Below are 280,658 nucleotides of genomic sequence, written 5' to 3'. Positions count from 1 at the left end.
GAAGGCGAGGTAATGCTATAATTTCTTTGCTTTGACATCGTCGTTTAGTAGAGCATCACAGCTGTAGTATTCCGTACTAACCACAAGAGGGCATGTGTGCTCCACAGTTTGTGTCGTTCAGCCCGTGGTTGAAAACGGCCTGGAAGCGCTCCTCTGCACCAGTGCTGGTGAGAAGCAGTTGGATCATTTTCCTCGAAGCACAGCAAAAGCCGTCAATGGCCGTTAAAGGCTACATGTACAAAGAATGTTTTTGTGACTGCAGTTCCTCTAGCAGCGTTATCAATAAATGTTTTTGTAACCTGAACTTTCAGGCCAAAAATGCCATTGCGGTGTGCAGCACAAGAAAGTTTCTGCAACAGTTTTCTGCTGCAAACACGAAATCTAACTTAATAATTGATTTTGCACCAGTCTGGTGAGATTTTACATGGATGAAAGAAGGCACGAAGCAAATAAATATATTTTTACTAAAAATTATAGTAAAGTGACTTGAGAATTGATATTAGGCAATATTTCTCACAATGTAGAAAAAGTTACTTTTAACACACCGAGCTTGCATCATGCTAGACTTATTGTTTGGTCAGTGTTTCAGATTCCTGAAAAAAGTGATACATCCTATAGGGTGAAACAGGAGTGAAATTTCACAGGTAGCTGCTCAGGATGACACGATTTTCTACTCAAGTCAGATTATGCTAAGCTTGCTTAGGCACCTGTCAATCATTTAAAAGGGTGGATGTCTGACTAACTCAAGTCATCAGTTAGTCATTGCCAGAACTTCTGAAGGGGATAAATACCACAGTAACAGCATAGTTATTATCCATAGCACTCTCATTCAGCAGCATCATCCCAAAATGTCATTCTGTGGAGAAATATCATGAACTGCAAGTGTAGCAAAGGACAAGCATTAACTTTTCACGGAGGTCTTCAGCTCCCTTTGCAGAACAGTCATTGCTGTTTGACACGTAACAAGTTTAACTAACTTTCTGCAAGTTTCAACCAACTGTCCACAAGTCAGAGGGAGCTTTACATTTTAAGACATGTATACAAAGGGAAAGCAAGAGACAGGAGTTTGTTTCTTGCAGTCTTCCACTTGTTTTTTGTGGCCGTGCTCTGTTTTACGCTGCGTGTGCATCCACTGCACTCTCTGTTCATAAAAGGTCTGTGACTGTCACTGAATATGTAGCTGATTCAACAGACCTGTGTGCTCTTGTACCATCAGTTTTTGGACATGCCTTGTTTAGTCAGTGGAACTGAGCAAAGCCTCCAGGGATGATTCCCAGTATCCAAACATTAGAAGGTACCAGTCTTCCAGCGTGAGATGGGTCAGGGGAGGGGAAGCAAACAGAGAGGGAAAGGCATGAACTGGGAGAGGAAAGATTGCCGCAGAGTTGAAACAAGCAGGACATTTTTAAAATGAAAGCAAGCTAATGTGTAAGTGCAAACATAAAGCAGACTAGCAAGATTTAGTACTGGAGAGGAAATTTAGCATAAAAGGCCTTAACTTTTTTCACACTTACATTGTCACCTCTGCAGGGCCTCTAACCATTTTACGTCAAAGAGCCTAACAAAGCTTCCAAATAAGTCTTTCCACATGTGTAGGAAATGAAATGAAATGAAATGAATAGAATAGCATGGTTCAGTTGGAAGAGACCCCCAACAATTGCCTAGTTCAATTACCTGACCCCCTTTGGGCTAAAAGTTAAAGTATGTTATTAAGGGCATTGTCTAAATGCCTCTGAAACACTGGCAGGTGTGGGGCATCAACCACCTCTCTAGGGAGCCTGTTCCAGTGTTTGGCCACCTTCTCTGTAAGGAAATGCTTGCTAACATCCAGTCCGAAGCAGCTTTGAACCACTTCCACGCATCTTATCACTGGATCCTGGAGAGAAGCGGTCAGCACCTCCCTCTCCAGCTCCCCTCCTCAGGAAGCTGTAGAGAGCCATGAGGTTGCCCCTCACAGCCTCCCGTTCTCTAAACCAGACAAGCCCAAAGCCCTCAGTGGCTCCTCACAGGACATGCCTTCTAGCCCTGTTGCCCTCCTGGATGCATTCAAGGACCTTCACATCCTGCTTGAACTGTGAGGCCCAGTGCTTAAGGGGAGTATTGTGTAATGCTGATTGGGGTTTTGGGAGGCTGACATACTAAGAATAGGCACCTTGCTGATCCGGAATGATTTGGCCCACTGGCAAAGCTGTTTGCTGCCAGGGAGAGGGCGTTTCTGCCAAGAAATTGTGTGCAGTACCCCCAGTCTCTGCTCCAGGTGCAGCAGCCCAAACTCTGGCTACACCCTTGGGGCCAGGGAGACACCGATTATAGGATTTTTTCATGAGCTACACATTGCTGAACCAAAGTGCTATGTCTGAATACTATAAATTGAGCTTTGAGCAACCTGACCTCGTGAAAGATGTTCCTGCCCGTGGCAGGAAGTCGGACTAGATGATCTTTGAATGTCCCTTCCAACCCAAACTATTCTATGATTCCGGGCTGAGAGACACCTGGGGCAGACTCGCTGCTCCTCCCCGTCCCGCTAACGAGGAGCTCCCGCCGGCCTCGCCCCGTCCAGCAGCCACGCTGCGAGCGCAGGTGCGACACGTGCGAGGGGAGCTTCCCCCTGGCCGCACTGCGGAGGCGGCGCGGGGAGGGGGGAGCCTAGAGCACTGCGGAGGGCGGGTGCGGGTGCGCGCAGCAGCGAGGGGGGGTCCGGAGCACCGGCGGGCGCCAGGCGCACCCAGCACCGTTCCGCGGCGGGGGCCGCCGGGAGGGCGAGGAGACGGGAGGCGATCCGAGCCCGGGCGGCCGCCTCGCCGCGGTGGCTGCGGTTGCCATGGCGAGGACCCGCCCCCGCTGACGCGCGCGGTGACGCCAGGTCGGTGGAGGAGGGCGGAGGGGGCGGGGCGGCGCGGCTCCGGGGCACCGCAGACGGAGTGGAGCCGCCGCCGCCGCCCCCCGCGCCCAGCATGGTAATGGCCGAGCCCCGGCGGCCTCCCCCGGTGCTGCCCCGCGGGCTCGGGCCCGTCCGCGTCGGCTTCTACGACATCGAGGGCACGCTGGGCAAGGGCAACTTCGCCGTGGTCAAGCTGGCGCGGCACCGCATCACGCGCAGCGAGGTGAGGCGAGGCGCGGCCACGGGGGCTGCCGTCGCCCCCTGCCCCGGCCTAGCGCGTCCGCGCCGCCGGGCCCCTCCCGCGGCCCCTGGGCCTCGCCCGGCCGGGCGGCGGGGCTCGGGCTCCCGCAGGCGCGGGAGCTCTCGGGCTTTGGAGGTGCGGGCAGGGTGGGGGCGGCGGCCGTAGGGCGCCGCTGCAGGGTTTGGGGGCAGCTGGCCGCAGGAGCTCCGCTCGGCGGGGCCTGGAGGGGCGGCGGGCCCCGGGGTTACGAGGCTCCGCTCCAGGCTGCGGAGCGGGGGCCGGGCGGCTGGCCTCGGGGCTGCGGGGCTCTGCTCGGCGGCGGGGGTTTTACTGGGGGTGGCTCGGCGGGGGCGTGCAGCAGCGCCTTGCAGGCTGCTTACTCCTTTTGTCCCTTCCAGCACTGGCGCCTTCTCCTTTGGGGGGGGTGGATTATTTATTTGAGGTGTTGGGCTGCGGGCAGGCTTTGGAGCAGGAGCCGTGGCCGCCGTTCTTGTTTGGTTTCTTGCTTTCATTTTGCTGTCAAGGGCAGTGACGATGTCTTCCTAGCCGGGCTGCAGCGGGGTACCCCGGTGGCTCAGGCCACAGGCGATGCGTTGCTACTACGGCAAGGATGCTTGGGCGGGGAGGGTGCAGGGGGCGGGCAGTTGTTGGCTTAGTTCGTGAGCGTTGCCATCAGATAGTGATAACTTTCTGTTAATAGGGAAGGTTCAAACCCTGTCTTACGCCTGCTTTCATGTCCTGAACATCTTACAGTTCCCTGACCCGGCCAATACTTGTAGATGGGTAGTCCTTCTACCTCTCTTTTGGCAAAGGAGTTCGTGTGTGTGTGTCCTGAATTCTTTGATACATCATCCTGCCAGTTAATCAAATTCAACCATTTTTAGTCTCTTTATTTAACAGCGTCCCCTGTCTCCGTGGTGTGTGTGTGTGTGTCCCCGCCTGTAGATTGTTACTATCTTATGCTTTACCTAAAACAAAAATTATTGTACATCTGTGTGGATAAAATGTAGTCATGTTCACTTTTTAAAAACGGGTATCTAATGAGACTCGTGGCTTGGAAAGATCAGCTTCCTCTTCTATTTTCTTCTTAGGTAGTTCTAGTCACTACACCTAAAGGTAAGCTCTTTATAAGGCTCTGTTTGCTTTCATTGTTTACTGAAGAAGAGCTTACTGTGCTGCTCTGTACCAGACAAAAGTAAATAAAATATTGTCCGAAGTGCAAGGTAAAAACTGAAAAGACCTGCAGTTATTTCAGTTGCTGTAGTCTTGTTTGGTAAAATCATTCCTTACAGGAATGAAAAATGCCCTTGGTTTGGATTTCAGTTAAGGAAGACAGATCTGCAGTGGTAACATTGTTCTGGCCGTGCAGTGGTAGATGAGCCTTGCATCCCAAGTATTAAAAGAAATTTCTTGTATTGTCATATTTCTCAGGTTTCATAGTAAACCTTTAATTATTTTTAAATTCTTCCTTGCTATTGCTGAAGAGCCAAGCAAAGACTTTGCAATGTTAGTGTTCTGTTCCCAAGTTTGATGCCATGTGCAAAACTTATAAACGCTTCACCTGAAGATAGCAAGTTGTCATTTACTTTGTAGTTCTCATTTCTTTGGCAGACTTTGTGGTGGGCATGAAAACTTTAATCTTTATTTTTATTTGTCATTTTAGAAAATATGTTTGTTTAGTATTGTTCAAAATAACAAAGGTTACAGAAAACGCAAAGCTTAACAGCTCCCGAACTGTGGTGTGATTTTTTTTTTTTTGTCTGTGTCCTAAGAAATTGCTGAATTCCAGTGCATTCTAATACAATCATGAGTTTTTTTAACCAGCTTTCCTTTTCTGAGGAGCCTTATGTCCAGTCTGAAGCCTTTTTATCTTCTGCTTGATTTTTACAGCAGATTTGCCTCTGTTGGAGATTTGTGTCAGAGTTTCTCATTTTTTAGTGCAGCTACACTGACTTTCTGTAGTAAGAGATGCAAGAATGTTTATCTGGAATTTAGTTGCTGAGTTAGTCTCTGGAAGTATTTACGTGGTCTTTGAGGAAGAGGAACCCTATTAAGATCACTTCTAGTGGTGTCAAGGGAAATTATTTCTAGCCAAGTACTACTCTGAATAAGCACTTCAAGTTTGGACCACCTCACTTGATTTAGTGTTAGTTCACTATGCACATAAAGTGGAAGTCCTGCATATTAATGTTTCTAGATGGAAGGCTGTTCGTATTTCAGGCTTGTTCTAAAATGTTGCTTAAATTTCTTGAGTTGCTAGTTTCTCATATTCACCTGTGCCTTTATTAAATTTGCAGTGGAAGAGTATTCAGCTTATTAGGTTCTGGAAAGGCTGTACCTGTGTACCATCAGGTCTTTACCGCGGAAGCTGCGTACTGTTGCTGTTGAGACTTGCTCGGAAAGTCCTGTTAAAAAGGACTATTTACTTGCCTGAGTTTCTCCTGAATCTACTTATTTGAACCTTTTAAATTCGGAACTGTTTGTTGTTGGGCTTTTTTAGCATTGGTACTTTGAGATTGTATTTTGTGTGGCTTTGACCTATAAAAATACTTGCCTGGTTCTTTATGTAACTGACCAGCCAATAACTGTTAAATTAGAAGAAGGTGGAATCTTATTAACTTGAAAGGTCTGCACTTAAGGATTATGTACAGAATCCATACTTCTTATGGAAAATCTGCATCTGGGAATATAAAATGGTAACTTGTACTGAAAATAGTAAATGTAGTTGCCATATATTGTTAGAAAAGTATAGGTGAAAACAAAATTGAGCTAGGCATGAAGCAGAAGATACACATAAGACAAGGTAGTAAATGATGTGTGCGAACTCACTCAGAAATTGTAACTTGGATCCTCTATTAATGCAACACTGAAATTGCATGGCTAAATAGCCAAATAGAAAGAATTGTGGAAGTTAAGAAAAATGGGGGAATTGATACGTATTTACAGTAATAAAGGTAGTGGGTGACCCTCTTCGATGACAGTCCATACAGGGTGCCCCAGAGGGGGCTGCATGGTGGAATGTGACCTTTGCTTTGCTTGCTGTTTGTGTGTTTGTTGCCGTTTAAGTTTGACATGTGCTTTCCTGCCATGCTAATTCATCCTGTTGCTGAGAAATTCTGTGATCTCAGGGTAAATTCTGTCAATGAGGCATGCACAAATAAGCAAAATTTTTCCTCAGAAGGAGGAGAGAAGTCTAAGAAAAGAGAACAAAAGTAATTGGAAGCATAAAATTCAAGAAGATAAGTATCTGCATCTAGTGAAATACAGTGATGTGTGAAATAATGAACAGTAACGAAAAGCTCTCAGAATAGATGAAGGTACTACTTGGAAAAAAGCAGTGCACTTTAAGGATGAAGGAAAGTCTTTGTGAATAGGCTGTGTGTGAAAGAGCCATGTTCCCCACCCACCCCCAAAACTTTGCAACTAATATCCCCCAAGGATTAGTCATCTACAGAAGAGTACCAGCCATTGCTCCTCAAATGAAAATGAAACCCTTCCAACTAGTATGTCCTTACAGTTCACGGTTACGCTTTTAGCTGTGGTATGTTACAGGTGGTTTGTGCTTTCCTCCAAAAATTATCAGCTCCTGATACAAGATGTGATGCTAGTTTAGATGTGAGTGCCTGGTGGAGTGTGCTTACGTGCATGTAGAAGTGATAGAAGTGGAGACAGCAGCTCCCTGTGTTAGATAGCACACAGTTTGGGTTAGTGGAGTAATTCAGTGGGAAAATGACACTACTGCCAAAAAAATCCCTAAGACTCAGGGTGCTCATTTAACTGTTTGCAGCTGTGGGCTTTCTAGATATGTTGCAAGGAGGAGAGGAGGGATGCATATCTGGAGGCAGAGTGGGACCTCAGGTAGATCAGGTTGAGTGTAGTGTGCTGCACCCTGAGGGAAGTTAACACTTTTATAAATCTGTGATATCTGACACTTTGCTGTTGCAAATTGTAGTTGCTCCAGATTGCAGGAAGTTGCTTGTTAATTTTAATGCAGTTAGGGTATACTGGATTAGTAACTCAAATCTGAATTTCTGTAACCTACATGAAACCTTAAAGCTTGCACTGACATGGACAAACCTCTTTTTGTGTGCTAACTTGTTAGGCCATGTTGGGAGGGTGTTGCGTTGTTGGTTTTTGGTGGTTTTTTTTAACAGCTAGTCAGAGAATTAAATAATATTAAAACAATGAAAACTGAAAACTGGAGTAGCTGAAGGATAGAAGAACTTTAATCTTTCTTGACAAGCATTTCACCTTCACTGCTTGACAGTTTCAATTCCCAGATGTCAGATGAGGATTGAGCAAACTTCAGTTCTCTAGGCATTTAGTAAAAGAGGGAAGGAAATGTGTGCTATTCCTGATATTTTTAAATTAAAAGAAATCATGAAAGTTGCAAAAATATTTTGGACTATATGTCTTTAAGCAACAAAAACTGGTGGTAGGGGAAGATAAGGAAAGGAACAGAATTCATTATTTTTTCTTCCTCTGCATTTGAAGTAAGTACTAATGCTATATATTGATATTTGATTGGGATTTTGGGGGCTTTGCCTTTTATTTTCCTTAGGAGAAGTGATAACTATAAAACAACACCAAAACTAGAGTTGCCAAACTTGTGTAATTGTCCTTTATTTGCCGTGTGACAAACTAGAGTGAGTTTGCTTGTGCTGTGGCTGTGATTGACCATACTAGGGAAATGAAAATTAATTTCTGTGTGCAGTCAGTGTCTCTGCACTGTCTTCAGAAGATTAAAGTGATGTTCCAGCAGCTCTGCGGGATGCTAATAGTTGTTAGCAAGCTGTGTATTCAGGAACAAAACACACTTTTCAGATGGGAAACTGTTCCCCATCTTGAAGCAGCTTCTCTGCCTCTAAGAATTACTTCCCTTTTTCCTGTCATCATGACACAGCTGAGATTATGGACAAAAGTGAGCTGTTGCTGTTGAATGCACTGTTCCTTCTTACATCGTTATGAAGAATTTGCTGGATTTTAAGTATTTCCAAGTGGTTTTTCTTTAAATTTTCTATGGTCCTGGCAAGACGCATGAAAACTGAACATTCAGAATAGACTGAGATATCTAATCTGCATTTGACTGTAGAAGCAGTGGTGCCAGCTGCTACTATAGTGCTGCTTCTCGTATAGAAGCCTGCTGCTGTGTGCATGTATATACACGTTGACAGTTGTACAGGGATTGCAAATAGCACCATTTTTTCCTTCAAGTAGGCACATGCTTTTACTTTCTGTGTTAATGTAATATGGTGGGTTTTTTAAACTAAAAACCTATTTAAACCGGAAATATAGCTTGTTGTTCATTAGTTTGTATGTCTGCCTCTTGCATCTCAAATAAGATATTCTTAATTAGTGGAGAGCTATACTTAGTATTATTTGAGATCTGAGATGCAGAGCTAATGTGTTTACACAACATACACTTTTATGAATATATTAGTGATAACTGTCAACTGAATGATCCAGCTAAAGAAGTCTTGTCTGTCTTTTTATGAACAGATTACAGATGTAGCAGCACAAAATCCATCTCTTAACATGATGACAGTGGCTCCTTCTGTAGTGCTCCAAAACAATTTGTTTTCCAGCATTTGCAGTCACATGTAACATAATTTTTCTAGCTCCACAGTACCCTGCAGGAGTTCAGTATTAACTGACTTGAAGAGCATTTTATTAACGGTGTCATTATTATCTGATGATATTCTTCATAAAAAGATTTTTGTGGAAGTATTTATCCAAGTCCTTGATGCATGGTTGTACCTGAATGCCCAATGTGTAAACAAAATAGATCTTTGAAGACTCAAAAGCTATAAATGCAGAATACTTTCATCAGTGATACATGTTAGTGCTACAGTTTTGGGAGTAGGTGGGTGATTGTATAGGCAATATAGAATGTTTCTGTGTGCTTCTGTGGAGTGTTAACTTTCTGTGACTTCTGAATCTACGCTCACTTTTTCTTGTGGTGTGGGGAGGTAAGAAAATCTTTCAAAACCATCAAAAGAGGACTTTTCTGGAGCCATTCTGCTCTGAGAAGTGTGTGACCTGAAGACTTCTTTTCTTGATCCCACAGTTTCAGAAGAAGGATTTGGTTTCAGTCTTTCAGTAGTCTTTGGGAATTGTATTTCTAAGTGTGTGCAGCAAGGAGATAGGATAGGAAACTTCTGGAAAAGGAAGAAAGTAGGAGACATTGGAACATGAAGCACTGTCCTAGGCCAGAAAGTTTAGTGAAGGTTGTAGCAGGATTTGTAGCCATGCTTCCCAAATTTATTTGACCCATTCTTTTTTACTATTCTCTTTTTTTAAATGCTTCTTTGCTCTAATGAAACTTTACTGGGTGTTGCTCAGAAATTAAGATCTGTTCAGTGATTTTAACCATATAAAGATGAAACATGTCTTCTGCACACTTATATATAAAATTACTTACGTTTTAGTAACTGAAGTGATCATATAGCTGCGTAGTCTTATTAACCTTGGAAAACATAAAACTGTGGTAGGCACTGATTATTAAGAAATTGAAGTGGAAGTATTTAATCTTTAAAACTGAAGAAGCAGAACTAATTTATCTAGGTTTTCCTAGGGAAATGGATACTCGTGTGGGAAAACAAAGTTAAATTGATTTTTTAATTGAAACTCTAAACAAATGTTAGAAGCTTGGAACTGAAGTGTTCAGAATAATGCCTGATATCTCTGGAGAAGGTTGGCAACATAGACACTTGTATATAGGCTTGGAAGTGGTAACAGGCTGTATTTGAAATATTTCTACTTCCAGTAAAAGGAATACTCAAAATTTAAGAGCAAACTGTAGAAGTGCCAAACTACACTGGAAAAAACACTAAAAGTCAGTGTACTGGTAATGCTAGATTTTTCACTAGGATAAGGTGGTGGGAGTCAAATGTCACTGGAAAAAGTAGCACTAGCAAGCCACACAGTTGCAGAACTCTCCCCTTCCCACTAGGAGGGGGTGAGAAGTGTAGAAGAAAGAAGTACAAATATTTGTGCTAATGAAACTGATGATAGTATGATGGATAGATAAACAAAGGTTCAGCATGAGCCCCAGAGAGCAGGCTGCTGTTGGGATTTTTGGTTGTAGGGGTTTTTTTTCCCAAATTGTCCGAACTCCCCTTATTTATTTGCCTTTTCACTTGTTTGGGGTTTTTTTTTCTTCCTCTTCTATGCTAGACCTAACCTCTTTTCTTTGAAGTCCTGTACAGCTTTGCTTTTACATTTCCTATGTGCAAGAAGAGTAAATGGGAGAAAGTTTCTGCTTTAGCTTCATAAAACACCTAACTATGGGGAGAAAATACATAGTCACTGTAAGGTCAAATTAACTGAGCCAGAGCCAGGGAAGGAGGCAGTCTTAAAAGTTGCATGTGATGTGAGTTTTAGGTAAAGCTGCTACACTGTGTTGTCTATGTGAAGAAAGAAGCTACTGTAAATGCCTCAAGTTAGAGAGGCTGATGCTGCTTTTGTAAATCGCTGTTCTAACTAGATTGCCATTAAGCTTTAAAGAAGACTTTTTTTTTTTACAAGAAAATGCAGCAGGATTTTTTTTTTTGTATTACTCTTGATCAATGAAGGAAGCATTTAGACTTTCCTAACCCCTGATCTAACCAACACTGGAGGTACCTTGTTGCTTGACTGAAAGATGTATTACTGTTTTGTGATAGGAATGCAAGATTGCTACAGATTAATCTTTTCCTTGGTTTGTAAATAAGAAATAGCGGGCTCCATTCCTCTTAAATCTGGGGATCACACAGATAAAAGGTATGAACTGGGGTGGATGTGGAGAATTAAGGAGAAAGCAGCTTGTGTCTCCAGTTGATTCCAGAGAGACAGTGTAATGTAAATTAGAGGAAGTGGAGAAAAGTGACGTCGGCTGTTTTCAATAAATATTTCCTGATGTATATTTAAAAATTTGGTCTGGCGTTAATGACTTGGTTTGATTATTTTGACATTTTGTAACTTTCTAGTGAAGTGACTTCTTCTTAGTCTAATAAATTGTGCCTGCAAAAAATAAACAATAACCAGAATTTATTTTATTAGGTGTGTTCTTTAATTAGGCCAGGGAGGCTTAAAGGTATGCATTTTGTGTGGTGTTTTTCCTTAAGCTGTGTGAATGATTGTTTGCATCCTCTGCTGCCACATGGCATATAATCAGACCAAATAAGGAAGCAGCTTGCTGTTCTGCGTTTATGAGTGAGTGAAAGGGGACCTGCTGGGAGAATGAGCAATTGCTGTAGGGAGTAGTCAAAGGAAGTGCAAATCTGGCAAGACCAAGTGGGAAGTAGGCATTTGGATAGTCCAGTCCAATGCATGTTACTGTTCTTCTTTTGCCTGTCCCTTATTCCTTGCATGTATGAAGCCAGGCCTTTATTATCAAGTCTTATACATATACCTAGTCTAAGACAGCAAATTAATATTGTAGTTTGAAGGCATGGGAGTTGGATAAGGGGGTAACAAATAGCAGCAGAAGCAGGTGATCCTCATGTTTTGTTTGCATGGTTTTGGGATGGTGTCTTCATAGTCAAAAGACAGAAGCTTTCAAAGGGAGATCTGTAATCTTTTAGGACCTGCCGTCTTGAGCATCACTGTTTTGTGCGCTTCTCACTGCGCAACGTAGTGTAAGGTGAAAGAGGGCAGAGTAGATGCATTATGGAGAATGCTGTAAATACAAAGAGTTAGCAGAAGACAGCAGGGGGAACCATGTTTTGAAAAGATCAGGCATCAGGATCCACTACATTGCTGTATGTTATACTAGGGTAGAAGAAAGTTGCAGAAAGCAGGGGCCAGGGGGAGAGTGCAGTGTGGAGTGGTTGAATACCATTTTAGGTACCACTGCTTCTAAAGTGTCCACTGTTACGTTTTGCAGAATAAAGTGTATGGAGTAATTTTTGATTAATGGTGAAAATGTTGTGGGATGTGAACCTTTTTTCTTCTTTTCTAATGGCTGTATATGTTACTGCTATTATAAATGTGTGTTGGTTTTCATAAGTTTCGTTTTACTGAGTTCTACCTTAGTTGGACATTGTTTAAAAAAAAAAAAACACAAACCGCACCTATCTTTTAAAAAATTTCATAAAAAAATACTGGTTTGCGTTGGAAAATAGTCTTGTTCTGCTTCAGCTATGTAAGAGTGCATCCTACATCTTAAAAACAAAAACACCTTTTCACTGTGTTGGCTGTGGTCATGCAAGGCTAGCCCAGTTTTTTCACTCATAACAGAATCTTATTTTTCTGGTGGTTGGGGAAGAAAAGTGACTTTTGAAGAGGTTATCAAGCAAAAACATACTGAAATGAAGTCAATAAATAGTTAATTCTGAATTCAGGTGGGTCCATAATTAGCCTTACTGGAGATAATGAGGTTCACCTCCTGTGGATTTTTGTCTCCTGCATAGCAGCTGTCTCCCATAGTTCAATAGTTTGTGAAATGCTGTTATAATTGGAAGCATTTGTATGACTTATATTGCTTGCTTCTGCTTCAGCATTAATAATGTGATATTCAGGGTGAATAAACACCACTTAGATATTCTATACTCTTTAGTATTATTATCCTTTGTATGGTTTTTGTAGCAACTATATTTTTCTTTCTTCTGCTTTAATTTTTAAATGTCTTTTGTTTGACATTTTTTAGTCTACTAAGCATGTGTAGTTATCTGCAATTCACTTTACTGTTATTGGGTAAAACCAAGGTCAATAGGACCAAGATCTGTTTTCTAAACTAGTTGAGATAGGTTTGCAAGGTTTGACTGACAAACATATTTCTACAGAGTTTTTTCCCTGAACAGATGAACTGCAAATGTCCTTATGTACTAGCATATTAATTACAGTTAAAATAAGCACATAACAGTTGAAACTACATGGATCCACCATGTTTTGATGATTTGTGTTGAGCCAACAGTTTTTCTTTTAAGATACCATTTTTTGTTTGTGGGATTCAAATTGGCTACCTTGATGCCAGAAATGGACACCGTTAGTCTTTTTAAGAAGATTTTTGTCTTTACAACACTACTCCATGAAGGTTCCTCAGTTGTTTCTACCTGCTACTGATACAAGAGCATTCTGCACCTGGGTTCATTGGAACACTGGCCTCCATCACCTGTTCTGTGTCTTGCATTTCTTGTAAAACTTCTTCTGATGTGCTGATGTAGGTGATAGACCTGCAGCCACTTAGTGGGACTACTGACATGTTTAACGTTGTGCTGCTGTATTTTTAAGTGTGGGATGTGTATTTCTAGCTAGAAGAAAGCCCCCAGTTATCTGGGTTGGCATTATTCCCTTTATAATGAGGATAAACTAATGAGGAAAATGTTGCAGACTTTTAATCTCATTTTTGCTATTTGTCTACAGGTGGCAATAAAAATCATTGACAAATCTCAGCTGGATGCTGTGAATCTGGAGAAGATATACCGAGAAGTGCAGATAATGAAAATGCTTGATCACCCACATATTATAAAGCTCTACCAGGTATGGGTAGCAGTGTCTTTTTCCCCTTTTCTCCTCTCCTTTGTTCCTGTACAGTTTGCTCTACACCAGTGAATTCTGGCAGATCACCAGTCTGTGACAAACTCAGCTTTTCTGGAATTGATTTGCATTTGATAAGTGTTTAACTTTTTTGAAAGTACATGAGTTTTGGTCCTTTTCACTTTATGATACCAATTAGGCTGGCTGTTTTATATGCTCAGGTGTACCTGAAATCTGCTTAAATACACAGAAGGTTGTAAATTTTGTGTTAGTGAAAGAGCTGAGTTGGAAATACCTGGTGATGAGACTTTGCTGTCAGTTAGTAAACAAGGTACTGCATAAGCTAGAGTAGGGTAGGAACATTCAGCATTATGTGTCTACAGTGAGTACGAGCTGGGAGGATCTACGTGGATGTAGTGGTTTTATTTAGTTGAGTCTTGGCTCTGAGTGCAGATTGAGGAGTACTTGCAGCCTTTTTTCTTATCCAAAGATGATAAGACATGAGGATACATAAATCCAGATTCTGCAGATGTGCTTGTGATGTAAATGCACACACCAAGCAAGAGCTTCGCAAACATTTTATATTGAAGTGCATTTACTAGGAGACAGATAACTAGTTCTTTGGATTTATTTTTGTTGGAATCTTGCATTTCACTCTATTGTGGATATGGACAAATGGATATTTAAACTAAAGTGAATTATATATGTTGTAGAATTGAATGCATCCCTTTTTCATAAAGGACTAATAATTATGATGCAACAATGTGTATTTACAGAAGAGAGAAACCTCCACTTGTGATAATGCATACAATTGCAGACAATGAAAACTTTTGAAGGTTTCTACTTGTGACTTTTTTTTAGTGTGCATGGTTTGTATAGTAAAATACAGGTTTGTTTTATATTATTTCTCTTCCGTTTCATTTTCTGTTTCTGCTAGCATATGATAAAATGTTTAAGGCTGCTGGCATTTCTGCTTCAGTTAATTCTGCCTTTTAAGGCTTTCCTGAGAATATTTCCTTTGGGGTCTATTTGTTAGTGTTCTGTTCAACAAATCACATGGTATTTCTGAGATACTCTTTCACTTGTTTAAAATAAACCTAGCTCAACAAACAAATGAAGATTTGTGCATGCTAAAACCAAACTTTGAATTGAAGTTCATCTGACCATGTCTGTAAAGGCAATGTGAGCACAAGGACTTGGACCTATGGTGTTGGAGTTCTAGTGAATAAAGACAAAAATCCCAGTTTAGACTTGTTTTGCTTTAATCTCATTTTATGGGAAAGACTGGCACTTCTGCTTTAAAATACTGATTCCCTCAGTAGAGGCAGACTGTAGGGAGTTAGTTTTCTAACTAGCTTGAGTAGTGTCTACCACAGTTCCTTCTGAAAGAATGACAAAACACAAAAATGGTAGTCTCGAGTCTGAGAATAGGTAAATTTAAGTCTGGAGATCAGAAAAATCACTTGAAGAGGAGAAAAATTATTATGTAGTGCTTACCCCTCTGCTATTGAGGGACTGGCTTGTTAGAAATGCATTTGGTAGATAGGTGACTTTATTTTTAAGATAGCCTTCAATCAAATCATCTCACTAGTTTGCTTGTATAACATGCCCATCACTGTACTGTGTCCACACTACAAGCTTCTGAATTGTCTCATGTCAATGAACTGCTGAGGTTTGTTAGAGTTAAGTAATGAAGGTAGCAATCTTGGGTTGATTAAGAATGGTTCCATATATACGTAATCCACAGGCTGTTGCAGCTTCTTGTCTCCAAATGTTGGTTTAAAACAGTCTTTCCGAACTGTTTTGCCTTCCAGATACAGACATTTCAGTCATAATATGGTCAGCTGTTCTAGAATTAAACAAGGTTGCAGGAGAGACTGAAGAACTGTCATCTTGTTCTGTCTGCTGGCTTCTCAGTTCTTTAGTTACTGCTGTTTTTATACTATATATCTTTCAGGATTTGCCTTTTTAAAGCATTCCTTTGAGAAGAGTTTATTTGTGAGGAGTCTTCTAGTACTTTCAAGCTGGTGCGTAAATAAAATGCAAACATAAAATTCAGTAAGGCTTTGTCATAGGCAGTTCGGGCTGAACTATTTTACTGTGGTTACTGAAATAGGCCTAGAATATGTCGGGTGTTGAAATTGTTCTATTGTGCTGAAAGGAAGTCCTAAATGACTTTTTTATTTTGAAGTAGATGATTTTTCACTTTCAGTGTATCTTTTGATTGTGCTATCTGTATAAGGCATTCCTGAGTAGCTGTTTAAGCAATTGAGAAGTAGGTCATAGGAAGAAAGCTGCAAGATAGCTGACTGTGCTGCTTTTTCACAACTTGTGTCATGAAAGTATGGAATTTTGGAACTGTTAGGTGAAATCTTTCTGTTCAAGGCCATGAACAACTGCTCATGAAAAAGTTTTGAAGTCTTCCCCTTACTCTTTTTCTTTTGTCCTGTTTCTCTCCCTCTATTCCTTCCAGCCTCCCATGTTTGAGTAGTCTATTCTTGTAATAGGAAGGCTGGAACTTACTAGAAGAGAAAGTTAAATATGCTTAAAGTTTGGAGATTCTTTGACACACACGCACCCCCACCCCCCCCACCAGAGGGTATATTGAGATGTGATAGTTCTGTAGCTGTACTGTTTGATTGTGCAGTGGGATCCTGTGATGTGATGCTTTTACCTGGATTTTTCCAGGTTTTAAGTCTGATGCTCATCTGGGGTTTTTTGTGTTCTTTTTTCGTTCTGTAACTAGAGAACTGTTGGTAACAGAGGACAGGATTTTCCCCAGTTGTCTTTCCCAAGCTCCAGCCATCAGCATGTTAGAAAAGTTGAGCAAGGAAATTACTTTAGGCTGATTCCTTTAGAGGAAAGTCTTTAAACTAGCTGCTGAGAATACTGTCATTTTGTTAGTCACTTGTGGTTGAGAATCTTATCCATCTCCTCCTTCTGTACACTGGCTTTATGAAGTATATAAAGCTTATCCTTGTGCTTAGCCTGCAAATGCTCCCCTTGAAACTATTGAGGGGAACAATTGAAAAAACAAAGTGAAAGATTGTGATACCTGTAGGTGCAAGGCAAAGACTTTCCCATCTTTACCAGAAGAGAACAATTAAAAAAAAGTATCCATTTGGGTGTTTGTTTTTTGCTCTCCCCACAAACACTCTCATGTGCAATTTCTCTATCAACAGGTGATGGAGACCAAAAGTATGTTGTACCTTGTGACAGAATTTGCCAAAAATGGAGAAATTTTCGGTAAGCAAGAGAATATTTTCATGTTCAACATTTTAATGTAAACTTCTGAAGTTTGTCAGCTGTATTTGTTGCTCGAGGATCCTTTTACTGTAGTATATCACTTGCCTTTATTTGTCAAGAAATGTGTGATAACTGTCATTTTCTCATTTTAAAACTAAGAACTTTAGGGAAAACTGTTACAGTGTACACTAGTATAAGAAAAAATTTAAAATTACTGATCTTCAGCAGAAGACACAGCTTGTTAAACAGAATGGTGCAGGACAAGCTCTCATCTCAGCTGACAGAATTACCAGGTTTTCAGCATTGAGTTGACATGAAAAAATATATTGAAATATTCAGCCTGATAATGAACAGTGGCCCAAGCAGTATTTCAGGCAAACTGAAAAATATTTCTTGTGCAGTTATGTACTGATTTATCAGATGTGATTTTTTTTTTTTTTTTTAGTATGTTTTCAGGAAGAACATGGTGGGCAGGAGGGGCTGTCAGGGTGACTTGGAGTAACACTCAGAATAAAAAGCTTAGGTTCTGTGTGTTGACCTGCATGGTCAAATTCACATTAATTCTTGTTCTTTGGCTCAAACTCATCACTCAAGCAGGACTTCAGTGTTAAATTTGTGTGAAATAGTTGGGTATTTTTGTTGTAATACTTCATGATGCAACTTTTTTGTTTTGTGATACTCAGCTTGGACTACAATAGAGATGTCGTTCTATTTCTTTGGAAAAAGTTGGTACTTAAATGAGTGCAGGACAACTGTAGTACATAAATATTCTGAGCAGATAACACTTCATGCTTGCTCAGCCCTCTTTCAGTGTCCATGATCACTCAGTGCAGACCAGTAGAGCATCCTTCAGTATTTTGGAGGACCAGAAGTATTGAGGAAGCTTACTAAATTTTAAAACCTGCTGATGATGATAATGTAAAAGGGAATTTGTGAAGTGGCTGTGCGTCAGCCTTTACTCCTCCCAGGGGCTATGGAGTGAATAGTAAAAGTGATTTCATGCTGCTGAGGCTTGCGTTCTAGTACTGAAGGCGATTTCTGCACACTCTTTCCCTTCTTGATTGTGGTAATGGGCACAGTAAAAAAAATTTTTTACATATGTAACACAGACCTGTTACGACCGCCAGGTTGTAGCCTTTGAGCTCTCCTTCAGTGTAGCTTGAATAATTGTCATAACTGTAAAAAGTCAGGCTTATGGCATCTGCTGTGCTGTTATCTCTAGGGCATCTTGTCTTCTGTGGAGGTACTGTGCATACATGTCCCAAGTTATTGTTTGAGATTTTTTGAAGCTATTGAGGCTAGGATAGCAGTGAAGCCCGCTTGAGGTGGTACAGGCTGAATTCTTTCCCAGAACAAGCTGCATATAGCAGTGCTCCTTTTTAGGCCACAAAGAAGAAAGATTTGAAATGTGACACTAAGTAATTAAATGCATTTGATTTTGACCTATATTAGCACCTTTAACTTTAGATCACTGTTAGTGATCAAAGTAGAACGCTTTTTCAGCTCTTGCACATGCGACAAAAAATGTGGGTAAGCCTGTGTTCCTCTGACAGAAGATGAGCTTGCAATGCATAAACTTGTTTGAAATGGTCAACAACCTGCAGAATAGCAAGACAACGTTCTAATAAGGCTGGGATGATAAAATACTAAAAATGTTGCTCCCATTCCTGTATATAGCATGTTAGCATAGTTCTGGTTTGGGGTCTGGTAATATTTGAATGTCTAATGCATTTCTCAGGAATGTGGGTTTGGTTGTTTTGGTTTGTTTTCTGTGTTGTGTTTTGCTCTAAAGGAACAGCATGATTTGCTTGAAACTGTTTGCCATCTGGAAACAGTAAGAGAAAGAGGATTCTGTTTTTCTCACCTTCTAAGCTGCTGTTCTCAAACCAGTGCTAATCCTGAAGCCTAGCCATGAGTTGCAGGCTGGCCTACATCTCTTCCCCACCCCCTTCTGAAATCCACTCATCTTATTACTTGCCTTGAGAACTACAACATTGGAGGCTGTCTATCTTGCAAGATTTGTATGCAGGCTTGCATTAATGAGTAGCATAAGCCAAAAATCTATCTAAAAATTACCTTTGTACCTACATCAGGTTAAGTTTGTGTATTTTGTGTAAACTTTCATATATGAAACCTTCTCAGTACTCAGTCAAGATTCTAACTATTAAGTTACATTTACATGACCAGAAGTTTTTTTTGCTGCTGCTTTATGTGAGAAAGTGAGGTGGTCATAGGGGAAAAACAAATTAACAGAATGCGAAAAACATAAAACTTTAATCAGCGTGGCTAAAGATTCTAGAAGTAACTTGGATGATGACTCCTTTTGCCTTGTTAGTTGTCTTGGCTTTAATGTGTATCATTTCCTGTAAAACTTTGACTTAAACTCTTTAGTTCATTCTGAAAGCAAAGCCTTTGGGGCTCTGAGACTACCCTTGTTTGCAGATCCTTTAACATGTGTTTCAGGCACAGTTTAGCAACTTCTCTTAGACCTTGTTTTCCCATTAAAATAATTAAGGAATCTTTCTGGGTCCATTATTAGATACTTAATATTTCTGTACAGGTTTTTTCTAAATATTTTTTTCTGATTTATTGGAATGATTTCTCGGAGTGGCTTTTGTAATTAAGGATGGGATATTCTGCTGTTGTATGTAGCTGTCACTTTTATATATATTTGTGGAGGAGGAAGCAGAAATGAGGTAACAGCAGAAACAGGTTAGAATTTCGGGGGCGGGGGAAGTCTGCTCTGTTTTTTCTGCAGGCACTCAGGCAGAAGGTGCACTACAACAGTAAGTTTTAGGTGAAGAACAAATGGTCACTCTCTAGCTACAAGTAATAACAAGTTTAAGTTTGAATGGTACCCAGGACAATGGGTTTATTTTCCATGAATGAGTCTTGCATGTCCTAGCAGAGTAACAGAAGAAAGGAACAGAAAAAGAGCACAGGAGCAGAAATATTCTCAAAACTAAAGAAAATCATCTTATCTGGAGTATTTTGTACAGAGCAGGTACTGTTGCTTTATTTAGGAATTGGACTGATGTGTTAAAGGAACAACCTTTCTAGCTTTTATTAAAAAAGCTAATTTCATTATTTTTGTGCTTGATACCCAGGCACTTACTAGTTGCAGTAACAAAACTGGAGTTGCTGAGAAAGTTTCTCTGAAATGGTCAGTCAACATCACCAGGCAGAATGAACTCGGAGGGCAATGGAGTAGAGTTCAGTGTGTAGAGGGCCCTGGTGATTGGAGCGCAGAAGAGGTGGAGCCTGGCTGATCTTTATTTTTTAGACTAGGGGTCAGGGGGATGGATTTCGTGGAAACAGAGCTCAAATGTTCAAAGTCCCTAGTTGTCTGGGTGTCCCCCCCCCGCCCCTTTAAGTCTTATCGTTGGACTGCTTATGTCATAAGCAGGGTATCATGTCCAGGGCAACTTTGATGTAACTGGAAAGCAGAGAAAAGCAGGGTAGTATTTAAGAAACCAAAGTAGTAGACAGATGACTCAAACTATATGAGCTTTTCCTCCTTCTGTCCTGATCCTTCTTTGGGTGCATTGAATTTGCCATGTCAAGCCTGACAATGTGTGAAGTGGTCTCCCTTTTGTAACATTAGTTTTCAAACAGCACAAGTAATGGGATGCTCTCCTGGAGTCCTGTACCCAAGTGTCTGCAAAGTTTCTAACACTTTGTCATGCATGATCCTGCTTTTTGGAGGATTTTACTTTGTTTGCTTTCTCTTGTAAAGCAAAATGGTTAGAAACCTGTGGAACCTGCTATTTCTTTAATCAATCTCCTGACAGCATGTAAGTATTGTGCTCTAGTTTTTTTCTTTGACTAACCATAGATTGCACTTGAAGGGGGGTGTAACAAACAACAAAACAACCAAAACCAAACAAAAACTTGCTCTAGGTTTGTGGCAAGTGCAGCTTATTTGCGTTTTTACTCAAAAGCTACTGAGGTGGGAGAAGTGTAATGAGAGAGACAAACTTCAGTCTATTGGGGATGATCTTCCTGTATGTTCCCTCTGTGAACAGTGAGGAGAGGCCTCTCAGGGGGTTGGTTCAGAGCTTTGACTCACCCTCCAGAGGACCCTCTTTTTCTTCTCTGAGTACAGGAGGAGCTGAGAGAGAGATTAGACTCCCTAGTTTGAAGTTAGCCTTTGTGATAGTTCTTCTGAGTACTCAGTGGTGTCAGGCTTTCAAGTTCACTGTGAGTAGCCTGATATTAAACCTCACTGAATCTTTTCAGCTCTGCTAAACCATCATTTCATAGTGCTGGCTGGTAGTTCATGGTCAGGATTATTTTTAAGCCCTGCACTGGCATTCTTCACTGTCTTCATAGCTTCAGTGAAATTCTCTATATTCAGCAGCAGTTCTGAATTTGCCTTTTGCCAGCTAATGTCATTGCAGTAAAAATGTGTTTAGCCTAGACACTTCAAGTGCTGTTATATTTTTAGATTTGTTTTTTAAAAAGGTCTTTAGCCTTAATAAAACTCTTGAATTAAAAAGGTTTCTGTTGTGCTTAATACTTTACAGATCTGCGAAGTGTTTAACTAGTTGTTTCTGATACATTTTTAAAAGTATATTTACAGCCATTATCTTGTAAGCTTCTTCAGCATCTTTCACCTGCTCTGAAACAGCTGAGATGCAGATTATCTGTTAGCTAAACTAATTACAGTGAACCTCTTCTGAAGGGCTAATTCTCTAGCTTCTCATCGCTGACTGTTTATATTACAAGAATCCAGACTGCGGAGGGGGAAGTTGAGTATTAAGCCTAGAAACAACATAATATTCAGCAAGGGGAAAGGGAATATCGAAGCTTTCAGTTATCATTGTGTCTACCCCCACTTGCTTGCTGTCTGACAGACGACATGTGCATTTTAAAAGCAGTAAACATGACCAAACTACCAGCTTGTGTGATTTATGTCTAGCTTAACAATTGTAGCTATTTAAAGGAATGTGCTGCTTTTGGCTGAAGTTTAGGAGGAGTTATTTTTTGTCCTTCGGTTTCCTCATGTGGCCTCCTGCTGGGTTTTAGCATAAAACTACCAACCAAGTTGTTATAGCACAGCCTCTTCATCTAGAGCTCCAGTACAGCATTTGACACATGTCAGGGTGACTGTACCTATGCATTTACTTTTCTGGTACTTCCTATTTCTACTTTATGCAAGAAATGTGAAGGAGAGAAAGACTAAGGAATAGTTGAGGCAAATATTTCAACTGCTAGACGTGATGCCTGGGAAGAACAGCCTAACTGCATTTGCATACTCACTCTGTTATTGTGCATCCCACAGTTGACTTTCCTGATTGTTTAGGTGTTCCTTACAAACTTCAGTCTGTTTTGCAGTTGGATGGTGGGTTGCAAGGACCTTGCTGCCCTTGAAAGAATTTACAGGAAATAATGCGATACTGTCAGGCTATATTATTGTACTATTACTCCTACTCTTACATAGCCATCTCTATGCTTTACTGTGAAGAACCATAAGATTATTCTGAGATTTTCAAAAGCATTCACAATGGAAACAAAATGTTTATTGCTTACTCTTGCCAGATGCCAGCCAGGGCATCCACCACCCCATTTAAAAAAATACTTTCGTGGAATGACAGTCATGCCCAGAAATGCAAAATAAGCTCCTTCAGTCAGTCCTGTTTATGCTGTGCCTCTCTTGTCCCAAAGGATACTTTGGGACTTAAGCCTATTTTTGCAAGAGGCTCTTGTACATTCAGAGTGTGTGCCCAATGGTTGCATGGGAAAATAGACCAGCCCAGGCAGTCTGGTGGGTCTCACCTTCTACACTCACAAAATCAAACATCCTGGAGAAGTAGATCTCAAAGTAAATCTGATTTTGGAATAGCAAAACACTGAACTTGCAGAGAGGCTGGTAAATATTTGGAAAAACATTTCTTACTAAAACCATCAGCTAGATGTAAAAATAATCCTACATTAAGTATGTACAGTAACTAGTCATGCAAAGTGTGCTATGGTTGTGCAAATGAAAAAGTAACAGTGCTATTAAAGCTTTTCTCAGTGTTGTGTCTTGGAAACATCAAGTAACTGAAGCACAGTTTAACCAAAGTGACGTAAATTATGTTACGGATTTTGTTTTACACATTGGGGAAGCTGAAGTAGAATCATGGAATGGTTTGGATTGGAAGGGACCTTAAAGATCATCTAGCTCCAACCCTCCTGACATGGGCAGGGACACCTTGCACTAGACTAGGTTGCTCAAAGCCCCACCCAGCCTGGCCTTGAACGTTTCCAGGGGACCTAGTAAATGCTTGTAAATATCTGAAGGGTGGGTGTCAGGAGGATGGGGCCAAGCTCTTTTCAGTGGTGCCCAGTGACAGGACAAGGGGCAATCGGCACAAACTGAGGCACAGGAAGTTCCGTCTGAACATGAGGAAGAACTTCTTCCCTCTGAGGGTGACGGAGCACTGGAACAGGCTGCCCAGGGTGGTTGTGGAGTCTCCTTCTCTGGAGATACTCAAGACCCGCCTGGACAAGGTCCTGTGCAGCCTGCTGTAGGTGACCCTGCTTCGGCAGGAGGGTTGGACTAGATGACCCACAGAGGTCCCTCCCAACCGCTACTATTCTGTGATTCTGTGATAGGGTATCCACAATTTCTCTGGTTGCTTTCCTAACAGAAGGACATGAGAGTTCCAGCAGTTCTTTTAACAGAACCCTTCCTGAAACATACACAAAAGAATGGACATAGGTGGAAGAAGCAGTTTTGGGGACACCAGAACTGAAGGGACTTTTAGAGCATTTATTTCTTCTGTCTCCTAAGGTTTTCCTTAGCATGTAAGAACATATAGAATTGTAGAATAGTCTGGGTTGGAAGCGACCTTTAAAGGCCATCTAGTCCAACCCCCCTGCAATGAGCAGGGACATCTTCAATCAGTCAGGTTGCTCAGAGCCCCGTCCACCTTGGCCTTGAATGTTTCCAGGGATGAGGCATTGACCACCTCTCTGGGCAGCCTGAGCCAGGGTTTAACCGCCCTCATTGTAAAAATATTTCTTCCTTATATCTAGTCTAAATCTACTTTATTTTAGTTTAAAACCATTATGTCCTGTTGCATCAGGCCCTGCTAAAAAATTTGTCCCCATCTTTCTTATAAGCCCCCTTTAAGTACTGACAGGCCACAATAAGGTCTCCCCAGAGCCTTCTCTTCTCCAGGCTGAACAGCCCCAACTCAGCCTTTTCTCATAGGAGAGGTGTTCCAGCCCTCTGATAATTTTTGTGGCTTCCGGTGGACACACTCCAACAGGTCCATGTCTTTCCTGTGCTGAGGGCTCCAGGTAGGGTCTCACCAGAGCGCAGTAGAGGGACAGAATCCCCTCCCTTGACCTGCTGGCCATGCTTCTTTTTATGCAGCCCAGGATATGGTTTGCTCACAGCTTTGGTGGGCTGTGAGTGCACAGTGCAGGGTCCTGTTGAGCTTCCCATCAACCAGTACCCTCAAGTCCTCCTCCTCAGAGCTGCTCTCAGTCCATTCTCTGCCCACCCTGTATTTGCGCTTGGGATTGCCCCAACCCATGTGCAGGAACTTGCACTTGGCCTTGTTGAACTTCATGAGGTTTGCAGAGGCCTACTTCTTGAGCCCGTCAAGGTCCCTCTGAATGGCATCCCTTCCCTCCAGTGTGTCAACACCACACAGTTTGGTGGTGTTGGCAAACTTGCTGGGGGTGCACTCAATCCTACTGTCCATGCCACCGACAAAGATGTTAAACAGCAGCGGTGCCAGTACTAACCCCTGTGGACCACCGCTTGTTACTGGTCTCCACCTGGACATCGAGCTGTTGGCTGCAGCTCTTTGAGTGCGCCCATCCAGGCAATTCCTTATCTCTTATAACTGGTCCATCCCTCAAATCCCTACCCTTCCAATTTAGAGACAAAGATGTCATGTGGAACGGTGTCACATGCTTTGCACAAGTCTAGGTAGATGATATCATTTGCTTTTCCCTTGTCCACCAACACTGTAACCCTGTTGTAGAAGGCCACCAAATTTGTCAGGCATGACTTGCCCTTAGTGAAGCCATGTTGGCTGTCACAGTCACCACCTTATTTTCCATGTGCCTTAGCATAGTTTCCAGGAGGATCTGCTCCATTATCTTGGTGGGCACAGAGGTGAGACTGACTGGCCTGTAGCTTCCCCGGGTCTTCGCTTTTTCCCTTTTTAAAAATGGAGGTTATGTTTCCCTTTTTCCAGTCAGTGGGGACTTCACTGAATTGCCATGACTTCTCAAATAGGATGGATAGTGGCTTCGCAGCTTTGTCCACCAGTTCCCTCGGGACCTACGGATGCACTTTGTCAGGTCCCATGGACTTGCGCACCTGCAGGTTCCTTAGATGTCTTGAACCTGATCTTCTCCTGCAGTGGGTGGTTCTTCATTCTCCCAGTCCCTGCCTTTGCCGTCTGTGACTTGGGCAGTGTGGCTGGAGCACTTGCCAGTGAAGACTGAGGCAAAAAAGTTATTGAGTACTGTTCTTTTGTCCTCAAACCAAATTATGCTGAGAAAAAGATTCCCTTTATAACTAGTCCTTTGTAATATTGCAGTATCCGTGCTCAGCTGATATAGAAGAGACAGTCTTACAAGTTTTCTAGAGTATTTCAGCATAAATACTAAGCCTTAAGGAGACATGTTTGATAGTATAAAGCTCTGTGCTTACGTCAACTTCTCAGCATCTTGTGCCTGTTTAAGTGAAGAATAAATGTGAAGTATCTCTGGAAATGTTTCCATGTGAAGGAGACATTGAGACATGTCTTTGATTTCTTACAGTATTAGTATTTAATTATGTCTGTACCTGTAAGGGCCTAGTTTTACCTAGCAGTTTGTCCTGGACAGTTTCATACGTATTTTGAGCAGAGATGCAGAAAGCTGGACTGGAATGGGCTTGAGCTGTCTGCTGTGTCTCAGCCTTGGCACAGGGTGAGCTGCACATTCTTGTAGCTGTCTCTAGAGGGGGAGATTCAGGTACCTTCCTAGACAAAGCTATGCATAATCTGAGTTTTTTTAATTATGAGGATTCTTTCTAACATTTAATGTAGCTTTCCTTAGCTGAAATTCTAACCGATTATTACCACTTCTGTTAATAGGCATTTATAAGACTAGAAATATGATATGTCCCCTAATATGGGATTATTTGTTCCTTACAAAGCTTGAACTGGATGTGCGATGTCTTTACTGCCTTACACTGAACCCAGATCATGGAAGAGTTGAGGTAGGAAGGGATTTGTAGAGCATGTCTAGTTCAGCCCTGTGGCTCCGAGCAGGGTCAATCAGAGACTACAATCTCTAGCCAACTGGTTCCAGCATTTGACCACCTGCACAGAAAAAAAAACTTTTTCTTAGGTTTAAATTGAATTTTCTGTGTTTCTTTTGGTTCCCACTGCTTTTTGTCCTTTTGCTGGGTATTTTTGTGGAGTAAAGTCTGGCTTTGTCGTCTTGCTTCTGTCAGGTGTTTATACACACAATAAGATTCCCCTCTACACCTTGTCTTTTCCATATTGAACGCCCACAGCTCTCTGAGCCTCCCCTTGTATAACAGGTGCTCCAGTCCTTTAATCATCTTCATTATCCTTCACTGTACTCACTTTGGTATGTACGCACTCTTTAACATAGCGTTAACGTACCAAATTTAAAATGTGTACAATTGTCCACCTAAATGAAGCATTTACCGCTGGGTTGGCCAAACAGTGTCTCAGAGTCACATGTTTTGAAGTAAATGCCATCTTAATCTTTCAGTTGTCAGGTAAAGAAATGTACTTTGGACTACTGAAAAAGCTGGACATGAAGCTGCCTTGTGACAAAAGTCCTGCTGCTTTCTGCTGTGGACCTAGCTGAATCTAAGATAGCTTCTGGTTTCTATTTTATTATAGAAAAACAAAAAAAAAAACAACCTACCATAGAAACATGTAGCCAGAGGGTATGACATGAAGGTCAGATTTGTCAAAGGATATGTTTATGAAAGCATAGGGAGGTTTGGTATTTCAGTCTTTGCAAGGTACAACAGGGTGCTTTGCTCCAGGTATCTGTAGTAAAAACTAGAGAGCCATGCTTCTTAGCTCCAGAGGTATATACATGCATATTCAAACAGTGTCCAGATTCTAGCTCTTGTAGCAGAATGTCTCCAACAAGTTTCAGCTGTCTTAAAGAGGTTTCTGTAACCCAGGGGCTGGCACAATCCCTGTGTCCCAGCCTTCCCTGTTTGCAAGCTACTTAATGCACAAACCGTATCCTTGCACATACCATCGCCTGTTTAGATGGACTGTGGTATGTTCTGCTGCTCCAGGAGACAAAGCAGTGTATTTCAGAATAAATGACCTATTATGTGCGGACTACTAGTCTTGGTGGAATACTGAATGCCAGGGTGGTTTGGAATCTTTAAAGAAGCCCTGACAGGCTAGAGCCATAAAAGCAAATGATAGCTTGGATTCATTAACTTGTTTGCTGCATTGCTAACAAATGATGGATTAACAGCTTAAAGGGCTGGCTTCAGTGTAATTTAGTTTGTGCCTTTGATATCTGACTTTGCCTTGACATCATATGATTTGTCAGTCACTTTGTGACTGAGTGATATTTAGCTTGCAAATATTATGATCTCCCCTTACTGCCAGAACTGTTTGTTCTTGTGCTTTGCTAAGTTAAACCAGCTGAAAGTGTATTAAGACTTAGGTAGGTTAGAAGATCTGAGGAGAGTTTTCAGATCTGCAGATTCCAGAGATAAGATCTAATCTGCTTTGCTTAAAAATGTTTTTTTGAGGGATGCTGAAATGAGTATATTGCAACTGACCACCTCTGTGCTTGCACATAGCAGCTTATCCTGGAGGCCATCATCAAGCAAGTGGAAGAAAAGAAGGTTATCAGGAGTAGTCAGCATGGATTCACCAAGGGGAAATCATGCCTGACCAATCTGATAGCTTTCTACGATGACATGACTGGCTGGGTAGACGAAGGGAGAGCCGTGGATGTTGTCTACCTGGACTTCAGCACGGCTTTCGACACAGTCTCCCATGATATCCTCCTAGGGAAGCTGAGGAAGTGTGGGCTGGATGAGTGGTCGGTGAAGTGGATTGAGAACTGGCTGAATGGCAGAACTCAGAGGGTTGTCATCAGCGGCGCTGAGTCTAGTTGGAGGCTGGTGACAAGTGGTGTCCCCCAGGGGTCAGTACTGGGCCCAGTCTTGTTTAACTTCTTCATCAACGACCTGGATGAAGAGTTAGAATGTACCCTCAGCAAGTTTGCTGATGACACCAAACTGGGAGGTGTGATAGACACACGGGAAGGCTGTGCTGCCATTCAGCGTGACCTGGATAGGCTGGAAAGCTGGGCAGAGAGGAACCTGATGAGGTTCAACAAAGGCAAGTGCAGGGTCCTGCACCTGGGGAGGAACAACCTCATGCACCAGTACAGGCTTGGGACGGACCTGCTGGAGAGCAGCTCTGCGGAGAGGGACCTGGGTGTCCTGGTGGACGACAGGTTAACCATGAGCCAGCAGTGTGCCCTGGCTGCCAAGAAAGCCAATGGGATCCTGGGGTGCATCAAGAAGAGTGTGGCCAGCAGGACGAGGGAGGTTCTCCTTCCCCTCTACACTGCCCTGGTGAGGCCCCATCTGGAGTACTGTGTCCAGTTCTGGGCTCCCCAGTTCAAGAAAGATGAAGAGCTACTGGAGAGAGTCCAGCGGAGGGCTACAAGGATGATGAGGGGACTGGAACATCTCCCCTACAAGGAGAGGCTGAGGGAGCTGGGCTTGTTCAGCCTGAAGAAGAGAAGGCTGCGAGGGGACCCAATAAATGCTTATAAATATCTGAAGGGTGGGTGTCAGGAGGATGGGGCCAAGCTCTTTTCAGTGGTGCCCAGTGACAGGACAAGGGGCAATCGGCACAAACTGAGGCACAGGAAGTTCTGTCTGAACATGAGGAAGAACTTCTTCCCTCTGAGGGTGACGGAGCACTGGAACAGGCTTGCCCAGGGAGGTTGTGGAGTCTCCTTCTCTGGAGATATTCAAGACCCGCCTGGACAAGGTCCTGTGCAGCCTGCTGTAGGTGACCCTGCTTCGGCAGGAGGGTTGGACTAGATGACCCACAGAGGTCCCTTCCAACCCCTACTATTCTGTGATTCTGTGAGGTGCTTGGAAAGTAGTAGCAGCAGTGCATTAAATCCTTTCAGTCCCACCAACAGTAAAACAAATTTACCTCACCTCGGTAATGGGGTATAGAACTCCTTCCTAAATTATCCCCCTTAAAAAATCTTAGAAATAAGCCTGTTTTACTGAGCATATTAAGAAGATAGTGTATTAAGGATTGTATTTGTTTAAATAAACCGTATTAGTGAAAATATAATTCGGAAGTCACTTTGATAATCAATATGACACTGAAGCACTTAATGGCAGTGTAGTCTAGTGACCCAAGTGGCAGTGGATGTGTAAGAATGCAAGGTCAGTGAAGTGGTTGGTTTTATATGATCCAACAACAAATAATTTCTTTTTCAGGTTTTTCTGAATATTTGAAAAAATCCTCATGGTTTATGGGTGGGTCTGTGCCCTCTCTTCCTGAACAACGTATTTTGTTGTCCTTATCTCTAGTAACACCAAAGCAGAAGTGCACCACGGTGAAGTTTTACTGGAAATGTATTTTCAGGTTTTAGAGTGTCCATTTAAGCAGAAGAGCTTAAATGAAAATGTTGCAAGCACCTATAAAGCCCATAAACAATATTTTATTTTAAAAAAGAAAACAACCCCACAACCTAATAAATCCAGGTATTCTGCTTTGGTATTAGGCTGGGTAAGATGATCCTTTTTTGATTACTGAGATTACATAACCAGTTTAGAAGATACAATTAATCGTTTTACTTATGGATTTTGTCAGACAGTCTGGTAAATAAACAGAAGTTGGGTCAAAACCTCCATTACATCATGTTCACTTTTCAACTTGCAGAAGCAGCTGTTTTATTAACTGAATTAAGACAGAAATGTGTGTCAGCTGGTCTGTGAAAGATGATTCCTGTTAATGGGACTTAATCTCTAAATGATAATTAGGAGGGGCTAGTGGCAGTTCCAATAGTTTAGTTCTTGCTCACTTGCCTTCACTACTAGGTATGATGCAGCAAGTGGTTGTAGATTGCTACGTGTGTATATGCTCAGCCCTTGCCTGTGATCACTGGGTACAATAAGTATGTGCATTTGCTGCACTTTGGCCATTAACTGCATTTTTTGTAGGATATTTAAAGCAATTCTAAAACCATCCTAACAGTAGATTCTTTGATTTTATGCCTCATAAGAGAAAGAATAGAATTGGCTATAGAAGCTGTTTCTGTCAAGACTCACACAGCTGCTGCTGCTTCACTTGTTTTCATTCCTGAGGATAAATGAAGTCTTCAGTTTCAGAGCTATCATTTGTTTCAGGGCTAATGTTAATTTTTACAACATAATCAAATACAAAAACAAACGTTCTTTCTGCTGGTGATGCAGTGAAGACAAGCGAGAGGTCAGGATGGGTACCTGATGGGTACTCATTTTATTTCCAGAGAAAAAATACTTTTAGTCACCAGCCAGCCTCTATTGGGTCTCCAGGGGGAGAACTGGGGCATGAAGCTTGCGTGAACTGGTAAGAAGCTAAAGCTTAAAGTACCTTATAACGGTGAAGCCAGATTCCAGGTATTCCCCGTTCCACAGGAGTTCTGTTACGTGAAAATATTTAGTAGAATACTCAGGTAACTACAAAAGAAGGAACAGAGTAGAGGATCATTATGCAGCAGCTTTTTCCTACTCTTTTTTTCATTCTTTTGGAGGGGAGGGCATGAGAATAATGGGTTGGAAACTGGGATTGGCTGAAACACTTTTTGAGTTTCCTAGTTCTAATTATTTGAGAGAAATCATTTCGTTTCAGGGTTGTTGCTTGCTATCTCATTTAAACCTGCTTTATTTTAACAGATTACCTCGCCAGCCATGGCCGCCTAAGTGAGTCTGAGGCCAGGCGCAAATTCTGGCAAATCCTCTCAGCAGTGGAGTATTGCCATGGTCGAAAAATTGTTCACCGTGACCTAAAAGCTGAAAATCTTTTGCTTGACAACAACATGAACATCAAAATAGCAGGTACTGAGAATGTATTCAGATATTCAGTAACACCTTATTTTAATGAAGGCTGTTCCAGTAATTCAGCTGCTGCTGTCCAAGATACCCTGCTGTGCTTAAGGGTGATTTTTTAAGAAAAACAAAGTTTAATATATGTAATGTTTTGCATTATGGATATTGTAGTATGTATAGCTAATGTAATTCCTAGAATACCTCTATTATACTTTCAGGAAAAAGGAAATAATTTTTAGAGTTATAGTCATTTTTTGTGGGTGTCAAAACCTGTCTTTAATGCTGCCAGATGTTCAGGTTAGAACAGAGTTAAACAAATAACTTCTTTCAACATCAGAAAAACTCAAAATGGATGCTTACTGATTTTTTTTTTTCCTTTTTTCATGGATGATTTCATTTTAAGTATAAATTTAGACACAGCAGATGTTGCTAGCAATGGAAATCATTTTGTCAGTTGTCAACTCATTACAGTTCCATGAATCCTTCCATACTGACTTTAGCCCAGTGACACTTGAAATGGGAAAGCTAGATAGCATCCTGATTTGGAGGACTGTTGAACTTCAGTCATCAATAATGTGGTTGCAGGAAAGGAAGGTTAACTGCTAGAAGAAATTGTTTTGCATAGGAGTAAGCTTGCTAGTTCTGAGAAGTAAGTGTGAATAGATAGCCACTCAGGCTGAGAAAGGTAAAGTGATGAAACATTTCTTATTTGTAGATCCCTGCTGGATTATTTTGCCCTTGAATTTCCCCTCTGACATTTCTGAAATGGATAGACTGAAAATGTATCTTGTTCTCTAATACTTTCTGTAAGGATAAAATTGCAGAAAAGTGTTAAATGTGCCAGCAGCTCTCTAAAAGATGTGCTTCTTTTGTCTATGGAGTACAAAAACAGTGTCCTTAAAGATTTTAAAGGAAAAGTCAACACCTGTTCAACTGGTTAGCGTCTGTGTCATGACAATTCACCCCTTTCTCTGCAATACTACAGCAAACTTTGGGAAGGCTAGGCAATTAATTCTGGGGATTAACTTCACCCTCAGGAAAAATCTTTTAAATCTTCTCTAGTCGCCTTTATCAGAACTGGAAATCTATGCAGTCTTTTAAAATGAACATTCACCTTTGAGATGAAAACTATTTCTTGAGCAAGAATTTTATCCTCTTTAAACTCAGAGAAAAGGAAACCGTAGTTATTGCTATAAAAAAACAAACAAACAACAAAACAAAACAAACACCGCACCCCAAAACCAACATAGGTTATCTTTGCCTGTGAAATGGGATTTTACTGATGGACTAAGAAGGGTTTATCATCAAAGTATGTAGTAATGCAGTAACTTTCCCAGATCCTGGATATGTTTGTTGCTTTTCTACTGACCTTTGATTTTGTCTGTACATTTAATACATTCATCTCTTCATACCTTTACCACCACCACCTTTCCACCTTTGTCATCTTTTTCACATGGTTTTAGAGTTTACAGAAACATTAGGTAACAGATAAATTAAAATTGAGGAAAAGTAAAATAACAGCTGTGTGAGTTCTAGAACCATGATTTTCACAGAGTATTAGGCTACTGTTTGTTATCAAATCTGAATGTAAGGGGAGTTTTTTTGATAGAAGGAACAATGTGGAAAACAGATTTTCTGAAGCTGGAGAGGGAAGCCTATTAATCTGCTCTTTGGCATGTTCTCTGTATTTCATAGCTCTTTAGCATCTCAGAGTGGGAATTTTACAGCAGGTTCATAAAAGCTGTAAAAATTGTTACTTAAGGCTTTATATAATTTATTAGCAGAGTCTTTGCAATAGCTTCTTTTTCATTTCGTTTTGTATTAAATTGCTTATGGTTATCTTTAAATTTTCTCTATACTCTATTGTGGGCTTTCGTATTAATGTTAAACTGTAAAAATATTAAAAGCTACCATGTCACAAAGTAAAAGAGTTTTGCAACTGTTGTAGCAGGAAGATGCAGTTCTAATGTACGTTCTTACTTAGGGCATTTGATACCAGAAGAAAGCTAAAGAAACAGTTTGGGATGGAGGTGATGTCTGGGCCCAAGTATAATAACTAAGAACATTGAGATTTAATTGGTGCTGATGTCTCAAAATTCTGAAAACTAATAGGGCCACCTGCACTGTTTGCTCCCAGCTGTTGGTAATAAGGCTGTGAATTTGACAGTGAAAGGGGTTTGGTACTTGAGCTTTAATCTAGTGGACTTACCAGCACTACCATCTGTAGCGTATTTTTACTTTTCTCATTTCTTACTTCAAACTTGCATTTATTTCAAGCACCTACTGACAGTCATAGCACCCGGACATTTATGACTGACATACAGTTGTATTTACTAGGACAGGGTATGGCTTCAGTGCATACTGTGTCTAAGGGCTGCAAATCACACACCCCACTTACTATGAGTAACTGAACTAAATATAAAGGAATTTTTGTGCTATTGTTCACCTATGCTTTCTTTCCTCACCTCCTGATCTGCCACCCTTCTCCCCATTTTCACCACCACATTCTATCCCTTCTAATTTATTTTCCTCCACATTAGTGTTCTGCACTGTAGCTTGTTACATTCAGCCTGGCATAGTTTTCCAGAACTCCTCAGGGGCCTGAACTGTGCGGGAGTGGGGCCATATTCACAGGTATTCCTTTCATGGATGTCCTTAGCACTGCGGGGATGCAAGTTCCCTGCCTCCCTGAACACTGCAGTGCAAGCATGACACAGGCTCACAAAAACACTACTTCAAAGGCATCTCAGGAGACCCGTTAACCGAAGAAGGGTTAGAGACATGAACTGTTCCGTCGCAAGGAATTTCAATGCATAGGTTCTCCAGGCACTCAAGTAAAAGCGTTGATAAATGGTAGCTACTACATTCCATCAGCTGCTGCTGTCTCTTTTCTCCTCTTAGCTGCTCTTGTGTTCTACCTCTGTATTAGAGAAAGTTAATTACAGGTGGTCTGTATGTAAATGATCACATTAACTGGCAGGGATTCATATGGTCTGCTTCTTTTATGTATCTTTGTCAATCTTTATCAGATTGATAGCAATTTTTGGGTCCAGCTTCAGTGATAAAGTAGCTGGAGGAAAGTTACGACTGCTAGAAGCTTTGTAGCTATTTGCACTGAGTCAGTTGTTCTATATTTCTTTGTAAAAGAGATAGACGAACCACAGAATGGTTTGTCTGTGATTTTGGAGTTATCTGGTGCTGTGCAGATCCCTGAGAACAGTCTCTTCCAGTGGAAGACCATATTCTTCATGGTTCATTTATCAAACTCTGGAAGACCAAAAGGCAGCCAGGATCCCAACTCTGATAGCTAGAATTACCCTCTAATTTGAATTAATCTAGCAATTGAAAAACAACGCAGTAACTGATTAATTATTTTGTTAGAAAGCTCTGCAGTGTTAGTGTTTGCATTGGACCCCAGCACTATGCACAGGGCTGTCCCTAGCTGATCACTCCAAGCAGCTATGAAATCCTTACAGATACTCATGGCCATTCCAGGCTCTTCCTGACTTCCAGTGGACCTCTTGATTCATTGTGATGCTTCTAAGGCTTTTATTGAACCTTTTCAAGAATGCAACATTTTTTAGTCAAATACAGAAACATGCATAAAGTTACCTCTGTATTTTGGCTACCAGGAAAAGAAACTAAGATTCAAAAATAAGTGTACCTAAAACTCTGAACTGATGAGACTGCCACCTTTTATGCTTAAACAAGGAGGCTGGACTGAAATTTAACAGTTTTTTGTTGATACTGCTCTAAAAAGAAGAGGTTAGATAGAATTCAAAGGATCTTTCTTTTCAGTCTTAGTAACTGGACAGGAAACACAGGATGCGTAAAGATCTTGAGGTGACAGCTTTGATAGACTGTTATTTTCTAGAAGATATCAGGTAGTTAGGAGCAAAAGCCTCAAACTTAAAATGTAGCAGAAGTAACATAAAAGAAGGTATTAATCAGATAAAATGTCCACTGAGAAGGTTGCAGCTGAAGAATGCCACATCAGGCAGTCTCCATCAGGTTTGACATTGAATTTGTTTTTGGCACTAGCAAGGTAAACCACCTTTGTTCTTCTCAAAGTTACTGCCTGTAGATAGCTGGATTGTTCATATACCCTTTACATTTTGCTGGTTTTTGAAGGGCTCATAGGGACTGGATTTCAGTTACTGATCACTGATATGCTATGCTGTCATCAAATAAAACTTGCTCATTGTCTGTACAGTGAAACATCTGTGCATTTGTGAAAATTAAATACAGCTTTGAATTGCGGATGGACTAGTGAGCTTCTCTCTGTGTACTTCCAGCCCCACAAAACTGCCAGATTAAGATGCCTTATAGATGTCTGCAGAAATCATGCCATCTTGATGGTAAAGCTACTGTGTTTGAACCAGATCAGGTAGGAGAGACTGTTATTTTGAAGTAGGTTGTAGTGCTGGTTTGTCTTGCTGGTGGACAGTAAAATACACATTGACGTCAGAACTGGCTGATCAGCATTCAGTTCATGAAGTGGGTCAGGTTTGTTTCTAACACGCTCATACCTTTCCTTTATCAGTACCTCTCTCCCGATTATCTCCTTTGCTCATATTACTATTATAACAAAAGATCCACGTGGCTCAGTGAAGTCAGGCAGATTGAATTCTGTAGGTAATTTTAGGAGAATTGATTAATTTTCGCTCTGAAACTAGCATCCCTTGGAAAGGATTTTTAGAGGAACAAATTAAAACACTATCCATATTGCTAGATTCACAGCAGAAGTTCCAGTGGCCCTGGCAGGGAGCTTCCATTTCTCAAGTTGCAAACGGGTCTGAAATCTTAGTCTGTTTCCATTTTTAACAGGAAAGCAGATTCCATTTAAATGATGTATGTTCAAAAAATTATACCTTCTAAATTCAAGATTATTCTAAAGGGGGTATTGAAATTGGGAAACAAAATACCGCAAATGTTGAGAGCCAATATTTGGAGATTGCACAAACACGGAGTTTATTCAGCTGAACACAATGCTGCAAATGATCGTATTTTTTTAACGTGCAGATTCAGGCAAATGTTAAGAAGATAAAGATCACTCCATTATATAATCTCAGTTCTCTGGTAATGAGTCCAATTTCAGTCCTTCTAGAATTCTGTGGCTGGCATATGTTTTTTTTTTTGAGGGCTGGCACATTTTTCCCTTAAACATCAGTAATGTTCTTAAAATCCATTTCTCTGGAATGAAAAATCTTAACAGTGTTCTTAGGTTAAAAACGATTACCTCTGATCCAGAACGATTATGATAGATCAGCAATTGCAAAGTAGAAACAACGTGGAGGGTGGAAGAGAGAGAATGAGGAACTAGTGATTCTTTTGTGCTTAATTGAATCCTGGCCATTCTAACACTCCAGAAAGTGGGACAACTGAACTGGTAGTGCAATAATTAAAAATTGAGGAAGCCCAAAGGACCAAGCATCCAGTATCCTATCTAAATCCTGAATGTTTTCTTTGAAATGGTTTTCGTGGATGCTGGTAATTCTTGAGTTCTTAAGAAATGGTTTAACATCATTTGAAGACACAAGCATAGAAAGCATAATGGAAACAAAAAGAGGTAACCATAATAATTTATGTACCCTAACAAATAATGCTGATCTCCCTGCACATGTAATTTTTTGTCCAACAGTAGAATGTAATAGGATTTCTAAAGATAGGAGCAGAGTGCTGAAATAGGCAACACTGTTTTTAAGTCCTATGTTACATGAAAAAGTCCAGTATGAATTAGTAGGTATCTGGCTCTTGCTGTGCTTTGTATTATCAATGCATGCTATTTTTTTAGCAGAAATTTGTAACTGAAGGATACTGGTGTTCCTTGCCCATGAAAAAATGAAGCAATTGAAGCTGTAGAACTGCAGATCAAAGACAGAATGAAGGAACCATTTTCCAGGTTTATAAGACACATACTCCTAGACAAGGCGCACACTCGTAAGGAATTCCGTGCTGGGTCAGGTCTATCTAGCAGTGACAGGGAGAGTATACCAGGCTGGCCATTTTTTGCAGCCTATTCCCCTTGTGCTCGTCCCTACCCCCAAATCCTATCAGCCAGTATTGATGTATTAATGCTTCTACAGAGTGCATCCTCGGCTACTCCTAATATCAATTTATAGACATTTCATTCATGGATTTGCCTAATAAAACTTAATCATCTGTGCTGTCACAAGACCATCAGATGGAAGCCAGTTGTTGCTGTTCCACTCAGTCAAGCACTGTCTTGTCAGCCTAAGTTCTGTAATTCTATTGCTCAGATAGGGAGCAAAGGTAACAGCCTTGCAAGAATCATGCCATTCAGTTCTAAGATGTCCTTGCTCTTGAGCTACTTTTGGTAACTATAAATAAAACTATTATTTGTTATGACATTAAGCATGTAAAGATAATAGTTCAAAGAACAAAAATCCTAATTGCACCATAAACCTGATGCTTCTCTTGTATTGATCAGTCATACTTAAAGACTCTGTTCTGTCTTTTGCTGTTCAGATTTGTTCATGTTTCTTTTTGAAGTGGCTTCCACGTGTTCACATTCACCAAACAGCTAATTGCCAAGTGTTTCACTTTCTTGGGAATTGAAATCTTGTGTATTTCCGAGGAGGTCATGCTTTCTATAGCTGTGCTTACAATTATACGTACATGCACTTGTGAATCTGATATAAAGATTTGTGAGGGTGGCACCTGAGTAGGAGCTGCAGTTCAGAGATAAAGATTGATACTTATCTGCTGTCCTAAGAGGATGCTGAAAATCTGACAAATTCAAGGTAAGTGAAGGCAGAGATCAGATTTAATGATACCTGCACAGATGGCAAAATGCTTCTGAGAGAAGAAATTGCTTCATGTCTCGTGAAGTATTGTCAAGGTTGCCAAGCCAATTATGTGTGAAGAAAAGCGTCCTCAAAGAGGATAAAAAAATTCACAACAGAAGTCTTAGCTGTGATAGGAAAAAGGCGGGTGACATACAGCGATTGCGGGATTTTTGGTAGAAGATTTTGTTGTTTCCCACTCTGTTATTACAGCTGAGGTTGCAGTCGTTTCAGAACTGAAGGAGGATGTAAAAGGAAGGATAGCATTAATGTTGTATTCAGTGTTTCCTACGTAGATTTGGAATCTGAGCTGACCTTGGCTGTTTGCACTTCCAGAGTATGGTGACGTGCCGGGATGCCATTGTGTAATTCTTCATGCAACTGTCAGGCATTCTGTGTGCTTGCAGAGCACCACACGGTTGCGGATCTCGCGTGTGGTCTGACCTTAAAATAGCCTTTCTGGCATTCTAGCCTTCATACTGATAGCAGCGGGGCTCTATGATTATGGACAAGTCCCAGAAGTTTGTTGCTGTGAGCTTGGGTATCTGATTTTTCTGACTTTGAGCTAATGCAGTGACCTTGGACTGATGTTGGAGATTTAGCCTCGAGGGTTCCACCTGTACCAGATATTTACAGTAGTGTAAGATGTTCTCTTGTAACAATGTTAATTATCTGGAATACAACACTAATACAGGGACATGGGGTTAAAAGGGTAGAATGAAGTTTAAATATTTGTTTGTCTTTTAAGTTTCCAGTCTGATTGTTGAAAGTGCAAAAATAGGTGCGGGATAAGAGTATCAAGTGTCATCACAAAAATGACAGCTCATCATTAGCAGTCTGCATGCAGATGCATAAATCTCTAAGGAGCTAGAATGATTGTAGATCTGATGTAATCAATCGCTGTTTCCAGCAAACTCAATCATTTGTATTTGAACTAGAGTCTTACCTTTTTAAAAGTCCTCAAATTTCTAGTCAGATTTTTAAAGTAATAAATCCACCAAATACTACTATGCTGCCCTAGAAGGTGATTCTAAATCAAGTCTCTTCACATAAATCATTAAATATAACAGTTTCGAAGTTGTTTATGCCTCAGAGCCCCTTTACCAAGCAGTTTGCTTAAATCCAAAGGCTCTGATCATCATCTTTCTTCAGTAGATTCCCATGAATTGTTTCTTCCAAACTGAAGCCATGGGTGCAGCTCCTTATTTGTCACTAGCATCACTTTAGCAGATTTGATGTCAGATAAGCCCTGTAGTTCTAGTCTTGAAGGGAGGATGACAAGGCTATCTAATGACCAAATCAGCTTTCCTAGAACAAAGATGTACTTGCTCAGAACAAAAGCATTTGGGGGAGGAGGAAGAAAACGTAAAACTACAAGGTTGTAAGAGATTATCTATTCCTGCTTTGTGTGAATGCAAATAATGGGTATGGTTAGTTTGAGATGAGAAGTGAAAAGGATTAATCCTACAACTGTGGGTGACGCTGAAGAGCTCCATGGATTGAATTAGAGTAAGCAGATTGTATTCATGGAGTGTTAAGGACCGGAACCTTTGCAGAATTTTTGTTGCATGGGAATTGGCATGCCAAGTTTCTACTGACTTTTAACATGTTGCTATTACTGTTAGCCCTTTATAAGGACCTTGCAAATCCCATCCCACAGGTATTCTCAGATTTCCAGAAAACAGCAGGAATATTCTATTCCATATTATCTCTTTGTTGCGTGTTGGAGGTGGGTGTCCCAAAACTACTTCTGTGGTTAAACTGTATCTAGCTGTTCCTTCAAGATTACCTCAAGTGAGCTTTAGAAAAAGGTAGGCCAAAATGAGGACAGAATGACATTGATTGATTGTGTGAAACTGGCTGATCTGCAGTTAGCAGCTGTTGACCTGAATCAAATGGACCACGAACACAAGGTGTGTTTAAAAAAAAAAAAAGGCCAGTTTATATTATGAATGCCCCCCGGTAATATTGCTACTAAATGGACTGTTTTTATTACCTTACAGTGCATGTTATCCACTGTAGACATTTCCATACGGAGAGTTGGATGGTTCCATAGTCTTGATTCTCTATTATTCCAACCTTAATGATTCTATGATTCTAATCAGTGCATTTCATTAAAGACAAGTAAAAAGATCTGCTTACACTAGTGGTACTGTTTAACACCGTGGAGAGGAGCAGTGCCATGCAGTAAGGAAGCAGAGGTGAGGAAGCTATTAAAGAGGTAGTCTTTGTAATAAGAATTAACCAGTGCTACACAGAGACTTGCAGTCTCTTTCTAGGTCTTGTAGAATTCTCGCTGAAATCTTTAGTGACCTCATACTTAAAAGAATTAATGAAAACAGCCAGAATGCTTAAGGGATGATGCTGTTTGTGTATGTTTCCCAGATAACTTTTGAACCTGTTGCTTGCCTGTGAGGAAATTTGACAGAGAGCAGGAACCTCAAAAGGCAAAAACATTTCTGAAAGTTCATGTATAGGTGTTAAAGCAGTGGGTAGTATGTCTTACCGGTGGAAACAGTTGCAGAAGGAGCCACAAAAATTATCAGAGGGCTGGAACACCTCTCCTATGAGAAAAGGCTGAGTTGGGGCTGTTCAGCCTGGAGAAGAGAAGGCTCTGGGGAGACCTTATTGTGGCCTGTCAGTACTTAAAGGGGGCTTATAAGAAAGATGGGGACAAATTTTTTAGCAGGGCCTGATGCAACAGGACATAATGGTTTTAAACTAAAATAAAGTAGATTTAGACTAGATATAAGGAAGAAATATTTTTACAATGAGGGCGGTTAAACCCTGGCTCAGGCTGCCCAGAGAGGTGGTCAATGCCTCATCCCTGGAAACATTCAAGGCCAAGGTGGACGGGGCTCTGAGCAACCTGACTGATTGAAGATGTCCCTGCTCATTGCAGGGGGGTTGGACTAGATGGCCTTTAAAGGTCGCTTCCAACCCAGACTATTCTACAATTCTATATGTTCTTACACGCTAAGGAAAACCTTAGGAGACAGAAGAAATAAATGCTCTAAAAGTCCCTTCAGTTCTGGTGTCCCCAAAACTGCTTCTTCCACCTATGTCCATTCTTTTGTGTATGTTTCAGGAAGGGTTCTGTTAAAAGAACTGCTGGAACTCTTGTGTCCTTCTGTTAGGAAAGCAACTAAATACCTTTACTGTTAAGCACAGTAGAAGTAGTCTGATTCAATTTCCATACTGCTTCTCTGAAACAACTCCAGCTTAATGTTATCTAAGCCTGGTAAGTTTTGGTTTAATATCTCTGTATTGCTTTGATTCTGAGGGTTCTCTCGTGGTTTTGTAGCTGATGATGTATGATGAGAGAGCCAGGCTTTTTCCTCTGAGTAACACAAACTATACAAATAGAAGTAAATGAAGTGGTACTAGCAGTGCGTTTACTGTGTCTGCTAACCACAGTATTTATCAGTTTTGCTATTTGCTGGTCAGCGCCACATTGTATTAGCATATCTCTGAGGTATTCAGCGCTTGATAGTACTAAATCAACAACCTGATTACTGTTCATCAACACTGTTGACTTTCACAGGATTCCTCAAGTCACATCAGCATGCAGTAGTACTCTGCAGGGGCCCGGTTAGCTACAAGGGTAAAAGCATTATCACATTAAGAAAAGAAACACCTTCTGTAACCTTCTACCGCATAGTTTGCTCCAACATGGAGGAAGTGGCAGGGAACAGTTGTTCACGCAGGAGCAGACCAGTGACCAACATCAACAATTTTGCTTGACAGTCTTTGCATGTCACTTGCCACTGCTCCATTCTGTATTTCCTTCGGAGACACAACTGACCAGTTAGTGAATTGAAGCCAGTTTGCCTGAAAGCCTTAACTCCAAAGAATATTTGTCCCTGTTATCAAATCTCTCTCCCTGAGAACTTCTCCTTCTTTGCTTTAGTATTAACAGTATTTGTTGTCACAGAGAACATACAGGGTGGCCTGCAATGCAAGCGGAATAGAGGACCAAGCTGTACAGAGTGGTAATGCTAGGAGCAACAGGGAGAAATGTTGGCTTCATTGAATTCCATGAGAAAACTCCACTGGACTACAGTGGAGCAGGTATTTTGATTCGTGGTGCAAACAGGTGTCTCCAAGCACTGTGCTCCCATGGCTTTCATTAAAAACCTGGTGAAGAAGAGCCTTGTGTATTATTACTGAGGAGTGTTATGGAAGGAGTGTATACAGAATGGGTATCTGCAGTGGGTGTAGGAGAGACTATTATGATAACAAGAGTAAAGAACACTAAAGCAAATGATATATGAACTAAGCAAAGGGAGCGAGGGTGATGGCAGGATATAAGAGGAACTGGAGGATCTGGGCTGTGAAGACAGTGTCCAAAGACACTGGTAAGAGTGGAGTGGAAGGGAAGAGAGCTACACATTGGAGCACCAGGGACTGGTAACAGCCATGTGAAATTCTGCATTTTTAAAGTAATCAGTTTCAGTTCAGTCATTAAGTCAGCTTCCTTAATATTAATCTTGTTTGCTATATTGTTTTAGTTAAAAAAAAAAAATGCAACCCGGGAGAGCAGCAACAGGGGAAGCTAAAAAAACAATTGCATTAGACTCTATCTGACTTCCTGTCTGTAGGCAATAGTGGCTGTCATTCTGCTTTTCACTACTGGATTATTATAAATGGTGACTAATACTGAAGTCCCATGGGACCCGTGTCTGGTCCCATATTAAGCTATAAAAAGGAACATTTAAAAGAACTGCTTAGTTGTGGAATGGTAAATTTCAGTTGTAGATTGAAAGGACTGTAGACAATCCCAGTAGCAGAGTTTCCTTCCTAGCAAAAAGCTTTGTGTTTTCCCGTGCTTGTTGCTTTTGGCAAAGTTCCTTCCTCCCATCTCCAAAGTTGATGCTTTTGTTGTCAAAATTTGTTGAGTATCCAAGGCCAGAGAGCACCTAAAGAAAACTCAGGCAATCTCAGATCCAGTACTGAATCTCAGGTAACTTTTGGCAAATAAATAAGCTCATTTGTATACATGATTGTCAGTTTGTTGAATTTTAATGACAGCTGTTTATAAACATGGATTTAGCAAACTTGTAGAAGTTTACTCAAAACTTGTACAGGTTGTGAAGTTTTGCAGAGTGTTTTAATAATGATGTAGTTGTGAAAATAGCAGTATAGGACATTCAGCATTCCAATAAGTATTTTCAGGGGGAGTACTAATAAAAGGATTTCTGATAGAGCCTTTCATGAATGAAAGTGAGCTTTCAGGCCTAGTCCATGCATATAATTCTTCTTCGTCATACAACTGGAGTTTGGAGTAACTTTCCCCTTAATTTCTCATCAGATTTTGGATTTGGAAATTTCTATAAAAGCGGTGAGCCTCTGACGACATGGTGTGGAAGCCCACCATATGCAGCCCCAGAAGTCTTTGAAGGACAGCAATACGAGGGACCCCAGCTGGATATATGGGTAACATTATTCTTTTTTTAACTGGATGCAAGTCACCTTTTAGGAGCCAGAACAAAGGAATTATCTTTGATTTTTCTCAAGCTGCAGACAAGCAGTTCCTCTTCAGCTTTATTTCTTGAGTGTCATAAAATGCCTCTTAACGTTGAATGGAATTGAAGTTGGCTATCCAGGTGGCTATTAAATGTACACTGTAGGTGTATGTTAGACAAAAAACTGTAGCTCCACCAAAAGCTCACCTGACTAAATGCATGAACTTTGCTTTTTTCAGTGCATTTAGTATCTTCTGTGTTAAGTGGGAACTGAACTTGTAAGGCTGTAAGTCCTTGATGAGGTTAAATTGATTCTGAGCCACTGAAACGCAGGATAGATGATGACTGCGTTGCTCTTTGAGCTGGAAACAAGCACATTTGTGCCACACATTTCTACTGCAGGCAGCTGCATGTTTTTGAATTGGTGTGTCTTCATGCGTACTACTCTAATGGAAGAGGATAGAGCGCGCAACCCACATTCTTACGCAGTGGAAAAGGGACTGAAATGAACTGAAGAAGTTCTGTGTGCCCTTCATGCATTGTCAGAGACTGCTTTTCATTCCTAATTTCGTTTTGTTTGGGGGTTTTTGTTTGTTTTTTAATTTTAGTATTCTGGTACTTACAATGATGGATTCATATCCTAAAGCAGCCAAAGACAGTACAATTTGGCAGTCTCTGCTCTGGCATCAGGTTTGCGGTGATAATATTGCACGTAGCATAACAACACAGGCTCTGACTTTTTGGTCAGAGCCTGTTACATAAACAGGGCAGTTCATGGAAAGTCACCATTCAGCTGCTAATCTAAATTAATCTAATTCCATTAACAAATACAAACTGTGATTTTAGATACATAGATTTGTGTGTATGCATGTATCTATATACATACATATATATGAAGCTAGCTAGTTGTTTTGGGGGTTTTTTTGTTTGTTTTTCAAAAAAAGGCTACTGCCTTTCTGAACCTTTAGTAACCTCAGCTATGCTTACTGTTTCACATAGTGCTGACACTGTTTGAATGTCAGAAGTGAATCTCTGAACAATATTCTTTAAATATATGAGATCCTAAATTTTTAACAGACTCTGCTTGGCCACAGAGAGAAGTGCACGTGTGTTTATATTTAAGATAAAATCATCATCATGGTCACTTATCTTCTGAGATGAGTTAAGTATTCTGCATTTCTTTGCAATATCCAATCACTGAATAGGTCTGCTGGAAGTGCTAAGCTTGCAGGAGGAATGCAGCAATCCACAGTTCAGTTTTTGGCAGGTTAAGGAAGAAAGAAAGTGACTTTTGAAAATATGTTTTTAATTTTAAAATCTCTGTGTACTTACAAGGTTTTAAGGTGAATGTTGAATGCCTGCTTTTTCCCCTTGAGAAATCCAGTGCTGTGGCTATCTGTGCCAACTGATTTGCATGAAGGTCTAGCGTGGATAATTTATCTGGTGTGGTGCTGTATTTTTTTGTCATATATGGCAAGACCGTTTCCACTTGCAGTGCCAATTGACTCGCATACTTTCAGAAACGAGTCTGGCAGCTGGAGGAGAGCTCTTGACCAGATTGTCTGCTTTTGCTCATATTAAATAATCCCTCATGCTCAGCACTGCACACAGCAGTGCAGAATTATTAGTCGCTGTTCCACTGAAGCTCACTGTTCATGAAGTTACCAGTGTGCCTCTTAACCAAATTGGTAAATGTAACAGGTTACAGTTTGTTACTTTTAGTGGCTCCTGTTTGAGGCTTGTTTTTGTTTCAACAACATTAAGATTAATAAAAAGTATCTCTAATTCTCACATTAAGTTGGGGCTCACTTTCCAGGTATCATTCAGTCATCTGTGTGGAGCTTCCTGCTAGCAGCCAGAGTCTCTAACCCATTACACTTCAGTTTACCTGCTTATCAGCACAAGGTACTGCAAGCCTAGCCATTTTGCATTAGCTGAGTGTTCTTAATTTTAGGGATCTTCAGAAATCTAACTCCTTTTTGTATAAATTTCCTGTTTCTGCGGAAGATAATTTTTTTTTCTGCAACAGGATTTGGCTAGCCAACCTCAGAGACTTTGCTTGTAGCTTGAAAAATGAAATTAATATTCTGTTTCTTACAGAGCATGGGTGTAGTTCTTTATGTTTTGGTCTGTGGAGCATTACCTTTTGATGGACCAACACTTCCCCTACTGAGGCAACGAGTTCTTGAAGGAAGGTTCAGGATCCCTTATTTTATGTCAGAAGGTAACAGTGTGTCCTCTTACACTCTTGGTGTGGTAAACCTTGAGTAAATTCTAGAATAATCTCTGTCACAATATAACAAAGGGTGGCGCATCTGCACACTAGATTATGGTATGGCAGACTATCTGTTTTGCAAAGAAAGACAAATAAGCCTTAGGTGAGCTGTATGTGTTTGCAGTTAGGCTGCTACGAGGCAAACCAACCCATTTTTCCCTGCACAGCGTGTGGAGATGGAAGTGTGACTGTGCCTGTGGGCAGGGAGAGAGTCTAAATGGCAGCTGAAGGATCTCTCATGCCACCATGAACAGAAAGACAGGGATGCAGGGGGCGAGGCACATTTATGTAGCCATTAGCTTTCATCCTACAAGGCCATATACATTTCAATGTGGAAAGAAAATACACTGAGAGCAATATCGCTGTCAAATGTAATTGTGGATTGGGTGTTTCCTGTTTTTTGACAGCATCTGCTAAATAAAAGCAAAAAAATGCACAACCAGTTCATATTCCAGGTTCTCATTGTCATGTGTCTGGCACTCCCACAGGCGACTGAGAGATCTCTCCCTTGCTTAATCGCCGCATCCGTTGGGTACAAGTGGGACTATTTTTACACAGGATTTGATGGTGTCCTTCAGCTTCCCTGTATTAAAGGGTCTCTAAAACAGATTACTTCAAAACAAGCTTCCTGAATGATATCCTTTTTCGATCTACTACTTTCTGTGCTTTTTTTTTTTTCAAGGAAATTAGAAATATGTTTCTCAGCCCTGTTAAGGATTCTGTGGTTTAAAACATTCTGGTCTTCCCCTTTTTCTTTCTGGTGGCATGTACTCCTGTGCACTGCCTCTGAAAATAGCTACTACGGTGTAGCTATAGTGCATTGGGTTGCTTGGAGCGATGCTGTTATGGCACTATGGCAACCCTTCAGCTTTCTGGGCACATTTTGCTGCTGGTGCTGAACTGCATTGTGTTTCTATGACTTTGCTGACATAGGTATGCGAGGAAACAGGAATAAATAGCTAGAAATCTCTCGCTAAACTATTTGTCGTAACTACCTGAATGGACTGACTCGTAACAACTGTACTATAGGCATAGCATGGTCAGCTAGAAATGCATGGCAGATTGATAAGCTCCTTTAAAGGATTTTATATTCACTTCCTATCATACACAAACTGCACAATAATCTCCGATGCCCACATCTTCCAAAAACCAACTGAGATCTGAAGAAAAATGTGATGGTTTTAATGCTGTCCAGCATGTGGTAGTCAGAAAGCAGCAATGGTTTGGTGTGTTCAGAAATATTCTTGCACCTAAAGCTACTGATTGTGCTTTGGTCCTGGTATTAAAACCTGCAGACCCACTGATTACTAATCACAGCCACAGAGACATTATTTTTACCTTTGTGTTTGTGAACACTTGGAAATTGAGTGGGAATTAAAAGAAAAAAATCCAGATGTTAATATTAGTTTTGCCAATCCCTTGTTTTATGAGCCTGGACAAGCTATTTCAAACTGTGCTAGAGAACGATGCTAATTACTCCCCACCACACTTCACAGAGGTTGTTTGAAGCTTTATCAGTTAATGTTAAGACTGTACTTACAACAGCACAAGCAGCTTCGAAGAGATACGAAATATTACTGTTAGCCTCATGTGGGAGCTGTGTAGAAGGAATGGCACTGTTAGGCATACCATGCATTTAAAGAAGTTGGGGGTTTGTCCTTCTTAATGTGACTTTTAATCTTGTTTTGAGAGATCATTTTAGCCTTCAGGAAATGTATTTAGCACAAAAGTAAGGCAGTTTGCTGTTGTCATGTTCTGTATTAGTAGGTCTCAGGTGAATATATGCAAGTAACACTTAGCAGGTTGGTAATTTTTCTTTTTCCCAACAGAGTGTGAACATCTGATTAGAAGAATGTTGGTCCTAGACCCATCCAAACGGTTAACTATTGCGCAGATTAAGCAGCACAAGTGGATGCTGATAGAAGTTCCTGCACAGAGACCTGTTCGTTATGCACCAGGAGAGGAGAATGAGCCTTCCATTGGAGAGTATAATGAGCAGGTCTTACGGCTAATGCACAGCCTTGGAATAGACCAACAGAAAACTGTTGAGGTAAAATAGTCAAACAGATACTTGTCCCCAGGGGGAAGGTGTCCTCGTTTGGTTTTATGAATAGAATTTATTACCCAAGTTGCTTGCAACATTCTGTATTTTAGTGGGGGGGGACACGACAGAGGACCAAACCTGGTGGCATTTTACGTGGTTGGACCCTAGCAAGGGCAAACATTTTAAACATGCTGTGCTGCTGCCTCCCTATCCTGCTGCTGTCTCAGTCTGTGCCAGCAGACTGATCAGGAAGAGCAGAGACATCACTCCAGAAAGTTTCCTAAAGATCATCCCTAGTGGAGATAAGGTGCCTGTGTTCTGCAAACTGGTGGCCACACCCAGCTTCCAGTCCAAGGCATCCTTTGCCCATAGAGAAAAACAGGTCAATGAAAAGGCAGCACCGTGAGAGAAAGGATAGTCCTCTGTGTCAGGAATCCAAATCAGAACCCATGGAAAAGAATAATGCATTCTGGTCACATATCCCAGGACTAGGTACTGTTCTTTCAGTGTATTAACTATGTACTTAAATTTAAGCAAGCACATGTCTCAAAAAATTTGATGTTGCAATTGCTTTAAGCTAGAGGACACATAGAAACACAGCATGCACTATGTAAAAAAATGGTAGCCCTATAGGGCTGCCTGTTACAATGGTGATAGTTGCTGCTGCTTACAGCTGGTCGTTTCTAGAGATTTGTTTGTTAGCTAAGTTGATTCTTAAGCACAGAAGTAAAGGAGCCATATTAGGTTCCACATTGTTAGATTTCCTGGGTGGGGCTGGATAAATCATTACTTGTCAAATGGAGAGAGAGGAAGGGCAGTCAGCCCCCCATGGCAATTGTTTCTTCTTCTCGGTCTTGTAGAACATAAAAGATTAGGCGTATTTGGCTGTACCCACACTTCTGTGCTTCTCTTTTTCAGTCTCTGCAGAACAAGAGTTATAACCACTTTGCTGCTATCTATTACTTGTTAGTGGAAAGACTCAAATCACATCGGAGTAGCTTCCCTGTGGAACAGAGACTTGATGCTCGTCAGCGTCGGCCAAGCACCATTGCTGAGCAGACAGTAGCCAAGGTAAGGTCTCATTCCTAGCAGAGGTGGGCTTAAGGCTGTGCAAGACATTCTTCTCTTTCAAAATAGTGTTTCTACATAGATTCACTTAGAATCCTTTGCTATTTTTGGATTTCTGTAGTCTGTAGACTTGCAGAATCATTTTGGAAAGACTTTTTTGGATTTGCTTCCTATCAGAACTGTACGATGACAAATCAGTTGTCTAGCATGCCTCCTACAACTGTTCCTGCTGCCTCCTCCCCACCCCCCAAAAAAAAGGCATTTGAAGGGGACTGGTTCTAAGTGACAAAGGGAAGTTGACTACATTCTGAAGCTCGAAATGCAAACAATCATTTTGGCTTTAATGGGTATCTGCGTGGTTTAACCTTAACTCCCAGATTATTTCCCAGTTAAAAAGAAGGTACTGTGCTTGTGCATCTAATTGGAACGCTTCCATTTTTGAGAATTTAAAACCTTTTGCTGGGAAGTCATGGGTTAAAATGTTAGAGAAATACCATTTCCGGAGACTGTGCAACACTTGTAGTACCTTTAATGTGACTGACAAACAAGCTTTTGAATTTATGGAGAGCTGTATGAGCATGGGGCCTAAAAGCATACAGGCACTACTTAGTGTTATAAACATAGTCACTCTAAAGGGACCCGTTGAAATTAAAATTACTTTCTCCCCTGCTGTTCTGTAGATACGCTTTCTATTTCCTATGAAATGCAGCATGGCAGAGAATAGTTAGGAGGTATCCAAAAGAAAATATTAGGATCAACCTATCAGGTTAAGATGCCAATTCATTGTGGTATCTTAAGTACCCGATAAAAATATCATCGTCATGATACTCTTAATGGCTCAAGACTCAGAGATTTGTTCCTAAATAATGTCATTTCTTGTAAGATTTGCACCACGTTTTCCTCCTGTGATCCAGCAAGATCATGAGAGACTTTGTAGCACAGCCACAAAACCTCTATGTGCATAGAGCCAATGTGATGACTAATTGATTTAACTCTTAAGAATGTCACGTGCGTTTTATCAAGAGCCGTTCTGGGTGCTCCTTACATCTGGTGTCAGCCCTTCCATTGCGGAAGGCTGTCCACTTAGTACCCTTTCTAATTATACTGACTGATTCAGCAGAGGCTCTAAGGCTACTCAGTCTGCTTCTTCCCTAGTAATTTTCTTCAGAAAGAAAAGTCATGTACAGTTTACTGTGTCTTATTCTGATAGTTCTCTGATTTTTTTTACGTGTTCTTTTGTTTCATTAAGATACACAGACATTGTACCGCTTTTGCTTTTTATTAATGCATAACTGGAACATGAAAGATTTGGCCTAAGATGACTCCGATTTATCGTGGTCTCAAGTTCACAGCCTCCTAGGTACTGTATTGCTGCTGTATAGAATGAGTGCCCAGATTCCACTTCCAGGAGAAATCACAACCATTCTGCTCCTTTTTCGCTTGAGGCAGCAAGACACCATTTGGTTTTGCATTCTGGTGAAAGCCAAATCGCTTCAGCTATGAAAACACAGGTCCAGGAACAATATGGCTGACAAAGATTAAAACTAGCTATTTTCTTAGATAGTAGTTCTAATGATAGAAAAACACAGTATTCAAAAGCAATTATTAATTACAAGATTTATTAAAAGCAGGTGGAGACAGATGAACAAGGAAGAAGAAAAAAACTCCTAGAAGGTAGTTCCTTATTGTAATAAATTCCTGTACTTTATAGCTGTATTACCACTGCAATCTTGCAGTTATCCCGTGAAACAAGATAATTTGTTTTCACACATGGTGGCATCACAGGCTCCTGTATAAGGCTGCTTGTTTCCTTTTGGCCAGCCAAGTTGTGTGGATAGTACGCTTCAGGAAACCAAGGTTAAGAAATGGTGAAAACCACTGTTTTCTTATTTGTGCCATGCTTGCCTTCCCTGAGGCACACCTCTCCCTTCAGCAGTGCTCCCTCTGTTAAAACACCTTATTTCAGATCCAGTCTGCTCTATTCTTTCTCATGTTTTTTTTCCTACAGGGATCAGTGCATGTTAGAAAAGTCATTGAAAATAGGGCTATGCCTCATGGTAATAATAAGGGGATTTCTGCTGAATATAGAAAGGAATTCTAGCATGTCAGAAGTTGGAGGCTGCAAAAGGGTCCCAAAATACTGTCTTTACTGCTAGTAAGTGCTCAGCTTCAATAAGTAGCTAGCTGGGAGGAAGGGAAGGGCGCTGCTTTTTTTAAAGTCTGAAGTCTGAGAATGTAATTCATCAACTCTTATACTTCTCCTGCTTTGGAAATGGCCTAGGTATTGTTTATTTTTAATTTGTGGGTTTGTATGTTGTCTTCTACTTAAAAATGTTCCTGTTTTGGAGTTCTTAATCTTTTTTAGGCACAAGCTGTGGTACCCTCAGTTAACCCGCATTTGCAAAATGCAAGGTTGTTGCAGTCTCCAGGTCTTCCCTCAGCTTCAGGAGCAGAAGTCTTTTCATTCCCTTCATCCAACTGCCAGGGAGAGACAGCATTTATGGAGGAAGAACGAGTTGAGACACCAAAGGTACAGCTTAAAATCACCCTACTGTTTTGTCAAAAATCATTAAGGCTAAAAAAATACTGTTGCCTTTTAAATCACTGCCTAGTAAAAGCACAGCTAGTGGTAGTAGTTGTGGCTCTTCAATAATTAATTGAAGATCAGTTCGTTCTGACAGGGTGGAGTTCATCATCCTACCACAAAGCACTGTGGAGTCCCTGCCCGAGCATTTGCTAATCCAAACTAATGTCACTTCATTGACCTCAGTACGCCTCCTGTGACTTGACACTTGTGGGTAGCTGAGCTGCAGAACTCTGCTGCTTCTCTCTGCTTTCAGTAGCCTTTTCCTCAAAGACCCAACGCTCTCAACCTGCTCCCAAGCACTTACTCTTAAGCGTATGCTTTCCCCAAAACCCTGGTCTCCAGCAAGTTTTCATTCCTGGGTAACCTCTCAGGATAGGACTGAGTCAACTACATCTAAACTACTAGTATCTAAACACTGTATTTGTACATTTCTTGTACTAGCTGGTCAAAATACATTGTGCCTGTTTCCCTAAATTTATGTATTCTCTGAGCATCAGAGTTCTAGGTATTCCAGATTTTTTTTCCATAGAATCATAGAATGGTAAGGGTTGGAAGGGACCTTAAAGATCATCTGGTTCCAACCCCCCCGCCATGAGCAGGGACATATAACTTTCAACAGCTGTGTCTTATTTTTGATCACCAGTATTACAATGACCACTGTCATTTGTAAAAGAAGAATCAACCCACAAAAGTGGGGTGGTTTCTTCTTCTTCTTCTTCTCAAATATATTTTTAAGAGCGCTGAAGACTTCTCATATATAGCTTCTAATACAAAGGGTTCACTGCTGAGTATCTAGAGTAACCGTCTCAGCTACTTATCCAAAAATTCAGACAAATGAAAACAGGAATGTACAATGGAATTTTAACCATAAGCTTCCATTACCAGCTAAAGCAATTAAAATACCATTCACTCAAAATTCCATATCTCTGCCAACGTCATAACAAGCCAGCCAAAAGAGTTACATTTTTGTTAATTTTTTGTTGAATGATAAATAGGCAGCAGGACCTTCTGACTGTCGAAAACTGTTAGAACTGCAGCATCTCAAATAGGTTGTAGCAGTTCTCAGGCCATTTCTGTAGCTAAGAATACCTGTAAAATCTTCACAGGAGACCATGTAAAATTGCAGCTCTATCTGATGGGTTTTGTTTCCTGTGATCAGACTGGAAGACTTCGTGTAGACTTTCCATACCTCCACAGTTAACAGACAACTGAACTCAACTAATAGGATGTGACCGCTCCACAGCCTTACAAATCTATGGTTACAGCTTAACTCTCTGAAGGGAGCTACAGTCTGATCCATTCTGCCATGCAGCTGTGAGGTCTGTGACAATACTCTGCAGGGTAGCAAGGAATAAGTGAAATACACAGTAGTTGGAGCTTTTGTGAGGAAGGGGAAATAGTTGAAAAGAATTACATTTATGAAGTATATTATTACTCTCATGAAATTTTTGTTGTGCTCTCTTGTATCACATCACATTAGAACTTTAATTTCAGCATATTGTACTTTGCCTGGTGCCAGCAAGGGGTTTGATTTCATGCTTGCCATTTTGAAGATTTTATTGCTCACTTACTGGTTAGTTACCAACACTAAGGGCATGGTCCTGGTTCTCATCACTGTTTTAACTAACTCCTTGTGTGGTCTCTTACAGCTGGAAAGTGGAAAGCAGTTCAAAGACATTTGGAAATTAACATTTCAAACTTCATTTTGCATCCCACTTTGCTTTTATAGATGATGCAGTTTGGCCAGAGTAAATCAACAAAGGGTGACTACAGTGAGGTGTCCAGTCACAGTTGACTTCAGAATATTCAGCATCTTAAGTATTATAGAACATGTTTGCTAAAGACTTCCAAGCTCTGATCTATGTGCCATGGTAAACTGCAGAGAGCCAACTGCCCACATGGTATTGGTTCTCTTTTTCCTTTCCAGCAGTTCAATTAATAGTCTTTCCAGTGCTTTTGCTGCCAGATCAGTAGAAGGCATTTGAATGGGAAAATGGAAATTAAGGTATGCAAGAAATTAAGCTTAAAGGTATAATCCATGAAATTAAAATGGAGGCAGCAGATCCAGAATTTTCCTGTGCATGCATCATCATTTTACTGATGCTTCAAACATTTACAGCTATTCCTTGATACTGCATTAAATACTTTCCTAGAGTACTACCATATAGTCTGCTTGCAAGACCATTTGTTAACAGCTACTGTTAGTGCAGTGAAGCTTCTTTTCCAAACACACTAATTTTCAAAATACTGAAGAACTTTGAAGAAAATTCAGGAATGGTTCATCAACAGTTTTACATAAAATCACATGTAGCAGTGCCAGGTTTTATGCTAAATGAATGTGTTGTTTCATCCATATTTTACCCAACCTGATCCTACCAAATTTAGTACAAGTGACATGTGCAACAGGATGCTAATTGGAGCTTCTAAGGTATTACGGACCAGAATACCTGCCCCAAAATTGTACTGCATGCAGGCCATGGTCCTCAAAACACAAATAGTTGCATATGGCAAAGAATTATTTAAGGTACAGAAGGATTGAGGACAAACTGAGAACTGTAGAATAAAATCAGAATTAAAATCCTAGGAGTATTTTAGGTTGGAAAGGTACCTCTAAAGGCCCTCTAGTCCAACCACCTGCTAAAAGCAGGTCTGACTTCAAAGTTAGATGAGGTTGCTCAGAGTTTTATCAAATTGAATGAATCCAAGGAGGAGGATTCCACAGCCTCTCTAGACAGCCTTTGTTTGCAGAGGAGCACCATGAATTGAATGAACTTTTGCTGGAAAGGATGCATTTATTGTATTATTCTTGAACACGTCTCTGCAGCTCTGCAAGATGCTGCAGAATTAAATACAAGACTATTTTTTCATAGTGCTTCTCTGAGCATGAGAAATGAGCACATGGGCACAGTAGGTGTCATAAGGGGAAACAATAATATTGTACCTTCCATAAATATTTTATGTTTGTGACTAAGCTGGCAAAGGTTTTTAATAACTTAAGAAAAAAACAACCACAAAAACAAACGAAAAAACGCAGCAGCTCTGGAAGACATAGTACTGTGGAAATAAGAGTATTTAGATTTAGGGAGCTGAGTACTAAGAGGATGTCAGTGGTGATCCTGCCTGGAGGGATTTGTTTGTCACGTACAATTCTTAAGAAGTCTTACTTACCTCAGTAGATTATAGGGAGGTTCATGTATTTTAAATGTACAGGCTGCTTTCAGTCTACTTGATAGGCAGAGATTTCTTGCACTTTGGGGTGATGGTTTGTGCACATAATCGAAAGCTGTTCATGTTCTCCTTGTGCCATTTAGGTAAATGGCTGCCTACTAGATCCTGTACCTCCTGTGGTGATTAGGAAAGGATGTCAATCACTGCCTACCAGCATGATGGAAACTTCTATAGATGAAGGAATAGAGACAGAAGGAGAGTCAGAAGATAACCCTGCACAGGCATTTGCAGCCCTCCAAGCAGCTCGCTGTGGGAAGCGACGTCACACTCTGGCAGAAGTTACCAATCAGCTGGTGCTCATGCCAGGCACAGGTACAGAAGTTAGCATGGACATCTCAAAGCTCATTTCCTGCTCTCACCACTCAATCTAATAAGCCCGAGATAAGAACCACTAGGTTGTGAGAGCCACAAGCACAAGGCAGAGTTTCTTGGTTTTGTTACTTTGCATTTACTCTAAAGGCCAAATAGGAAAAAAAAACCACAGCAAAACACCCCAAAACCTGCTGTACAGACAGTATAAAACCAAAGCAGCAAACGTATAGCTGGCTACAGTCACATACAATCTCAATAGCAAGTCGTAAAGTCTGACAAGTTGGCTTGTTCTTTTTCACATAACTAGGTGTCCCCAGATCATTTATTCTTTAAAGATGTGGTGGCAGAGGAGGACAGTGAGTAAACAAAAACCTCCGGATTCTCAGGTATTCCAAAACCAGCAAGATGACCAAGCCTTTCAGCTCAGGCTACAGTCATGTCAGGATTATCTACAGGGAGAGGGGGAGGGAACACCCCACCGAACGCTCTCCAGACAAGCCAGTGAACGTCGTCTGCATAGCATCTTACTGCTGCGATAATGTGAAAATCAGTAGCAAATCCCCGTTCTGGTACTGCAAGTGTTAAATTACAATTACTTTATGAAACTTTTGTTTTTTGTTTTGTTTCCTCTAAGACAGTCACTGTTGGCAGGAGTAGCTTGAGCCTGTGGCACTTCGTTTGCTTTGCTAAATTACTGCTGCACTTTCCTTTTATTCTGGCTTTTCGTTTTTGTCACAGGGAAAGTCTACTCATTGGATGAAAACTCATCTCTGGGGAGTACTGATTCAGAGTATAACATGGGATCCATTCAGAGAGATATTAAATACCTGGAGGACACCCCTTCCTTGAAAGAAGTTATGCTAACTAACCAACAAGCACCCAGAATGACAGCACCTTTCCTAGGTCTGAGACCTGCCAATCCAGCCATGCAAGTACTTGCATCCCAAAAGCGAGACACCCACAACCGCTCTCCTGTCAGTTTCCGAGAGGGACGCAGAGCTTCTGACACATCCCTGACACAAGGTAATTACAACTATTGTCACAACACATTATACCTAGACATAGTAGTAAACGTATTCCATACACAGAAGCACCAAGCCACCCTGTGACTTGGAGGTTACTCAGCTTATCTCACATTGGCTGTGCTAACCAGATACGAATTAACTGATTTTCTGACAAGGGTTTTGCTCAACTCTTCTCCAGGAATTGTAGCATTTAGACAGCACCTCCAGAATCTGGCACGAACCAAAGGCATCCTGGAACTGAACAAAGTCCAGTTGCTGTATGAACAAATGGGAACAGATGAAGAACCTTCCCTGACATCAACTGCCACCCAGTTGCAGGACCTCATTAATAATCCTCCACAGGTACTTAAACCAGAAGTAAAGCTCCATCTTTCAGGTGTTAATGCTTTGGGACAGATAAGGAGAAGATAAGGTGTTATGGAGATCTGAGAAGAGCTAATTTAAAGATAAAGTTCCCTCTTCTCCTTTCCATCTTCTGCAGACTAGAGAATGGGCATTTGCAGGCTAGCCTCTACCATCCTAATGGTGTCAGTGAGATGGCCTTTTTGGCTTTCCAAATCCAACATTTTATTATTGCTTTTTATCTGAAGGATGTTTTAGATTTAACACAGCCCAGTAACATCTTTCCCTGTTGGAGCTGGCCTGGTGTAATTGTAAAAAGTGCAAAAACTGACTAATAACAGTTAGCCTGATTTGCATAGCGAAATGCTAAGTAACCTGTACCAGCTCCCCAGTTACTTGTTTCAAATGGACCAGGTTACAGCAAACAGGAATAAGTTTGTGTTAAACCCCAGGAATAAAATGGGTAAGAAGTACACAGCCATTGTAAGCACCTAATGTTCCAGATCAGGCCTGCTATGCTTAAAGCTCCAGTTACTTTCTGACTGCTGGCAAACTTAGTTCTGACAACCACAAAGTTGTAATGTTTTCACAAGAACCTCTCACAGTGTAAATACACTGCAGTGCTCATGGTGTTCTCATGACACCAGTTCACTCCCCTCCATGTCAGCACTCTCCAGCTTGCTAGAGATGCCTACTCTTTGCACATCTGCTCCACCACTATTGAAAGCTTTTCGCTTTCCGTTTTGAAGATGTGAAATGAAAGCTGCATGAAAGCACATTCAGAGTTTGGATGTTTTTCTATCGCTGTACATTTATGATTTATGAGGGCAAGTCAGAACAAACATTATATATACTACCATTTTAGTTACAGATGTAAGCCCTTGCCCGTTTGCAGCACAGATAGTTCAAAGCTTTGTAATTTAGGCTCCTCACCATGCAGTGAAAGTGGTGAGTGACAGCAGAGACCAGTCGATATGGCAACTATGAAACCTCTATCAGGGGAAATCCTTAAGGAAAGGATTGAGGCAGAAAAGCCTTTTCTGGGGATGAAACTTCTTCCTCTTCTCTCTGCAGGAGGAAGCATCTCAGCAGCACCAGGAAGCTGCATCTGCTTTCCCTAATGGTGCACATCCCCCGTTATTACCCAGACGGCAGAGTTTAGAAACACAGTACTTGCAACACAGGCTCCAGGTACCTTACCTCCTCTCCACTGTATTGCTGTTACTACACAGCAGACTAGCCTTTTAGATCTCATTACTCAGGAAAATCAGTCAAAGGCTAAATTAGAGGAAAACAGCTGAATTCTTCCTTTTGTCAGACACTGACCCTAATTATGCAAAAAGTATACTGTATTACTGCTGGTTTCCTACTCAGTCTGTTACTGTATAGTGTTCTTAAAGTAATTTGAAGTAACTGCTAAGTGCTAATGAATACCTGTTATCTGTGTTGCACCCCATAAAAGCTACGCATCAGCATCTGAGGAGCCCCTTCTGACCCCTGGGGGCTTACTGTTTCTTCCCACCCCATCCACCCTCCCCCTTTTTTTTTCTTTTAAACCAATTTTCATATAGCTGATAGAAGATTCTAAAAAACTTTTTTCTTGCAGCTTCTTTCACTTGGAAGAAATCTTTCTATGGATTTTAATGGTACAATCTCATGCAAAGATATTCTTTGTCTAAGGATTAGAAGCCAGTAAGCAGCAGTGACTGTGGTTTTAGATGATAACTCTATTGACAGCTTCTGAAAATGGAGCTGGGCAGTTACACGGTCATAAGCGTAGACAATCTTCTTTAATTTGCTTTCTGGATTAATGCATGAAATCAAATGCAATTTAAAACAGCACTGCTTTTCTTTCAGAAACCCACTCTACTATCAAAAGCTCAGAATACTTGCCAGCTATACTGCAAAGAATTGCCCCGAAGTCTGGAACAGCAGTTACAGGAGCACAGGTAAGAAGCTTCCAAACTGTACAGATAAGTTCTTTGTTCTTACTCTCAAGAGTAATAAAAGAACTGGAACAATCTTTGTCCATTTAGAAATTCTTTGAAAAAGGAAAGCTTCACTTGAAAATTTGTAAGGACACAGTCCTCCTTTTAAGAGAGAGACAACAGTCCTGTCACCTGTTTACAAATTTCTGTGCTACGAGCTCTTCATCAGCTAACACTACTTAGAGTACAGGTAAACTGCGAATACCTGCATGCTTCATTTAGTGACAATGGATGTACAGAAGCAAAGGAGGAAGCTACCCTAGTAATAATATTGTTTTATTTTCACCCTCATCCTTCCAACTGCTCATTGTTTATAATCTACATATTGTAGTATTTATTGTAAGTCAGAACATGGATCATGTATTTCTGCCTGCTGGGAAGCCCGTTCCCATGACCCAATAATTTTACAGTAAATTAAATGAACTTTTTCTTGTCGTGTAAGATCAGTTTAGAAGTGACACTCCTGTGAAAACGTTACAGTAAAGAGTGAATAGATTTGAAGCATTCCCTTATATCTATACATATTACAGCAGACAAGATTTTAATTGCTAAGTTAAAGGGCTGTACACTCTTCATGAGCTCATCCTTTGGTAATCATCAAACAAGTAAGCAAGATAGATACTAAAGACAGTTACTATCCCTGAGTTTTGCAAAAGAATCACAAAAAGAGACAGGAAAATAACAACCTACCTACATGCTGTCCAGAACAAAAACACTGAGGAGCAGAGGTACAAAAATACTCCTTGATTTCAAGAAAGCATGCAATCTGTACTTACTTTTTAGCTTCTGGCCACTCCTGACAATTGTAGGGTTGATTAATCCTAATTAAGAACTTAACTAACAATATTGAGAGCAGTCTGGGGTACTACTTTAAGAATAGGAGGTCTGCATAGAGAACTAGGCTGGGCAGCAATAGATTCATTTTCTGAACACTATCGGCTTGCATCAGTAGTAGGTTTCCTTTTTCTGTGTGCTTTGGGAATTGGCTGGCCCAAGACCTCCACTTTGTCGTATCACAGGAATTTGCCAAAAGGTAGCTATACTTTGCAGTGTGTTGTAAATTCTTACTGTTTGTAAGGAGTCAAAACCACATAGTTCCGTAAAAGTTCATAGGCAGCAGTGCAGTTCAGAGAAAAAGAACATAGGGAGGAAGGAGAGTTTGTTCATTTCCATTAGTAGCCAGCGATACTGAAGTCTTGAGCTCCCAAATTCCACAGAGCAGTGAATACCAGGCTTAAAATACAAATACAGTGCATCTTACTCTTAGCAAACAAAATTAAACAATGCATGGGGTTAACTCAGTTGCACAGCAAAAACTCACTAGGCGAGTAAAAAGGTTATCAGAAGGAGGTCTACAAAAATCAGCCTCCACACATTTGCTGAAAGGTGAAGATTCTGGTCTGCTGTCAAACTTAATATATAGATGGCCGAGGAATTTTCCAGTTCTGTACTTCACTCCCTGCTGGAACTGTTTGAGTGACTAGCATGCAGGACTCGTGCTAGCACCTTAACAGTTCAAAAAGCAAAAATAATTGCTGTTTGTGTCTTTGATGCAGGCTACATCAGAAGCGACTCTTTCTCCAGAAGCAGTCCCAGCTGCAGGCCTATTTTAACCAGATGCAAATAGCTGAGAGCTCATACCCAACGTCAAGTCAACTGCCACTTTCATGCCAGGAGGAGCAACAACAGCAGCAGCAATCAACCCAATTCAGTTTGCAGCAGCCTCTGAGCCCTGTGATGGAGCCTTCCTCAGAACAAATGCAGTATGACCCCTTCCCCAGTCAATACCAGAAGGTACAGCTGGATCCTCTGCCACCCTCCCAGATCACCAGCTCATCACGGTTGTCATCACCAGTTCAGGTGCAGCAGCAGCCCCCACAGTCTTTACAATATTCATATCAGACTTGTGAATTGCCTGTTGTCACGTCTTCTGAACCAGACTACCCAGACCAGTGCCACTATTCCATGGACCCAGCACAACAGAGCAGTGTAGCATTGCCTGACAGCCAGAGCAGCTCAGCATCTCACGAGTCCCAGTCAAACTATGATGCATTAACCCTCTCGGAATTACCTGGACTCTTTGATTGTGAAATGATGGAGACAGTAGATCCCCAGCACAGTGGCTTTGTCCTGGTGAATTAATACCATGAGGTGACTAACGTGAGAGTGGAAGACAAGACAAGTGGAGAAGCACGTGAATTTTTTGTTTTTGTTCCTACCCCAAAGTTTCTGGTAATTTTTCAACCTTTGAATTATTAACAGGGGAACTAAAAATCCACCTGACTGGAAAAAAAGCAGGAGAGGGTGAGAAGTGTTTGGCCACTAGCTCCTCTTGCTGGTGGCGGGGGCTAGAAAACAGAGTGCAGTTTCATCCCACAAAAAACTAGTTTGCATAGAAGGAGGCAAAAAAGGTGAATTTTAGAGGAAGGAAATAGCACCTTCTAAAAAAGTTGGGGAGTTTGTCAGCATTCATCTAACATTCACTTGGAGAAATGAGTGCACATCGTATTGTACTTCTTGGCAATAAAAGCAATAGTTTTCGTTGAAATTCAGGGTAGATTTGGGTCTGTGCTGATGGCAAGTGTAATATTCTTGAAACAGTAGTGCAAGGTGGAATTAAAGGCAAGTTGCACTTTGACATCCAATTGCTGGTTAAGCTACTGATCTGGAAGTACTCCATGGTAAGTCTGAGAGATTACCAGGCTTCTCAGGCAGCCTCCATTGCGTCCTGCTAGTAAGTACACAATTTCCCAAGCCTGCCAAGAAACTCTTAATTGTAAGGGAAGCTTCTGGATCTCTGGGAAGTGACATCCTGACTTTGTCAAAAGATACCTGGAACTGGCACAGGGCACCACAGTGGTTGGTAGAGACCTCTGGGTAGGGATCAGAATACTAAAGGATAAAGGATTAGCTAACAGAGAGATACAAGGTAAGAAGTACTGGGTCGTGGGGGGGGAGAGGGGAAATCAAGAGCTGCAGCTAATGGCACCTAAAAAAAAAAAAAATTTCACCTGGGTGGCTTTTGAAATCAACCCTTTTTGCAGGCAGGACTTTGTGAAGGGTTCTGTCTTGGAGAAGTTCTGATCACTGGAAAGGGTCCATCTGTCCTTTTGTTGCATTTTAAAAACAAGCAAACAAACTGTTTTGAAGTTGCAGTATGTGTTGCTGGTGATTTATTGAGCTTTGTATATTTGGACAATTACTTAGGGTTTTAGAACTTAAGGATAAAAACAATGAGCTTAAAAACCCTGTGAAGTGATAGTGCTGTGCCTTTTTCAGTTCTTTATCAGCCTATATGCTTTTTTCTGAAGAAAGTAGACAATACCCCATTTATATCCTTGCTATAGCCAAAGTCCCTTCAGAGCACACATTCCACCATGTGGAACATACTGTTTAACTTTCTTAGTGTTTTGATTGCTCATGTATATATAACATTGAAAGTATTACAGCAATATTTAGCATCACCAACTGTTGATGTATCAACCATTTCAAGAAATACTAAATTCAGCAAGCAGTTGTGTCTCCAGAACTTACAGTCATGAAACGTGAGTCATGGTAGAATTGTTTAGGAATCTGCAGAAAGTTTAGCTCTCTAGTTTGGGTTTTGTCTCTAGCCTTTAAGTATTGTGGGACATTATGGGAGAACAGATGAACAAGGCTCACAGCTAGACAGTTCAGGCCTTTTCTGAGCAAGGATTAAGCACAACTGCAGATTTATTAAAGCACAAAGAATGGCAGAGAAGCTGTGCTGATGACATAAGTAGGTAACACCACTGTTTGCTGGAAAGTTTGGTGAGCTAAGGTCTTTGATGCTACAGATAATGAGGGTGTAGTCACCACATTCCAAGTTTGGGTATTCGGGGCCTGTGGTCACTTAAAAATGGAATGGGTTGAACAGGTAGCAGAAGGAAGAAACAGACAAAAAAAGTGCTTCTGGTATGTTAAATCTTCCGTATTTGCCAAATCACAGATCCTACCAAGCTAGAAAAAGGAGTTCTCAAAAAGCTGCTCTCTTCTCTGCACTAGAATAGTGGATGGTGGATAATCAGCCAGCATTTACAGCAATAAGACCCCATTTAAATGTGGAATAGGACTCTAGTCACTGCAGTGTGGGCTGTGTGAAGGAGGGAAGGGTTTAACTGACAGAAGGCACCTTGCGTCCTGTATACTACAATTAGAGGCAACTCCTGTTGCTATGTAGCCTGCTCTGATACTGGTCCAGTTGTGCAGCTGGACTCAATCCATAAGTGCTCAGCTTCTACCTCTGATATCACAGGGATTCTCAAGGCATCAGCAAAGGAGAGTTTAAAGAACAGGGATCACATCCATACACTACTTAGGTGATGCAAGATAAAGAAGGTTAGAAAGCTCTACTTCAAATAGCCGAGACAGAAGAGGTTTTTATTGTGTGGTTTTCCTTCAAAAGGAAACCTGTCTGACACAGTAAGTAGCGATGAACACAGAAACCCCTATGACACCTTAAGTGACTAAGGGAAGGGAAACAGCTGGACAAATACTGCAGTGTAAGAGACCAGGAATTTCACTACTGCAGAAAAAGAAAGAGGCAACAAAGAGTCCTGTCCTTTCATTCCTTCTTCCCTACCCCACAGCATAATAAACACTTTTTGAAACTTCAATATCTGACGAAGCACTCAAGGACGTATGTTGCAAAAACTGCTAACAGGACACACGCCCACCTATGGAGATGGGCCCAGTTCTGCTCCAGGAGCTGGGTTACTGCCATGACTATAACCACTTCCTTCCCCATCCAACTCCAGGATACTGTACATTTCAGGACTGAAAAGATAAAAATAATTCTGTTCTTGAGTTCTGCGGTTCATTTATCAGGATGTGCCAACTAGTCTAAGCGCATTTGAGGTTTGCAGTGCTGGTAAGGGGAAGCTACAGTGTTTTTTTAATGTAGTTTAGACTGACTCTTCCCCTCAGCCAAAAGCATATTTAACATTTCATGTAATTTACTTTAATTAGAATAAAAGGCCTCTAATGCCTTCTAATATGGCAGAGTATCCATTGGGCACCACTTTGTACTACTTCGAAGTGGCTTTTTTGTTAATTGCTTATGTCTGACATTAGAGAACTGTGTACACTACTGTTAGAGTAATTATTAGCTTTATTATCTTGTATTACAGACTCCTTTGAAGAGACTTTGGTGTGATGTATATGGGGTAGAAATTACATATGGAGAAAAGTGCAATATGTGTGTGTGGTACGTTCTTTAATGTATTTTTTTAAGGAGTTAGAGGGTTTAGTCTCTGCGCTTTGGGATAAATGCACTAGTTTTGTGAGCTCCAGTTTGGCAAGTTCATCTGTAGTATTTACATGCAACTGATATGCTGGACTCTGTAAAGGAATTACAGTGTATTAATACAAAATAAAGAATATGTGCATTTCATTTTTAAAATATCTAGTGAGCTAAAGCAGCCCCTGCCACTCTTTTGTTCTTAGGAGCCTCTTTATGTATTATACTGAGGTGACTTTCTTTCTGAGGCACCAGGCTACAAATGACTAAGAATATGTCTACTGCAAAGGCTGGATTTTCTAGACTGAAGTTTGCTTCCTCTCATTTTGACATATGTGAGGTGGTTGATACCACTGACTTTTGAAGGCAAATATTAATGGACAAAGCATTCTAATAGCTTCAACAAAAAAGCTGCATTTCTTTACTGCCTGCTATGCCATGGAATGTCAAACACTTCAGGAACATGGCTCCCACACAGGCAAGGTCATCTGTCAGTGGTGCATCACCTTGACTTTGAAAGAGGAAAGTTATTCTCAAAACTACTCTCAGTTTTGACATTTTCCGCTGTTAATCAGTATACACTACTATCCAGCAGGTGATACAAAAGCAGTTTAATGCTGATCATACAATGCTAAAGCCTGGGAACACTGTTTGAAGGGGATGGGGGTTTGGGTACTGCCAGAGAGAATCCATCATAACTTCCATAGTAGCATAATCACAGCATGCCACCGTGACATCCCATGCTCTACTGAGAAGTACCAGTCTGGATTTGACCAGAAAATGCACTTAGGGAAGGAGCTGCTTAGGGTAAGAATTATCTCATAGAATGAAATCAGATTTTTCTTTTAGACATCATAGTGGAACGACTTCCCCAAGACTCCAAAGTTACTGTGAAATTTTTTGAGATTAGATTTTTTGTCTGTGATCCAAGCAAAAAGGGTGAACCGCCGTATCTGCCTGCATGCCCTGCTTAACCACAGACATCAGCCAGAGATCACAGGATGAATCAAGCTGCACAGAGACAGGGACTGTTAGTCACTCCTTCCCCAGCAGCATCACAAACAGGCTACATACAGGACAGGAAAAGAGAACGCAAATGCACTTTCCCATGCAGACACAATTTGACTGCTAGCAGTCAAAGCAAAACCAGAGAAGGTCACGCCTTAAGGGGTTACCTCAACCAGCCTTACAAGCTGTATGGAAGACATTCCCCCCCCTTAGCAAAGGCTAAGCCTTCCTTATCCCAGTGGAGACAGGAGAAAGCCCTCCCCCTCACTGGGAGAAGTTCTGACTTACACACTAGGTCAGAGCTTTTAAATCCCTTGCACAGCGCAGCATTTCTCTGCTGGGCCTCAGGCCAGCAGAGCTTTCCTTTCCAGTGTTATCTGGCTGACAGCACTCATTTAAGTCCCTGGCAGATGGTGCAGTAGCAAGGCTGTCACAGGAACACAATACACACAAGGCAGCAGCTGACTATCAGCAGAGTTTATGCATGGGGTGAAAGCAGAATGCACGCACATTTATTCTGCTGAGGAGGCTTTTACAATCTTGAGAGTAGCTTTAAAACTGTCTGAATTCAGTGCATAACATCTCTATGGGCATGAGCTTCAGCCTCTGTTCACCTTGTTACAGAATCCTAAACACATTCAGCATAAGCCTTGAAAAGTTTCATCCCGAAGTCCTTTTGGTATAAAGCGAAGTAGGGGGGGAGATTAGTTGAAGGAAGAGTGGAAAGAAAGCCCATTAAAGAACTGGTGCATTAGAAAGAGGGAAAGTGTGTCTAGGACAGGGTTGAAGGAGTAAATAGCCCCAGATAGCAAATAACACCACAAAGACACAAACCCCCACCCCAACATGCACTGCAAAAACCTGATCCTCTGCACATACAGAGCAGGAAGGACTTCTGCAGACCAGAATGCAGACATACGGCCAGAAAAGCTCCAACAGTCATACAGCCAGCAGCTGGAAGCTTTAGTCTTGCAAGCCTTCAGCTAAATCTAGACCCTGTTCCTCCTAGTACAGGCAAATTTGTTACTTGCATAGGAAACAGCACCTAACAGCAACAAGGATGCACGCATTTACCTGGCGCTATACTGACTTGGGCTCCGGAAGGACACACCTACCCAGCTGCAAAACAGAGTTGCCCAATTTCCTGATACAAGGTAAGAGCAGGTTTGTCAGCTGAAGATGAAGTCTTCCTCAGTCCCCAGCTCTGCTTGCTGAGATCCTAACTCAGGATTATCTGAAACATCACAGACAAGCTGCAGAGCTCTGCTTAGTCCTCAGATAAACAGCACTGCCTTGTCCTGGCAGCGGAATGGCTGCCCAGAGGAATGAATATTCCACATCACAGCCATGCTTCTTCCCAGCTTGTCGAGCCCTCCACCAGCTACATGCAAAGCCTGTATGCAACACCCATGCTCGATTGCACTTTGCTCATGCCAGGGAATTGTGACACTTGGAGCCAAACATTATAGCACTGACAGGAGTTATCTGCTTTACAGCAACAGCCAATGCAGGACTGTTCACATGCAAATACAAGCTAGTTTTCTTCCTACGGCTCCTCCCAAGGGGTGGACTTCCTCGCACAGCAAAACATGAGGCCCATAAAAGCAAGCACCAAAATAATAAATACTTCACCAGCACCTGTTCTTGACAGGCCCAACACCCTGCAGCACAAACAAGGACAAGTTTTATTTCATGCCTGCTGCCGAGCGTACCTTCTTCTAGCCCTTGTGAGGTGGCAAATGCAATCAACAGAGCAGAAGTTGAAGAGCAGTACGCAAGCCAGGCAAAGCACTGTCTCAGGCCACGAGAGAGACTTTGGAGGTTTTATCTCCTGATGAACTATCCCTTTTTCATTGGGACCACATGCTTTTTAGATTCAGTTCTCCTTTGGTCCTTCTCAAGTCAGCCACCAGGAGATGAGGGGACTATTCCTCTCCGGCTGCCCACTGTCTAGAGGAATGTGACATAAACATGAAGGCTGATGTGAATGGAGAATGAATGGAACATCCAGGTGTTAAAGCACTGAGAAGAACAAGCGTGGGAGAAGGGCTTTAAGAATAGAAGGTGTAGGTGGCATCTAGATTAACAGGACATTCGAATCCCAGCACACGGCGAGTTAATTCTGACAGCTCACAGAATAAGTGGGGGGTAGAGGAGTGAAGCAGATTGAGAGACTGATCCCTGTTACCTACTAACAGGCAAAAGGTACATCCAAAACCAGCACCTCGCCACCAATTTAAGAACCCAGAAGACAGAAGGAGGAAGCATCATCCCTGTCCTTCACCTCCATCATTGCAAGCAATCCTGACCAGATCACATGGATGTACACATCTTGGTGCTTATGAGCATGAGAGTGCAAGTCAGATAAAGTTTATTTTAAAATAAAATCGTATTTTCCCCTCTTGTAAGGCCTCATGTTGTCGCAACCCTGTTTTCCACATTAATAGAATAAGAACACAAGGTGTAGGCAGAATGTGCGTAGACTTAATTGCTGGACAACACAAAAGGGAAACATATATGCTAGACTTTCTATTATGGCTGTTTTTGAGATCTCACAAAAACAAACAAACCAACCAGCCAGCTAGTCAGTCTTACCCTAATGGCTGTTATTTCCAAATAAGAATGGAGCTGATGGGAAGAGAGTTGCATTACTTATTAAAAAAAAAATTGTGCATGAATTTTGCAATTAATCACCACATCAAATAGCAGCAGGTCCTACTTAAATTGGAAGCCCTTAAATAAACAGTTGGCAGTCAAGTCAGATATGCACATCCTGAAAGGCAGAGAAGGCTGCATTTTGGAAGCAATCTAGTAGATCTGAAAAGGCTCAAATAAGTTTATGTTCACCCACACAAAAGCAAGGCCTCAGATAATTTATCCCCAAGATGGACAGAGTGGGTAGCCTCTTTAAAGGTTCTTAGATGTTTCTGAAGGAGCTGATCCAAGATAAGGACTTCCCCATTGGACTACTAAAGCAGTTTCAGACATGCAAACCTGTCTAGTATTCTAGTAAATACTATTCTATGCAGACACATAAATGTAAAATCTTTACTCCATATAAAGTAAACAGAGAGAAAGGGCATCCTCTTTGTATCTTTAATGGCATGCCCTCCTAAAAGGGGATTTCTGATGTGAAGGGGAATATTCTCAGCAGCAGAGAGCTGAAACAAAAAGGCACAACAGCAACAGACTGATGATAATCAAACTTCACAAATAGTGACGCAGGGAATGAAATGTAAGATGAGACTTTAAGTATACTTTGCTGCTGCTACAGAGGATGTGACTGAATGCAATGCTGTATGACAAGCAGGGGGTAGAATTTAAGCTCTTAATTTGTGTATTTTCTGACGAAGAACTAGAGCATGATGACTAAATCATTTATAAGAACACCCTACACATGAAATTGAACGAGATTTAAGACTGAATATAAAGTCATAGCAGAAATTAATTCACCCCTCCTCCCTTTCCCCCTCCACTACTGGACAGAGTGCAGTGGTGGATAAATTCCATAGCCCTGACCCTGATTGGAACAAAATACAAGGAATGTTGCCAAGCAGGTCAACCGAGTGTAAAGAATTGCAAGTTAAGAGAATGAAAGTGTTGTGATTTTTCCTGATTCAGATTATTTTCTGATGGGAACACTATATTGTACGTTTGGAGCACAGGTCAGATGGCAGGAAGCTCATTTTAAATATGATTAGAAAAAACTTCTAATGGTGTGGATTTCACGAGGAAGCAACTGTGAATTAGGTCCACAAAACCTCAAAGGAATAAGAATCAGGAAAATGAATGGAGAAATAAGGTAGATTTAGCTGCTAAAGCAGCAGCCAGCCTGGGGCACACCAAGCAACTAGTCATGGCTGTTATTTGGCACAACAGAAATGACAGCACCAAAACAGACAGGAAAAGGAAGAATTGATAAACTGATGTCACAGCTGGAAAAAAACAAGTTAAGTGGTCATGTGGAACAGCATAGATAGAAACAGGTGCCAAGAGATTGGATCCAAAATGGAAGCGTACAGAAGAGGCAAGGCAAAGACAAGTCACCTCCCCATGCTATCCCAGCAGGCTGTCAGACTGCGTGCATACTTACATTTTATACTTAAGAGGACAAAAACAGCCCACAGCAATGAATATTCTCTGGTGATGCTTCCTTTCTCAGAAGGGTTACAGAGCTTTCCAGTATTGGTACCTGAGGAGATTCTGTTGCATGTTTGAAACTGACACCCAAAACCCCACTATCTACAGGCTAAATGGAAAGGCCCTTATGTGAATACCAACAGATGAGCCTCCTGCATTAAATACAAACAACCCTCCTTAAAAACAAATGCCACAGGTGAATGAATACCCAAGAAAGAAACTGCAGCAGGACAGTAAGCAGCGAGGTAAAAACATGTAGGTGGAGGGGGGGGGGCGGGGGGGGGGGGGGGGGCGGAATCCAATTTGAAAGCTTCACCAATCAAGTTAAGCGCTCTCTCTCAGCGGGAATGAATATGCCTCTTACTGCTAACAGCAATTGCAAAATAACGAATATTTCTGCCTCCGCTCCATGAAGGATTATAGGAAGTGATCGCAAAGCATCTGCAGCATTGCTTACACCTCAAGATACAGAGAATAACACTCTGCCACTGACGAAGATTTCCACATCTAACAATATACTCTGTGTGGACTAAACATTATATTAACCTCATTTGGACAGGTTATTCTGATTCTCAGTGCCTTAAAATTAGTAGAACAAAGAGTAATTACAACAGAGCATGGACATTTAGACAGACTAAGAAATTTTATGTTAATCAGAGTGTAAAATCCTGAGACAGAGTGGAAACTGAAACCAGGGAAGAGACATGGCCAACTCACGGTATCCACAATTTAAAAGAAAAGGCCCCGAATGAAAAACCAAACCTACAGTTTCAGCAACAAAGAATACCATTCAGTGCCAATAAATTTACTGTCCACAAGCTGACATCAAACAGGAAATCTGTGTATTATATTAGAAAACGAACAAATATTACAAAGGATGAAAAGTTAATCTGGGGAGCTCACAGAGTTAACAGTGGGGGCCAGGAGGTGTCAAAAGGCATATTCAAAGCCCACACATCGCCACCAATCTCAGAATAACCATGGAGACGGATGCCCTAAGGCACCATCCCTGTCCTCAGCATCATTGCAGGGAATCCCAAACAGACCATGTGTATACATACACACATGCTGATAAGCATGTGGGTATAAGGGTGTAAATAATTCAAGTCAAGCTTATTGTAAAATAAAATCACCTTCCCCTCCTATAACAACTCACACTGTGGTTTACTATGTTGCCACAACATTATTATCTGCAACTGTTTCTAAACAACACAGCCCTCTCCCACCAGCCAAAGACTGCAGGACTATGCAACAGAAACCTTTGTCACCTCCCACCCGGCCTCACAAAGCCACAGACATAAGAGGGGCAGTTCATGGCCCACAGTGGCTTATTTCAAAAACTGACTGCAAACCAAGGCATACAGCTCTGCTCTGGTTACATTCAGCTCACGTCAAAGCAGCCTTTTCTAACCCAAACTGCTGGAGCCATACTTTTTAATCAAAGCTGAGACTGAAGCACACAACAGCAGCACCACATGACAATACAAGGATGTCCAAAACACTCTGTCCAAGCCCAACCAGCTGCAAAAAACAAAGTGGAATTATGCTGTGACACACACTGATTTCTCTTTGTTCCTCCAAGAGCACTGATATCAATAAAAGGCTATTCAGAGAAAGGAGGCTCATACACCAGAGCTTATCTTTCCAGTTTATTTCAAAAGTTCTACCTGTCCATTTTTCCAGGGCTTTCCAGCAAGGACTCAATACAATATCCCTAATGGGAAGGCTCCATTTTCCACAGAGCTGTCACTCAGTGTTAGGAAAGAGTTTAAATATGGTGGTTTGAGAAAAGATCTCTTTGCTCACAAAGGTACTTAAATGTGGTGATTTTCTGCAAGGAAAATGCCCTAATATGGTTTTATGTAACAGTCCCTGCTGAACTGACTTACCAGCAAATAAAGGCTACAGTGTTTTGGTAAGAATCCGTGTAGTGTTGGTTTGCAGAACAGGAGCAAAATGAGTAGCACTCGGAAAGCTAATAGGAGGTTTGTTCCCAAATACTCACAAATGGACATTTACTTAGCTGAGAATTATATGCTGAGTTCTGGAAAGGTTAGGCTCATTTAGGGAGTTCATAAGCTCTCTGCAGCTTGTCTCCTGCAGGCTGCTATAGTGGAGAGGAGCTGAGAGTGTGCAGCTGCTGACGTCAATAGGGTAAATAATACCATGTACTGAAATCACCTGGGTATGCATTACCCTTTCCACAGAGCCTGCTGAGCACACTGTGCTGCAAAGCAGTCTGGGAAGCCTAGGTGTCCACTTGCATGGAAAATGCTACCTCAGATCAAGTTAATCTTCTCCAGGACCACCACCCCTCAACAAAAAATAAATAGATTGAGCTTCTCAGAGTTATTATCTCTTTTTTGAAAGCACAGTATGCAGCACCATTGCTCAGTTCATGGACATCTATGATACACAGATGCCAAACAGCAAAACCTCTCAGAAGTGAGCAAAGGCAACCTTTCCCTATTCCAGGACAGTCTGTTCTGTTTGCAACTAACAGCTTACACCTTAGTCACCTGAAGAGGCCACTTCACTGCTGGTCTGGGGAATCAGGAGCTTACATGTCTGCAAAGGCAGCAGAGCTCTTTTTAATGGCTCTGCAAGACCTGGGGTTCTCTCCTTCAACATGCCAGCCCACCGAGTCTGGTCTGCACGAGCAACTCACAGCAACCAAAGGGAACTGCACAGCAGTGCTGGCCAGCAAATACTGTCAGGGTCTCAGACCACAGCACCCAGAAAATGGTAGGTACAGTAACAGCAGATACTGCAGGCAAGTAACTCTTTAAATACCTATAATGGCGGAATCCCATCTGTCCCCTCCTTCCCCCGAAAAACAGTGCCAAGGCTGGAAAGTGAGTGCATCTCAAATCGTAGTCCAGCACCCTAGCCACTAGGTCACACTGTTTCTCCAGCAAGCTGGGTCTGCTGCCTTCAGAACAGGCAGAAAAGGAACTAAAGCCACTAGTCCTGCCTGTCAGAGTTCAGGCATGCACTCCCACTCCAGGTTCCCAGCCTTGCAGACTGTAAGCTCCTAGTGTACCGGTCTGTCTGGGGTGAAGCGGGGAACAACAACTAGAACCACCACGCAGAAAACCTGGCTTTAACCTCCTCCCCTGGACATACTTGCTATGAGCAAAAGCAGGAGGCCATTATTATTAATGCAGCAAATTAATGGTGGAGTTCTGTTAGCACTGTTCACATCACTGCAGCTGCATTAAGGGCTGTTAGAGAGATGTATAAATTATTCACACTAGTCAGGGCGCTGACAGCAAGATCTAGGGGCACAGCCAGGGCAGTGGCTGCAGCTTCCTGCTTGCAGTACCTTGTCATGATTGGAGGCCAGCTGCTCTCCCTTTTGACAAGCATTTCCTTGGAGCGGTTGCCATGTCAACACATCTGTCTAGGCCATCCTACTTGTCAAAATTTTAAGGTAATTTAGCACAGAAAGCCAAGGAAGGTTCTGAAGCACTTTAACCCTTTTTACACACTGAGCAAGCTCTTCACTAGGAAGATGGCTGGAGTGGCAGCAAGCCAGAGAGAATTTGTAGAGCTGCTGATGGAAATAGAAATAGTTGCCAAATTTCCCCTGACAAGGCATCCGCCAACTCCTCTGGATGCAGTCAGGTCCAGAAAAAAACCCAAACAACAAAAGCATGCACACACAAACCCCCCCAAAACCAACAGCTCTATACTAGCATTCATGTCCGGCAGCGATGCCTAGAGACTGAGTCACTGAGCCACAAACCCAATAGCCTCTTGCCCGGCAGCAAATGGTTTCCGGTCAGCATAAGCGGCAGGCTCACAGAAAGGCACACTCCGTACATACTACTCTAAACGTTAGAAAAACATGCCCACAGCCAGAACACCTGCACACAGACCTCACCATAGTAGGGCTTATTGCTACGAGGCATATCAACTCAGGATTCCCCATTTCTCGCCCAAGGTAAATCACCCTTTTCCAACAGACACAGCAGAGCATTGAGGGTCTCTGTGAGCACCACTCAGCTGCAAGATGACACTGTGGTAAACAAACCCTCTGCTCTCACAGAGCCAAGCCCATCCAATAACCTGCATGTCTCCAGACAACCCTGGTTCAAGGACTGAGTTATGCCAAGTCAAACCAAATGCTGGCTGCGCACTCTTGAACCAAGCACATATGCACATGGGACCCTGCTCCTCCCTGAACCTGCTTGACAGATGGCACTACCCTGAAGGAGCATCTATACCTGGCACTGAAGTGTTGAGGCTCCTAAGAAGCTGAACAGGACAGGAGAAGTTAACCTTGTGTGTTTACAGCATTGTCTGTGAAAAGTCAAAACACACTTACTGTTTCCCCAGAAAGCCTCTAACAAGAGCGAGCACTAGCAAAACCCAATCAAGGTATCATGAAGCCAGAAGGCTATTTTTCCCCTTAATACCTGAGGTTGCCACATATCACTCTGATGCCAAGCTCCAGTTAAATAAGCAAGACCCTGATGACCTCCTCCTAGAACCACATGGCTTTAACCTTTAGCCTTTCTAGTTTAACCCAGGCCCTTAACCTCTAGCTCCAAAGACACTCTTGTAGTCTCAAGCACTTCACCTTGTTTTATTAATGTTTATTTAAGGTAATCACATATTTCAAGAGAGGCCAAAGCTCTGACTCAGTACTGCCAGTCTAAAAAGATTAGAAGTTTCTCAGTTCCCCGGAACAATTTAGCCTAATTACTGATGAATGACAATTAACTGGTGCATTTAATACTCCATAGAGTAAGATGGACTTGGAAAGAAAACACTTTGAGTACCATTCACTTCATTTCAGCAGAAGCAGTTACAATGACACCAGGAACTTTTGGGAAGGCTTTCCAAAAATTACCATCAGGAAAGCTCACACAACCTACTTCAAAGAGGCTACAAAGACAGTGTGGTCCTTGAGCAAGCATTTCTTGAGCTCCAAGAAGCTCTAATAACTCCCTTCTGACCTGCTCAGACGGCATAATGTGATCAAGAAAAACATATACACAAACACAGCAACAGCAAAAAAAACAAGGCTGCATAAGCAGCTCATACATGTGTTACCCTTGACTCAGAACTGGAGGCTGAGTAAAAAGTACAAGAAATACGCATGCATTTTTGCTTTATTTTGAACATACTGCCTCGAGCCCTGGCATGACATATCCAGATTTTTGTCTTTCCCTGGGGTATTCATCCCAGAATACCAGTCTTTAAAAGGGATGATTTTTATATCAGCAGTTCTTAGAAGCCACAACGACATTTTTTTTTTCCTCCAAAAGAATTAATTGTAAACTGCCTAAAAATAAGCCTAGAAAAACTCAGAGGGGAAAGCAACATCAGCTTCTGGCAGCTTTATTACAGCACTCTTTACTGTGTAGCCTCCATTGTTCCTAGCTGGGTCACTGGAGGATGGGGTAAACCTATTTTACATGCCAAGAGACCTCCTGTAGTCACTGAGCAGCTTACAGACATTCAGTTATAAAGCAAAGGGAAACAGCTACACATTTCACCTGGTAACCAAAAAGACCTATACTTGCTGGCTACTTTTCCACAGCAACCCTCACCCCTGAAATCAAGCCATCACACAGACAGGGGCATCCCATTTTCCCCAGAGAGCACTGGCTATTGGTATCTGATGGTAGGTTGCCAGGAGCTACCTCCCAGGAAAGACTAGAAACCACTTTGCAGTCTGTACAGCACCCAACAAAGACACGTTACAAACAGGATACAGAAACACAGCACCATCATCACAGGTTGTTGTTACAGGGAGTCATTGGCGCTGTAGAGGCACTATCCCTTTTGCTGAGCACAGCCACATCTCACACAACACATGCTCTGCACAGACACAAAGCAAGGCTCCCTGCAGCCAGGAATGCAGCTCTCGCAGTCCTGCCAACACACCAGCCCTCAACCCTGCCAGGCAGTGACCTGCTTCAATCAGCAGCATGCCTTTCTGTACCTTTGCAGCTCTCAGCCACACTCCAGCTCTCCTCCCCGTAGCCCAGCCAGCCAGAGATCTTCCTCCTCCCAGCACACCTCCACCCCACAGTCAAACTCCTCCAGTCTTACCTCCATGTCTCCAGCCATCAGCAAACCCATGCAACACTCACCACATACTCTGCCTGCATCTAACTCAACAACAAACTTCTTGAAAGCCCCCAGTGCCACCCAGGTGGTAGCAATCAGGGCTTGTCAGCAGCAGCCAGGCTAGCACAGGTGCTCCCAAAGCACAGGATGAAGGCTCAGGGCTGTGCTGCCCACCTGCCCAGGGGGTCAGGGTGTCACGCTTTGGAGGCTGCTCCCTCCTCAAGAATATCAGCCAAGTCCTACAGAATTATATAGCAACCTTTGTCATCTATAATTAAATATTAATAAATATTACAATAGAGTTTTTAATTATAGCATCTATACATACTTAAATCCACTATTATTTATGTCTACTCATAATTGCTCATTCATCACACACCAAGTCAAGCTAGAATCACCTGAAAAACTCCACTCCAGCTTTCTAAATTGTCATCGGTCAAAGGAATGTAACCCTCCAAAAGTCTAACTTCAGGAAAAACGTGCCACAGCACTTTTTAAGTTATTACTTCACACCTGTAAGAGCTGGAGATCTATTTCCCTCCAACCAAACTAATCTGCCCTGCATTGCCAGGGAAGCTGGAGGGAAGCAGGCATGGGAGGCTGATTTCCTAGCTGGTGAAATTGCTCCCAGTTCTGTGGTATACAGGCTTTCTGGAATAAAGCCCTCAAAGCAACAGAAGTCGTGCAAGAGGAGAACTGTGTACGCCACAGCTGCGTGAACAATGCCTATTTCACTTTGCCCCAGAGCTACTGTAAATGGTCCTCATCGTGTTCTTAAAATTCGGTCTAACTGGGGCTTTAATCTTCTGATAGCTTTAGGGAAACATATTCCCAGTTGCACTACTGAAAAACAAAACCACAGAAACCTGTCTTTGCAGCTGGATGAATTTTAATCCCCTCCCTCTCCTGCAAGGGTATAAATAGTACCTAAAAAGGTTCCATGATTTTCCACAGAGTTTCTAGGACTCTCTTCAAGGCTTCCTAGGATTTATTCTCCCCACTCTCCAACCTGTGTGGCTGACACTTTTAACTCCATCAGTGAGGGGTAAGAATTTATGAAACTGATTTTGAATAAACTTCTCAAAATAGTCAAAAGTGCAAAGGACAGAAGGGAAGAGCAGAAGCCAACCAAACTAAAATTGGTATGAATTGAGCAAATAAATAAATTGAGCAACAAGAGAGATGAATCCAGCTGGTAACAAAACGGTACCAGCAAGTGAACACCTTTTTTCCAAATGACTTCTACTTTCACACTTCTGAGGCAGGGCCATCCCAGAACTGTTAGCGCCACACAGACACAGAACTAAGGCACAGTTGTCCTGAGCTCACTCTCTGAGGCCAGAGACTGCAGCTGAGGACAGACAATGAGACTAGCCAAAAGACAAGGAGCCCTGCTGGTTAGTACAACAACACTTCACAGATTTTTTGACCTTATGGCATAGTCGAGTTTGGAGGACAGAATGGGAGGTGACTAATGCACTGAAGGGACTTTGTAGAGGACTTTCTGGGGAGTCCATTGGAGCTGCAATGATCAGGGAGGCAGAAACATCTCAGGTCAGGCTTTCATACTCAATCACAAGGAAGAATGCCATTGCTACTGTACATCCAGACAGATGGCATGCGATGGTGTGGACTTAAACTTACAACCAGTATCACAGCAGGAAAGTTGTATCTTAAACTCTAGACCTGCGTGAGTTTAGTGCCTTTAATCATAAGCCAGGGGCTTCTATCTAGCTACCAACACAAACATGATGCACACCAGTAACATACAGTTTCAAGAACTGTGCAGGGCAGGCTCTTCCTCTCTCACTAAAACTCTCTGCAGTCTTGTCTACCTGGACTTTCAAACAAAGACAAACTAGTACAAATCACCCTTCAAACCAATGTGGAGTTCTCCTGCACACAAGAGCTTTAAATCTTCTCCATCAAGCTAATGACCCCAGTGGTTATAAATCTCAGGAGAAAAAAGTATTTGGAAACTGGCTTACTCAGTGAGGAGTTGCAAAGCCTGAGGGACCAGTGAGGGCTATTATTTTTTTTGGCTTCAGCTCCGAGGGCATAAAGATAGTTCACTTGGCTATGTTGCAGAGTGCAATTAAGGACCATGTTGCCTTCCCCTGCTAGTGGAGAAGAAAAGTTTCTTACTGGCGCCAAATAACTTTGACAAACTAAAAAATCAGTGAAGATCTTCAGGCTTCTTGTTAGTGAACCAGAAAGGCAACAGCAAGTGCACTGAAAGGTAGGGCAGCAAATGTAATTCCTCTCCTAAAAAAATGCTTGGGGATTATAGGAAATTGCAGTAATAAGGAAACTAAGTGTCACAATAATTGAAAATAAAGAGAGAGGACTGCTAGACCAAGGACTTGCAGTGACAAAGCTCCAGCTAGTGTTACACACGAGCTATATCCAAGTGGTGCACACACAAAAAATCCATAAAGACAGGGCTTTGGCCAAGGTTGTCTATCAGGGCTCCCAAAAAAGATATTGCTTGAGAGCATCCTTCTTACCTTTACACTGCAAGTAAGTAATGCAAATGTGGACTGTCACCACCAGAGCCCAGCTTAGCATGGTTACAGTACACACGCAAAGGACTTGATGGCATAAAAAAATGCAGCCAGAACAGACCCCTCCAGTGCATGCACTGAGCTGGCTGTTCAAGAACCGTCCTAATCACTCTGTCTCAGCAAACTACAGTGCAACACTTTGCTAACTTGATACATGTTTTCTGTATGGGAGCTGGCTTACATGCCAACTGCCACAAGCATAGCATCAGAGCGGAAATCTCTCTGCATTGATCTTTTCAGAGTTAAAAGGAGTTTTTCTTAATTTAGGGCATCTCTGCTCCCTTTCTCTACCAGAAAGACTGCAGGTTGTCTGTAAGCCCAAAGATTCCTTCCCTTTCTATAGGAGAGCATTAACACACAAACAGCTTTAATAAATGTAATTTAAAAACACGCGTGCCCTGGGGTTTTGAAGATGAAAGCCCCAGTATCCTGCCAAGAACAGGTCAGAGTGGGAGAATTATGGATCTGTGGCACAGAGTTTTAGGTTGAGATTTATCACCGTATGGAAGTTGTACATCCTATCAATGCCATGTATCCTTCCATCTAGCAAATAAAAAATCATGCTAAGACTATAGATCAAAACCATGTTATAATTCTTAGGGCAAGAAGAAGACGAAGAGCAGCGCCAACTTAACTTTTATCAGTCTAAGGTGGAACTATCTTCATAACTCTTGCTTTGGCCTAACTGAACTCAGCAAAAGGCCAGAGGGACAAGCCACCCGCACTCCAGTATCGCTGTGCTGAAGGAGAGAGAAGATAGGGCTTTCCTGATGCCCCTGACAGAGGCTGACCCCTCATTCTCATCAGGATGACAGTGTCTTATTTTTTATTATGTGTTGAGTCATTGCTTCAGGGTTCTACCTTGGAGGTGCAGGGGAACACTAGGGCTGCAGCCCCAGGATGCAGTGATGCAGCACAAAAAGGCAGACAGAAAATTGGGGAGATGGGAATTGCCAAAACCAGACTTAGGATGCCTTTGTCCTGCTAATAGAGGATGCAAATAAACTCCACTGAAGTCAACAGGAGTTTTCTCATGGATTTTAGTGGAGGCAAGATTTCACCTTGGGACTGAATAAATGATCCTGGGGCTTTCTCTTCCCAAACTCCAGCTTTTCTTGAAGTAGATGGGCTGAAACACACTCCACACTCAGACAGAAAATGAAAACATGACCTGGCAATCACTGGAAGGCTCCCACAACCTTGTCTTTTATGAACGCCCACATGTCATTGCTATACAAACAAGAGCTGCCAGTGTGGGAGACTTTGGGGCAACATTCCAGCAAGACAGGAGAAACAAATATCAAAACAAGAGAGCAATAGCATTTTAAAAGCTTGCCTGGAAGAGTAAATACTGGCTGGTTAACTAGAAAAAGCCAGCTCATCCTCCTTTGTCGTGAGGGCAGTTCTGGCACAGGGAAGGAGACCTGGTTAGCAAGCACACTGGGCTTACAAAACACTACGAGGAAATTTCTTAGCAGATACTTCTGGAAGGTGGTACTGGACGGCTGATCTGTACAATCGCTCTGTTCATGAGCAAAGGAATCCCAGAGCCTGTCTGCAGCCCCTAGAGAGTAAGCTAAAAACGTACAAGGAATTCACATGACACAGGGTTGGGTTCTTTGCACACCTTCCTGTCCCGGGCAGCAAGGATGGCCACTGAGTTAGAACAGATTTCCAGAAACAGCAAGTGCTCCAGCAGAGCAGGAAACTAAACCCAGATCCTCGTGGGGAGACACTGGACACTGGTCTGCCCTCTTTTGTCAAGGAGTCCTTTCAAGAAGTTGAATGACTCAGCTTTTGCCTGCACCAGCTTTCCTTGGCAGTATTTGCTGTACAAGCACCATCAGCATTTCAGTCAGCTGATGGAGAACTGGTCAAAGCTATTTAGGTTATGAAGACCAAGCACAAAAGCATATCAACAATTTTCATCACCCCATTGTTAGGTACAAAGTCCATAGAAATGCAACTGTGAACTCACCAGTAAAAAACGCTAAAATTCACAGTCCATGTCATGCACAGTCCTTTACTAGTGTAATTGGAGTGCCCTACATGGTGATTGCCAGACAGCCAAAGTAAAAAGCAGGTTTCTGGGGGGTTGTAACGCAGCTCTAGAGTCATCTGACTCTCACAGACATCATAGCCGCTCTTACAATGAAAGCTCAGACACACACACTCTGCTATTCCTGTAAATCATTAATGCAGCAGGCACGCTGGACCATAACTGACATTTAAGAGGCAGTCCCATTAACCCCGAGTCTGTTGGTGAGCATGCTGTAATTGTTTCTTTGCCTGTGTTTAGGATAAAATACCTCTCTGCCTGAATACCATGGAATATATAATGTGGCCAAAACTCCAGGGAGTTTTTATGATGTCAAAAAAAAAGAAAAGGTCATATAGTTAGCAGTTCTGCCTTGTTCTCCACATTCTCACAAAATGTAGAAGTCACACCACCCATTTCTTCCCTGCCTATGTTACTACCATTCCCTCTCACCTGTCTGTGGTCAAAAAAGTGAATGAGGATTTCATCTGTTCCTTCACAATGACTCCCACCTCCAGGCCTGCTATTGCTGGGAAAGACAAGTACAGCCTTGGATTCTGCACCAGATCCCACATGAGGACAACTATTTAATTTTTCCCTCTGAGGGTGACGGAGCACTGGAACAGGCTGCCCAGGGAGGTTGTGGAGTCTCCTTCTCTGGAGATATTCAAGACCCGCCTGGACAAGATCCTGTGCAGCCTACTGTAGGTGACCCTGCTTCGGCAGGGGGGTTGGACTAGATGACCCACAGAGGTCCCTTCCAACCCCTACTATTCTGTGATTCTGTGATTCTGTGATTCTGTGGACTGCCAGAAAGATAATATATTTGTTAGCAAATTCTGCAAGATAGAGGACAGGGAGCCTAACTGAAAGGAAGCAATTAATTGTCAGTTTTCCCTAAAGACATGGATTATCTGTCAATAAGTGTCAACTCTCTAGAGAAAATGAGATCCAGAAATAATCCAAATTAGCTAGGAAAGTTTTCTGGGTTGCTTTAAGAATGGGAAGGGACTTGGTTTGCCAGAAGGCCCTGGTTCAGTTTCTCATGTTTTATGCACAGTAGCAAAGGGACCATCAGCAATCCCTGAGCAAGGGAGAAGAGAAACTCTCAGCACGGTGGGGTGGCATAAAGTTTCCCCAGTCCCTGCCTGTTAAGCACCTCCATTTCCCACCTTGCCTGGCTGTACTATCAATAGTGTGTAGCTCTAAATGTCTGCAGAAATCTGGAAAGCACACCACACACTCCGCAGGCACTGCAGGGGGCTCTCCCCCAGTCAGGCAGCAGTCCAATTTGCACAGGAACTCAATACGCGTGCACACATATGCTCAAAACTTTTCCACTGACCGTGGGATTTCAGGCAGGGCACTCTGCTCTCACTCAGTCCAGCATCCAGGATTTGAAGGTGAGAAGTCTGCAGCCCTCCAGCCTCATGCATGCCAGGTGCAGGCTGGGTTCAGGGTGTCCCACGCAGCACGCAGCACAGTGCTTACCTTTGACCAACTAAGGCCAGACAGCATTCCTGTGATTGGCCAGGAGACCCGAGTGACTGTTTGGTGGGAATCTCAGACACACACACAAGCTAGCTGTATTACAACCTGAGGGCCTCACAGACAGGACCATCATAAGGAATGGACTTTACAGAAGCTACTGAAACAATGGGGAGGAACAGTGTGTTCTGGAAAGCTGAAGCACTGACCATAGTGCAGGAGACTATCCCAGGGATGGAAAGTGAGTGATGTTCCCCCTCTCCAGCTATAAGCCCTTCCGCACACCCTGCGGAGGGTCTGGTGCATCCTCTTCACTCAGGTCTGGCTGCCACAAAGCCACCTGAACCAACTAAACTAAAACTTCACTGCTATCATACCAACAGGGGATACATAATTGTGATCATGGAGAGGGAGAACAGTCAGCATCACCTCCTCCTTCACATCCCCACCGAAGCTGAAAGGAGGGTGCAATAACCGGCCTGGCCAGCATGCTGGGCACAGCCTGCTGCCCACTTCTGTAGGAAGAGCACCCCAGGCACTGTCTTCACACAGCACCGGGCTCAGCTGAGCCCCTCCAGGACCCTCATGTGATGTCTCCTCAGGCCAGAGCACAAAGACGCTGGGAAGTCTGAAGCAGGCCATCAGCGCACAGGGGCAGGGAGCTCTACTGCAATTTGCCCCTCCGGAGACAAAATAGCCTGGCATCAGCCACTGACCTCCTCTCCGCGCTCACCTCACCTCCCCCCCCCCCCGCCCCAGTGGGATCCCAGTAAGGTCACCCTTGCCACACAACTGCAAGGTTGCAGTCCTGAAACCCAAGGTCTCACTTGTAGCAAAAAAACCCAAGGGCCCCTTCCGACCCAAAACTTTCTATGATTCTATGATCCCCGAGACTTTCAGCCCAGCAAGCAGCCCTGAAGACCCCGTGTCTCTCCACTTCTCGTGGAGCACTATGCCCTCTCCCAGGGGCCTGAGGAAGTGGCTGGAGAAGCGTTTCCCAGCCGGAGTCGGGTGCAGCACACCAAGGTTCCCACCAGGGACCCAGTGCCTTCGGGCTGTAAGGGAGGAACGGGGGCTTCAAACAGAGATTCCCCGCTGTTAGCTGTGATCTCACTTCCTATACGAGCTTCTGACGGCCACGGCATCCAAAGGCAGACCAGCTTAACAGAACTGAGGAAGCATAAAGCTCTCCGTTTGCAAGCTGCTGTCCCTATCTCCTAGAGTTGCCACCAATGACCCCTAGCCTGCAGAGGATGTTGCATGGAAAGTACAAAAAGCTGAAGGATCACAAAAATTCTTGGAACTTGAGAGGAAATTAGTATGTTTTCTGTGGGGCAGGTCCTCCACATCTTGCCCTCAGATGCTTCAGCCAACATAATTTCTTCACACAAGCACACCTTTGCTTCCACATGGTTCCACCTCCTGATCTCTCGTGCCTCCCCTACAGTCTCTACACCTTACGCCACCCTCACTGTATATACCTGCAAGAAAAACTACAAACGCCTATACCTAATGCTACACCCTACACTCATCCTCTCTTTGGTCTTTCACCTCTGCCACCCCTTTGCTCTGCCGCTCCCCAGAATTCACCAGCAAGCCCGAGGCAGAGATCTGTAGCCCTGCATCACTCTCCTTCACAGAAGCTGATAGTTTCCACTTGGTACCAAGTATAAATGGCTTAGGCCAGAGAGCTGTATGTGTTTCTCTCTAAATCTCTCCGGTGTCACTTGCTGAGTGAACTGAGCATCCTACCTCCTTAAAGACACTACCCATTGCCTTCTGCATCCATCCCTGTATCAAAGATGAGAGAGGCCTGCGAGTTCTCTGAACACTTCCATGACGAAGAGGTATCTGCAGGCAAAGAAGGTATGTGCAAAGGGGGCCCCAGCAAACAGATGCACAGGTGGCCAACTGGAGACATGAAATACTGTCTCCTCCCTCTCACCTCCTGACCGCACTAGGGATGCAGCACCAGACACCGGCTCCAGCTGTCTGCAAAGCAAGCCACAGGGTGTGGGGAGAGTGGCAACATGACAAGCTCTGAGTTTGCACTGCAGTCTACTGCCTGACCTGGTAAACAGACCTGTTTTGCCAGGCTTAGCTAGAAGAAACACAGGTAATGCAGGGCTGCAAGACAGTCACCTAGAGAATAAATGAGGAATGTTTTTGAGATTTTAGCTCCCACACCAGCCCTCCCCACACCCTTAACAGCAGCATCCACTGAAGAGGAGCTAGCCATTTCTTTGATCGTTTTAAAAATACCTCCTTTCTCCCTTCTCCAAGCCTACAGCATGTCCTGGCCATTCTGTGCCTGCCCCATTTTATACAGAGAATAGCACAGTGTTCAGTCTGAGAAGCTTTGGGGGTTCGCTGTACAGCAGAGCATTCCCTAAGAAGTGTAGGTAGGAGGAGGAGGCCTGGGTTCTCACAGAAAGCTAAACCAAATTAACTGCCTGGAGCAAATACTGAGTGCACAAAATACAAAATCAGTTTTACAAGTGAAGATAAAGCACCCTACAGCTAAAAAATGTCAAACAACTGAAAGAGGCAGAGCAGCAGCACAGGCAAGCGGGAGGGTTGGGAGAATCTGTGCTGGGTAGAGTTGGCATGGGGAGAAGACTGCTATTTCCTTTGATTGGGAAAGCTAACAGCCTTGAGTGAGAAAGCAGTCCTGTTAGGCCAGATGTATTCACATGTTACAAGTAAGCCTGTGCAGTCCAGAGGCCAGCTGCAAAGCTTGTTGAAGTCGGCATTTCCACTGACTTTTGGCGAGCCTTAGATCTGTCCCACCTCAAGCAAGGCAGAGAAATAAAGGGCTGTCATCCCTGTTTCATGAGGCACTGGGGCTTTCTCAGAGTCATGCAGTGTGTTGTTGGATCTCAGTAGGGAACTGGACCCAGTACTTCTGCTTTAGCCACCAAAGCAGCTGGTTTGCATACCTACACACTGTGGTGACCATGGCAAGTGCTCTGCCCACTTGCTTATTACTTGTGTTTTCCTGTCGCCCTCCAAAATAGCTGGCATTTGCCACCCTGCTGACATTGGAGCAAATGTCTCATTAACACAGCTAGAACCTGGGAGGCTGGAAGAGCGAGGAGGATGAGCTCAGGTGGGAAGAAGCAACAACAACAGCAGGGGCAGGCAGATTCTGGAGAAGCAGAGATCCCTTTTTCTTGCCAGCTTCCCTAGTGAAGAGCCAGAGAGAAAATAATGGATATTTATAAGCAAACCTGTCTCTAAGGCACCAGCTTCCAAAGTCTAATAATAGGGCTTGGACTTGTTTATTGCGTGATTCAGACAGCACTGCATAAAGCTGATGGAAAGCTTCTGCCTGTCCCCAGAGCATGATCTTGAGCAGCTATGAGTTCGAGGAGGGCCTGAGTCCAGCTTCAGTGGGTTCAAGCCAGCAAGGTACCGTCAGGTTCTGTCTCTTCAGAGGTGCAGTCAGAGCCAGCAGAGATGCTGGAGCAAACTGGGCTGTGCAGAAGAAATATAAAAGCCTCCTCCCAGGAAAAGCCGAGCACCCACTCCCTGTCTTGAAACAGCAAGGTAAGAAGCCAAAGAGCCTGATAATTGCACCTCCTGCTTTGACCCTTTGGTTTCTCACATCTGCAGCAGCACTGAACAGAGTCCAGGAACCCATGGTGGAATGCACTGTCAAATGCGGGCAAGGACTACACCTGCCTCAAAGATTTTGCAGCAGTGGAAAGCATGTCAGGGATGTGGAAAGCTACCTGTTCCTAAAATCAAGGTGAAAACCCAAGTCTGCAGATTGCCACTACTATGCCTTGACCACTGGGCTAGTCTCAAACCACACCTAGTAGTACAGGCAACTGCTTATGAATTCACAAGGCCCACATCCAGTGGCCCTGTTGTTTCCTGCTGACTCAAATACAATGTGTTGAAAGTGCAACTTACCCAGCCAAGTAGGAGGGGAGGATTCAAAACAGGACAGGTCAATACAGCCTGCTCTTTGTATGAGGGAGAAAACAGGGCTGGGCTCAGCAGTACAGGGCAGCACCTGGACATCATGTTCTGAGACAGAAAAATCGCACGGCTCAGCTCTCCACCCTGCCCTTCACTAGACAGGCAGTCTTTCCAACCCAACTATTTCAACACAGGACAGAAGAAACTTCCCACAGAATGCCTCTTTGCTTGTTCCAGGCAGGACAAGTGCTACAACATCACGTGGACAATTAGAAATCAGAGAAGGCTAGAGCAGCCTTCTCTGTGCTGGGCGGAACACAGAGAAGCTTGCCCTTTTCTAGAGAAAATTGTTTGAAGCCTATTCTGTCAGTCATGTTTAAAAACCCAGTAATTCACCTCCCAGGCAGGATTCATGGAGTTACAGGACAAGTGAGAGACAGTACTGCACGATAACCCAGGCTCCTGGCTCCCTAGTCTAGCCTTTAAGTCAGGCTGCCAGTCACATGCACTTGTTTGGAGAACAGGGAGCCACAACAAAACACACCTCTGTCCAGTCCTGGTTGCAGTTCTCCAGTCTTGCACATCAGTTACCCCCTGGATGAAGAACTGGACAGGAAGGCAGCAGAGGACCACACTGATCAAGAGACCTGCTAGGCTATGATGCTCTTTCACACTGCACATCCACCCTGACCTTTTTTTGCTGCTTAGCAGACACAGCTAGAGTTTGCAAAGCAGACAGATGAGGCCTCATTAGTACTTCTCCAGGCAAGCGGATAGAAACATGTGCAGTTACTCACGGGGTCGTGCGCCGAATCTCAGCAGGGCTGGGATCATGCTCAGGTTCTGACAGATGCTGAAAGAGAAAGAAACTCACAGCTCTTTCCTCCAGCAGTGCCTAGAGCTAGGAACTCAAAACCACAGAATTTCATTACCAGAGCCTCTCCACTGCTACTCTGAGCCCTTCTTACAGCAACAAAATAAACACACAACCTACTAACTCGACACCTTTTGTTGAATGTGAGGTGGACTCAAATACTAAGATAGTCCCTGCTTCTGAGGTTAGTACAAGTGGCAAGGAAAGAGCTGTTACCAGTAAGGCCACAACTAAGAACTGTTTATGCATTAGGCTTACTAGAGACATGGCAGGGGAATAGGAGAGAGGAAAGAGCAGTTGTTATTTGACACTGACCATCACTATCCCAGGTACCAAACATTGGCCTGATGCCTTCAGTATCACTCAGAGGATGTACAGTCTGCTTTGGAAAAAACATGTGTGTCCCCCCCATGCTTTACAGAAATCTCCTGTATGTTGGCAATGCAACATAGCATGTGAAAGTGCTTCCCCATCCCTATGGAGAGTTGTCAAACAGCAGCTGCGTTCTCATATGACAGACCAGTTGCCAACACGCCATAAATCTGTCCTAGAACAACCAGCTTCCCTGCAGATCCGCCAGTCACACCCAAAAGCTGGCCTGTGGCATTCCAGCCTACACACAGCCCCCAACACTTTATTCACTGTTATTCATGTCCAAGGTATCTGCCCCACTCACCTCAAATCCTTTGTCCCTACCTCTTCACCTACACTCTCAGCTCCTGGCTTCTAAGAGATTACATTTTTTCAAATATTTTTGCTACAGAAAGAAGACAAAAATCTTTCAACAGAAAAAAACCCTGAGTCAACGAAAGCTTAAGTATCACCTCTGTGGAGATGCAGTGTCCTTTTTGGTTTCCTTTCAAAAACAGAGCAAACTTGCAGTGAACATCCTTGGAAACATGGTCAGCTCCAGGCTCCAGGAGTGCCCTCTTCTGACTTGCCCCAAGCCCAGCGGAGCATCTCCTAGGTGCAGATGACCAGCTTACACATACATCTGCCTTTGGAGCAGGTTGCAGCTGAACCCCAGCAACAGGCAGAAAAAGCAGGGGCAAAACTGAAATGGGCCTTAAACCCTGTTGCAGCAGACAAGCAGGAAAAAAAAGTTCTGTGGAAATCATGACTTCCCTCAGCCTATTTCTGAGAGTGTCAATCTGTCTCACTGCTGGCGCATCCTCAGGGACTCTCCACCTCAGTGCTGCTTGTTGCAAAGACCGGATGACCTCAGACAAGATGCAATTTACTGGGTCCCGGTATTTCACAGCAGCACTTGTCTAACCTGCAGTGGAGAAATATTGCCTGCAAAGAGGAGGTTAAGAATATTGTAACCCCTGTACATTCTCCAACCAACTGTGAATGTCTTGCGCCATCTGTCAGCTTCATGTGAGACACCTGATCTAGCCACAGTCATGACCGCAAGGTTGTGCCCATCTATGGTTCTGTCAAGAAACCAGTGTCTGTCACTATGTCAGGTCAGACACTAACAGTACTGTAGAAAGCCATCTAGATAGAGACCTTCTTTTCCAGAACCAGCTAGAGTAATACAAAGAGCCCTTTCTTCAGAGACAGAAAGCAGACAAAAGTGGATTGCCTACACAATCCTCATGTGCTACCCAGCAGGTTTGGTCACAACACCCCTCCCTGCCCGAGGCAACTCTAGGAAGGGAATCCAGCTGAGGCACATCAGCAATTTGTGGTTTGACCCACAAGCTCACAAACCACAAGCCTTTATTTATTTTTTAATAGATCATAAATTAGCTGCTCCAAACCTGCCTTCTCACAATGAGATCATACATCTTTTTTAATTAGGGTTAAAGCAAAAAGAAAAGGAGAAAGAAATCAGAAGCCCCTCCTTCAAGCTTGCAAACAAAACCAGAAAAGCAAACTACAAAATGCCTTTAAAAATGTTTTGTTTTGGATGCAGCTCCAGCTTTTGATGCAAATCTCTTTGCATCCCTGTCTGCATTCAAAAAGCAAGATTCTTCATCCAGCAAAACCTGAGCCAGGTAGGAAATTCTTGCAGTCTCTTCCTCAGGCTCCGATGCATGTATTCCTTCGACTGGCACTGCTCACTCCATGAAGTCTGTTTATTTACTAGTGATCTTCTCATTACTGATGGCTCTTTGCTTCATCTCAGCACTGCAGAGTGCAACAGTCCTGACTTGTGAATTACAAAAAGATGAGCAAAGCCTTAGTATTTCCTATCAGAAATCTCACATATGGCTCAGTCTTTCTGATAGAAGCACCATTAGCAGCAACTTCACCTTCTCATTCCCAGTGGTCTCAGCTAGGATAGACAGATTGCCTCTATGCTACATTCTGGCTGCCTGGTAGCACTACCCATGACAACAATTACGCATTAGCAGGGACTAAAGGAAGAGAGGCCCTGGCTCCTTTACCTGCTGCCAGGAAGGCTGGTTCTGTGCCAAAGGCACTAGATTAGAAACAATTCGTAGGCAGACTCCACATGTGATCTTAAATGAGCTGTTGGGCCAAGATCTTTGCAGCACTGAGTCCCAACTTTCCCCTGAAATCAGCATTAAAATGTGATCTACTCTTGTTATCAATGAGTAACAACACTCCCTTTCTCCGCCTCATCTCTTTAGCCTGCAAATTCTCCAGATGGCAGGCCTAACTCCACCTGTTTGCATGGTAAGCAGCAAAATGGAGCCACTGCCTTGATTTGAAACTCTGGAATGCAAAGCTTTCCAGCTGTCCACTACCTGTAGCCACACTTGCGTTTACTACCAAGAACCAAACATTTGCTGCATTCCCCTGGAAAACACAACTCCTAATTATTGTCAAGTTATCAGTCTCCCACCACCACCACCTCAAAACTGGAATTAAACTGGAGAGGAAGGTAGAGTCATTTAAAATGGATATTTACTGTACCATCTTTTCACATTAAACATGAGGTTATGGGCTATGACAACATGGAAGTGTCACAAAAACAGCACCAGAGAGACGTGCAATTGGTTCTTTAACTGCATTTGTTTCCTTATTTGATTTAAGGTCAGGGATTAGCAAGGGGAGAACCAACAAGCAGGGCAAGAGTTTTGGTTTTGATTTACTGGCATTGTAGAGCCCTGTTCAACACATGTAAACTTTTATGAGGGGTAAAGCTGGCTGGAGGGAGGTGGGGGAATACTATGAACACAGGCACTACAACATTGATCTGCAATGTGAATCTAACCTTCCAGTCCAACTTACCCAAGACACCAGTTGCTTGGCTGAAAACCTTAAAGCTCCACATTTGACTCTTACGAAGGGTGATATTTGCACAGTGAAGTCCACCTCTCTGAAGAGAGTCAAGACTTAAGACACCACAGATGGTTCCCTAAGCCTTCAAAGTTTGAATTTAGAGACTCAGCTTCAAACTTCTCCTCCACACAGTGGGGGTGCAATGGAAGAGAGCCACATTTCCCGTGCTGTAATCATCCAGACAACACAGCAGTGCACTGCTTGCTCTTAATCATATTTTGCATTTTATAAGCTGTGTTTCCAATAGAGCACAATGCCATTAAAAAAACTCGCCTCCTTAATGAAAAGCAGGGGATTCAGAACACCTCTTCCTGTGTTTCTGAAGTTGCTCTTATGATTCAGCCCATGCCTTGCTCCTCATCCAGCTCCTCCTGCTTTATCCCAGTAGTATCATGTTAGATCACAGCCCCATTGGTACAGCCTGCCCTTCCCGTCCTGCTCAGCTGTTAACCTGCAGACTGGCCACGAGACCTAGCTAGCACTGCATTCTGCACATGCATCCTCAGAGGCACATACTTTTCTGTTTGGCTCCCAACAGCTTCCAAACACACAAATCTGTTTCCTGATCCACCTGCTCTGGCACTTTGTCACTGCACACACAGACCAATCTAATCACAGTCAGTGAGGCATGGAGCTTGTGCAGCCTTTTTGAAAAAGAAACTTCCTCTCTGCTCCATCTCATGCCTACAGAGTTCCAAGGATGTGAGTGAAAACAACTCCCTTCACCTACCTTGTCATACCGCATGTTTTAAAAATGGAGATATAATAAACACAGCACTGCTCTGAAGCATATTGGACCAATGTAACACATACTGTCTATTCCGGGAAACAGAACTGCAAAAAAAAAAAAAAAAAAGTAATCCTTCTTCTCCTCTCTGGATGTTTCCAGCAGTGCACACTACTTCATTTCTTGAGATTCAGTGCATCTCAGTTAATTGTCTCTCAGGTCTTTTCCTCTTTTCCCCTTCCTTTTTCCTTAAAATATTTTCCTATACGTTGTTAACTGAAAAGATTTCCTAGGAGAAGGTGACCACTACTTAAGCAGATGGGGGGGGGGGGGAGAGCGGCGAGAAAGAGAGAGGCTGAGCTGGATTTTCCCAGTGTCAGATTGCAACCTGGAGCACAACCTCTTACTGTGATTCCTTTTTATTTTCCATTTTTCTCTTCTCTGGTATAACAGATAATAACACAGGGAGCAGCCGCGATAATATGTTTGTAGGTGGTTGGTGGATTTTCAAATGGTTTCTTACCAATATGTTCTGTGTAGGCAGAGCAGAGACCTGACACTGAGAACTGAAAGCAGATGATGCACCCTTTTTACAGCTGGAAGCTTGCAGAGTGAAATCACTTCATGGAACATCTTTATTAGTGAATCTTAAAAGCGCAATCTTTCAGAAAAGGGACTGAAGATGGCTTAGGCAGCTGTCCAAGAGTGTCAGCAGATGATTTTGGTTTTATTGCCCAGGTGTATTGCTAGCCTCCCATTTTTTTCCTGGTTTGCTTCAATCTCCGGGATTTCAGAATAGTATAGTTTGCATACCATGTGTACTGTTCTGAGAGGAGAGGGATGTAGAATGCACGCAGCAGCTTTGAGGACCTGAAACCAGAAAGGAAAAACAAATCATCCTTGAAGTGCTCATTAGCCAGTATGTTCAAAACGATACAAACGAGGCTTTGCAAAAGATTTGGGCTGGTGAGTCAGTGACATGAGGAACAGTAATGGTTCAGGAATACGAAGCCCAGTCCCATTTGCTCCTTGTTGATGGGACCAAAGCTGGTTTGTACCAGCATCACCAGTTTAAGAGCAGCAGCCTGCCCAGGTCTTCAGCATGCTCAGTATCCACTCCAGTAGGATTACAGGGGAGAGAGGGCAGAAAGTTGTTCTAATTATTGAAAGAAACTTAGAACCTGGATATCACTGTCCAAAAAGCAGCCAGTACAGCCCTGTGGGCCTTTGGTATCATACAGACAGGCAGGCCTTCCATTCCTCAGGGCACGCTATGAAGATGAAAGACAGCAAGGCTGCATTTAGCTCCTGGCATCTCCTCTTTTCTGTCCAATCTTCCTGGCTGCCTATTACTCCACGTATGTCTGAAGGGCAGACAGAAGCTTTGATGGGCACTGGCATTTTGAAGTTTTGCTCTTGTGCTGATCTTCTGTTGAGGGTATTGAATTAAAGAGGGATGGACTGCTCTAAAGCCTACAAGGCTGTTTGCTGCAGGCTGCCAGAATTCATTCCATGCACTGCTAGTGCAGGGAGCTGGCATTTCACAGCACTTGGCAACAATTGGACCAATGGACTACTCAAGCATGGAGGGTTTAATAGCTGCAGCAAATCAGTACCTTTTGTTTGGTTGCTAATTGCTGGAGCTGTGCTAGCTGAGTACATTTTAAATACATGTACTCTCTTATTGAGCAAACTAATAGTAAAATCCAGGTTTAAATGTGAAGCAGACAAATATAACGTCCTGCAGCAGCAGCACTGAACCTTGCTAGAAGCTTCAAAAATTTGAGCAAGTTACTGAAATCAGGATTGGGGCAGAGTCTTTCTTCCTCGGCACTGAAGCTTATCTCTTTATCCCTTTAAGATCAACCTGTTGGTAAACTATCAACCCTTGACAGACACAGGTCAAATTCCATCCACATAAAGCTTGGAAAAGCAGCAGCAGCACTCAAATTTGATTTGCAGCATGCTAAGTGGTCAGGGATGGTACACAGATGCAGTGTGTACTTGCTGGTCACTGCAATTCACACAGCTTTGCTGGTAACACAGCCAAGGTTCTGGACATCCAATTCAAGTCACCTTCTCAGAAGCAAGATGAATTGTGTTTTGTTTGCTTATTGTAAGGCAGCACTGGATATCTTTCAAAAATGCAGTCTAAAAAACAATGGCAGGAACTGCCACTGTGAACTACACCTCCCCAGAGGCTCCCAGGGTTCTTAGACAGCCTGACTGTAATTCACCTGAGAACAAGCAGCTCCTGATCTCCTGCAACTTGGAGCAAAAGACCATCCAGGTGATACCTACTCGTGTTGGCATAGCACCACGCAGCAGCAGTCAAGTCCTGTTACATAAGATGCCATACAAGCACAAAGTAAGGCATTTTTCAGTTGAATTGTTCTCTCTTTGGACAGACAAAGTGACAGACAAAGCAGTATTCTTCCCACATTGGAGAGGGGAAACTGAGGCAGAAAGTATTGTCTAGAGAGACTGAGCAAGTCTAAATTCCTAAAATTTACAAGTCCCACTTCTAACTGTGAGACTCTGCCTCCCTTCAGCATCCAGCATCTTGTAAGCCTGCTTTTTGCCAAGCACTCAGCTTGTGCTTTAGGATATAAAAATGCTGACTGCTTTACTTCAAAAAACAAAAAGCTCAGTGATAATACTTAGGCCCTGTACAAATTGTAAAGCACCCAGCAAAGTTCCTAAATAAAAGAATCACTGGAAATGATTGCTCTTTGTGAATTCCTGAGGTGCTGGAATCGGGAACTTCAAAGCAGAATCTCTTAGTAGCAAATAACTAGGCAGAAGATGGTAATTTTGGTGTGTTCTGAACAAGGAACATTTTTTGCAGCTGTCATTTCCTTGTGCCTGGAAATTGGAGGTCAGCCCTCCCTCCAGTCACTAGAAGCAAAGGCATCCCTTTGAAAACAAGCGCTTGATTTTCCTCCTCCATCTCTTGTGGCTAATGAACATTATGTCATCGCTGAACTTATTCTGGCATCTCCTCCTCTGAGCCTGACAACCCACCATTGCTGCCATGGCTGCTCTCTGTGAATAGTGTGGTTTCAATTCAATTCTTTTTAGCAAAGAAAAGAAAGAAAAACAAAAAAAAGCAACTGTGTTTGAGCTGCTTGGGATGCTGTTGAAAACAAGGAAAATGAAAAATAAGGTGGGTACCAGCTTGCTGCTACATTGTAAGAAAGGGACAGAAACTAGCACAATTCCCCAGAGCTCAGCGTGTGTGCTTGGGTTAAGATGAAGTAATTTGCTGAATTAGCCTTGTGCAGATTAGCTCAGGGACAGAGAGGAAGGCAGCACCTTCAGCTGATGGCTGAGGTCCCGAGTATACAGTCTGTAGCACTGAAAATGCTTTCAGTCACTCAGTCCAGACGTACTGCTGACAGTAGTCAGACAACAGCATCCAGTTCACATCCTCCCCTTGACCTAGATGCATCTACATACTGACAGGCTGCCCAGGCCAGCACTGTGCAACGCGGTGGGCAGCCAGTAATGGTGGATCTGATTGATGGGGCAACAGAACTAAGCGCCTGTGTGCCTCTCAAAGCTCTGCAAAAACATTGCTATCCTGTCTGTACATCCTCTCCTTTATACCTTTTGTGAGAAACACTCCCTACACCATTTAATTGTTGGTGTTCTGAAATACAGGCCTAATGCAGCTCACACGGTTGTGCTCACACGGTCGTCATGGCATATGTTCAGAATGTGTGCTTTCTAGAACAAAAGCATATTCCAGGAGCTGGCAGTAGCAGAAATCTCCTCCCAAATAAGCCAGCTTAATGTAACCACTCTGAGTTTGCAGACAGCCTGAAACAACAACTCTGAGCAATGAAAGCTCTCCACATGCTCCTAACTTTGCTAGCAAGTCAGCCCTTATTAGCAGCAGTTTAAATGTCAGTGTTCACTGTTTCACAGTTTATATCAGCAGTGAAACGGGAGGAGAAAAAATTGTTGGTAAAAAGAAGATCAAAAAAGGAGAGGCAGGAATGACCGATGGAAATAATACTGAGGGTGAAAAATTATGAGAAGCACAGAGCAGAAAGACAGCTGCTCTTCCCATAAGTGGATGTCATACATAATGCCAAGGCACTCACGACATAACAATACAGTGAATTGGTGTATAAAGGCCACAGCTGATCTACATTCCTGTATTCCTCCCCCTTAACAAGAAGTACGTGCTCCAAGAATGGAGAGCTGTAAACCTCATTTAGCCAGAGGAGACCCCAAAAGTGAAGTTCACCCTGCTCTTCAAGGTGAAACGATCTATTACTCAAACTGTCAAGTCCATAAGGAGACCTTGGTTTCCACCAGGTGTTAGCTAGTCAGACTGCTGGTACCATAGCAAACTGACTCTTCCCTAACAAGATTTATAAAGGTGAAAATGGAATGGTTTACACTGGTTCCAATTACGCAGTCTAAGGACACACGTTAAAAAAAGGCAAAAGAAAATAGGCATCTTAAAAATAGTAGCATTTATGTGCTCAAAGAATCACATCTCAGATATAAAAACATGAAACCCTGAAAATGGCATGATAAATGGTAGTACCAACATATCTGCTCCACAGCTATAAGGTCAGCCTTTCTATTTGTTCAGCAGCAACTTTCTCACTGAAAAGAGACTCAGACTCGACACAAGCACAAGGCTTCTCTCTCTGCTGCTAGTAACTACCCAGTAGCGAAGTCCTGGATGCCTGCTCTCATCAGCCACGATGAGAGAACCATGGCTGCTGATGCACCTACAGCTCAGGAAGTCATGATAGAGCTTTAAATTCAGATGGAATAGTTACCTCCTGTCACCTCACTTCGTCAGGCTTAGCAACCTCAGACAACAGATGGCACATAGAAGGGGCTGGGATGACAGATGACAGTGAATATATATAATGTTCTATTTGCATTTGCTTCTAAATTTGTCCCCCCAGAGACTGTGAGTGTGTGTAGCTTTAATCAGCATAGAGCTTTCCCAAGCAGCATGTTGGTAGCAAGATCAAGTCTACAATCACTAGGCAGCCAAGGGTCTAGTGCAATGCTACTGGAACACTGATGCAGCACAGCTCTTTCAGTGGTGGACTCCAGGCTGGAGCCAGGCAACATGCAAATTCTGCCCAGCTCTTGCTATGCTCCAGACATAGGAGATACCCCACATTCCAGGGGTGTGTGTGTCTGAATTCTTTTCCACCTTTTTGTTTTCTAGGGGAACGAATGCTGCAGCACCCATAGCAGCTCCCAGTTAGGACAGAGGTGCACAGTTACCAGTAGGCCCAGCAGAGCTGGAACCACAGTACCGTTTGGTGTCAAGCATATTTCTGTGAATTGCCTATTGAACTTCAGGAGAAAGCAACTCAACAGTCCTGTTCTACTAATGCCAGTGGAGACTCTTCTGGAATGGAAGCAAGGACTGCTAAGTGAAGATGTTCAAATGCCCCTTTCCAAGCTCATAGACTAACATGGAATAGAAACAGTTAGATACATGCAGTGGTGGGAGATTCTTCCTAACTCATCTTGTAACCTTAACTTCTTACACCAGTGACAGCAGAATTCAGAAAGAAGCTTAAGAAGGAAGAAGACAAGGGAATGGCAGAAAGAAGAGGCAGGAGGAAGTTGAATCTCTGCCACATGAGCAGGACCTAGTACCTTCTAGCTACAGGCATACACAGGAAGCTCATGATCAAAGCTCTCTGAAAACATAGTAACATCTGCACTTCCTCTAGGTGTTCAATTTTATACCAACCACGCACCTAAGAAGTAATTTAGTTACTTGTAAAACAAAAGTAGAGAAAACATTTAATGTAACATGGAGGAAAGCACCATTAAAAGGAATGAGACAGAGTGTCTTATCAAACCAGGGTACGATCCGCTAGAACAAGGGGACTGAATAATCAGTTTTGTGCTAAGAATATTTTTTTTGATGGAAAACCCAAGTTCTCAGAGCAAGCAGACAGCTCAGCCTAAAAAGCTGGAAAATATGTGTTCCTCAATGGGGAGCTGTAATATATTTCCCCTTTTCTGTGCCAGATTCAGAGTGCTCAGCCAATACAGAATTTAATGGACCTGGACAAAGCAGCTTCCTGATGAGCATAATTAGCTGGTGGCTTGGAGTACACTCTAATTCAATTAGCAGCACCATTTATCAGAGCCAGCTGAGATTTACATTTGCACTTGCTGACATCAATGTGAGACTCGCAGTGAGTCCCAGAAGCCTCCAGTTCAGCAGGAGTGAATTGAACTGCTGGGGTCATTTATTTTCAAAGAACAAGAGCTGGAGTTTGGTTTTGGGTGAGGAGGTGTTTGATGGGGGTTTTTTTTCCCCAAATGCTCCTTGCTCTGCACCCACTGAGCTGCAGGCCTGAAATCTACATTGGCAGCTTCCCTCACAGCTCAGTTCAAAGCGACACTTCTTCTGTTCCTCATTCTCTTTTATAAAAAAAAAAAAAAAAAAAGCTGCATTTTCATAGTGTTTTTAGACTTACTTCATAAGTAGTAGGGGGCATTTTCAAATCATTGTGTAGAAGCAGGTGCCAGATTTGAGAGATGCATCATTCTGTTAAGCTGGGGGGGGTGGGGGGGAAGGTACATGCTCAGAAATGTGAGCAGCCTGGATCATTATAGGAGTTCTTGATGCAACTTCATTGATTCTACCCACAGACCTGTGTGTCTGACCCTGGGAAGAACTCTCCCCACAGATCTACTAACTCTGGGATCCCTTCAGCTTACCAATTTCTAGCACCTAACGTGCTGTTACAACTGTGTCACTGCTGCTCTCCTGCAGCTAAACTCCCCAGGATGATCAATTTCTCAACTCTAAGAGAGACAGCACTGCCTAGAATTTGTTGTCTCAAATTAAAACAAAACAAAAACACAGAAGTGTTTTTGCCGAGATTTCCATACCTTCTCCACTATCAGGTCTGCCAACAACTTTCTGGACTATAGAACTACTCGCTGCATCCCTGAAACAGTCTCAGAGCATCACTGATGCCCCCCAGAGCACCCTCCAACTGGATGCTGCGGCAACTCTCAGTGTCCTCCCTCTGAGGCTCTGCAGCACCCACTCTAGCAGGCTTGGTAATCTACAGACTAGGTAAGGACAGAAGAAAGCAAAGCACGGGCTGACTAGCAGCAAGGGAGACTACTGCAGCCACAGACAGAAAGCTGCACCAATAGTACTTGCTTTGCAAATGAGGTTCTCCAATCTCAAGAGCAGGACAATAGCTAATGCCTGGGTCTGCAGGGTGAGACAGACCCTCGCATCTCACTCAATTGCTAGGCAGATCTGCAGTTGCCACTAGCTAACTCATCTGTAACCTGCCAATCTACTGCAAAACTTTTGTCATTTCCCCTTTTGAGAACTCCTTGAGCCCTATTATTTTATGCAAGTTACAAATCAATCACACTCCGGGAAAAAAACCAAAGCAAACAACACTTATTTTAGAAATGTTATGACACGTTCAGAGCAAGGAGCTCCATAGATCAATTATGAACATTTGCCATGGGAAACCTTTATATGGATGTGGCAGCAAAATTCCAATACCTGGATGCAAAACAATGCAAAGGTATTTACCTGATACTGCTATTATGAAGTGAAGCTGCTCATTCTTTCATTCATGACCAAAATGATCAAAAACGATCAGAGAGATGGAACACATCTCCTATGAAGAAAGGTTGAGAGAGCAGGGGTTGTTCAGCCTGGAGAAGAGAAATCTCTGGGGAGACCTTATTGCAGCCTTTCAATACTTCAAGGGGGCTTATAAGAAAGATGAGGACTAATATATTAGCAGGGCCTGCTGTGATAGGACACAGGGCAATGGTTTTAAACTAAAAGAGGGTAGATTTAGACTAGATACAAGGAAGTAATTTTTTACAATGAGAGTGGTGAGGCACTGGCACAGGTTGCCCAGAGAGGTGGCAGATGCCCCATCCCTGGAAACATTCAGGGTCAGATTGGACGGGGCTCTGAGCAACCTGACTGAGTTGAAGATGTCCCTGCTCGTTGCAGGGGGGTTGGACTAGATGTCCTTTAAAGCTCACTTCCAACCCAACCCTTTCTATGATTCTAAGATTCATTGCCAAGAAACTCCTGGAGATAAAGGGGGAGCTAACAAACTTTCGGTCCAAATGGGAAACTGCAAGACAGGAAGGGTTTAAGAGACCTGGACAGAATCATGGAGGCATCAAGTTCCAGTTGAGCCCCTTAATCACTCATCCACCCTCTTCTCCAAGGGCCAAATTACACAAAGAGATTTAAAATATGACAAAAAATTATGAAGCAGGCAATCCAAAAAGAGCCTTTCTGAAATCACTCTTGCTCATGCTGTTGTGAATGGGGTGGCAATAGGGGCCTTGACCTTGGCTGTAGTATCCAGTTTTACATGTGATACCTTTAAATGACACACTATCTAAAACCAGAGCAGACCAGACCTTGCATGGTTTGTTCTTCCTGCTCTTCACTCTACTGTGAGTTGTCTTGGGAAGCTGTGCCTGCTGCCACGCATTTGCCCTGCTAGGCAGGCCAAGGTTCCCAGCTTACCGTTCTTCTTCAGGCAGGAACAGAGAATCTGTCAGACAAGCAGGGTGACAAGATGGGGCAACACTCTGGTTCTCTCGTCCCTCAGCATCAGTGTTACCCCCCAGATAAGCACATAGCCTTCTAGTCCTTCATCAGCACTGTGCACTGGAGCTGCCCCACCTGCCTACTCCTGCAGGTCTGCTGAAGGGACAGAGCCCAATGCTCCAAACTGCAGGAGCTCTGGAGGTACTAACAGCAGGGATGGAAATCAGATCTGCTGCTATGGCAACCTGGCCTCCTCCACTAGTGAAGGAACCACACCTCCCCTCTGCTCCAGCTATGAGGCGTTGATAAGGAACAGCACAGAGAATTTCCGTGCAGCACAAGAACAGGAGTGGAGGAGGCTGACAGGCGACACCAGCAGGGCAAAGGATCTGACTGCCTGATCTCCTCTTGGGACATGCTCTGCAAACCCTCTTCTATTCCAGTTTCCCACTAATGCAACAGCATCTTTTGTTAAGGAGGACATAGCAGCCAGAAAGATCCCCTTCCCTCCCCATCACCTTTAGATGATCTGTCCTAAAGTCTTGGTGATTGCTTAGTCAGGGAATATGCTCCCCTTTCCTCACCCTCAGTATTCTGCCTTTACATCACATCGTTATCAAGCTCGTAATGCTTTGAAGTTTTAGGATTTCTCTGTGACTTCCAGCTTCTCACAACAAGCTGCTGCTCCCTGGTGAGATGCTACATTTGCTACAAACAGCCAAGCCATTAGTTCCAGTGGTAACAGCCACATGCACTCTCCTTTCACAAGCCAGACATGAAGGACCCCACAGAGAAATCAACATCCCTGTACTGGTTGGGTTACCAGAATTTGGCTGCAGGCTTGCAGAGATACTTAGCCAACAAGAAACACACAGATTGGGAATCTAGCTAGAGTTTAGATGATCTGAACGCAACATATGGTATCATATATCAAATCAAAATGATTGCACAGGTTTTCACTGCCAAGCTTGGGAATAAGTTACCAGCCTCAGTCTTGCAGGAAGTACTTTGATAGCATTTCCTCTAGAAGCACAGAGCTGCAACAGCGCATCTACCTATGTATTCAGCCAAATTCTTGAGAAGCCAACCAGGTATTTATGGTTGGCAGGATACGGGGGTTTACTGTAAACAGGGAAATTCCTTAATCCTATCAATTTCCCCTAATAAGAAGGAGGGGAAAAAAGAAGGAAGAAAAATGTCATAGAGTAACTCATATGGAAACAGCATCAAAGCAGTGAAGAGAGCGACAAGGACTCAGCTCAGTACTGAGCTGTGCATTTGGCTCTAGCTTAACTCCTTGCACTGATTCCAGTCAGCATTGTAGGCTGCAGTAGGGTCAAGATTGAGACGGTATCAGATGTACATGCACCTCGCAGGAAAAATCCGCAGCCAAGGGAAGAATGAACAAAAAAGCCTGGGTGAAAGTAGAGGATTCAAAAAACTTGTGTCCGTCCTGTGGTAAGGCCTACAGTTGCAGAATCAACTCTCTCCCCACAAAAGGAGCAGATATACTGTGCTATGTCTTCCAGACAGATGCTGATTCAGCAGGGCACAGCCTCTATGGGCATACGAAATGGGTTCAGAAGAGAGAGCAGTTGAATGTCTCTCATCAGCCTTAATCAAAAGCTCAGAGGCTATGGGTAGGGGCTCAAAGTGCAATAATTCGAAAAGCCCCATGAGACAGACCAGCTCCTTCTCTACCAAACATCAGTTAAGTCCAGGAAAAATGAGCAAAACTGGAAGGAAGCCGTGGAGAATCCAGGACACTCTGGAGAAATGTGTGTGATGTACAGCCATACTAGAATAATTCACTTTGCTTTCATTAGGCAGGCTAGCATCTCTGCAGCAGACAGCCGCTACCTCTGAAAACACCCCTAGCAAATTACATCCCCATGGTTAACCCAAGGTGTCTTAAAGGCTCATTTGGACCTGACTCAGTGCCTGTGATTGACCTCAAAGGACTTTAGATCAGGTCCAAACAATCAAAGCTTGGCTATTCAGCAGAAGATAGCAAGATAAACCAGCTTTAAAAACACGTGAATGTGTCTTCAAAGCAGAAATGCAAGTTCAGGGGTATATGTTCTGCAGGAGTCCTTTGCAAAACTCTTATGCAGATGCTTCTACTGCCTCATTAATAAGACTCCTTGGACATCTCATTCTCCCTTCCCAAAGTCCTGCCCAAATGTAATAGCAGGTCTCTCAGAAAACACAGTTCATGAAAAGCCTTGCCAAGAAAACTTGTTTGTGTCAGCAAGCTGGGAACTTTACAGCAGTCCTGGGAGCTGCTCTAATATTATCACTCTTTCTCACTGTTGAACTGCTTTTACCAGCCCCCTCCTCTGGAGGGTCCTATTACTAGGAAGTAATAAGGTCTCACACAGAAAATAGGAGGACACTGAACTCTGTGTTAGTTTTTCACAGAGATTTTTCTAGTCATCCTCTCTATCCTGTGATGACAGCTACATGACCAGAGCTTTAAATGACTAAACAACCATCCCCTTACAGCCCAGAGTTTCTGTCTTTGCAGGAATGTATTAACAACATTCCCAGTCTGACAACCCTGATTCCAAACCCCATTAGCCTGGAGGAGAGCAATTTCAGTCTCCATGTCTCACAGAAATTCCTGTTCAGACAGGAGAGGTCTGTTCTAGCAGAGGTCTCTTCCATGGATTCTCCGATGCCTAATAATGGTGTGACCTTGCTGACTTTCACTCAATCAGACTGCTTCCTCTCTCTCTCTGCCAGCTTTCCTAAAATTTGTAAGAGCTCATGCTCTTTGAGACTGACCTACACCTGTCTTGAATTTGGCTGAAACAAGACAGCAGATTCAAAAACCTGTTGGGAGGAGATGACATACACCCCATTTCTTTAGAAAGCAAAACAAAAAACATTACTTCAGCAAGCAGTGCACAGGGAGGATTCTTTTTAAAAATAATCATTCTCACCACCCTGCTCAGCTAGCTTCACCTTCTAACACAACGTAGGTCATAAATATTTCAAGTACAAGTTTGACAAAGGTTTCGCTGTAGCCAGCAAGCTGCCCATACTGGAAACTGGATTTCAAGCTGGCATTTGCCAATGTATCTTTTCTCCATGTATATAACTACTTCTGCAAGCAGATAATTGAACAGCCTTTCTTCCTCGCTCTCAAATGTGTAAAGCGTACCTGGAAGCATCTAGGAATGGCTTGTAGGCAATGGTTAGCCACTCTTCTTTGTTGGAAGAATACCTTGGCTCCCTTGGGGTTTCAGCTGCTGTATCCAAGTCCACCAGATAGTGGCATTTGGAAATGTCAATCTGCAAAAGGAAAGACAATCTTGTGGTTTATTTCCTGTAGCCTTCTAGTTGCATGTGTTCATTTAGACAGGCTGTTACTTCTCAATGACAAAGGGGTTAAATTTCTAGCAACAGGTGAAATGCTTCATGCAAGACACATGGTAAAATATTTTCAATGTTCTCAAGTAAAATCTTTATGTGGGAATACACGCTACCACTACTGCTCTGGTCATAGCAGGAGAGTCCTGGGGTCCCTCTCTGGGGAAGTACCTCTGCCAGTAATCTTATTGAGGAACTGTCAAGTCACAGAGGTGAATCTGAGGTGGTGGAAAAAATTGTTGATTTGAACGATCTATGAATAACTACTCCTATCACTACTGTAACAGCAGTTCATTAATTCTGCTCCAAAGTATACGCACAACAGTGAGAAGTGCACCTTATGTCAAGGCACATCCAGAGAAATATATCTGTAGACTAGAGGAATACTAAACATGGATGCTGCGAAATGTACCAACTTAGCACTTGTTTGTCATGATCAGCACATTTGGCTCAGAGCACATACAGACCAATGCAAGTTACCCATGAGGATCACACACGCTCTACAACCTGTTAACTCTGCAAGCCTCATGGTACCCGTCTTGTCCCCTCATGGCAGGGCTTAAGCAGAATCATGGAAAACAGTAAGTAGTTTCAGCAGAGTAAGCTTATTGTCTGGCATAAATGATGGTGGGGTTTGTGCATGAATAACCTGTCCTGGAGCACTGCTGACACTCACTGCCTCACTCGCAGCAGATGGACATCACATTGCACGCACCTCTCAGACCATATGGACTTGGTATCAGCACAGTCATGTCTTTATCAGCTGCCTATGACGCAAGTAACTGCTCTGTGCTGACCAAAATGTTTGACGACCCCCTGCCAAATTATGAAACTGCATTCGAGGAAGCAACATTACAATTATGTGTGTGACCTCCCAGTTAAACGAGCTGCAGGCAATGTCCTCAGGAGACTTGTGTTACGCAACCTTCTCCTTCCTGCTGGGGAGAGTGCTTTGGATATGAACAGGCTGTACTACTCATTTATATGAATATCCTGTGTCCTTTCTGGCTAACAGCCCCCATCTCCTGCCCTCTTCTCCCCACTCCTCGCAGGTGTCCCTACAGATGTGCACTTGAGCTGCTGAGGGATAAAAACTCTGCCAAGTCAAATGTGAACTGTCAGCTACAAAAAAGACTTGAGTTCCTACCAGGGCAAACTTCCTTTTAATCATAACCATCAGATGTGAGATAAGTTTCATACAAGGTAGCCCAACAGGAAGCTACATTGTGTAGAAACCTCTGCATTGAGCATAAGAGATCTAGAGGAGAGAACAGGTTACAAATAAGAGCTGATGTCCTCCTGTGGAAGATCTAATTGTCTTTAAGTGATCTAAGTCACATTTTCAAAAGCAAAATAATCCCAAGCCTAAGGCCATGTTTCAGTTGTACCAGGGTAGCTATATCATTACAATACACCAGAAAAACAAGGCCTTCACGGATGCAATATACAGCAGCAAGGCTGAGCTTTTGCTGGCATAATGATTTTCAGCCACTGGAGCAAAGCAAGTTCTAGCAGTTATTACCTCTGTACTTGGATATTTTGCTGACTGTAGGTTTTGTAAGCCAAGGGCCATGCTTTCTCAAATCTGGCACTGGCTGAGTTTTCTGGCAAAAACTTGCAATAGTGACCTGAGAGAAGCTGACCAGAAGTCAACAGGACTGATGCTTGCAACTATCTTACACTCTTGTGCCACTTCCAATCAGATTAATATCTCCAGTATTTCTTTCTGCAAACTAAGAACGCAGAGAATTCTTGGATGCTTTTTCGGGCTCTATATATCCGCAAGTCATCGTTGTGGCACTCCAGTATTCCCAACTGCTGAAGGGGAATAACAATTCCCATTTCTGATTCTGATATGTTATTAAGCATTGTACATTAAAACGTAGTACAGTATTTTGAAATTTCTCAGAAAAGACACCAGTGAAGTACAGCACATCCTAGTAATTATTGGTGTTTTCCTTCAATAATCTAGATATTTTGATCTGGGAGACATCAGGGAACTAGAATACATGTATTTAGATACAAAAAAATTACATCACCAGAGTCTTTCCTCAGGTTAAGCGGAAGAGAAGACAGGGCATAACTCCTGAGCAATAAATATTTGCAAATTGCAACATGAGTCTCATTAGTTGTGCAAATGTTTCACCCAGGTGGAATACAAGGGAGAAAGGAAAGAGACTTAACATGGGAATTTAGGAAAAATACGAAGTTTTCAAGTGTGATATCTCGGTTTACAGCTGCCACCAATCCCTGCATCCAGCAGGACAGAGTTATCAGAGTGCCAAGCCACTTTGTGTCATCTAATCCCAGTCTTATTAGATCAGCAAACGCCAAGGAAACTGGCAAGTAAATAAACGGTCCAGCCAGCTCTTCCCAAATACCCTGCTGCTGTCAAGTTTGTGTTTGAACTCCCAACTGCATGAACAGGAGGACAGGTGCATGCTCCTAACATGTTTCCTTCCCACTCCCAGGTATAAACAAGGACACCTTCCACCGAGTAATCCACTGCACTTTTAAGAAAGAAATTCATGAGGATGCTAAGTGACCTGTAAGGAAATTTTTGTGCTAGGCTAAGAACTTCCATCATGCATCTTGGTGTAAATTGGTTACAAGTTTTTTTTCTGAAGACAGCAACAAAAACTAATCATTGTGCTGAATCATCATCTGGAAATAGGCTCAATGGCCCCAGCATCACACAGCATCATAACCAGATCCTGTCAACAGTGCACACACAAAAATTATCTCTCAGCTGGTGACACAAACTCTTGGTCCTTGTTCATCCCTCTGGGGCTCTGAACAGAATGTAGATTGCAATCTCACCTGTTTCATGCACAAGCTTTTCAATGCACAGGCTACAGGGCAGTTCTTGCAAGGTCAGATCATCACTGACCTTTGTAAAATGACAGATGCCTCCAGATTTATTTCCTTTTTTTGCCAACAGTCAGGTTGACAGGGGCTGGCAGGGAAAGACTCAGGACCCTATCAGGTGGAGGACTCACATTAATAAGTTATGTGCCTGGTGGCAGCAACATGATCAAGGTTGGGGAGCAACAAACAATTTGGTTTCACTGACTTCCACATGGGGGGTCTCTGACCTTCATGAGAGATCTATACGCATTCCTTAGGAGGCCAGCTCTCCAAAGTGTCAGTTTTCCCTTTAATTAGCAATGGCAGAACACAACATAAACAGTTGTGTCTTGTTGGTTGCACAACAGTGTGTACACCTCATCAAGTCAGAAAAAAAAAAGGTAATGTGTGACAACCAGGTGTTTCAACAAGGAAATACATTATTCCTTAGAGTCACTGCATAAGTTTGCCACACTGAAAAGGTGAAGAACAAAGCAGGGTAGTTTATTAGTCAAATGAAAAGCTAATGCTCCTTAAGCCAGGTGTGCAAAGGCCTCTACCCATCAGCTATCTTAAATGCAGGCAACTAAGACTCTCCAGGATGACTATGTCTTACTCTGTTTTACTCCCTCAAACTCTTCCTTGAGCTATCCCAGATTTCAGTTTGCTCTGCCACAAAATTTTATTGCAAACTTCCTTGGACATGCTTGAATTTACTTTTCTGAAGCACCTTTGGGGTTTATTGTAACAATTTAGGCTGAAAACAATTTAATTAGGTGGATACCAGATGGCTCCGTGGCATCACAACTGAGTGGCAAATGAAATTACACCATAGGAAACTCATCTGAGGAGAATCTTGAATCTACTTCTTGCACTGTATGAGAAGAACTTTCCAGTCCCTGAGAGAGGTTCTGGCTCATTAGCAAAAAGACTCCCAAACCACTAACCAAGTTTTTCTGTAAGTGATGTAGACTCATTCAGAGCAAGCCAAGTTGCTGCCTCAAGCGCTAAGACTGATCTCGCTTCTCTTACTCTAAAAGCTCCCCTAAAAGGGCTGGCACTTCCAATGCATATGAATTATCTGCCATAATAGACTGCCATGATAGACTTCCCTTCTACCATTTCAAGTACAGCACAATGCATTCTTACAAGTTACACTGAAGCTAGGGACAATATTCGTCTTGGTCAGAGGGCCAACACAGCACCTATGTATTCATCTGGGGATTTACACAAGACTTCGGTGGTGTACAGACCTTGAAATGTTTCTTTGTAGAAAGATGTCAGTCTTAGTGAATGGAGCTGCAAGGAATTTCTAAATTACATCCTAGCCTCTTCTGTTCTCCCTCCCTTTTCCTCCACCCACTCTTTTTTTATTTGATGGAACCGCTATGCCAAGTGGTGGACAACTACATTTGATCACATCCTCAGTAACAGCAGTGGGCATGGTATAGTACAGAGATGGAGCTAAGCGCGCAGCCTGCTGCTGTACTGCTGCAGCCACATGTCTTTCACTGGTGTCTGAATGGATGTCAGCCTGGCCACACAGAGCATAACAGTTGGTTTACCGCATATAAAGTTCAATGGTTTTACTGATGACTCAAACGCATATCTAAAAATTGAAACCAAGGTTCAGGGGGTTCATATAGTTCAAAACAGATCTAAAGGCAATTGGAAAAGAAGTGAAAATAAAGTCTTAAAAAAAACTTCCTCTGATGTCAGGAGTTTTTAACAGTTTCAGCTTTTAGGTCTAATCTACTGTTCCCACTTGGATACATCTTTGTAAGAGATAATACTCCTCATCTCTTTCTTAGTGGTTTCAGAGACAAATGCATCTCCCCTTAGGACAAGTACAAGTTAAGTGCTGGTCAACATGATTAAGGAGGAAAAATTGTGAAACAAGAAGATCAAATCACTCTTTTCCCCAGTGTCTCATAGCAACAGAAACACTGAGATTTACTCTTCAATTTTCAAGCAGAGAAGTAATAGATACTTACCGAGTATCTATTACTCAGAGAATGGGACAGAGAGATCAGTCCCATTTCTGCAGATATTAATTAGTTTTAAGCTGCCTATGGCTCAGATAATCCTTTCAAACCGTTTGTTTTCTCCTCTTCAAATGAGCAGCAGACTCATGCCATTCAGATTTATATACTATGATGGTCCTTTCCAGTGCCTGATAACCCTTTTTTTCTAAAAAAAATCTAGGTATGCTTGCACTCGTAAGCTCACTAAACTTGAGAAAAGATCTTGTGCTCTTGGTATTATTAGCAGGTCAGAATTAAAAGTTATAAAATCCCATTAAAAATTCACATTTAGTAGCTAATTTCCCATGTCCTAGGGCCTTTTGCTTGCATGAGAAATAACAAAATTGTAGGATGACATTAAGAAACAATCATGAAACAAAAGTGTGTTTTGCTCCATTAGTCACAGGCTGTACACCAGCCAGCTGTCTGTGCTAAAAATATGCCACGGTTAAAGATTTCGTAAATTAAATGCACTGCAGCAGACAACTTCTCTCAGGTGGGAACACGCCTCCTTTCCATTTCCAGTAACTACATAATCAGGCTCACAATAAGAGAGCTTTAACCCAGGAGATTGATCCCTGCTTTTACCCACACAGTTTGCTCCTGTGTAGCAGTACTGCTTTCCATCCACTTCTGTGATCAGATCACAAGTCCTTGTACAATGTCTAACAGGTCAAAGTCATGAGCCACATAAACAAGCATATGTCTACTGTCTTCAGCCAGGATAGACCCACTCATGTAAACCAGAGACCTGGTCCATTACATGTGAGTGTTTCCTATATACAGTTGGACATACCAAAGCTATGTCCCGAGATGCTAAGAGAGAATGAAGAAAGCACTACACATTTCTTGGCAGTTCCTCTCATTCAACCCTTAGGACAAAAAAGAAAGGATGACTAAATATCTAGTGCACTGCTAAGATCTAACCTACTGAATAATTTTAAAGAAGTTAGCCGACAATAATTTTAAAATATTCACGGGTGCATTGCTTTTGTTTAGGTAATACAATACAATCAGGAAAAGCAACAAATTAACAATACCAGTACACATTATCTTAACAGATTCCCACTGAAATCACTGATACAATTGTTTCAGTAAAGTTCCAAATTAAGTTCCTCCTTCTCATTTGCATATATGATGAATAGATTTATATTTAAAAAGAAAGGAAAGTACAAAGGAAAATTTCAGTCTCTGCTCAGTGACAAACATTTTCTGGAGGGGATTTCAAACTACTCGCTCAGTTCACTTTCCTGCGATCACAGTAACACATCATACTAAACCCAAAATTGCAATAACTAGGAATGATTACTACTTCTGTTTCTTTTTTTTATTATTATTGTCTTTAAATGAAAAATAGGCAGATGAAATGCAAACAGAAACCACTCACATATACGAGGAAATCTCCAAGTGCTGGAGGGAGCCCATTTTTGTTCTGTAACTTGTACGGTCCCCAGGAAACAAAATGGGAAGACTCAATCATAAGTATTGTATTAATACAAATAACACAGTAAGGTAAGGAAAACATATATAGAAATATTATAGAAATATAATCCTTACATAACGAGATGGCTCTTCCTTGTTTTGGTCGTTCATGTCAGTGGGAATGATCTGTGTGGCCATTGGTCCCTTGGCAAACGGTTTGGGTAACTGGCCCCTGAATTCTGACAGGATGAACTGGAGCTGCCAACTGCAGGGAACAGTGTCAGAAAGCCCAGCAGGAAAATGCAGGAGCTAGTAACATTTTGTGTGGAGAAAACCAAAAACATAACCAAGGACACTTCACTCCTGAGGGTAGACAGCCCTGCTAGAGGAGCAGTCACGCTAAAAATTTTCAGTAGCTGTTGGCCAACATAATCTGCTGACAACAAATTTCGGAATCCTTTGTTTCAGATATGCTGGTGTCAACAGAGATACAAGGTCTTGAAGGTTACTCCCATAAATACTTCTTATGAGAATTGCCCCTCCTTATGAGTCTCACCAAACTGTACCTTTCACATTAAACTACTTACTTATCTGGCAGAAGAAAGCTGCTTGGAAATCTGTGCCACTCCTTTCCCACACAGACATTAACCGGTCTCCCCTCCGGCACAGTGTGAATACTTGGGTCAGTAGCAATCCTGTGAAATTCTGGGTACAGGTCCAGGGGCCCGTGGTAGCCTACGGAAGGCAGAAAGTTGTAAATAAGGCTAAAGAAATAGGTGATATTTACATGACTGCTTTTGAAAGACTACAAATAATTGTTCATACATAACTTTTTAACTGATAACTTCTTGAATAAATGAACTGGTCTATGCTAAAGAGGGGCTGGATTCCAAAGCTCCCCCCCCTTTAGAAGTGCTTGTACCCTACAGCCTTTATTCACATTCTCCTGTCCTGACTGTCAATGGCTACCATCAAGCAAAAAAATATTGATGAGCTGGGAATGTTCACCGCATGGCTCTGATTCAAGCAAGTACCTAAGGACCATATCTAATCCATCTCCATTAAGGACACACGCACCTAATTACAAGTTTCACATGGGAAAATGCTTTTTCAAGTGGGATTATGTGTTTGAAAGTTAGAAGTATCTGCTTCAATACTAGTCTGGGTACAGCTTTTATATTAGTATAGTTGTACTGGCTGAAGGTGAAAGGCAGCAGATTTTTAACTGATATAATACTAGTGATACATTCATATGTACATACGTTCATACATACATGCTGAATGTATGACATACAGACATGTATGTGCATATACACACACGCACACACACATATGCATAATCATTCATTAATGGTGACCATTAGAATTTATTCCTTTCCCTGCAGCAATGACACCCAAACTTTCGAGGTTCCCTGTTTATCCTGTGCGGCTATAGTCAAAGAAGCAAAACTTTGGCAGGCCTTAAGACTTGCCAAGACCAATACCCAGGAAAGCACAGAATAAGTCTAAAATACCAACCTCTGAATAAGGCAACAGAGCGTGACAATGACAGAAGGCCAAAGAGAAAGACAGTCCCCAGAGCCAGCCAGTTGGAGGAGACTGTGTAGTGTTCCAGGCGGTAGCGCTGGAATATGAAGTGGTAACATTTCTGAGGAAAAAATTTTAAAAAAGACAATATAAAATTACTCAAACTCTGATATGTTTGGCAAAATTCTGTTTTTCATAAGGACCTTACAGCAGTACCTGCACCTCCCACCAGATCTTTGGTCTTCACTTTTTCATGAAAAAAATACACAGAAACACATTGTTCAGTCATAGTTCTTAACTAATCATCTACAGTATTTAAAGACGTTTTCAGCTCTTTTTCCTAGGAAGGCCTCTAGTCAAGCTGTAAAGTGCTCTGTACCAAGGCTCCAGCTTGGTTGTTCCCAGGTGAACCAGCAGCAAGTGTCACCTTCAGGCACTTCTGTAGAACTTCCCTACACAGATAGACCTCATTTTCAATTCTAGACTGACTTTCTCTCTAACAGAGGTTCCATGACCCAGATTTACTGAGTGACCTACGTTTTTTTACCCTGTCTGCACAAACTACAGCTTTGAAGTAGATAAAAGAACATACAGCAGATTTTGTATCCACCTTTAAACTCAAGCCACTCTGAAATTGTTGAAAGAAAAGCCTTTTAGATTTTTCTAATTTAAAAGCCTTTCTGGGAATACCCAGAAGGAACTACATCTAGTGCTTGGCTTGATCCCTCCCTCCTGCTCTGAGTGTCTGCAGGACTGATTATTCACTTCCTATTGTAATCTGGTTTCTGTTCCTCTTGTTGTTTGCGTTTTTCTCATAACAGCCAGATCCATGTGGTTTGGAGAAGTAGAGTCTGACAAGTTCATACTACTAGTGGGCAACCAGTTCTAAATTCTCAGCTGGATACTGAATACTGGACAAAATGTAATCAAACAGTGTTAAAATATGCAGGACAGAAATATACACTAGATTTTCCTAAAGTAATATTTGGCAAAGGTCGTAAACCATTGCCCTCTGATGAATGTGCTGACAGCACATAGCCATTCTCAGTCAGAGCCATAAAACTGCTGACATTACAGAGCTTGACCCTGTACAAATGCAAGGACTGAAACTCATCTGGGGTGCTTCAGCTAAGCACTGCAAAGCATCAGCAGTGATGGGAGATCAACAGTCAGAATAGCAACTGACCAGGAGAAGAGTGAAAGTGGTTTGAGGGGTGCAGGCAACGCTGGTGGGGAGCCCAGGGTAGGAACAGCCAGCAGTGGTGCATAGCAGAACAGAGGTGTAATAGCAGAATGAGGCTGAACAGCTGGAACAGGCTCTAACAGGGACTAGTGACTGCATTCCTACACCTCTTTAACAGAGGAAAGATGAATGATTTTAAGCTTTGGGAAGGTTTATACCAATCTATACTAGAGCTTTACTCTATGAAGCGTTTCAAGTGGTATTTACTAAACATCCAATTTTTGGCTCATCTAAATGTCCAACACAATTTCCCCAATGCCTAAACAAGATCACTTTTCCTTTTTCAAATCAGTGAAGGATTCCTACCAGGATACAACAAAATGCATTTCCTACACACACACATTCCTGCCCCTCAAAGCTTGCTTAACAGCAGACAAAGGAGGCACAATGCTATGAGCAAGTTACTAATTCTCATGACATCTCTTGGATGTTGTGTTATATTGGTACTTCAAGATCACAACTGCTCCTCACCAGAAATTCCTACTTGGGATCAGAGAACAACTCAAAGTCATCATGAAACAATTAGTGGCAAGCAAATATTCTCAACCATATATCATTTCACACAATCCTGGACAAGCTCCTAAAGTGATCACCTTATAAAGCCATGATATTTGATCTTTTTTTGCTGGGCTGTTAAGCAGTCTGCACTGAAGTCCAAGATTATTAGATGACCTCATGCTGTATGACACCCAGGAGGGAAATCCCAAATATTTTTCCTTTTACATAACATCTTACGGAGGGCTAATAGTTTTCCATATACTCTCAATCAACCTGTACAGGAAGATTATGGTTTAACTTGTAAAATCAGCAACACACACACACTTCAGTGTTAGAATGGCTGTTCATTTTGCTTCCAGAGTCTCAACACCTATCCACAAAACATGGCTCAAAAGAGAAAACTGTACCAGCTAACAGATTAAAGACAATGATCAAAAGTTATGCATAGGACAGTCCTGAACTGTGTAGTCACTGTAGATTGTGCCACAGACACAGATACTCTGCAGATTTTCCCAGACTTTGGGAAGCAAGGTTAAAGAAGTCAGCTAGCAGTTATGCTTCCTAAAGGTATGAGCTCATTAAAAAAACATGTTCCACTAAAACTTACCTGAAGGGCAGACAGAGCCACAGCACCGCAGAGACAGATGAGGGGATAGATGGGAAAGAGAAACCTCTCTTCCTTGTGGGGCTGACTGAAGAAAATCACAATCCAAATGTACATAGGAGCTAGTGTCAGCCAGTAGGGACGGCCCAGATTCTGAACTGAAAGAAACAAACACTCAGTAAAGTAGTAATGTAAGAATGAGGGGTTTATCCTATTCCCCATCTCGCACAATCACATTTCACAATTAAAAGCCCGTTCTTCAGACCCATACCATTGCATTCAGACACAAACACACTATGTTCTGAGCAGCTGTGTTGTTAAAATCCAGGTAATATGTCCAAACAGTCAGTACAGCATTTTGATGACAGAATTATTGTGAGTTCCTACAATATTAACAATTTCAACAGACTTTAGAAGACCAAAATCAGAAAATAAGCAACTGCATTACTGAATCCAAGCAGGAGACAAAACCCATCAAGAACTGACATGTCTTAACGGATAGTCAGAAGTACTACATTTCCTGCTGTGTATTATGCTATACATGCAAAGATCAGAAAGGATCTCCTCTGGACCTACCCTTCCACTTACAAATGGTTGTTTAGCCACTGAAGTTTCCACAACCTTCATTGCTTCATTACAAAAATAACAGCATGAGAGGTCTCTCAGGCACCTTCTGCTTAACAGAGGAAATAACTGATTCAAAAATAACTACAATTACCCTGAATTTTAGTCACACTGAGGAGGGTTCTACAGTGTCTGACAATTTTCAGTCCCTTTTCTGCCCCCTTGCTACTCCCAACAGCAGAGTTAAGCAATTAAGCCAACAGCATTTCACAGACAGTAAGAACAAAGCACTCATCAGAATTGCTCCTGCTGTTAAGTATAAGAACACCAAGTGAACAGCAGGAAATCTTGCATTTACAGGATCTCCTACTGAGTTTTTACTGGTTTCTGACCGTATGTCAGTCATATCCAAGGAATAGCTATAAGCAAATACCCATTAACATACATTTTCAGCAACGATTATGACGTTATTATTTCTTGTATTCAGTAAAAAATCAGAGAGCGAAGCACTAACTGGACTGATGAATCTGGAGGCTGCTGCTGACGCTTAATGAATCTTCCTTAGGAAAACAGCAGAGAAGAATTCACACTTCCTCAACACATTTTTCCTCTCTAGAGTCACTTGCCAAATGTCATGTGTTTAAACTGACGTCATTTTATTTCAGAGAAAGCCCAGTGTGAATTAGGGAATATTCTGGTTCCTCCTTTCTCCACTCTCAGTATATCCACACCTATGGGGACACTTCCCAAAGCATGGGGTAGCAAGATTGTCCTGCCAGGGCTCAGTCCTGCGAGTTGAAGAGTGCCTTCCACAGTGCACAGAAGAGTCCAGGTTCAATCCCAACATGGGCGGCAGCAGCAGAGACCAGAGGATGCCTACTTGTAGGCTCAGCCCCAACAATCAAAGAGGAAATAGTAACTCTGTTCTGTCAAGCTCCTGCGGAAAACATTCTGGCAGTGGTATCAAAAAGTAACAATGAAAGAGCCAGCAAAAGGTTCCCCAAATAACTCTAAAGGCTACCAATTCCAGCTGCAGATAAGAAGGCAAGAACTATGGGTACAGTTTCTTTCCCTCTTAAGATTTCTGACGGATCTATTTCTAATGTATTTGCATGTCTGGCTGATGATTTATGTACCATACAACTTGTTAGGCTTAGTCTGGGTATGGCTAGTTCAGCCTTGATAACACATTGTTCTTCTTGAGCTGGAGGCAGGGAACACAGGAATCATCCTTCAAGAGAAAAACATGTTTCCGCCCTTTTGCAGACAGCACATGAGAAAATGCATCTCACTGTGTGTTCTTTCTGCACAGCAACTCCATTGTGAGTAATGAGCTCTAGGAACTTTGCTATTATTCCAAAGACTTTCCCTGAACCTAGTTTCACTTCCAATAAAGGAAAGCTGTTCTTTGGCAGGCAAGCTCTCCCTTTAGAAAGAAGTTTGAGATCGACTGTCTTGTGCTTGGCTCTCACAGCTGTCTTGCACTCACCATGAAATTTTTGAAGCAGACACTCCATGAGACAGGTCAGTGGCAGCACAAGCAGTGCCAGAATAAATGCCACGTTGAAATTCAGAAAGCCGTTGATGAAATAGAAGGACCAGGGTTCCGTACCTAAAGGGTAAGAGAGTGAAACAAGAGTTTTCAAATACAAGTATGTATGTGATCTAGATATAACAGCAGCTTTGCTCCTTCTCTGCCTGACGAAGACTGAGATAATCAGCCACAGACATCAACTCTCCCCACTGCAAGCATACTGGAACCAAAGAATGGAAATGGTGTGGACAGAAGATCTTGCAGATGGACAGAGGATGAAGCCTCATGCAATGAGCCTGAGCTGTCTCCAATCAGTCTCGTGGTTCTGCCCCTTATGGCCGTAAAACTGCCATAACAGTGGCATGAGTTAGTCAATAGCCATACAAAGGCACCAGAGTATCTCATATCATGTCTGCCCAAGAAACTTGTTTTCCTTTTCAGAAATTCTTTTTCTCCTTTCTTTTTCACGGGGTCATAGTCAATATCACATCTGCTTCTCACAAACCACAGGTCACTCTAACATTCAGATTCACCCAGCAGAGTTCTGTGACACAGAACTCACCCTTGCGTTAAGAAAGACTACATAGCAAGGAAGTAGAGGCAGAAACTTCTAGAACTGGGAAATTTTACTCCAAATTCATTCTTCCTAACTGCAGAGAAGTAACAGAGGAATAACGCAAAAACACACAATGTTAATAAGAGATCATTATAATTCTGGAGTGATATGTATACTCCATATTGGCAGAAAATGTACTAAAAATGAACACGAAAAATACTTCACATTCACACTCCAGCCCAACAAAGACTCTGCCACTAAAGTTCATCCAGATGCTAGTTTTGGTACCTCCTTAAGAGTCAACATGATTTAAAGTGTCCCTACCTCAATTTGTTCTTACAGTACAATGTCAAACAGGAGCAAGTCAACTCTGCCTCCTAACATGACATACTTGGGTATCAGCTGCAAGCTTCGAAGGATGTAAATTGAAAGAAATGCCAGGCCAACTGTCATTTACTTGGACTGTTAATTGAGGATGCTTAAAATCCTGAACAATAAGGAATGCCGGCTCCTCTCCACACATTTGCCACTCTCTTAGTGTGATTAGCTCAATCAGTCAGTAACTGACACGCGGGGGCTTTAATCACTGCACTGTTGTGACGTGTCACATGCTGCAGCAATTTCCTGCAATCAGAGACACTTAAATAGGGTCCATGTTGAAATTAATCAGACAACTGAAAAGCAGCCAAGGAAAACTCAAAACCTCTGCAGCTCCTACAGCTAAATATGATTAGAAGCTGCACTAGTAATGTCAGAAACATGTTGAGTTACTATGGCAAAGTCCAAGCAACTGAGGTTCATTTAGGAAACCTTTAACTATTGTAACTGAAAGCAAGTACCAATTACAAATTTGGGTTTTGGGGAGTAGGCGGCCTTAAGAGAGTGAATTATTAGAACTTCACCTTCTCTTTTCCCTCCACCTGTCTCATAATTCTTGCAAGGCCCACATGAGCACAATCCTCAGCCTGTGAAAGGCTGAATATGGGATACTGTAGATTGAAAGATCATGTGAAGTGATGGACATGACAGAGTTATCTGTATGACAACATTACAACAGTACCACTGTCCCTTCCTTCTTCTCTAGACTCTGTTGGTGGCTCTCCATATTTAAGGACTGCAATTCTAAATAATCAGTATGACAGATCTTCAACACATTCAGAAAGCAAATCATTTTATGACTGAAGCATACTACCATTACTAGAAATCAGGGATGCTGACTGGGATATGTCCCTGAGGGAAAACCTGAGCAGTCCAGGATACCATACTGTAAATCTTCCAGTGGATATCTAGAAGTGTGTGTAAAGCGGGCTTTGGTTTCTTCCCAGCCATGCCACCTCCAGATTCTCTTCTGAGGCAATAGTACAGGTTTGTAAAGACTTACAGCAGTGTTGACACCGGTTAGGCCACTCATTATAATAACTACTTCTGTGGAGCACCAAGGCCTCTCCTTAAATAAAAAAGGACTGAAACTGGGTTCCGCAGCCTGCTTCCCCACTCCCACTGCTATAAACAACAGCCACTTTATCACAGAAGATGCCAGGATGAGACAGAAAGCTTCTTAAACTGATATAAGCTGTTACCCCCCAGTGTTTTCTGGGTACAACTAAGCTGCACAGCACAGCCAAGTCCAAAATCTTTAAAAGATCATACCAGGAACCATATTGTCACCCTTCTACCTGCCCTGACTGCTATGGAAAGTAAATTAAATTAACTATGGCACTGTCTAGTCTGGTCTCTGATTTGGAAGCCTGGGACTCAGGAATGAAGGACACTTCATGAAGCACACCTCCTCCACAATCCAGATACAGGCTTAGAGGCCCAGAGGTGTCCTGAGGGATTCTGCTAATAAGGAGGTCAGCTGGTCTGAAGCACAGTTTTAACAAAAAGGCTACTTTCTCAGATTTTTTTGCAGTGTGACCAAATTGCCCTTAAGAACTAAGCACACTGGAACCTCTCCTCCTACTGCTATGAGGGATTTTCTTCTCTGAGTGAGGAGATAAAAAAAAACCCAAACAAACCTAGAAAAGAAGAGTCCATTACACAGGCAAGTTAAATAATTCACAGACACCAGGCAAAAAGTAGTAGGCTTGGTCACTGTGATGACTCACCCATTCAGAGGCATTCGTTTCAATGCCTCCCAGGGCAAAATGCCTTTATTCTTGTCATCCACAACGACTCAAGGTGATGTGAGAAAGAACTGCAACATAAAAAAAGAACAACCCCATTGCATACAAGAAGTCCTGGCCCAGAACAAGGCCTTTCAAGCAGGCAGGGAGGGACACTAAAGAGCTCTCCCTGCACAGCAGTGATGGGAATATGCTTCCACAGCATCGCCTTCAGACCGTGACAGAAGATTTAACTTCTTGCAAGTATCCCACATGCTAGAGCTAAGCAGATGTGGGCTGTAGGAGAGAGACTGATGAAAGCAGTGGGAAGAAGTGGCCCAGAGAGTTCATGGCACTATGGTTCCATGTGGATAACCAACTGAAAGCACTGTCAGACACTAAGCCAGAAACCGGTTTGAACTTTGAGCTCCGTGACAGGCTCCGGAAGCAATTTTAGAAATCAAACTCACACGCAAGTTAACAGAATTTAACAAGCAACCATGCTGCAGTCTGATCACAGTAATGGTGAGGGCGGCTCAGGACAAAGCAAAGGAATTGTAAAACAGGCTTAAGATAAGGTGCCCCACCCTATGTTTGTCACAGGCTAAAAGCCTGCAGGCAGACAGGAACTCTGTAGCTCAGCTTTTAAGCAGTAATGAAGTCACAATAATTTGATCATGACTCACAGCCCTCATTCTAAGCAAGTCTGATTCAGTGCTAGTATAACAGTTTTCTTTCTGCATTTAATTTATTTTCACTCTGTTTAAGACCCAGGACTCAACAGAGCAAGGTGTCACATAAACAGCTCGAGCACATTCTACTGAAGCTGAACAAAGCTTCTCAAAGTGCCATCACACGGCAAGTCACAGCCAAGGCCCTGATCACAGGAAGCAGGATAAAACTTTTCTCACAAATTGTGCATTCTTAGAAAATATGCACATAAAAACATCCCAAAGCCTCAGAATCAACCTTAGGGATATACGCTTAGAAGCTGCTTTCCCTTGGCTGTAGAAACCTTATCATCCCAGTGAAATATTCATTACACAGACTGTATTTATCCAGAAGCAGTATATTGCTAAAGACAAAAAAAAAAAAAAAAAAAATCAAACTCTGCCTCCAGAACTCCAGTCTGCAAGCAAAAGGTAAAATACTGTGGTGCTTACATTGAAGAGGATATGGGCTGATGACTCTGCAACCTCTAGCAGTTCTTGTTCCCATCACGTGAAAGCTGGGAAATACCAGCTCCAAAGCCAAAAGGGATTGGCCAGCCTTTCATCTCCTCTGGTAGTGTTATTTTTTGAAGCTCTCTAAACACACAGCATTGTCGTAGCCACACTGCATTAAAGAGCAATTTCAAGCAGGCTCTTTTATCAGCCTGAGGATGTTCTATGAATGTCACTATGAATAAAACACTTCAGAATAGACTGGTCCCTGGAGGCATCTGGAAACAACTCCTGCACCAGCGTGGAAAAGGTCAGGCACAAGCCCACGCCAAAACCTATCAGAGTTTTCTTACAGAAAATTCACAGCAATAGACTTCAGAGCCTTCCCGCTGGCAAAGCACCTGTCGCCCTGCTGTGCCACAGCACAAGTAACAAATGACCACTCACCACCACCCAAAACAGCCTTTTAAATGAACCAATAAATATGGCCTGCAGGGCGCTGCCAGAGAAAGCCTTGCTGCTAACCACTGCTGAATCCCTCCTAGAATACCTGACAGGGCTTAAACAGATGACAGATACGATGCAGGGACCCTGCACCTAAGCACCCTGAAGTCTCTGCCAGCTCCTCTGAAACCCTGCTAGAAATACAATACTTTTCTACTCTTCAGCTCTACAAGTACATGACATGAACAACTTAGTGTGGTGGCAGCTCCTTAACAAACAATGCAGTATTGCCATCAAGGTTCAGACCTGAGATTTGAGTCACACAGTATACTAAATGGCCAGTGCCAGGGAACCCCTCATAGACAGATGATTACTCTGCAGATTAGATGCTTTTATGGTAACCTCAGATTCTGCTTGCCAGCAAAGCTGAGGCCATATACTGCCAATAAGCAAGGAGATTCCCAAAGCACAGCATGGACTCAGGAAGCCTGCATACACCGGATATGAACTGAAAGAGCTACGGATTCTGCACTGTTACCCACTTTCTGAAGGTTCTGCACCACCAAGAACTCGATTAAAGCTGACAAACACACACAAGTATCACCTATGCCCACTGCACTTGCATAGCATCCAGACACGTTTGCTACTAACAGTTCTCAGCTGTGACGCTGAGACACCTCACAACGGTTTACAGAACTTGAAAGTGAACAACAGCAGCTAAACTCGCAGCATGGAGAAAGTCGACAGTGGCCTGCGGATTTCCAGCTCGAGAGCGACATCGGGTGGCATAAAGCTGGAACTGCAGCCCCATGGAGCTTGCAGGCTGCTTTTGCTTTAGAGTATGTCCGCCGACTCGCTTTCCGTCTTGTTATCTTAAACTCACCATAGAGATCAGGTCCGTGAGAGGTGAAGACATTGTATAAAACAATGTTGAGAGGTGCAACTACCAGCTTCCCATAGTAATAGCTGTCCACAACTACCAAGGGCACCTGGAAGAAAGCATCTATTATTTAAAGTGCCAGAAGCTTTTGGCTGGACTGCCCAAAACCTCCATGTGATTTTCTTCATGGAACCCACCCCTTCTATTGCAAGCCCAATCCATTCTCTCTCTGCACTTACCAAAAACAGGATCAATGACACCACACACCAGTTTAGGAAACTTTTCCACCTCTGCTTCAGTATCAACAAGTCAAAGGCAATAGGAAGCCTGAAAGAGAGACTGGGTATCAACTGGAGACATTGTCTTTCCCCCCTGCATGTCTTCCTTCCCCTTCCAAGCAAGCAGGTTAGTAGCTGGAAATCACTTCACCAGGCTCTGCTTCTACTCCATATTCCAGTCACCCAACTCAGGCCTTAATCTCAGTATATTAGGGTCAGGAAATCTTCCCAACTTAAGTTCTCTAGCAATGATCCTGGACTCGGCTGGCAGCTCAGTCCCTGCTAGTTTCTTCCTCCAGCTCTCCAGCCCCTACATTCTCCCCAACCAGGCAAGCAACATTTGACAAAGTGCGAAACTCCTGAGCCCTCCTCTCCTTACCCAAGAGCTGCACTGAAGGGCCAGCCCAGCAGGGCTCCAGCAGCCACCCCCAGCACTGCTACAGAGGTCTTGTCCATATACCAGCCAGTCATGGCAATCACCGTGGTGTACATGCAGAAACTGCTTGGGAGGAAAGCTGCAACACAAGGAAAGAAAGTGGTCAGCACAATTTTCCCACAGGAGAACTGCACGAGGCCAAGATAAGGCTAATCATCTCTCATTCATTCCATTGGAGCTGGGATGCTATACTGGACATTCTCATTTCAGTGAAAGCAAAAAAAAGATGATTCTTTTTCTTGTTCTGCCAAGACCAGAAATACTGCCTTTAAGTATGAAGGCCTCTTTCCTTGGTGGCACTCAGCACCGGTAACCAGTTGACAGCATCCATGGTTACCACTCGTAACACTTGCTGCACACACTATATTCTGCTAGGTTGAAAAAAAATGAAACTAACACACTCAAGTGGTAGCATAAAATGTGAACTGACTGGATACAGCCTCTGAAACAACTGGGCAGAGACTGGTGGGAAGTAAGTGAAGAATGAGGAGACATATGACACTGCAGAAACAATGAATGGAAGTCCTTCCTCCACTCACTATAAACATAAAAAGGGTAAAATAGCACCATCTCAGCATTCATAAATTGTGGTATTTCCCTTTAAGTTTCTTTATGCACACAATACAGAAAACCTTTGCGCAAAGTCTCTCTTTGCATTTCACTCAAAACCTACAGCAGGTGTTTTATAAGTCTTACAGTGGCTGGCTAGGCAAATGGGCACAACCAGCCAGAGGGGACAGGACACAAAGGCAAATGACAATTCCAAAATACAACCCTCTTTCCTTGGATTAAAATATGTGCAAGAAAGGTAGGCCAAGACCCTGTTTAAAAGGCATGGCCCATTGCAGAGAGACTGGAGGCAGCAATAGACACAAATGTGCCCTGGAAATGGAAAGACACAAGAGAGTAATTGTTAGTGTCATTGCTAAGCAAACTTACCTGCAGATGAACAAAACATACCAGTGCTGAGTACTAAGAAGGCCAACATCAGCCGGCTCACATGTAGCCCAAACTTCTTGCACACAGCCCTAAGGAAGAAAGAGAGAATTAGAGACCACAAAAATATCCTCAATACATAAAAGAACAGTACCCAATGCATGCAGAAACACAAACAATCCACGGAGCATCCTGAGAGCTTTAGCATGGGTGATTGTTATTACTCAGCTGCTGAAGGCAACCTGAAGAGCTTTATGACTGCCTCTGGCCTGGGATTTCCGATCCTCGTAAGTTACACTAGCGCAAAATTCTGGCAGAGACTTGGCCTCTACCACTGTCAGTTGCGCTCACGCAGGTCTCAGCATTTTAGGGAATCTGCACTGCTGTAGCAACATCCATCTAATATTTTCACCCCTCACACAATCCCATCATGCAAAAAGCCACAGCTTGCATTCTTAAAACCAGACTATTGCCAACAGAAAAGTCATGCAAGGTAATAGTTTGAAAGCCACAAATTACGAGGCAGCAGGTAAAAATAAAAATCCAGCTTAGACAAGATAATTGTATGTTCAGGCTACTGCTTTTAGTGGATGTAATCACCATTGGCAGATACATTACAGACAGCAACAATCAATGTATTCCACTAAAATTCACTATCATAAGCAAACACAGCACCAGTCTCTCCTCCAGCAGAGCTCGGTTTACAACACTCCCACCCTGCTTGCTGGTAGCAGTGAGCAAACAAGCATAGTCAACAAAATGCTGGAGTGGAGATGTGGGTGGCAGATCTGAGAATACAATTTTGTTCTAACAGTGGAATTCTGACCAATATTTCATTAAGATATCATAAGAACACATATTTTCAAGGTTCGCTGTGAAGTAGCTCTGTTTACCAGACACTTCTACACATCAGCTCCAGAGTATACTTCCTGTGGCAATAACTGAGTATGTTACTCACATTGCTCCAATACATCCACTGTAGACAGCTTCTAATACTCACTTGTAGAAGTAGAGTTCACAAATGCAGCTCAGAAAGGCCAGGAAGCATCGGAGGAAATAGAAGATAAGAACCTAGGAGACATACTCAAGAGTCTGAACAAGGTCTGCAATGAAGCTTACGCACCTATTACTAACAAATGCATCCCAAGAACAGTTCTAAACAACATGGAGCAAGTCTGGCAGTGGTGAATGAGGCTATTCTTGTAGACCCAGATCCCACACCAAGGGATGCTGAAGATCCTGGCAGCTCAAGGCCTAGTACTCTAACACTGAAGTGCTTTACAACACAGAAAGTGAACACAGTCCACTTTCCAGAAGCAGCACTCTTTTGTTTTCTGTTGTGCATACCCATTATGGCAATAATACAATATGGCAAACATACCAAGTATGGCAATGGATATCCAAGCAGAATGCACATTCAGTGCTTTTTCTTTTACATTTCTGTGAGTTCAATTTGCAATAGCCCTTGCAAAATACTAGTTTATTTTTTATAGTTTATTGGGAAAAAAAACCAAAAGACTCCTAGATAGCTGGCATAGAAAACAATACAGGCTTCTAAAGCATCAGGGTGAAACTCACAGGGGTGTACAAGAGCCCGTGGCTGCCAGGTAACTGTCCCCAGGCCTGCACACACACAAAAGGCCAAGGAACTACCAGTCCCTCTGGGACAGCTTCTCAATCAAACCAGAGCCTGACAGCATTTCCCTGCAACTTTCCAATCACTTTTCCTTGGATCCCATTGAGTCAGCTCACAACCCTTGGAAAATCCTTAGGGGAAAGTTAGTGTTTGTAATCAACTCTGTGTTTTGTAAACACTAATTCTCTTACCTCTGACAACAAACAAAGCAGCTGTTTAACACAGACTAAAGGCATGTTTATTCATCACAAAAGACTCACACATCTGATTTACCTTGTTAGTTTGTAGAACTCTAGCATGGAACAAGGCTGGTAAGGCATGAAGCCACAGGTAAGCATAGGAGCGGATGGCATAGGCTGGAGAGTATTCCCATGTCTGAAACCCCTTTCCATAAATGAGGTAGTGTGTCTACAATGGAGATTAAACAAATAAACAAATACGCATCACACAGAGTAGACAGTTTTGCATTTCCCATCTCTGAATTCTTGAGTAAGTAAATTTCTGTTTGAAACACGGAGATTAGTACAAGGTTCTGAGGTAAGTCTGTATTTGGACAAGCCAACTACAAATTCCCAGGTATCTCCAAGGAAAGCAAGCCACTTACCGGTTCCCAATAGTTAAACGTCTCATCACAATCAGAGATGTTGCTTAAGAGAGCTGCACAGAACCTGGCTGAGATGAGACACTTGAAAGCTGTTGATCCTTCAGGGGCCCAGACTTGTCCTGCTTTGCTCCCAGATGATCTAGTCCAAGGAAAAAACACAAATACAAGAAGACTCAGTAACAAGATCAAGACATGCAATGTGACATTAGACAAAGAACTGACAAGCACATTTACATCTCGGTCATTTAAGCACTGTTTTAAGTACACGAGTTTTTTATTCACTGCTTTCTTTGGGGGATGCCAGTCCCCTCCCAAGGAAGCATCATCACGGTGTCTCACCACACCGGAGCAACGGCCCCGAGTGCTTAATCCACCGCTGCAAGACAGCCCCCAGGACCTCCCCCTCCTTCCCCCAACAAGAGAGCAAGGCCAGGCACCAGCTGCCGCAGGCCCGGGAGGAGCTCCACCGCAGGGAGACCGGGGAGGGGGAGGACGACGACGACACCCATTTCCACAACACACAATAACCCGGCCGGGCACCCACCACGGCCACTCGATGCGAGGCTCACTTGGGGCCGTGGGCGCGTTTGAGACGTGAAAACCCAGCGGCGAGGAAATACCCGGCAGGGTGCTGGCCACCGACACCGCCCCGCCGGCGTCGGGTCTGCTGGGCCCCGAGGGACAGCGGCGATCCCGCCTGAGTGACGGTTGCAGAACCGCCCCCGCGAGACGGCCGCGCGCCGCCCGGGGAAGGGGGCACGCGCCCGGCGCCCACCGCAGGCCAGCCCCGGCTCCCCGCGGCCCCCGCCGCCCGCTCCGACACCTACTCCAGGCGAGCCTCCTCCGCGCCCACGGCCTCCGACCGCGGCCGGGCCGACTCCCCGCCACCTCCAGCCCGCGGCCGCTGCCGGGCCCCCTTGGCGGCCATGCCGAATACGGGAAGCCCAGCGCCCGCTCCCTGCTGCCGGCGGACGAAACGAGAACGGTGCCGAAGCCGCCGGCCGCCATGCCGGGTGTGGGCACGGGCGCGCGCCTCCTCGCCGCGTGCGCAGGCGACCATAAGCGCGCTCCTCCCGACGGCAAGCGCGCGACCCGCGCCCTGCGGGGACAGTGCTGCTGGGCCGGAACGAGGTTCCCGCGCGCGGCGCGACAGCATCACGTCTCGCCAGGTGGCCGCTCTCCCCCTCCCACGAGTGCGCGACCCTTGCACCCCGCGGCGCCGGTAGCTCCCCCCCGGCCCGCGCCCCCTTCCCCGCCCCTGCCCGGGCACAGTTGGGCAGGAAAGTAGCGAAACGGGGAACACGCAGTTGGAGCAAGCATTTTATTGAGTACCCCCAGCTCTGCGCGGCTGGGAAATGGGCAGCGACAGAAGCTGTTTCAGGACAGAGAGGAGAGATGCGTTCTTCCAGAGGCTGAGCTCCACTGGCTTCCTCCCCCGTGCAGGTGCTGAAAGAGAAGCCTTCAGAACAGAGGAAACCACCTCAAAACCCCTGCTCTCAGGTACTCGTCCCCCAGCCTGCGCACAGCCTCAAAGGGCGCTTTGGCAGTCTGCAGAGGCCTTCCACTCCCCACAGCGGGGGCAGCAGCCTCGAGGTACAAACCGCAGGTGTGTGACAACTTTGGCAAGTCGTGTCATCTTCACGCAGAATCGGAGCAGCTCCCAAACGTCTCGGGACCTGCGGTGAGCCAAGTACCTGCTCCAGAGGCACAGGAAATATCCCCAAAGGGCCAGGGATGCTTTAGGTGACCGCAGCCCCGCAGGCAGGGAGGTCCCCTTCCCGGGACTGCCTTTCTCTCACCCCTTCCTCAGCCCGCTGCTGCTCCTCCTCTTGCTGGCTCTTGCCTCGCGGTTCCTTCCACGGACGACGGATGCCCCTTCTTTCTCCTCCGCCAGCAGCTGCGGCGAAGGCAGGAGGACGCCGGCAGGATGGCGGAGCCCCCGCTCCGCCGCCTGGAGGAGAGAGGGACGCCGGGCCGGCCCCCGGAGGGAGCTCTCCAACGCACCACCCGGCCCCGGCCGCCCTAGCCCCCCCCCCCCCCCCCCCGGGAAATAACCTCGCCGATCGGCTTTTCTCACAGAATTGGTGCTCCCCCGGGCGCCGCCGCTGCCTCCTGCAGGGTTCCAGCCGGTGCTGGAGCTCGGCTCCGAGGCAGGCACCCTGGGCAAATCAAGCTGGGCATGCAAAGCAGCAGCCAAAGAGCCTGCACACCCCGGCTTACAGGGGGGGCTCCAGGTGCTGTCTGGACTACAAAGCGCCCGGGACTCCAGGCCACTGGCCCGACTTACGGGACAGCCCTGGGCCCAAAGGCCCGCGCAGGCTCCTTCTCTCCGCTTCAGGGGCACCCTGACCTGCACCCCGCTAACGGGGCGGTCACCCCACACCGGCTGCCAGCTGAGCACTACCACGAGTGCTGGGTACTTTCTGCCCTGGAGGCAGGTGAATTGGCAGTGGTGGCTGGGACTTTGCCAAGGACTTTTCCCTGGAGGTTTTGGGGGCTTGGGCAGAAGAACTTCCTGAGGTGGGTTCCTGACCACTTGGGAGAAGCTGCCGCTTCAACACGGAGCAGCTGGCTGGGAAGTGGCTGGTGTTTGGGGCCTGCAAGTGGTGCTTCCCACCCTAAATCTGCTGCCCTGCCCAGCCCTGCTGTGCCGTGCCCTCACCCTCTCTCACTCTGCCCTCTGCCCCAGGAGCCGCTTCAGGAAGGCAAGGAGGCTGGGGGGAAGGGGCCCGTTCTGGGCACCGGGGACGTGCCTGCAAATGGGGTGCAGGGCACGGGTCCTGCCCGGGCAGCGTTGGTACTGGGAAGCCCCTGTATTGCCAGAAGCAGGGCTGGGGCCTCTGCTCTAAGCGTCCAGGCTGCCGGGCAGCACACGGTGAGAAAAGCGGGTCTAAGATGGCTGAGGGGGGCGGAGGGGGGAAGGACGGCCGGGGGCCAGGGACCGCTGCGGGGAGGTCCCTCCGGGGGCTGGCGCCCCGCTGTCCTCCAGGCGGGGGAGCCGGCTTGGCTGCGCCGTCCCTCCTCGGCAGCAGCTCCCAAAGAAGAAAGAGAGAAGAGGCATCTCTCAGGCATGGAACCGCAAGGCAAGAATGAGCGAGAGAAGGAGCACCAGGCTGAACAAGGGAAAGAGAAGGGCACTCCGGGCAAAGGGAGAGCCGAGTCACACAAGAGCATCCTTGGGGCTTGGGGGATGGTTTTTCTGCTCTGGGGGAGGTACTTGGCTCAGTGCGTTCCCTAGATTTTTAGAAGCCATTCCAATTCTGTGTTAAGGTGGCACAACTTCAAAAGTTTTGCACCTGAAAGGCCGGGGCCAGAGATACCCGCCTGATTACAGGGGGGCCCTCCAAGCACCTCCCGCCGAGCGCAGGGGGCACGCACAGCCCTACTTACAGGGCGGTCCCCCTCGGCTCAGCACTCACTCCTAACAAGCCCCACGGAGCCCGAGGCTCTGACCTGCGCCCGAGTTACGGGCCGGCCCTCCTGGCTGCAGCACACCACCACGTCCTCACAGGAGCCCAGGGAGCGACCTCGACCCAACTGCGGGGAGGTCACCCCAGCCAAAAGCAGTGCCAAAGGCGGGACTGTGCCCTGCGGCACAGCGCTTCCTCAACCTGCACCCTTCTAAAGGGCCAGGGAGGGCTCGTTCCTGTAGGCTGGCTAAAGCAGCCTCCCCGGCCCTGCTTACAGGGAGCTCGGGCTGCTCCTGGGGACACAGGGCTCCACGGCTCGTGACACACGCCCCGAGTACAGGGCTGTCACGCTGGCACGTCGCCAGCGACGGGCAGCCGCATAGGCAGAGATCCAGGCCCTGACTACAGGCAGCCGGCCTCGCCCTCACTACGGCCAAGCAGCTTGGCTCCGTCCTCAGGGAGAAGGGCCAAGCCCGGACTCTCCTTCCGCTCGCGGACTCAGAGGGGACCCCCCCTGTTGCTGCACAGAGCCCACCCTTCCCTCCTGGGAAGTTGAAGCTAAGTACGCTGCAGCAACAGGAGCCTAAACTAGCTCATTCACTCACTCACACGGACACGGACACAGGCACAGACTCAGACAGGGAGATACAGAACTTCCCAGGAGCGAGAGCGAGCGCTGTGCAGCCAATGTCTGGGGGAGACATCCCTACCGCCGAGCAGGAGAGGAGAGCCCCAGACCTGACCCCCGGGCTGCGTGGAGACCACAGGGGCCTCAACACGCCAAGGGGCTTCATCATGGGGGGCCAAGGGGCAAATGCCGTGACACGCCCTGAGTACAGGGGGTCACGCTGGCCAGGCCGCCAGCAGGCAGAAAGCCGCCGGGGCCAAGGGGAAACGTCCCTGCCCTGCTTACAGGGGGGGCTCGGGGTCCAGAGAGCTCCATTTCTCCCCCTCGGGTGTGGAGACGGTGGCTCTCACCCTGCTTACAGGGTTGCCACTCTCTCTGGGCAGCCAAACCATGGGGTAACATGGCAAAAGGCCAAAGACCGAGCCCTGCTTACAGGGAGGTCGCCCAGCGCAAAGCAAGCCAGGGCACCCCAAAGGTGTGTGCAATGCTCTTGTGTGACCACAGTCCCAGTAACAGGGAAGTCCCTTTGCCCAGAGCGCCCTTCTCTTTCCTGCTCCTCCTCTCGTTCGCCTCACAGCTCCACGCCGCCCGCCTTGTCTTTCTTCTCGAGGAGCTGCTGCCAAGGGAGGAGGGCGCAATAAAACACCAGCTCCCCCGCCCGGAGGAGGAAGGGACGCCAGCCCCCGGAGGGAGGTCCCCACCGTGTTCCCCGGTCCCCAGCCGGCCTTCCCCCCCCTTACCCTCAAACAGCCCCAGGTCAGCCACCTCAGACCCACCTTTCTCACCGCCATGATGCCCAGCAGCCTGGAGGCAGGCAAAACCGCAGAGGCCCCAGTCCTGCTTCCGGGCTTCTGGGGCGGTGGCCCAGCTCAAGTTAACAAAAGGGCTTCCCAGTGCTAGGGCTGCCCAGGCAGGGCCCGGGCCCTGCTGGCAAGGCACGACCCAATGCCCGGAGGGGGCCCCTTCCCCCCAGCCTCCCGCCTTCCCCCACAGTTCTTTTTATCCCAAGCTGCTCCTGGGGCAGAGAGCAGAAAGAAAGAGGGCTAGGGCAGGGCATGCCCAGCCCCACATCTCCTGGCTCCACGCCTCTGAAAGGCCGGGGCCAGAGATACCCGCCTGATTACAGGGGGGCCCTCCAAGCACCTCCCACCGAGCGCAGCGGGCACGCACGGCCCTACTTACAGGGCGGTCCCCTTCGGCTCGGCACTCACTCCTTACAAGACCCACGGAGCCCGAGGCTCCAACCCGCACCCGAGTTACGAGGCGGCTGGCCTGGCTGCAGCACAGCTCCACGTCTTCAGGAGCTCCACTTCCCCCCACTGGGTGCCGAGGCGGTGGCTCTCACCCTGCTTACAGGGTTGCCCCTCTCTCCAGGCAGCCTAACCATGGGGCAACTTGGCAAAATGCCAACCAAAACAAAGCTCCAAGCCCCGGTGACAGGGAGGTCCCTTTGCCCAGAGTGCCTTTGTCTTTCTTCCGCTTCGGTCTCGCGGGCTTCCTCCACTCCTCTTCTCGCTCGCTCTTGTCTCGCAGTTCCACGCAACGGAAGCCTTCGCTCCACCAGCTGCTGCAGAGGCAGCAGGATGGGGTCGGCACCAAGAGGCACGCCAGCCCCCGGAGGGAGCTCTCCACTGCACCGCCCGGCCCCCGGCCGTCCTCCCGCCCCTAAGCCCTACCCCCTACACGCCCCCCACCCCCGAAAAAAGCTCGCCGATGGGCTTTTCTCACCGAATTGGTGCTCCGGTGCTCACCGCAGGGACGAGGGCGAAGGGCCCTCTGCTGCTCCGGGCTCCTGGCCGCTCCGGGATCCTGGCCGCTCCCGAGGGGGGGCTGGACCCTCCGCACCTCCTGACGCGGTGCCTGACCGCACCTCCCCACGACGGCGCCGGAGCCCCGGCCCTCCCCACGGCGCTCGCAGACCCCACGAAGGCGATGGTCGATCCCCGCCCGCCCGCCCGAAGTCGATCGCAGACCCCTCCCCACGAAGGCGATGGTCGACGCTCGCCCACCCGCCCCGAGGCGATCGCAGACCCTTCCCCGATGGCGCCGGCGCCCGCCCGCCCCGAGGCGATCGCGGACCCTTCCCCGATGGCGCCGGCGCCCGCCCGCCCCGAGGCGATCGCGGACCCCTCCCCACGAAGGCGATGGCCGACGCTCTCCCGCTTGCCCCGAGGCGATCGCGGACCCTCTCCAGACGGCGCGGGCTCCCGCTCGCCCGCCCGCCCCTTCCTCAGGCGGCCGCTCTCCCCCTCACAGACCCCCGCCCGCGACGGCGGCTCCCGCCGCGCCCCCGCGAGAGGCTCGCGTGCCGCCCGCGCGAGGGGGCACGCGGTCCGCGCCCGCCGCAGACCCCTGAGGGGGCACGTGCTCCGCGCCCGGCTGCCGCAGAACCCACGAGGCGCCCGCGCGAGGGGGCACGCGCCCCCCGCCTGCCGCAGCCCCCGCGAGGGGCATGCGCCCCCCGCCTGCCGCAGCCCCCGCGAGGCGCCCGCGAGGGGGCACGCGCCCCCCGCCTGCCGCAGCCCACGCGAGGGGCACGCGCCCCCCCCACCTGCCGCAGCCCCCGCGAGGCGCCGCTACCCGCGTGCCGCCTGCACGAGGGGGCACGCGCCCCGCCGCCCCTCCGCGCCCGAGCTCCGGGGGCTCCCGCCGGCCCCGCTCCCCGCGGCGCGGCGGGCTCCGACGGCTGCGGCCGAGCCGCTCGGCTCCGCTGGGGCGCTGCAGCTCCCCGCCAGCACTGACATCTGCTGCAGCTATTCACGCCCTACGGGTGGTACAGCGCTCTGTCAGGACCAGTGAGCAGCCTTTGGAATCTAGTAACGGGATTACCATTTGAGATTACCGCCAGCTACTCGGGAAACGCTCTGCTGGTGCTTGTGGCCGGGCCCCACCGGGTGCACCCGCGGCACTGGCAGCCCAGCGCACACCGTCCTCCCACAGGGACTGAGCACCCGCACGGAGTTTTCAGTGCTCACACTACCCAACCCTCGGGCAATAGTAAGATCCTCCCTCTCTCAGCATACTCCATCCCATCGCCACCAGTATAAGGCACTGGGCAAACACAAACAAGAATAGGAAAAATGAATTTGCATCAGCAAGGACCTCACAGAACCCGAGCAAAGAAAAGCTCCACTGTTTTAAGCGAGGTTTCATTACACACAGACAGAACAGGAAGGTGCTTGGTGTTCATTAAGAGGAATTTCCACATTCAGAACGCGTGCAGGTACTCCAAGTCCACAGTGCCTTTGTAAGAGGCACTGCAATAACACACAGCGTTAGGTGCAAGATGTAGGCCACGTTTTCCAGGTCGGCAGCAAGCGCAGATGCCGCTCAAGCACCTGAAAGCAACATACAACGCCCTACCGCAGAGTCACACGCAAGCGTTGGGTTATTTCCTTCCGAAAGAGCAGCTGCATCTCTGCCACCTCCCGGCAGCTCAGGGCCTTGTCACAGCACTGAAAGGTCAGCCTGTAGCAGAGGCTCTTCCGCCCGCTCTCTGACTGCTGGAAACTGTCGATTAACCGGATGCATACGACCGTTTCACCCGACACCTGCCTAGCAATGGTGTGAAAAGCAACTTCATCAAATTGTTGCCCATCAGGAACCCAAAAGCTGACATCATGCACGTAGGAAGGTGGATAGAGAGAAAAATTCTTGAAAAGCCTTAACTCCCCCCTAGGAAACTGACGGAGGAACCGTGCATCTGATGTCCAGAGCATTCGCCAGTCAGATATTCCACAGATCAGCATGGCCACGAGGTCAAGATTCAACGAAGCGAAGACAACAGCCAACTCACTGCTTACTAGTTCATAACGAGCCGTCCTTATAACTCCCACACAGGAGCCCTTCTCACAGGAGCCTGAGGTTTCTATCTCCATATAGATGAAGTACTGAATTTTACCAAGCTGAGATTCAAATGCAGCAAAGTCATTTAGCTCAGTTGCTTCAAAGCTTGTTGCTTCCTGCAGACTGATATTCAGTTTAAAGCTGGAAAGAGTCTGGTGAAGAGAATGTATGCTGGTTTTAATACTATTCACCAACATCTGCATACAGCTGCTCTCTGTACCCCTGCTAACTGCACATACAAATACCATCTCATGAAACACAGGCATGGAGTAAGGAGTGATAAGGCACTTCCTGAAAACTGGGCCAGAAAGAACATGAAGTGTCCCTGGGACAAAAGCTCCTCTTTCTATTATTGCCTGAGCATAAGGTAGAAGAGAAGGTGTAAGATAATATTGGTTTGAAATGTGGCATCCCTCTTGTACATTCACCCACCTATTCTTATCTGTGTCCCTGCAAAAATCAACATGGGAAAATAAAACTGCATTTGCCAGCCCATTAGACACTTCTTCAGTGCTTGGAGTCTCCTCTGGGCTCAGAATGATCCAAAAGATATTTGAGTGACAAACACCATTGATGTGACCTTGGTGGAACAGAGACAGGCAGTGGTCAATGTTTTGTAACGGAAAGGCTTGGCTGAGCTCTGCAGTGAGCTTGTCCTTTACTGTCCGGACTGGATGATTTGAACTTAGTTCTAGGAAACCCCTGTGAAAAATAAAAGTGAAAATTACAGACATCACTAAACAGATTTCCATGAAACACCTCCCTGTGATCATCATTTGAGTGCAGCAATTTACTCAGAACAATCTCAAATATTAAGGCGGTTCTAGTAACTACATGAACAAGCCAAGCCTTTCACCAAAGGTGATGCAATGGCTAATACATATTCAGGGCAGTGGTGTTTGTCTCTGAGTTGCAATCAAGAATTAGCTGCATTTGCTGGTAAAAAAAGGACTTAACAGTCAGCATTGCCATTTCCACTCAGCACAGGCATTACCAAACTACAGAAATGACTCAAATTATGCTATTCCTGGATAGTCTCCAAAGTACACAGCTGTCTGCCTAAGAGGTTAGCATTTTTTCTCCTAGCTAGCCCTAATATTGTGGTATTAGCAGACACCAAGTCAGCTCCTGAATTTCTTCTACAGTACAATAACACAGATTAGAGTTTTCACCTTTCTTTGTGTGCTGAAGTATACAGCAGCTTGGTCTCAACCATAAAGTTTATTTTTGTTCTGTAGACTTGTTTTTAAGTAGGCCATAATCACAAGCCAACATGAAACAGACTTGAAACAGACATGGAACAGGAAATGCTGTAAAGGGGAAAGGAGAGAAAGTGAAGCAATTCCATTTTATCTGACACCTATGCTGGTCGTTCCCAGTATGTGTTACTGCCAAACAGAAGCTAATTATAAAACTTACCTATTCATTTTATCCACAAGTACTTGTGGTACTTCAAAAGAAACTTTTCCTTTTTCCAGTTCTATCTCACAGATCATAGGTTTGAAACATGGAAGTGGTGTGCTTCGTGTGAAAATGTGGTTTAAAGCACCCTCTACACAGAAAGATTTATCTTGGCTCCTGATGACAAAAGCAGAGCAAAGTCACTGATCATTTTCTACATTTAATGTGTCACAGGTAAGCATTACACAAACTACTGTGTGTAAATAAATGAACATACTAGTGCTAGGCATTGTAAGAGCATAAATATCCACTTTCCGGTTTAGCCACATGACAGTTACCTGTAGCCTGTACACTTATATCCAGGGATAGTCTCTGCTTTAAAAGGATGAACATTACTCAAGATAAATCCAGCTCCTGCTGCCACAGCCACTATTTGCCAGCTGTTGTGCCATTCTCTCCTTGGTTGATCAGCAGGTGTCCCACCCTGTCCATTGCAAAGAGCCACATGGACTTCTCCCTCCTCTGTCAGCACTTCCACGGAACTGGAAGGAAAGCCAGGCAACAAGAAGAATCCCGCTAGCACACCCAGGAATTTTACAGTGCCAGAAAAACACCTGTAACATGGCTAGAAATCTGTATCACAGCAGTCAATTAGCACAGAAGTACTTCTGATTTACCCACCTATGGAAAAAGTGGGCAAGAAGCTCTCTATTCTTCACCACCCCAGACTTTCTCCCACAGTGAGGGAAGTTGAAATAAATACAGTCAAATTCTCTTTTTCCTGGTAAAAAATAGTCCTTCAGCTTGGTGCAGTCCACAGAAAACACAACTTCAGCTCCTTCAAAAGTAAACGAAAAACAAGATTCTGATGTTTATCATTACAGAAAATCTTAAAGAAAGACAGCAATTAAAGTCCTCTAGTTCATTTTTAAGCATATCAGAACAGCAGCTGCCAGGCGCCTTCCCACTCCTGCGCATTAGGAAAACCAGAAAGCCTAGGCTCCCCTTGCGCTCTTGCAGAGACGTCTGCTAACTGGCTACTTCTTTCCGTACTATTCAGCCAGAGCAGACTTCCGGGTAGCCGAACTAGCCTCTTGCGCAGTTCCACTTCCTGGTGGCAGTAGCGGGCTCCCGAGCGGCGCAGGGCTATGAAGCGGCCGGACGGCTCCCGCAGAGGCACGGCAGCGTTCAGGAAGGCACGCCGCTCCAGGGCCTCGCTGCGAGCGTGACGAGGAGAACCCTTACGGCTAACGGCCGAGCACCAGCCACGCCGCTTCTCGCCCGGTCCTGGCTTGCTACGCCGCTTCGCCCGAGGGCCCCTCCCCCCCGCCACCTTCCCTCCTCCCTCCTACCCGGCCGGCCGAGCTCCGCCGGCGCCGACCCACCTCTCTCCCGCAGCCGCCGGATGCTCTCCGCGGCTCGCCCCCGCCCGGACACCTCCTCTTCGCTCTCGTAGCAGGTGGCCACTACGTGGGTCCCCGCGGCCTCGCACAGGGAGGCCGCGAAGGAGAAGTTGCCCTCCCCGAGCAGCAGGACGCGCCGGGCCGCCTCCATGTCCGCAGCCAGCCCGGAGGCCGGCGCTCGCGGGCCGCCGGCGCTCGCTCATGACGTTGCCGCCGGCCAGCTGCCGCCGGTGGGCGCATCGCCCGTCGGTGGCGTCGGGCCGCGCCGGCCCGGCCCCGGCCGTCGGGCGGCGAGCTGCGCGCTACCGCGGCCCCGGGCCTCCGCGCCTCCGCGGACCCGCTGCGGAAGCGGCTTCTCCCCTCGGGCGCGGCCTGGGGCCCTGCGGGCCGTTCCCGGCGCTTTGTCGGCAGCCGCTCCCTGTCACGGGCTCTCTGCGCGGGGCCCAGATTGCTGCCGGCGCCCCTGCCGAGTCCGGGAGCTGTAACCGGCCGGCCGCTGCGGTCCCAGGACTGCAAGTTATGGCTTGAGAGAGAATAGCGATGCTTTACTGTCACCTGTTCTATTTGTGTGCCCTCAGCTGCTGCACAGGGCAAGGACAGTGTTTCAGGAGTCCCATGGGTAGTGACAGTGGAAGTCTTAAATCTGGCAAAGGCAAGCACTGACAGAGACCTACCGCCTGCGGTTTAGGAGATCTGGTCCTGGTTCAGGCATTAGGTCCCAGTGGCCTTGGGTGAATCCCTTCGTCTATTTCAAAGCATGGGTAAATTACACTGAGAGGTATTCAGTAAGATGAAGCTAAGAAACACAGTATCACAGTTTAGGAAAATAAGTACTTACCATACCCTCCCCCCCCCAAAAAAAAAAAAAGAAAAAAAAAGAAAAGAAAAAGGAAAGCTTTTTGACATCAAGAAGGAATGCAGTTCTCTGATGCCCTCTCTCACAGGTGGAAGTATAGGAGGTCCCTCTGCAGTGACCAGTGGACGTTCCATGTCATGTTACCTGCTGTTGAGATCCAAGCTGATCCAGGGAGTCGCTGATTTCTATTGCCAGATGATGTGCAAGATCTGCTCGTACAACTCCCTCCATGGCTTCTTAATGTATGCTCTTGGGCATGGCGAACTGTGAATGGACTGGGACAGCACTTCTAAACTTTCCCAGTATGGCTGGAGGTGCACTAACCAGTGAAAATGATTAGCCAGCAAAAACCCTTATGGGCAACTGGACTGAAGAGCGATACAATATCCAAAGAATTGTGCAGCCCAAGACACTTCCTTTCCAGGTATGTCATTGTGCTTTTCCTTATTGTGGATATAGCAAATCTCAGCTGAGATGATCACTGGTCACTTAATTTGTCATGCACACAGGGCATTATCCTTTCCATCCCCAGCTACGAATACGTCAGAGGTAAGCCTCCCATGAGTAGCTTCCCTTTCTGCAGCCATGCTCCTAGTCTTTTCTGCTGTTTTTTAAAAAGCCAGAAAGGCACAGTCAGCACCCCTTTCTCTGATGAGTGCTCTACAACAGTCCCACTACAGGCGTAAAGATGTGAGGAATGCATTTTTGCTTAAAATGAGTCTTACTCCTTGTAACTGTGGCCCCAGTCCAGCTCTCTTTCCTTTGCTGCTCAGATGGTGAATCAAAACTCATCACCAAAGGTTTGTGATCTTAGGTTACACTGATTTGAAAGTAGTATTGCAATTGCAGATATTTTGGTATTCCTGTAAGACATAAAATGTTAAAATTTTTTACTTATATTCGGCCATGCTAAATGTGAGGTTTTGCTTTTCAGGATACTCACTGCTTTGAAGAAACATACTCTTCAGATTACAATAAGGGAAAGCATCAGAGAGAAAAGTACATGCACAGAACTGAAAAGTAGTCTGGTGGATCTGTACTGTAGCTAAAGAGGAGCTTCTGAATGACATATGTGCTTAGAGATGACAGAATTGTTTTCTCATTGTTGAGTTGTGCTCCTGTGCCATCACAGAACAGGTATTTCGAGTCATACAGAGAGAGTATTTGCATTTGAAGTGTTCTTGTCTAGCTAACCTCATCACTCAAAATTCCCATTTCTTGCTCTGGAGTTTGAGCCTAACAAAACCCTGCTCTACAGAAAAGATCTCCCTCAGTTGCACTTTCTGGATATATTCTTACTATTTTTCACTTACTCCTTCAAGGGTTTTTGTGTTTATTCTTTTTGTATTTGAACAAGAGCATCATCAGTTTCTGGGCCACCACCCTCAGGTGGAACCTCCTTCATTCAACCCAACTGCTCAGTCCTGGTACACGATAGACTACAGGCCTCTGTATGGCAACATTTTCTTTGCTTGTGCCCGACACTCAAAGAAGGAACAAGAAGAATGCAGGAGAAGCAACAGAGATGGAGAGAATCTCCAGACTGTGTCTTCAGAAAAACGGGAGGCCTGTCTGCCAGCTGTGCTGCAAGGATATCCTTCAAGCAAGAAGACCGGTCACATTAAAGCCAAATGTAGCATCATGTGAAAAATGTTCTTCCTGCTTTCCCAACCAACAGGTATTGTTTGTAACCTATGTGTGTTTCTGTTGTTCATTCTGTGTGCAGAGATGACTGCAAGTCACCAGTCACCCTGTGCCATGTCAGTCAAACTCAACAAACACCCTAACTGGAAGAGTTTGTTAGAACCAGCTAGTAGGAAACACTAGACCTTGGCAATTAGGTGGGATTTGGTGTATTTGACAGTGACCTCACATCACTGAATGCTTATTTTGTTTTTCTCACTTAAAGCCACGGAAGAAGTATGCCCTCTCCGTTCATCTGAGATTTAAACCAATCTCTGCTAATATAACTGATTCTCATGATCTGTGCAACACATCTATGACCTTCTGTCCTTTTGGAGATGAATTTTAGAAATTGAATTCCAGTAGTACAGACTTTCCTCTATGCCCATATCCCTTTGAAGGAATATCATCTGTGCTAAGCAGATGATGACACCTGAGAAGGACTTAGTAATGTTTTGTACCACTCAACAATGTTAGCATAAATCAGATTAATACTGTAGACGTCAGATCCTGTTCATTGTTTGAAGGGCACTGACGACATAGTTTCAAAGTGATGTGATTTGCACCATGACAGCAGGATGTTTTTCTCCTCTGTGGATACATCTGTGTTTATTGCAGCTATGCAGTTTTCATCTGCAGCTCATCTGAATTGGTTGCAGTGCTTGGATGCTTCTCCATAATGAGTCATTCTAGAGGTTTAAGATACTGTTGTCTTCCATTCAGTCGTTATCTAATACTCACACTTCAAATGGGTTTCAATTGTCATGAAATTGTTTTACCAGTCTAATCTCCACTGGAGAAACTTTTCTGTTGCTTGTGAAACACTCTGAAATCCTCTGGCAACACTGAGGGAAAAGCCTCATGCAATTAGATGTTTGCAAAACATTAGAGTGCACAAAGTGAAATTAGCAAAGTGTTTCTGAACACCAAGACAAGCTCTCCTGGATGCACCTGCCACTCAAGCAGTAAGCAAGAATGATGCCAGGTATGCTTCCCTGCACAGCAAGCTTAGACAGCTTTCTTGACCCAACTCTTCCCTTGTCCTCTGTGCTCAAAACAAAAAAATACAGACTGCTTATTCATGTTTTATTTGTTAGTAAACTTACTCAGCATAAATAATAAGAGTAGCCATTCAGTATAGCTAGCATCTGATAAAAAGTGCTCTTGAATGGCCCCCCGGGGTGACTTTAAATAGAAGCCTACTTTCTTTGGGTTCCTGCAATAGCAGGCTTCTCTTCACGGGTGATAGGGATAGTGCGCTCAGGGACATCACTTTGTTTCCTCGGTGCGCTCACAGTCAGGACACCATCCAGAGAGAGTGATGAGGTTATGGTCAGAGGGTCCACATCATCTGGAATCCTGTATTTCCTGTTGAACTCCCTGGCAATAAAGCCATGCTCATCCTTCAAAAGGAGAAGAGAAGGAACAACCCTGATTAGAAATGTTCACTCAGTTCCACCTAAACCATGGGTCCTTTTCATAAAGTCAGAGATCAGGAAACTCCAGCTCTCAAAGGAAAACTTTTCAGAAAGTTAAAAGAGTTTTTATTATGAGATGCCCTTTTTAAAGAGCCAAGACTGGCCGAAGTGAGACACTGCCCTGCCTAGGCTGCAGTGCCTGCAGGTACTCTGTTTGCAGGAGGAGGCATTATGTTCCAGCTGTTGACTGGCTTCATTGCACAGGGGTGTGCTGTCTTTCCTAAGATGCAGCAGCTAGACCTACAGGCAGTGCCAGCCATGCCTGTTCTGAGGGTCTCCAGAGCTCTAGTAATACACAGCTTTCTAGTGAGCTGATCTCCGCTATAGTGCTTGATGATTTTCTTAGCCAAAAAAATTTGCGGAAGCTATGTCAGGATTAAAGGCTTCCACCAGCTACAAGTAATGCTGTATTTCCTGATTGACAGAGCTGTGCTCCGAGAAGCTCCTAGAGCTGATAATTCCAGTGACATAGCTACTTCAGCATGTGTATTCATTTCCTTCTGGCAAGGAGGCAGGGGTGAAGGGCGGGAGGGCGATGGGGACTGGCAAACCCTGTTACATACAGCTTTGGACGTGGCTTTTGACTTCTGCCTGCTCAGTTGCCACACAGGGCTCCAGAGCCAGTAATCAGTGGGATGACTGACAGCAGAACACAATCTTTAAGGATTACAAACTGATAGATGGGCCATTTTTAGGAAGAGGTAGCCTCATGGTAGCGGAACAGGGCAATGCATTGATTCATTATGTGGTTTAATTATTACAGTGTGTTGTTAGCTTATTGAATGCCTCCCTGCATTCCTGGCCTCTTCGAAGAAAGAGGGAGGCCCAGAAATGCCCATTTAAAAGATGATTTTCCAGTTCAGTTCACAATTCATGTAAAATCAGCAGTAAATGTCCACCCTGTTGCTGCCCAGGCTGGGATCAGCTGGGGGGCTTGCACAGAGCATCTTCCATTAGGATTGATTGATAAAAATCGTTAGAAATATTTGAGATGAGCACAGGAGAGGGTTGTTTTGCAGTCTCCTTGTTTAACCGTAAATGAGGAAGTTCACAGTGACTCGATCAGTGGCACAGTTCAAGTAGAAGTACCTGGCGCTCCTCGTGTTTCCCGTGAATTTCTATCATGTCCCCAAGCACCTTCACTTTTAGTTCCTCAGGGGAGAAATGCTTCACATCAAGATTTACAGAGAATTTGTCCTTCTCCAGTCGCATCTGCAAAACAAGAGTGGGACTTCAGAAAAGAGCAGGTGAGGGTTTCCGCTTAAAAAGGCTCTCACGGTATAGCAGTTCAAGACTCAAGCTGGTATCTACACATGCACTGTCTGACCTTCATGTGATCCTGGCATTCTGATCTTGGTGGCTTGTCTCTTGCTGGCCTGTCCCTTGCTAACCTGTTACATTAATGCCCATCACTACAGTATCTAAAATGTGAATGCTTTATCTTGATCGTATTGGCTAAATGTTTTCCTTGGGAGTGAGGAAGAGATTCTCTTAATATGAATTTGTTAAAACGGACTCTTTAGTTGCCATGTAGGTTTCGCATCCAATTCTTTTTACAGAATGTCTGGAGGTTTCCAGTTTCTATGACTGGATTTTGCAAAGACTTTCAAGGAAAAGAAACCCTGACTGTGCAGCTGACTGCAGCTCATCTGCAGGCTTGCAGGCTTTCCCCTGCATCGTCACGCTTTAGTAACTAGAATAAGGTCACTGGCATGCAGTATTGCCCCACTGCTCACCTCTGTTATCTGAGCAGCAGGACTTTTGCCGAAACTCTGAGTCACCTGCTGCTCTAATCTCACCTCCTTCCCTTCCATTTTGCTCTTTATCACCTCTAATAAACACCGCTTTTTGCTTCTTCCTGGTTGAATTTGCATTTTCTGCCTGTCTTGGACACATTTATGGGACTTTGTTATGAGCTGGCTGTCTCTGCCTTCCTGCTGCATTCGTGGTCAGGGAGCATGTGAGCCTCCTGGAGCTCTGCTCTGGGATACAGAGGCAGCCTCTGTGCCAGCTCTAGGCTTACTGGTTTCCACAGTTTGACCTGAGAGTCATAAGTGCTTCCTCCTCCTTCTAGATTATTTATGAAGATTTCTCCACGGAGATGGTCAGACGTTGTTACCTGTGGTGCTTATTATAGCTGCTTCAGTGGACAGCCAAACCCAGGACACTAAATCAAGGGAAACATTATGCAACGATTAAAAAAATGCTTTCATTCCTTTGCCTTAGAATAGCTCTACAAGTTACTTGTAAATAAGACAGTTGACTTGCAGAACAGGCAAGGTTATTTGAACTGCGTGCCTCCTGGCTGAGCCCCTGCAGCAAGCAGACGGCTACTTCGTGATCCTTTGGGTCCTGTATCTTACTTAAAATGCTGCTCTTCTCAGCAGTGATTCTTTAAAATGGGCCCCTTTTTCCTCAGCAACCATGAGCTCCCACACTGCCTGATATGCGTATCACACTACCCCTGCCTACTACCCCTGTGCTGTTTGCTGCTCACGAGGCAGTGGGATTGAAAATTTTGTGCGGCATGCAGGGAAATTAGGCTTCCTCCTTTCTTGCGTCAGCTTATAGCGTCATTTGCTGCAAGCATTCAGCTCAGTTTGCTCTGTTCCCGACACTATGGCAACACTTGCTCTCAGTCAAAACGATTAACAGAGCATGCAGAGGTTCTTGCCTAATGCAGAGGAGCAGAGGCACAAACATAGCTTGCTTTTCCCCAGCCTTTTCCTAACAACCATCTACAAGCAGCTCCCAAGCTCTCAGCTCTCGTGGGTCTCCAGCTCCAGACCTATCAGGATACGCACACAGCAATAACAAAGAGCATTAAGAAGGGAAGATTACCTCAGAGAGTCCTGCCTCTAGCCAACTGGGCATCCGAAGAATGGGGGATCTCATCAGGAAGGGACTGAGGCTGGGGGAAGCAGGGAGCAGCTCTGACTCCTGCAGGTGCTCTCCGAAAATCTGGTCAAAGATACGACTTGGTGCCAACCAAGATAACAGGGGTCTGCGGATCAGGGGGTTATGAATGGTGATATCCATTGGAGAGTGCTGGAGGAGCCTGGCAGACAACTGTGCTGCAGTGTTGTGCTCGGAGTGCGGGACAGCTTTATACCCATGCAGCTGGCCTGGCCTTCCCTCCCCCAGCCCCCCCCCAACCACCCCCCCGAGGCCACTTGAACAGTGGTGTCAGGGATTTTATTGTCCCGGTCCTGGGCTGGTCCCTTCAGCAGTGCCCAGTAGCTGTCTGGGGGATTTGAACACTCCACTGAGGAGGAGGGGGAAGGGGAGAAGAAGAAAAGGAGCCTAATGGAGCAGCAAGAAGCCAAACTGCCCAGCCGCCCACCCCACTCACCACGTGCTGTTTATCTGCAGAGTCCCAGGCAGGCTTGGCGGATGTTCACAGCTGCTTTGGATGCCAGCAGGATCAATGCAGCTCCTATCTTTGGCTCACAGGGAAAATGACAAGGGGCCATTGTTCCCACTGCCAGCACTGAGACTTCAGCTCCCCACATCACCCACCAGTTTAGGAAGATCTCTGCCCCTTCTTCAGGCAAAGGAAGCCACAGGCCTGCTCTAGTCAGAGGGCAGGAAAGATCCCAGGAGGTCTTTGCTGAGATACTTCTGGCAGAGTGGTTCTCGGCAGCCCAGTAAGCCCCGCTGCCTTAGTGCACACCCACTGGTGTGCGCGCAAATGAAGGATGCCTTTCTCCACAATGCTTCAGCCCAACACCTCTCGGCTTTTGCTCCCAACAGAAACCACTTTCCTGGAGAGATCAGAAGAGCCCGACACTCTGTGACCTCAGAGTACTCCGCAGGGCTGTGAGCAGTGATAAACCGGGCATGCCAATGGCCTCCATGGTGCTGCACTGCAACATGCCTTCTCAGGGATACAAGCTACCTCTGTCTGCCTGTGCCCCTGCAGAAAGCTGGTTTCCTATAATTGTGCTCCTAATGCATCTTAATTCACACATTTATTTTAATTCCTGCCTCACTTGTGAATCTAAGTCATGGGAATGGGTTCAGCCTAGCAACTGTCCTTAAAGCGAAAGAGCTAGTCTCTGCCTCTGAAAGCTTACAACTTAAATACAATTACTAGCTCCGAGGCACATCATTCTTACTGCTAGCACCACAAGTCCTTTGCAAAAGGGTCTGATTCTTTTCCTCTCAGCCTGCCTACAAGAATAGGGAGCAGGATTTGCTCTGTGTAACAGCTCAGGCCATAAATACCTTCTCCAGTTCCCCATTACATCAACAGCACTGCACCTGCTTTCGTACTGCAGGGACATGGACTCAAGGAAATCTCTGGTTTCAGGGTACAATGAGCTTAACTGGGCACTACTCTCCCTCCTGCCCCTACCTGCCCCCCTCCCCCCTCCCCTGCCCCAGTTCAATAAAGCTGGATCTACACCAGCTACAGATCCCTGGTTAACTCGTGATCTCTGGCACAAGCATTTCTCCGAGTCTCATTAAATCGTGCCAAAGCCCTGGCCAGGGAATAGTCTGGACAGCCAGCTTGCAACAGCATGATTTGGGACATGGAGGTGTCAGTAGTGGGATCTGGATCCTGTCTAGCCCTGCTTAACTACCTGCAGCATTTCAACACTCATGGAAACAAAAGGCTTGAGCCATCCGCTCAGCTTCTGGGAAAATCAAGCTCCTTTTTATAGGGCACAGGAGACACTAATTTGGGCCCTAAGCTCACTGTGGGATGATGAGTGTAGTGACTTCACATGACTTTGCACGACCTGAGCAAGCGCCAGTCAGCATTAGCTACTGCCTTGTTCCCTCGGGGTGCTTCAGGGCCAGCAGGACCAGTGTCAGGGACTCCTTGAACCTGCTTACAATAACCCTTCTTGCTCGCCCTTGCCTTTGAGAACACCACAGGCAGCAGAGCCTGGGGTCTGTCCTGCTTTCTCCTACTTCAGCCTCCCTCAGCTCACCTCTGTACCACCTTGCTGTACTTGGCTGCCCATTTGCCTCCTGCACCCCCTGCTCAAGAAGGGGATCTCAGAGGCTTGGGAGGAGGTGCGGGATTTTCCCAAGGCGTCCCTGACTGCAGGCAGTGCCTGTACTCCTTGCTGGAATGCAGTGAGAAGCTTCCCTCGTCACCCTGGCGAGGCAGCCTGGGGACTGTTCGTGTGGCTATTTTGGTCTATCTTTTATCACACACTCCTCCCTGTGGAATTCACCCAATTAAAACCTTGCAATCTGCAGCCTTCACTCTCAGAGGCAGTGAGTGCTTGGAAGGTCCCCTTCCTGGACACACTATGGCTGCACGGACTGTCCCCCATGCCTACCCCATGAGTGCGGAGTATGAGTTTGCCAACCCTAGCAAGATCTACGACCAGAACTTTGGAGAAGGTAAGAAAGGAGATGGGATCCCCTGGCACCTTTTTCTCTGGTGCAGGAGGGGTGGTGGAGTCCCCCTGGGGAAACTGAGCTCCAGAGCAGGCCATGGAAGCTGGAGCCAAGGAATTTTGAGCACAGGAACCCAGGTCAAATCAGGGAGGAATATCTAGGGAAGATCCAGGGTCTCTCTTTCCAGGACCGCTTCCTCCATCCATGCCTGCTGCCATTTCTCCTGTCTCTCCCTCACGCCCGCAGTGGTCTGGCATTCATGCATATGCTGTGCAAGCATGGAGCAAAATGCGCTGGGGGGGGGGAGGTTTTGCAGCCGGGGCTGTGGAGAAAAGCTGAGCTGGGGTGTTCAGCACAAAGCCAGGCAGTGGCTGGCGGAGGGGAAGGAATGTGGGCAGCAGCAGAACCATTCAGCACCAGCACAACAGTGTGAAAAGGCAAAAGCTCCAAGGAAAGCCCCCTGGACAATGGCATACAAAAAGCCTTTAGCTCTTCAGGGCAGTTTCTTCACCATCAGCATTTTCGGTGCCCATCCCTGGCTGTGGGCTTTGCACTGCAGAGTGACCAGTGCACCTACCAGTCCCTGCCTGTCCACCCAGCAGACATGTGGAAGCTGGATGCCAGCCCTTGGCTTGCTGGCAGTTGCCAGCTGTGTGGTGGGAGGCAGTGGCTGGCAGGCATCTGGCTCTGTGTGTGTTTTAGAGACACAAAGGTAGGAACTGCAAGAGACTCTATCCATATTAAACTGATGAGGTGGCAAAACCAAGGTGTTTGCCAGGTCTCAGCCTCGTACTGCCACCCTCCCCTATCTGCTGCCAACCATCCTTCTCCAAATTCTTCCCTTGGAACCCCACACTCCTCACTGAATCTCATTTTCAGGTGTGTCCCCATGTGAGATTTTAGCCCCTGCCCTGTATCATGGCTACTACATCAGGCCTCGGATCAATAAGCAGCTGGATCGAGGCACCTCTGAGATCAGCCTCAATGAGCACAAATTCCAGGTGTTCCTGGACGTCTGTCACTTCCTGCCGGATGAGCTCACTGTCCGCACTGTAGACAACCTGCTGGAGGTGATGGGGCAGCACCCGCAGAAGGCTGATCGCCACGGCTTCATCTCCCGAGAGTTCACCAGGACCTATATCCTCCCTCTGGATGTTGACCCCTTGCTGGTGAGAGCCTCATTGTCCCACGATGGCATCTTAAGCATTGTGGCTCCCCGAACGGGGAAAGAGATGAAGGCCAGAGTCAACGAGGTGAAGATAACCCAGCAGGAGCAGCCAGTGGGGAAAGAAGAACAGTCTGAGGAAGGAGAAGGGAAGGAAGAGTTCTAAAGACCTCAGATCTGGGCTTGCATGGAAAAGAGCGGGCGGGACGGGGATGGGGAATCCACGGTGCTAGACACCTATTTCTCACTATCAGTGTTTAGCAGGGCTGTGAGGCAACCTTATATATGTCAGACTTCTGCTGCCTAAGGCTGGTGGATGGAAAATGGGACTTGGGACTGAAAAAAAGAAGTGGACTGAAGTGTTAGTGTGAGGGACTGTAATGCAAGTTTTCTCCTAGGGCAAGTTCTCACTGAGCACCATGCAAGGTGCTCTTCTCTTACCCAAAATGGCAGGGGTCACTCTTACCCTAAACTGTGAGACGGTGTCACAGTGGACTGTTAAACAGCTGCTGTGCTCTGGCCCGGAAGGGAAGAGGGAAGAGATGATCCCAGTGCCTTGCTTGTGAGCTGGTGGCTGCCTTTTGTGGAGATGGAAGGTGCTTGTTGGTTTGTAAAAGTGCCTACAGCTCTCCAGAGGAAAGAGGAATAAATCTGGCTCTGATCTGCTCTTGTTTGCCTTGGATTCATGTTGGTTCTGGCCAAGATACTTTGCAGCAGGAAGGATGGACAGTGCCTTAGCTGTTACAGATGTGGGGAGCAGAGCAGCAGAGAGTTCACACTGAGCTCATCTGTGGAAATGGCATCAGTGGGGATTTCAAGGGACTCTGTCCATGGGGCAGCCAGGGGGACCTCTGTGGTTGGCCCTCCTGACTCAGGTGCAGTTGGAGTTCCTTGCTGTTGTGGGGAGCAGTAGCCCTAAGGAGAAAAGATGTAGAGTGATGGGCTCTTGGAGGGTCACTGTGCATTTACAGACCTGCAGCTGGAGTTAGCCCAAGTAAACAAATGCCAAGCCGTGGTCTCTGCTTGCTTCAGCCCTCTAGTTTGTGGGACGAAAGGCTTGTTCACATACAGATCTTTTAAACCCTTGTGAAGGGAGTGAGCCCCAAAATGCTGAAGGGAAAGGCTCTGCTCAGATCCCAAGTGCCTTGCTGCCATCCCAGCATTCTGTAGAGTCACAGAGGGGATGAATTTGGCCCCTTTTGCAGACACTGTGATGCTACCGGCTACATGAGAAATGTCTCCTTAGTCTTGTGATGTTGGGCAAGGGATCATGTGTGTTGCTGTCGGTGGCAGCTGCTATCTCGGATGGCCGCGAGGGCTCAGCAGGTGCCAGCTGCAATCCTTGTCTTGTCAGAGCCAATTCAAGCAGCCAAAATGCTGTGTCACTGGCCAAATAAGGGGGTCCCTGGCATGCCTCAGTGCAGCCCTCCCACAGAGGAGAGAGGAGGTTCCAAAGTCCCTGTGGACAGAGCATCTCCCTCTGCCTGCTGGGGAGTGAGCTGCAGGATTCTGCACTCTGCCTCCATGAATACATAGGGCCAGAAATGCCCTGATCAGGAGTCTATCCCATGCAGCATACATCCTGGGTTGCTGAAATGCCAGTATAAGGCTGCTCTTTCACCCTTGCCAGGCAAAGTGGGATGCAGATCAGAGTGTACCAGCGTGCAGTTATTTTCTACTCCTCAGGGCCCCTGCCAGGAATGAGGATCAGAGTCAGATTAAAAGCAGCCCTGCCTGCCAGCCTCATGAGAGCAAGCAGGAGGATGGCTAAGCCTCCATCCCCCCCTGGTGCAGATCAGATACCCACACTCACAGTCTGTACTACTGAGGGATGCCCTTACTCATGCAATAGGAGCAGATAGGCTGCTGCCTGTAAGTATTTCAGACACTATCAAAATAAAAATCACCTTTACAACAGGCTTTGTCTAAGTCATTAATAATAATTTCAGAGATAATCCTGAGCTAGTGATTTGCAGTCATCTGAAGCAGCTGCTTGTAAGGTTAGCAACAGCCCGGTCCTTAACTGCTTGCCTGCCGATGAGCCTCTCTGCTCCTCAGTACATGCTGCACCAGCCTCATGCACTGCACCAGATACATACTGCATGTCATTTGCAGCAGCACCCACCGAAGTCCCAAGTCCCAGGAAGGCTGAGCTCCCAAGCCCATACCCCTGTGGTGAGGGCAGAGGTCTGTGTCTGTGTGCAGGATCAGGCATGGCCATAATTTACTTAGTCCCCTGCCATAAAAAGGATTCCTCAGACTCACAGCCAGTTCAGAGCAGCAGCCTATAAAAGGCTTTTTTTTTGTCTCTGATCTGGCATCTTCTGTACTGGTAAGAAGGATCGATGGTCCCCTCACTCACTGCAGGCCTCCTGTCACTAGGATAAACATCTTCACTGGATTGGGGATAGGGAGGGTGGCCAACGCATGACCTGCATGCTGGGTGAAGGGTGGCTGGCTGAAGGAGTGCACATACACACACAATGCAGACATGGCACACGCTAAAGCATGAGATGCCATCTGGCCCTGCTCTGGCTCTGCAACACATGGGCTGTGGGCGGCTGGGGCCAAACTCTTTTCAGTGGTGCCCAGCGACAGGACAAGAGGCAACAGGCACAAATTGAAGCATAGGAAGTTCCGTCTGAACATGAGGAAGAACATCTTCACTCTGAGGGTGACGGAGCACTGAACAGGTTGCCCAGGGAGGTTGTGGAGTCTCCCTCTCTGGAGATATTCAAGACCCACCTGGACAAGGTCGTGTGCAGCCTGCTGTAGGTGACCCTGCTTCAGCAGGGGGGTTGGACGAGATGACCCACAGAGGTCCCTTCCAACCCTGAACATTCTGTGATTCTGTGAACTGCTGGGGACTGAAAACAGTGTGTGGCCAGGGCTGGGGCTGCACAGGGAGCAGATTCTAAGACAAAAGTGCCCAAAACAGTTAGAGCTCTGTCTCCTTCATTTTTTTATAGACAATGCCAGCTTGTTCTATGCCTGTACCACACCTGTTACAGTACGGTCCCAGTCCCTTGGTGTCTGAGGTACCTTGACACTGTTGCAGTAGAAATGCACAGCATTAGTAGTCATCACACAGTTTTGTTCCCCCTCTGGCTTTTATTAGCCCTGTCTTGCTCTCCAGCAAGTTCATTCTCTGTTGCTGGGTACTTGCAGGCTCGTCTTGTGCCAGTTGCACAGCTTGTTACCCAGATGATGTTCCTAAGTGCATGAAGACAGTTGCCCTGAGCAGTGATACAGTGAGAGGGGCTGGCACTGCCTAGTGTCTGCCACTGGGCTGTTCCTCTGCACCCTGGCAGGCTTTGCACAAAATAGCCTGATTGGTTTGCTGAACACGAGCGCTGGAAGTCATGCTGTCTTTCATCCCTGCAGACACAGACTGAGGAAGGAATGCACAGTGGCAGCCAAATGCTCTCCAACTCTGCCAGTGTTTTTGGTGCCTTTCTGTTTCTCTGGTGGAGCTCAAACCAGCAGTTCCAGTATTTGTGAAAGGGGCTGATGGGAACAGGCCCCCAGACTTTTTTTTTAATTCTCCACAAAGCAACAAAGCCCAAGTTATCCCAGAAATCAAAACAGACACTGGCTCACTAAATCAACAGTGTCTGGGGCAAACCCAGAGACACAGAGTCTGCAACTTCCCAAGCAGGGACAGACTCCTGAGACCACCTGGTCATTGCAGGACCCTGAGAACACAGTCCTGTTGGGATCAGGGCTGAATCCTGTCTGCCTGCATAAATCCGATCCTAAATTCTCCCCAGGGTGCTGTGGTGCAGGCCGAGCTGCACAACTTCTCCAGCCACATGCTGAGGAGCAGTTTCAGAGCAACACTCAGGCTCTGCAGGTTGCAGTGCAGGTCATCCAGGATTCAGCTAAGAGAGCGGCTGTGCCCTGTGGTCCTTCCAAAGCAGAACTCTCCTCCTCCTGCCACTTCTTGACAGGTACAAGCTTTCCTGTGCACTTGGGCAGATGATAAATGATTGCTGTGAACCTGGATGAGAGCATGGCTATAGCTGGAGTAGGGGACTAGGGCCAGTTCCTAAGATAGCCCACCCGAAGGGTGAAATAAAACTTACCCACTTGTCAGCACATCCCATGAGGCATTCAGGCGCGCACAGAACTGGGGCTGACTGCCAAATCAAAGTTGTGGAGTACAGTTTCTGCTTGAGGACTACCTTGTCATGCTGTCTTTCAGTATTGAGTATCTGAGTATCTGCCAGAGATCATCTACCCGTTGCTCAGTCCAGGAATGACCAGCCACAGTGTAAAGGGCTCTCAATATGTATAGAGAGGTAAAATATACATTAAGTTCCTGTTCGACATGCTGCGCGGTGAGCCTAAGAGCTGTATTTCAGGTCCTTATGATACGAGGTCCCTCATGGGATTCTGTTTTCTAAAAAGCACGAATCTCTACATTTTCATGTAGGTAGCATTAGAAAAAAATGGATTCCCAGTAATGTCGCTGAGGTTGCATATGCCTTTCTGCCTGCAGCAGAAGCAGGAGCACTAGAGCTCAGCTGAGAGCAGACTTCCAAGCCTGCTCTCACCTTCACTGGGGCATCACCTCCCTCCCAAGAAGATACGCTCTCTTTCCCAGATGATGCCAGCCCATGCCACACATTTTTCTGACATCCTGCTTGAGATGCAATGATGAACAGCAGGAACAGCACTAGGAGCTCCCGTTCAGGAACATTTGAAGTCCCTCCTCCATCCTCTTTGGCATCACTGCTGGCATCAGCAGGATGGCGCTGGTGGGAGAGAGGGATAGCGGAGGAAAACCCACTGTACAAACCATAAAGCAGAATTCTAGCCCCAGGGCTGAGGCCTGGAGGCTGCTGCCTTGCCCTCTCCTCCGCGGGTAGCAAGAGGCGAGCGCAGGTCCTGGGGGCACGGGGAGCCCGGGGCCAGCCCTCCGGTAGATGGCATGCACGGGCCCTGCAGACCGTCGCTGCAGCGATGGAGAGAAATCTGACACTGCCAGACACTCCCTTGGAAGAGCCAGGGGCCGAGCAGGAACCAGGAAATACAAGCTCTCCCAGTCCAGAAAACACTCCTGCTTCAGGGAGGAAGGAGCGACATGGGCAATCTCTGCAGCTGCGGGCGACCATGGTGAGTACGGCATCCGCCAGGTATGCGGGTGGCAGAGGAGGCTGCGGGAGGCCCGAGTGGAAGTTTGGGTGGACTTTTCAAGCTTTGCTTCCTTGTGCTGGGTTTGCCAGCCTAGCTCTCAGCCCTGCGCCTTGCCAGCTCGCACGGAAACCGAGAGCAAGTGAGCAGGGGCACTGGGTCGCTGCTGTGCAGGTGCCGGTGCGGGGACGAGAGGCTGGGGCAGCCACTGCCTGCCACAGGCAGCGCAAGGGGAGGCGGAGGGGCTTTGCTGCTCACGTCTCTCAGCCCAGACGGGCTGTGGCACCTGCTGGATCTGGCAGCTTGGGTTCCTGCAGCCGTGCCAGCAGCTGAGAATAGCTCAGTTCTAGGAAGGATTTAGTTAAAAGCCCTGTCCTTGCCGCAGTGGTCTCTGGCCAGGTAGACGCCATAAGGTGTCCCTTTGGCATGCTGCAGGGAGGGGTCCCCGGGGCGGTGCTGGCACTAAGGGCTCATGGTAAGCTACCCCAACCTACTCTCAGCTCCTCCAGCTCCTCTCCCTGCCTGCCTCTGTCTGGGCTTTATTTGTGCTTGGGAAAGCCTGGCCACGTTTTTCAGATGATGTTGCTCTTTCTCCCTGGGAGGGAGGATGACAGTTTAATCCCTCCTGGCTCATGTTGTGCCCTGGACCTCCTGCTTACAGAGAAGGGGCACAGTGGAGTACCGTTTGGTGCCAAGTGGAAATATTTTCAGCTCTGACCATGGTACGAGGAGAAGAGCCATGAATATCAGATGAAGCTCCGAGGACATTCTCTTCAACGCTGCGTTTGTTAAAAGTATTCGAAATTCATCAGCGCCTTTTAATAATTCCAAGAGGCACAGCATCACCTAGTGGCTGAAACAGAGGAGGTGGTCCAGGGAACTGAAGTCCTTCCAACCTGAGCCCTGAGCTGGAGGGCAGAGGAGTTTGAGATTTAGGAACAGGAGCTGTAGGTGGGAGGTGGAAGGCTGGTTCTTGACAAGTCCCCCACCAGAAGTCCCATTTTCAGAGCCCAGATGGGCACCGAGCAAGGAAAGAGGAAGGCAAATGAGAATGTGCTGTTGGTAACATGGGCTTGGGAGGCACCTACAGAGGACCACAGTCGAGCAGAAGTTTGCCCCACTGCAGAAGTTTGCATGATTCATACCTTTGCCTTGGTGATGGGGGGGGGGGGGGGGGTGTGTGGGTGGGTAGAAAAAGGTGCTTAATTTTAGTTCAGGTGTTTCCAGGCATCTATACTGCTTTTATTTTTGTATATTTTCTCAGCATCACAGCTGTGTCAGCAAAGAGCTGAGTTTCCTAAATAGAGCTGAGACTTAACAAAAGGGCCCAAGGGAGGTTGGCACCCACCTGCTCCTGGGTGGAAGATCCTTGTCATGATCGCTACTGAAGCATGAGCCCTAAGGGAGGCAGAGCAAATAGCAAGAGCCTGAGCAGGTTCCTGAAGTTTTAAAGAAAAGCCCTTACAGCAAATTTATTCACAGAAGAAAGTTACTGATGAAGGAAATTGTGCCCTCAGGTATGGATACCTCTGCAAGTATGGCCCTGTGGAGGGCAGGCCCCAGGGATTCACACTCCTTGGCTTAGTAGTCAGGGCCTCCAGTGTGCATGGACAGCAGAAGATGCCAAAATTCAGGACCCACTGTGAAGCAGGCTTGTGTAGGGCAGAAATCAGGTTGGCATTGATGTGGCGAAAGGCAAGAAGCAATATAGGAGCAGGGACATGTGTGCTGTCATGTAGAATACAATGCGCTTCTAGCAGGCTGTGAGTTAGTTACAACATGTTTGACCTGGTTTTGAGAAGAGAGGAGAGGTTTGCCCTGCGCTTTTTTCCTTGCCACATCCGTTCTAATTACCACAGATATGAGGCTGGGAGATGCCGCCTCCTGCCTGGCTGTGATTAGCCTGCAGACAGCCTCAGAATAGCTCCAGCCTACACGCTGCCTGCTAATGTTCTCTCTACAAGGGAAGGCAACCAAAACAAGGAAGAGCAGCTTGGAAAGCTGATACTGCAACCTACCTCCCAGAAAAGAGGAGAGGGACCCTGCTCATTTTCTTCAGATGGCACTATTTTAATGAAACATGCCTGAATGCTGTAAAGAAGCAAAGTGCTCTAGCACACAAGCCTTGGCAAGGAGGGCCCTGGAGACCCCGCAAGCTCGTAGAGACAGTGGAGGAGGGAGCTGCAAGAGCCAAGTGAGAACCACTGCAAGACAAAGCAGTGTTGCCTTAAGCTATGTCTCTAACTCCCAGGGGCAGCCCCCCACGTTTTGTCTGTCAAGGACTGGAGGGCCATTGGTGCCTCTGTGGGGCAGCACACAGCAGAGACGTGAGAAGCATTGTTGGATCCTTCAGCACAGATGCATGGCCACCCTGTCTTTCCCAAAGCTGCCTTTGACTTCCCAAGTCTACCAAGTCTGGTTAATCATTACTGATCATTTTGAAGGTCTCCAAGTTCTTTGCCCACATTCATGCTTTTTTTTGTTTTGCCATTAGAGTGCCAAAGGCATGACTGCATACAGTCCTGGTCACCCGCCCACTGAAACTGCCTCTAAAAGCCGGCAAAGGCAGAGCTCTGCCTCAGGCACTGCATTGTTTCTGCCTTTGTCAGGCCTATCTGGCACATGCACACTTTATGGGACATAGAATGCTTCTTGGGAACCATCTGGTAACTCTCTAGCCCCATTAAAAGTGCTAGGTACCCACTTTCAGCTTCTGCCTGTGCTTCAGCAGAAACAGAGACCTGTGTGAGACCCTCAGATGCACACTGTGTTGGCTGGCGGCCAGCACCAGATGGACATGTGTATGCAGGAGGAGCCGTACCAGGGCTGGCACCAGCTCTCCTCTGGCCCTCTGAGCATGATGCAACGACAGCATTTCCTTCATGCATCTGGCCCAGAATGTGACACATCTCTGCTCTGCCAGACAGCCTGTGCTCCTGTGCCAGCACCAACCTGCAGGAGCTCAGCTCCTGGCTCTGTTGTTACAGCTCAGATGAATTTGGCTCCTGTTCATTCCATGGCTGGAACACAGCTATATTTGGCTTGTCTCTTTCTGGTCACACAGGTACAGCTGAGATTAGGGTTTGGCTTGGCTTATATTAACTGCATAGCTTGTTTGTTTTGGTTATGCTTTAAGTGGAAAACAGAACAGGAAAACTGTCTGAAATACTAGCACAACATCTGCACACAGCTGCTCCTTGGGCAAGGGGGCCAAAGCACAGGGTACAGGGCTACCAGAGCATTTGGGGTTCGTGCCAATTGAGGTAATGCTCTGCACCCTGCATCTTTGATCATACAGCTGTGGAAATGTAGTTGCAAAACTACAGTGAAATCTGTTCTTGTTCACTCTGATGCATATGCATATGCATATTGGACAGCCAGGTGGGGCTGAAAGGCAAGGAGACTTGGGAGTGTCTGTGGGGTATGGTAGGTGTTTCACAGAAGGAAACATACCCACATCTCCCCTGTGGACCTTCTCCCTGCAAGAGTGGCTCAGGTTCTGGCTTGACTCAGTAGCTCTTCTCTGAGATACTTCTTGGGCCTTTACCCACAGATGTGGTACCCTGGAGTGGTGCATTTGGGTTTTCATGTTATGAGAGCAGAGGCTGGGGCTTCTTAGGGCTGACATCTCTCTCTCATTTCAGGAATTGTCCTTCACCTTTTAAAAGAAAGAAAGAAAAGCAAGGTAAGAATTTGTGAAAATGCTTTAGAGGACAAGAAGAGGTGGAGTGACTGAGCCCCCTGATTAGATGACATTAGTCAGTGCTGACTGTGAGTTGGATCCCTGAGGCTCCCTGAAGCTGAGGTCCCCTCCCATACTCTTTTGTACCTAACCTTCCTCAAGAGAAGTTGGTAGAAGCAAGATACAAGATTTCTTTAAAACTTAAAGCAAGGGGTGTGATGTGCCATGGGACTTGACAAGGGGGAGGGAAGGGACTTTAGTAGTATCTTTAAAATGCTGGTTTCACATCAAAACACATGTGAGTACTCTCAAGTGGCAGCATAGCAGAAGCTGCATCAAACTCCTGTAAGAGCTGCAAACATCCATCTGACATCAGTCCCCCAGAATAAAGTGCATTCTGTAAGTAGCCCAGTTGTGTTCTGTGTCCTGTGAACCATGCTGGGCAAAATATGTTTGCCCCACAGCAAAGGAAATAACAAAGTTAAAACTGAATCTCACTTCTCCAAGGGCCTGACAAGGAAGCTCTCTGTGCTGTATCTGTCCCCCTAGGTTCTGCCAACAACATTGCGGTCCACAGCATGTTGTCATCCTGAGAAATCTTATTTTTTCCAAAGAAACAAGCCCAGGCTTTCTTCTTGGAGGCAAGCCTCAGAGACAGCATTAGGGTTGAGAGTGTCGGATGAGGTGGAAATTTCATTTGTGTCTAGTGGGGAGAGCCCATGGGCCAGACACTGCATTTTTGCATTCAAAGGTGGAACAATAAACAGCTGTGTTAACCTGATCCGCCGGTGTTTCTTTTTCAGGAACTAATACGAGGCATGAGAGCCAACAGCATCAGCCTGGCAGGAAGGTAAACAGCTTCCTAGAGTTGTTTCACAACCTTCTATTCAGAAGACAGAGCTGACCACCACTTCCTAGGCTGGATGGGTTGGGAGGACGTGGAGCAGCTTATTCAGAGCCATGAATCGTCTTATTCTGTATAGGCTTTAATGGCCGTGGGAACAACGTGCATTGCTGCACAGTGATTTGGGCCCATTTTTTCCCCCCAGGGTGCAGTGGAAGCAGTAGGATGAAATCTTGCTCTGAGTCTGAGGTGTCAGAGGGCTGAATAGTGCTGGGGGAAGTGTACAGGGTGTCTCTGCCTGGTCTGGGGAAGGCATGTGTAGCAGCAGCCCAGGCAACTGACTTTCCAGAGCTCTTTCTCCCCAAAGGCTCCAACGTACGAAGATGTCCCAGAGTTTCCTGTCTATGCTACCGTAAGGAAACCCAAGAGTGTGAAGCAGGATGACAGCATTCATTACGCAGACATCCAGGTTTTCACCAAGGTCCGGGAGCGCTCTGCAGCAGAGGTGAAGAACTTACAAATGCAGAATGCCACAGAATATGCCACCCTCAACTTCCCCCGGCCCAGGCTGAAATACGACAGTAAGAATGGGACCCTGGTATAAAAGGCTTGATGGCCCCCTCCTCCTTCAGCAGCAAAAGGATTTCACAGACTTAGAGATGCTGTAGACGCAAACTAACCTCATGGACACATCAGGTCTCCCTGAGAAAGTGCAGAGAGGCTGTGTCTTCACCTGCATTTCTCTTTGGAAGACGCAGACATATTTATTCTCACGCGATGAGTATCCTACGTGATTCTGCTGACAAAACCCACCTCTTCCCTTTGGAAGAGCTGCCTCAGAAGCTGGCAGCCCATCTCCTCTCAGCACTGTGAGAAGACAGAACTGCTCCTTCGCTGATGAAAGCTAAAACCACAGCTCAGAGCTGCAGTGAGAAAGTTCCTGCTGTGGCAGAGGACCAGCTGAGTGCTGCTCTGCGGATGGATTTGGGAACATGGCATACAGGATTCAATACTGGGACAGGGGAGATGTTGCCACAGGATTTTATGTCAATGTTAAGAAAATTCTGCTATGTGCAGAATGACATGTGGATGATACTGTGAAGAAATGGCATGAAACCTTTAACAGTATCTACTGCAATGTCTTCCTCCAGAACCTGCCACTGTAACTGCAGGCATGCACTATGTGCATCCCCTTTTCTCAAAAAGCAGTGTTCTACAACCATGCACAGAACCAAGGCCAGAAATGCAGAATTAACTGAGGGGTACATAATAATTTCTTTCACTGAAGGGCTGTACAGATAAGTGTCCTTACCCCAACATGCACAGAAGTGAGTAGTGAGCTCTTGGCTCTGACTGGAAAAAAAAAAAAAAGGAAAACTCAGAATTTCACTGTGAGGCAGTAATTTAAAAGCCACTAGCTATATTTACAGCAGTTATCCAGTCCTTAGAGTACAGTAGCTCTTTGCATGCCTGGGATACTGGGAATGAATCCTGGTCAACTTTAGAGAGGGCTTTGGACTTTTCCTCCATTTTTTCTTATTTTGTACTGTCAGTCTTAGTTACAAAACCCAGTAATGTAGAGCACACACCATGTGGTGATTTCTGCTAACCATCCCAGATACACCTTTGAAAATTTGTTTATGGATTTAAAATAGTGTTAATAATCCAGTATAGCAATTGTCCAGATGGCTTCTGCCACTGGACTGAATTTGGCAGTTGCAGTATTGGCAGTTGAACAGTGCTCACAAGCAGTATCTTCAGGCACTAAATCAATGCTTGGCACATTCTGTTCCTAAATAATGGTCTGCATAGCTAGATGCAGATCATGGGAAAACCTGTTTATTGCCAGTGTTTAAAAATGGACATCCTGATACGTTTTATAAACATACATAATTTTGTATATTACAGCTCAGCTGAATGTAAAAAGCACGAAGGAGTTCCTGCTCATTACAAAAAATAAAGCTGGTATGGGCAGTGTTTGCCAAGGTGGAAGTATTTTGAGGACCAATCCTACGTTTTTTCTGCCTTTTACCCCTGGTGTCCAGTAGACCTCAGCAGGGCTATTGTAAGGCTAGAGTAATGTTTGCAGGAGAAGGCACCTTTTGTATAATGGATACAGTATATTTTTCTACTTGAAAAGGTTTTTTTGCCCATGCTATCCAGCTCACCTCAGTGGGGCTATTGTAAAGTCTGCAGTAAAAGGCCCTTCATTTATAAAGCGTACAGGATGATGTTGTTGGAAGGGCTGGTTCTTCTGAGTGCCAAGGATTCCTCTTTCTGCTCCTCCAAGTTCCTTTCTGTACTCCATACCCAGCATGAAAACCTGTCCTTTGGACTGAGGAGGAATTGAATAAGCACAGGATTTACTTACAAGAGTGTATCAGGGAGTCACGGGACACTCAAGCACTCAGTTCTGCTAGCGCAGCTGTCAGACAGGCTGCCAGATCTGGTTCATGCTGGGCAACAGTTATGTACCTCCTTGCACTGAATCGCTGGTACTAGAACCAGAAAGGGATGCTGGCTTCAGTTCTAGTCAAGCCCTCCGCATCACAGGAAGAAATTGGACTTTTTAGAAACATTATTAGATACGGACTACAGTTGAGGAGATGGGAGGTTTTCTAGAAGGTGCTCACTCCAACAGATCATTTTAAAAAACAATTTAAGTGAAACAGCCTGTTATTGCAGAGGCATGCACTGCGAGTGGTACTGAAGTTTTTCCTCACCCAGCAGGAGAGCTGGGGCCGGGGACAGCAAGCTGCGTAGGCACTAAGGTCAAGCTCCTGGGCCCAGAGTGGTGTAAATTTGCACATCCATCAGGTTAAACCAGTTTTGCCGTGGACATAAGTAGGACTGGGTTTGGCTCAGAGGAACTTGCTTCCACTTAGTCACATCACTTAGTTCTGTTGATGTGTGGATCAGCCCTTTTCCATTCTGAACGAATGGGAGCTGCAGCAGAAACTGTCTTTCAATGAGTGCCTCAAAGCCTGCAATGGTAGTTTATCTCCTGTTCCCTAAGGATCTCCACCTTTCATACATAGCTAGTACTTGGTGGTGTTTCTGGAAGTACAGCATATCTTAGAGATAATCAAATGCTCTGCATAGAACAGGAGTAGTACCGCAGTTTTGCCTGTTTAGCAGGCCTTGAGTAGATAAAAGATGAAAGCCACGTGTTCTGCAAGAAGTGTTTTTCTAAAGGACTTGGTTTTGCACTGAATATTAAAAGCTTCCAACAGTGTATCTATCGCCTGTGTTTTCCCGAGGTTGTTATGTTTAGGTGTTAAATGAGTGTTAATGTATCAAATGTTTCCTTGAACATTAAAGATGTAATTTTTAGTTTTAACGAGTAAATCTGCACTTTTTGCAGAGCCCACTGCCCGCCTGTTGCACTGGGGCTCTGGGGGCGCACCCGCGGCAGGGCCGGGGCCCGGGGCCCACGCAGCCGGAGGGCTCCCCACCCTTCTCCGAGGTGCTGGGACGCGCCAAGCAGAGCGGCGCTGCGGGTGCTGAGCGCCAGCTCCCCCCGCCTGCTGCCGGGCCCTGAGCCCCGGTCCCCCGCCCCGGCTTCAGGCACGCCCGGCCCGGCGGGGCGGGGCCTGCGCGGGGCCTCCCCGTCCCGCCCCCGTCCCCATGGCAAGCGGCGACGCGCCGTGGCCGGGCGCGCGTCGGGCCTGCACCCTCCCGCCCGCGCCGGGCGCAGGTAGGGCCGCAGGGCGCGGGGCCCAGGCGCGGCGGGCCGGCACCCCACCCCACGGGGGCCCGGGTTTTCGCTGTGCCACCCCCTCCCAAGGGGCTCCTCAGCCCCCGGGACCGCCTTGCCCCTGGGGATCGCGGCCCGTTCCCGGTACCCTGGTCCCCCACCCCGGGCCTACCATTCCCCTCACGCCGGTCTCCCCCAGCCAGCCCTGCTCCTGGGGATCCCCATGCTCCAATCCCCCCTGGCTGGCCCCACTTCCAGAGACACCTGGAGCGACACAGCCTCGGATCCTTCCCCCACTCCTCGGGGCCTCCCTGCTCACTCGCTGTCAGCCCCACTTTGCAGAGTGGGCCCTGAAATCCCTCGACCCTGAGCAGAGTCAGCAACCCGCCTTGGCTCTTCCTCTGTTACCCATTCTGTCCCACCCATGACCGTTGGTCCCTTGAGAGGTGCCAGGATGACACAACCAACATAACAGTGATCATCAGGGTTACACTCCTGCCCACCTTTAAGTGATCATGAACAACAGCGATTCCTACTGTCGCTCAGTCTTTCTCAAGGAATCTTACCATTATCTAGTCTGTTAACTCTTGCAAACTCCCCCACCTTTCCTTTCACCTGACTTCCCTCTGGACTTCTAAAGAACGACTAAGCAAATTTAGATTACCAGAAAATTCCTAAATGTAAATGTCAGTGTGTAGAATTGTTTCCTAAAATTATTTATGAATATCTATTGTCTGGCCTAAATTCACTTCATCAAGTAATACCCTGAATATTTGACACTAGGGACCGGTACAGCTTTGGCTGGCATATTTGACTTCTGTTGAATTTGGATTCCCCCTTCACAAATGGGAAGAGATAATTAGATCCTATGTGCAGCGTAAGCCAATGTAGTCAGGAATCTTTTTTTTACGTGTGTTTCAGGGGAATTCTTTCTACCATACATACTTCACGTGTGGAAGAAAATTAAAAAATATGTACATTTCCCTAAGGTTGTAGCCCTTAGATATATATTTTCTGCAGGCAATGAAAGAAGGTGGCAACTTTCCTCCTTTGTTTTGATTATATTCAGACATTTTGTTGGTGAGTCTGTTCTTCCTCTAAGAAAATTCTTTCCTTTGTGTTTAATACATTTGCTTCTCCCTCTCAGGCTTCAAGGGGGAAGGAGTGCTGGTACATTCCCCTTGGCGCTGAGCTGAGCTGTGGCATCCAGCATGGGAACTCTGATGGACATGGTGCCCCAAGACACATCACAGCCTGCTGCATCCTCTGTGAGTTTCCAGGAGTCCATTTGGAGTCCGACCTCTGTTTTAGACGCTTGATGGGGAGATTGGGAGGGGACACAAAGGCATTAGTTGCATTAGGCAGCTCTTTTTTGCTGTTACTGCAGTCATGGCCTCACAAGCCTCACAGCCTTTCTGAATCAGCCACACTTGCTTTTATTTCGCCAACCAAAACTTTTATGAGCAAGAGCTGAACTGTGGCCATTGATCTTTCTTTTTCTCAAGAGCTGATAAGAGAAACAATTAGAGAATGTTGATAAAATGCCTTAAAATCCTTGGATGGAAGTCTTGAAGGAAGGCTTATGTGTTGATACTGGTGGTGCTGCTGTGACACGAGGACAGTCTCATCACAACAACAGGAAATGGAGCAGTAACAGGGCTTTGATATACGCCTTGCCCGGAATTCAACAGGGGCAAGTACAAGGGTTAGTGTTCTACTGAAACTCGCCAGGAGAGGGCAATGCCACCAACCAAACCGCTACCCTACATGTTTGTTTTGAAGGTCACTCACACAAGGAACAGACGATGCGGACATCATTTTGATACCATTGCCCCATGCCTTTCATTTTGGAATCATCTGCAAGGAGAATTATGAAGCATTACTTTTAGTGAGAGTCTGTTTTGTTTGCTTCCTGCAAAGATAACATTCAAGTGCATCAATTATGATATAATAAAACTGAAACAAAATGATTCCTGCTACAAGAAGTTTGAAATTTAAGAGTGGAACACAAAGAACTAGCGTTTAATTTTTAAAAGGTATTTTCAGCACACATACACCCAAGATGCTTTTGTGTTACCACAAGAAACAGAAGAATGGCTCAGCATGCTCTGCCTCTCAGTCTAGCCATCAGAAACGGCCTAGATTCTATTTTCTGCCATTCATATTGTCAAAGCAAGGCACTTATGTTTCAAAGATAAGAAACCCCATGTAGGAGCAAATCTTTGATGACCAAACCTCTGATGGAAATCATACAGCGAGCAGGCCTGTACCTGAACCTGGCATGCATAATAAGAACACTTCGCCTTTCTCTGTGTTGGTGTTCTAGTAGGTAGAAGTTCTGTAACAGGGGTGTGGGACTGAAAGTGACGACTTGAATTTGACTTCAGTCCCAGCTTTTCTTGGTTGATCCAAAAAGGCAGGTAGGGTAGGACTTCTGGCTTGAACAGTCTCTCCAGTCCAAACCAACTTCTTCACAGTTCACCCAGTATGTTCAGCTGAGACAGTATTTCTGCATTTCTTAGGGATGCAACAACTGTACTATGGGTGACACATCTGGCTTTAGGTCCTCTGATTTATGCCAGGAAATAGGGGTATAGTGAGTAGGGGTGAGAGAAATGCTCTCGGTACTAATGTTTTTGTTTGTCATTTGCTGTGTTTGGTTGGCATAGGAGAAATTGCCCTTCTCTAGACCACATTTGACTATTTTATCTGTTACACATATACAGATTCATCGCTATGTTTCTGAAAGGACGTCCAGGACTCTTTTTTGTGGTTTGTATGCAAAGTCAGCTGCTCAATCCATGTGGCTGACAGCCCCCTCACCATCACGCTGTGTAAGGTATCCTGTTATGCAATGGCATGGGGAGCACACTCTGATTGAAAGATATGTTACGTACTTTGTATGACTGCTAAGCTGTTATTGGGGATGGTGCCACAGAGAGCTTGTACATGGAGCTTGGAATTAGTTAGACTTTAGATAATCAAATAGCCCCGTCCCGCTTCTGAACAAAGCCAGTCTGCATCCTTGACAAACTAAAGATGCCTGCCAAGACTTAACATACAAGCTCTACGGACAAGCATAGGTTGCACTGCAAGCAGTGACTTAATGGCAGTCGCTACATCCTGCTGTTGCCCAAATGTGTTGTAGTCCTTAAAGTGTGGGGCACAAGTGTTAAAAGTGCTTCATTATCGTGTATCGCTAATGCAACAGGACACCTACTAAATGCCTTGGAGGTGAACCAGGATAAACAATAAAAGAGCTGGTGGTGTCAGTGTAATCTTCTCCTCATTTAAACGGTGCATTTTACATTTAAATCCTATTTATGCTTTGCATTTTGATGCTGTTTGAACATATTTTCTCTTTATTCTTATTTTTATTTATTTTTTTAAACCTGTAAATTTGGGTTATATCTCCAGTGTAAAGTCTGTGGCTAGCGATTGCCTGCCTTTGGCTTCTCTGCTCCTCAAAGGACAAGGATAAATATCTAGAGCTTGCAGGGACTGTGATAATAAAATATTTAATCTGCTATCAAATTCACAAAACAAATTGTAAAAACAATCAGAGAACACCTAACAGCCATCTGCAACCTCTCTCTGCATTCAGCATGCATTTGATTTTACTTCAGTACATCCGCAGTTAATTTTTTTTGTTGTTCCAGAAATCGAAGTGGTATAGGGAAGGGATGACCTCAGCATCCTTACCTGTTAATATTAGAAGTCTTCTACGAATGTATGTTTACTACGTAGCACTGACAAACTGATAATAACTATAACTTATTCTTTGAGATCATTACTTAAGAATAGCATTATAACGTCCACAGAAAAGGGTCAGAGTGTGTTTTGTGGTGGTTGTTTTTTTTGTTTGTTTGTTTTTAAATTAGGTCACTTTCTGTCTGATGGGGAAAGCACTCAGTTTTTCTATGAAATTTTATTGAAATTGCAAAGGCATAAGCTACTTGATTGCATCACAAAAAATGGGGATAAATATTTATTGCTGTCTATTTAGTGGCATTTTGAGTCTCAGAAGTAAATTGGATCAAGGTACTAACCACCAGCATCGCCAGTTTACAAGACTTTATGCAAAGCCTTGCGGTAATCTGTTGTTTTGCTTAACAGATCTGATGTTACAGTCAATCAAAACATAAAAATCGCAATTCCCACTGAATTATGAAAAGTAGGGAAGGTAAACATGAATAAATAATTTGAAACTTTTGTCATGGGGGCATGGGGCTGAATGCTTTTTTAATGACTTGGATTGGTGACAGAGAGAAATTACCTGTTGCTTGTCTTTCTGTATTTTAGCTGCACCTCCACATGTGACAGGGTAAAATGGTAAAATTGTGCAGGTGTTTTTTCCTCCAGATGCTTCAATACTTGGGCAGAAAAACATGTTTGTTTTTAAATGTGTCTCTCACTTAGAAATGCTTCATCAGTATTTTGAAATCTGAAGGCACAGTTTGCTATCACTGGGAAGTACTTGCAGTGTTGCTCTGTGGACTGGCAGCCAGAGCCCTGGCAGAAGATATCTTCATCCATTCTGAGAGGTTTTTCTTTTTTTTTTTTTTCTCCTGGGCATTTCCTGTAAAGTGTGATGAAGTTTGAGAGATTGCCTGCAGATATTTGATACTTGTTTCTGGAATTAATGCAATTACTATTGATTTAGAAAATTTGCTGGGTACGATTGTCTTTAATTCTAGTTTGAAAGTTTTCTTTTTTCTTCTTTCAACTTCATTGCTAGGGCAGCTAGAGCAGGGCCAAGCACTGTGCAAATGTTACTAGCTGTATTGTGACCTGGTTTGGAGCTTCCTGTCTCTAGCAGGTGGCTGACCACGCTGCTGTTTCTTCGGGGCTGCAGAACAATCGCTGAGAGTTAAAGCTGGCAGCTCTTTCAATCTTTCCGTTTGCTTTTTTAGCTAATCAAGGCATCTGCTATTTGCCTGCCGTTCTTTGACTCTCTCCCTGCCCCCACGCCATACAGGGATTTGCTGTGTTTGGTGGGTTTGAAAATCTCTTTTACGCAGCGGGTTTTGTGTGAGTATGACTGCTGAAATGGGTTTCAGATGTTTCCTCAACTCAGTCCTGGGCCTGCATCTTGTAAACTGAAGCGTTTCTATAGGAACCGTATGACATCTCTCCCGCTACTCCCCCAGCAGCTCCCTCTCGAGCATGCCCAGTGCAAGCCTTGACTTTGGCTCAACTATCTGTGTGCAGTAACGGGCTGCACATATGGGACTATGAATGCCGTTCCTGATGAGCTCCAACTCTTTGTCTTTGGGAGAAGGAGGAAGAGGTCGTGCCCAGAGCTGGAGGATCTGCCCTGTGTCCTCTGAGACCCTCACCCATCGGTGGGCTCGTGGAGAATGCTCGCTTGTTTGGCCAGGGGGAATTTACTCGATATTCTTCAGGAGGGCTTCACAGAGGTAAATGCATGTCCCAAGTCTCACACAGACCTTCCCAGGGCAAGGCAGCCAGCTTTTGTGCAGCATGTCTCAGGAACTGTAATGTCTCCCAGTGGTTTGAGTGTTTTGAGGAACAGAGAAGGAGAAAAATGAGTAAGATTTCAGGGCGGGAGAGCTGCTTACTAACAGATGGGCATATTGGGCAGCTCAGCCAGGGGTCCGAAAATCAGCAATAGTGTTTTTAAGAGTTTGTGGTTGTTTTACAGCTGGTGTTTTTAGCTCAGGGTTTTTATTCTCTTTGCAGCGCTTTACTGTTGTATCAGTAAATAATATAAACAGCGGCAAGGTTATGGAGCACAGTTTATTTTATGGAATTGACTCGTCTCCTGAGTATATGAAGTCTCTATGCTGAAGGCTGTTGGAAAGCCAATAAATCTGCTTTGTGGATACACATTTCTTGGGAGAGGCTGACAAAGAGCAGGCTGGCTGTGTTTTTTTCCCCCATCTTGCTCTGTATGTTGAATCTTTAGGGGACTGAAATTAATCTTGGTCAGGAAAACATAATTTTGTAAGTGTTCTTTATTCACTTTCTCTGCTATTAGGGAGACTAATAAATCATAAAATAAGGAGTGAGAAGTACCAAGAAATTCCAGAGATGGAAATCTTGTAACTGCATAGGGAGTGCAGATTGCTGTCGGCTTCCCTCTTTAGGGTGCACAAAAAATTAGTTCCACTGGACTCTCTGTGGACTCAGTACAAAACGCCAGGGCAGCCACTGCCTGGTTGTGCATCATACAAACCATGCTCGAGCATGATTTCCTGGCTGTAGGCAGAAAAGGAAGGAAAATTGTGGGGACTTGTGCTGAAACCAATAGGTGGCTTATATTTGCTTCCTCACCTGGTGGCAAGGATAGTCTCTTGGTGTGTTTTATTCTTTCTTAGAGCATAATAGCTTATTTTTGTTTGTGTTTAGTGGTTCCTTATCCTTGCAAAGCTCAGCTCCCACCTGACTTTTCTGCCTCCATACTCAGTTCTTCACAGAGAAAGCACATCGCTCCTAGGCTTAGCACCAGTTACCATGAGGAAAACAAACTGAGTATGAAACTTGAGCCTCACAGCTTCACACCAGGCACAAGATCTCATGTGATTGCTCTGTGTAACTGTGTAAATACTCCATATCCTCCTCCACAGAGTATCTCAGTCTCATTTTTAGCTGGCAAAGGTGTTGCTTTAGCTCAAGCTTACACTTCCTGTGCTTGAGGGCAGCAGATTCTTCTCTGGCATAAGCTAATAGTAACCTGTATGTTAATAATGTAATTAATAATGGGAGCAAAGAACAGTTTTATAGTGCTAGCCCCACCCTGACTGGTTTTACCCACAGACTGCTCAGCCGTGGGAAAAAAGTCCCTCTCCCACCATAAAAACAGATTCACTCTCATGTCTCCCACTTGGGATCTCTCTGCCACATCACACACTTCACATTATAACACAAGTAAAATCAGTTTTGCAAGTGCAGAACCTACGGTACAGAGAAGTTAAGTGACTTGCCAAGGACATGCATCTCATCACAGATACAGTTGGAAATAAGCAAGGAACCCTGTAATTTTGTGCCTTCTGTTTTGATCCACCAACTGTACTTCCTCCACTATCTCTTTGTACCTTAGGTGTGTATTTATAGAAGTACCTGAATGTGAAAGAGTGTCCTAAGGTGCCTGATCCCAGCAGAGCACTCTGATGTTAGAAGGCTGAAAGTGAGTGACTACTAAATTTAATGTTTGGGTATAAAAACAGATTCAAGATAAAAAGTCAGACTTAACCAGTGATTTGGGGTATTGCAGGAATTGCCTTGCTGATTCGGTGTCTGTTCTTTTGATAGAGCATATCTTCTGGCCAGATGGCTCTTTTGGTGACTAATCTGTGTATTAACATACACAAGTAAGTAAGTTGCTAGCAAGCACCTAGGTATACGTGCAGAGCTCAGGTGCAAACCTACTCATGCTTGGGATCTAGAGGCCAGGTATAGTTCCAGTTTCTCTAAGGATGTTGATTGTGTGTCTCTATCTTGCGCCTTTGGTCAATAATCCATGCCTGGAAAGTTACCCAACACAGCCAAGATACTGCTGGCAAGCTTCTTTTGTTCCTCTGCATTATTTTCCCTCTCTGTCCATCCTGCTGGCTGAGAGCCACCCCATCAGCCCCATTAGCTCATGAGTGGGGATGGAGAATGCAGCATAGTTGTCTGTTCTGCAGCTAATGCCTGTTCAGCTTCACAGATTATCTGTTAGATTGATGCTTTCTCCATGATGATCATAATCACAGATTTGCATGTTCAGGACAGTGTATTTCCCTTCCCTTTCAGAGTCCCTGGCCAAAATATGCTGTGGACAGTGTCACCTGCAGACATCTAAAGCAGGATAACTTTTGTTGAATGTCATCACGCAGCTCCTGTCCCTCTCTTGTTAATGGACTACCCTGCCTTGAAGGTGTTTCCCTGCTGTTTGTTGAGACTTACCCTGCTCTGAGGCACCTAAATAATTCAATCCCACAGCTGGATGGTGGCCTGGAAATGTATGGCTGCTAAAAGCAGTAGTTTATAATGTAAGGAAACCATGGAGGTGAGGGTCTTCTCTGTGGTGGCTCTGTCCATGTGGCCTTATTCTCTCTGCTTGAGAAAATGCAGTTTATTTGATATACGCGCTCACACTTCTGTCAGTTCTTTAAAGCAGGTGGAGCACACAGAAATGTATCAGAAATGGGCCTGACAGCTCCAACACTTTTATGTCTCTATATTTTAACAATAATATAAATTCTCTTCTTCAAGCTGGAAGATCATTTCCTCTGGCAATCCTAATTATGTAGTTGCTTGTGCGCAATGAGTCATTTGAAATAGTTGTTTTTTCTCTCTGAGATTAAGTTGAACAACAGGCCTGGGATGGGCTTCTCTCCAGAGAGTGAAATGGCAGTGAATTTTTAAGAGCCCAAGCAGAGATCAGGGTCTCCCAACAGCAGCAAAGTGAAATGCAAGGTTACCACATCAGGCTCTGTCTATAGGAGGAAATACCTACACATTCTGCTATGTGAGAACTGCTACTCCCCAGCGGTATGCACGCAGGAAGTGATGGAGTGCAGGTGGGGCTCTGTGTTCTCTCCCCAGTGGGCTGCTCATTGCCTGCCCCCTCACCAAGTGCTTCATGTAACATTTTCTCTCGAGTAGGGGGTTCTTAGCTGAGTAGCATCTGCAGTAGGTATTTCCTGGATTTCCCACACATATGGTCTCTCTCCCTCACTCTTCAAGGTTTGCTGTATCTGTTGGTGGACTTTAGGTGATTAGATGGCATCCTATCTGATATCTGAATCCTTGCTGTGGGGAATGGCCTGGGTTTGATTTTGATTTGCTTTTCTGGTTGAATTTTCTGGCAGTACAGACTTGTGACTGTCTTGTTCTGGCAGCTATTCTGTTCCCCTTGGTGTAACATGCATGATCTGTGATAAAAATGTCTCTGCTTCTGCAATCTTAGCAGAAGAAACTTGCACTAACCCTCTCCTTGCAATGAGTGCTATTTACAGGTAATAGGATTCACTGTGAAGAGTGCTGTTTTGACTCCTGTCTCCCTCATCCAGTTCAGCCCATGAGGACCAGCCTGTAACTAAATGCTCCGTTGTGGTACCAAATCTCTCAGCGCCTGGGTCTCACTAAATACGTGAAGCTCTGTAGAAATGCTGCTGTTTTCCACATACGAAGGCCAAGTCTCATTTCACATCAGCTTTGTTTTGGTATGAGTCGGCTAGTATTTTACATTCGCTCTACACTGTTAAAGCCACAGGATGATCAGGCACGCTTGCTTAAGGCTTGGCCAGAGAGAGAAAGGCTGGTATCTGAAGAACTGCCTGAAACTTGCCAGGTGCCTGTCTGGTATGCAAGAGACTGGGCAGCTGCTGCATTGTTATTCTGCTAAGCTTGAAGTACAGACATCAGAAAACACAGCTGGGCCTTCCCAAACCTGGATTTACATGGAGAGGTACTTTAGCAGACAATTGCTTATCTTCTTAAATTCTGATCAAATTTTCCCAAAGCCTTTGTGCTTGGACAGCAATAGGACTATCAGCAGGGATAGGATGTATTTGCTGTTATATAGCATTTGGGGTTGAGCAGTTAGGATTCAGTCACTGCCTGAGGTTCACTGTTTGTCTAAACCAGGCTATTACTTGGTTGCATAACAGTGGCAGTCCTTTGGCAGGATGTATTACAGTGCATTTGCACAGAAACAGTCAAAGATTTATTGTTATCAAAGCATTTTACAAGGAACATGAAAATTAGTACAGCTGCTTTATAGCTAGAAATTGAGGCACACGGATGTAAAGTGGGCTGCCAAATTCACAGCAAATCAATGGCAGAGTGGACAGAGGAACAGAGTCTGTGTCCTAAATGTGCCTTTAGTGCCCTTCATACTGGACCAGGCAACCTCATTGGATGTCCCTTCCCCTTTTCTTCATATGAAAGGTTCTTGCATGCAGAAAGTGCTGTTCACTCGTACTGTGTGCTCAGTCTCTTCACGAAACTTCTTTTCCCTGTCTGCACAGGGCTAGTGACTGCATTCTGCTAAATAAAGAACAATGCTCCTTTTCTTTCCTGAAGCCTGCTGGGTATCTGGGAACTCTGGAAATTCTTGCTGTTGTTTGCATTCAGGCAACATGTGAAATACACCTTCAGCTCTAAACTTCATTCTTCACAGACTTTCCAGCACTTGAGCTGGCATTTCAAAGTCTGCCTGTGAGCTGCTTTCTTAGTAGACCAGACACTCGTTCCCCTCCCAGCAACAAGTAGTAGTTTAGCCAGGATGCCACAGGCAGCTGTCATTTCAACTCAGCAGTACTGCCAGGATTTGAGCAAAAACTGCTGCTCGTCTGCCTCTGGAGACTAAGAGAGTGTTCTCCCCATTCTGACATTCTAAATGAAGGGCAGGATTAGTTCCTGTGCAAGATACCTGTTTAGGAAGCTGTGTATAAAGAGGAGCACTTAATTCTTTGTATTTGTCCTGAACACCCAGGATGACAGTAATGTCTCGAAAGTGTTTCTAAAGATGTGGCCAAAGCCTTCTAAAGTTGCAGGCACTTGCTTTCTAAAATCTTTGCACAAACCTGAGCAGTTAATGAATGGCAGTCAGACTCAGTGGTTTCAAAAATGTTGTCTGGACTAAGATATTAGAAAGCAGAAGACTGGGCTTTATATTCTTGTATCTGGCTATAGAAACGTGGCTACTGCTTGAGGTGAATTCACGGCATCAAAGACACGGTTTGTATTAAGATGAGGAAAATCCAAGTGAGTGTGCTGAGAATATAGCATGGGTTAAGGGCATCGCTGGGTGCCTCCTCCCAAAGGTTAGTGCTGCTTAAGTCTTTGAAATTTACCTTAGAAGTTATAGAAAACATGTGCTGGCTAGAATTTCATCCAGCCTTCAGGATCATCCTTCTTTCTGGGTCTCAGCAAATCAGTGAAAAATCCTTGTCCAGCCATGTTAGGGTGCTAGAAATGTCCATATTTTCACTGAGATATGGGTGAAGGGTTAAGGAGCTCCTGGTCTTTTGCAGCTCACATGCTATTTCTGTCTCCTGGTGTGCACCAGACTGCATGGGTGCCTCCTTTTCCACTGTGCTTAGTCACTGTACTGAGTCATCTTCTGTGCTTGATACAGGCTTTTTATAGAAGATCTGGAAAATACACATCAGACCAAAAGTTACTTTGACTGAAATTACACCTTCTGCTTTAAAGTAAGAGTTTTATGAAAGAGGAATCCTGTGGGTGCATATGGTCGTTCTGGCATCACTCTGTTCAAAATTAGGTGGTTTTCACTGTTGGATGCATCAGGAGCCATCTCAATACATTAAACAGCCTGAATCACATTTAAGGAGCAATTATGAGAAAAAAAATCTTCTGCTGGCTTTGAGAGCAGAGAGAAACATTTTCTTGGCTTGTGAGGTTTTATTTTCTGCTTCTACAAAGGCCTTCTCAAACAAAAACAAAACAAAACAAAAATCAAACTGCAGGAACACCGGATGGAAAATACAGTTCCCATCTGGTTAAGGTGATGTAAGAAAGCTTAGAAATCACACAAGGACTTAAACATCTCATCCTCATGCAATTAGGCTAGCATTTGAGCTTTGCTGTTTCAGACATTTGGTTCAGTGCTCTGAATAGACAGAACACTAAATGCCTTTCATACTGGCACCAACCTCATAGCATAAGCGCTATTATCATTGACCTCATTAGACCTGGTGCTTGGGCAGTGTCCATAGGGTATAAGGGAAAAACAGAGTAAAGATTGTAAGAAATATTATTCTTCCAGGCTGAGCCCCTAAATACAACAATGAGGATGGATTCAAATTCATCAAATGAACGCAGAAAACTAATCCTTCCTAGAAGCAGAGAATGTCATGGGAGTCTACTGTAACATGACAGCAAGGAGGTCAGGCCATGTGAAGGCATCTGCCTGCTAAAGAATGATTTTGTCCAAGAATGTAGATTTGGAGAACTTCAAAATGTTCGATACCCTAATCTCAGAGGAGGTGAAAATTAACCTGATACAGTATAATGTAGATGGCACTGATAATAAAGGACAGAGTAGCATATCAAGGCATTGGGATCTACTTATATTCACTGTCAGGCAGACCGGACTGATTGATGATTGAGAGGGGAGAAACATGAGCCCTGAGCAGCCGGTGGTGAATTGCACTGATTAAATGAGAATAGCAAAGACACCTACAACTGGCAGGAGATTTGCAATAGAGCTGCTGCTTTTCTTTCACCTGTGGAAAACACTAGCTAATGACACTTAATTGTAATTATCAGTAAGGGATTACAGTTGCTAAGAAAAATGTGCTGACCCTGGAAGGGCATTTTCCTTCTGCGTATCATTGACTGTCAATTGAAAGCACAAAGGTATATGCCCCTGACCTCTGTCGCTGTTTTCCTATAGCCAGTATGTCTGAGGCACTTCTTCAGTGTATGTGCTGAATAAGTGATCCAAAGTAAAACCCTGCTTTGAGATGTCTTGTGCTTACTGAAGTGCTAACCTGTAATTTGCCAGCAGAAGTGCCTGCAAGTTGGGAAGTTCCTTACAGCTGCAGGTGGCCCCTAGTAGCTTGCTTTAAAAATCTTCTGCCGCGCAAAGTCTTCCAGAGTGATGTGGATATAAACACCCTACAATGATCTGCCCGGGAGTTGTAGCAATCTGGGCTCCAACTTCCTTCAGGTGAGGGAACTACTCTTCTCATTGCAAGGTACAGGTAAACCTGGCCTTTTTTTGGAACACAAAGCTGTGTTAACATAAATAGGATTAAGCTCAACTCCATCATAATCCTAATAACATCTGCTCTGCATAGTAAATCTTCAACTAGGCTGATATGTTTTTCTTCTGAAAATCCTGGTTTTGAATGAAATATTGGTGCAGAAGTAGAGCAGTGTGAGTCCCATCAAGACTAAGATTTGGCTGAACAGAAGTTCAAACCAAAATGCAGGGAGAAGCAAAAAAAACCCCTGAGTGGTCAGTGATTGAAAGAAGAATTATTCAGCTAATTCGCATGAAGGAAGAGGGTGATCTAGATGGAACAATAGCTGTTTCCTCTCTGATTGCTCTTGGGTATATCTGTCAGCTGTACCAGGTTATAAACCTACAATGGGAAGCTCTGAGATTTGTTCAGCCCTGTGAAGTTTGGAGGTTCTGTAGGAAACTGTAGTAGCAGAGTTCCACCATCACAGGAGTTGGTGCAATATGTCCCACCAGATCTTTCCCGTCAACTAGAAAGACAGAAGTTAAACAAGAGGAGTGTTAAGAGTTTGAGCAGCTGTCAGAGCAGGAGACCTGACCAGGTTTGGGGAACTACTGGATCCAGCCTGCTAGGCACAGAGGCTCACTCTGAATCTTTTACTCCGTCTGCTTTGTGTTTTCCTGTTTTCTCTGCCACTGGGCTTAGTACCTCTTTTTGCTAATTATTTAGAAGGCACAGAATGTAATGTCATACTCTGTTGTCAGGAAGCAGTGTGAAAGCATGGGGAGACAGCCTTGGAAAAGGAAAGGAGGAGTACTTTTGAGATGTTGTCCACCTCCTTGTTTGTTCCCAACCTCCTTTCTCTCTTCCTTGGAGTCTCGTTGACTTAAAAAGCACTGAGACCTATGTGAGACTGGATGGGACACAGGTATTGTTTGAGCTATGATGCCTGCAGCCACAAATGATGATGGAGCATGTGGTTTTGGTGTGAGTATTTCTGTGGACAAGTGACGAGCACAGGTTAGGGAGTATTTTAGTGGAGTGGAATAGGCTGTGCAGAACTGCTGTTCTCATGGCAGAATACATGCTAGGAAACCTTTGTACTTTCTGATCTGGAATATGATACCTGGAGTACTTTCCAGAATAGATGCCATGAACGCTGTCCACCCAAGTAGCAGATCATGTTGTTGTGGTAGTACTTGGGGCTGTACTGTTGTGAATTGAGATAGCTGTCTTGGGTTTTGAAACAAATGGAATTCTGAGGGAGAGAAACAAGTGTTTTACTTTTTTAATGGGTCTGATTCATTAAATTGAATCTGTGGCTGTGGATCAAGGCCTTGTGCTTGTGTTGGAGGTGTAGGGCTTTCAGGTATGGCCCACAATGTCCTTCTTACTGCCCGGTTCATACCAGCTGATGGGGAGGTCATAGGGAGTGGTGAAGCAGAGCATTTTTAACTCACTAGCTTAAAAGTTGATATTGGGATTTCTGCTGAGCAGCTGGGGGCTTTGTCTCTTCATGCATTTAATGCCACTTTGCCATTTTTAGGTCACTAAACTTTTATCTGTTATTTTCTTGGTAAGTTCAGTCACCTGCTTACCTCAGCTGCCAGATGTGACAGCTTTTTCCCTGGGTTTTTAGCTTTGCAGCAATCTAAGTCTTGCTAACGTCATTAGAACATCTATTTTTTGATGCAAAATCAGGAAATGCTGATCATTCTAAATGTCTGAACTTCTGCAGGAAAATTTTATGCTTTAATTGTGGGAAAAAGCAAAAACAACCAAACAGAGTAAGTCTGTGAATGAAATGTAAGTCTGCAGTATTGCAGCAGTTACTGGTATACAGTTACTTTGTAATGATGACGTCCATATTCCATTGCCTCAAAGTCCTCCTTTTTAATAATCACTGTTTAAAATGTAAACGCATTAGGATTTAGGAGTGACTTTTTTTTCCTAATAATAATAATGTCAACCTTCTCATGTTTTTAAGAGACAGAGACTAAAAGTTTGCCAAAAATGCTTTGTTATGAATGCATGAAGAATGCTCAGAGAAAAGAAATAGAAAACTAACTGCTTAGTGAAAGTTTTCCTTTAAGTGAAAACAGAGATGTTTGAATGGAAGAACCATATAGACTCTTGCAAAAATGGCAGATTTTCTGTAGGCTGGATGGGGCTTTGCCCTTGTTATGTAACAGTTTAGAACTTTGTAAAACTATTTTTTAAATGACAATAAGGTAGTAAACATAACTGTGATAAGATTATTTCCCTAAATTACATAGACTTCAGCTGCAGTTTTCATGCTGCAACCCCATTCAGTACATCTTTACTTATGAATCTAGCTATTTCTAGAATGATGCTGTATTACTATAAATGAACCTATCTGTTTTCTCTGGTACTTGTTTGAATAAATTAAAGCTTTATTGAATCTGTGTAATAGAAGGCTTGTGGTCACTCTGGCTCTGGTATTAGACTGTTGCAAGACTGAACCTGAGTGCCCACATGATCAGATAAAATACAATTGCAAGAGGTAGGGATGCTTTTTGCAGCTGGCAAGAGTTACCACTGCTCTTCTGAAAATCAGCATAGGATCATCAACTGGTGGAAGAGAGACAGAATGTCAAGGATTGTTGATTCTCCAGTCGCATTAAGTAGAAAATAAAGACCTCTGAAACTGGGCAGGCAAAACTGACGTGCCTGGTTGCCATTACAGGCAAAGAAGAGCATGCAGATACAATCCACGTGATAGGCCAAGTCTGCTCCAGCAAGCATGCATCAGATCTGCCACTACTGCTTCCTTTTTTTTCAAAAGCCATCAGGCAGTCCTCCAAGCTCATCTCCTCTGTTCTGCTCTCCAGCTCTCTGCTGAATGAGTGAAACTGATTGAATACAGGTCCAGTCACCTTTCTGAACCAGCAGACCAAACCATGGTGTGATTCAAGTTGGATTTCCTTTGTCAGGATAATTAAGAGTGAAGCTGTGATCAGATTGTGACCTTGATGCGCTGTAAAAGCCTAAACTCTGACATTGCTGAGATAATATGGAATGGAGTCTTAAAACCTGCTGCATCGTCACAATAATGGGAAGCTTAGTGAAAAGGGAGGTAATCCCATAAACGGATCAGTTTGTTTACCCTCCATGTACTACACCAGCCCTACCCAAAGGGATTTCAGTGTTACCAGTGCTCCTACTAGCCATGGAAGTGCCACTGAGAGGGGAATGGAAAGGGAAAGGTCATGTGAATGTGCTCTTTACCTTTCAGTCACTAATGCCAGGTGGGTCCTCATGCTGACCAGAAGCCTGAGGTTTTTTTTCCCTTGTGGCAACATACAAAGCTATATGAAGCAGCATCCTGTGTGAGCTGCTGGAAAGGCAGTGCTTCTTGCTCTCGGGTCTTGCAGGTGTTAAGTGCTCTGGTAAGCCAGCTTCCACATGTACAGAAATAGAAATGGGGCCATTAGAAATGCTGATGCAGCTCCAAGGAAGTGAAGGAAGGGGGCTGTACAACAGGGTGTCTCTTTGCTATTGCATGGACAGTTACAAATGAGCCATGCTGTGAGTGTTATGGAGGGAGGCTGTTGCCTCTTCCAGGAAATCTGCCCTGGTTGTTTCTTTTGCTGGATGGCCTAGTTTAATGGGAAATAACACAGGGTTTCTTGCTTCTGCATTGTAGTTTTTCTACTTTCTTGATATGTAGAAGAAAATAGTGTGGAAGGGACACTAAATGCTGTGAGTGAACCAGTTCTGGCACCAAAAATGAGGGGATGACAACATTGGTTTGGCACCAACCTAGATTGAATGTAATGTAAAGCAAAGCTGTCCTCTCAGCTGTGCTTAGTTCATGAGTCCTGTTGTGTTGCCTGCTTTCTCTTCCTGTCCTGGTGAGGAGTGAGCTGTACCACAGTGTGCAGTGATGTCAGTTAGTGCTCAGCAGGCTTTCAGATGAGACCACTGGTGTTTGTTTTCAAGGGCAAAAGACAACCAGATCTGTGAAGATGAAAGAGAAAAGTGAGAGCTATGCAACTTCCCCCTGAAATGGCAATGACGTACAAACATTTTTTTTTCTATTTTCAGCAACAGCTACAGGCATATGTGGCCTGGGTGAATTCCCAGTTGAAGAAGCAGCCAACAATAAAGCCGGTCCGAGACCTGAGACAGGATCTTCGAGATGGAGTCATTCTTGCTTTGCTCATTGAGATTGTAGGTCAGTAATGCCATATGGCACTATTTTTCATCTTGCAGTTTTAGATCTTGTGTAGAAGAGTCTGGCCTTGGCTCTGACATCTGTCAGGCATACTGGCAGATGTTAATGACTGTGTCTGAACTTGCAGGGGTGGGGAAGGAGTGACTTCAAAAGAAAACAATCATAAAGCAAATCATAAATACAACTCTGTTAAAATCCTTATGTTTTAGCGGGCAGTTATTACATATGTGCTAAAACCTGTCAGGGACCGTAGCAACTCCCATGAGGCTGAAATGGGGTTATGCAAGGATTTACCTTGCAGAAAAATGGTGTTAGTGTGGCATTTTTCAAAGAGTGACCTGCTTGCTGGGATACTCCCTTCTTCCCAGGCTCAATTTCACTCCCAAATTCTTTACCTTCTGAGCAGTGCAGGGGAGTGGGTTATGGCGGTTGTGGTCAGTTCACTATGCATTTTCTCTGCTGCTCCTTCCTCCTCATATTCTCCCTCTGCTCCAGTGTGAGCTCTGATGCACAGGAGACAGTCCTCCATGAACTTTTCCAACATGGGTCCTTCACATGAGCTACAATTCTTTATGAAATGCTCCAGCATAAGTCATTTCCATGAAGTGCAGTCCTTCAGGAACAGACAGTGTGGGTCCCCTGTGGGGTCACAGGTCCTGCCAGAAGAACTGTTCCAGCGTGGGCTCCTCTCCATGGGGCCACAGGTCCTGCCAGGAACCTGCTCCGGTGTGTGGTCTCCATGGGGTCACAGCCTCCTTGAGGGCACAACCACCTGCTCTGGCATTGTGTCCTCCACAGGCTGCAGGGTGGATATCTGCCCCACTGTGGACCTCTATGGGCTGCCGGGGGACAACCTGTTTCACCATGGTCTTCACCACAGGCTGCAGTGGAATCTCTGCTCTGGTGCCTGGAGCACCTCCTCCCCCTCCTTCTTCACTGACCTCTGTGTCTGCAGAGTTGTGTGTCTCACTCCTCTCTCCTGGTTGCTGTTGTGCAGCATATTCTTAAATATGTTATCAGAAAGGTGCTACTACTGTCACTGACTGGCTTAGCCTGGGCCAGTGGTGGGTCTGGCTTAGAGCTGGCTGGAACTGGCGCTCTCAGACATGGGGGAAGCTTCTGGGATCTTCTCACAGAAGCAACCCCTGTAGCCCCCCTGCTCCCAAAACCTTGCCATGTAAGACCAATTCAGTTTCCAACCTAGTTATTCCTGGTACTGGATACCTTATAAGCAGGACAAGAAGCCATGTGTGCCTCTTGCAGTACCCAGACAAGAGATAAGATCAGGCCCTACATCTATAGCAATTCCTGTGACAGCACCAAGCACTTCAGTTCCTCTTTAATAAAGTTTTTTCACTCCTTCAGCTGGTGAGAAGTTGAATGGCATTCACGTCAACCCCAGTAGCCACCAGGAGATGAGGGAAAATGTGGAGAAAGTCTTACAGTTTGTGGCATCAAAAAAGATCCGCATGCATCAGACATCAGCAAAAGGTATGTGCTGCTGGGCAGTCACCACAGATGATTTTGTGTTGAAGGCCTGTTTCTGTCTTTGCTTCATATCAAGCAGATAACATATTGGTTTGTGGGAGAATTTTTGTTTCTTTCCTACTATGGTTTAGTAACAGATTTTGGGTTGAATGATACTGTGTTCTTGACTGCTTTTGGTAGCAGCACAGTGCACAGAAACAAAAGTGCTTTTTCTTCTGCTACTGAGCAGTCAGAAATCAGGTAATGGTGTAATGAGGAATATAGACTCATAATCTTTCACTAAAAGGACATAGAGACCTGCTACTGTGAAATCAGACATGGGGAAAATATTTCTGGTCCACTGGAAGCCTGTGATACTATTTCTTATGGCCTGTAAATAGGGAGGAGACCCAATATGCAAAATCACATGTCTATGGCATGGTTTGGTCAGATGTCACAAGGATTGCTGGTGTGTGTATAGATGTGTGGGGTGGGAGACAGGCCCCAATCACTACTGTTTGCTGACTGTACAGGGAGGGGATACAGTTCTGATTGTCTGTGGCCCTTCGGATGAGGAAGAGGGGGAAAATGCTGAGATGGACTGCATGGGATGCATGGCCCTTGTTAGAAGAGTACAAGCAGGTGGTTTATAGGCCTTGGTGAGAGGCTTAGAATTTAAATATAGGTAATGAGTTCTATTCCCACAGTACTACTACTGGCAGATTGGAGTCTATACTGTTTCTTTCAGTGATGTTGCAATTTGTCTTATGAGCTCATGACTATAGAAATGATAGCAATATTAGCAAGCCTTAATAAGCAGAGGTATCAACCTGGATATGCAATGAAATGATGTCATGTGGTCATAGGATAGGATACAGGCATGAGACTCTGACACGTTCCAGAGCTCTACTCAGAGTTCTGTCATTGACTTATTCTAGGACTTCAAATGATTCACACAAACTTTTGGCTTCATTTTCTTCATGAATGACGTGGAGGTAACAGTCACTGACTTATTTTGGCTATTTCTAATTTTTTGGATACTAAAGCAAGTAATAACCAGCCTTCATGCCTCCAGCACTTACAATTTTTTTTTAGGCTGCCTCTGATATTTGGAAACCCTATTCCTATTATTTTAATGAACTTTGAGTATCTCGGTTGACTAAATTGTTTTGAGATATCCTAGTCTGAAAGAATGGTTAATCTTCGCAGTGAACTTGAGATCAATGTGTTTGACTTCGTTTGTATGCTGGGGGAAATGCCTGGTGTGATATTAAAACTGACTAGTTAACACTTGCAAGGTGCTACAGACACTTTGTGGTACAGGATGATATTGCTGAAGAAATACATTGCTGTTATCTGGTCTCAAGTATTAAAAAAAAAAAAGCAAATTCCATTTGCTAGTTTAAGTGACTGCTAGTACAGGGGTAGCCTTCAGTAACTGATGTACTTTTTCAGTGAGCATTCAGTAATTATGTGCTGTCACATAACCTTCTATTTGTAAGCTGGAAATGGCTGTTGAGGGAAGGCTCAGGCCTGTTCAAAGGATTTAAACTTGTGATCTGTAGGGGGCAGAGCTAAGCATCAATGCTGTAATGCAGTTCTTTTTGCATAGTCCTTTTTGCATAGTCCTTGTCTACTGGCATGGTCCCATTGGGTTTAACTATATTCATGCTTGCTGGTCAGATACAGCTCTGGTGGAACTTCGTGTTAATGGCATTGTCCTTGGCTTTATTTGTGTCTTGCAGATATTGTTGATGGGAACTTGAAATCTATCATGAGGTTGATCCTGGCCTTAGCTGCTCATTTCAAACCAGGCTCCGGGAGAGCAGTGAATCATAGTCCTACTGCCATGGTGGGGAAGAGCTTGTCAGCATCATCTGCTAGTCACAGGCATCGCTCAGTTGCTGCAGTAGCCCAAGGGGCAGTGGCTGCTCTGGCAGATGTTCGTCAAGAAGTCTTGCAGTCCGGCCGGGATGTTTTCCGGCACAGACAGAGGTAATGAGTTTTCCCAGTTTATGTGAGGTGAGGTCAAATTAGCAGTTGGGCCCAATTTCTTCTAAAATAAATGCATCTTTATCCTGACAATTCCTGGTGTAAGGTAGCTCTCCTATTGTGCAAATAGTGACAAACCACTGATGTCTCACTGAAGCCTAAATAGATAGTGGCCTAACAAAGGGGAGTACTGAGCTAGCCTGGCTGCGTCATGATGAAGACTGCAGGTATCCCAGGTTCTTTTCAGGTTTTACAGCAAAATAACTGCTGGATCTCTGTTACCTCGCTGGAAAGGAACAGTTCTTTATGCCCAAGTCAGAGTGATCACTGCTGCCTCATTTTCCCCATTTCACGCTGAGCACGGTGCCTTTTATTAGTGATCACAGAATCACAGAATCACAGAATAGTAGGGGTTGGAAGGGACCTCTGTGGGTCATCTAGTCCAACCCTCCTGTCGAAGCAGGGTCACCTACAGCAAGCTGCACAGGACATTGTCCAGGCGGGTCTTGAATATCTCCAGAGAAGGAGACTCCACAACCTCCCTGGGCAGCCTGTTCCAGTGCTCCGTCACCCTCAGAGGGAAGAAGTTCTTCCTCATGTTCAGACGGAACTTCCTGTGCCTCAGTTTGTGCCCATTGCCCCTTGTCCTGTCACTGGGCACCACTGAAAAGAGCTTGGCCCCATCCTCCTGACACCCACCCTTCAGATATTTGTAGGCATTTATTAGGTCCCCTCGCAGCCTTCTCTTCTTCAGGCTGAACAAGCCCAGTTCCCTCAACCTCTCCTCGTAGGGGAGATGTTCCAGTCCCCTCAAAGTGATGTCTACTTGGAGACATTTTCATTTAAAGTGAAACAAAATAAGGTCTTAACTACGGGTACTGTTTACAGATCTGGGAGCAGTTACTTCCAGAATTGAGGCATTTAGCCTGTTGTACAAGTCCATTCTGTCTTCTACATCGCTGTTGACCCCGGTGTTACACTTACTGCTGTACAGGCAGATGCAGTGTTGTGTGCTGTTAATCAGCTGATGCAGCCTACCATGTAAGCAGAGGAGTTCTGGTGATAATGAAGGGACTTGATCCATGTACAGAAGGGAATGTGTAATTCTGAAGAGCACATGTAACACTTGCAAAAGGTGCTATGTAGATTATAATGATAATAGTAATGACGTTACATTCCATTTAAATGGAATTCAGATGGTGGTCTACTGAGGGTTTACTTTACACAGCTGAAGGTCATTTGCGCATATTATATTGGCTCAAGGGAGTACTCATGAAGCAGTTTGGTAATGAGGTTGAAATGGTATATTTTGTTGAAAAATAAAGGTTTCTCTTGCAAAGGCCTTGAGACAGAAGTTCTTCAGAAAAGCCAGTCCTTGTGCTATTTGCAGCTTCTGTTCTTTTCCTTGCCTTCCCAGAGCTTTTGTAGTTTTCTAGTCACAGAACTGGGAATGAGTTTAAAAGGAGAGGGCCTGTTTGCCTGTGTTTCCCTCACACCAAGAAGATGGGATGGAGTTCTCTAATAGGAGAATTTTCTTAATTGGCAGTTTTCTAGCTGTCCCTTCCTTCTTACCTTCCTTTTTTAGCTTTCCTACCATCCTTCTTGGAGACAAGAAGAATTTCTGCTCCTATCAGGTGAGGCTTCCTTCATTCTATGATTATTATCTACAGAAATAGCAGCATGGATGAGGAGATTGAAAATCCCAACTGGAGTGTCCGGGCACTGGTGCAGCAGTATGAAGAGCAGCAGACCATGCCATTGGAGTCCCACTCTTCCAGGTAAGGCACGTTATTGCCAAAATCTCTCCGCTTGTGGTCCATTGACATTGCCTAGAATGCTCTTTCTTATCACTGTGATCTGGTTAGCTCTGATAGAGAAGAGGATTCCCAGCATGTAGCCTCCTGTCTGATCTGGAGAATGAAGCCTCAGGAGCCAAAATGAAGCAATGGTTCACTGCCATTTCTCCTACAGATAAAATTGATCTCAGTCATGATATGATCACATAGATAAGACTGAGTTACTTCTGAGTCATAATTGTCTAAAGCTCTGGAATGTCCATCAGTGATATGGGGGGAATAGGATTAGGAAAGACATAGGTCAAGTTTTTACTGGGAACCTGAATCTCCTGAGACATGGAGATGAGGGGGCATGTGGATTTAAACAGCAGTTACAGGCACACACCAGTCTTTAATCACAGAATCACAGAATATTAGGGGTTGGAAAGGACCTCTGTGGGTCATGTAGTCCAACCCTCAGTCCAGATATATGGTCGGGGGGGAATCTGCAGCTGTGTCTTCATTGCCATTGTGCTCTCATCTGTCACCTTTAACTGTCTCTAGATTTACAGTTATTTAATTTACCCTTCCATCCCCCAGACTTTCCCCTTCAGTCTAGAGTGCAGCATTTAATTATTTTACTGAACGATCTCCTGTGTACTGCTCTGAAGCATGAAAGTCAGCATTCAGTATGGTTTCTCTTGGAGGTGACTTCCCCTTTGAAGTAGGACTTGGATCCTGAGAAATATGTGCTCAGTGCTATGAACAGCCTGCAGCCTTCACTGGGTTCTTTGCACAAGTTAAGCAAGGTCAAGTTGGTGCAAGTGGAGGCTAAAGACATGGAACCTGTAGAAGACAGGATTGGTAGAATGGCAGCATTTAATACATTGCCAAAAGGAGGTACCACAACTTGCAGCTGTGAACATGAGAAGTGTGTGCCAGCTACAACACATTACACTGATGCCTTACAAGCTCTTCTTACTACCCTTTGTATTGGGGCAGAAGTCAAAACTCTTGCCCCGATTTACTTGAGCAGTGGAGAGTAGAGGGAAGATGTGTGGCTGTGTTGTTTTCATGGATATAGGAGAGACATTGTAGCTGAAGGAGCCTTTGAAGAACTGTGCTACGGTGGGGAAGCTGATCCAGCATGGATAGTCTCATAGGAAAGGACAGCCTTTCCCTTCTTCCCCAGAGAACAAGAAACTAGCTTGAAGACAAATGACTGCATAACTGAATATATTAGAACTCCCTTTGGATATGATGCTTTGCTCCATTTAATCTCTTCTGGAACATGCTAAGAGGGCAGAGCTGCATGAGCATAGCTGCAGCTCTTAGAATCACAGTTTCCTGTCCCCAGTGTAAGCCCCAAATCTGCTTTGTCGTCTCCTTGTCCTGCCTGGGCTGCTCCCTGAGAGTGATTCAGCTAGACCCCATGCCTACGATTTGTGCGGGAGTGAGGAGGTTCGTTTTCCTAGGACAGATTGACACTGACAGTTTCTCAGCAGGCAGGATGTCTCCACAGGATTTCTGAGGCTACTTTTGATGATCCGTAGTACAAAGAGGCTTCCATGTACCTGAGAATTAAGGTTGCTTGGCTCAACAGTGGAGAAAAAACAATCGTTTGTACTTATACCCAGAGTTTGCTGTATATCATTGTGAGGTTGTGTTTATAGACAGACATACGCACTTGGAAGAGTGTGGCAGCTCCATGTGAGGCAGTATTGGAGCACTGCCTCCACATGATGTCAGTATAGAGTGTACTTTTGAAGCTGTCGTACCAGGGGAGATGTAAAAATTCTGGTCTTGGCAACAGGATTTCATGGATAATATCACAACACTTTGGTGTTGACTCTCATACCGTGATCTCAGTAGGACAGCAACTGAAACATGCTGCTCCCTCCACTAATTCTTCAGTTTATGGTAGCTGTAGTATTTTATGGTAGCTGTAGTATTTTATGTGTATTCTTCTACCGCATAACGGATTTCCAGATAACTGCTGTTTTCTCATATGTGGGTGTATCTTGGTGGTGACTGAAAATTTCTCTGCATATCCTAAATCACTTTGTGTTTTTTGGTTTTCCCCATAATGTCATGAGTTCTCTTACCATATGGTAATGGTAATATTATTGCTAAAAGAATCATAGAATGGTTTGCGTTGGAAGGGACCTTATAGATCATCTAATTCCATCCCCACTGCTGTGGACAGGGACACCTTCCACTAGACCAGGTTGCTCAAAGCCTATCCAACCTGGCCTTGAACATTTCCAGGGAGAGGGCAGCCACAGCTTCTCTGGGCAACCTGTTCCAGTGCCTCACCACCCTCACAGTAAAGCATTTCTTTCTTGTATCTAACCAAAATCTCCCATCTTTCCATGTACAGCCATTACTCCTTGTCCTATCCCTACATGTCCTTGTAGAAAGTCCCTCTCCAGCTCTTGCGTAGGCCCCTTTAGCTACTGGAAGGCTGCTCAGAAGTCTCCCCGGAGCCTTCTCATCTCCAGGCTGAACAGTCCCAACTCTCTCAGCCTTTCCCCATAGCAGAGGTGTTCCAGCCCTCTGATCATTTCTCCAGCCTCCTCTGGACCTGCTCCAACAGGTCCATGTCTGTCCTGTGCTGAGGGCTCCAGAGCTGGATGCAGGACTGCAGGTGGGGTCTCAGGTAGTGAGAAAATGGTGAGAATTTTTACAGAAGTGATCAGTTACCTACCCAAAGAAACTGGGAGCAATCTGACCTCCAGCTCCTGGGAGTGTCTTCTGCTGACACCAGACTTCATGATGAAAACAACATGCTTGTTTCTCTTTCCTTCCAGAGAAATCTACTAGTTCAGTTATGAGAACCAGCTGAGAGAAACAAACCATTTTTTTATTAGTGAGAGATGTGGTTATTAACAGCAGCCATCCCCCTCCATGTAATTGCTGCTGTTGTGTCTATACTAGGGCAGCGTCCCCTGCCTAGCATCAGCTCATTTCTGCATTAACTCTTCAGTAAGAGAGCTCACAGCCTGAATAACAGAATTCACAGAGACAAAAGCTGTAATAAGCAAAGGCAATTGAAATGATTCATGGAGAATTTGCCAAAATCAAATGGATTCCCAGGCCACTGAGCCCCTCACCCATCCGTCTCCCTTTCTCCTCCCCTTCCACCAGCCTTCCCTCCCCCACTCTGAGCCAGGCATCTCAGAGAAAAGGCTCTGCCTTGCACAGCCTGTGTGACAGCAGGAGGGAGAGGGAGCTGGAGATAGCAAGGAAGAGGAAGCCGTGCACAGGGCTGGGAAGTGCTTTATGCCGTCTTCCGAGACTGCATCCAAGCCTGGAAGAGCAGGGAACCTACTACTTGCAGGAGCACCTTCTCTTGGCTGTTCGTTGGCATCTGCAGCAGGTGCTTGGAGTCTAAAGAGGGCAGAATGGGATGAGAAACACCACTGGCAATCCAGATCGCAGTCGTTGTGATGAAAACTACTGGGTGTGCAGCTGACCAAAATGCAGCAGCAAGAGACAAATAACCTGAGAGAAAAACCAGCAAAAGCAGAACCCAGGCTGCAGAATTCCCTGACTCTGGAATCAAATACGTGTGTGGGGGCTGCTGATCTGCAATCTGACTGTTTCTTGCAAAGACCCTGAGGTTTTTTTTTTCCTGCTGTGAATCTTTCAGCTAACGTGGTCTGGCTTGCAAATATTTCTTCAGTAGTTTGACAGGATCTGGCATCTTCTGCACTGAATTCTGAGCGTGTGAAGGGACAAGGCATGTCTGTAGCCAGAATCCTGAGGCTCCTCTGGAAACGGATTCTGTGAGGCGAAAGGTTAAAGTGGGATCATGGGAGGGAAGCAGGTCAAATGGTGAGCAATTGTTGCCATTGTCATTTGAAACAGCAGGGATGGGGTGTTTATTAAACTTATGAGAATTCAGACTTATCACTGGGGCTGTTGCCCGAAAGTGACTGTGCAGGCACTGGCAACTCTGGGACTTGGTGGAGAAAGAATATGGGTTAAGAAACCAACCGGTAAAAGGAATAAAGTGGAACAGTTTGCATCATAAATCTGTCTTAACTAGCTTTAATTTCCCAGCACTTATTTCTGCATGCTTTAATTGCGAATTGCTATGTACTTTAAAGAACAAGTTACAGCACTGGATATTTCATACTCTAACATGTTTGGTGACAGATACAAGCGACATAGAAATGTTTCCAGTGTTAACTTGATGGCATAATTTATGAGGCAGCATGACCTGTGCTATTGCTTCCTCTGAGTGCATCTCAGTGGCTCTTTCACTTTTTGGCATGGTTTGAGAGGTTGTCACTGATGCTGTGTGAACCCAGTGACCTTATAGAACAGGGAAACTGCCTTGAAAGGGGACTGTGGACATAGGAATACCTAAGCAATTGTCTGTAAAACTGTCTATGCTGTGGAGACCTGTAGTGACCACTTAACCCCAGCCCCTGCCCCAGGTGGAATCCTTTGTATTTGTTTTGGGATGTGGATCCAGAGCTGAGAGGATTAGACTTTGGAAGAGGGGAATGTTATTTCCAGGCTCTGTATCCCCATGTGTTTTGTCCTCCTCGTTCTTCTTCCCAGTTCCCTGCTCTTGCCCATCCCTCAGTTTCACCACCTTCTTGCCCAACAGTTGCTAATACTGTTTTTCTAGGACAGTTCTCATTCTTTTGTCTTTTGCATGGATAGAGCCAGCACTGCACTTCTCAGTGGCCTTATCAGGATGATGGCACATTCACAGTATCCACTCAGAATATGTGGGGGGAATATAGAGATCAGTTCCTAGAAAGAAGTAAAATAGCTCTGAGTTACTGGACTTTTTAGATCAACTGGGCTTCCTGTTTGCACCTGTGCTGTTGGAAAGTTTCCTCCTTTCCTCTGACCCTATTATATAATACAAGCCCAATAGTACTCTCTGTGCTCCCAAACAATTATTTTAACTTTGTGCTGTGCACCCATTCAGTGACAAGCAGGAGCAGGGCACTGGTTACAAATGTTATGTACAAAAAGTACCTAATCAGGGACTGCTGTAGTGGAGTTAGCCTTCCTGAAGGTACATCCTATTGCAAAGCCAGATGGCCTGGACCCCTTTAGCAACCACACACACCCTGTCTGAGCAGAAAAAAAACAAGTACTGTAGCTGGTAGAGGTCCCCATTAGAAGATGGTTATTCTTTCACTTAGTAAGTTGCATTCATCTTTTCTTTTAATATGGTGAAAATCCATTTAGTCTGGACCATTAAAACTAGACTGCTTGAAAGTCTGTAATATAAATGAAAAGGAAGCCAGCACTGACTGTGGGAGTAGACCAGATGGGAGCTGCTATCAAGTAATTTCCATCTCTATTGCAAGGCTTTTCTGATTCTGTGAGAGCTGTGGAATATGTAGCAGCAGTGCTGGGAAGATGCAGAAGGTGAATTGTTGAAGCCTCTTATTTTTTTAAACCTGTTATATTATTTCCACACTGTTTTCTTTTTGTTCTCTCTCCTTTGTTTCTGTACTGGGGAGTATGAAAAATTAAATCCCGCTTACACTTGCAAGGATTAGTTCCTGTGACTTGAGAGGTACATTGAATGGGTCAGTGAGCTTCAGCCACCTTTTGATGTTGTCTGGGTGATGCATTTAAGAAGAATTTCTGAAAATAGATTGCTTGAACCTCACAGTCGGCTGAGATGGCTCCAGTGTAAATTTGTGGCTAGTTTCAAGGAGTTTTAACCTAAGAACATGACTGAGTGGTATCTGACTTCCAAAAATATTTTGTCCTTGGAATTTCAGGTTAATGAAGTGGTGATTCTGAAAGCTGGAGCAAGAGATGAAGCAAGCCAGGGTGGCTTTTTGTTCAGCTTGCAGTATGAACATAAGGCTTGCAGCAAATTGTTTCTGAGAAGACTTTCAGCAGAGTGTGATCTTACCCCTATATGAGTGTATGTGAATTCTGTGGTGGCAGTCTCAAACTTGCATTCTGTTAAGGAAAATGAAGAGACACATGCTACTTATCAGTTAGCCTTCTATGACGCTGATGTAGAGTGATGGAAAAGTTACACACCCAGCTTGGTTTGTTGATGGCTTCTGTGGTATGCAGATAATTTTTAGTTTCAACAAGCCTACCTGCTTATTTACTTTTATCTTAGATAAGGATGATGTTGATAAGCACTAGAAGTAACTGTTTCTCCTTTCCTCTGCAGTCTTACATCACCCAGTCCTATCCATAGTGTGAAGAGCGAATCCACTGTAGCCCCATCAGAGGAGAAGGAAAGACTTGTTATCATCCACAATGAACAAATAGAAACTAAAATAGGTACCTTACAGATAACGCTTTATAGCTCACACTTTCATTGGGATTTGTTCATATCATAAACTTGCTGAAAAGTGCCCCAGTGACTGAGATGAACGTAGAGAATGTGATGCTGAGTATCTGTTCACATAAAACTAAATTCCAAAACTTCTAACACTACAATAATGCCATAATATGACAATGTCTGTGAGGCTTGCAAAATAATGCTTGAGAAATAAAAAGCTCTGGAGAAGTTTTGAGTCATATAATTTTCACTGTAGGGTGAATGCTTTCATCACAATGTCATTAGGCCATGTTGGAAAAAAAAACATTTTAAATTCCCTTAAGGAGTCCATGTGAGCTTTTCAAGCCCATGGTGCATTACTTGACTTTGTGTAAGGGTCTGTATTTACAACACATGTGTATATAGGTCAAGTGGCTCTTTGCAAGGAATTGAACAGTTATAGTATTGTCGTGGTGTTCGCCTTGAGAAGTCATTGCTGTGTTGCCCCAAGTGTAAACTGACCATATCACAGGGCATTTAAAATTTTCGTGCAGATTGAAGGAAACATTTTCATAGAAGTTCCTTAAGAAGTTTGTTTCTTTTCCTTCTCAGAAATGCAGCCTAGTAATAACTCTCTCTGTTTAGCATCCATCCCAAGCGCAAATGACATAGAAGCTTTCATAGGAAGTGCTTTGCTGCCTCAGCCAGTGTAGTCCTGCTTCAGTGCTCCTTCGAAAGTATTTGGCACACGTACCTCAGCAGCTGAAGTAGCTGGCAGGCTGTAGCTATTCCTTAAATTCTTAGCTGTCCTGTGTCTGCTTGCTGCCCATACAGTAGGATATGACAGCTGCATGTCTACAGGTGCACAGCAGCTTGCAATGGCCAATTTCATTTTTGGTCAACTAGCTAACAAGCACTGCTATGATTGTTACTCATCAAACATCATCCCTTCTTAGGGAAGAAAAAAAACATCTACATTCCTTGGCCAGCCAGTGGATGATAGTTAACCAGTGATTCAGCTTATGCTGTGGGGTCAGAAAAAGCATGCGAGGCTATTAAACTTGCTATTAAGAGAAAAGCCTTTTTTGGAATTGGGTGTGTTGTCTACCTTGAGAAAGCCATGTTATTTGACAAGTAGAAACACTGTTTAATGTTGCCTTCAGTGGGTCCTTGGTGCACCCTCTGACACTAAGATGTGGTCTTCAAATCCCACAGTTGGTTTCTCCCCTTAGGCATTTTATGCCACACGTGGTGCAGTGCATTGTCCCCTGTGATGTTGCTTTGAAATCTCCAGTACGGAGGAATCAGGTGCAGCAAAGTTAATGAAGGGGAGGGATGCTTATCTTTGGTATATGTGTATGCACGCAAGTTTCCTTTGCATAAAGAATGAGGCATAAATCCTTGAGATTAGACAAGATGTCACACCTGTAGCAATTTACTTAATACTTACAAGAAGACATGCTGGTTTGTTAGTGATAGCTAGTGTGGACAGCAGGCAATTATTGTGTGATGCAAGTCTTTTCTGGACTCCCCTGTCTGTCATGACCACATTCAGCTGCTCTCTCTTCCAGAAGAGACAGAATCTCGTTTCCAGCCAGAGTGGCAAGCAGGTAACCCTGGGTCATATTTGGAGAATTCATGGGAGGAGCAGCTTTTGGAACAACAGGACCATTTGGAAAAGGAAATGGAGGAAGCGAAGAAGATGATTTCAGGTTTGCAGGTAATAGATTTTCTTCTCAGCCAGAGTTCCCTTCCATATGCATTTGTTTTTCCACCAGCTGTAGCTGGAAGAGAGGTTATCTTGCAGTTGAGACACTGGCCTGGAACTCAAGAGAGTTGAATAAGAGTCCTGGTCTAGTGAGGTCTCCTGGGGTGATTGTGCAAGAAGTCAGTTGGTCTCTTGGGTCACCTCAGTTAAATAGGGACAGTGGCTCTTCCCTGTTCCCTAGTGTTTCACCCTGTGGGATAAGTCCCTTCAGGGAAGAGTTCCTCAGGAATGAGGAGGTATTTCTGATAGCGTGTATTGGGGTAAATTGGCTGCAGCCAGCTGAGACCTTATGCAGGAACAGAATGCTACTAAGCACTCCAATATCTTACTTTCTTGCAATGTTTAGGCTCACTTGGCCTCCTGTGATTGTGATTTGGTGCTGGTCACCTTTTCCAGAATGGACAGTGCCAAAACTGTGCTTTCCAATGTCACAGATGTGATTTAGAAGACAGCTGGATCCAGCCACAGTCTTGCTTGGGGCAGGGTGCGCCTGTCCCCCATCGTTGTGTAGCATGCTTAACCAAGAGAGCCCAGGGGAGAAGGAAAGATGGCTGCAACTTTCCCAGCCTCAATATATTTACCAGGATTTCAGAGAAAGGATTTTAACATCAGTCTGTGCAATTCAGACACAACCTTTTCTTTTTCTTAGCTCGGGCTTCTTCAAAACTTGGTGTTGACGTGATTTGAGGCTCTTATTCAGTAGGGAAGGAGAGAGAGAGAGGAAGATTATATTTCTATGAAGACTGAAGATTAGTGATATTCACTATTAGTAATTAGGTGGACTGTGAGAGGTCTAAAGGCACATTGAGTGCAGGTAAGAATAGAGCCATTGTAGAGAATCTAAAACAAAGACTGTGTTTGGAAGGTGGTTATGTCTGTCTTTTGGTTGGAGTCCAGATCCTAGCTGGGTTCGTTGGCTTGGTGCCCTGTCCCGTGATGCTATGCTGACTCTGTATGCGTTGTCACCATGCAAAGCACATATGTTACTGTGCAAAATGGTAAAAATGCAGCAGCATTTTCCCACATGCTAGGGCTGGGATTCCCCTTCTTCACCAGGACACTTAGCAGCCTGCAGGTTTTGTTAGCAGTATCAGAGAATAGAGTAGTCTTTCTGTGATTTGTGATCAGAAGTAATGCGGAGAGACAAGGCACATCAGGAAATTAATCAAGATTCACAGAGCTGATCAGGGGTCACGCAGACTTGCATCAGTCTTTCAGTGAGCTGGGCTGAACTATAATATTTGGCACATTCTCTACGCAACTATTTATTTGCAGGACCTTTTCCATGCTGCCTTCTTCCAGTTCCTCCCTGACCAAATGACCCTCAGCCCAATGTGTTTGACTCTGCATGGGGAGTAGAGCCCCTGATCCATATGGTAAAGACCCTGAACTCTCAGAAATATTCTTTTTTGTCTGTGCTGGGAACCATACTGGCTTTGAATTGTAAATATTTATGTGCCAGTAAACAAAGCAGAGATTGTGAGAAGCATAGGCAGCCAGGATGGAGGGTGGGGTGTGGGCGGGTGGGCACTTTTCCTGTGGACAAAGGGGAGCAAACAAAAGACTAAAAAAAAAAAATAAATTCTTGGTTCACTGGTTGCATGATGTGCCCATTGGGAGCAGAGAGGTGGGACTGGCATGTCCTGTTCCTCCAACCCCAGCCTTGTGTTTCAGGAGTGAGGAAAAGCAGCTGGCATTGCTGCTCTCTCATCCCCTGGGAGTAGGAAGAGGCAGCTGATGTTGCTAACCAAGAAATTGGATTTGATTAGTTGATTTTCTCCCTCTTGCTCAATACTTAAGAGACTCCAATTCATGAGAGGCTGATTGAAATATTAGGGACCTGATGTATGTATACCCTGTAAGATGCTAAAACCATCACAGTTTATGTTCCCATGTCATTCCTCCTTGAGTACTGGAAGGACCTTGGGATGCACTCAGAAAACAGTTTTCCAAAAAGCTTTTGCATTAACTGAATACAGATAGCTATTTGCTATCTGGCAGCAGTTGCAGTGCTTTTGTGGAAGATTGTCAGCAGGCAGAACCTGACCTGTCAGTCTTGAGGTCTTTTGGGGCTGAACTGGAGTATTGCTGCAAGTGGGATATTTTGGTTTTAGCTGTGGAGTTCTAATAGAAATAAACTAGAAAGCTAACTGAAGGCAAGAGGCATGACTGCTTCCAATGTGTCCAGTTGTAAGCAACACCCTGGTACTTACCAAGTGCCCTGAGTCCTAGAAGTTAGAGACAGAGTGGTCAATGTAAAAACCATTAGCAAGAGAAAACCAGTATGGTATACCCTGCTGGAGATCTGGCCTGGTCATGCTAGTTACACTTCCTACAGTGCACACTTTTCCCTCCTTCAGGCTGGATTCAGTCTGCTGTGGGAATTCTGGCATCTTTCTGCAGACATCTGAGCTGTCTTGGAGCTGCGGAAGGAGTTAATACTGTGCTTCTAGTAGCCTTCCTCAAGCACAGGGCATAGATTAAGACTTTCATGGACTGTGTGGATGAGGGCTTTTCCCTCACTTGGACAATAGTTCTGAATGTGTCTTGGTCTTGTCTAATGTAGAACAGAGTTAGGCTTCCCTGAACATCCTGTTTCTAAAGTCTTCTGTAGATGTGTGGTTAGGAGAATGGCTTCTTTCAGCAGGGGACGCTTCAGTCTCATTCCAGAAGAGAAGCCTTAAAACATAAACCTGGTTCAGTCTCTGCTTTAGACTACAAATCTGTTATTGTAGTGAAGGCTGAGACAGACTTCACCCCCTGAAAATCTGAGTTGTTGTCAGTGTTTTGTATCTTTCTGTGGAGAAGAGTATTGGCTGACAGATATCTCTAGGAGAGCTTTTTCAGGGGATAAATCTTCTTGTTCATTCCTAAAAAAAGCCACTTATTTTTGAGGGGAGTAAGTCCGCAGAAATGGAAAGTGAAACTGTTTAGAGCCTGTTGATAGGTATGACTGTTAGCCACAGCTGCAGCTAGCCTGTTTTCCTTTGAAACCCATGAAGAGGATATTTTTTCCTTCATCTTTCCAGGCTTTGTTGCTCAATGGGTCTTTACCTGAGGATGAGCAGGAAGGGTCCTTTGAACTTTGTGAACGTGGAGCCTGCCCCGAAGAGCAGCTGGTGAGCACATTGCTGTACCTACATTTCTCTGATCAAGCTGCCCTTTGTACTGTTCTGCCATAAGCAGGTGTCTTGCACAACAATAACCATGGCATTTTTACATTCAGATCATAATCCGAAGTCGCCTGGACCAGAGTGTGGAAGAAAATCAAGACCTGAAGGTTAGAGGGGGACAAATGAAGAAAGAGGTTTTGGGTCAAGAGATCTTTGCAGAGTCTATCCTACTTGACTTTTTTTTTTGGCAGTGGAGAGAGGGGGAGGTAGACAACACAACAGATGACAGGGGAATATATTGTGTTAGGGGTCCAGCTCTGTTCCTATATTCTGCTGTGTGGGATCTCCATCCCTACAGGAAGGTAGGTACCTGCTTCCCTGACACCATAATTATTGACCTAGAGAGCACTCACAATACTTGGCTGGGAAGTGTTTATTGTGTCCGTATTAGCAGTTAATAAAAGTTTGTGGGATAGCACCAGAAAAATATATGCTTCCCCCTCACTTTGCCTCAAGCCAATGCTGGTAAAACAAATATCTAAGTATTACTGGAATTTAGAAGAGCCCTGAAATAGTTTTTTTTCCTGCATTCTCTTGAGGCTGGAGAGATTCAGGTTGCACTAGCTTCTCAAAATTTTATCCAAGACAGCTGCTAAGTTCCTAGCCATGTGTGAATAGAAGCAATCTTTCCAGTAGGTAGTAAATGCAGCTAAGAAGAACCTGCCCTGTCAAGGCTGCCTTAGCTCAGCTTTCTGCTGATGCTGGCTCTGGGTTCACTTCTGATGCTGGGAGAGAAGTATTTGATGTTGTCCTGAAGGACAAATCTGGGGGACTAGGCAATCTTTTTCTCTCATGGCTTCAATAGCAGGGGCTTAGGGAGCCACTCAACTGTTTTGTCATGTTTGTAACTCATTAAAAAGTTAAAATAGCTCAGGGCCTGACATGCTTTTTGATCTGTGGGAAAAGGTGGAATGTACTTTCTTCTAAAGCACGTGTCTGGGGACAGAGAACACTGACTTTGGTTGATTTTGAAGAGGTGACAAGATGCTGTTTAATCAAATTGTGTTGCATTTACAGAAGGAGCTATTGAAATACAAACAAGAAGCTCGAAACCTACAGGGAATAAAGGTGAGGAATGGTGCACTTCATCAAATATAAATAGTAAAGCTTTAGTGTCTGATGCAGCCCATGAGTAGGTCTAGCAGCAACTGTAGGACTCGTAGATTGTGGAGGGAGTTTATTAGGTGACTTGTTCCAGCTCTGGAGAGAGACTGCAGGCACATCTCCTGGGTTCTGTTTCTGTCTGTAGGATTGTGGTTTAATGTCCCCTCTCTTCTGTTTTCCCTAAAAATATGAGGTATTGGATGCCTGCTTGGTTCTCATGGGTCTTCCCCCCCCCCCCCCCCCCCCCCGTCTTGGGGTACACCCAGTAGGATTGGCCTAGTGAACTTATTCTTGACAGCAGAGGAAAAAGAGCATTGGCGGATCCTTGTGCTCTTCAGCTGTAGTATTTTTCACAGCTTTGGCTCCTGTTTGCTCAGTTTCTTCCTCTGGAGTTCTGAACGCTAGTAATCTATTCCTGAGCAGAGGTGCTTTTAGAGCTGCCTGTCAGGCTCCTGTGAAGGAAGCAAACAGCAGTAGCTGTCCAAGGTAGAGATCTGACTTCTGGGTAACACTGAGTGAAAGGTGCAGAATTAGTCTTGACTTTGGCCTCTTCAGAGAGGATTTCATCACACAACTACGGCACCCTGAGAGCTTAAGTTTCCATGTGTCCTTGGCTGACGTTGGCTGCCTCCTGCTGTCTGCAGATGTATGACTGGAGACACTAGCTGTAGGCGACTGAAAAGACCCTCCAAAGACACTGCTGTTTTCTTCCATAAGAGCAAATTGTCAGGCCATTTCTGGAGCAGGAGGTTCAGGCAGAAACACAGGAATCCCTCTGTCCCAGATGGACGTAATGTTGGCAGGGAAATCTCTTTTGGGTAAGAGAAAAGCAGAAGGGCTGAGAGCCCGTTGGGCAGATGTCTATATAATTCTTTCTCTTTTGGGCCCTTGGCAACACTTCAGCCCTGTGAGTGTCCCCACTGTGTTATGGCCACTGGTCTAGGTCGCTCACTTCCAGGGAAGGGTCTCTGCCTCTGTCTTGCAACTTAATACAGATAATGTCTTTTCCTAGGACGCTTTACAGCAAAGGCTGATTCAACAGGATGCTTCAGTTCTTCAGCTAAAGCAGGAACTGCTGAGAGCAAACATGGACAAGGAGGAACTGCACAACCAGAACGTGAGTCACTGTGTTGCTGAGGGTTAGCTTATTTTAAAAGGAGGCTGGTGGGACCAGAGGGCTCCAGCAGCCACAGGGTGGAGTTGGTGGTTTCAGCATAGTTCTTGGGGTCATGGGATAGTGAACAGCCAAAGGTCTCTGCATAGTAAAAACTGCACAGCCTACTAGCCAGCTGTGAGACTCCCTGGGGTTTCCTGTTCTTCAGTCCCACTTCCTGTCCTCCAAGACCTTCAGCTGAAACAGGGAGGGGCTTCCCCTGATGATTTCAGTACAGTTGGATTCTTACTTCCTCATTGTGCTCCCTTGATTAGCAAGTGGCACTTTGATAGGTGGAGCTGTGTACAGGTGGAGAGACACAGTGCACAGTGTCTCTCTGGAGAGAGAAGAGCAAGGAACGAACTGTCCTGTCCAAAAGGTTGCCATCCTTAGACACCAGCTCCCTTGAACTCTGTAGATATTTGGTCTCAGGTCACCCTTTAGCACAAGGGCCAAAGAGGTTGTCGCTAACTGTTCAGGAATACCTACCTCACACTATGTTATATGTTATTCTGCAGGTTGACCTTCAGAGGAAGGTTGAAGAAAGAAACCGGCTCTTGGCGGAATACAAAGTAATGGAACCTCTCTTCACTGGAGGCTTTGCTTGGGGGCAGCATCTGGTGATTCTTCAGTTTTGTGAATGTGACTGCTGTCTCCCTGGCACTCAGTCACTTCTGGGAAGGGCACCATGGATAGTGAACAAGTTGCAATAGCCACAGATGTTTGTAATGAGATGGAGGGATCAGATATTCTTTGTGTTCTGCCCACAGCTTTTTATAGTAGATCTTTTATTGTCATGGCTTTTCTGTGATGGCTTTCTGAGTATCTAACACTTGTGCAGAAGCCTGTCAGGTTAGGTTGGGTCACCTGATTCTCCACTGATCCCTCAGGAATCTGTTTTCTCTGGGACAGTTGTCTGGCCTCATTAGTGGATCTTTGCTGGGCAAGGGGACTCCAGGCATCAACAACCTGACTAATCTTTTCAAAAAAAGCTTTGACACTCAGTTCCAACATCTAGTTAGAAATACACGTTGTGTAAGTCAGCCTGTAGAGGAACCTGGTCCAGGTAGACATAACCTTCCCTGCCATGGGAAGGTGATTGTGAGCCTTATTCACTGTCCTGTTGATTCTCTTCATTACTGTGCTGCAGAAAGAACTGGGCCAGAAGGATTGGCACTTACAGCAGCATCAGACCAAACTGGATGAAATGCTTAGGCAGCTTTCTGAGGCCAGCTACCAACAGGTACGGAGTAGATGGGCTGCACTGATGTCCTTAGAGGTAGTGCTTATCTTTGTGGCTCAGTTTGTGCTGACTCTTCTACTCCTCTCACAGGTGGATTTGGAGTGGGAGCTGGAGCACAAAGAGGCCCTGCTAGCTCACTGCATGAAGAGAGAAGCTGAAGAGGTATGGGAAGCCTTGGTCTAAATGTCTGACTTTTGGAGTGATGTTTCTGTCCAGCATCCTCTAGCTACCTATCTCCAGAAACCATCCACCACATCCCAGAGAGGCCTGGCTCTGCAGTCTCATTGTCAGTGCCCTAACCAAGACAGCCAGACTCCACAAAGCATCCAACTTACCAAAGCTCTCAGCAGTGAGCACTCTGGCTTAGCCTTTTGTGTCAAAATACTAGGGGATGAAACAGTGAGGGGAGCACAGAATCGAGTGGATGCTGGAGACTCTTGGCTTCTAGCTTCAGCTCTAACTCTGGCTTCTTATCTCCTCCTTTCCCTGTTTACCATGATATTCAGCGCTTGGAACCATCTTGGCAGAAAAAGTGCCAGCCCCAATATCTGTCGCTGCACAGTGCCACTTGAACACTGACTATGCTCACCAGAGCTTGCAGAGTTCTCTAATGTAGCAGCAAGCCCCCGTCCTGTCTCTGCCTCTCTTTTTTCACCTGTATGTGAAGAACCATGTTTATGCTCTGACCTATAGGACTGCTTGCACACTCCTTAGTGAGTGTATTTACATGGCAGAATATGGGAGTTATATCACTGTGGAAAGTCTTCAGGCCCTCTCATCATTTTGCAGTTTGCATACTGGGATCTTTGGGGAAGTCCTAACACTTACCTTCCTAGTGGCACATGCATCTTCCCCTGAACAGGTGATGGCTTACAGCAGTCACAGTGCTCAGAGCAATGGCTTCCTCCAGACAGCAGGAAAAGGGACTGCTCCCACAGCCCACCGAGGGGTAAGTGCATCTAAGGGATATTTTCCCAGCCAGATGCAGATGAGGGCTCCAGATACACTGGAAGCTATTATCTTGTGAAGAGATATTTCCCTGTTCTAAGACCTGTGGCTTTAGATGGGAAGAACCAGAGTTAGTCTGACTTGTGGTCTCTTGGGCAGACCAATGACTTGCAGCTGGTTCGTGATGCACTTTGGAGCCTCAGGAACAGTTTCAGTGGTCATGATCCACAGCACCACACCATTGACAGCCTGGAGCAGGGCATCTCCAGCCTGATGGAACAGCTGTACCACATGGAAACACAGAAGAGGCAAGAGAGAAGGGTAAAGGCTTTCCTAGGGCACTTGGCTCTTAACTTCTGCCCCTCACACACAACCCAGAGCTAAGCAGCAATGAGAGCTCCAACTGGGAAATTACTTTGTTCTCACTCTTTTGGCTTTGCACCCTAGATCCGGGGAAAATCACTGGCAAGCAGAGCACCAAATGAGTGTAGAGACTCCTGGCCTCCCAAATCCAGTAAGTGCCTTTCAGCTCCTGCCCTCCTCCCACTGCTAAATTCATTGCTCTGGTTTCCTGGCCAGAGTCCAGGGTGTAGCATCCCCTTGGGAATATGCCACCTCCAGCTTATTTTGTTTACCAGAGCTCACTTTCCTCCCTTTAGTCATTTGATGTACAGATTAGACTACACTGGAAAGGAAGGGGGGCAGAGACAATCTATGTCTGCTTGTTTGTAAAGCACCATCACAGTGGGAGTCTGTCTGGGCCACTTTGGTAGTACTGCAGTATAAATAACTATGACAGTTACCCCTGGGATGAGTGGGAAATATGACGTTATTTCAGCTTTCCTACTGGTTTGCACCATCTAGTGGATACAGATAACTGTACAGTTGCCTCTTCCCCTGTTCCCCCCTCAGTGTCTAGCTCCTCTTATGTATGTGTAACAGCACAGCCCTTTCTGACACCATGTGTCTTGGCTCTAGCTGCAGTAGCTCCACATTTGTTTTTCATCATGAAGGCTGTTTTTTCCAATGTTGGTTGTAAATGTCACCTAGAAGTCTATGAGATTGTAGGGGACTGTAGGTACTGGGGAAAGACAAAGGCCTCCACCTTTCAGCTGCTTTGTAGTGTCCAGCAGAAGTGTAGTCTGGAAATACAAGCTGTGGAGGAAAGTAGGAGAGGAACGCGGAAGCCTGAAGTGGGTTGTGGGGAGGATTTGCTGGATTCTCCCTCCTCTACCATGAAATGTAGTTTTTAGAGCAGCCACAATTGTGTTCTCTGTGTGCAAACTGTATCTCTCCCTTTTTGCAGATTCCATCCCCCTCCACTGCAGCAGGAAAATTGAGTTGTGCAGCCACAAACATAGAATGCGTTTGGTGTAAAGAGCTGTAAAAGGGGCCCCAAAGGCTTAGTAAATTAGAAAGCCTTTGAATGGATGTCCATAGTGTTTTCTGCATGCTAGGAATCTTAAAACTGTAGAGTCACTGAGTGTGAACCTTCTGCTTCACCTTTTCACACAGCACATTGCAGGGAAGCAGGGAATAAGGTAGCCAGAGAGACAAACACAAATGAGCAAACAAATCTATGCACAAACACCCATTCTGGCTAACTAGAATGGGAAGATGGGGAGGAGACAGATAACCTTTTGCCTTGATGATGATCTGCCACTTCATCCTGCTCTACCCATCTGCAAGCGATAATGTAGCTGTACTGGATGGGGTATTCTTCAGTCGTTTTCTCTTCCAAAAAGGTTCTCCTGGCACTGCTGAGGTAGTGAATAGACTGTTTGTGGAGTAGATGGTGGCAGCAAGCCCCTCTGTGGATGGAACAGTAATCCTGGAGAAGAGTTTTAGGCAAATCTTCCATGCTAACAATACAGCTGGATGGTGACCCTACCTTAAAATGCCAAGTTTTCCAGTAAGCAGGGGAATAGCTAGCCCTTCCCAACAGCGATGATTAGCCACCCTCCTAAGAATCTCTTCCCTTCACCAGGCTCAGTGCTGTGATGGCAAATTTGCTGAGACCATGTTTTTTGTCTCCTGTTGCAGCAGGAGATACTGTTCCACAATGATTATGCTCTTTTTTTTTTTTTTTTTTCAGAACTGCCTCATTCTCACAGCACACCTGTGATGAGCACCAGTGCCTGCACCAAAGTGTTGTACTTCACCGACCGCTCCCTCACACCTTTCATGGTCAGCATACCAAAGAGGTGAGATCTGACTTTGCCTTGCTGACACTGATGTGGGAGGTGCTTGTTTCCCTTAAAGCATTAGTCTGATCTCTTCTGGGTATGGTCACCACTCGCACAGGTTTGCTGTGCATTAACTTGGGCATTGGATTTCATACCATTGTCTGCAGAAAATTGCCTAAAGCAGTCCCCTGGCTGGTGTAGTTTTAGAGTCCTAAGACTCATCTCTTTTTTATTAACTTCCAAGAGCAAGAGAAAGCAGACAAGCAGTTCTATTGTGGCATGTAGTGCAGGATGCTCCTGTCAAAACAACTATGGCTGTCAATGCAAAAGGGAAAGTGAAAAAGGCTGGTTTGAGGGGGTTCTTAGTACATCAGGAGGCAATTCTTCCTCTGAAGAGGACCTTGGGTTTGACAGGTGCGTTCCTGGAGGGGCACGCACTTCGCATCGCTGTAGCCAGGGTGCCACATGCCTTGCTAGACTTGTGCTGTGGCTCTGCATGCAATGTAGTAACACTTGAGCTAAATCTGGTAATGGTGTACCATGGGACAGTGCCAAGCCTCTTCCCTTGCAGGTTAGGGGAAGTGACTCTGAAGGATTTTAAGGTAGCTATTGATCGTGAAGGAACCCACCGGTACCACTTCAAAGCCCTGGATCCAGAGTTTGGTACAGTCAAGGAGGAGGTAAGTGTGGAATTTAGCTGTCTGCTGCTTTGGGTTCAGTGTTACCACACAACCCTGGAGACTGTGGTCACTTCAGTTCTAAATTAATGAAATCTTTAAACTTGCCCCCAAACAGACTGTCTGTTTTCATGACTGTAGATTAAGCTCCTCTTGTAAGGTGCTAAAATGGGATGTTTTCATCCCCAGCCAGAGCAATTACTTGAATGTAATTGCAATTGCCTGGGGGTTGCAGAGCCCCTAGGGTGAAAAGCTGGCTATTGGCAAAGACAGTCTGTGACACAGCATTGCTCAGGGGACACTGGGCAAAAAGACAGACTACGCTTCTAGCCCTTGAAGTGGCTTTATAAAACCTGTAGCAATGAGACTCTTTAGGCAAATGTAGTTTATTCAAAAAACATTCTCCTACTTTCTTTTAAAGGTTTTTCAGAGATAAACATGTTTGTGGCATCTTTTCCTTTGTGTACTGTATTACAGCCCTGTTTATGCTCAGGCTGGTGTTGGTGTGGATTGGATTCATCAAAGGTTATTGGAATAGTTCCTGTTTCACAAATTAAGACAAGTGCAAAGGGTTACTCTCTCTGGGAACAGTCAGCTGACTAGGTAGCCATTCTGCAGAAACAGCTGGAGATTGTAGTCTGGATCAAAAAAGGCATGTTTCCTGTCTTTATTTTACTTTTCCTGTTAAAAACATGTCAATAATAATCTTGATGGTTACTGTTTAAAGAAGGGGCAGAATCTGGTTTGGTTATTTTTTTTTTACCTAAAATCTGAAAAGATTGCTTGGACATGTGAATGATGGATGATGTACATGTGGTTCTCTGGGCTGTGCAGTGAAATCTGAGCTAGGATCTCTGACTTGATGCCTGCCTCTTATGCTATTCACACTGTGGAAGAGTGGTGTCCAGACCCCAGACATGACTGGACTCCCTTTTTTATAGGTATTCCATGATGATGACATCATTCCTGGTTGGGAGGGGAAAATTGTGGCCTGGGTGGAAGACGACCATGGGGAGAATTAATCAAGCTTTTAAGTCTTGTTGCTATGGAGACCTGTAACTGACTGCTGAGCTCAAACAATGACCAAAAAGCACGTGTGCTGGAAGGACTCCAAGCTGCCAAAAAAGAAGGCTTCTCTGCAGACAATGGGTAATGGCATGCTGTGTGCACGGATGCTTGGCATCTGACTTTCCATGGCCAAATGCAGACAGTGTTCTGAGACTGAAATGACAGGTCTGTGGGAAAGAAACACCTTGCTTTGTCCTGTCAACTAAACCTTGAAGGCCTTAGTGATGCATTGCTCCCTTCCTCTGCTTCTCCATTCCTGCAATATGTGCTGCAGATTGTGATCTGGGCATTTCAAGTCTGTTTTCTTGTACATGGTATTACATAAATCTGCACTGATGGCAAAAATGTGAAGCTTTGCCTTCATGAGTCAGAAGAAGCCACTAGATTATGTGAGCTGAAAGTTTGACCAGCTTTGGTCCAGGACTTGCACGTGCTGCAGTAGCAGAGTGAACTTTGTGGACATTCCAGACTGACAGTACAGAAATTTGACCTCGGGAGGGAAGACAGTCTTCTGGAGGTTTTATGCATGGTCTAAAGCAAAAATCACCAGCTTGGTGTAAAGCTCCCTTTCTCCCAACCTCAGGCTTCCATTTCCTAGCCCTGCTTTTACCACTTGCTCTTCAAAGGTGTACTTGCTTCTGAGGCCCTCTGGGTTTGCTTTGTTGCCATGGGGACTGTGGTATCTTGGTGCTTGCTTATTTGCTGAAGGATTTTATTTGCAGGGGAGCAGGAATCAGCTGCTTCCCTGAGGTACTTATAACCCCTCTCCTTGTTAAACCTTTTTCCCTGCAGTCCTGCCCTCTCCTCTTTCAGCAAGGCAGACAGTTTGTCACCTCCTGTGCACAGGCATCACTATGTGCTGCTGTCCACTCATTGCCGGGGCCACCAAACACTTATCCACACCAGTAGGATAAACCCCATTGGTTATACCATGAGTTCCCTGGTATGCCTGAAGGGTCAGGAAATAAATGACTGCTTGGGAAAGAAGGAGCCCTGAATCCCTGAGGGTGGGTTTTTCTTTTTGATTTTGTGGGGGTTTTTTGTTTGTTGGTTTTGGCATTGCCTGTCTCTGCCCCTCTGCTGCCAGTCAGCTCTACTTCCAGAGTGCTGGCTGTGATGTGCAGCAGACACTGACTTAGAAGGTCAAAGGACAAGTCCAGGCTTTGCTCATTCTTGGTACATGTTGCCCTTCTGTGGACTACCTGTGTGTCTGTGCTGTGCATGAAGCTGGGAGAGGGTGAACCTGGGTTTACTGTTTTATATTAACATGTCCTTTTGTAAACATGTTCCTGTTCTTGGATTACTTTGTACCAGTTTACATTTGTCTGAGGACTGTGGATATTTTTATACTAGTGCAAGTGCTTTCTGTATATTTCTGCACGCATTATACTGTTGTACTCGTTTTCTAGTGGATGCTGAGATGTTTTGTATGGTCTCTTGTTGACACAACACCGGGCTCATAACTTTATTTTACCATGGAAATCCAACTAGTTACTACTGGGTCTTATATTTTTGCCAGCTTGAACGGGCAGCAAAAATATTATTCTCACTGCTTCATTGTCCAGGAAATAGCTCAAGGCTCTTATGTGGCTCTGTGTCACATTGGCACAACACACATCCTGTTCTGGACAATTTGTTCTGGTGACTTTCTCCTTAGACAGCTGTAGGAAAGTTCATCAGTGAGCAAGTTCATCAATGTGATGCAGAGGGTGAATACCCCTGTTTTGGAAATGAAACAAAGATTTTCTTCCTCCCTAGAAATAGTTTCTCTGCATGATTTCTAGTGGGTTGGTAAAGAGAGCATGGAGTTGTTATACTGAAACCAATTGTATTTGAATTGCAGATTTTTCTCAAGTGTTTCTTCAGGTTTTACTCAATCTTATTTCAGCAAGAGCCATGCACCCAGGCTAGAATTTTATGGATAAAATTAAGACAATTTTCAAGGTCTATATTTGCCAATTTCGTATCCCTCTTTGCTACTCAAAGATGAGCTGTTTAGTTTTGGAGCACTGAAGGCACAGGAGGCTGCTAACATGATCAGAGCTTCTAACAGATAAGGCTTCAATCCAGCCTTATCCATAGCTATCCAGTTTTCCTATGAAGAAAAAAGTTGTTAGCTGATACAGGAGACAGCCTGTTCTTGTTCTTAGATTGGTTGAGATAACTAACCATGGTCACACTTAATATGCTTACTGTCAGCAGAGAGTCAAGGACTGAACCCTATACGGAAACACATGCTCTCCAGAGCAACAACAGGCTATATTTGAGAAGGAGCAAGACTGGACAAAAGGCTTGTTTTTTGAGGCTGGCAGTCATCATGTACCTTTCATCCATGCTAACATCACATATAAGCTAGGACAAAAGACTTTCCCCGAGACAGAACTGATGGCAATGCTCTGTTTTTGGGTTCCTATATGCAGCCTCTCTGTGTGATAGCAAAGGCAGAATTACTGTCACTGAAGCTTGAAGGACTGCTGCCCTGATAAGCTATATCCCATGCACAGTTTGGGTTCATCTTTATGCAGCCTGCTTCAGACTTTTTACCTTTGCATGATTGACAGAAAGGAGTCTGGAGTAGGTACGAAATATTAGGCATGGGGATAAGAGGTATCAGGTGGAAAAGCTGTTGGCTGGATCTTTCTCTCCAATAAAAGCAAAAGACGTTGCTTTTAAATGTTTGGCGCTGCTATAACACTGACTTCAGTGGATTTATTCTGGGGATGTGCTCTTAATATCATACCCAGACTTGTATTTTTCACTGTTTTGAATCTGTTTATTTCTGTCCAACTTTGAAGAAAGTTACTTTCTTATTCATATACTTGCAACTTGCTTATGTAACATACATGCTATGTGTAAAATTATATTTTCATAGAAAATCTGATGTTTGCATTCATCACTTAGGGCAGTTATTCTAAACCTGGTTCTCTAGGGAAGTGAAGCTTTATCTGTACAGCTAAACCAGACGTACCTGATGGGATAAGGCTGGGATTGGTGGACCAAGCTGTTATCTCAATAAAATGGGGTTTGCAAACTGAGTCTGTTCAGTGCTTGCGAAGGGGAAGATGGCTTTAAAATGAGAAGGCAGAAACAGCCATTACAGTACATTCATCACTTGGAGTGCTTCCACTGGTCCTGGAGAAAGCCTTTACTATCGCTTTTCCACTATGTTTTAGGAAAGCATCTGTCTTCTGAGACTTGTGAGATCAGAAGACTTAGAATCACATGCCCTGAAGACCAGGCTCAGAGAGCTAATAAAATTTATATTTATTTTTTAAATTGGCGTGAACAATGAGTGCAGCCACTCTTGAATCAGCAGCAATGACTGTGATGAGATTTTATTGTGTACAGTGCTAGCCAGCTACGCCCTTTGTCTTTTTCGTTCTGACCCCTTGTGAAACGCTGTTGCTTTCAAAGTGTCGAAGTCTGATTAGGGGGCAACCTGTGCTGCTGAACGCTGGGCAGAAGCTATCATCACAACCCCTGCACAGAATAGCCTCTGGATTCGTGTGTCTTCTATACCGAACTGAGATGTTGCTAATCTCTAGGCCACGTGGCAGTGACAAGGAGAATGCAAGAGGCCCTGTGGCGATTTTGGGTGGGGAAATGCACGAAGATACCGTGCACACGTTTGGCTCCAGCCCCGTTTTCTCACTGCTGCGCCAGTCTCCGCACCTGATGTGAGCTGTGAGGCTGCACCGTCTACCCACATCCGAGTGGAAGGGCCGCGGACGCCTTAGGCCGCGCCGGCGTGCACCATTGCGAGTGGGCAGGGACGCGCGTGTGTTCCGAGGGGCCCAAGAAGCCTCCAGCAGCTCTGCCCTCCGCGGGGGAACAGCAGGTCCGGGACGCGCTGCGGCCCCGGGGCAGACGGCGGGGGCCGCAAGGAACAGCCCCCAGGCAGCCCCGCCTGCCTAGGCTGGGCTCCCGCGGCCGCTGCAGCCCCTCCGCGCACTCCCCGGCCGCCCCGCCGCTGCGCAGTGCAGCCCCCGCACCGCCATTACACAGCGATCCCGCCCCGCCGTCTGTCCGCCGCGCTTTACGGCAGCGCGGCAGTGTCGCGCGGGGCTGTGCGGCGCCCTGCCCGGACGGAGGAGGTCACCGAGCGGCGGCAGCGGCGGGGCCGCGGCTCCGGCTCCAGTATGTGGCGGCTGTTGGCGCGGCGCGTAGCCTGGGGCGCGGCGGGAGCTCCTGGTCTGGTGCGGAGCTGCCGAGCGCTCAGTGCTGCTGGGGCCGGCCGCGGCGCGGCGGTGGGGGTCGGGGCTGGGCCGCTGGGTCGCGGCCCAGCGTGGGGCAGCCCCACGCACCGGCGTGGCGGGCTCCTGCTGCCTGCTGCCTGGCCCCAGCTCGTCCCGTGCCGCCGCTGCAGTCTCCCGGCGCACCAGAAGGTGAGAGGATCCCTCCTCGGGTACCATCCCCCCCCCCCGCCCCTGGCCTTCGTGCCCCTGCAGCCACTGGGGACCCTCTCTACCCCCCCGGAGGCAGCCCCGGTGCTTTCTCACTTCGGGTCTTGCTTCCCCTCGCTGGGCAGCTCAGTTTGTCCCAGGGAACTGCAGTTCTGCTCTCCCCACTCCCACAGTTCTCATACCCTTGCCCCCACCCTGCCCCATAGTCCCTTTACCGTCATGGGGTACCATCTGCTTCACCACTAGTCCTTTTCCCTTATACCTTTCTTGGTCAGCCCCATTGCAACACCCCAGTATTGGTTTGCCCTGGGGTCTCACCAGCAGGTTGGAGGCAGTCCTGACCTGCTGGGGATTGGGAGACAGGCTCTCCTTTGAGCCCCTCTGTCCCAGCCTGTGGGTCCTTACTGTCAGGGCTGTCTGGGTTGTAACACTGCCCTGTTCCTCACAGGTGGCCTTGCCAGCTCTGTCCCCGACGATGCAGATGGGCACTATTGCACGTTGGGAAAAGAAGGAGGGTGACAAGATCAGTGAAGGGGAGCTCGTAGCAGAGGTATGCTGGGGATACACACTGGGCTGCATTTCTGACGGGCTGCATGTGCATCCTGGGTTCTGTCCCTGGTTGCCCTCGCTTGAATACAGAACTTGTGTTCAAGATTAGAGATCCCAGCAGATGCTGTTGGGAACAAGTGACTAACAGCCTTTTAAAGGTGATTGCTGCTTTTCTTCTTTCTAAGCAGGAGCAGCACTTAACCTGGTTGAGAACGTACTTTCCTAGAGGTGGTACCACAGGGTGATTTTAACAGCGCTCTGTGCATTGTGACCCTACACTATCAGACTAGAAGGCTCACTGGTCTTTTCTGTTGCCATAATGCTATCCTTTCTATCTCAAAGGTGGAGACAGACAAAGCAACAGTTGGCTTTGAAAGTGTGGAGGAATGCTACTTGGCCAAGATCCTGGTGCCAGAAGGAACAAGAGATGTTCCTATTGGGGCCATAATATGTATCACAGTAGAAAAGTAAGTATTTTGCTAACCCTTGAGTCGAATTTTCTCTCTTGGGGCTTCTTGGGTGCCTTGTGTGAAAGGCTTAGAGACAGTCATCTGGCTGGTTTTGTGGTTCTGTGTTTTCTTCTAGACCTGAATATATTGATGCCTTTAAAAATTATACTCTGGATTCTGCAGCATCTGCCTCCCCTGCAGCCTCAGTGCCTCCTCCTCAAGCTGCAGCTCCTTCACCACCAACTCATCCTTCTCCTCAGGCTCCTGGCAGCTCTTATCCTCCTCATATGCAGGTAAGAGAGCATTGCTGATGTTTTAAGGCTTGTTGCACTCTTTTTCTGTCTTTGGCATTGCTAGCTTCAGGGTATTTTGTCATAAATACTATCTGGAGTGGGAAGTTATTAGGTATAATGGCAGGAGCATGTGCTACTCGAGTGTTGCATGTTTAAAGCAGGTGTTTTGGGAGGTCCCAGAAAGCTGTTTTCAGAAAATTATTTTAGCATCCTAGCTGCTAGTAGAGGAGGGACTTGTCTCTCCAGGATTGTTATACAATCTAGGAAAAACATGCTACATTTGCATTATGAGGACAGTTTTGGTATAAACAGACCTTGTGCTAAGTGTGCATAAACCCCGAAGGGCCTCCTTATATCTCAGAGTAGAACTCAAGTCTGTGATACTCTGATGAATGCATCAGATGTGTTTGTGAGTGACTAATAATGAGTTATATTTGTGGATAATATTTTCACCTTGCTTAGATATTGAAGCGTATATCCACTGCTTTTGTATTTGACCACTTTGAAGCAGGGTATTTCTGCAACATTCCTTTGAAAAACAAAATTTGAAATACTAAACCTCATTCCACAGATGATACATGTGGAAACTGATTTGTCTGAGATGTTACGCAGAGTTAGTAATTGAACAAAGAATTAATTAAAGGCTTATTAATCTGACTTGTGGTTTAGCTACTAAACTTCCTTACTTCCCACTGCTTGCCTTATCTGTCCAGTTCTGCTCTGAAGCTGTACTCATATGTGCTGTGTTTGTTGCACATCAATATGCATGTGCAAACCTACAACATCTTTGAGTGCTTATTGGAAGACAAGTCTGTATAGCTTTTAAAGGGGCCAAATCTGTTTGTCACAAAGTGACTTGCTTCAGTCTTACTTTTAGCCGCGCACATAGCAGCTGCAACACACTCCCGATGTGATGGTGGTAATAATTATTCTGACACATTGATTTCTTGCTTTTTGCTTGCTTGTTTGCTTAGGCCTTGATAAAAGAAGCCAGACTAGCAATATGGCACAGCACTGTGCTTTGCTGTAATGGAGCCATATCTAGGAATACATTGAAAGCCGGCTACTTCTTTAAGTTGGCATCATTTAGTCTGGAGTTAAAACAGTGTTCCTGTTCCTTTTGGATTACCAGAGTCTCATTCTCTTGCTTCATAGGTCACTCTCCCTGCCCTGTCACCTACAATGACAATGGGCACGGTGCAGAGATGGGAGAAGAAGGTCGGGGAGAAACTGAACGAGGGAGACTTACTGGCAGAAATTGAGACAGATAAAGCCACAATAGGTGAGTCAACTCCAAAGCCAAGAAAGGATGAAGTGCCCTTAAAAGGGGAGGAGTCAGAGTAGCTTCTGTGCCAGCTGTTCTCCTAGCTGCTCAGGACGTGAAGCTGTGGGGCAACTAAAACAAATTTTGTTAATTTCTCATTCTGTTGGAGAGCTAAACATTTGCACTCCTAAAAACACTTCTGTGTCTTCATCAGTCCTTCTTAGTAATGTACAGTGCATGGAGATGTTTCCCTACCGGTTGCACTGAAAAGGATTCTCTTGCCTACTGAATACAGCACAGGGCTTTAACTACCAAAGTCTTTGGAAGCAGCATTTAGAGGAACTCTTCAGCTGCGTTAGGCACCAAACCAGTTTTGTTTTTTTTCCCTTACAGGCTTTGAAGTGCAGGAGGAAGGCTACTTGGCAAAAATTTTGGTGCCTGAAGGAACAAGAGATGTGCCATTAGGAACAGCTCTCTGCATCATTGTGGAGAAAGAGTCTGATATTCCAGCCTTTGCTGACTACCAGGACACTGCGGTAACTGACATGAAGGCACAAGCTCCTCCTCCTCCTCCACTAGTAAGGACCATTCTTAGCATGTGAGAGAAGTTATGGGGACCGTTAAGAGGTCTGATCTGAACTGTTCTGCTTGTTCGACAGTGCGAAGCCCTGGCTCCAACAATAATATTTATGATTCTGTGAGTGCAAGGCTTAACACATGTGTTAGTGATAGGTGACCTAATAAGTGATTTCTAGTTTGCCCTCCAAAAACTGGAGCAGACAGTCATTGATTACGATCTCTTCTGCAGCCTGTTGCTGGAGTCGGTTCTGATGCCTCATCCTTGAAAACCGGGAGCATCAGTTACTTATTTCACCTTTTTTGTGTATAGCTCAGTACCTTAGCTGGCCTCCTTCCCAGGAAGTTTCTGATTTAATTTCCAGCACTGGGAAACTTCTCTGAATCTGAAAATTCTTTCAGATTATTTTTGCTGTTCTCTTGACTTGTAATTGGATGATCCTGTTCTCTTACTGTACCTTCAAAGCTTTTGCTGAAACATTCTGAAGCTGATCGTTTTGATTCTTCTGTTAAGGTGGTGGCAACTCCTGCTGCTGCTCCTCCTTCCCAGCCTGCTGTTCCTTCCACTCCAGCAGTCCCCACAGCTGAGCCACCACCCCGGAAAGGAAGGATCCTGATTAGTCCCCTGGCAAAGAAAATGGCAGCAGAAAAAGGAATTGACCTTGCCCAAGTGAAAGGTAGGTTGCCCTTCTGCTTCCTTGCTCTCACTATCAGGTGTCTGTGTCTCTAGGTACATACTTCTCCATTCTTTTCTTTCCTCCCTGTCAGGAACATCCTGACTATGCAGCTGTCCTCATGAGAGGTTAAGTGACTTCTGTCTGTTGAATAAAACTGCTACCTTTAGAAGCAATGCTGTGTTGCAAATAATTGAAATCCTCTTACATTTTTCTTTGACCCTTTTAGGTACTGGACCAGATGGTAGAATCACAAAGAAAGACGTGGAGTCATTTGTTCTTCCAAAGGTTGCTCCAGTGAGTAGGATTGGGATCTGTAGGAATGGATGTTTTATTATAGTGATGGAAGTGCTCTGTAGAAATGCAATTACTGTATAGAACTGTTATTGCTGCATTGATTGGGTTGTGACACTGTGTAGGCTATGGTGACTGTTAGGTTGTAAAGCTTAACATGTCAGAAGTGCAACTCAAGCTTTCTTGCTTTTTTTGTCCCTTTGGTATTTCACTGAGAAAAAAAAATTGTGTGCTCCCAACCCTTTATTTGGTTGCTACATTGTTATGGATTGAGTTAAGCCCAGTCCCAACTGATCTAACATTGCTCAAAAGGGGCAACTAGCATGAAAGCCAGACTTACAAACCAACAGCCTGCTGTCATTGTTGCCACAAACCTGTTCGTATACCGTTGCTTGTCTTTTTATAAGAGATGGTGGAAGTGTTGCTTTGTGTAGTGCTGGAAGGGATGTGGCTGAGTGCAACTGGGGAGTGCCCTCTAGCATACCTCTCTGCTGTACGTAAAGCAACCATCTAGCAGGACTCACTATTCTGGGAGCTTCATAGAAGTGTATATCAGTGTTGCATTTCTAAATCGCTCAAGTACTACGTTTAATAATGGAATATAGGACTTAGAAAGAACGTAGTGGTAGAGGTGAGGGCAGAGAGTAGAAATATCTGCTGCTCTTCAGCAAGAGGCAACTTAGCCTCAGCACTTGTCCCACGTACTGAATTACTCTGTACAATTGATACTTGGATAGTACTGTGAATTACGCTGTCTTTCTCCTGATTGCAGGCTCCAGCTCTAGAGGCAGTTCCTGAAGCTGCTGCAGTTGCAGCAGCACCAGTGGGGACTTTCACAGATATCCCTATCAGCAACATTCGGAGGGTAAAAATATTTTATTCCTTTCTGAGATCATAATTTGCAGTCATGAATTTTCCAAATGATTTATTTTCATCGCTTCTGTTGTGTATCTGCAGGTCATTGCTCAGCGGTTGATGCAGTCTAAACAAACAATACCTCACTACTACCTTTCTGTTGATATAAACATGGGAGAAGTACTGGTGCTAAGGAAAGAACTCAATCAGGTAAAACATTTAGGCATGGTGAGAGTGTGTGTGTGGAGAAAACTGTTCTCTCACAGGTTTGCCCACCCTGCTTTTTGGTGATATGCCATTTTGGCTTGGAAAAAATAGTCTTTTCAGTGCCTTTTCTACCTGTTGTGGATAGGTTCTGGACTGTCTCTGACAGAATGAGACTTTTTACCCAGGTACTGTGCACTGATTTTTGACTTCCCTAAGAGGCCGCTTTGTGCTCTGCTTGGTGTTGTTCAGTTTTTCTGGCGGGAAAGTAGGGCAAAAGGGTATAAAGGTTTTTAAGAGTATAAAAGGTAGAAAATTTAAACACAATAATAATTCTAAGCCAAGTTTGGGAAAAAACAGATGTTAAAAAAGATTGTACATTCTGAAATTATGAAGATGATGTATTCACCTCCTAAATTACCTTGGCATTTCAAATGTTAATGCTTACAAGTAGTGTGATTGTTTTCTAACATTTTCTCTAAACAAGGCTGCATGGCAATGACTATCCAAATTAATTGAGGTAATGTGTAAGAGAGAAACTGACACCTCAAATCTCTTTATTTGCAGGAGGTCTTGGATGACGTTAAGCTTTCTGTCAACGACTTCATAATTAAAGCTTCTGCTTTGGCATGCTTGAAGGTGCCTGAGGCAAATTCTTCATGGATGGACACAGTTATTAGGCAGTAAGTTTATGGTACGGTCGAAGCCAGAAACTTTCTTTGTTCAGTAGAGAGTTCATGGCAAAATAGCAGACCTTCTGCTGGGATTTTGAGGAGGGAGGGGAACAGGTATAATGCAAAGGTTGATGGGTTTTCATTAAAGTGTTAAGAACCTTGCTTCTATGGATAGTGTGCAAGGTGAAATAATTGTTGCAAAATTAATATTTGGAGTTATCTGTTAACTTGCTAGAGTAACTGGCATCTCCTTTGTGTCTTGCAGAAATCACGTAGTGGATGTTAGCGTTGCAGTTAGTACTCCTGCAGGGCTTATAACCCCTATTGTGTTTAATGCGCATATAAAGGGCCTGGCTTCCATTAGTAAAGATGTGGTTTCTTTGGCAGCTAGAGCCCGAGAAGGCAAACTTCAGCCTCACGAATTTCAGGTGAGAAACTCAGATTGCTGTTAAACATCGCTGCCCGTGACTTCCGTTCAGAATGAGCAGAGCCTATTTTGTGATGTTTCAGCCATGTTCATTAATACTCCACGAGATTGCTTTTGTGAATTTGACTATGAATGTGTTTTTCTTGTAGGGTGGTACTTTCACAATTTCCAATTTAGGAATGTATGGGATTAAGAATTTCGCTGCCATAATCAATCCACCTCAAGCCTGCATCCTTGCAGTTGGTTCCTCGGAGAAAAGGCTGGTGCCAGCTGATAATGAGAAAGGGTAAGTATTCATGTGATCCTGCATATACTGAGCTTCTGAATTTAAACTTTGAAATAATGGCTAGTTTTCTAACACTTCCATTAGATTGTCATTTAAAAAAAAAATTAATTGTTGACATACTGCTTTCAGTACCTTCTGAGTAAGTACAGTGAAATCTTGTATAAAAGGGTCATGCAGGCATTAAGGAGAAATGTAGTGACTAATGAATGATCTGCCATACATTTATTCTTGCAACTTCTTTGCAAGTTCAAGAAAGGCTGTTGCTTTCTTTGAGGGGTAAGGTTAAGCTGTAGAAAGGAGTCTGGGGTCCGCAATAGTTAGGCATCTGTTCCTCTTAAATAACTTACTTAAATTTGCATTTAAGGAAAACCTGAGGGATGGATGATGATTCAAGCTTCCTGTATATAATATCGCCTTGCTTGGAGCTTGAACTAGCATAGACCCAGGAGAATGTTTAAGATTATTTAAAGTTCTTAAGAGTCCTAGGTATCTGTTGCTGACACATGGAGAAACTGGAGGTTACTGGGTAAAATGGCTCTTATACTTTGGTTGTGTGGGGCCGTTCTTGTGATACAAAGATGGGCTTCCTGTCCTAAAGGGAACATACAAATGTGTTTATTAATTGTAGAAAAGGAATGAATATGATCTGGTCTCCAATGTGATCTTTTTTAGAAGTCCTCAGGGAGAAACATCTGTTACCAAGCACCAAATGCTATTAACCTTTTTCTTTCAGATTTGATGTGGCCAGTGTGATGTCTGTTACACTTAGCTGTGACCATCGTGTTGTAGACGGAGCAGTTGGAGCACAGTGGCTTGCTGAATTCAAGAATTTCCTTGAAAAGCCAGTAACCATGCTGCTATAACTTAACCATGGAAGCAAAATTTTCCTGGGTCACACTGTTTTGTTTTAAACAAGCTGTTTAGACTTTAGTGTTCCGACTTATTAAAAAAGTTCCTTTTTTATTTTAATTATGTATTATATTACCTGGTAATGTTATTACCAGTCTGTACAGAAAAAGTTTGCAAAAGTGCTTTTCAGAGCAATATTACAGCTATACTGTATTTTTATACAGTTAGTTAACTTGCAAACTCTTCCAAAACAGAGTTAAGCATCCCAGATCTAAAAATGATCCAGGCAGTATGCATACTGCCATCTGCTACTAAACTAGGGTGAACAGGAGGGTGCATACCAAGCAATTTCAGGACCTCAGTGTTCTCAGAAATTTGAATTACAAACATCTCTTGACAGGAGTTCAGATGAGATGGCAACTGAGATGTACACGTTAGTAGAAGGTGAATTCCCTTACTAACCTGTTCTCCTGCTGGGGTGGTTGAGCGTGACAGATGCACGAAGGGACTGAAGCGCCTGGGAATAGTTTCTCAAAGGCCAAGTGCTAGCATTCCAAATCTCTCTTGGAATTTGGCACTGGTCTGGACCTTCTCAGCTATGTGATCCCTTTTGAGCACTTTAAAGTAAGATGAAAGAGCACTGATATCTGTGGGGTCACAGCTCTTGGATACCACTGGGAACGTGCTGTCTTCTCATGGACTTTCATTTACAAGTGCTTTTTGTATGAAAACACTTTAATTGCTATTACTCTTGCTAAGTTAGTATCAGACTGTGATGCCATGGAAGTAATTGTTTTGCAGAATGTTCAAGAGAATCTGTGTGTTGGAACCCAATATAGGCAAATCACACATGCTAATAATCCCATCAGTGGATATTAATCATGTGATGACTCGAATGTTTGGAATTTTTTTTCAGACATTCTAACATAGGAAGCTCTGAGTTAGTCACTGGTACTGCAGTTCTTCCTGATTGTCTATGTTGTCCCAGCCTCAGTAAGCTGCGGAATATGCTATCCATGTATATATTGTATGTAAAATGCTTCAATAGTTTGTTGGATTTGTGTCCAGTTACCCCAGTCATTGCATCCTGAAAGGGGTGCAGTGCTGAACATACTTAAATTCCACTTTCCACATGGAAATATTAATGTAAAAAGGATGACTGTGCAGTAATGACAAAGTGACCAGGAGAACTAAATGGTGGGGGCAAAATTTAAAAAAAAAAGAAAAAGTTAAAGCTGATCCGTTATTCTGTATATTGCATTATGTACTGTCTCCTGTAAAGTTCTACAAAATTCACTGAAGATAGTGAAAGAAAATACTGTGGAAATTAAATATTTTTGTGAGAACTATTTAGTGTGTGGTTGCTGTGGTACCTGGTTTTCATGCCTGGCTTAGGCAAAAGACTGCATTAAGGTTTTGGGGGCTCTTTAATGATCTAAAATATCTTGGTTCCAGACTTGCTCTAGTGAACCTACATTCTATTAAATGTTTGAAATTGACAGCTACTAAAACATGTTCCAGTGCTTCTCTCTTCAGTCGTATGTGGCTTACTGTACTGCTATAGCACAATCAGAGCTGGTTAGCCTTTCAGTCTGATAGTGAAACTCATGCTATTAACCTTAAATTGTAATCACAAATTATTCAGAATAATACGTGCTTTATTACCATCATGCAGCAGTGAACTTTAATCTTCTTGGCTCCCTTGCTGCAATGTTCACCAGAACTTCAAATTCCTGCTACAGAGATCTTTCACTTTCCTCCTGCACTTGGAACACTAAATAGTTTATCCTATGGAAACGCTTTCTGAATGACTGTCAGACTCTGGAACACTTGCAGCTCAAAAAGTCCTATGCAGTCCGTGTGCTTGGCATGCTGATAGTGACTTCTGGCACTGCTTGCATCCTGCAACAGGTCAGCTCAGCTCATGCAGTGATAGAATTTCAACTTGAAATTGCAACTATAACCACTGAACAGTATTTCAATGCAGCCTTCTAAGTTGCTTTGAAACAAAGAATGGGAAAAGCTAGGAGTTACTGCTCTTTTGTAAGCCTGTACTGTACAGTTGCAGCTCAAAACCAATTTGTCTGTTTCCATTTCTGATCTGATGAATATCAGTACAGAAACATGGCTGCAGTGCAAATGTGTCATAGAAGCTGTACGAATGACATATTATCAAATCAGTCTTGAAACTAACATCACTTAAACTTTTCTTTGTCCCTTTCGCAAGTAATTCTAATAATGCTTAGTAATCCTTGAAGTTGTTTTCTGTTGCTTTGTATTACTTGGTAGTTTGTGTATTAGTGTAAACTAATGCAGATAGTTTTCCTAGTTGAAGTGATCCAAGATTGGTTTTGGTTGCTAGCTTCGCACTATGCGTCCCTGAGCTTTGAATCTCTGTATGCTGTTTTGAACAGTACAGGATAGGTCTATTGGCTTATGGTCTCATTCAGAGATTACCAAACTGGTGAGAAGTGAGGTCAAGCATATGCAGTGACTAAAAAGACTATAAAGTCTATTGCAGTTAACATCAGCAAGGATTGTCTAAAGAGAACAGCAGCAGCATGCAGGGCAACTTGTAGAACTGTATATGACACATTTCTGCTGGTTGTTCCAGAATTAAATACACAAGAGCTGCTCTAGGCATGTGAATCCAGTAATCAATTTATTTAGCACAAAGGCTTCACAATTGTTATTGCTGTACTTTAAGGCAAAATGAAAGCATGTATGCATTTATGGTTCTTTGCTACAGGTGTTAACATATTCAAGGAGTACTTCAATATTTACAATCTTTACTTATTTTTTTCCTAAGTTTGGTGGTAGTAGTATTCCTCCAGACTTCCTTTTCTACATGTATCTTCTAAAGGCATTTGAGGTATTCACCCCTGAAGATTAGGAGGTCAATAAAAAAACCCCTCATCACGATTTAAAAGTTAGGATACTCATTCTGGGCTTTTGTTTTGTTCTGTCATCTGTGACCATGAACTGGACAGAATGCAGTCTTCACGGATCTGTCTTGGCAACTGGCACTGTGATAAACAATACCCGTTTTCCTTTGTTAAATACTGCTGTAGTTGTTTCTTCATCTACCAATTCTGGCAGATCTAGTTGCAATTTGTATTTTTCAGGGACTTCAATGATTATGTCATCCTAAACCAAGAAATTTAAAATACTTGATTAACTATTTGATAATGAATTAGCAGTGATCATTTCTAGGAATTGGACACAAGACAGAAAACAAAGTTATTCTTTCTGCTATCTTACCTTTGAAATTTGCAGATCACACTCAGAAACAGAGCTAACCTTAGGCAATTCAATTTTTAGTTCAATTTTGATTGGTTTCTTGTTTGCATCCTTCACGGTGATCATTTCATAGCCAGGGGTACTCAGCTTCTCTGACATTTCGGTACTGTTAATTTCCTCTATCAGATGCATTGTAGACTGTGTCACACTTTCTTCCTTCAGCAGCACAGGAGCGTTGCTGTAATTCTCAGCTTCCATAGTGTGTAGCAGCTGAGCAAGTGTCAGTTCTTTCAAGAAAAATAATTTTTTTCACACGTACCACTCAGCTAAAGAACTGTAATGTTACGCCACTTGAAAAATATATCACGAAAGTTTTAACTAATTAATTGTAATTTGCAATTTTGTCAGCTAAAGACTGTTACTTGCAGTTTCTCCTTCGACCATGATTTGGTTTTATTGCCAATGGGTTAAAAGTTGTTTTCGGACTAATAGTTAACTACTATTCAGGTTAGAGCAAAAGAAACTTGGCACCTCAAGGGATCAAACCCTAGCAGAGTTCCCATGTCTACTGGATATAGGAAAAAGGGAATCTGCTGTTCCAGTGTCATGGAAACTATCATGTTTCTCAGTTGTAAAACACCAGAGATGAATGCAGATAGGCCAGCAGGGTTAAACTAATGTCTGGTATGAATACCGCTGCCTTATTCTGAATTCTTAGAAGTGTTTGGTTTATGCTTACGGCAAGAATTGGGGTTAGAGAGATGAGGCTTAAGTAAACTTGTTGGAGAATCTGACAGGCCCTCAAAGAAAAGTGACAGCAGATCTCTACGTACCCTTCTTTCTGTTCAGACTGAGATGTGGAGTTGGCATCTGCCTGCCGTTCAGACGTTGCTGCATCATTTCCAGGCTTCCTTTCAATTTGAATGATTCAATGGTGTACAAATAAGAAAGAATAAGGTTGTATCGTTCCTCAACGAATTTAAGTGTCAAATGGATCAAATGCTCCATTTTTTCTGGGTTTTCTTCTCCCCTCTGAAGAACATCTGGGTTATATGCAATATCTATAATGCTGTAAACGTCTATAAAAAATAAGTTACGTGTCAGAATTATTGCAGTGATACCATCTGCTCATATTGCTTATAATCACTTGACTTAAAGGCAAAGGAAATAGATTTGTGGCTTCTGGGCAGAAAGCTAATTGTGTCAAGCTCATCTCGAGGTGACAGCTCTCCCTGTGCTGATCCGGCAGTCTGCATGTTCAGGGAGAAGCATGGGACCGCGATTCAAGTCAACATATGTGGTCAAAGAGATTCCTAGTGCACAAGGACTTTTCAGGATTTAGATGTGTACAATTTTTGTGTTTCTCCAGTTCTTTTCAAAAAGGAAGGACGCATTTGGAGTCCCTGATGAGATAAGGCCTGTCTCGTCCTCGCCTTGCCGCCCCCACCCCGAGCCAAGAGTTGGCCGCGGCACCACCCTGTCACAGCGAGAGTCTGCGTGCCTTTGCCACGCAGCGCACGCCTGCAGAAAGAAATGCATCCGGGGCGAGGCGCGACTCCCTCGGGACGTACCTCCCTCGCCAGAGACCTCTTCTAGCGGCCCCGCGCTGACAGGCGTGGGGTCCGTGGGAGCCTTGGGCGCCGGGACCCTTTTCCAGCTGCAGACGTTGATGAACAGCGGCCCCTCGGCAACGCCCTGCGAGAGACCGAGCCGCAGCTGAGCGCCCCGCCCGCGCCGTCCCCCTCTGGCCCCGCAGTCGCCCTCGGCCCCGGCTCCCTGCGCCCGGGCGGGAGGCCAAGCCCCAAACGTCGCGCACCCACCGCGGGGCGGGCCCGCAGGCACAGGCGAGGCTCCGGCGAGGTGCAGAGCCGCTCGGCCTCGGCGCGCTGCTGCCGCAGGAGCCGGCGGTAGGCCTGGGGCTCGTTCTCCGCCATGTCGTCCAGCAGCGACCAGAGCTGCGCGGCCCGCGCCAGCGCCGCGCCCGCCATCGCTACCGCCGTCGCGTAGCGACGGCAGCCGGAAGCGCCGCCGCTCTGCGGGTCCCTCCGCCTTCCCCGTCCGCTTCCTGCTTCTGTGCGTTCCGGCCCCCCAATCATCCTCGCCCCGCGCCCGCCAGCCCCGCGGCGGAGCTGGACGCTGCCCGCCTGTCCCCGTAGCCGCCGTCGGGCCGTTCCGCCCCGCGGTCGCTGCGGCTCGGGGCCCAGCGCGGCCCAGAGCTCCGGCGTGCGCTGCCCGGTGGAGGCACTTCACGGGGACCACTTCCGGTCGGAAGCCGAGAGCAGGCCCGGGCTCTCCTGTCCCTTCCTGTCTGCGGTCGCGGGGCGCCCCGGTGAGCGGCCCCCGGCCGGCCCAGAGGTGCCGGCGGGGCCGGCGTCCGCGAGGCTGTGTAGGGCGAGAGGATGTCCCGGGTGCCGGTGGGGAAGGTGCTGCTGCGGAACGTCATCCGGCACACGGGCGCGCACAACAAGGTACGGCCGCGGGCCGTGGGCGCTGCCGGCCTCGGCAGCCCCGCGTCCTCCCTCGCTGCGGTGGCTCCTCCGCCTGGCTCTGCCCCGTGCCCGCTTCTGCAGACAGCTTTTGTCGGCCGGTCCGAGCGGAGACGTCCTGGGCATCAACTGGGTGCTGCCATGCGCCGTAAACGGGGCCCGGGGCTGGTGGTTCCTCCCCGGTGGTGCGGGGCCGCCGGCAGCGCGGGGCGGGGGCGGGCGGAGTGCCCGAGTTGTGAGCGGGCAGGGGGGAGAGCGGGTGCCTTTTTCGGAGACGAAAGGCGCTTGTTGAAATCGGCTGTGTAAACTTCGTTTACTCACTGTCAGCTTAACTCCGTTTTTCTTGAGTTCTCGGCCTGGCGAGGGAATGTGTACATATATTTAACGATAAAACTTGCCCTATGAAAAACGTGTTCTCAGGACTTTCATGAAAATTACAGTTTGCCTTTTCAAAAGTAGCAAACCTTTAAGTGTTGTTTGATGGTTTTGGTTTTTTTTTCCTGTTGTATGTACTTTTAATTGCATCAAAAAATTTGAACTTGTGTTAATGTGCCCAGGCAGTATTTTAGTGCAAGATTAAGAATCTCCATTAACGTTAGCAATCTAATTAATTCTTGACATAATTCAGCAGGTCCAACTCATTTATTTCAGATGTTTATAAAATCGCTAATTTACAGTCAGCGTCCATAAACATAAATCTGTGCCAGACCACTCAGTATTTCCATGATGTGTTTTTTCAGCCTGTAGTGTAAGTTCTCATTTTGGTTCAGTCCTTCCAGATGACATTTGTATACTGAATTCTCTAACAGTACATATGTTTGAGATGGCAATGAGTGACAAGGCAGGGTAGTCAGAACAGCTGATATAGCAAAATCAGGTAAAGCCACCACTTCTGGTGCTGTTATCCATAAGTGGTTTGTTAGAGTATTGACATTAAGAGATTCTCCTTGGGGTTAACTTGGTTGTAGCTAGAAATAATAATCTGTTTCAGAATGGTAGGAAAGCTTGCTGTGAATTTTGTTAGCAGGAGTGCTGAACTGGAGCTGATGTTACATGCTACATGTCTGTAATTTTTCCTAAAGTGACACTTGTTTACTTTCTGTGACTTTCAGATTCAGGAAGAGACAGAAATGTGGAAAATAAGGGAGTGGGAGAAGCAGACAGAAGAGACTTACTGGAAAAGGCAAAGCAGAATGCTGTCGAATGCCTCCAGGTGGGTTTTAGTTGTGTGGAGGAGATAATTGTCTTGATTTACTTCCTGAACCCTTTTGTGTTATAATACTTTGAGAGTATTCTGTGATGACTATGTGTTTACAATATATGAAGACTACATAGATGACAGATAAATTTGTTTTCTCCTTAATGAGTCCCTGGAAAGAGTTCAGACCTGTGCTTAAGTCTGACCTTTTATCTCTGCATCTGTATGTATAGTCTTCAACACACAACATTAGGTAGGCTGGGCTCTCTGAAGCAATGCACATAGGAAGCACGTAAGTAATATGTCCGAATGTTGTCAGGAAAATCTAATGTATTGCCATTTAGGTTAGTGGTAAATAAAACTGTTGTAGTGTGGGTCCTGCACTATTATAAGACACCAGTATTGACCGCTGCTTGTGTGGTGTCTGTTACACCATTCTGACATGCCTGAGGATCTCACAAGCTACGTGAAAACAAGCTGGGTTTGGGGGGGAGGGGGCTTACTACTATCAGGAGTTTTCAGAAGCGTGAATGTTGCAGGAAGTGGTTTTAGTGTCTCAGGGGAGAACACCTTTCAGACTTGCGGTAAGTGCACAGCTGCTGCTTGGCTCAGGAAGTGCAGCATTTGAAGTGAGAAACAAAACTAGAGCCACAGGCATGTGAGATCACTCAAAAGCATTGGTGCTTTGTGTGGATTTTGGGTCATAGTCCTGGTACATGATCAAACTGCGATTCCAGTAAGTCAGTTCTTCAGTTTCCACTTTGCTGCTTTTACTAGCCTGTGTCTCACTACATATTGTTAGTCTGCTCCTGCAGAGTATTCTAGAGGAAGAGAACTGTGTTTGTTGTGATAGGCAAGATAACCCCTTCCTCTAATTTTGCATCGTGAACATCTCTGTCAAGAATTTTGCTGTGCACAGAGGGCCATAGTAAATTTTGAAAATCAGTGTTAGCTACTGAACTGGTTTTGTGAGAGCTGTTAATGAGTGACTGTCTGTTAAAATGATAGCTGGTCTTCTTGCATAGATGGACATCCAAGACTTGCTGGATTTTTGCTCTTTTTGCTGGACTAACCCTTTGCTTAGAAAGTTTCTCCATCAGACCTGTCAGTTGAAGGACAACTGTTCTCTTTCTGCAGCAGTCGGATGCGCAGTGATGGCTTTGATGAGGAGGGCCACAGGGCTGACTGGAAAACAAAGAACTCTCAATTTCTTGATCCAGTTGAAGATGATCTCCTTAGGGCCCGATCCTGGAATAAAAAGCTGTATGAGTGTGAAGCCAACATGCCAGACAGGTCTGTGGGGGAATTAATGTTCTGTGATTATAACTGTAATTAAACACCTTTCTGGAGTCTTGTACCAAAAAGTTAGTACATTTCTCTTTTCAGTAGGTTCTCCTATAAAACAATGCTTGATCTCATTTTGGGAATGAATAAGTAACATGCATGAACTTCTGCAGTGTCACAGAATACCTAATTTGAGTTCATCTGCAGAGTTCTGAAGTCAGAGTAAGCAGCAAAAGCTCAGCCCTAAGCTTAGCAACTAAGCTTAGTATTTAATACTTTGCCCAGGGAACTTAAAAAATCTCTAGAAACGCAAGTTTGTGCTGTCCAGGGTTATTTTAAAGAAATTTGGGCTGTAGTTTTCCCTAATTATGGAAAAGAGACTGAGAACATAAGGTGTATTTAAGTAGTACCAGCCAAATTAGTTGTATTTCCTTCCTTCTTTGTTGGGAAGATTTTGATATCCCGTCTTCTTTGCTATTTAAACTCACATTCATTCTGCGGCTCTGTCTCTTCAGAATTGTATTTTTTCCTTAAAGACCTTGTCTGTTTTTAATAGATGGTTCTGTTTTATTACAGATGGGGTCACAGTGGCTATAAAGAGTTGTACCCTGAAGAATTTGATATGGATAGGTAAGGCAAGCAGGCTTACTAATGTATCCAGAATCTTACTTCTGTTAGGTTATGAAGGGACTTTTACAGACTGAGTTTTAAATTTTGAATATAGATCAGCCTGGAATGTAAAGCAGCACTGTTTAGTTACAGACACCCACTGAAAAAATTCTAGTCCATTAACGTGGTTCCCCCTTGTCTGAGTCTTAGGAGGGGATTGCATCTTTTATAGTAATTAGACATTCAGCTTTAGCTTGAGTTACTAAAATGCTATGAATCTGGAAGGTCTGTCTGGGTCAACAAAGAGCCAGAGTAGTAGGCTGAATCCAAATCAGCTCAGTATACACCCTCTCAAATATCAGCTCCAGGTTTTCCCTTCCATTATAGTGTACCGGTATTTTCTGTGTTTCTCCTTATTTGGAGAATATATATTCTTGCAGTGTCCTGAAGAGTGGAGACTGAACTGTAAAATAAGATCTTAGACAGAATTAATAATTTTTAAACTACACCTAACAGAATTTGTCAAGTACAATATTTGTCAGGCTTACAGATTTGAAGTAACCTGCTATAAGTGAGTTTTCATCACTCAGTGGCTTTCAGTACATATTCTCCTTGGTTCTGGCTCACATATCTTGAACAGGGTTATTAGTAAGGTGTGGACCCAAGCTGTTAATAAACTCTTGAAACAATAATGCAGCTACCACATCTGAATTCATGGGCTTGCTTAAAACTTTGAGACAGAAAAGGTTTGACTGCTATGTGCCTGCCTGTCTGCTTCATTTTGGTCATCCGTTGTTGTTTTTACAGTGACCAGCAAGGAGGAGATGAACAAAACACTATCAATGGGAAGAAGAAATCTCATCTGGAAAAGCAAACTGCTCATGAGTCGCACAAGCGGAAAAAAACAAAGAAGTCGCACAAGAAGAAGCAAAAAAAGCGATCACACAAAAAGCGAAAGAAAAAGGAGCAGGGGAAAACATCTTCAGATTCCTCCCGGGAGAGCGAGTGCTCAGAAGAGGATACTTCGAGCACCCGGAAAGGGAAACACAAGCGCAAGAAAAAGACTAGGAGAGTGCCTGCCAAGGAACCTACCTCTTCTTCTGGGCAGGAAAGTGACTTTTCTCATGCAAGCAACTCAACCACCAGCAGCTCTGAGGACAGTGCATCTGAGGAGAAAAAAGAGAAACGGCCCCCAAAAAAGAGAAAGAAACGTCACAATTCTGTGTCAGAGAGACACAGTGAAGTACCAGAGAAGAGGAGTAAGAGGAAGAACTGGAAAGTGGCCACTGATGAAAAATCGGAGGAGAGCTCAGATGAGGACTGATGAGTCTAGGCCACAGCTCAAACAATAAGGTAGAGGACAGAGCCAGGTATTTTTCTTTCAGCACTGCCCCTAGGTACGACTTGTTTCAACACTGTGGTTTATATGCATCCTGCCAGCCCACAGGGGAGAAACTGAGCCTTGGCAGCCTGCAGTAGGTGCCCCCCTTGTTTTTCATTGACTTGGCATTCCGAAATCGAGGGGAGCGGCTGCCTGTCTCACAGGTTGGCTAGTCCTGCCGACTTCAGATTCTTTTTCTGTGAGCAGGTTGGCCTCTGATGCACGAAAATGTCATAGGCTGTCTGCAGGGGGAAAACAGGCATGTTTGCACCAGTTTTATTTTTTTTTAAATTAAGTTCTAACAGATTGCTTTTTTGGGTTACCAAATCAATGACCAAGACTTGCAATAGGAGAGGGGAGAGACAAAAAGTCTGATAACAGAGGAAGCATCACTGGATTTAACCCTACGGTAGCTTTGTCTTCCCATCCTCCAAAAAAAGCAGACCTGTGTGGCGGCATACACATGGTCAGCTGGACGCAGAAGGGAGCATGAGGGAATACTCTTATTCCAGCTCAAGGTGCAGTGACTCCTTCCATAATGATGAAGACAAGACACCAATGTGTTTGCTTATTTTAGACTTCTCTCCAAATCCTGGCATGGGCTGGCCGTTGTGTCTACCTTTCTTTCATTCTCTTTAGGGGCAGGCTGAAACCATTTGTGCTGACAGAGAAGCCTTGGTGGGTGTTGTGTTCTGTCTCTGGTCTGCCCAATGTGTTACTGGAGAAATTGGTACTGGGCTGTTCTCCCTGCTGTTGAACAGCCAAGCCTTTTAACAAAATAAATAAATCCAGACATGTTCGATGCTTTTGTCATTGTTTTGGAGTAAAGCCCAGGGACAGAGCACAGGCCTGAGAAGTCTAGGTGGTCCTTGTGTTCTCCCTTCCTTGTGTTCTCCCTGTGCCATGTGTTTCTGCCTGATCAGACCAGGTGGCTGTGGAGGGCTTAGGGGACATGAAGTAAGGGAGGCTGGAGTGGAGAGTAACCACTGGGGAAATGTACTGCGTGGAGGTAAATATTGTGTGTCGGTGACCGAGCAGGGCTCCAGCTTTAGTCTACACCCGAACAAGTACAAAACACTCTCAGGCCCGCTAGGTCCTCTTTCCAAAGTCCTGCTTACTGTCCCTCTTTTCACTCCAAGTGAAAAGGCACCCTCGGCGTGCCCTTGCCTGCTGACTAATGCAGAAGGCTTGCAGAAAGCAGTGCTGCAGACTCAGCTTGCTTTCAGCTGCTTGCTCTTTTATTGCAGCCGCTTCTCTGCTGGTCAGTCATGCAATAATGATGCAACTGCTTTACGTACACCCCAGGAAACTGTCAAGAAGTCTTTATTCTGTATAGCTCCCCTCGTACAAAGATTTTTCAGTACCAAACGTGCAGGTGAGGAGCGCCTGGATCCGCTGTGGCCACTGTTGTGGATTTTAAGACACGCCCGAGCATCTCCTACGAAGCAGCGCTCCAGCTGTCCGCGCAAGCTTTTCCGCAGGCACCGTTGGGCTCCGCGCGGCCCGGAGGTCGCAGGCTGACTCGGCCCCCCGCGGTTCCGGGGCGGGCCGCGGTTCCCCCCGCCCCCGCAGGAGCGCGGGCGCGCCGGTGCCACCGCCCGCCGGCCCGGAAGCGGAAGGGCTGCGGCGGCCGCGGCTTCCAGCTCCGGTGCGCTGTGCCCTTGGGCTGGCTGGGGACGATGGCGGCGCTGGCGCTGCTGCGGGCGGGGCTGGCGCGGCCCCGCGGCGCCCAGCTGGGTGAGTGCCGGCGGCCTGCCGCCCCGGCGCCCTGCCCTGCCCTGCCCTGCCCTGCCCTGCCCTGCCCTGCCCTGCCCTGCCCTGATGCCTCGTCCCCGTTCTCTCCGCAGCTCTTCTCGGGAGGACCCTTGGCCGCCGACCCGCCGTCCTGGCGGCCGTCGTCGACCGCAGCGCTCCGGCCCGGCAGAGCCACAGCCCCCCCCAGCAGGGCCACGGTACGTCCCGCGCCCCGGGGCGGCCGCCGCCGGGGGCGGGGGGGCGGGCGGGGGGGCGCGGCAGGTCTCGCCTGCGCCGCGGCCGGCCCCAGGGAGCGGGCTTGCCGAGTCGTCATTGCCGCGTCCTCGACGCGATTTCTGCGGTCCCGACAACAGCGTGTTCTTCGTGTGCCCCTTACATCCGCGGCTGGTCTGGGTCGCCGATTTTTGGAGCCAGGTAGGAGACTTTAAGTAGCAGGGGTGCGGCAGAGAAAATCGACGCATGGCGCGGTGGTTTTTCCTGGGCTCTTGCTGCCTGAGGTAGGGCTACTGGTATTACCGGAATGTGTTAGCATCCCCTTCGGCAGTACTATTTCCAGTTGCTAGCACGGCTGTTGGTTTGCAGCCTGCCCGGATCTGATTGAAATCAAGCTGTATGTGACTCTGCGCCGCCTGAATTTGAAACTGACGTCTGCGATGTCAGTATCAAGCTCGTGAATGCTGTGACTCTTTAAACAGGAGATATTAACTGAATGCCAAAAAAGTAAATCTCTGCTTATTGACAAAGGTGCTCGTTTTTTCAACTGTGGAGAAAAGGTTGAAAGATTTTGAAAGAAGCCAGGGAGGTTTAACATTTCTTATGGATCAGCAGCAGTAATAATATGAAAACACTGCAATTCTGACTTCTTTCTTGAACATTAGAGCTTCTGATTCACTGAGGTTAATCTGAGAAGTCTGATCTGCAGGCAGAGAGTATTTCTTAGATTGATTTTCCTCTCTCCATGTGGTAAGATTAAACAGAGGTGATGAAAGATAACCATGCCAAGACCAAGTTCTAGTCTGTCAGTTGCACAATTAAATGAGAGAAATGTTGTGACTGGAGGTGAAGGATGTTTTGTAGCCATTACAGTGCAGCTTAGAAGTGGGAAAGATGAAGAAACGCTTGTAAAAGAAATTGGTTTAAACACAGCTAAGCCATTCCCTTCCTTTCTGTTCTGGAATTCATGTTAACAACAGACTTTGTGCATGTGCTGTGAAGCGTTCACAGCCATGGAGTTCTACCAGGACAGCTTATTAGTCCACAGACTAGGTCCCTTTCATGTTTTACTTCAGGTCCTTTGTTTTCCTTATCTTGTAATTTTTATAAATTTCTTCTTCCTTGCAAAAACAAAGAAAACCATTTGTATTTTGGTTTAGATGGATGGATAATATCTATGTGTTAGGTAAGTGCTTTGAGGGTATTGTGTTATAAAGGCAATTTCACAGAGTCAGTTCTTGATGATTTGAGTCTGGGCTGATGCTGACATTCTGGTTCAAATATTGCTTGTGGTGTTAGGGTTTTGGTTTGCTCCAGAACCTTCTAGGTGTTTCAGGTTTTTTTTTCCCCTCCCTAATAGTATTTGCATGCTTCTGAAAAGCAAGAGTTGATTAGAGAGCTCCCTAACTGGTGTTTCTATTTCTATAGCCACCTGTTACGTGGTTCAGGTTGTACCCAGTTGAGTGTCAATGGACTGAAATCCTGTGGCCTCCAGGTTACTTTTAGGCCATATATGACTGTGATGGTCCCAGAAGTTTAATCTACTGTTATAGCAATATTGGTTCCTGGGCAGAACAGTGCACAGAGTTGTCATGATGTGCGGTTCACTGGAACTTGTAGTTGTGTCCATCTGGATCTCAAAAACATTTCTCAAAAGGTGGGGGGAGTACATAGTACCTAACAGTCAATAAATTCACTAGACAAAAAGGCTTTGCCTTTGGAGACACTTCTTTGCTGTGATGGTTGACTTGGACCTTAGTCCTGAACTGCAAGTTGTGAAAGTAGGATTGGTGTTTGTTTTGACCTTAACTGTTGATCTTCTGTTCTTTTATAATAGAAGAAGCTTCTCTTTCTCAGCAGCAGCAAAGAGAGGAGTATTTAAAATTAACCTTTTAGACACTGTAACATAGATACATATTCTACAGCAGTAATTCAGATACAGTTAGGTTTTGCTTGGATGAAAGTTTAGTAATGAGATTGGTGAAAACGCGTAATTGTGGTGCTGATCAGAGTGAGGTATCTGTTTTTAATGTTACAGCACTTCGAACAGGAAATTTGCACTGAAAAGTACTTCTCCTTACAGGCAGTTCCAAGTCTGCGTCTTTGCACTGGACAAGTGAGCGAGCTGTCAGTGTCCTCTTGCTAGGTCTCCTTCCTGCAGCCTACCTGTATCCTGGACCAGCCATGGACTATTCGCTGGCAGCAGCCCTCACTCTCCATGGCCACTGGTAAGCACAATAGGTCCCTCAGAATTAAGAGTAAAGTCTGATAGTCAGGATGGCTTCAAACCTGAGGTCTTAAATCTGTATATGGTAGTAAGTCTACTGACTTATTTCCTGATCTAGTGTAAAACACCTGGAAAGAGATGTAAACAAAGTCCTTAATCTCCAAGTTCTGTGACAGTCGTGATCTTTGTCAAGACTAGTTGTACCTTGGTCTTCCTTTGTCACACTGTTCTCTCAGTCCGAAGGCAGGATACATCTGGCTATTAAGGTATCCATAAACATTCTCTAGTGTTCTTCTAGACAGTGTCTTACCTTAGGAGGACTTCCTTGCCAGTGGCTGTGTAGAATCCTGGACGTTTTTATCTTAAGAATCAATGTTGTATGAACAGAGGGAACAGAAACAGGACAGACAGATCTATATAAAAAAAGTTGTTCTTCTAAGGGCCTGTGCTGTGGGCTGGCTTTGTACATCACAATGGTAATGCGATTCTGCATAATAAAGCAAATATTCCACTAAAGAAGCTGAGACCTTGATCATTATTTTCTTGATTCCTGTGAAATGGATGCTTGCTCGTGTTCTTCCTAAGTGTAGTTCTGCTGTGATCTTTAATGTGAATAGGCTGGACGAGTCTAGGAGTGGATCCAGCCGCGTGGCTGGCCTAACTGGCAGTGTTTACATTCCTGAGGTGATACTGGTCTGTAGTTCCTTGTCACAGGGGTAAAGCAGATAAGCAACTTCATGGTACTTTGGGATGCCAGGTTTTCTTAAATGTCAGTTTTTCCCTTACTAAGTCGTACCAGGGATTCTTGCAGTTTCCTCCCTGTGACTGGGAGCTTCTTCCTGAAGCCCTCAAATCTAGTAGAGAATTAATCTGAAATGTGGCTATCCTCAAACATATTTGGCAGAGCTCTTTCAAATATAAAATACGTAAAGCTAAGCTTGCCTGCCTTTGGAGTATTTCTTCACTTGTTTGGTACATGCGTGTTGGTGCCATACTGGATGAGACCATGCGGGGAAATTCCAGGCAATGGAACAGGTTGTTGCAGGTTGATGTGTTCAAACGGGTTCTCTGGATGATGTTTTGTGTCAGTGCACGCATGTTGGATTCTTTAGTGAATGTCTCTTGTTGACACAAAGTGTCAGGATTGTTCGTACTAGAAATCCCTTTTCCATAAACATTGTGGGGACTTCCCCTATGAGAAAAATGTCTTGCTGCTTGTGTGCAGCTCTGCTGGTATCTTTCATCAGAGTGAATTCCCCACACACGCACTTGTGTGGGGTTTTTGTTCTCTTATTAAGCTGGAAAGTTTCTCCAGTATTGTACTCTTATCTTGCAAAACATTGTGTTAAAAACCTAAAACTGTTTCTAAGTAGGAAAATTCTCCTCTTGTACTTTCATAGGTATTGGTGCTAAAATATCTTTAAAAGAAAATAGATCATTTGCTTGCCATAAACGTTGATTGCCATAACAGATAATCCCGCTAGTAGTTGATCAGAAACTGCAGAGGAGTATTGCCTATATTTTGAGGGGTTTTCTTTCACCTTTTGCTATGTTTTTCCTTAGGAAACCTTGTCGTAAAATATGTTGGGAATAGTGCTTCAGATATTTAGGTGGTTTTCAGTCCAAACACTAACCTACCAATAGACTTACTCAAGATACCCGAAGCCATGTTTATCTTGTACTGTTTTTGCTGGCATGTAATAAAGATTTCTCTGTCCAGTGAGGCTGCTGTGTTGTGAGCTAGATTGCGTGTCTACCACACATCAGCTATTTCTCACTAATTCCCTTCCTTGTTTTCAGGACCACTGATCTTTTCCCGTGAGGGCTTTGTATGAATTAATTAGTGTACTGTGAAGTCACACACCAGTTTTTCTGAGAAGTCTTAGAATGGCTCAGTCTTACTGTGCCATGCAAAGAAAAGATCTTATGAAAATCCCTTATCAGCACTACAGTTGAAGGGCAGCTTGTAAATGTCCGAGTATGCCTGACTTATCTGCACTTTGGAAGGCTTGCACTCCTGACCTTATTCCACTGTCCAGTTGTAAAGAAATAGCTGTAAAAGTGTGAGAGTAGGTGTCTTTCAGACTGCTTCCACTTTCTCCTTCTTTTCTGTGTATCCAGAGGTTCCTTGCACCCCTTTTCTCACTTTTGACACCTCTATGGTATCAGAACCCCATCTAAGTGAAACTGAGTTCAGTGTTCACTTGCAGTGGCATCTGCTGCAGGACTTTGAACCTTCCTAGGTGACCAGTATGTCTGAATTTGTGGGACGCAGGTCCTTCAGCTTCAGGCTAGACCAAGGCAAAATCCTAGGAAGAAAACTGTTGCATTAAATATGTTTCTCTTTTTTACCAAGTGGACATCTGTCATTGCAGAAAGCAAATATAATTCCAGGAAGAGAACTACCACATGAGTTCAATAGCATCCTGTGTCTTCCTGTTGCTGGATAGTTTAAATCTGGGCAAGAGTTCACTTCCAGTCTGACAGATGTAGAAAAAAAAAATCAATGTATGCTCATTTTTTGGTTGCCACTATTTTCTAATCTAAATACACATCGTGGAGTCTTCTGTGCAATTTGTGACAATGGCTGATCCCAGAGCCACACCTTGCTGTTCAAGCAAGAAGGGTATTTCCTTTGGTTTCTTTTCTGCAGTCCTTGGAAGTCAGATAAGCTGTCCATTGTTTCTTGGAGGCACATTCTACAGATTTGATTGTCTGAAAGAGCTGTGCTCAACACCTTGTTTCCTCAGTACCATTAAGAAAACTCTTGAGCCAATATGTATATTTTTTAAAATAGAATATGGGGAATGTTGTGTTGGTTTTTTTGATATAGATGCATTTTCTTTTTGAGTGGGAAGTGAGCATTTCTTAGGAAAGGTTGATAGTAGTGGGTAAAAAAAATGGGTTAGGGTTAACCATCTTAGTAGAATGCTCACATAAGCTGGGTGGATTTCAGTGACGAATGCTCTTTCCTGATTTCAGCTTTTTTCTCCCTCTTACTCTGTAGGGGTCTTGGACAGGTTATAACTGACTACGTCCATGGAGATACACCCATTAAACTGGCCAATACAGGTCTGTATGTACTGTCGGCTGTTACCTTTGCTGGCCTCTGCTACTTTAACTATTATGATGTTGGTATCTGCAAGGCCGTTGCCATGCTGTGGAGCCTCTAAGATGCAACCGAGTCCCTGACAAACACGATTGTTCACTGCTGCCTCTGCTTCATCATATTTTTAGCAACATGTTTAATACGAAACATATAAATAACCAAGGGTCCGTAGTATGTACATACTGCAACGAGTTCAGAACTAGTCTTTTAGAAATAAATATCCAACAGCAGTAAAAATGTTAGAAAAAAACCTGTAGATTTAAAGTGGATAATGTCCAGGTGAGAGTGAGTTGATTTAAGCTGCACTGTAAATTGGGAGGAATTAATTACATCAATGACAGACTTACTTAGCTGAAGGTAACTTTTCTTGTAATGGCAAGCTTTAATGAATGTTTTTCTAAAGTAACTGTTGTTTGGTTTCCTATTTTGTAAAACAAACTTGACTTGTAGAAAAGTGAATTGTTATTTCTAATGACATCACAACTGAACTGTATGTAAGGCACACCCCGTAACTCTTTGGACCCTGAGAGCTGATGTAGAAAAGGGAGTACTTTTTTCTTAATCCATACAATAAAGAATTTACAGAAATTGTGTGTGCTTCTGAATGATTTTTACTTCTTTTGGGCTACTTAAAATGTTTTCTCTGCAGATAGTTTTTTTTTTTCCCCTAAAATCAACTTCAAATACTATTTCATACTGTTATGTTACTGTTCATACTGTTCCTCTGCATTACTTTATTTAGATGTTACAAAACAAAAAATATTCTTATGAATATGTATTGTCCTTAATACTTAAATAGGTCACATAGATTTGACTTAAGAGTAATGTCCATTAGAAAATACAGCAATAATTGACTTACAAGAAAAAGACTTTTGCAGATGAATTTTAAGAGCCATAAATAGCACATGGCTTTCATAGTTTCCCTAGAACCTGTTATGTTCATCTACAACTTTTTGGGGGTTTATTTTCTAAATTAGCATTGGTACATGTTTTCCTGTGTGACTGAGAAGATAAACATACCCTTTCTGTCATAGCCTGACAGAACACTGAGGCAGCGTTCTTTTCTATGTCTTTACCATTTAGAGCATTTTAGATCAGGGAAATTAGATTGTGTTGTTTAACATTCTTCTCTGCTTTATCTTTTCCGACTTTCATAGTAGTAAAGAGTGGTTAACTTGTTTCCACATTCTAATGGTACTTCTGTGGTACTATTAATAGGAAGAGGAAGAGAATTGTGTGTTACCATCAGTCTGATTATGCAGTAAACAGAATGAATAAGTTGCTGTTTGAATTCCACAAGACTTTCTGTTTGGTTTTTTTTTCATCTAGATTGGAATTTCTATTTATTTACTTACTTATTCATGTAACCGTGGGAAATACCCTGTAGGTGGCCATTTTTGTTTTGTTAATCTTGTGGTCAGAACTGAGATGGTTGCATCTCTCTGCTGTGGTCTAATTTACATACCAATATAACATTTGTTATTTTGCTATAGTGAGGAAGATGCATATGACAAGTCATTGGTAAGTACCTCTGTACAATCTGAGCTTGTATCATATCAAGTGTTTGACATTTCCTCTTTTGAGACCAAACACAAGATGCACTTGTATGCGTTATTTAAGATATCTTCTGTGATTGTGTGTGAAGATTTTAAGGATCAAACTAGACAGGACTACATAGGCATGCACATTCTTGTTTCTTAATTGTATAATTCTCTTTCCTTCTATCTGACTGGAAAGCATTCTTCTGGCTTTTTTCCCCAGAGAATTTGAATTTATTTTCCTTTAAGATGCTGATTTTTGTTCTGACTTATGGTAGCTAAAAAACATAAAACTGGCTTGTCTCGGTGAAGAAAGAAAAAGATTTCGTTTATAAAAAGCCAAAATATATTTTTGCTTGTCACAGGCTGTGACTTTCATTCTGACTGAAGTTAGAAACTAATCTTCGTAGTTTCATCCACTTCATCTTCTCTTGACAATTTCTTTAGAATCAATTTTCTTAAGCAGCCTTCTTCCTCAAAAGCCAAGAACATTCCTTGTTCTAGTGAGTATTCAAACTTAAATGCTCTGGAGCTACAGGACGTAAATGTCTTTTTGAAAAAGATTACATTACTTTCACCAGGAATTTCTTTGGGAACTTCTCCTTCCTGAGGAAGAAAAAGGGAATGGGTTAGTCCCAGCACAAGACCTGAGCAGTTTTGTTTCAGCTCACACGTTTGAATTCGTCATTTTGTCTACTACTTATATATACATAAGGTATGGAATGTAGCTACTTACCCTAAATCGAACTATCGTTTTTCCACATTCTTTCTCACAGCACATGTAGTAACTTTTATCTTTTACCTGGACACTGAATGCAACAGGCATCCCTGCTGAAGGTGTGGTAGTTTTGTAACAGTGAATGTTGAAGTGCATTCCATTGCCTAAATATAAATTGTTTATTATTAATAGTGTGCTCAGGAGAGAGCTGCAGCAACTTAACCATATTATGTCTTACCATTCCACTGGCAACTGCTCTCTTCCCAGGATACCTTTGCTGAAGGAGAGCCAGGACTTGAATTTTTATGACTGCTGGTAGCACATACTTGACTTTCTACAATCATTCAATAACCAAGATTTTTGAATTTGCAAGAAAGCATGTGAAGTTACTGGTTAGTACGGGTAGGATGTTCAAATCTTTCTACATGCATGCATAAAGTGAAAATTTGATTTGTAAGTAGTCATCTGTAAATCAGATTATATCTCTGTATATGTGATCTGTGAATAAATGTGTTCAACAAATATAGTTCTGAATTAATTGCTGAGGCCCTCAAAAAAATCAAAGCCAAAACCATAAGTACAGTGTTAACTAGTACTGATAGAAGAAAGAGCTTTTAGTGCTTTTTAGTCTGTTTAAACCTAAAAATTATTTTTTGTAATCTCACACATACAAAAAAAGTTCAAGTGTTTACTCTGTCTCATCAGTTAGAGTCAGTAATTACAAAGAACAGAAGCACATCTAGAATAAAGAAATAGTGCAATGGTTATAGTATATATTTGAAAAATGGTGTACCAGATTTCATCTCCTGATCTGTCACATCTTCAAAAGCTGCCAAGTTTAAATCTGGTCGAACCACAAGCAACTGGCTATTCACATTTCGAAGGACGCGATGGAGAGTTTTTTCTTTACAAAAGGCATCGCATTCCAGCCCTGTAGAAACGTTAAGCAAAGAGGGTCAAATATTTTATCTGTAACCTCCTCAGATCTTAACAGATCGCTACAGGCTTAATCATGTTAAATAAGGTGAAATAAGTTCTTAGCATGGCAATCTCAATGAAAATGGAGGCCATGTCATTCCTTCCACCTCTGGCTTGTAGCAACCCAGGCATGACAGAAGGATTTCCCAGAACATGGCAGTCTGTATATATAAGCAAGAGAAGCTACTGTATCTATTAATGAGAATTCAGAAGCAACAGTTCCCTCTTTTGCCCAACAATTAGAATTGCCTTTAAAAGTCCTGTTAGGGAAGCCGCTACCCTGTACCTTAGGAGGAAATAAAGCAACATCAACTTTGGAAAGAGAAGGTGAGCTATAGCTCTCTTTTTCTACAGGAGTCATTATCAGTTTGAAAACTTGTTCTCCAAGGCACACAAAGCATTTATGGGTTAGTAAGCATGAGCAGGTTAGTTTCAGTAAAATTGATAATGAAGTTAATAAGTGATGAGCTTTCAGCTTACCATCATCATCTTGGTTCCAAGCAAGCAATGAAGAAAAAAGAAAGAAAAAACAACATTAAGCTTTGCCTCCACGAAAGAAACCACTTTCTACCCAGTTTTGTTCTGCAAGATTGGAAGCCAGCCAGCTAGCCACCTACGTATTTCCAGTTGTACTCCCCAGTGTCACTAGCTCACCAAGCTGAGCTGTTCTAACTACAGAGTGTGTTTTATTTGTGAGCATAAAAAATTTAACAGAATGATGAAACCACCAGTCATTTAAGAACTGGAGCTACCACCAAATCAAGGGGCATGCAAAGTGTTTCACAGTTACTTAAGGGTGAGCAGCTCGGATCGCTTTAAGCCTATAACCAAGGAATAAACGGCATGCAAATTTTTGTTCTCATCAGCATCTTTATTCTAAGTGAGCAAAATGACAAGAAACAGTTGTTAGAAATTGCTTCTAAAGAAGAGACTGTTTTCTAGCTAACTTCATCCTGTAAGACCGGAAGTTACCCACTTGTTCCAAGTCCACCCCACAGTATTCCAACCTGTCTGAGTGTCCTTTACAGGAATGTATTGAATGAAGCAAGAAATATTCCACTGACTCGGATACTTGGCTAACAATACTTCAAATTGAAGCTTATGGGAAAATTAGGCAAAATCAGACTGATAAAGGAATTGTTCTTAATCGGTATGCAAACAGAGAAAGTTATTAAATGCTTAAGGTGTTCAGCAGTAATATGGTACTGACCTGTTACCATACTGGGACAGCTGTCTCAAACTCAAATTTTTTGCAGTGAACAGCCTGGCTCCATAATGTAAGAACTATCATTCTTATAAGTGTGTGGGGAATGTAACTGCTTTGAGAATTGCTCAGGTAACTCGGGGGGGGGGAGCAGGGATGGGATGAACACAGGACGGGACAGGACACATGACATGACAGGATTCCACAAGACCACGGATGCTAGCCCAAGGAAAAGGATTGAATTGTATATGAGCTTTTGATCTTCTATGCAGAAAGAAGACACAGTATGACTCTTTCAGCAGCAGGTAGTAATTACCTGCAAAATAGAGAGAGAAATTTTCTCCAAGTTGTACTGCACACACAAGAATCTCTTCACCACTCATCTTCACTCTGCTGAAAACACATGGAGAGGATTCAGAGTTAAGAACAATGCTTCTTATTCTACAAGGCAAGGGAGTTATTGGGCTACTTCACTTGTAGTGCACAATACTATAAAAGGGCTAGTATGTTTCACTACCTGTTGAAAAATTGTTTTTTTTTAAATAACTGGTCTCCTCTGTTGCCTTTTATCATTGTTTAGAATAACACAGAAATCCTTCAAGTTCTATTACGTTACAAAAGTTTTCACTGATTTACACGATGCTATATGGGAATAAATAATAACCCATTACCATTTTCTCTTTCTATGGGAATGCTAATTAAGTAGCTCCAAGAATATACTTCATCAAATTAGTTCTCTTCCTTCTCTTGAGCCTGCAAAAATTATCTTACTATCACATGGTCATTTGATTTTCTGTTTCTAATTTTCAAATAGGGACCTGACTAAGACTGGATTAAGCACCCTTTTACTGGCCATCAAGCCATAAAAGTTACATTAAGTCTACACAGACTGATCTTTCCAGGTTCCCTCTATAAAAGACAGAACTTCCAAAATACCCAAAACTTAGTCCACCTTTGACTGCCCCTTGGAAAGGCCTGTATCTTTTCCATCTTGAGCTGGAATTGTGTAGGCTCCTAGAGAAGTTGGGATGTAGTTTATTTTGCAGTAGCAGTGATTTGCTTTTAGTATTTTAACTTTAGTTTAACTCGGGTTGAATTCTGAGCTTGATTTTACAGCTATTCTCTTTCAAGAGTGACACAGAGTAAAGTGAAGAAGAAAAGATACATTTCGCTTTGGAATAGGGACAGTCATTTTACCAGAAAAAAAACCCCTGAACTAATCATTAAAGACCAGCGAGCTTCTGCACCCGAGAGGTTCCAGCCCCTGTTCTACACACTTCAGGGTTAATTTAGAACTAGCCCAGGGCTGCACTCTGCCTCTAATATCAATATACAATCCCCTCCAAAACTCCAGAAGCATAATTGGGTTTAGCTTTGTTCATATCCTCAACCTCATACAGTTAACAGCCAGACAGGGAAACTTTATATTCTGTAGCTTTTTGACATAGTGACTGAGAGTATGTCACACACTCTGTCTGTTTAATGCCTAAAACAAAAGAACAGTGATGGTCATAAATTTCCTATACCCGTTCCATTTACCTATAAGTGCACCCATCCCTTTTATTCTATCATAAAGCTTCTAGTTATGCTTGCAGAAAAGAGATCCATCTGAACGGACTGTATTGCTTGCAGACCACAAATGTCTCCATTATCTTCAGTTCTAGCAGTGCGCCGGGGGAAAAAAATCACAAAGTAAAATTTAAGTTATGTGGAGTCACCTATATTGACTAGGACTTGATCTGTAAAGTCTAGTATTTCAGTAATTTTACTGCTGTTTGAATGGTTGTCATTGGAAGGAATAATTCTAAGAAATAAGCACTAAAATATTTTTGTTTTAAAACTGATGACGATATCCTCTTCAAAATTAAAATAGCACGTCCTACCTTTAAAGAAAAGTGAGAATAAGAATAAAGGGAATTATAATACGACAGAGGAAGGTGTGGCAAAGAATTTAATTCTTTCTCTTCTTTGTCAGTAAACAGTTTTAAAATGTCCTCTTCTATGCCACTAGTTTTGTGACACGCAGGTTGTCACTTTCCTTCCTGTTTCATTTTGGTCTGCATGTTAGTAAATTTTTTGTTCATTTTCCTAAAATGTTTTCTGTGTATGAATGTTCTTACCCGTTTTATCTACATTTTTAGAAATAAGGGTGTTTTACTTTCCAAAAGTAACAACTAGCTACTATCTGCAAGATCTGATTTATTGACTTTGTGATTGGTGTAAAATTTTTGGCCAGGTGCACAAGTAGCATGCACGCTGACATTCACCAGCTCTGCATCCAACCTTTAGGAGCCCAGCATCTGTATGAAGTCTTTAGCCTGAAGCTACGTGCCTAGCCTCTGTATAGAATACATGGAAGGAGACAGTCACAGCAGAATGCATGAAAATGTCTGTTGATAAGACAGCATCAAATAATCAAAGCCAACAGCAGTGACTGTAAAAACACTGAAGTCACTTTTCGTAAGTAGTCTAGAATATGAAGTACTTCATTCAAACCAACCAAACCTGTCCAGCCATTCTTTCCTTTTGCACTAGCCACAGAAGTAATAAATGTAACAAATCTGTTAAAGCTCGGTAAACAATTGGAGGAACTGACTCTTGCACTGGGATTTTATTGTGCAGTCAAAATATTTTGCTTACTTCCAAGGCTCTTTTTCACCACTTGTAAAAGACATCATACAAGAAAACAGAGCAATGCCAACTTAGGTAAATAAGCACACACATCAACCTGAGGGATTGGAGTGGGGGAATCAGAGTGGTTTCCTTGTCCCGCTAGTAAATCACTTTGAGGAATGTATTTGAGAGTGATTTTTTTCTCATCCGATTTTTCACATGGTCTATAGTTCCAGCTGGTCTGTGCAGAAGAGACATCCAGGTTCATAGCAGAGCACTACATCTTTGTTTCCAAACATGCATACCCAAGCCTTTGAAATGAAATACCACACCACCAAACGGCATGCCTCCTATGTAGTGAAGTAAAACACGAAGTTAAGGACTACTCCATTACTCTACAGCAGCCAGGAAGGCATAGGCAGGACTTACTGATAAAGGACTAAAGAAAAAGGTGGCACTTGGTTTAATGGGTAAGGCACATAAAACGACTACACTTCTTCCCCTGATGTGCAGTAAAAGATGGTTAGATCTTTTACCAAGCACGTTTGAAAGGAGGGTAGAAGCTAAAAGGAGTTTTTAGCTGACTGCCACTAGCGTGTAATGACTTGCGCCGCGGAGACAGGGGGATGCAGGGAAGGAGAAGAGCAGGGCCGTGCCCCGCTCGGCGCCTGTGCTGGAGCGGAGCGCGGGTACCACGGGGGCGCAGCGCGGGGCTGCCGGCGGCCGGGCCGCGGTCCAGCTCGGGGATGCCCTCCGTCGCCAGCCCCGGCGGAGAGCAAGGCTCTGCCGCTTGCTGCAACCGCGAGAAAGGGACAGCTGCCGGTCCCACAGCGGGGTGTCCCACCCGCGTCGCAAGTGCGGGGAACGGCTGCTCTGCCCTGCCGCTGCCCCAGCCCCGAGCCGGGAGGCAGCGGTGCAGGGCCCTCCGCCCAACACAGTCAATCACGGCGGCGGCGTGCTCCCCGGCCGGGCCGCTCTCGGAGTTTCGAGCGGAGCCCTGCCGGACAGAGCCGCCCCGGGGCGAGGGACGAGAGGCGGCGGGGACCCTACCTCGCTCCTCGGCGGGGTGCAGCTGAGCGATGCGAGACGGAAGGGCGAGCGCAGCCAGCGCTGGGGGGGAGAGGGGTGGGGTGGGGGGGGAGCGGACGCCTGCTCCCGCAGCCGGAGCCCACCCGTTCGGTCACCAGGGACGCGGCCCCGGCCCGCTCCCCGCCGCGCACGTGTACCTCGGGCCACGGAGCCGACCGGCGCGCGGTGCGGGGCCTACCGGGGAGGGGCGCTGCGGCTTCCCGGGGCGGGCGGCGCTGCCCTGGCACCTCCGTGCGTTGCCGCCGGCGGGGAGGGGCGCGAGCTGCCGGCGGCTGTCAGGGCGACCGAGGGAGGGGGATTTTGTAGCGGCTTGCATCAGTGTACGGCAAAATGAGCCGCCCGAGCGACGGCAGGGGAAATAGGGACGCTTTCCCAAGATATTTGTCTACGTCTGCATTTATTCTGCGGCACTTCCCCTCCTCGGCGGAGAAAGCAAATCGTGCAAATCAGAGGTTACAAAGGAAGCTTTTTGCGACTCCCTTTATCTCACATAGATGTCGTCAGAGGACGCGTCTTGTTTCTACACCAGCGTGTTGCAGTCCGTTCGCTTGGTCCGTGAGTCTCAAGTGGCAGTTTTGAAACAGGTACTAGCCGTCAGCACGTAGACTTCCCCCTCTCCACACGCTTGCAAGTTGCCCGTAAACATTGCGTCTGTCTTGGGGGAAGCCACCTTCGAACTGAAAACGCGTTGCTGCATCTAGTTATTTATAGCAGTAGTACCAAGGACTACTCCACTGGTGTCTGGTGGGAAATCTTCAGATTATCTTCCATCACTTTGTACTTAAGTACCAACAGGGGAGAAATTTAGGCTCCTTAGGGAAACAACCAGAAACTGTGGCTAGTAGTCAAAGCCAGATTAATAGATAGCTCCTAATTTCCCAGCTGTAAACTGTTTCCCAGGTATATATCAACTGCAAATAAATTAAATGGCAATAGCCATGACTCCTGCCTAACTGCTGCAGCCTGGAAGCGCGATGCTTTTTGGGATGAAAGTGCTGCCTTTGATGATTATGGAGTGTTTAATGCGACAAATGTTGCTGTAATGGCAAACACTGTGTAGTGATGGGACATCTATGGCCATAAAAAACAGGAAAACTAATGTGGTAATGAATAATTAACCAATATTTTGCATAGTTTGTAGAACCTGGCAATGTTAACTGGAATCTCCATGCCTAGATTTTCTGTTTATAGTGCTGACTAGCAAGGCATTAGGGCATTCAGCTGTGTAGCTCAGTGAGTAAATTCAAGAGGCTGAAGCTTTAGCACTGGAATGTGGGGGGGAAAAGCCACAGCAAACCCCCCCACCCCCCCCTCCAAATCCCCAACCAAAACCAAACTTAATACACTAAGACATTCTCTCGCCTGTCCTCATGCCTGTTACTGCCGGGGGCGGGGCGGGGGGGGGGAGAAGTGCAATACGTCTGTAGCGAATTCTTTAAAATCTGTATCAGAAAACTAGGGAGATAATTTTGAGGTCAAAGGCGTATCTTCCAATGTCATCTGAAGTAATAATCCTAAAAATAAAAAATACTGTCCATTTTACTAACAACCATGGATTGCAACCATTCTACCCACAGGGAGCAGTGTATTGCACTGATATGTTAAGCCACACAAAAACTATGTGTGCTACAGAAATTTATCTTCTTTCTTTAAAGTTGTTGAAAGAAACTAATGAAATGGATTCAGAAGAATTTATACAAGCAGAGGAGTTCAGCAACAAGGTAAAGTCTTTTGTTTCAAACAGACAAACAAAGAAAAATACATTTTTGGCAGCTACTGCTTTCAGATAAGTATATAGCCCTGTTTACAGTCACACTGACTGAATTCCAACCAGACAGCAATATTATAGCATCCCCTTTCAAGTTCCTGTTTTGTTACATGGCATTCAGTACGTGTGTGGAGTTGTGTTTACCTAAACCTGTAGTCCAGAGAGATAGCCAGATTTTATTTAAACACCTAGATCTAGCTGATTTCTATATGCGACAACTGTAATTCGACCATTGCGCTTGGTACTTTATTTGAATGGTTTCTTACAGGAAAAAAAGAAATCTTTCTAAATTTAGCTGGCTTCTGGTTCTGGTCAGCTGTTTCTGTACATTTTCCTGATAGCCATTGTGTAACAAATAGTTACTTCCTGTGAAGTACGATCAAATTGCCTCTTGGTCTTTTTCAACTAAAATAAACAGCCTCGGCCCCTTAAGTTTCTACCTCTGACTAATTTTCTTCAGCTTCAAAATAACATTCATGTCTCTCTTCTTCACGACAGTTGACTTCTAACATTTTTTGAAAATTTGGGCACCAGAGCTTTATTCAGGAGAGTTCCCCATTTGGGTGATACTGCTTGCATTTCTTGTTCTTAGATACCTAACTTTTCATTTCACTGCAGAAATATATTCTTTTAAGACAATTGATTCTGTAATAATTATTTATAATTTAGCCATTTTTTCTCATTAAGTTTAAATTTACATTCAGATCACTGGTGAAACATTAAATAATATTGTACTTGGTACCAAAATTTTTGGGAAAGCACCAAAACCAATGCCAGTCAGCCAACACTGTTTATTTTGTATTAACTGCTGGCACTAATATTTTTGCCCTATTGACTTCTATACGAAACTATCAAGAAGGAGAGCTTGGTCTTTCATGTCAATCTCTGAGATTCTAAAAATTCAGTTAGGTCATTTAGCACATTGAATAAAAGGGGTTTTCTTCTCTTGGTCTGTACATATTTGCATTTATAAGGACCAGGTAGTATTGCTAATAACATAAAAATCTCTAATATTTTGGGGGAATTTAATGAAGTGGGCCATGACAGCATATTGAATATTGTTTCTACTTTGGGGAAATATTTAGTTCTTGTTCTTTCAGCGGTTTCATGTCTCTTGCCTTGAGTTTTGACTTTCAGAGCCTGTTTGGATAACCTATGTAAGGTTCAGATCCTTTCTTCTCTACAGAACAGAAGTTAAAGATGCAAAAAATCCCATAGGAAATATTCCCTTTACTCCAACATAACTTCAAATCTTGCAATGATTTCCTCCACTGTAGCTAACAAAGCTGGGGTTTAGGAAAGTAGTAACTTGATACAGTGTTTGATATTTTTGGCTGACAACATGAAGTGTCATACTGAAAGAGCTCTCCTGAACCACTGTGTCTGGTTTCTTCCTGTTGTAAGCAAGCCACCTCATCGTGTAATCTGACTCAGTCATTTCTTGCTGAAACCAAAGCCAGTTTACGTACAGGAGCGATGCACAACGTAAGGACAATGCACCTGATTTTTCATTGTTTAGGAAAAAAAGTTGGCCTCGGCAGTTGTCTAATTTTGGTGGCATTCTTCATTTTAGTGACAGTAATCTCTCGGATTTTACTAATTCCTGGTTTGTCTTTTGAAACGCACGTGTCTAGCCTTGTCTGGCATTTCATCGTCAGCTGAAAATGTTCCAGTGATTCAAATTGTGACTAGATCCGTCACAGATGCTTAGAAGACGAAATACGACCGGGAATTGTTTGAGTGGACAGCGCAGCCCTTTAACTGGTTACAGGTAGTCTCATCACGCTTTCACCCAGACAAGTAATTGGGGTGAAACGCTTCCTCCCGGGACGGCTGCAACGGTAGACGTTTCCGCGGGAAGCCTTGCAGATGTTCCCCTCGGCCAGCCTTTGAGAGGGCGGCCCGGCTGCCAACCCCCCGCAGGAGGGCCGCCCAGCCCTTCCCGGGAGCGCCGGGCAACCGGGCCGGGCTGCGGCCTGCCCCCGTGGCTGGGCGGGGCAGGGGGGAGCGGGCATCGCCCCGCGCCCCGGCGGCTCCTCCGCCGCGGCCGCCCACGCGCGCGCCGGCGGTTAGCGGCCGCCGGCGGCCGCGAGGACCGTGCACCGTCCCGGGCCGGCGCTGCCTGAGGAGAGAGGTGCGGGCAGGGGGGCGGCCTCCCGGGCGGAGGGGGTGCCCCGACGGCCTCAAGGGTGGGGGGTACTGGGGAAGCGTAGGTGCAGCTGGGGAGGGACAGATCCCTTCGGCACGCGGCAGCCCCAGGCCGACCCTACGCACTCTGTGGCACCTCTGAGACCACCCGGGCTGGGTGCCCCACCCGTGCCGGGGACGGCCCGGGACTCGGACCCGTTGTCCCCCGCGCCAGTCCGTGCTCTCGCCGTGCTTTGAGGCTCTCTCTCCAGGGCGGAGGAGAGCTCCTGTGCAGGGGAGCTTACAGAGGTACTGGTTACAGGTTTTACACATTTTTCTATAGACCTGTTTTCCAGTCCCACGAGATAACCACTTACCAGATACGATGTTGTACTTTTTATCAGGCAACGATGACAAGCAACACACAAAAACCTGATGAAAATAGAAGTAAACGTAAAAAAGAGATGGAGGTGAGCGGCACTATGAGGAAGGGAGGGAGGACCTGCACCCTGCTTCTGGCCCCAGGGGAGTGATGCAACTCCCTCTCCACCATGTCCTTCTCTGGCATGGCTATGGGTTCCCATCAAGGAGGGAGGGCAGAGAGCTCCGTGTCAGTTTATGTAGCTTAGGGGAAACATAAGTGACTTTCTTGTATGCATTGCAGCACAGTTATGCAGGTCGTCTTGAGAGTGAGCTTCTGAACACCAGCTTTTACTAATACAAGAAAAGATCTCAAGCTGGTGCTTCCCACCTGCTTCCCTCGATGCTGTGCCTGTTCACGATAGATGGTGTTGATGCTGTGAAGCCAACAACACTTGCACTTTCTCTGAAAACGGTGTCAAGATCTTTTCGAAACTTTTCTTTTTAACAGTTGAACTCTATCTGTGCTGAGCTTGTTTTAAGTCCTAGAATCTGTTGTTTTGCTCTTTTTTTCTTTATGTGCTCTGTTATTAGAATGAAGCTTCAGAAAATCCTCAGTTGTGCTCCCTTGACAAAACAGATTTGGCTTTTTCTGAGGGCTCGCAGTCCCTTTACAAACCTGAACCACTGGAAAAAGTTTTAAATGGTGATGTATTAAATATACTGAAAGTAACTGTGTAATTACCTAGTTTGATGTTGAGATGAAAAGTCATTCAAATGTTTAAAATTACTTTTTTCTTTTAACAGAGATGAACAAAGAAATTATGAACTTGTTATCAAAATATGCTCACATTTTAAGGCAAGTTAACTTTGTCCTGTTTGTACAGCACTTTTCTAACCCTCTAGATATGATGGATCACTGTGGCTGCAGTTTAGAGAAGTTAGCGCTGAGAACTATTGAACACAGATCTTGAAATAAAAATGCTCTTTTCTGTTACAACAGAGAACTAACTTGGTCAGAAACTGACAACACATTTTTAAGAAAAGCATAAAAGCAGTTCTAAGTAGTGAGGAAGTTAATGGTGTTAGTATTGATTTTAACTACAGATTTTTTCAATTAAGTGAGAGAGCTGCGATGGATGCTTCTTATGTCCAAGAACTCGATGGAATCTTGAAAGAAGCGAGGACCATAGAAAATCACTTAAAACAGAAAAGGGAGAGTCTGAAACAGAGATTCACTGTGATCGCAAATACTCTGCAAAGCTAAATGGAATTTGTTACATTGCAGAAATGCAGAGCAAAACTTATATTTTGTGTATTAAAATATAAACTATGATGAGCGCTATGATGAATGTTTCATAAGTGTCTTATGTAAATATTTCTAGCAGTTCAGGAAACTTTCAACAACTTAAGCAGCAACTTATGTCTTGAATATGTAGGTACAGTACATGGGGTAGTGGTAGTTAGTAAAAAACATTGCTAAATATCAATTTTAAATCCTATGACTCCACGAGATTCTACACATGAAAACATAGTTTTTTTACTTGTTGACCCATCACTTAGGCTGTCCCTATGCTTCCGTCCCTAGAAAATATTGGAAACATTTGAAAAAGAAAGTAGAATGAATTTTGCATTACTTTGCTTTAAGGGTATGGAAGTTCAATACAACTGAATTCAGAAGCAGCCATGGTATTTCTAATATTACTGCTATGGATGTTTTTTTCTTTTATTGTCACAACCAGTCTTTTGCTCTAGAACATAGTATAGAAACATTTCTATGAAACACAGAATTTTGCAACCTAAGTCAAAAAGGACCTGGAATTATTTCATATTAACTATTTTCTGTTTTTTTCTTTCTACTTTAGCAAATGTTTTGGTGCTAAAATCTTAGTAGAATGTACTTGCAATCTTATTTCCATTTTTGTCTCTGAATATAAATAGATTGAAAATATCAGCTTAGAAATAGGAGAGTTCAATTAAAATACTACTTTGGGAGATGTATAAAGAGGTATAAAGTCTTAATTTCAAAATATATTCTAATATTTCTACAGCTTTTCAAATGAAACCCAGGCCATTTTGGTATAAACATAAAAGCACATCATCAAAACTTTGCTCATAATGTCAATAAACAGCTAGACAATGTTAACATAATTTAGAATTACACTGCTCTTTTGTCATTTAGATACATCAGTATTGTTTTCTGTATATCCAGTTTATTTAAGGATGCTTATGGAGTTTTTTGAGCACTTTTTCTTTCTTGTCATTTGACTCTCTTAAAGATGAAACATAAAATGTACAAAGCATCATTTGTACAAATGTGAGGCTAATGTAATAAAGAAAAGTGCTAGATAGTCCTGTTGCTAGCATAAGATATATTTATATTTTTGTCCTGGTACTGTGCATTCATTTTCTCTTTAAATCCTTTCAGACTTAATCAGTCCTCCTTTTCCCCCCTTTTATTAGATAAAAGTCACAAGCAAATGTGCTACCTGTCAAACTGATATTATTTAAAACAAATAATGAGAGAAACTGGACATCTAGGGTGAGATTTTTCTAAGGTATTTAGATACCTAAAGATGCAGATATGTACTTAGTAGGATTTTCAAAGTGCCTAAGCATGTAAGCGCCTTACATGCTTAGGAATTTTTGAAAATCCCATAAGATGCCTGCCTGCATCTTTAGCATCTAAATACTTTCAAAAATCTTGCCACTAGTCTACATCGTATTTACCAGTCTCTTACTTTTTCCTAATAATCACATCTCATTTTGTAATCAGTCTTGGTAATGCTGTTTAAACAGAAGAAAGTGGGGAAAAAACAGAAGATTATTTTGGAAGTAAAATTTTCTAGCATATTGTGCTAAGTGTTTCTACAATCTATGATCATCTATAACGATGACAAAAAGCAGAGTTTTAAACTGTCATCTATGAAGTGTCTGAATTTAGAAATTTACCTATAGTTATTTATGTAAGCCTTTAAAGAAAAATGACACAAATTTCATTACTGTTAAATGTCTGCCCATTATTGAAGTCAGAAGCTTACTGAATTGTATCTGTTTGTGAAAATTAAAATAATTGAAAATTAGTAATTGAAAAATTATGCAACCTTTTTAGATCACCTGAATTTAGATCATCTAGATGTCGTTTATGTGGCTAATATGTCCAAGCTGCAAACCTTTGGCTCTAGTATTAAGTATTATTAAGAAGCAGGAGTCAGAAAACTATTGGATCACATAATCAAACTTTCTTCACTTAGGGGATCAAGAGGGCACAGACCCATAGTGTTACTGTTGCAGCAGTTTGCTCCATTTAAAAGCTTTATAAAATCTGCTAAAAATTAGTAAAACTATACTTCTTAGAAGAATGAAGAATTGCTTAGTCTAGTATTCAAGTGGAGTTGAATTCAAGACATACGTTTCTAAATGATGACTCTTGTTTTTCTACAACGATTTTTTATGCATTTGGTTGTCATTACATGTTATACATAAGAGTGGTTTCTCTGTGGTAGTTAGGGGATTTTAGAATTTGAAGAGACACTGAAAGTAAAAGTCAGTAAGTTGACCATAGTAACCTAGCTGAGATTATAAACAGCGTGGTTATGCTTATTAAAGGGAAGTCATTCAAAGCTTTGTAAGATTTTGAAATAGGTGTTTTTAAAAAATTGTTTTTAAATTGCTAAGAGCAACAAAGCTTCTGGCTTTGCTGCACAAATCTATGTGAAGATATATATAAAAATAAACACTGACTGAGTAAAATCAATAAAATATGTAGTTTAAGTTCCAGCTTGAAATGGTAAGTTCGTAAAGTTTAAAACACCCATTGAAAATAAACCTGTGTCTTCTCTTTTCAAGTTAAAAATTACTTCAGCAATGGAAATACCCATTTACTGGTTGCGTTCGTACATAAATCTCTTCCTCTTTAAAAGGGAGCCTTCCATAATTACTTTGCTGGCTAAAAATATAGAGTGTTTTTCTGTCGACTGCCATTCAGTGTTCCACTCAATATCTACGTATATATGGGAATACTCATTGCACACTGTTTTTCTTCTAAACCATTAGAAAATAAAATTTGACTGTTTTCCTATTTGTCTACAGTTTGTCTACCCTGCTAATGATGTTTTTGCACTGATTGCCTCTCTCACGTATTTTGGTATTTTTTGGGAGAAACAAACCAAACTTTTTACTCTCTTCTGATGTGGAACTAAAAGCTCATTCATTCTGTCTCTGAGGAATGAGCTACACATGAAATCCAACTGGCACCCATCACTATCCGCTTTCCAGTTTTACTGAAGGAGGTTTGAACAGAAAATTAATTGGCTTTAAAGCTGCCAAATCTGATCAGCAAAGCTCAGCTGGTAACTGCGTTTTCTTTAAGCTTCTCCTCCTGTTGTTTAAGCTGCAGTGCCTTAGTAAATTAACTAGAACGTCTAAGATGACAGATCAGTAACAGAATATAAATGGATTTTTAAAAAAAAATGTGGAAACATCTTAGACAAAGTTCCGACCCACTTGAAGTCAAGGGTTTTTTTGACAGTGAGTCTTTTGCATTTCTGAGCTTGCTGTGAGTACATCCACAGTCTGGAAAGTGTAGATGATGAAAAACAAATAGTTCCTGTCATTGCTCTTCTATTATCTAAAAACTAAAAACAGAAAATAACAGATAATGCAGAGACAGCTTAGGAGTTCAGCAAAGACAATTCTTCCGTGAGAAAAGGCTGATTGTCACTGTTTACTTAAAATGAAACTGCCTTTTAGCATAGATGTAGGAATGTGGATCATAATGGAAAAAGACCAAATGGAGTAGGTAATAGACATGTTTAAGGCTCATGACATTCTGTCTAGAACTCACCGGAGTTCAATTTTGCTAATCATAGAATCTTAATGTTTTGTCTTTGAAAACCTGATGATGAAGGCAGCATTGGAAAAGAGCAGAGTGGGTCATCATCAGCGTGAACAGCCAGAAAAAAGAAGAGCAAAGAATCATAGATTAATCAGCCTATCTCCCATCCTGTAGAGAGTCTGAAGTACATTTCTTAACAATGACTTTATAATCATATGGGGAACACTAAATTTAAAAAAATAATAAAAAAAGAAATTCGTTTATCAGAGTAGCTGACTTAATATGGAAAAATGACGGATGGGCTATAGCTTGATGTAGGAGAATTGACACTGTCCTATATGATATTACATAAAAATGAGAGCAGTCAGGAGGTAGGGGCTACATCGATAAGTTAAAAAGTCAATGAAGAAATACTCATTTTTTCTGAAAGGTCAGCCTAGGTGGCATCCTATAGTGATCTGCTTCAAGCCTTGCTTATTCCGTATTATCCCAAATGATTTAGAAGGAGGACATTAGAGAATACAGTTCATTTTTCAAATGGCAGCAAGCAAGGAGGAGTTGCAAATGCTATGAATAACATGCTTTGAAAATTCACTATAATCTCAATAAGATGAAGGGCCAGTCTGAAATCAAGATAGATTTGAAAAAAGACAAGGGAAAGGCACTGTGCTTAGCAAGGGGAATCATAGATGTTACTCACAAACCAGGACAATAGCTGGAGTTGGTATGATGTTATTGTGTGGTAAAAACACCAGAGCTGATATATGTTAGCTACAGGAGAGCAGATAAGACATAAAAACATAGTTGTTCTCCTTTACTCTGTGTTAGTTTGGTCTTAGCTGGAGGATAGGTCTGCTTATTCGAAACAAGTGACCAGAGTGGGAAATGGGAGCAATAAAGGGTGAAGCAGCTGAGTTTGTTTAATTTAGAGAAAGCACAAATCAAGGGAAGGCATGATACCAGGCAAGTTATAGAAGGGACAGTAGTCAGATGTTCACTGTGTCTTGGAGAAAGGACAAGGAGAAATCAGCTTAATTTGCAGCAGAAGATTTAGGATGAGTAATAATCTGTCCCATCTCAAGGACAGTGGAATGGGCTACCTAGAGGACTGTGTGTACTGCCTTGTTCTCTCTCAAGGGATGGGGCAGCTTTCAAGAGCTGCTTAATAACATGAAACAAACATAGCGGTCACAGTGCATTTGCAAAGTGCCACCAGCTTCCTCTCGGCATCCTGAAGGAAAGGGTCATTCTAAGGTCTATCTTAGTTTGAAAGAGCAGTGCAGGGCCGGTCACTGCACTGGTCCTTCCCTGTCTAATGTGATGGTCTGTCTGGTGTGGCAACCAATATTGCTAAAGCTTTGAGATTCTTTGAGGTGCAAAATGGTTACTCAGATTTTGAAACAGAACAAGAAGTATTTCTGACAGGTGAAAAAGATGACAAAGTGACGAGAATCTTTAAAAGAATTGCCTTGAAGCCTGGCTACCTCAGTACATGAATGCATCTCCTCCCCTTTCTTCCGGCTTCTCCAGCTACAGCTGGCAAATAGTGATCAGGCATTTTTTCCACCTGCGGAAATGTCTTGACACTTAAGCAGCTCACCTGGCCCAGCTGCCGATAGGGTGTTAGGGCTGCTGGGCTGCTTGGTTGGAGGTTGGTCTTTCCCCGTGCTGTGCGACTGCCTCGCCCGGCTGTAGTAGTGCAGGCAGGCAGACTGGCTGCTTCACCCTGCCCTGTTAGGGCAGATTTTTCCTGGCTTTTATTCTGAAACGATGATGTCAGGCAGCTCTCCAACAGATCCAGCACAGTGCTGGCTGCATACTGTCATCCTGGCACCGGTAGCTTTGCCATCTCCGATCTGATGCCTGTTTCCAAGCGGAATATGTTTTCCAAAATCCTGTTGTCTGCCATCAGCCTCCTGCTTGCTAACTTGCGGTATTTCCTCTGCTCTTTGATGCAATTCATTCCAGGTAAAATGCATAAACAAACAAATTCTTCTATCTCATCATCTTGGAAAGGGCTTTTCTGTTGCTTTTAAGAGCTGCTGCTGCCACAGGTCGGTAGAGCAATTTCATTTCTATTGATCAGAAATTATTAGGAACTAAGCAATTTGAATTGTTTGTTAGAAGCCAGAAATTCTCTGTTATTTATTGAAAAGATAACCAGGAGATGCAATTACATTGCACAGATTCTCTTGGATTACTAGCAGATACTGATGATTTAGAGCTGGAAAACCAGATTCTCTCTACAAGGGAGCCAGCTGTGAGACATGTAAGCGGGCTATGAAGGGGAGAGGATTGGTTAGTGCAGTGACATTACTGAAGCTTTGATCTGAGCGCAGAAGTGGGGAATTACTCCAGGGGATTTTGTATGACCACCGAACTCTGTGATTTGTGCCGCCTTTGCACAATTTGAGCCTTTTTTTTTTTTTTGTCTTAAGAGAGCGAGATCTGTTATCACAAAATAGGAACAAATAAAAATCATAACTTAATTCACCAGAATCTCTGCTTTTTGATGGTGCTGGTGTTTTCCTCCCCTTTAGAATAAAAGGATTGCTTCTGGGATATCCAGAGATCTGAAAGGTTCTCAGACCTGCCTTGTTGTGCCAGCAGAACACATCCATGCATACAAATTTAGGAACGGTCCAGGAGGCTTTTTTCACTGCACGTTACCAAGTTGATGTCAGGCATGTGTTATCAACTATGTCTGTGAGATGGAAGACAGAAAATTCAGAAGCAGAGTAATCAATGCAGACTAAATGATGAAATATTAAGTCTAGCATTGGGAATGTAATGTAAAACAACCTATGGTATTAGCATTTAGGGTGTGATAAAGTACTTTCCTGCTGGGGAAAAAAGCCTATATACATAAACTCGTGATGTTCTTTTGATCTGCTAGCAGGTGGCAACAAGTGTATACTCTTTTTTTAAACTGGGAGTTTCTGCTATATTTAAATTCTCTTGCACTCTACCTCTTTCATTATACTTTGAAGCTGAACTGCATAGGAACTTACAAAGCTGTGTTTCTAGTCTTGATTACCTGAGTGACATGAAAAGCTTGCAAATTTTCTTTCCTCATTTTCTGTATCTTTTTGAAAATTGTGGATTTTCCGTGAGTTTTACTAAGGTCTGCTTGAAAAAGCTTGCTGATATAGAATTGTCTCAATTTGGATAAAAGGAGAAAACGTTAAATCATGACAAAGAAACCCCTTTGTTACTTGTTCAGGTATTTGAGTGAAACAGTGACAATAAAAGAAGAAAGTGTGAATAACATTTTTTCTATCTAATATGTTTCCTATGACAATGGCAAAATTTTCCTAGCTCGCAGTTGTTCATAGTGCCTTTCTAGGGTAAGTGTTCCAAGTACTTGATTGTAACTCAATCTTTAACAAAGAAATTGCATTTTCTTCATGTCAGCAAGAAAACACGCCCAAAGTGTAGACTCTGTTTCTACAGGTGTCATTGGGAAATCAATAGATATTTCATATGCAAGAGTATGCACAGTTCACAGTTGCTTTTCTTCCTTACCTCCATTTAACAAGCCTTTCTCCACTCCTTTTTCCCCCGTGTTTCCTGCCACTTCATTTATGTTCATTTTTGCTTCTTTGCCTATTAGCAAGGAAGCGGGTGGCTGAGCCCCTGACAATGGGAAATCAACCAGCTAGATGGAACAAGGAGTCAAGTCCGGGGACTTCTCAGCAGACACAAGGCAAGTGCAACAGCTTCAGTTCAGAAAGCAGTGTGGGACACTCAGGAGAGCTGAGGTGCTCAACCCTGGTGAAGGCAGAGGGTGAAGGCCAGAGTCTGGATGGCAGAAATCAATAGCTACAACAGCTTCAGTTCAGGGTGGAGGGATGGGAAAGCTGCTTCGCTTGCCCTGTTGTTCCAATCTGTGATTTACAGGGACCACAGTGTGGCCCGTATCTTGTGCCAGAGGATTTCCTGAATTTGCTTGAATCCTCAGGGAAAACAGAATTTTTGCTTAGCTGTCCCTGCTTGAAGAAGAACAACTGTGAGCATTCTGTTCACTAAAGTCTGCCTTTAAGTCTGGTCCTAGATGTCCTTCTCAGTCAAGCAATTAGACTGTGCAATTGCTTGTGGAGACAAATGTTGGTGGTCCCCATGCCTTGGATCTGAATACACAGGTTAAAATCAAAGTGGGTTTGTTATATCCAATGTGATTTCAATTTCACGGCTAGCAAATAGCTTCTGTGTTTCCTCCATCCACTGTTAAGATTTTCTGTCCTACCATTGCTGTTTAAGTACAATTTAATGCTGATTTGTTGCTACCCCACCCAAAGCAGATGGAGTAGCTTCTGTACAGAAACTTTTTCAAGATCCTTGTCCTTGATTCCACAGTTTCTGGATGTAAATAGTCCATGCCAGGATGTGAGTTTGTGACAGGCAGAGAACTCATGGCACACTACTCTTTTAATGGAAACAGTACATGAACAAACAATGGCAGGCTATGATAATTCTGTAGTAATTGCTTATAATCTTTAGAAAAGATTTGAGGAAAAATTACAGTGCTGTATTTGGCACTGCCTCTGTTCTCAGGTGCTAAAGGAAGTTTAGATCTTAAGCCTATTTTTGAAGTTTTGAGGTAAAATGGAAATTATAGTCCAGAAATGAGATTTTTGAGATAACAGGTAGCAATCTTGTGCTGATTTTCAGGTATTATGTTCAACCAGATACAGTAAGCCCCATCAGGACTGTAGTGCCCTTGATCTATTGCTTACTCAAGTTCTTCCATCTCGGACTGTAGCCAGAACAGCAGAGCAGAGTCAGTATTTGATTTTATTTACATGTTGGTCAACATGAAAAAACAGTCTGTCTGCTGTCTTTTGCAGAGATTGGTGTCTTCTGGGGTAGCTAGACGTTACAGGAAGTTAAGCTTTATGACTGCGCTCTTGTCTGAAGGCCATACACCTTTATTACAATTGCTCATGAACAGTGAATTCGGGTAGGAAGTGTTCCACCTGCTCAGTGCATATCAGAGTAGGTGCAGATAAATGTAACAGGTTTGAGTATTAAACTATGATTAAATTTGGAAGGTAGACTTTATTCAGATTGATTTTTTTTTTTTTTTAAATTTTTTTTTTAATAGGAAAGGAGTGTAGGATGTGCAGCTGTAGTGGGTTTTTTTCCTTCTTTTTTTTAAACACAGCTATGGTCACTTACAGATTAGCAACAAAACCATTTCCTTTGATGTGTTTATTCTGTATTGTACTGTCCTGTATATGTATTGCAGCAGCTGGATTTTTTTTTTAATTAATGCAAGCCTTTCCTGTGCTGACAGGGGAGAATGAGTTGCACTAGGCCCTTCTGGTCTTCACTCCATGTGCTCATTAGCCTGTGTTGTTTGGTGCTGCTGCTACTGATCAGATCTCAGTTGCGCAGATAATGATTCCTTAAAAAAAGAAAAAAAGAAGCAGGTTGCATGAAGTCCCTGCAAAGAACCTGTCTGACCACATCTACCCACCCTTGTATTGCTCAGATGCTGCATTGCTTTGTAGGTGATGGTGAATAAGGAACTCCCTGACAGCATCTTGTTTCCAGGTCAGACCAGTGATCTGCAATATTGAGGCAGTTTACATAATGCAAGTAAAAGGCACATTTTTTTTGTGTGTTGTGCCGAGTTTAGAGGAGGTCATTGCTTATTTTTGTCTTCTGTTTTTTGCTGAATCTCTTCAGAACAATCTCACTAGAGCAAACCTGCCTTCACCTCTCACACCCCTTTCCTCTTCTTGGCTTTTCAAAATTGTCCTAGAATGACTTGCCATGTTTCTGAAAACTTATCTTTGGACTTATTTGTGTATCATGATTTGACTATATTTTGCATGCATTACTGTCAGGATTTTCAGCTCATTTGAGTGGTTCCCAGAAGAAGAGGTAGTACATTATCTTGCTGTGCTTGTTTGTTTCTCTCTGGTCTTAATAGGACAGGGTATTAACTTACACAGTCTTGTATATAGCCTGTTCTCAGACACTTCCTAGACTATGTCTTGCAATGAACTCTAGCTAGGTGAATTCTAACTAGATCAGATTTCAGGAAGGATTACTAAGACGATAATGTGAATGGCAAGATTGTCACAGGAGAAGGAAAATGAAAAGAACTTGGCTTGCTTAGCTTAGGAAGTGATATGATTCCTCACTCTAAATACAATGTGTGGTAAACACAGGAGAGGGAGAACTACCAAAGCGTCCTAACAGTGCTGACAGAAGAACAAGGGGGACAAACTGTCTTATGAAGGAAGTCCTGCTGTAATTTCAAAGGATTTTTCTAATCATCTGGGCAATGAGCAGTCTTCCAGAGAGGGGATAAGTGCCGGGAAACGTAGTAACTTTAGATAGATTTCATATATATGACTTTCTGGGACAGCAGTTGGGAGGAGCTGACCCAGGAGGTCTTTTCCAGTCCTGTTCAGGCTCTTTTGTGAAGTTTATCTTTCTAAATTCCCGTGTGTAATTACGCTGCTCTCCAGGAAGTTTCATTGCAGTGCCATCCATGGTCATACCATCTTTGTTTCTGCTTGGATGCAAAAATGTCTTCTTAGGGACATACTGCTCTTGTTTTTTCTGCATATTTTACATCTTTACAAAATTTAGCTTGGTCTACTGAAGCTGCGTTTCTGCAAATACTGGTGTCAGTCACTAAACCTGCCAGATGTTGATGGATATGAAAAGCCTCTACTTCCTTGTCTGAGGAAATGCTCTGAAGCACTAGTGTTGGGATCAGATTGAGTGCTTCATATAGGATTTAATCAGAACTTAATTGAATTTTAAGAGGGAGAGGATGGTGGTGGTTTGAGGTTAATTGCTTTAGCCCTGCAGCCTGAATTCTTTATCTAGCTGACTTACCATATTAGAGATCTAAAGAAGGATTTGAGGATTGGCAAGCCAGAGAACTACATTGAAGGAATCTTGCAATTTACCTTCCTTCATGCCTAATGCCCATTCTGTCTGTGGCTGTTCTAAAAGAAGTGAGCTTAGAAAAATGCTGTCTGCCAACTCAGTTCTTTTGCAGATATTCTCCTGTCTGAAATAGCAAATTTCCTCAGTAGATGTGAACACATGATTTCAGAGGCTCACAGGTAAATTGTGCAGCAGCTTCACTTAATCACCTGGATTAAAGAACATAGGCTAGAAGAAGCAGTGGTGAAAGTGACTAGTGTAACGAGAACAAATTGCTGTGTCAAAAAATCAGAATGAAGTTCAGTAGCAGTCTGGACTCTGTTTAGTGTGTGGGCTTGTCTGTACTAGACCTGGTTCAGGAATGGATTTCTGTATGCCATGGTGACCTTTTTTTATCAGTGTTTCACACCTAAATTTTCATCAGTTCTACTTTAGTTCAGCGCTCAGTGGACTTATGGTGAGGATAGAGCAGTGTAGCAAAGCAACTCCCCTGGCCTGTGGACATGAAGCCTGTGATAGACGAGGAGGTGACAGCACTGGGAGGAACGCAACAGCCTGTGTACTTTCTAGGTAAATCCACCTCTGCAGCTAAATGGATTGCTAAAACAATCCTTGTGTTGATGAGGCTTTGCAAGCCAGGCTGCTGGAGCCAATAACTAACTGTGTGCTGTTAGCACACAGCATTCCAATCAGTTCATGCTTTCTTAATGCTTTTGTCCTATAACTATGCTTAGTAAGGGGGATATTGCATTCAAGCAAGAGGCTCCATCAGAAATGATGATTTTCTGCTATTGCTTATTTACTTACCGAGTAAATCTGTTTAATCTGTTTTGTCCTGTCCTGTAAATGTGTTCCAGCTCAGTTTCATTTGTGTTATTCCTGACTTCCATTTCTTTGGAGGGGTGCAGTTATTCTTGGTTTCGGTGGTTGGTATTTTTTGTCTGTGAGGGGAAAAGCCAGCGATTACCTTTTCAAGCTTCTGAAATCAAATAGTGCTGATGAGTTTGAGGACTGACCTGTACATCTTTCAATAACTGCTGAGCTTCTGGTTTACTGCATTTCAAATAATGCCAATTTAGCAGTCTACCATGTGCAGTTCAGAGAAAACATGATGACCTATACTTGATAATCTGTATGCTGAGACTTTGGGTTCTTTAACATGATGTTTGTAACACTTGTTGTGTAACAAGGTATGGCTTGCCTGGGATTTAGAGTAGTCTATTGGGATTCCTCTGGGTTGTTCTGTGGGATGTTCTTCCTAGTGAGCTGCCTTTTTTTTTTTTTTTTTTCCTAGAAGAGCCTTTGTACTATGGGCAGAAAAACTGTTTGTTTGTTTGTTTTTTCATTCGGTGGTTGATGTTGTACAGTTTTATTAAAAATAGCAATTGTTTTGAAGGAACCTAACGACACATTACATCCCCTCCCTTAAACTCCCAAGCTGGGAGATCCTGAATGTTGGCTGACTAGTCAAGTTAAAAGGAATACTGGTAGTATAGAATTTCATCACTGTGAAATGGTCAGCATTAGGAAAACCATGAATTAGTTTTAGCTGCAAAAAATGCTGCTTCTTAGTGTGAGTAACCTTATAGCATAATTTTTCAACACTATTTCAGAAACCCTTGGCTGAACCCAGCTCAGATTAAGTCCTAGCCAGAGGTGTCTGACCGTGATTTGACCTGGATACTGCTTCTTGTTAAATTCTATGTTGGTACATTGGTGACTTCATCCGTATGCAGCAGGGAGCATAAGCACAGTGAGGGTTGTGATGGCATAGCGCAGGACAGCATTGTGATGGCATAGCGCTAGATCCTTGCATCCAATCTGGTAGCACGGAGTTGAAATGAACCATATCTTTAATTGTGGTGCTGCAAACCACAAAGCAATCGACAATGCTTGTCCCTGCCCTCTGTGTTCAGCTTGCTCTATACTGTATTGATTTTTCTTTCCATGTATGCTTTACTGCAAAAGCTTTTGCCATCAAGGACTTTATGAATAACTTTTCTTACTTTGTAAACAAAAAGGGAGAAAATCTGGGTATACAGAGGAATCAATAATGAATATGGCTATAAAGATTAAAGGCTGAACACTAGTGACTGAACAGTAGAAACACCTTAGGAAGATTTTAAATGCAGCAAAAGTGAAAATGCCAGCAGCATATCCTGCTTAAGTATCACGATCTCTTTCTGATGTGTTCTGTGTTGGTTTTCTGCACTCTGCTTTGTGTTTGAAAACTCCTGGGTGGTGGCTGATTAGATTACAAGTCCTGGGAAAATGTCTCAGTATGTACGGTCTCTCCCGTCTCTTTAACTCACCCATGACTGTGATAACAAGATGGAGTTAGAGGGTGGTTTAGAATACAGTTTTTCTGCCCAAGGTGTGCCCAGCTCTGCCTTGCTTTTCGCAATGCTGTTGTATAAAGGCGACATGCACTGCTTTACAAAGTGCCTAGTTACATCTTTCTGCTTGTGGCTTTGGTCTGCAACAGTAAGACTGGCTTCTTTCTGTTACTTTCTTCAGCAGACTGCTTGTGAGAAATCACTGGGAGATTATTTTTAGGGCTTCCCCTCAACATTACTCTGTGTATCATCCCAGCTTGGAACAGATTTCTTTTTGCAGCCTCACAGGTTCTTACAATGAATATCCGTATGTTACTTGCTCTCAGTTATTGAAATAAATTCAAACTATGAGCTTCTTTAATTAAAAGTTCTCTTCTTTCCTATCATGACATATTTTATTACCTCCTTTGGACTGCAGAACAGCTGTCTGATTGATTAACTAAAGTAGAGTTAAATCCGCTGGATTTTTCAGCTCCCTGTGGATGTCTGGGGTATTATGGGAACACAGTTTTAGTCTGAATACCCACTACAGCCTGGCTGCTTGCAGAACGCTGAATGCTGTCCTCCTAGACATCCAAACTCAAGCTCTAGCAATTGTCTGTTTATTCAAGTGAAAATCTTGGTTACCTGCTTTTTGTTCTCACTGCTTTCTTTGCAGGTTTAAAGAATTTCCTGCCCAGCCCATCAAAAGAGCAAATCACCTTCCACAGCCCCAAGGGTTTGCAATGCATCTCGTCCTTAGTGCAGACAGTAGAGGAGACCCCTCAGCCCATCCCAGCGAAGATCAAAGGACATATTCCGAAATGGATTCATGGCAATCTTCTGAGGAATGGTCCTGGGAAGTTTGAATTCGGTGAGGAGAAGTAAGTCCAGGTTTAGTGAGTTTGTCAGATGATTCTGGCTCTGCCTAAACCTAAAGGGGACCCCCACAAATGTCTCACCACTGTTTGGACCACCTTGTAGTTCTTTTTAAGTAAGACAGGGAAGAAATACTTATGTTATCATTCTTCTAAGAACAGTTGCACCCTCATCTGAAAACTCCCAGTGGGCTCTCTGAAAGTAGGAGCATGGTTAACTTATTAAGGTTGGAGAACCTGAGTCACAGAGAGGCTGTGACCTGCTCAGAATGATATAATGAGGGAACAGAGCCGGGGATTAAAACATCCACAGTCCTAGTCCTTTGTCATTAACAAAAGTCCATCCCACGAGCACTCTGAAATCCAGGGCAGGATTTGTAAAGTTAACTGCACTAAATTGTGTGAGTTGCTTTAGAAGCAAATCCATCTCCTTTGAAAAATGATGTATTAAAATATTTCAAGAAGGCAACTACTGCCTTTGACTTGGAACCTGTCATTATAGCTAATTGACAAACCTAGTTCTTCCTCCAATGAAGCTGATGGCAGCAACTGGCCAAGGGTGATCATCTTACCGTATTTCCAGAGATAGACCGTAAAGTTTTCTCACAGTCTCAGAGAGTTCTCATTTCAGAGAGGATGGTGTTCTGCAAACAGCTGAGCACTAAAGGCTCCTTCTTGTGCGGTTGAGCTTTCAGTAATAATTTCTGTTGTTGTTGTACAGTAAAGCACAATTTCTATTCCCTATGCAGAAGTCTGCAGAGTGATTAGTTTAGCAGTACAGATTATTTCCCCCAAAAGCTTATGCATAGCATTTTCAGAAGTCCCTGAGGTCCACTTTCAAAAGTAATAAAGGGAACCCAAATCTCCCTGAAAGTCAGCATCTAACTTCATGTCCCATAGCTGCAAATACACTTGATTTGTTTCACTCAATTCAAATGTTTTCTTAGTCATCACAAGGCTGTGCATGTTTAAGTGTTCATGGGGTCTGGGCATTACCTTTTTACAAACAATAATAAATCTAAAGGCAAGAGGGAACAGCAGAACATCATGCAGTGCCCAACTATGGTTCACTTATTTATCTCTTCTTGAAGATTCAACCATTGGTTTGATGGCATGGCCCTGTTGCATCAATTCCGGTTGGAGAATGGCACAGTGACATACCGGAGCAAGTTTCTGCAGAGCAGTTCCTACCTGACTAACAGCCAGCACAACCGCATCGTGGTCTCAGAATTTGGAACACTGGCAATGCCAGACCCATGCAAGAGTGTCTTTGGGCGCTTCATGTCACGCTTTGAGATGCCACGTAAGAGGGTTTCTAAGAAATAAGAAATGTTCTGAGATTTTCTTGGGGAACTTGTGGTTTGGTTTAAAGGGAGACGTGAGGAAGTCTGGTAGGCCTATTCTGAGCCCATGCTTTTCTTAGAAGACCAGCCCTTGGAACAACAACAACAAAAATTTTAGTTGGTGTCGGGCTTAGCTGGGAGAGGCACATTCAGTTTAGCATTTTAGTGCCACTTCAGCTCACTCAATTCCAGAATTTGTTGCAAATTTCCAACAGAAATCTTTCCCAAAGAACACATCGTGTAGTCCTGATAATGAGCATTACAATCTGCCGTTCTACCTGAGACACAGCTTTGCCCTTAAAACACCTTGCCTTGCTAAGCTTGTAGGGTAAGTGGGCTAATCCTTCCCTTCCTGTACTAAGGTGAAGGAGATGATATGAGTAGGGTGAGAGACGGTATTGCACAGGAATGGACGTGCCGTTACCTATAGGATTTTGTGTATGTCAGGAAAGAAATAGGCTTAAATGCAAGTAAAATACTTTCCACTAAAACCGGAATAGATCTAAAGTTTGCAACTTGTTGCTCGTGTGTGGCCATCTGCTTTTTATCTTCCCTGAGGAGATGAATCCTGTCCTCCCATGTCATCTGTTCTCTTTGAAGGTGCTCGTACCTTCCACTCGTTAGTCTGCCTAGCTCCTCAACTCCCCACCCCACCCCTGCTCTCAATAAATTTCAAAACTGTCTAGATCCCCCACCTTCTTTTCCACGCTCCAGCAGGTTGTTCCTGCACACCCTTACCTATTTGGCTTTTTACACACATGTAGGCTATTCCTCTCTACAAGAAGGCCTGTTCTCCAGGCTTTTCCTGTACCAACTTCAGGCCCGGTGTTCACCACACACACAATGCTCAGCTGAAGGAATTGCTTTTTTCTCTGGTCTTCTCAGCCACTTGGCTAGCGAGTCTCAGCTCCCCTAGCAGTAGCAAGAACAGCTCTGGCTGTTGTGTGCGTGTAGCTCTGAAAAGGCGTCTCCCTGACTCAGTTTTAAAGAGAAAGAGAATATGGAAAAAGCAGCATTCGCTGTCCAGGCGCTGCCTCACAAATAGTGTCCCTGCCCTGCCCTCAGCGGAAGATGTTGCTTGAAGTCTCACCTCTCTTGTTTCCAATGCTGTATATCAAACATGACACTCTTCATATGGCTGTCAGAGGAGAGGACTTTGGCAAAAGAGGAAAGGGAGAGGGATATGGAGAAATAAGAGGTCAGAAACAAAGGACACATGGAAGTATGAAGATTTTCTTGGCTTCACTGCAGTGATTTCCACAAGAACCAGTCCTTGTCCTTTTATCTTGAACTCTCTGTGCAGACTGTTTCCTGAGTGCCTTTGTAGATTAGTGAGATATTTCTAATCAATCACATAGGTATTAGTGTCATTGCAAATGGGTTTATTTGTTTAAACGTGTCTCACTTGCTATAATGTGACATGAGCTTAAACAGAGCCGTGTACAACTCTGGGATTTTGTTTCAGAACCAAGTGACAATGCCAGTGTGAACTACGTTGTATATAAAGGGGACTATTACGTCAGCAGTGAGAACATCTTCATGTACAAAGTGGACCCGGAAACGCTTGAAACAAAGGAAAAGGTGTGGGCAGGTGGGATAAGGGGGTTAGCTTATAGTACAGGAGAATCACTCCTTGCTGTTTCTAAGAGCAGCAAGGGGGAACTCAGGTTCCAAAAGAAATTACTGGTGCAGCTCTGCATCATAGCCATAAGCATCTCTTCATGGTGCGCTGAAGTCCCTGAAAAATCTGCTTGGCGATAAGGCAGCTCTCATGAGTGAAGATTCAGTCACTGCCCACTGTAGCAAGCAAGGGGAGAGACAGATAAAGACACGTTTCCGTTTGGGTACAGCTGGCATTCTTGCAGTGCACTCACTACTTGTCTGGACTTGTCTGTACCTACCGGTGTGTGAAGAATAGAAGTGCGTACAGGAAGAAGTTAACATCACTGATGTCAGATCTGTATTCTTGCACTCTTTGTTCTTCCTATCTGTTCCCTTTATCTCCTTCTTACATCCCCAGCTTTAAATGCACCAAAACAGCCCTTCAAAGCCTTGACTAAAACCTCTGTTGCAAATGGGTGGTGAAGTCAATGTAAAGTCAAGTCAAAGTTCAGCTGCCTGAACTTTTATTGTCTCCCATGCTAGCAAATGGACAAAAAGTCAGAGCCCAAGTATTCCCGTATGTTCTGTGCATAACCTCACAGGAGTGTGGCTCTATTTGAGGGAAGAATATGACTTGTGAAACGACAGCATAAGCTACATGTCCCCCTGCCTGCACCCTTAGAGGGGATTTGGGAATTTGCTGGGCTGGACAACTGTGAGAAGGACTGAGGAAGGATTCTCCCATTCCTAAATCAGCATTAACTACTGTGCCTGTATGTTACCATGGGCTATTTAATACCACAAAATATCAGGCTCAGCACACTCTCAGATGTCGAGGGACACATTCCAGGAGTCCCTCCCTCCCTACAGGATCAGTTGTGAGTCATGAACAAACTCTGTTTATGAAGTATAGCATGCTACTTCCATATTGAAATGGAGAGTTTGACAATTTGCTATTTTATCTGTTTTGTAAACCATAATGCAGTGATGAAAAGATGCGTGGGTATTTTTAGTTCAAATATTCAGCTCTGTTGAGCCATCTTGTCCTTAAAAAAAAAAAAAATTCCCCTTAAGCTGCCTTTTAGATGCAGACTGGTATTTTTTGGCTAAATGAAGAAATGAAAGGGGTGATTTCATGTTTAAACTCTCCAGTTTGAGATGCCTTAAAAGGACATGGTTTTCTAAGCTGCTGGTGGTGTGGCACTCTGTTCTACTGCAGCCTTCCAGAGGGTCTCAAGTTGGATACTTCAAAGCCATTTTTTTAAACTTTTGGAAAAGAGGTGTATCTTCCATGCTTTAATGTTTCAACGCATGGATTGCTCTTCCGCCAGCTTTTACCTTCAGACTTTCTTCCCAACACATCCCCTCCACTGTCTGAGCCTGAACCACACCCTAACCCACTAACTAGGGATGTTAACAGTTCTCACAATTGTACCTTTGCCCGAACTGTTCCTTCTAGCTGTAGACAGTGAAGCCAAACTGTTTTCTCTTTGAGGAGGGTAAACATTGACTGTCAATTAGCTATGGGTGCTTTCAAAGAATTTGGTGATTGTGGGGGGCAGTGACTGTCTCTTCATGCATGTCTGGCTGTGGTTATAACATGGGGTCCTAGCCAAAATGCTCACATAGGCAATATTCCCGCTGTGTCAGCACTTCCTGCCATTAGTAATGTTCGTGTCTCCCAGAGAAATGGCTAGTGCTGTTAGTCCCATTTTACTGGTAGGATTAACGCGGAGAGCAGCATTGTTAATTTTCAAAGATTTTAGAAAGATTGCCAGCTAATGAAGACTTAAGTCCGAATCCTACATTACAGCTGTAATTCTCAAGCTATTCTTCCTCAAACTTTCACACAACTGACATTTAGAAAGACTATGGCTTGCTACAGTAAACTTCTATACTGACTGAAAATCTTTGGCATTTGCAGGTAGACTGGAGCAAATTTGTTGCAGTGAACGGGGCCACTGCTCACCCTCATTATGGGTCTGATGGGACAACATACAACATGGGTAATTCCTATGGGAAACATGGTAAGACTGGGCACGACTGGGCCTGGCTTGTGGGCAGGGTGTACAGGCTGCTTCTTGCTGCTGCTTCAAGGAGCAGGTGTTGAAGAAACTTCAGTGTCTAAAGAGACCTTGAAATTGCCGTTTGTCTTGATGGCAAACCAGATTAGTTCTTATTTCAGGGTGTCAGTCTGTCCCACAAAAATGGCTTCTCTCAACAATTAGTTTCAGATGCTTCTGACTTTGGCCTGTGAATATCCAACAGATTCCTCTCTTCCTCTCCCAGGATTTGATGAAAAATGGGAGAATGGTTTTGAAAGTCCCATTCAGCGCTGAAGCCTCATCCAAAGAATTTTGACAATTAGCCATGGGTTTTCCACTTACAATAATTGGCTTTTGATATGGACCATAAGGGTTTATACAGGAGAGAAGGTAGAATTTATTACAGTGACCTAGCTATCTTAGAGCAAAGCTGAATTTTCTGGGATATTTTTGTTCTTCCCAAAACTATGATCATTAACATCTACTTGGGATCTAGTTACATTGACATGGCTGCTCAGAGCTAACATTCACCCTTAGTTACGTGCAAGCCTTCTTTTTCAGGTGCCTGACACTTGTGAAAACAGCCATTGCCCTTTATTATGATACCTCAGGCTGGTTTCAGTTCACTGAACAGTTAGCCAGTTTTGATCATTTTTCATTCTTGCTGTTTTCATTTCCTTTTGGCTGTAGCAATATCTAGCTTTGCACCACATGCTGTTTTCAGCTGGAGAGACCAAGCTATAGATTATTATTCAAACATGCCATTCTTTCCTGCCTGTATGCTCAGATTTATTAAATAAGCATCAGCCATCACCAAGGCTCAAAGTTTTCATTTCCTTTGATACACAAGCTGTGAACTTTGTTTTCTTCCTGGTCCTGTTATTATAGGATACTCTTAACATAAGGAATGCATTGCAGACAGTAAAATTAGATGGCAGTCTACCAGACTGAGAAGATCCTTCTACTTCCTTTCAAGCTTCTTTTTTTGCTAGGTAATCCTAGCAATCCTGTTGATTGTGTTATTGACTTGTTAACTGACTTCTTGTTTTCTACTCAGTTTAGGTATGACCGTGCTTCCTAGTATTCTAGGCAAAGAGAAAGGAACAGAGCCTGACTTTGGTTTCGTGAATGTGGACAGACTCACATCTCAGTGGTGTTGAACACCCTTTCTCCTTTCCAGGGTCTAGGTATAACATCATTCAGGTCCCTCCACAGAAGTCAAACTGTAGTGACACATTAGAGGGAGCGAAAGTGCTGTGCTCCATTGCTCCAAGGGATAAGATGAAACCCTCCTACTATCACAGCTTTGGTAAGAATGCTTTCTATCTCAGACTCTGTGGATTTAGCCCACTGGGGCTGATAGGGCTGTTCACTGCCCTCTGCCCCCAAGATTTTTTATTATCTCATTTGCCTAGTACTTGGATGGTATCTCCTGCCTTCTCTTTTCAGGAATGAGTGAAAACTACATCATTTTCATCGAGCAACCCATCAAGCTGAATCTGTTACAGATTATCACTTCCAAACTCCGTGGGGAAGCCATTTCTGAAGGGATAAGCTGGGAGCCTCAGTACAGTACTTGCTTCCATGTGGTGAATAAGCACACTGGGGAGGTAGGTGGATCTTTGGCCTTTCCAGCAGCTGTGAAGCTGTAGCTGGAGTCTTAGATCCCAAGAGAAGAGTGCTGGGTAGCAGCCACAGATAGCTGTATGAGTCAATCCAGAACTTACTGAAATACAGGCTTTATAAGCATGGGTATAGATTGATTAGAAATGGGATTACTTTGTGCATTGTCTTCTCTATTGATCCATTTAACTGGCAGAAATAGGCAGTTTGGGGTTCCTGGGACTGCAGCACAGGGACTGAAATGCAGTTCCCAAGTACCACTATACTCCCAAGTATAAAAAGGTCAGTCATAGCTTGGGAATGATGCTGTAGGGATGGAGTCATGACAGCAAATGACCTATCCTGAGCTGCTTTACATCTTGGCTTTTCTTCATCTAGTTTTGCCTACTTACTGGCTTAAAGCAGCCATTCTGTAGTAAAACAAGGGCACAGGACAAATACCAAAGCATGAAGGGGGAATGAAATGGGGAAGAGACAACACTTAGAGGTGTGGCTAGGATCTTTACAGAGGAAATTTATCCTCTTATGGTCACTGTAGGTGCTGCCAGGGCAGTGGTACAGTAAGCCCTTTGCCACTTTCCATCAAATCAATGCCTTTGAAGATCATGGCTGTGTGGTTCTTGATCTGTGCTGCCAGGATGATGGAACAACTCTGGCTACTTACAAACTTCAGAATCTGCGGAGGAGTGGGGAAGGTCTTGATCAGGTATGTTCTCTGCATTTGTGTTGCACAGGGTCTGATGGGGCCCCATGCTGGTTGAGCTGGTTTTCTGAAGCAAGTCTCAGGTTAGTAGAATTGAGAACTCTATGGGGGACCACAAGGCAGAGGATGTGAACTGAAAATAGGAGCCATCACTATATGGAAAAACTAAAATTATGATCTATTGATATGTTGGTATTTTTCTTTCCTTTTAAATCTCTTAGCAGATAATCACCGTGGAGTGCTTCCTTGAAACTTTTAAAACTGGTGTGTGACACAGATCTCCATCAGCCTGGCAGAGTGTACTTCTGTTTTAAAATCTCGTTTTTAATGACACTCATTTTCCATATTTCTGTATAATAAAATTTTTTTCCCCAAGAAAGCATGCAAGATAAGTTTTTGCGTGACTTTTGAAGGGCAAAACAAAAAGAAACCCTGTTGCTTAAAGGCCTTACTTGGGAAAACCAGCCTTTATTATGTAAATCACAGAAACCCCTACATTGTTGCTTACATTTACCTCACAACAGCACGTACTCATAAATCACTTAGTGTCCAACTCTGTCAAAAGCACCATTTAAAACCATGTAAGAGGCATTATTTTACATAGGTCATACCTTAAAAAAGTGGGGGTGCATTCAATTTCTTGTACTGCAGATGTGTTTATTGGAAACCCACCATATTGTGGGTGAAGGGCAGGCATTTCTACAACATGTTCAGACAAATCTGAACTTCCTCTGTCTATGTTCTGAGCTGTCTAGAAGCAAGTCAGTTCTGATCTGAAAAGTGTGTAGCTGTGTGCTATTAGGGTAATTTTGTTCTGCTTTGCTTTGCTGGTTTTTTGTTGGTTTTTTTTGCAAAGATGCGGTGAATGTTAATTCAAGTATAGCATAGTGTTAATACGACCATTTGCTTTGCAAACTGATTCTAGCTTTTGTTCAGCCTTTTCTGAGCACAAGGGAGCTATAATTTGATCTTTCTGAAGGTGTCCTTATGTCAACATTAGACATGTGTTTCCAACACCCACGTTCTTTAACTGACAAGTAGCATAGCCATTAAACTGTATACACAAACGAGTGCAAGTCATTTCAGAACAGAATCTTAAATTTACGCTCCACTGAAAGACTAAGGCATGCCTGAGCATGATTTGTCTGTTTTCCCTGGATCATGCTTAGTGCTTTTGCTTGATGACTAAACCATATTTTGTCTGGCAGATTTCCTCGACCAATCAGTTTACTGTGGCTACATAAAACCTAAAAGTTTTGAAAATAGGGTTTCAAGATTAACGCATATGATTAAAGTGAAGTTTCACATTGAACTGGTGAGTTACAGATTGAAGTAACTGAAAAACATCAAAACAGGGTCCTTGCCACCTATTTTATTTAGAAGGCTTAATATTTGGAAGTAGTATGGGTTTTAAACTTGGCTTGAACAGCACTTCAGTGGCTACGGTGAATTATTCATTTCATGCAACCCAATGACTGTCTGCCACACTGGACACTGCTAGTTTGTTCTCCCCTTTGCTCTCCAAGTAAATTCACTGCTACCCTAGACTTCCCAAACATGAAGTCCATGTGTACCTGAGAATAGAAGAGGATAATCATGCAGGTTAACTTCAGGCATTGAACTAAGGTACAGTAGTCTCCTGCTTGTCTTTTCATCTAGGGGAGAGGGAGGCCACTCCAGAGACTGATGTATAGCATTTAGTCAGATGTTTCCAATCATCCTCTGGATAAGCCCCTCCTTCCATTAATTTCATCAAGAGCCAACATCTATGCTCCGAGATAATGGCAAGCAATGTGGTCAGTGTCTGTATCATGCTGTCATCCGAGAAACATCGCAGTCTACAGTCAAGCCGTTCTTATTCTGAAGCTTTGTAACTGCATGCAGCTTATATACCTATAAAGTGAGTTGCCAGCAGCGGTATCGCCTCTGCTGGCTTAGTGCTGTGGAGGTCTGATTTTCTGTAGTTCCCCTATTACCTCATGGTCTTGGTTGGGCAAGAAGGGCCTAAGTCACGCAGTCAGTGGAGCATATGTGGACAGGCTGTAAAAAGGATCAATGTAAGTTTGTTCTAACTGGATAAAATGCAGCACAGCATATGTCCCAATGCTGGATTTGGAGGATAACTGAGTGATTTTCATAGCCAACTCATCATTAATTACTGTGAAAGCAATGCTGACCCATTTAATTTATTGTCTTTTTGTTTTCTACTGTAAAGTACTGGAACAAGCAGAGCCCTCACCAGAGCTTGGTAAAACACATAATAGAAGATTATTTCAGGGGTGGAAGGAACATCTAAAACTTCAGAATTGTTCCCAAAAAGGGCACTTAGCCTGAAATGCCACTCTCATCTCCCTATCACTATAATTTTCTGTCTCTGTATTAGATTTATGACTCAATATCCCGAGCCTTCCCTCGTCGCTTTGTTCTCCCACTGAATGTGAATTCAGACACACCTGTGGGGAAGAATCTGAACCCACTGTCTTATACATTGGCAAGGGCTGTGAAAGATGCAGATGGCAAGGTATGTATTAAAGACTTACATAACTGCATTTATGGCTGTGGTAAGACTGCCTGCAACAGTTATCATCCTGTGCTATTATCTTCTCAGATCTTGTCCACCAGGCAAGCAGTCAAGGTTTGGTTATTACTAAGATGGGACCTAGTGTTTGTACTTAGTACAAAGAGTACCACATTGCCTAAAATGAGAAAGCAAAGACAGATTGTAACTTACCAAAGATGCCCAAGTGGATTATGAGCCTTTACAATACTTGGCCAAACTTCAGCTTCTTCATTGATAAAATCCTCCATGCTTTCAGAACTGCTCTTTGCTTCCAGCTTTGAAGAGCCCTACAGTGACATTCAGCGGTGTACTGAACATATGTGTTGTCCACTATGACTGGAGTCATCTCTGTGTGTACTTTGTACATCAGATTTCTGAGTGCTGAATCTGGGATTTTCTGAGCTAGCAGTGCAGGAATATATGTACTTTCTCCTGTTTTTCACATTAGACTGATCCTTGAAGTTTCCAAGGTCTGTGATGATGAGTTAGTTCTTTGGGTGAAACAGATAAGGGAGATGGAATTGGTGCTTCCACCTGCCTCAGTGCAATGTCAGGCTCGTCTTTAAACATTTATTCTCCACAATGGTGGTGCTGTGGGTTGGTGCCACCAGTCAGGTCTTCTGCCCAGTCAAAGCTAAACTGACACTCCTGTAATGCATACTTCTTCTAGGTCTGGTGCACACATGAAAATCTGCACCCTGAGGGCTTTGAAAAAGTTGGGGGATTGGAGTTCCCCCAGATCAACTACTCTCAGTACAATGGTAGGAGGTACCGTTACTTCTATGGATGTGGTTTTCGGCATTTGGTTGGTGATTCCTTGATCAAGGTTGATGTGGAGACCAAGAATTTCAAGGTGAGGTGAAGTGAGATTATCTTTTTTCAGCAATGGTAGTCATTCCACCGGACTAGGCTTGCACATATGTTATTTACTAGGCAATTTACTCTTTAGGGGTCGTCTTTCAAATGGATCTGAGATGAGATTCCTAATTTCATCTCTCACCTAGCACCTTATGAATGTGGTACACTTACCAAACAGGAGAGTATATCACTCCAGGTGCCTCGATAGATGATGGAACAGAAAGGGTTGGATACAGTACACATGTGTTTTCCAGGCCAAACAATAGTAATCTTTTACCAGACAGTACAGAACATACCCAAGTGGCATAGGCAGTTAGAGATGAACTGCCAAAGTATTTATGACTTGATCAAGAAACAAGGTTTAGGATATTTCCAGCTACAAGCACAAGCTGGGATTTTTCCTGTGTCTCCCTTAAGCAGGGAATAATGATCTCCAAAGCGTTTAACACTTATTAATCAGAGACTTTGCCACAGGCTAGAGAGGGCTAGGAATCCTCAGAAAGATTTGCCCATTTGAATTGTTCTGCTTGGGACACTCATTTTGCAGTAAGAGTGCCTTCCGTCAGCACAGCTTTGGGGTGCCATGGCTCTGCCTGCAATACGAGCAGCAGCTATGCCCTCAGGTGGTGACGGTGATAAATCTCCTCTCTGCTGGCATGGCACCTTTCTCCCCACACTACCTGGGCACATGATCTACACGAGGGTGATGTGAAGGTGGCTGTGCTGGCTAAGATGGTGGTGTTTTCTGAGCTTGCAGCTTATACCTGTGCCAGTGCAAACTGTTGGATGAAATGAGTAACAGGAACCTTTTTTACTGCCTGTTTGTGTGATGCCTGGCACAATGGGCATGCTGTCACAACAATGGTACCATCATCCTACTGGAATAAAAAGAATTAATAAAGGTTGATCTGTAGGTTTCTTGGAGCACAAAGTATGCCTGAGTAGCTTTGTGGGGGGCAGTACAACTTGCAATTCTGCTAACTGTAGTAGGCGAGTATTCATGAAATTATACACATCCATATGTTACTGTGCTTGCTAGATTTGGCAGGAGGATGGATCCTACCCATCAGAGCCTGTGTTTGTGCCAGTGCCTAGTGCCATGGCAGAAGACAGTGGAGTCATCTTGTCTGTTGTGGTCTCCCCCACTGAGGTAACTTATTACTACTAGTTTGTCAAAGTCACATAGTATTAGGTATGCTTTCTAAACCACAAAACTGAATTTGAGGTGCTCTGGCAGATAATTCTAGCACCGTGCTCCCCAAGGTGTGTGCCTCTGCAACTGCCCAGCACAGCCAGGCAAACTTCAAGTAGGAGTGTACCTTGGAATGTCAGTGTTTCTTGAGTGGCATCTGTGACTATCAGTGCTGCTGGCCAACTGTCTTACATATTTAGTCTGTATGGTCTGGTTGTACATTTGGGCTCCCTTGTGTGCGACAGATGTAGTGGGTTGGGCAGTGAAATGAAGTTCAAAATGGGCATTCACTCTGGCTTGTTTTTCATCCTGCAGAACCAAAGTGCTTTCCTGCTTGTCTTGGATGCAGAGACCTTCAGAGAACTGGGGCGAGCAGAAGTCGCAGTGCAAATGCCTTATGGATTCCATGGCATCTTTACTCCTCACTGACTGAAGAACTTGTCACCTCCTGTAACTCAGGGCCAGGTCAGGCTCAGAAAAAAACCTCTGTTTTCTTTACCTCCCACCTTTGCATTATGCCCTGGATGAAGGAACTGCTTTTTCTCTATCATAACCTCTGAGTTACTGCTGTAGTCCTAACAATATACAGCAAAGGGTCTGAGGAAGGCAGAAGCTTTATCTTAATTTTCTGACTATCTTGATAGACCAGTTAGTAGCAGTTCACAAAGGCTGCCATGCATAAGGCTTGCAAGGGAGAAGATGGAAACCATTACCTTCCCTTGGTAGCAATGCACTCTAAAGGGAAGAGAATATCGGTGCTTAGTGCAGTGACTTTGGCTGAAATGCGAAACAGAAAAGAGGAGTAAAACCAACTAATAACATGTAGGCCCTGTGAAGGAATGTAATTTCACCCCCACTGCATAAAGATTGCCTTCAATGAACTGTGGAAAGTAGATGCAAACACTCACAGAAGCTGTACTTGTAGTGCTTTTCTCTGTACACTAATGGTGCCCTCAAATAAAACCTTCTGAAGTTTCTTCCTTTCTTTCCCTGCCCTCATCAGTCCCATGGCCAACTTAGTGGTGTGCTACAAGAGGCAACAGGTCCAACCTTGACACACACCTTATTACATATATGGTCTTGTAGACATGCACGACTCATCTCCACCGTGCTCCTGCTTAAACAGCATAGCTGGATACAGCTCTGATGGCTAACATTTCCTGCCTTCCAATTCAAGTTCAGTATGAACTCCATTGTGGCCTTGACATCCCTGTGCTCTTAAGCTGAGCAGGTCACACTCAAACACCCTCTCAAATGCTTGTTTCCTCATCCAGGCTCCTACAGTTCTTGAACTCTGAGGTGTAGGTGGATAGGTGTGTTGAGGGAAGCCCTCTATAGCGATTCACTTGCAGGCTCTACCTTTAGGAACACTATGTAAGGTGAAGGCTTCCAGCAGAACGGTTTCCCCTCCTGGCTTCTGGACTTTTCACATTGCTCCATTGTGAGAAGCCTGGAGAATGTTTTGAACCACTTCCTTGAGCAAAAAATGAGCACTTGTTCCCTAGGGTTTGAAGGAAAGCCCATGCTTCCTATTTGTAAACTTGCTTTGCTTTTTTGACTCCTGATGTTCTGGAGGCCAGCCCACACAGAACAGAACCAAATCAAAGCTGACTCACTCTTGTCCAAACAACCCACCTTTATCTCCTCTCTGGCCTTTCTTCACCTTCCTTACAGGTCTTGGAAAAAGACAAGGGAGAGAAGTAAGGGCTGTGCACCAGGGCTGCGGCGCTGTGGGAAGGCAGAGGGAGGCTCATGCCAAAGCTCACGAAGCCGCTAGATGGCAAACGCCTCCCATTGCTGCTGCTCCACCCCTGGCGGTGGGTAGAGTTCTGTCACCATTGCTGCGCTTATTTAAACTACTTTTTTCTTGATGAGGTGGGAGGGGGAAAGGCAGCGTCAGAGGTTCATGTGCGACGTTGTGTTGATTGCACCCAGCCAGAGTACCAAAGGCAGGGCTGTAGATCAATAGTGCAGGGGAAGAAAGATGCCCTCCAGTGCAAAGTCCATGCTGTGTGTTTATAAAGCTGTACTTCAACAGCACGCAATCCTAGCCCCTGCCTGTGCTGTGTCCATGCAGGCAGTAGTCCACTACCTTAAGAGCTGTTTTTAATCCTATTCCTGTTATACAGAGATCCTGCCCTGAGGCTGGAGTTTTCCTGCTCTGACAAACTGGCAGATACCCTCTGTTATCCCTGGGGCACCAAGAATTTCCAGGAATTAAGGGAATATGCTGATGTAGTTACCTCCCTTCGAACCCTTGCAGCACTGAGAAATCCAGGTTCCACCTCCTTTCCCAAAGCTTTCTGAAAATCACACTTTATGGATTCCTTTGCTTGAACTCCATGAATGTTATTAACAGAGTGCACTCCTTCAAGTCTGTCAAGTTCATAACCATCCCAGAGGACAAATTGGTTTGCCAGGATAGAAAGGGAATCAACAGGCCTGGCAGCCCCTTTCTGTGACTGGTGCTGGGTAGGACTTCCGTGTATGCTTGCTTTATCTAAACCATCTCAAATCATGCACGTGACCAGGGATTGGGGCATTCTCAGATGATTAACAGTAGCTCCTCAGATACCACAGTGCTGTGGAATGGACAGAGCACAGTTATTCTAGGTGGGCAGGAATTAGATCCGTGAAGTTCTCTCAGTCCCTGCAGGTGAGTATTGCTTTGCGAGCTGCTTCTCTTTGGATTGCTCCGTAAACATCTTACAAGTGCATTGAGAGCCTGCCAGCTTTTTCTTTGGCAGGCACAGCCCTGTGCGCTGATGCATTTATAGAAACACCTCTTCCAGTTGTCATTAGAAAACATAAGCAAGTCAAATTGTTGGCACACAGGCCAAATCATTGCTAACATTACAGGATGAATGAGAGGATGAAACACCTTGAAAGAGAATGTCAATGAAAAGATGAAAGGCAGGATGCACAAATTTCAGGTCTCTGATCTGGTTCTGCAGCAAACCCCAGTCCTACCCTGTAGAAAGCTCCGCTGTTTTTTGAGCTTGTGTTGTTTCACTGATGCACTTTTCTCAGCGCCCGTCTCAACTCATTCTGTTCTGGGCCTCACATCCACCAGCCCAGATAATGCGAATGAGAAACGTTGATGCAGTCCAAGGTAGTTTTTGTGTGTGTTCTTTAAAGCGGAATTTGAACTAACCTGAAAGGTTAGCTCATCGGTACTCAACGGCATCAATTCTCCCTGTGCCATCGTACCAAGCACACTTGGACACAGATGAACAACAGCGATTTGAACTGGAAAATGCAATGAATGTTTTCCAGTCTCACATTCCGTCCTTCAGAGGTGATCCTTCCCTCCCCTGGAAGCCCATGTAGAAATGTGCAACAGCTGTTTCTTATCCTCATGGTGATTCCTATCATTTTGACTGCTGTTCTGGGAGAGCTTCCAGTGATTTAGTGAAAAGTGAGGTAGTAAACAGCTGGTACAGGAAAGCATTTGCTACAGCAGTTCACCCCGGCGGTCCGTTGGAGCTGCTGTCATACCTTTGCATTTGGTAGGGCTGACGTAGTGGCTCTTAACAGCCTCTGTATCACCGGCTCAGAGAAGATCGCAGTGTGCGTGCAGGAGACATTAGCCGGAAGCAAGGAGGAGCAGCCGAGCTGCCGCAACGAACAAAGCAGACATTTTGCCCACGTGCAGGTCAAGGCAGGGTAGACCCCGCCGAGGCGTTCGAGCGCAACAGTCCGAGAAGCTGGGGCCAGCCGCCCGCGGAGGCTCAAGCACCGCTGCGGCGAGCAGCCCGTCGCGGGTCTCCCGCTGGCGGCGCTGCCGAGCCGCCGCTCCGCCCCGGCGCCCGGATGGAGCCGCCTGCCCCAGCGCGCAGGCACCGCCCGCCGCGGCCGCGTCATGGCACCGCCCGCAGCCCGGCTGGCGCGGCTCTCCCGCACCGTCTGCTTCAGCGCCTGCCACCGGCTGCACAGGTGAGCGGCCCCGCCGCCCCGGGACGCAGGCACACCCGCCGGGCGGCCGCGGCAGCCCGGGTCCCCGCCCCCGCCCCTGGCGGCCGTCCTCGGTGGAAAGGCACGAAGGCCTCGCAGGGCTGTGGGGCGTTTGGCTTTGCGTTAGCGCGCTGCGAGTGACCGCTCGGGAGCCGGGTACGCGACGGGCGGGGCTCAGCTCAGCCGCTGTGCGTGTGTGCGTGCCTGCTGTCGGGCGAGCTCTTCTCGGGTCCCTTTGGTTTAGTCCGTTTTCTGCAGCCTGTAGCAGACAATCCTGATTGTAGAGATCCGTGCGTAACCAGCTTTCACGAGAGCTGAAGTTTTGTTGTCAAAAGGGACGAATTAGGCTTGCAGTTTGTAAGCAGCTCACCGTGCCCCTAATCTGTCGCCTTTTTCTCGAAATTTACGAATTCCTCAAGAGTGCCTTGACCTGAAACACTGCTCGCAGTAGGCACGTGAATTTCTTCAAAGGAAAGATTCAGAGAGGGAAGTCATCCTTTGTATTTCTTGGAGAAGCTCCCTAAGGTTTCTTAGTTTATAATAAGTAATAATATGCATAGTTTGCTCCAGGCACTTCCTCCTAGGAGCCCAAGTGATATTGCCATATTCATATGTGAATAGCTGTTAGTGTTTATACAGCAGTATTAGGCAGTTGTTATGAAACCTGCACACATAAATACAAAACCACAGCGAGAAAACCCCATTGTCAACAACGTCTTTTCATGGGCCAAATACTCCTCCAGTTCTGTTTGTGCCTTCTCAGTAGGGAAAGCTAGTGGGTTAAATCTGGGCAACTGAATAGATGGAAGAGCTAGCTAGAAAGCTGTCACAGTTGAAGTGAAGCCATGAACATCTGTAATGGATCCTGAAATGCTATGTCTGTGTTTCTCACAGTAAATCACTGAGTGATGAAGAAAACCTGAAGCTGTTTGGGAAATGCAACAATCCAAATGGCCATGGACACAACTATAAAGGTAAGGAATTGAATTCCTTGATTAGATATGTTGTCATGGACAGAGGCTGCTCTCAGGCAGGCTGGTTTGGATGCACAATTACCCATGCAGGACCTGGGCCAGTCATGTCTCAGCAGTCTGGTATGGTTTTTAGTGGCTGGTTTAGGGTTTTTTTAGAATTAGGAGTCCTGAGCAGCTGGGAGGATTGAACCATGGCATGGATTTGCAAGCCATTAAGTTAAATAGATAATAAATATTTGTCGCAAAATGTCACTTCATGAATCAGATCTACTTGCTTATAATCTGCAGAATCATTGTGTTTTGAATGAGGACTTTTCTAAGCGAATGACATGCAATTTAAACAGCCCATAAATTTTATTTGAATGTTGTTTTTACAAGTTCTTCTCCTACTGTCTATATCCTGTGCATGTAAAATTGGATCTTTCCATTTGTTAGGCTGGCTTCCGATTTAGCACTGTGTTTTGTAGGTACTCTGAAACCTCTACTGCAAAGATGCTAGCTTTGCCGGGGAAGACAAGTTGAGACACTGCTGGAGTGAAGATCTGTCCCTCTTTTTAAAGCTGACCTACAGGCACAACAGCTCTTGCTTTCTCATAAAAGGACATTCCCACTGTAAAACAAATTGCTGGAAAGCAAGGGAGATGTCTCTAAAACTTTTCCTTGCGGAGGGCAGAAGAGAGAGAATGAGAAAAAGAGCATGAAGGGGCTTTTTCCATTCCAGAGGAGAATCACAACCAGACCCAAATCACTGTCTTTCTATTTTTCTGAGTTCCCCAGTGAGCTGTAATTTTGTTCTCAGCTCCTGGGGTTAGTCGGAAGGAATGCTGAGCTTATAAGGATGATGTTTTCAAGTGTTTTTCTCTTTTGTTGAAAGGACTTCTGCATTGAAATGACACCTTGCAGTAATTGTAATTATTAGAGAGCTGGTGGCCCCTTCATCCCTTACTTTCCTTCTCTAGTATTCCATCATGTCTGAAGACTTACAAGCTGACCCCACATCTTATGGTCTCAGGAGCCTCAGGGTGATTGTATGGGCACCTAGGGTGTCTGCATTGTCTAGAAGACTTTGCTGATCAAGAGACTCTGAGCTTGAGTGTGCAGGGCCCAGGCTGTCATAGGGAGCAGGTACTTGAGAAGACGTCTAGTCTTATCTCTGCCTGCAAGGGGCGCTTTGGGAATAGTGGTGTGTCTCTGAGCATCAGACCTTGGAGAATGACTTCTTTAATGAGCTGGGTAACTCTGAGTCATTATTCTTTGTGAAGTGGATACCCATTTTATAAAAACAGTCCGAATTCTAAGTACTGGGAAGCCTGCACCAGTCCGTGTGGATTAGTGATGAATGGGTTGTCTGTCGCAAGGAGTAGTGTACTTTGTTATGTTCGTGGTATCATCATGACCTGGTACTTTCTTTTTTCCAGTTATAGTCACTGTGCGTGGAGAGGTAAGTGTGAACAACATTTTTTTTTTTCATTCCTTGAGGTGGCAGGATAGATGAGTCTCCATCTTCGACAGTACTGAAGTTCTAGATCAATTGCTAGATTTCCCAGGGTGTTTGTGGAAACTCTGTATGCATCACTATAGAAGGAGATTTTCCGTAATTGCTGTCCTATTCACCTTGCCTCTAACCAGGATTTGCAGGTGACCATATTTAAATCCAAGGTTTGTAGTCGTCCTCTGGGCGCATAACTTCGTCTGCCAGAGCCTCACTGCAGCATGTATAGGCTCAGGTTATATCTGTGGGGCATCGTTGGATGACTACTGAGACACAAGGAGGCTTAGCACTTCCAATAACTGATTCTGTCTGCTGTTTTATCAAGATATTTTGCTGCAAATATAAAAGGAAATTCTGCTTTTGCAGTTGTTTTTCACCCTTCATCCTGTCATTGTTCTGTGTGTTCTGCAGAGTTGTTTAGATAGCATCTTGGTTTTGATGTTTTCCAAACAACTTTTTGAGGATTTCCAGTTCATAGAAAAGGGAGTTTCTATTCAGATCTGAAATTAAAATTTTAAAACAGCTTCCTTCTACATTCCCCAAATACGCTGTGAACTACACAACCTGATTTTCTTCCTGGAGCTGTGCGTTCTCCAGATGGGAGGATGGCCTGAGCTCAGGCTGGTTGCTGTTTTGTCCCTGGTTGTTCAACCCAGCAGTTTAATGCCTGTTTTCCTGCTGATGGTCATGCTAGATTGCTGCTTGAAGACTGTTTCAGTGAGTTTTTCCTCCCTGGTGTCAGCTTGTATGAGAGAGTGGAACCAGTGGAATTGTTTGTATGCTGTATTTAGCCTTTGGGAACATCACGGGAGTAGAGTTGGAACTCAGTGTGTGAAGGTGGAAAGATACTTTTCTTGTGGCTCAGATGTCCTGAGCATACAGAGATTCACAGATTTGTACAGGCTCATGGCAGCCTTGGTAATAAGGATGTGTAGCTAGGCTACTAATCTCCATTTTGTTTTCCCCGCAGATTGACCCAGTCTCAGGAATGGTTATAAACCTGACAGACCTGAAAGCATATATGCAGGTAATAGCACTATTTTCCTACACATGCCCTGGGATAATTGGTTAGAGCCTGGCAGTTTGCCTAGCACCAGGGTGGAGACATGGTTGTTGATGTTAGGAAATAAAGAAGAAATTAAGGAATGAATTAAGAGTAAAATGCTTTAGCACTGTGATGTGAGGCAGTACCATGTCTCCAGGTAGGAAGTTAACAGATGGATGTAGGGCTGTTACTTTCTTTTTACATACTGTTGCCTTACTTCAGTCGCATGTGTGTGGTAATTTGAACCTCAGGTCCACTGACCAACCAGGACGAGATTGTCACTGTTTTCTTTCTGCAGGAGGCGATCATGGAGCCACTTGACCACAAAAACCTGGATAAAGATGTGCCGTACTTTGCTGAGGTTGTGAGGTGAGTGGTGGGGGCTCCTCATGGCATTGGTTGCAGGGTCAAGGAACGGGCTTCAAGGCTTAGTCCTACATCTGGAAGAGCAGCCTTGATACATACCCATGCGTGTCGGGTGCTGGATGCCCTGCCTGCCTTCCAGCCCTGGTGCCGTACAGCCTGCCTCACTGTGCTGGGCTGGCTGCCGGCCTGCTGGAGCAGCTGCATTCCCATATGCCAAGGACTGCACCACTTGCTCGCACTTGAGGAGCCCTTTGGCGACCAGTGCTTGTCATATGAGCCTACTCTGTGGATGGCTTAGGGAGACAGATACGACCTGTTAATTAAATCTCGTTTCATCCATATTTGCTGGCAATATTCAAGCCTCACTTACATTCAGAGTGTCATTGTGTGAAAGCTGCCTGCATGGCTCCCTGTGGCCTTTAGCATTCCCCCCGCCCCATTCTGGGTACAGCTTCCTCAGCTATCATTGCTGTCGGTTCTGAATCTGCTTGTGTTTCACCCTTAGCACCACAGAGAACGTTGCAGTATTCATCTGGGAAAACCTCAAGAAGCTCCTGCCCATGGGAACTCTTTATAAAGTCAAAGTGTATGAAACAGACCAGAACATTGTCATTTATAAAGGAGAAGAAACAATCTCTGAGAAGTAAAATGATCTTAAGCTCAATAGGTCAGAAACTGCTGCATAATCACATCAGTGAATTACTTCAGCCCTGCTAACTGTGTTTCCTACACCGAGACACTGGTTATGTATTGCATAAGGACAAATATGGATGGTTCACAAGAATTCTTGCAGCAATTTATCAGTTCAGGTTATCAGAATTTGTTGATTTGTCTGGTTTTCTCAAGACCTTCCTGTTTTGCAAACCAAAACCACCAAGCTTATGTGAAATTTACAATTGTGCCATATTAAATAAAGCAGCTTCCTAGAGAGGAAACGGCCTGGAAAAATGTATGTCCTGTCCAGTCACAAAAGGCTGTGATTTTTCTCTAATTAAACATTGGATTCGTTTATGATTTTTAGTAATCTGGGCTTTGGTGTTGTTTTACTTCTTGATCAAACAGAGAAACATTCTTGAGAATGAGAACTGCATGATTCTCTTTTTGCTTGCTTGTTTTTTTTTTTTCCTGTGTTACAGGCTTATTTCTTTCTGTGGCTGGCATGTCTTTCTCTGTATAAGGAACTGGTATAGTGAGCAATATAGTTGTTTACAAAGCAATTCTCCGTCCAAACTGCAGAGCTAAAGAGAACAATATGTTATTGAGAATCAGCATGGTAAGCTGAGGAAACTGCGAAGCTGGAACATCGCAGCCCCAGTGGTGTCAGAGTGCTCCGATGCATGGGTGAAAGTGGAAGTAGGCGAGAATAAACCCTTGAATACTGGTTATCCAGCTGATGTCCCAAAGATGCCACTCTTGTGACATTTTGCTCAGAGAACGCTTTTCATCTTAGAAAATTTTGGCTGACTTTGTCTCTTTGTAGTGCAAATACTCACTTCTTTGATACCCTGCTGTGGTATATCAGCTCATGGCAAGTACAGACATATAGACATAATCCTCATCTTGCTGAGGAGTCATCCCTGCTACAGGACACTTTCCATTCTGCATCTGGTCGTGGACAGCTGAAATAGTAGAGGAGGACCTGTGATACCTTGAGTCTGTATCCACTGAAGCCCCCTGAAAGCTTGTTGGCAAAAGCAGCCACATCAAGGATGTTTTTCTTAGGAAAGTTTTTGTGAGTTTTGTAGGAACGCAATCAAACTCTCTTTCATCTTTCTGGAGAAAGCTGTCAGCTCATGTTGCTGCTGCGATGATCAACAGTTACTTGGTATTTTCATCATCAGAATCCCATGTTGGGAAGGCTTTGCAGGCAAATTAAGTACTTCATGTGCATCAGTCGTCAGGGCTGCAGGTTCCTGCTGTCACTTGCAGATTAGGAGGCGCAACACTGTTCAGTGTAGGTTGTTACAAAAGGATGAGGCTGTGAGATGGGTTTAAATGAACACTAACCAAATTATTCTGCAGATTCCTGAAATTGTGGGCATACTGTGAAAGCAAAGTGCTGGATGAGGAATGCACGTAAAACCAGTTAGGGAACAATTACTGTACAATTGCTGTGGTTAAGAGCCATAGATCAACCTGTCTGTCCAGAGGCAGAAGTGATAGTAGTGTGTGATTCTCATCACATGAGCAACGTCCCGAAGAGTAATTAGGTATAGTCATGAAGAATAACTTAATGCATATAATTAAAAAAGTGATATCCAGGGTAATAATTGCCTTGCTTTACAAGGAAATTATACGTCTGAATAATGGTAGCAAGTAGCACCATTTATAAAGGTTTAATGAAGCTTGCCTAATAGTTAACCTTGGCCACACTCTGCTACAGGCTGAGGGTAAAGTATCCTTCTATAGCTACCAGTTCTGCTAGAAAGTAGTTTTTAGAGTTCAAAAAAATTCTTTGCTTTCTTTTAAGCAGTGACTGCTTTATATGAGGACAATTCTGTGCTATCTCCTGCCTTGATCCATCTTTGCTCAAACTTCTGGATGAGCTTCTAGAAGGGAATAGTAAGAAAAGGCTGGAAATGAGGGGTATTCCAACCTTCCCTCTTTGGCAGAGCAAAATCTCTGCCATTGGGCTCCAGCATTTGGATGTTTTTCCCTCTTAAAGGTAGTGCTTTGGTGAATAATTGGCTGGAGATTCATTCTAGTGTCACACAAGTAGAGAGTGCTCAGTGCATCAGATGAAGGGAACACACTATTGCCCTTTCTTCCCCTTCTTCTCCCCCCAGATGTGGAACCAGTCAGCTTTTTTCAGTGTGGGCTCTGGCCAGGGAGGTTTTGCTACTTATCTGAACGCACCTGGTGGTCTGTAGTTCACTAGCGTGATATGTCATTCGAGTTTGCTAAAATGATGTAAATCGCACTGGATGATAGCTGAAGATGATGATTCACAAAGCATTTGGTGTCTTCAGTGAGTCATGGAGACTCAAAACATATCATGTAGTATCTGTATCGGAAGAGTAATTTAGCTGTTGACATTGTTGACAGAAAACAAGCAAACAAATGGTTACATCTACATAGCACAGCCCATCGCTTTTATTAGCGTGAAGTCAGGTGCCAGGCCAGAAGAAACTAGCCTGAATTCCTGATCTTTTACTGCAGTGCAACATAGCTCTGACAAAGTCCCACAATAGCTTGGGCATTTATATTTATTCCTGTGTTGCATGTTGGAAATGTATTCATATCCTTTATTCTGATCTCTCCAGTTTAAATGGAAGCAGATCTGGAGAGATCGAAATAAATTGGTTGTCTGGGTAGAGGCTTGGATGGAGGGGGTTGGCAGTATCAGAGCTGGAATTGTAATTGACTGCGTCACAAGGAATTACAGTGTATTCTGTCCCTTATCCTGCTTAGAGGGGTCTCGATCTTTGCAGATGTGTGTGAGCTCCATGGAGGGAAGACTCTGTAGGAATCAGCCTCCAAATTTGCAGATTAGGGAGGGAGGGTTATATAAGGAGAGAATTAATTCATGTATTTAAACATTAAGCATCTCTGTGCTGTAACTTAGTTACTGAGTGATGGAATTGTTTGAAGCACATTTACCACAGGAGTACTGTGGGTTCAGCCCCAGCTTTTTCAGTGCGGGGAGGGGGAATTGATTTTTTTCCCATGAGGTCTGAAATTATGAAACAGCGCAGAGCAAAAGGGACACCATTACAAAAGGATCAGTAAAGCGAAAAACAGCACCTAGGACTGAGCCAAGTTCTGCCACTCAGTCTTACATGCCACTCCCTAGGCTGTTATTTATAGTTCATGGTAACCGCAACAACGACTGAGTTAATAAATAGTCCAGGCATCGCTTCTGATGAGGGACTGTGTGTGGGACGTGGAGCCCCCACCAGCAGTTCAGACAACTGGCAGTATCTTACAATTCCTGAACTGAAGTTTGCCCCTGTAACATGGCTTCTTTCTGTACACGCAGAGTGTCTGGAAGGCAGTGAAGGCTGCGGGGTTGTTCACACGACGTCTGCTTGCTGCGGTGCCCTGGACTGGCAGTGCCTTGGGAGGGAATGACAGGTTGAATGAAGCAACAGGGCGCCCCCAGCTCTGTTTTCCAGAAAGGTTGGGAAGGTGACTGTGAACAGAGCTGCGGGCTGTTGGGAGAGAAGGAGCTGCTGAGCCGCCGAGAGAGAGGGCCCATCCCTGTCTCTGCCCTAAAGTTCCCAGCTGAGAGCTAGAGGGCTGACTTGCTGGCTGACATTTTCCTAGCTGCTCACTGCACCTTCCTCATTTTCCAGGGGCCCTGCCTGGGGTGGGTGTCTGCAGAGACACAGGCCAGAGATGGGAGGAAGCCTAGGGGCTCTCCAGCACAGTTCCCTCCTCCTGCAGGCAGTCACGTTTAGGGTATCCAGTAATGTATCAAACTGTACTTTAAAGCTCATTAGCATGTTTGCTCCATCCCTGACTCTAATGACTAGCAGTCTCCGTGTGTACAATGGGGAGCCCTATTGGAAGTAAGAGTATAAGGCCACAGGGAAAGCGGTGCTAGTGAAAAGAGCAAGTGAGAGGGTTAAGGATCATTTTGTGGCTCTCCTCCTGCAATGAGTGTTATTTGTCCTGTGTACTCAGTGAGGCCAGGGCCTCAGAAAAAGAGGGTGTGATCATACCATGTATGCACAAGGGGCGCTGTTTTATGGCAAAGCCATGGTTTGGGCATTCTCAGATGTTTGTGTGCTTTGCCCAGTGCAATATTCTTTTTATTGGTGTGGGTGTGGGTGTCCACAAGCACAATAGAGTCTTTAGGATGGGAGGGAAAGCAGGCTTTTACTGTACCAGGGGTAGGATTTGTTTATTCAGAGTTTGGAAGACTCAAAGTCTGCTCTAAAAGTTACATAGAAATGCCTGCGGATGTGCCAAAGGACTAAACAATGCTGTCCCAAGACAAGGCACTTCTGAGCCAAATGTTTCTGCTTCAGATTTGTAGGTATCACCTGACTCTCTCCCATTATCCCTATCCCTCCCCAGTGGGCTGCTGAGAGAGTAAACGTTGCCATATTTCCACCAGAAAGGGACAGGTGCAGCCAACAAGAGACCCAAGGCTAAAACTACATCTTGTTCTGCAGCATTGGGACTTTGGAGTGATGTAAATTACGAAAATAGTATTTAGTCCTGATTATTGGGTTACTCCAAGAATGAGTGATGCAATTCCTCCTGCTATATCTAGGGTAAGACCCATTAACGAGAATTGAAGTCTGTAGTCCAAGAAGTTGGGGTTGTTCTGCTGATATTTTTGAGGCAGCGTGCATCACCTGGGCTAGCACAATGGCTATTAAAAGTTCAGGAACTACAGGA

The 280,658-nt window shown here is 44.4% G+C and overlaps 16 protein-coding genes across 28 annotated transcripts; 11 read left to right on the top strand and 5 right to left on the bottom strand.

Moving 5' to 3' along the window:
* Positions 1 to 2,878: 2,878 nt before the first annotated feature.
* SIK2 (salt inducible kinase 2) lies at positions 2,879 to 63,467 on the top strand. Of its 2 annotated transcripts, XM_075442363.1 has the most exons (15): positions 2,879 to 3,104; positions 13,467 to 13,583; positions 16,763 to 16,826; positions 30,751 to 30,912; positions 43,021 to 43,145; positions 45,275 to 45,398; positions 47,279 to 47,499; positions 48,412 to 48,564; positions 50,927 to 51,091; positions 54,460 to 54,688; positions 55,427 to 55,711; positions 55,892 to 56,055; positions 57,130 to 57,246; positions 57,913 to 58,004; positions 59,600 to 63,467. In XM_075442363.1, the coding sequence occupies exons 1-15, from the start codon at positions 2,955 to 2,957 to the stop codon at positions 60,183 to 60,185; spliced, it is 2,754 nt and encodes a 917-aa protein (XP_075298478.1). In that variant the 5' UTR covers positions 2,879 to 2,954; the 3' UTR covers positions 60,186 to 63,467. The 2 variants fall into 2 exon arrangements, with proteins under 2 accessions (XP_075298478.1, XP_075298479.1); XM_075442364.1 differs by lacking the exon at positions 57,130 to 57,246.
* A 23,669-nt stretch (positions 63,468 to 87,136) lies between these two features.
* Positions 87,137 to 123,722, bottom strand: ALG9 (ALG9 alpha-1,2-mannosyltransferase). 5 transcript variants are annotated; one of them, XM_075442447.1, is made up of 16 exons: positions 123,475 to 123,698; positions 122,648 to 122,786; positions 122,317 to 122,451; positions 121,408 to 121,478; positions 120,432 to 120,499; positions 119,415 to 119,550; positions 118,997 to 119,084; positions 118,761 to 118,866; positions 113,565 to 113,687; positions 111,515 to 111,669; positions 109,158 to 109,287; positions 108,227 to 108,374; positions 107,775 to 107,904; positions 107,605 to 107,655; positions 101,138 to 101,268; positions 87,137 to 90,281 (listed from the first exon to the last, which is right to left on the bottom strand). In XM_075442447.1, the coding sequence occupies exons 1-16, from the start codon at positions 123,573 to 123,575 to the stop codon at positions 90,158 to 90,160; spliced, it is 1,836 nt and encodes a 611-aa protein (XP_075298562.1). In that variant the 5' UTR covers positions 123,576 to 123,698; the 3' UTR covers positions 87,137 to 90,157. The 5 variants fall into 5 exon arrangements, with proteins under 5 accessions (XP_075298562.1, XP_075298563.1, XP_075298561.1 ...); XM_075442448.1 differs by having other exon boundaries at positions 87,138 to 90,281; positions 109,158 to 109,263; positions 120,411 to 120,499; positions 123,475 to 123,702; XM_075442446.1 differs by having other exon boundaries at positions 87,139 to 90,281; positions 120,411 to 120,499; positions 123,475 to 123,701.
* Positions 123,723 to 129,757: 6,035 nt separating this feature from the next.
* Positions 129,758 to 133,538, bottom strand: FDXACB1 (ferredoxin-fold anticodon binding domain containing 1). Its single transcript, XM_075442360.1, is given in 6 exon segments — positions 129,758 to 131,233; positions 131,951 to 132,109; positions 132,271 to 132,474; positions 132,614 to 132,770; positions 133,318 to 133,495; positions 133,497 to 133,538. Coding segments are annotated over 6 exon segments (1,929 nt in total). The 3' UTR covers positions 129,758 to 130,044.
* Positions 133,539 to 133,707: 169 nt separating this feature from the next.
* On the top strand, positions 133,708 to 136,895 carry CFAP68 (cilia and flagella associated protein 68). The gene is given in 5 exon segments (XM_075442421.1): positions 133,708 to 134,512; positions 134,514 to 134,615; positions 135,126 to 135,211; positions 135,277 to 135,658; positions 135,661 to 136,895. Coding segments are annotated over 5 exon segments (1,113 nt in total). The 5' UTR covers positions 133,708 to 134,125; the 3' UTR covers positions 135,817 to 136,895.
* Positions 136,789 to 141,278, bottom strand: CRYAB (crystallin alpha B). 2 transcript variants are annotated; one of them, XM_075442362.1, is made up of 4 exons: positions 140,705 to 141,278; positions 140,194 to 140,313; positions 138,442 to 138,564; positions 136,789 to 137,277 (listed from the first exon to the last, which is right to left on the bottom strand). In XM_075442362.1, exons 2-4 carry the CDS (start codon positions 140,245 to 140,247, stop codon positions 137,074 to 137,076), a joined length of 381 nt encoding a protein of 126 aa, XP_075298477.1. In that variant the 5' UTR covers positions 140,248 to 140,313; positions 140,705 to 141,278; the 3' UTR covers positions 136,789 to 137,073. The 2 variants fall into 2 exon arrangements, with proteins under 2 accessions (XP_075298477.1, XP_009942939.2); XM_009944637.2 differs by lacking the exon at positions 140,705 to 141,278 and having other exon boundaries at positions 140,194 to 140,461.
* A 1,281-nt stretch (positions 141,279 to 142,559) lies between these two features.
* Positions 142,560 to 145,792, top strand: HSPB2 (heat shock protein family B (small) member 2). The gene is made up of 2 exons (XM_009944647.2): positions 142,560 to 142,713; positions 143,590 to 145,792. Exons 1-2 carry the CDS (start codon positions 142,620 to 142,622, stop codon positions 144,039 to 144,041), a joined length of 546 nt encoding a protein of 181 aa, XP_009942949.1. The 5' UTR covers positions 142,560 to 142,619; the 3' UTR covers positions 144,042 to 145,792.
* A 2,477-nt stretch (positions 145,793 to 148,269) lies between these two features.
* Positions 148,270 to 156,877, top strand: C24H11orf52 (chromosome 24 C11orf52 homolog). The gene is made up of 4 exons (XM_009944638.2): positions 148,270 to 148,993; positions 152,656 to 152,696; positions 153,497 to 153,543; positions 153,905 to 156,877. The coding sequence occupies exons 1-4, from the start codon at positions 148,962 to 148,964 to the stop codon at positions 154,139 to 154,141; spliced, it is 357 nt and encodes a 118-aa protein (XP_009942940.1). The 5' UTR covers positions 148,270 to 148,961; the 3' UTR covers positions 154,142 to 156,877.
* Positions 156,878 to 157,167: 290 nt separating this feature from the next.
* On the top strand, positions 157,168 to 201,933 carry DIXDC1 (DIX domain containing 1). Of its 5 annotated transcripts, XM_075442539.1 has the most exons (21): positions 157,168 to 157,234; positions 158,382 to 158,502; positions 173,968 to 174,097; positions 175,463 to 175,588; positions 177,310 to 177,559; positions 179,227 to 179,334; positions 185,504 to 185,616; positions 187,168 to 187,316; positions 190,394 to 190,483; positions 190,591 to 190,644; positions 191,555 to 191,605; positions 192,654 to 192,758; positions 193,313 to 193,414; positions 193,945 to 194,037; positions 194,128 to 194,199; positions 194,900 to 194,986; positions 195,145 to 195,306; positions 195,433 to 195,499; positions 197,081 to 197,189; positions 197,743 to 197,851; positions 198,790 to 201,933. In XM_075442539.1, the coding sequence occupies exons 2-21, from the start codon at positions 158,446 to 158,448 to the stop codon at positions 198,868 to 198,870; spliced, it is 2,115 nt and encodes a 704-aa protein (XP_075298654.1). In that variant the 5' UTR covers positions 157,168 to 157,234; positions 158,382 to 158,445; the 3' UTR covers positions 198,871 to 201,933. The 5 variants fall into 5 exon arrangements, with proteins under 5 accessions (XP_075298654.1, XP_075298655.1, XP_075298653.1 ...); XM_075442540.1 differs by lacking the exons at positions 157,168 to 157,234; positions 158,382 to 158,502 and adding an exon at positions 162,433 to 162,654 and having other exon boundaries at positions 193,313 to 193,366; XM_075442538.1 differs by lacking the exons at positions 157,168 to 157,234; positions 158,382 to 158,502 and adding an exon at positions 162,433 to 162,654.
* Positions 201,934 to 202,982: 1,049 nt separating this feature from the next.
* On the top strand, positions 202,983 to 212,062 carry DLAT (dihydrolipoamide S-acetyltransferase). The gene is made up of 14 exons (XM_075442289.1): positions 202,983 to 203,301; positions 203,768 to 203,869; positions 204,211 to 204,335; positions 204,454 to 204,610; positions 205,766 to 205,892; positions 206,268 to 206,452; positions 206,965 to 207,127; positions 207,354 to 207,421; positions 208,191 to 208,283; positions 208,376 to 208,483; positions 209,045 to 209,160; positions 209,417 to 209,579; positions 209,728 to 209,864; positions 210,598 to 212,062. Exons 1-14 carry the CDS (start codon positions 203,056 to 203,058, stop codon positions 210,725 to 210,727), a joined length of 1,920 nt encoding a protein of 639 aa, XP_075298404.1. The 5' UTR covers positions 202,983 to 203,055; the 3' UTR covers positions 210,728 to 212,062.
* A 1,296-nt stretch (positions 212,063 to 213,358) lies between these two features.
* Positions 213,359 to 216,118, bottom strand: PIH1D2 (PIH1 domain containing 2). Its single transcript, XM_075442290.1, has 5 exons — positions 215,774 to 216,118; positions 215,525 to 215,648; positions 214,787 to 215,032; positions 213,975 to 214,240; positions 213,359 to 213,860 (listed from the first exon to the last, which is right to left on the bottom strand). Exons 1-5 carry the CDS (start codon positions 216,047 to 216,049, stop codon positions 213,714 to 213,716), a joined length of 1,059 nt encoding a protein of 352 aa, XP_075298405.1. The 5' UTR covers positions 216,050 to 216,118; the 3' UTR covers positions 213,359 to 213,713.
* Positions 216,119 to 216,201: 83 nt separating this feature from the next.
* NKAPD1 (NKAP domain containing 1) lies at positions 216,202 to 221,711 on the top strand. Its single transcript, XM_075442291.1, has 5 exons — positions 216,202 to 216,421; positions 217,552 to 217,652; positions 218,775 to 218,930; positions 219,498 to 219,551; positions 220,338 to 221,711. The coding sequence occupies exons 1-5, from the start codon at positions 216,353 to 216,355 to the stop codon at positions 220,852 to 220,854; spliced, it is 897 nt and encodes a 298-aa protein (XP_075298406.1). The 5' UTR covers positions 216,202 to 216,352; the 3' UTR covers positions 220,855 to 221,711.
* An 832-nt stretch (positions 221,712 to 222,543) lies between these two features.
* Positions 222,544 to 228,803, top strand: SDHD (succinate dehydrogenase complex subunit D). The gene is made up of 4 exons (XM_075442285.1): positions 222,544 to 222,648; positions 222,759 to 222,863; positions 224,963 to 225,107; positions 228,114 to 228,803. Exons 1-4 carry the CDS (start codon positions 222,591 to 222,593, stop codon positions 228,277 to 228,279), a joined length of 474 nt encoding a protein of 157 aa, XP_075298400.1. The 5' UTR covers positions 222,544 to 222,590; the 3' UTR covers positions 228,280 to 228,803.
* On the top strand, positions 222,920 to 268,455 carry BCO2 (beta-carotene oxygenase 2). Of its 3 annotated transcripts, XM_075442283.1 has the most exons (13): positions 247,288 to 247,415; positions 249,061 to 249,153; positions 255,354 to 255,558; positions 256,644 to 256,855; positions 258,361 to 258,476; positions 260,422 to 260,524; positions 261,723 to 261,851; positions 261,992 to 262,152; positions 262,704 to 262,871; positions 265,252 to 265,389; positions 266,099 to 266,281; positions 267,326 to 267,436; positions 267,794 to 268,455. In XM_075442283.1, exons 1-13 carry the CDS (start codon positions 247,307 to 247,309, stop codon positions 267,905 to 267,907), a joined length of 1,842 nt encoding a protein of 613 aa, XP_075298398.1. In that variant the 5' UTR covers positions 247,288 to 247,306; the 3' UTR covers positions 267,908 to 268,455. The 3 variants fall into 3 exon arrangements, with proteins under 3 accessions (XP_075298399.1, XP_075298398.1, XP_009942954.1); XM_075442284.1 differs by lacking the exons at positions 247,288 to 247,415; positions 249,061 to 249,153 and adding an exon at positions 222,920 to 223,080; XM_009944652.2 differs by lacking the exon at positions 249,061 to 249,153.
* IL18 (interleukin 18) lies at positions 228,830 to 236,698 on the bottom strand. Its single transcript, XM_075442286.1, is given in 7 exon segments — positions 228,830 to 230,146; positions 230,148 to 230,359; positions 230,490 to 230,635; positions 231,265 to 231,402; positions 231,930 to 231,938; positions 232,970 to 233,043; positions 236,493 to 236,698. Coding segments are annotated over 7 exon segments (792 nt in total). The 5' UTR covers positions 236,672 to 236,698; the 3' UTR covers positions 228,830 to 230,112.
* TEX12 (testis expressed 12) lies at positions 240,475 to 241,877 on the top strand. Its single transcript, XM_009944643.2, has 5 exons — positions 240,475 to 240,559; positions 240,655 to 240,720; positions 241,205 to 241,316; positions 241,418 to 241,469; positions 241,733 to 241,877. Exons 2-5 carry the CDS (start codon positions 240,661 to 240,663, stop codon positions 241,875 to 241,877), a joined length of 369 nt encoding a protein of 122 aa, XP_009942945.1. The 5' UTR covers positions 240,475 to 240,559; positions 240,655 to 240,660.
* Positions 268,456 to 271,301: 2,846 nt separating the features above from the next.
* PTS (6-pyruvoyltetrahydropterin synthase) lies at positions 271,302 to 276,333 on the top strand. The gene is made up of 6 exons (XM_075442399.1): positions 271,302 to 271,414; positions 272,327 to 272,406; positions 273,825 to 273,847; positions 274,869 to 274,925; positions 275,242 to 275,312; positions 275,815 to 276,333. The coding sequence occupies exons 1-6, from the start codon at positions 271,341 to 271,343 to the stop codon at positions 275,954 to 275,956; spliced, it is 447 nt and encodes a 148-aa protein (XP_075298514.1). The 5' UTR covers positions 271,302 to 271,340; the 3' UTR covers positions 275,957 to 276,333.
* Positions 276,334 to 280,658: the final 4,325 nt, after the last annotated feature.

Source organism: Opisthocomus hoazin, chromosome 24, assembly GCF_030867145.1.
Source record: "Opisthocomus hoazin isolate bOpiHoa1 chromosome 24, bOpiHoa1.hap1, whole genome shotgun sequence".
NCBI lineage: Eukaryota > Metazoa > Chordata > Aves > Opisthocomiformes > Opisthocomidae > Opisthocomus > Opisthocomus hoazin.
Note: the sequence above shows the minus strand (reverse complement) of the source record. Positions and strands in the feature narration are given on the sequence as shown.

Excerpts from the sequence above, each read along its gene's own strand:
- TEX12 (XM_009944643.2), top strand. The coding sequence starts at position 240,661 with ATGACAAGCAACACACAAAAACCTGATGAAAATAGAAGTAAACGTAAA. Across the intron at positions 240,721-241,204 it reads AACGTAAAAAAGAGATGGAG|AATGAAGCTTCAGAAAATCC; the intron begins GTGAGCGGCACT and ends CTCTGTTATTAG. Across the intron at positions 241,317-241,417 it reads ACTGGAAAAAGTTTTAAATG|AGATGAACAAAGAAATTATG; the intron begins GTGATGTATTAA and ends TTCTTTTAACAG.
- SDHD (XM_075442285.1), top strand. The coding sequence starts at position 222,591 with ATGGCGGCGCTGGCGCTGCTGCGGGCGGGGCTGGCGCGGCCCCGCGGC. Across the intron at positions 222,864-224,962 it reads CCCCCCCCAGCAGGGCCACG|GCAGTTCCAAGTCTGCGTCT; the intron begins GTACGTCCCGCG and ends TTCTCCTTACAG. Across the intron at positions 225,108-228,113 it reads CTCACTCTCCATGGCCACTG|GGGTCTTGGACAGGTTATAA; the intron begins GTAAGCACAATA and ends CTTACTCTGTAG.
- DLAT (XM_075442289.1), top strand. The coding sequence starts at position 203,056 with ATGTGGCGGCTGTTGGCGCGGCGCGTAGCCTGGGGCGCGGCGGGAGCT. Across the intron at positions 204,336-204,453 it reads ATATGTATCACAGTAGAAAA|ACCTGAATATATTGATGCCT; the intron begins GTAAGTATTTTG and ends GTTTTCTTCTAG. Across the intron at positions 209,161-209,416 it reads ATGGACACAGTTATTAGGCA|AAATCACGTAGTGGATGTTA; the intron begins GTAAGTTTATGG and ends TGTGTCTTGCAG.
- HSPB2 (XM_009944647.2), top strand. The coding sequence starts at position 142,620 with ATGGCTGCACGGACTGTCCCCCATGCCTACCCCATGAGTGCGGAGTAT. Across the intron at positions 142,714-143,589 it reads CGACCAGAACTTTGGAGAAG|GTGTGTCCCCATGTGAGATT; the intron begins GTAAGAAAGGAG and ends TCTCATTTTCAG.
- PIH1D2 (XM_075442290.1), bottom strand. The coding sequence starts at position 216,049 with ATGATTGGGGGGCCGGAACGCACAGAAGCAGGAAGCGGACGGGGAAGG. Across the intron at positions 215,649-215,773 it reads GCCTGCGGGCCCGCCCCGCG|GGCGTTGCCGAGGGGCCGCT; the intron begins GTGGGTGCGCGA and ends GGTCTCTCGCAG. Across the intron at positions 214,241-214,786 it reads CAGTCTGAACAGAAAGAAGG|AACTGACACTTGCTCAGCTG; the intron begins GTACGTAGAGAT and ends TTTTCTTGAAAG.
- PTS (XM_075442399.1), top strand. The coding sequence starts at position 271,341 with ATGGCACCGCCCGCAGCCCGGCTGGCGCGGCTCTCCCGCACCGTCTGC. Across the intron at positions 274,926-275,241 it reads ACCTGAAAGCATATATGCAG|GAGGCGATCATGGAGCCACT; the intron begins GTAATAGCACTA and ends TTCTTTCTGCAG. Across the intron at positions 275,313-275,814 it reads TACTTTGCTGAGGTTGTGAG|CACCACAGAGAACGTTGCAG; the intron begins GTGAGTGGTGGG and ends TTTCACCCTTAG.
- DIXDC1 (XM_075442537.1), top strand. The coding sequence starts at position 162,595 with ATGCTCGCTTGTTTGGCCAGGGGGAATTTACTCGATATTCTTCAGGAG. Across the intron at positions 175,589-177,309 it reads GCATCAGACATCAGCAAAAG|ATATTGTTGATGGGAACTTG; the intron begins GTATGTGCTGCT and ends TGTGTCTTGCAG. Across the intron at positions 187,317-190,393 it reads AGATGATTTCAGGTTTGCAG|GCTTTGTTGCTCAATGGGTC; the intron begins GTAATAGATTTT and ends TCATCTTTCCAG.
- NKAPD1 (XM_075442291.1), top strand. The coding sequence starts at position 216,353 with ATGTCCCGGGTGCCGGTGGGGAAGGTGCTGCTGCGGAACGTCATCCGG. Across the intron at positions 218,931-219,497 it reads GAAGCCAACATGCCAGACAG|ATGGGGTCACAGTGGCTATA; the intron begins GTCTGTGGGGGA and ends GTTTTATTACAG. Across the intron at positions 219,552-220,337 it reads GAAGAATTTGATATGGATAG|TGACCAGCAAGGAGGAGATG; the intron begins GTAAGGCAAGCA and ends TTGTTTTTACAG.
- SIK2 (XM_075442363.1), top strand. The coding sequence starts at position 2,955 with ATGGTAATGGCCGAGCCCCGGCGGCCTCCCCCGGTGCTGCCCCGCGGG. Across the intron at positions 16,827-30,750 it reads CAAAAATGGAGAAATTTTCG|ATTACCTCGCCAGCCATGGC; the intron begins GTAAGCAAGAGA and ends TTATTTTAACAG. Across the intron at positions 51,092-54,459 it reads AACGAGTTGAGACACCAAAG|GTAAATGGCTGCCTACTAGA; the intron begins GTACAGCTTAAA and ends TGTGCCATTTAG.
- ALG9 (XM_075442449.1), bottom strand. The coding sequence starts at position 123,707 with ATGGTCGCCTGCGCACGCGGCGAGGAGGCGCGCGCCCGTGCCCACACC. Across the intron at positions 119,551-120,410 it reads TATGTTTTGTTCATCTGCAG|CTTTCCTCCCAAGCAGTTTC; the intron begins GTAAGTTTGCTT and ends CTTGTGTTGCAG. Across the intron at positions 90,282-101,137 it reads CCATTCCTAGATGCTTCCAG|GTCCTCAAAGCTGCTGCGTG; the intron begins GTACGCTTTACA and ends TTCTGGTTTCAG.
- CRYAB (XM_009944637.2), bottom strand. The coding sequence starts at position 140,391 with ATGGATATCACCATTCATAACCCCCTGATCCGCAGACCCCTGTTATCT. Across the intron at positions 138,565-140,193 it reads TAGAGGCAGGACTCTCTGAG|ATGCGACTGGAGAAGGACAA; the intron begins GTAATCTTCCCT and ends CTTGTTTTGCAG. Across the intron at positions 137,278-138,441 it reads GGAAACACGAGGAGCGCCAG|GATGAGCATGGCTTTATTGC; the intron begins GTACTTCTACTT and ends CTCCTTTTGAAG.
- BCO2 (XM_075442283.1), top strand. The coding sequence starts at position 247,307 with ATGCCTGTTTCCAAGCGGAATATGTTTTCCAAAATCCTGTTGTCTGCC. Across the intron at positions 262,153-262,703 it reads TGAATAAGCACACTGGGGAG|GTGCTGCCAGGGCAGTGGTA; the intron begins GTAGGTGGATCT and ends TGGTCACTGTAG. Across the intron at positions 265,390-266,098 it reads TGAAAGATGCAGATGGCAAG|GTCTGGTGCACACATGAAAA; the intron begins GTATGTATTAAA and ends TACTTCTTCTAG.
- C24H11orf52 (XM_009944638.2), top strand. The coding sequence starts at position 148,962 with ATGGGCAATCTCTGCAGCTGCGGGCGACCATG. Across the intron at positions 152,697-153,496 it reads AAGAAAGAAAGAAAAGCAAG|GAACTAATACGAGGCATGAG; the intron begins GTAAGAATTTGT and ends TTTCTTTTTCAG. Across the intron at positions 153,544-153,904 it reads AGCATCAGCCTGGCAGGAAG|GCTCCAACGTACGAAGATGT; the intron begins GTAAACAGCTTC and ends TTCTCCCCAAAG.